This window comes from Microcaecilia unicolor, chromosome 7 (genome assembly GCF_901765095.1).
Source record: "Microcaecilia unicolor chromosome 7, aMicUni1.1, whole genome shotgun sequence".
Classification (NCBI taxonomy): Eukaryota; Metazoa; Chordata; class Amphibia; order Gymnophiona; family Siphonopidae; genus Microcaecilia; species Microcaecilia unicolor.
The window spans coordinates 71,030,165-71,312,469 of NC_044037.1; the positions used below are offsets into that span (position 1 = coordinate 71,030,165).

At 42.8% G+C, this 282,305-nt stretch overlaps 3 protein-coding genes across 5 annotated transcripts; 1 reads left to right on the top strand and 2 right to left on the bottom strand.

Moving 5' to 3' along the window:
- Window positions 1–14,508: 14,508 nt before the first annotated feature.
- On the bottom strand, window positions 14,509–84,639 carry LOC115474223 (mitochondrial fission factor-like). Of its 2 annotated transcripts, XM_030209598.1 has the most exons (8): window positions 84,558–84,639; window positions 72,195–72,451; window positions 45,999–46,159; window positions 28,087–28,172; window positions 23,013–23,168; window positions 22,052–22,135; window positions 20,308–20,389; window positions 14,509–18,365 (listed from the first exon to the last, which is right to left on the bottom strand). In XM_030209598.1, exons 2-8 carry the CDS (start codon window positions 72,394–72,396, stop codon window positions 18,234–18,236), a joined length of 903 nt encoding a protein of 300 aa, XP_030065458.1. In that variant the 5' UTR covers window positions 72,397–72,451; window positions 84,558–84,639; the 3' UTR covers window positions 14,509–18,233. The 2 variants fall into 2 exon arrangements, with proteins under 2 accessions (XP_030065458.1, XP_030065459.1); XM_030209599.1 differs by lacking the exon at window positions 22,052–22,135 and having other exon boundaries at window positions 14,511–18,365.
- Window positions 84,640–94,149: 9,510 nt separating this feature from the next.
- Window positions 94,150–154,882, bottom strand: PRRG3 (proline rich and Gla domain 3). Of its 2 annotated transcripts, XM_030210394.1 has the most exons (6): window positions 154,784–154,882; window positions 135,170–135,209; window positions 125,214–125,374; window positions 112,590–114,648; window positions 94,688–94,691; window positions 94,150–94,160 (listed from the first exon to the last, which is right to left on the bottom strand). In XM_030210394.1, exons 2-4 carry the CDS (start codon window positions 135,174–135,176, stop codon window positions 114,124–114,126), a joined length of 693 nt encoding a protein of 230 aa, XP_030066254.1. In that variant the 5' UTR covers window positions 135,177–135,209; window positions 154,784–154,882; the 3' UTR covers window positions 94,150–94,160; window positions 94,688–94,691; window positions 112,590–114,123. The 2 variants fall into 2 exon arrangements, with proteins under 2 accessions (XP_030066254.1, XP_030066253.1); XM_030210393.1 differs by lacking the exons at window positions 94,150–94,160; window positions 94,688–94,691; window positions 135,170–135,209; window positions 154,784–154,882 and adding an exon at window positions 128,978–129,106 and having other exon boundaries at window positions 111,706–114,648.
- Window positions 154,883–221,009: 66,127 nt separating this feature from the next.
- CLDN2 (claudin 2) lies at window positions 221,010–222,834 on the top strand. Its single transcript, XM_030209442.1, has 2 exons — window positions 221,010–221,790; window positions 222,271–222,834. The coding sequence occupies exons 1-2, from the start codon at window positions 221,148–221,150 to the stop codon at window positions 222,372–222,374; spliced, it is 747 nt and encodes a 248-aa protein (XP_030065302.1). The 5' UTR covers window positions 221,010–221,147; the 3' UTR covers window positions 222,375–222,834.
- The last annotated feature ends 59,471 nt before the right edge of the window (window positions 222,835–282,305 follow it).

The window sequence follows — 282,305 nt, forward strand, 5'->3', positions numbered from 1 at the left end:
TAGATGTGGATAAATAATCTCAGTGTGTGCTGGTCTTACTCAGCTTTTTAGGCACAAAAGCGAAGCAAGCATCATGAGGCAGACGGAGAGAATTACAGACGTACACACACACACGTCATTGGTCCACTTCTTTGCTTGTGTTTTGACTCCGTGGGATTTTGTGTTCATCCACTTAGGTCGATTGCTTACCCTTATACTCTGTAGGAACACACCATTTTTTAAACCTATATTAGCACTGTTCGTCTGTCCTGATACACTGCTTTTTTCTATTGTGTTTTGGGTTTGTCCACAAACACCCTGTTTCTGCTTGTCCAGATCAGTATTTCAGAACCCTTGGTGGTGAAATCTCTATACCCAAGCTCTGCCATACACTCTCCACTATTAGGTCAGTCACATGTCCCTCTTACTTCTTCCCTTGGTCATCGTTTTTATTATTATCCTTATTTTGTTCATCTTGAATTTTACTTTTATAGTTATTCTCTATCCTATACAGGTCCTCTTTTAATACATGTTTTTAGTGATTACTATAAATTTTAATTTTTTTCTGATATCGATTAACTTCTGTTTCTAACGTATTGCCAAGAATTTTTATACTTGTGGATGTATATATATATTCAAAACCTCTGTATATTTCACATATTTTGTTTGATTGAATCTACTCTCAAACATTTATTTATTTTTTTTACATTACTCCTGTTTATATTCTGCATGTTTTTATATCTTGTAGCTTTTTTTTTGCTAGTTTATATTTTTATTATTTTACGATACCAATATGATTTGACTTATGCACTCTTTTTAGTTGTCCTGACAAACCATTTGTTCATTTTCATTGTTATACTTTTTATATTTTATCTTAGTATGTTTTATGTTTATGTTACATAATGCACATGCTCATGTAGTAGCTGATTTAAAATGCACGGTGCTTAGACAGATCACTCCCTGCAGAGGAGGGGGTGACGTCACAGCACAGCTGCTGTATATTGAACAGAGATTTATCTTTGAGTGGGATAGTGGGATATGGTGGCTCCAGGGGTCTGACCCCTGGAGAGTGTAGAATGGACATGATAGATTTTGCCCCTCAGGTGAAAACGATTTAGTGAAATTTGATATAAGGAAGCAGTGTGATTTCCTCCTTTAGAGGCAGATGCATCAAACAAACGTAAAAAAATCTAAATCGTTAAAGTCCCTAACGATTTTAAAAAAACGAAGAATGCACCAAAAAAAAGTCACACATGCTCAGATCGGTATTGAAACGTACAATGTATCAAAGAATCACAATACACATCGGTAATCGGCCCCTAAATCATGCGCAGAGCAGCCAAGCGTTTTGCTGGCTGCTCTGCGCATGCTGCAAACGTCAAAACAAACAAACAAAAAAAGCCACAACACATACACGTGGCTGCCCGGTCAGCAAAATACAAAAACAAAGGATCAGGAGGGGGCAAGGGCGCTCGTCCGGAGCATCCTGTATGGACGGCCTTGCCCCCCCCCCCCCCCCCCCGCTGCTCCCCACTTTCCGCCGCGTCCCCCCCATGAAAAAGCGAAATTCTAGCAGCCCCGGTCCCCCTCCCTTCCTGTTCTTCTGCTTTGCAAAAGCTAACTCCGCCTCCCGTCATTCTTCCGCCCCGTGCCCCCCCCGCTGCTCCCCACTTTCCGCCGCTTCCCCCCCCACGAGAAAGCGAAATTCTAGCAGCCCCAGTCCCCCTCCCTTCATGTTCTTCTGCTTTGCAAAAGCTAACTCCGCCTCCGTCATTCTTCCGCCCCGTGCCCCGCCCCCGCTGCCCCCCTGAGGTCGACTACACCGCTCCCCCCCTCCACCGAGACCCCCTCCCTATTACCGACCCGAGCAGCGCCTCTCACCTCTTTCTGAAGCGCTGCACGGGCAGGAAGATCTGTTGTGTTGGTCGCAGAGTCTCCATGACGTCTCTTCTTCCCTGGCCTAGGCCCCGCCTCCTTCTGATGTAAGTAACCTACGTCAGAAGGAGGCAGGCCTACGCCAGGGAAGAAGAGACATCATGGAGACTCTGCGACCAACACAACAGATCTTCCTGCCCGTGCAGCGCTTCAGAAAGAGGTGAGAGGCGCTGCTCGGGTCGGTAATAGGGAGGGGGTCTCGGTGGAGGGGGGGAGCGGCGGGGGGGGGGGGGGGCAGCGGGGGGGGGGCACGGGGCGGAAGAATGACAGGAGGCGGAGTTAGCTTTTGCAAAGCAGAAGAACAGGAAGGGAGGGGGACTGGGGCTGCTAGAATTTCGCTTTCTCGTGTGTGTGTGGGGGGGGGGAGGGAGTGTCGGACAGTGGGGAGCAGCGGGGGGAGGGGGCATGGCCATCCATACAGGACGCTCCTGATGAGCGCCCTTGCCCCCTCCCGATCCTTTTTTTATTTGATGTGTTTTCTGACACGTTTTCTTTAAGCTTAAACACAGCTCTTTTGGACATATGTAATGCTACGTCCTTTGGACCAATCACAGCGCTTTTAGCTCTGCTAATGCGCTGGGATTGGCTCAAAGTTTGTTTATTTTTTCACGTTACAATTTTTCCTGGCACAGAGCTGTCCTAACGAGAGGTCCAGACCTCTCGTTAGATTTCCTGCCTTTTTCCTGCGTAAAGGCAATCGGAAAAGGTTAGTGCATCTCGTTTCAATGGGGTTTTTACACTAATTGCTCATCTCCATTCCGTTAGCTGCTAGCTTCCTCGTAAAAGCCCTTTGATGCATGCAACAGATCAAAATTTCCTCCTTGGAGGGTCATTAAAGGCTCATTAAGCTTTAGTGCATCTGCCTCTTAGTCATTTAAGTTGCTGAGAAGCTCACAGAGGGTCCTGTGCTGGACTCACGATTCCTAAGGTAGGCTGCCTTAAAATTTAAAGTTTAAAGATTTAATTATTGAATTTGATTTAGAATGAAAAAGTTTATATAGGGGGGTTAAAAGAGATAGATAGGAATGAAAGTGGGGAAATGTTATAGATAAACTATGTACTGTTTTTGGTATAGGGAAATGTTCCTCCTGAAGAAGGAGTGTTCGAAATGCGGTCTGGTCTCACATGGAGGAACAAAAGAGAGAAGGTGTGAAGAGTTAGAAGGTGCTTAAAGTCTGGAAAGGTATGTAAATTCCAGGAAGCCCTTGACACACTGCACTGATTCACTCTGCTGAACTAACACTACTCCAAGAAGAGTGCTGGAGAGACTTTGTTGTGAACATTGTGCTCCTGTTTGATGTGATTTAGAAGATTTTCATGATTTACCAGAACTATAATTTGAACCTTTAAGGACAATATCTAAGACACAAGTGGAAGATTTGAAATTGAGGAAACAACAATTGGGGAGCATGTACATAGTTTGTGGATATATAGAAATGTGTCCACACAAGGTTTATGTGAATGGGTGGTGAAGTGAAGGGTGTGACTGGGCGAGTTCCGGAACTTGCATAGCATAAGTTGTTTTATACGATATATGTATTGTAATAAAAGGAATTAAATATTTTAAAGGAAGAACGTTTTTTGTGATATAGTTTTGGGATCTGTTCTTCTAGCTTAAATATTTATCCCCAGTAATATATATAATATGTTACATGAAAAACATGTATTGATGCATCATGTTTTTATTGATCACTTTTTATTATATGAGCTCATGTTAGATTTAGTTCTTATCTATTTGTTGCTTATAGACTCCTAAGGCAGGTACATTTAGAGAAAACACAGTGCCATGTCTAGGCTCCTGAGGCAGGCATGTTTAGCCAAAACATGGTGCCGTGTCGAGTCTTTAAGCTACTATCAATAAAGAGTGTTTATCCAACGTTTGGGTATCCCTTGGTTTGTTCTTGGAGAGCCATTAACCACTTCCCTCTTCATCCTTCCTTTGCATCCTTTTGTGAGATTTTGGTGTTCCTCAAGCTTTGTGGATCCTGTGCTCAATGGGAACATATTGGTTTAACTGGCTGAAATGGAGAAAGGTAGTAACTGTAGTTGAAGATTACTATAGGTAGTGAATAAAGCCCAACCCACTCCAGACATACTCATTGTCTACACTGCAATCCTGACTGGATGAAGGAGACTGTATAAATGTAAAACAATTATTTGAATTATCGTTTTCAGCTGTACAGCACTAGATCAGCATGCTTAAAATTTTGTCCAGTGCTGAAAAATAACAGACCATAACTTTATTTCTGAGAAAATGGAACATAGAGGCATTAGCACAGAGGAAGCTTTCATTGTAATTTCACATCTGAAAGAACAAGCTCGATAAATACACCTGAAGTAGACACGCTGCACTTCACACAGTATTAAAGAAAGAATGAGAACATTAGTGGGTTGTTTAATATGTGTCTGTACAAACGCATGCTCTTTACCTTAGTGCCTCTTCGAACTTAACGCTTTCAATCAAATTAATTATGCTTCGGTACTAATGAAAGCAGCTGAGTTACATTAATAGAGTATATAAAATGCCAGCTCCCCTTTCCACAGCTGTGGGGAGAAGCAGTAGCATGTAGCATTATGACTCTCTCATTGCTGACAATACGCAAGTGCACATCTGACCTAGAGCTCATTAGAAATCTTTTTTTGTTTGTTTGTTTATGCACACACCTATTATTTCACTAGCCCTTGTAACATATCTATAACCTACTCCTAAAATTCAGCTCTATACCCCCCCCTACCATTGTTCCATTTTCAACTACATTTTCAGTTGTCCATTAAATTCCCTTCTATTACATGTACAGACCTACAAATTATATCCCCTACAGTCACACTTCTCATCCTCTCTTTCAGATCAAATGTTTCCAGAATAGGCCAATTTATCCTAATCCAGATTTCTTCTTTATATATGATATACTGGCGTGACAAGGAAGGTGGGACAATGAGGGGGTATACCATGCATGTGTGTTTGAACCTGTCTGCTGTGAATATTTATGAAAAATGTGACATTTTCGACAGAGGTATATTGCTGAAAGAGGCTAGAAATGTGGCACCCACACTTATTTTAAATCATTTCACTGAATCATATTCAAAAGCAAAAATCTTTGAAAGTTGAGATGAGAGAGAATTCGGTGGTTACTTTCCCCAAACCAGTGTGTTAGATCTAGATCTAGCCACAGGCCATGAGTACCATTGTGGTATTAGCATAAAGATCTCTGTGGGAATTATTATTTTAATCAGGAAAGGATTCTCCTTCAAAAATGTTAATTGATTGGCCATACCCATATGACAGAATACTGACATCACCTAGTAATTTTGTAGTGTACTGTGAGCAAAATGTTATCTGACTTGCTTGAATGCTTTACTGGTCACTATTTGCTTAAGCTGGGATGTTGATCTCTCTGACTGGCAGGGTACCGAGCACAGAGATGTAAAAAAACAAAACAACAGTCTTCCATGCTACATTAATCAATCAGGATTTAATGGATTGTTCCCGATCATAGCCCTTTTGATTTTAACTATGCGTACTGTTATAAATTAATTTCTTGATGTCTATGATTTGTCTTCTCTTTTGTTTTGATGAGTGATAGGCTCTATTAAGGGCAGGGCTCTCTCTTACAAATATCTATATAGAAATATATACACCATGGGAAATGTTACTAAGCAATGCTAAGGGTACATTAGCGTTTTAGCATGTGCTGATTAGCACCACGCTAAATCAGGGGCATAGCCAGACCTCGGCGGGAGGGGGGCCAGAGCCAGAGGTGGGGGGCACTGTTTAGCCACCTCCCCCACCGCTGACCCCCTCTCACCACCGACCCCCACCACCACTTTGAACCCCCCTGCTGCCGCAACCGCAACCCCCCACCACTTTGGACCGCCGCCGCTCGTCCGCCCCCTGCCCCGCCACCGCATCAGGTACCTTGTTTGCTGGCGGGGATCCCCAATCCCCGCCAGCCGGAGTCGTCTTCAGCGCCGGTTGACTCCGGTGCCTTCATTGTGGGATCATCTGTTTCTGACGCCTTACGTCCTGCACAGGGCTACATGCATGGTGCAGAACGTAAGGCATCAGAAACAGATGATCCCACAATGAAGGGGCCGGAGTCGCCCGGCGCTGAAGAAAACTCTTCGGCTGGCGGGGTTTGGTGACCCCGCCAGCAAACAAGGTACCTGATGCGGCAGCGGGGTGGGCGGTGATGGTGTGGAGGGTCAAATGTAGAGGGGCCAGGGCATAATCTGTGGGGGCCCCATGCCCCCGTGGCCCCACGTAGCTACATCCCTGCGCTAAATCACCCATAGGAACATATGGACAACTCCAGCATTTAAAATGCGCTAATTGTAGTGTGTGCTAAAAACGCTAGCATGGCTTAGTAAACAGGGCCCTTATTTTGATATCTTCTCATATACACTGCAAGGGTAATTTTCAAAGTCGCTTCCAAGCATAAACCCACATTTTAACCATGGAAAGGGCTTTTTGAAAAGTGCCCACCCTCAACGAAGATACAAATTATTCACAGAGTCCAACAGTGCACTCAATTTTACTTGCATTATTTGGAGACATTCATATTTTGGATAGGAGAGGAAAACACTTTCAAAGCAATTCCAAAGGGAAAAAAGTATCAGAGACAAAGCAGGTGCAAATCTGTGGGTATTTCCCCCCCAAGATACAACCCATAGGTAAGAAGTACCCACAGTTTTTGCATTAATGCCTCTGTATCTTTGGAAATGCATTTCAACTAGTGGGCATGACAGATTTGTCCACCTCAAAACGTTTTGTTTTACTTTGCCCCACTTTGTGATGTGGTTAATTCAAACTTTTCATGCAGTCATGGAAGCAGGAACTATGGCAATTGCACAGGAATCTAAACAAAACTGATATTCTACCGATAATCTGGCAAAGATCAAGTGTAAAGTTTAAGTCATGAGCTAAGGCTGGTTTCTTTGCAACCTTTTGGTGTGTCAATTTGGAGTTACTGCACGGCTACCGCATGGCTCTTGCGGTAATTTCAATTTTGACACGTGTCCCAAAAATAATTTTTATTTTCTGACGTGCATCAGTTATGCGCGTCAGGTGGCATTCTTTGTGTGTAGGTCATTACCGCCCGGTTACTGCATGAGACCTTACCACTAAGTCAATGGCTGGTGGTAAGGTCTCAGACCCAAAATGGATGTGTGCCAATTTTGATTTTGCTGCACATCCATTGTCGGCAAAATTTTTTAAAAAGGCATTTTTTTATAGGCACACTGAAAATGGATCTGCACGTGCCCAAAACCCACCCCTACACTACCGCAGGCCAATTTTTCAGCGTACCTTAGTAAAAGGCCCCTTAAGTTTCCTGTTTCCATCCTCATTTCCCCATTTCCATATTTTGTACTCATGTACTTTCTACTGCCTTTCATCCTCTCACCAGACTACCTCCATCCCTATCTCTCCTTCCTCCCTTGTCTCCAGGCCATTCTTATATACCCTATATCCTATCTTTTTAAAACATATTTCCATCCTCATTCAACCCCTTAGGAAACCCAGCCCCTTCCTCTCATATCCTTCCCCAGTACCCCCATCCCTTTTCAATGTCTCTCATCCTGTCTCCATTCTTCCAGGTCTTTCACACTACATCTCAAACTTTCACCACACTTCATCCTCGTTCTCTTACACCTCAATTTCATACCCTCGTTCTCCCAATTCTTTAACATACACCCACTCATACCCACCAATTGCCAAATACTCACTATCCCCTTGATAGTCCCACTCCATCTCTCCCATCCGTAATTCCCTGCTCTGCTCCCCAACACTCTCCCATTCAAGCACCAAGTCCCAGTCATCTTGGCCTCTGTTCCCCTTCTCCTTTCCTTCATTCCATCCATGTTCTGCTCTGTTCTCCCCTTCCCATCCCATGTTCCTTTCTCCCCCCCCCCCCCAGTCCCATCTATCTTCTGCTCCACTTCCCTTCTTTCCCCCTAGTCCCATCCATGTTCTGCTCTGTTTTCTTCTTTCCCTAGTCCCAACCATCTTCTGCTCTGTGCCCTCTTGTTTTCCCCCTAGTCCCATACATTTTCTGCTGTTCCCTCTTTCCCCCTACTAGTCTCATTCATCTTCTGCTTTGTTCCCCTTCTCTACTCCAGTCCTATCCATCGTCTGCTCTGTTCTTCTTCTCTCCCTAGTCCCATTCATCTTCTACTTTATTCCCCTTCTCCTCCACCCTCCATGACCCATCCATCTTCTGCTCTGTTCTTCTTCTCTCCCTAGTCCCATTCATCTTCTACTTTATTCCCCTTCTCCTCCACCCTCCATGACCCATCCATCTTCTGCTCTTTCTGGAGTCTCCTGCCCATTTGATATTTCATCTCTCTCCATGTCCACTGTCATTCCATGTTCCTATCTGTCCTGTCCTGCACCTCCCCTCTGTGCCCCTCTTCCTCCCCCTGTCCAGCTTCTCCTCCTCTATTCCCTTTCTCCTGCATCCCTACCCTAGGACCAGTTTCTCTCTCCCCTGCCCCCCTCCCCAGGGTATAGCATTTCTCTCTCTCTCTTTCTCAAAACTGCTTTGGTTGTGCCACAGAAAAGCTGCATATCAAATCTATGACTCTTTACCTTCTTATTCACTCCCTTCCCAGGTCCAGCATATTTCCTACTCTCTTCCCCACCCATCCATCCAATCTCTCTTTTTCTGCCTCCATTCACTTACCCTCCATCCCAATCTCTCTCTCTCTCTTTCCCCTTTTCCTGTGGGTCCAGCATTTTCTCCCCAATCCAAGATCTTTTCCTTCTCCCCCCCCCCCCCCCACAGTGTGGCACATCTCTCCTTCCCTTCCCCTCCCCAATGATCTATCGGCTTCTCCTTGCCTTCCTCTCCCCCCCTGTGGTTTGGTCTCTCTCTCTTCCCTTCCCCACTCCCCATGGTCTGGCCTTTCTCTGCTTCCCTTCCTCCTGTGATGTGGCAGCTCTCCCTCCGTTCCCCCCAATCTATGGGTGTGGCATTTCTCACTTCCTACACTCTTCCACCTTCCCACAAGAACATTGTTTTGGGTGGCCCTGGAAGCTTCTGCACTGCAGTGTCCCTCTTATGTGGGGACAAGAATTTGTAGCAAAGGGAAAGCTTCTGGTGCCGCCAAAGGCAGTGTGCTTACCTCATCAATGCTGCTGCAGCTCAGAAAATTGAAAAAGTGCAGCACTGCAAGAAGCATAAAGGAAGAGAAAGGTACTGGATCCTGTGGGGAGGGAGGTGGGATCCAGGACAGGCAGCTTATTTGGAAAGTTGGGGGAAATGCCCCCTAACTTTGCCCACGATTATATTATACCTATTATGATTAAATATATATATGCCAGATGTTTTGTTATATATCAGGCCTGTACTCAAAAATCATGAGAACACACTAGAAACAATGCTAGATTTTCATTTCAGATTAATGAATCTGTCCATCATAGTAAAAAAAAAAAACATTGCCATCCCGTCATCATTTTTCTATCAATTTACAATTAAACACAATCCTACAGCATGTTAGATTATACATCAAAAGCAATACATCTCAGGCAAGCTCTGAAATGTGGCACAATAGGTAACAGAACAAAACTGATTTAGTTTTACTGTTATATAAAAAAAATCTTGACTGAATAGTTAAAATTATTGTGCACAAACATGTAATACAACCAACAATGCTCAACTAAGACAAATTATACAGCTTGTAATTTGACAACAGATATTTCTTGATAACACATTTTGCTGTTTCCTTACTGCTGTTTTAATTAAAATTTTGTCATAAATATCATTAAAATTGTGTTCTCAGCAATCCAATCATTGCAAATATAAAAATTTATCTGCATCCTAGATTAATATATCATGTAGGCTGAAAATCATATACAATATAAAATCTTATTGAGTTTTTAATCAATCTTCAGCAAAAAAAACATTAAATGAATGCATCATTGGTCATATGTACTTGGGAATCTTAATACCTAAAACAGACTGAATACAATGCATCATGCTTAAAAGAAAGATTTATGTCCCAGGCATAGGTGCACTTGCCTTATGGCTGAAAGAAAAGGCAACAGAATATTGTAAGTGTGGATGAGTAAGAATAAAGGAAAACTTAACAATAGCAGGGGCCCTGTTTACTAAGGCGTGCTAAATGCAAGAGTCACCCATATGTTCCTTTGGGTGACTTAGCATTTAGTGTGTGCTAATCATTAGTGCACACTAAACATGCTAGTGTGCCCTTAGTGCTACTTAGTAAACAGTGCCTCAGCTGACCGGTTCCATATTTTGTTTGTAGGAACACTCTTTTCAGCTTTACAGAGTGCCTTATGCTTGGTGTCTACCGTATCACTATCACAGACTGAGAACGGCTGCCACAATGATTCAGAGTCCGAGCATGAAATCAGATTAAAGGACTTAAATAAGTATATACTGCTGAGAGAGGACATGATAGAACAGTGCTTCCGGCTCTTTTATTCAATATGATCCCATTTCAATCCTTAAAAAGGCAGGGGTCAACAATCAGCAGCAGTTGACTAGGCAGGAGCTGCTCCTAGCCGGTTAACTCCTGCTGAATGGTCCAACACACGATATGCAGCAGTAATTAATCAAATAGTGTTGCTGAGTATTCAACAAGGCCTTCAAAGAGAACCCATAGTCTTACAAGACTACCTCACCAACCCAAAGTCCACCTACAATAGCATCCTGCATAACACCTTCCTTCTCTCTTCCCTTACTTATTCTCTGTACATTACTAATTGCATCTGATATCATGTAATGACTATGTCATAACAAAACTCTGTAAGCACATTGTATCTGACATCATGTAATGACTATGTCACAACAAAACTCTGTAAGCCACATTGAGCCTGCAAATAGATGGGAAAATGTGGGATACAAATGCAATAAATAAATAAATAAAAATGTGTGATCACTGTGGAACTATCCAGTTAGTGTTGGAGTGGTCTGGGGGAGGGGTAGAGGTAGGGCCACAAGTTATCCAGGCTCCATTGATATTTAGTGCCAATGCTCAAGCAACTAGTGAATATCGGTGGAACCCAGATAATGTCCAGGAGTTGCCAAAGACTTGGATATTCAGGGTTGGCATCTGGATATCGGCGGGCATTTATTATCTGCAGTCCACAGCAGCTAGCAGTAACAGAAAATGCTGCCACCATGGGCTTGAATATTGCCTGGACAAGTGCCCCCAGACAATAATGAAACAAAATCAACCCCTCCTCCTACACACTTATCCAAAGCATGAAGGTAGCAACAGGCGCAGCAAAGAGCCTGTGTATCAGTGTGTGATCACAGACCTCAGTTCTCTGCATGGGTTTCCACCCTAATAAAGCCACAAACAGGAGAAGTAGGGCCTGTGAATATTCACTTACTTGTTCCATCTCATCATTCCATATACTCCACCGCCCACACTTAGATCATTAAATTAGGAATTTATTTATCATACCATCTTTCAGACATGTATATTATGAAACTATCAGGATTACCATCTTTTCAGTGAGAACACCTAGTTTATGGAATAGCTTACCCAACCAATTCCATCATGAATATTCTCCGATCAGATTCAAGAAAGGCCTTGAGGCATTCCTTTTTCAATGTGCGTTTGATAACATTTGATGGGCTGCAGATTGCCTCCATTTGTTTCTGGACTGATGCAATGGCAGACACTGATTCGATGATTAGTTTGTAATTTAATTTTTTCTCTTTATGCATTATGCAACTTTTTAGGTTTTCTTTTTATTATTATTATTTTTATTGAAACTGCTCAGATATAAATGATGGGTGGCATATTGAATTTTTTTTATTAAAAAAAACAAATTACAGACCCCCATGTTGACCTGCCACTACCAGTCACAGTGGAGATCCAAAGGGAAGGGGACCAACCCTCTTTTTTTGATTGCATTTGGGGTCCTGACTCCCAGTTTGGGAACCTCTGTACTAGTGACAAACACATCATAAGTTATACAGAGCAGTTTTCAATGAAAAGAAAGTTGTAGAGTAAAACGGCTGAAAGGTAGCAGATTCAGGGATTAATCTTAGAAAATATTTTCTTCACAAAAGTGGGAGGTAGATACATATACAGCCTCTCAAGGAAGGTGGTGGAAAAAAGAATATTCTAACCCCCATGTTTACTAAAGCTTAGCACGTTATCTGCAGCAGGGCCCATTTTATTCTTATGGGCCCTGCTGCAGATAACTCGAGCTAAGCTTTAGTAAACAACCCCCTAAGACAAGGAGGATACATTGGTAAAGTCCAGAAGCACAGATGCAGAAGTATCTTCATGGAAAGGGTGATGGGTCCACAAACTGCCTTCAGGGGAGGCGGTTTATAGGATAAGCACAGAGGATCAGAGGTTTCTTAGTTGTGGGAGGTGAGGGGAAAGGGCTCATCTGGGGTCTATGGTATTGTACAGAACAAATGGGCAATGTAGTCGTTTCTGTCATCATATTCTTCATTTCAATGAAAGTGCCTCAAGCTATCACGATCCTCAAAATCTTTTTCCGATTTATAACTCCAACTCCTTGTGGAATGGCTATAGAGGAACTGGCAAATGGAAATCTGTTTTCCTTTCCAGAACTCCAGTTATGTTGAAAAGAGAGAGGACCATCAAATCTTGCCGTCTTCTGCTTCATACTTTTAGCTGCATGATGATCCAGGGAAAGAATCCCTTCCCACCTACAACTATCCATCCAGTAGCATGTGGGCGGTCAAAACCACATAAGTTTAGGTAGGGGGGTGACAAGAATAGGTTCATAGCCCAAACCCTGAAGTTGAGAAAAACTGGAGATACAGTACAAACAGTTGCAAGTGGGAGCTGGGAGCTGCTGGAGATTCTAGAAATTGGTCCTATCAGCTATCAAGGCTGGCCAAGGTTTTCTTTCAGCTGGAAGACCTGAAGGTAATGGAGACCAAAAGTGGTTGATATAGACCAGCTAGAAGAATGTATCCCAACAGTGTAAAGGGAGTAAGACCTTTGAGAAGTGTAAGCTCACAAAAAAGGAAGGAAATTTGGGCACAGAATCCAGGTCCAGGAATAGCCTGGCCAGCTATTACAGCCTTGGGTTACAAGTACCATCAGTTCTCATCCTTCCAAGGGTTAAACGAGGCTGGAACACGTCTTCCTCCAAGAAATACCTATACTTTGTATCATCTATCTTCCTTTCTCTCCTCACAAGTCTCCTTGCTACTTCAAAGCATCCCCATAATATAAGGCTGTCTTCACCATAGTTTGATTTATGTTCATACATATTGTTTAGCAGTGGAGGAGTGACCAAAAGTTCACTTTTTTCTCATCAGACCACAAAACCTTCTCCCACATGTGTACACCCATTGTCCCTAGAATGTTCCTTTGTAAATGCTATGAAGTGCATCATATAACTTTTTGTCAACAGTGCCTTTCTACTTACTACCTTCCCACACAGGCCAGGTTTGTGAGGTATCTAGAAATTGTTAAACAGGCTACATTTCCCCAAGTCTCAGCAAGAGACTTCTGCAGATCTTTTACAATAATATTTAGTGACCTTCTTCAGCAGTTTCCTTATGTCACAGCTATTAATTTTTGAGAGATGGCCTGATTGAGGTAATATCCTCGTGAGGCCAAACTATTTCCATGTTACACTGATTTACTGACAATGCTCCAAGGATATTCAAATACACTGAAAGTTTCTTACAGCCAGTGCATGTTTTTGTAGGAGAAAGATGCTAGTATACCCCTCCCTCCCAACCTACTTTAAAAGCACTGGTGATCTAGCAGCCTGTCCATATTGGTTTCACAATCAAAACGGCTGCTTCAACTTCCCAAGGCAGCTCTCAAGACTGCAATGGAAAGTCGTGGAAACCATTTTGAGATTGGAACCAGCATAGGCAGGAGCGGTTCATACTTATGCAGGTTCCAATCTCAAAATGGCTACCATGACCTCCTGCTGAAGTCTCGATTATTATAACTTTCTATATTTAGGTTCTGGTGCTGATGCCTGAAAAAATAAAATTACAGATTTTACAGAACACAGTGGCTAGACTAATTATTCTCAATGTCAAAATATGAGACACTTATGCCATTATATGCTAAGTTGCATTGGCTCTCTGTGGAGGCCAAATTCATTTTAAAGTTATGTGCTTTAATTTTTCTTATACTTTATGGTGAAGCGGGAATAATTTGACAAAATAGACTAAGGGCATTATTTACTAAGACATGCTAGAGGCGTGTTAGCATTTTTAGCACACTTAATAATGGCTTATGGACTTTTCGTCTTGGAAATTATCCAAACCTTTTTTCAACCCTGCTAAGCTAATTGCTTTTACCACATTCTCTGGCAAAAATTCCAGAGTTTACTTACATATGAAGCTCAAACTGCAGAATCCAAGCACCAGAAAATTTCAGGCATAAACTTGATCCTCCAAATATCATTCCTGCTCAAAAAAACCTCTCTTAATATCTATACAATCAAAATATTCAATTTAAATAAGTACTTAGTTGGCAATATAGCTAGAATATATGACAAAAAATACATATTACACTAAAGAGGTCTTTTACAAAGGCTCGGTAGTGTTTTTAGCGCTTGCTAATCTCTCCTCCTGCATCTGGTGTCCATTCTCTCCAGCAATTGGGTAAACCTCTATCATGGCTTCTCCTGCACTCCCCTACTCAGTTAAACCATGAACTAAAGAGATGATCTAGAATTTTATATGCTCTACCTTAGTGCCTGCAGTCTTTCAATTGGACCAATTATTATCTAGATCCTGCCAGGAAATGCTCCACACTCTCAGCACAGGACACCATAGAGGAGATCCCACTTGGATCCAGCACTATGCATCAAGAATTGGCAGACTGATAAAGACCTGGGGAAATACCAAAGGAAGTCCTTTCCCCTACCATTACTCACTACAAAAAGCAAGAACGTTAGACCAAACACAGTGCTTAGATGCCAAAGACAGACAATATCCTGAAAGTAGACGTAGCTTCAGAATGTACTCACTCTGTTCATCAAGAAGGTAATTCTATAAGGGACACTTTTTTAAATCATTTTTTTTATTTAAACAAAGCAGGTAAGAATGTGTATAATTGCATCAGCATCAACCATATATTATATACAGTAACACAAAGAAACCATTCCTCTTCCATGGCCAACAGAAACAAAGTTGGTTACATCAGATAATCTAGGAACTTGAAACGTCCATAACTCAGTAAAGCTGATGTAGTTGATGTACATATCTGTGCCCAGTAGCAGATCCATTAGGGGCCAAGGAAGTGCCTATATAGTGCTTACTCTATAAAAAAAAAAAAGTAGATGTCTACTTTTCTTTATAGAATATTAGTGTAATAGATCAAGAACATGCATATATCTTAAGTGTGATCACATACCAACCATAGAGCTGGTGTAAATGCTAACGCCTAGATTGTTAAAGAAAATGTATACATTATAGTAGTATATAAATGTATGCATGTACAACTATGCATACATATATAAAATAAATGTACACCCATGTGAACTCCCACTCGCAAAGTACAGGTCATTGAATATTAGTGCAAAGTTATTGAATAGCGCTTAACCAGAAAATGGTCATTTACATGCATTTGAGTCAACATAAACATGCATACGACTTAAATATTTTTACCCAAACACTCAGCACTCATCGAAAGTGACCTCAGTGATGCCTCGTTTCACATGAGCCCACATCCCATGACTCGCCTTGCTCCTCATCAGTCACAAAAACTTAACCCTTTAATTGTACTTATACTTACATAACTAACTCTGCAATCTTTGATACTTTGTAAAAAGATGCATATAATTTAGCTTTTGAAAGCGTCCATAATCTAGATCCACTGCCTACAGGGGCCATGTTTTGTTGGGCAATGAACCTCTGCTGCTTCAGGGTGCAGACCTAACCGCCAGCTACACTGTATTCTGGCGGTTAGGTCCGCACCCTGAAACAGCTGGGGTTTACTGCCCAGCAAATCATGGTCCATCTAGGCAGCAGATCTAGATAATGGATGCTTTCTAAAGCTATGTTATATACATCTTTTTACAAAGTATCAAAGCATTAAATGACTGCAGAGTTAGCATATGCAAATATAAGTACAATTAAAGGGTTCAGTTTTTGTGACCGATGAGGAGCAAGGTGAGTCATGGGCCGTGTGCTCAAGTGAAACGAGTCATCACTGAGGTCACTTTTGATAAGTGTTGAGCGTTCCAGTAAAAGTATTTAAGTGATATGCATGTGTATGTTGACACAAATGCATGTAAATGACCATGACCATTTTACTCTGGTTTGAGTAAAATTATTAATTGTGGCTCCCACTCATTTAAATTTTAGAGTTTGGCCTTTCATATGACTTAAATACTAGCATTTACATGCATTCTTGCCACCTAAACCTAGGCAGTTCCTTATAGAATAACGTGCAAAAGATCTCAGTGTGTGTTCAAGATCCATAGAAGTGCGGCCATGATTTTTCCCTACTCATGGCTTTGTTTTGCATCCTCTTGCTAACGCCATCTCACCAACTGTAAACAGCATTTTTTTTGGAGTTTGATTTAAATTGCCAATTTCCAAGTTTACCTCTCTCCTAATTGTGCATTATACTGACATTTAAATCATTTCAATATTTTTATGTTACTACAATGTAAATTTCCTATTTCAAGCTACATCGCACACCACCTTATGTGAATCTCTTCATAAAGGTGGTTAATAAGTTTTAAAGTGCAGATTTGGGAGTTTATTTTGATCTTATTTAGTTTTGTAATGCAATGTATTCCAGTTCCCCAGCAAAAGCAGGGAGATGATCAAACTGTAGCTAGGGATTATATCTGACGATGATGAGATTTATTGATTATAATCTGAATGTGTGGGATTAGACCTACTGTAACATGTGTTGTGAGCAGGCTTGACCTACAGAAAGTCATAGGCAAACATGCTAAACTAAAAAACAGTCACATATCTTTGTTTGTATGTGAAAGGGTATGTATGGCCAAAATAAAATTTGGTTGGTTTTCGTATTTCCAAATTTTCCCCTGTTTTTGTATATATTCGATTGTATCTTTGACATATTTGTTTTGTTTTAAATGCATGCTAAAATTTTAAGCATGAAAATCATTCCTATGTGCATTAATTCATAGGTATACACATGAAAAAGTGATTGGATTGGTATACCCAAACAGATTGCACACTAATGAATGCAAACCCTTAATACAGGCTAAAGGACAACAGCAATGGGACACAAACAAGCACAATCAAAAGTTCCAATACATAATGCAAAGAAAACATTATTTAGTGTAGAAAATTCCAGAAAAACAGAATGTATTAAAGGTGCTATAAACCATGCATTCAACAAAGCAATTTTGCTAACTACCATGTAGAAACCATCCAGCAACAACTGACAACATTGCAAATTCAATCTCTTATTGTATTCCACATTGTTTCACAGAACAATTTTGCAGGTTAGAACCAAGCAACATGAAAAAAAATGCACATTTCTTTAGTGCATTCTAGTACACAGACTTGTAAGATTGCAATCTCTTTTGAGGTAAGAATCTCTTCTACTTTTAAATTGCATTTCAATCTAGTGCACCTTCAATTATTAAATAATTCTTTAGACAAGTTGTAGAGCTAATACCATTTTAGCAGTTCACCACCAGGATGCATTTATACTCTTAAGCAGGAAGGAACAAAGATGCAATGGTAGTGGAAGGAAGCAACATGATTATAATTAGATAGCCAGATGGACTGCAGCTATCTTGTTCCATGGCTGCATGATTAAGTGACTGAATGAGAGTGACCTGAGAGAGAGATACAAAAAAAAAGGCAAGAAGAAAAATGTATTAACTCTCATACACACAGTAATCTTGTTGCAGAAATATGACAATTCACTGTTGCCAATGGAACAAATGAAAAAGAGTGGGAATTGACTTGACATTTTTATAAAAAGAGTAGCTTACATAAAAAAAAAAAAAAAGGGGTGGGGACATGTGGCCAGTAAAAGTGATGATCTAAAAAGTTTTAAAAAATGTTTGAGCAGCAAATCTTCAATTTCTCTTCCTTGTGGACCAAATTACTACATCAATTAAGATCTCTCCCCCCCCCCCCCCTGCAAAATTACTGCAAGGAAGCAAACTGGCTTTCATCCACACCCACACGAGATGGACTTCCTATACTTCTGGAACAGAAAGGCAAATACCAAGTAAACTGTACCAAGAAACTCCACTGCATGATACAGATCTGCTGAGAATCGAAACTCCACTGCATGATACAGATCTGCTGAGAATCTCCATGACTGTGATTCATACTATCATATTTCCCCAAATCTTCTGGGCTTGGAGGATGACACCAGGGAATCTGCTATCTTCTAAGCCACAACCAAGCATTGATGAAACATGCAGTTAGCAAAACTGAGAAGATTACGACTTCCTTCTGATGTCTGCCTGTTCTCTCCTCCTCCAGAATTTGAAGTCTTCCAGAAATCGTATTTAGCTGTAGAACAAAGAAATTCATACCATTACATAGCAACTGTCCGATACCTCCAAACTGATGGCGACCTCAAAATTACTACTCTTTCTCGGCAGAAGTCACTGTAGTAACTGATATAGCTCTGTTACTTAAGAGGGGTGCCTTATATAATGCCTTTTGGACAAGTGGGCTAACCCATTTTTCACACCTAAGGCCATGGCGTAGCTACAGGGGGGGCATAGGGGCCTGGGCCCCCCAAAATTGGTCTGGGACCCCTGGTTTGGCTGGCAGAGGTCCCCAACCTCCACCAGCTGAAGCGTTTGTTCCGCGCTGGTCTCGCTGCATTGCCTACCCTGCTCTTCTCAGTCGCGCCGTGCATGCTCATTTTAGTGAAACCGAGCACGTGCGACACTTCTCGCATGCTCAGTTTCATTAAAACGAGCGTGCATGACACAATTGAGAACAGGGCAGGCAATGTGAGATCAGCGCAGGACAAACGCTTCAGCTGGCGGGGATTGAGGACCCCCACTAGCCAAGGTATCATCATGCGGTGGTGACGGTATGCCAAAATGTGCCCCCCCCCCCCCCCCCGTCGTGGTCCGGCTATGCCCCTGATCCGAAGTGGTTGGTCCAGTTGTCCATTTGGCCAGTGGTGATAGCCTCTTTAATCACGTGCAAAAATTCATTGGTTTTTAGCTTAGTCCACTTGTCCATAGGAAAATACTGGTGTCTTGATGCACTAAATTAAAAAAGCCACAAAACGGCAAAATTGAGGGTTAGCCCACTTAAGAGCATAAGAATAGCCATACTGGGGGTCAGACCAAAGGTCCATCTAGCCCAGTATTCTGTTTCCAACAGTGGCCAATCCAGGTCACAAGTACCTGGCAGAAACCCAAATATTTTATTTGTACTTATTTAGATTTTGCTCACACCTTTCTCAGTAGTAGTTCAAGGTGAGTTACATTCAGGTACTTCCCTGTCTCTAGAGGGCTCACAATCTAAGGGGTCCTTTTACTAAGGCTCAGCATGAAGTGGCCTGTGGTAGTGTGGGCGCGTGTTTTTGGTGCACATGGGCCAGTTTTTACTGTTTCTGGGAAAAAGGGTTTTTTTTTTTCAATGGGCCGGGAAAAGGGCCTGTGCTAAAATTGAAACCAGTGTGCGCCTCTTTACAGCCTGAGCCCTTAACACGACCCATTAATCTAGCAGTAAGGGCTCATGCGTTAAACGAACGGTGACCGGTCAGTGCGTAGGAAATAAAAAAATAATTGGTCTCGGAGGTATAGGCGCATGCCAAATCTGAAATTACCACCAGCGGGCACGCTAGCCTGGTGGTAGTCTCATTTTGGAGTGTATTGCATGCGTAGAGCCTACTGCAGCTTTGTAAATGGGCCCCACAGTTTGTACCTGAGGCAATGGAGGGTTAAGTGACTTGCCCAACACCACAAGAAGCAGCAGTGGGATTTGAGCTGGGCACCTCTGGATGTCAAGACCAGCGCTCTAACCACTAGGCCACTCCTCCAAATAGTAGCAATATCCCATGCTACCAATGCCAGGACAAGAAGTGGCTTCCCCTATGTCCATTTCAATAACATACTATGGACTTTGACTCCAAGAACTTGTCCAAACCCTTTTTTAAACCCAGATATGCTAACCACTGTTAGCACATCCTCTGGCAATGAGTTTCAGAGCTTAACTACTTGTTGAGTGAAAGACCATCCAAACGCCAGTATTTCCACGTGGAAATTTCAAATAAGGCTTTTAAAATAACCCCTTGTTATTCTTGCTTCCTTCTTTTCCAGAAGAAATTACTGGCTGATGGGGCAAAACGTTGGCTACACATCCATTCCATCTCTTTGCCAAGAGAAACCCTACAAGGAATACATATTTACATTCATTTTAGTGTACCAGCCTGAATTAGGTTACTATCCAGTACAGGAATCTAACAGTGTCATTTCTTTTCTCTTACTTGTTTCCTCATTGCTGCAACCTCCAACATGCCAAGCTCCTTCACATGACCGTCTGAGTATTCTGATCTTACCTCCTGTAAGCTTTGGGACAATACAAGTTAGCATTTAATTTATCTGCCAGCATGCATATGCTGTATCATTCACACATATTTACATGTAGTTACGAGATATAAATGTGGGATATTAGCACATATAGAAGCACACAGTCACCTCAGTCCAATGGCCTATCTCTCATTCACCTTATTTCAAAAGTGATGCACCCCACACTGCCTTTCCCAATACACGTACCCAGCACCAAGTGAATTAATATGCTAATTAATGCACCAGAAGTATAGTTTTCTCTCTTAGAAGGGTCACAGAATTAGTCCTAGCCAAATTAGTAAATTGGAAGGCATGTTAATATCATAAATATATATATATATACACAAACACACTTCAGCATGCAAAAATAGGTTAGTTATCTGAGCATGAAATGTATGCTTTGAATTCTGATGTCTTCAGTGTTTTTATCCTTCTCTGTAATCAGCATATGGAACCTGAGTTCAGATGCTGAATTCACGTACTTCTTCTCTTGGTTCATTCAGCAGACCGAGGGAAAACCTAAGACATTAAAGGGACTGTTATCTGCATGAGGTGACAGACCCAGCCCTGCGCTACAAAGGGGCTTCTACGGATTTCTGTACCATAGGGGAATTAGTTCGTTAATATTACAAATGCTGAATTAGAAAATTTTGCTTCAAAGGAAAACACCTTTCCCAGTAAGACCTCAACCTGTTAGCTGTAAAACACAATCTGTTAAATCACGCCACAACTGAAAGAAAACATTTGGGGAGGGGGGGGGGGGGTAATTCAACAACAAGGTGCCTATGTGGCATTTAGTTTAAAAAGGAAAGTAGGTGCCTACTTTGTTTTACAGAATACTATCTTAAGAGGTAAAATATGTACAATCACTTATGCCAACGATAGAGCTGGTACAAGTGCTTGCAAATCACAGTACTCTATAAGTTATGAGGCCCTTTTACAAAGTCACATAAGGGCCTACGTGTGTCCAGCATGCACCAAATTGGCATTACCGCCCGGCTACTGCATACCCCAGGCGGTAATTTTGAATTTGGCATGCATCAAAAAGACGTAGCAGAAAATATTTTCTACTGTGTGGTGCTTACCCATCAGTAGGTGGCAGTGTGCGTACACTGTATGCCTACCGCCTGGGTAGCACATGCAACCTTACCGCTAAGTCAATGGGTGGCGGTAAGGTCTCAGGCCAAAAATGGACATGCTCTGGTTTTTATTTTGCCCCACGTCCATTTTCTGGCCTCTTAAAAAAGGGCCCTTTTTCCAGGACGCTGTAAAAACTGGCCTGGCGTGCGCACGTAAGATGCGCTTGCACTGCTGCAGGCCACTTTTCGCCACGGTTTAGTAAAGGGCCCCTATGTGAGTGCGAATCCCTCCCATGTTCCACCCAGACTCCTCCTATGTACAATACATACTGTGTAAGACACGCGCATATTTACATAATAGCGCTCAGGCGGAATTATGGCATTCATGCGCATAAATGAATATATTATTCTAATCATTTATGCGTGCAATCAGCTTGTACATGATGGCACCCTCTTTATAGAATGACCCCCCCCCCCCCCCCAAATATTTCATGCAGCTTTGTGATTATCATTGTTAGGGGAAGTGAAAAGTAATCTCACACAAAAAGGTTCCATTTAAGAGCAGGCAGGTGGTGGTGGCTACCTGTAAAGCTGTGGCCAAGAAAGAGACCGGCGTTTCCCTAAAGCCCCTGGTTCACTGCCTCCATTCTCCATGAGGGCAGGCACACTACACCATAGCAGGGCATAACAAACAGAGGAAGGGCCAAGAAAAACAAAAACAGGAGAATTGAAAAACGTTAATCGATAGGTCACTAAGAATGCATTAATGCATGCAGATAATCACAAGAGTCACCCGAGGGCAGGCACAGGAGCGCAGTCATACATGGAGATTGCAATATCAGAAAGAACTACAGAAAGGTAGGAAAAGGGAGTTCTTTTCTTAAAATGTTGTATGATATACCACAGTTTCTAAAGCTGGGGCCAGGATAGTGAATTTGTCCTATATTTGGTTGAGGCAAGGTTGCTTTTTAGTCTGCCTTCTTTAGTCAGTATATCTAAGGAATTAAAGCTTTGTTGGTTTGATGGTGGAAATAATCAAGGGTTGGGATCACCATACATCCTGCTGATCAAAACCATGAGCAGCATGATGCAATCATAAGAAATTATAATTTTGTAAGTACAAACTGTGCGATGTTGAGCTTTTATTTAATTAAACGCTCACTGGCAATTCTCAAGGTGAAGAAATGCAAAAGGTTCCCAGATGGGCACCAAAAAAACCCGTATGTTAACCAAATAGTTTCCTGAACACAGGAATATATTGGTTCCCTACTGTACACAGTCTGTACACTCCTAATAACAGAGAAAGCAAAATCCCATGACATTCTAGTTCTCCTTTACACACATATGAATTTATCAACTGGAGATCAAGCTCTCTTTGGTCAAAATAAAAGGGTAGACTGTACAAAAAAAAAAAAAAAATTCAGAGACTCTTCTCCATAGAATATAAAGCCCCAACCCAGTTCATGCTGCCATCACACACAGGGAGATCATGCACAGAAGAACATGCATGGATGCCGTGACCGAGACATGCCAGACAGAATCACCTGGGGAGGGTTGGGGAATGCAATGAATCCTGCAGGCGGTGAGAGAGCAGACAACCAAGGAACCGTACTGTCCTACAGATATTCTGCAGGGAGTAGATCTTTCCATTCTCAGTGAAGGAGGGGAAATGGGGGGCACTGGTAAGGTGCTTCTCTTGCCTGCAGCATGTACACAGAAACAAGATGAGTTATTATGGTCCTTTCTCCTCTCTTTTATGCTGTGTGGCATATATTATTCCACCTATCATCCCATCCTACTACACTGACAAAATAAATCTGTTACAAGCAGTGAACGGGATAGCCATGGAACCCAAGACACGACAACATTAGGATCTATAATTCTGTTGTGATTGTGGTAGCAGAACATGAGAAGGAGATAACTTGGGACAGAGGTAAAGAGTCTTTTTATCAACTCATCAGGGAATCCAGTACATTTCTTCCTTCATAAAATGAGGCTTTTAGCAGGTTCTTATCCTCTGCAAATTCAGTGCAGGACATGTATCCACATTATACAAAAATACTAGACAGGAGGCACATAAATCTCTGGAAACATTTTTAGCATGCAGAATATTCAATAGCAATACCCTAAAAATCATTTGTCAGCTGCATTTTTGCACTAAACTGTTACTTGTGATACTAAATTATGTATTATATTGTTTTTGCTGATGTTATGGTACATTAGCCTGCAAGCTGCAGAACTGTTCCATGAGCTTATTTGTCTGTGTGCCATTGAAAAGAAGGAACAGGAGAAAACAATTAGAACCAAATTTTTGAATCAGTTTAACAGATCACAAGTCAGGATCATAATTGACGGACACAGTCTGAATCACCCAATCAGATCTATTAACTCTGGTCACTGAAATTTCGATATGCATGCACTACCTTTTCATATAAGTCAGACTTAAGAAAACTAATTCTTGCTTTTCCTTATTATAAAGAAACTGAAATTGCCTCAGTTCTATAAATATGTATCTTATTAATCTGCATTTTTTTTCTCAAGATGAGTCACATTAAGGGGTCCTTAAACTACACTGAATTGGGCACAAATGCGTGCCTGATGCAGCTAAAAATGGTTTAATGTGGGACATGCTCAGGCATCCTGCAGCAACTGCCGAATTAGCAATCGCTAATCCGGGACCTACAAAATATTTCTATTTGGGGGGGGGGGGGGGGGGGGAAGGGGGCATATCAAGTGCTGACAGTGGGTGTTCCTGTACTAAACAGCGCTTTCACACTAGCACGTGCTAACTGGTTAGCGCAGGATTACTGCACGAGTCCTTACTACCTGCAATGCTCACGTGGTAATTTCTTTTAATGGCTGCATGCTAATGGTTCTGTTTCTATACTCTAGAGGCTACGCCACTTTGGGATTTATATGTAGTATTTGAATAAGGTTCCTATTTTTTGCCTTCAGCTGATATGCTAGGCACGGTTACATTGCACTGTTGATGCCAAGCGACCCCTGACGCAGGCGCTGAGCGCCAAAACATGGCCCGTGATGGGTCACTGATGCACAAGACTGTGGGACTGACTGATCTATGCTGTGAAATAAAAGGACCTGTCCTGTTTTTGAAGGCTCTCGGCAATTTTTGTGCTTTAATAGTAGTGCATGGCCATTAATAGAAAAAAAAACAGAAAATTGGCCATTTACTGCTGCAGTAAAAATGGCCTTAGGGTGAAGGGAAAACCTGAACAAAAGAGTGCTAAGGCCACTTTTTACCTCAGCTTAGTAAAAAGACCCCTAAGTTACACAGGTAATTCCATGCTTCCTACAGTGCTTACAATACAAGGGGCTTATTTACTAACTCACAGAAAACTACATAGTAACATAGTAGATGACGGCAGAAAAAGACCTGCACGGTCCATCCAGTCTGCCCAACAAGATAACTCATATGTGCTACTTTTTGTGTATATCCTACTTTGATTTGTACCTGTGCTCTTCAGGGCACAGACCGTATAAGTCTGCCCAGCACTATCCCCGCCTCCCAACCACCAGCTCTGGCACAGACCGTATAAGTCTGCCCAGCACTATCCCTGCCTCCCACCACCGGCTCTGGCACAGACTGTATAAGTCTGCCCAGCACTATCCCTGCCTCCCACCACCGGCTCTGGCACAGACTGTATAAGTCTGCCCAGCACTATCTCTGTCTCCCACCACCGGCTCTGGCACAGACCGTATAAGTCTGCCTAGCACTATCCCCGCCTCCCAACCACCAGCCCCGCCTCCCGATCTTGACTAAGCTCCTGAGGATCCATTCCTTCTGCACAGGATTCCTTTATGCTTATCCCACGCATGTTTGAATTCCGTTACCGTTTTCATTTTCACCACCTCCTGCGGGAGGGCATTCCAAGCATCCACTACTCTCTCCGTGAAAAAATACTTCCTGACATTTTTCTTGAGTCTGCCCCCCCTTCAATCTCATTTCATGTCCTCTCGTTCTACCACCTTCCCATCTCACCACCTTCCCATCTCTGGAAAAGGTTTGTTTGCAGACTAATAACTTTCAAATATTCCGCTGATGCATGTGTGCTATTTTATCACAAGAACAATTACCATGAGATTCACAAACCCATGGACCAGAAGGATAGCCAGGTCACCAATTTTGAATGAGCCTGAGCCCAAAGTAGGTGGGCCCAAAATGTTATCTCCATGGTATTAGTGTTAGGGGTTAGGCTGCCAAACAAGGCCTGCATCCATCATTTGTTAAATGGCAGTCCTCGAGGCAGCAGTAACTGAGGGTCACTCCTTCCCTTCCCACTACCCACCAGGGATTCGGAGGTATGTAAGGGAGAGGGGGTACACCAGATTTGTAAAGGATTAGGGGTGGGAGAAACAACTATTTTCACTGTGTCAGTCCCTTTAACTTGCTCTCCAGCAGGCAGATGATCAAAAGCAAACGCCAGTGCTAGAGGCTGTTAGCGCCGGCGTTTGCTACCGCCCTATGATCAGAGCCCTTGAGCGCGTGAAACAATGCGCTCGAAGGCTCTTAGCGCAAGCTCTGAGCTGGCGTTAGGGTTTGCGGATCATTGGGGAGGAATGGTGAGCCCTGTCCCCATTCCCCCTACAGCAAAACCTGACAGCGAGGGCAGTTGAGGACGTCCAAAATTTGGACGGTTCTGTGACGGGGCAGTTGAGGACGTCCACATTTTGGATGTTTCTGCAATGGGCAGTTAAAGACATCCAAAATTGTATGTTTCTATGAGAAAGACATCTTTCTCATAGAAACATCCAATTTTGGCCCCTCCCAGCTACTTGGCAGTGCAAACTAGGGTGAAATGACTTACAAAAAAAAACAGAATTTGAAACCCGGCTTATAATTCTGCTCTTCTACATACAGTCACTGGGGATATCTCACAGGCCAATGATCAGAAGCAAACGCAGGTGCTAGAGGCCAATAGCACCATATTAGAGCCCACGTTTTCTCCCGCCCAATGATCAGAGCCAGTGAACGCAAGTAATAACACTTTCACCAGCTCTGAACACTAACTGCATGCAAACAAGGGTCTCCCGCATTCTTCCCTCATGATCAGCGGGCAGCACGCCTAACAAGGGTGCTGCTCCTGCTGCAAACCCTATGCCAGCTCGGAGCTGGCATTAGGATTTGCCAGCAAGGGAGGAATGAGGGAGACCCACTGAAGAGGTTTACACCCTCAAAACACAAAAACTCTGGTGGTCCAGTGGGAGCGTTAGCTTCTCCCCCTCCCAACCCCCACATCAAACAAAAATGCCCTGGTGGTCCAGTGGGACAGCTGTCTATCTAGCTAGTATTCCCTCCCTCCCCCCCCCCCCCAGCCTACCTCTCCGTAGCGGCATCCTGCATATAAGGGTTAAGCTCACCTGACACATCCCAGGATGCACCAGGAAGGGCAGAATGCCACCATTCTGGGACAGCGCCCGAAGAGGAGGGAGGGAGTGCTAGTCCTTCCCTCCTCCAATTACTACTATGGAGAAGTAGGCTGCCAGGGGGAGGGAGGGAGAGGTAGGCTGCCAGAGGGAGGGAGGGTGGGCTAGCTAGCGGCCCCACTGGACCACTAGTGCATTTTTGTTTGATGTGGGGGTTGTAGAAGGGGGGGGAGCTAGCGGCCCCACTGGACCACCAGGGTTTTTGTGTTTTGGACCTCAAGGTCTTGTATCTGGGGGGTGGGAGCGGGCTTAGGATTGAGAGGTCTGGGAGAAAATCCCAGACCTGTCAAACCTCTTCTGCTGTTTAACATGTCCAGGCTTTTGACAAACCAGACCTGTAAAACAACTTCTGCGGGTGGATTGTGCCTTGGGCAAATGTCTAGTCATAATACTCTTGCAGAAGTATCCCTATGATCAGAGCTAACAGCACACATAAATTTGCATGCTATTAGCTTTGATTATAGGGGTGTTATAGCCCCACACTGTTCCGGTGCTATTTTAGAGCGTTGTTTAGAACAGCGCAGGGCTTCTAATCATCGGCACCTCAGTGTCTGAAGGTCTTTAAGGACAGGTTTGGGTTTTACTGATACATAAGAATATTCCTACAGATCCCCTGTGCTCATATCTATCATGATCCACAATGGTGGAATGTGCTACGTCTAGATTCGCAGCAAGAGGGATTTTGTAATTTTTGGTAACAACACATTTTATTTATATGTTGTATTTGTTTTTATTACTTATGTGCATTAATTTGATTTTATATTTTGCATATATTGTTTGTTCTGAATAGTGTAAACCTATTTCTAATTTAATTCATAGCTTACATACCACACCTATCCCAACAGAAGGTTCCAGGCAGTTCACAACATAAAAACTCACAGAAAAATGAGTAACAATATACATAAAATTAAAACATAAAATTATCTATAAAACTTATCAAATAAAAAAGGTTTTCACCTTCTTACACAAACACATATAGTTTAATTCTAAACAAATTACAGCAGGTAAATTGTTCCACTCAGAGATAGTTTGACAAGGAAACATGGAACCGAACTAACAAATTTTATGATATAAATAAATTTGAACTTCTATTTCACCTATCAGGACATTCCATGCTCTAAAGGAATTGCAGCATGTAATGCATGGTTTAAGGTTCTCTACCATGGCTCTTACCTGTAATGTGGCTGATCTACGGTACGTACAGTGAGAGAAGTATGCTCACTTTCACTTCGCTCCCTTTTGGATTTCTTTAAAGATGCCTAAGGAGAAAAGAAAATTGTCACATTATAAAAAAAAAAAAAATCACAGGCAGACTGGCACTGTCATTGCTAGATGCCACCCTGACACTTCCTTGGTCTCAGTCTTTCCATATGGCACTGACACATGCAGGAAGAAGGGATACCAATCCTCCAGAACTGTCCTGGAGTTTCCAAAAACTAAAGATCAGCGTCCAAGCAGATGCAGTGAGAAAACCTACAAAAACCTCAAAAATATAAAAGAAAAACAACTAGAGAAATGTCCTTATCAGCTTTTCATTCATGTATTCCTGAAAACTGTAATCTGCAAGGTCAGCTCTGAAAAAAAACAATCATGTAAGATAATCTGACTTATAGGAGACCCCCCCCCCTCATTTGCGAGATAAATCTAGCATTTTGTAAACTGCACAGTCACCTCAGGAATTACTTGCTGTATATCAAGTGCTGAAAATAAATACAATTAATTTAATCAGCCTTTTTTTAAACCTAATCTATGAAGGAAAAGAAGACCTGAGAATATTCCCCCGGATTTTATATAGTGCGACTTAAGTTGCGCACACAAATCTGGTCGTATTCTGGATTTGTGAAAGCAACTTAACTAGTTAAGCCAATCAGCTCTGACAATTGCCAAATAACAATTATTGACACCAATTAGCATTAATTAGAACTGTCTAAGCGTATTCTGTAACATGATGCGTGTAAATTTTAAGTTGTATAGTTGAAAAGGAGGCGTGGTCATAGGCATGGACTGGGTAGGCCATGGGCATTTCTAAAATCTATGCGCGTTGTTATGGAACACACCTGGTCTGCACCTAATTTAGGCATCAACATTTACACGGTTCAGTTTAAGGGGTGAAGAACCTTTGTGCATGAAAGAGAAGCGAGATTTGGGTGTGATCATATGTGATGATCTTAAGGTAGCCAGCAGGTAGAAAAGGCAACGGTGAAAGTTAGAAGGATGCTTGGGTGCATAGGGAGAGGAATGGCCAATAGAAAGATATAAACAGGATGAGTCGGTCAAGAGGGTGGCTACTTCATCATAAAGCGTATGGGGACAGACTTAAAGATCCTAATATGTATACTTTGGAAGAAAGGTGGGAGAGGGGTGATATGATGGAGACATTTAAAAACGTATGTGGCAGAAATTCACAGGAGGTGAGTCTCAATTGAAAGGAAGCTCTGGAATGAGGGGGGTATAGGATGAAGGGGAAAGGGGACAGACTCAGGAGTAACCTGAGGAAATACTTCAGAAAGGGTGGTAAATTCATGGAACGGACTCCCAGTGGAGGTAGTGGAGATGAAAACAGTACCTGAATTTAAGTAAGCTTGGGATACATACATAGGATCTCTAAGGGAGTGATAGGTAGAGCATGTGGCATGATTGAGAAGACTGGATAGTAAGCAAAGAAATTTTTGTGGGATACAAAATATATGGTTCAAATAACTAGAAAAAATAGAACCATAATAAGCTGCAATAATTTAAATATAAAAGTGAAAATGGTGCTCAAAAACATAAACGTGATGCCTCGTGACTCAAACCACCACCAAGCCATCACTAGTTCAATCATTGCACCAAAAATCACAACACAGGGTTCTCTCATGGACCTACCTACCCTATGTTGTGATTTTTGGATCTAGCCTCCTGATGAACCGATATTGTGAAACATGGTCATGTCTAGGATTAGATTAGGAAAAGGAAATTTTGAGATGATGTGATTCGATTTGCCTTTATTTATTTATTTATGGTTCATTTCTACCCCACATTTTCCCACAAATGCAGGCTCAATGTGGCTTACATGAATTCAAGAAGAAACGTACAATGATGTGTGTTTTGTACAGTTTTGAGTTTTCTACACCTTAATCAGGCACACTAGCACCTCCCTACCAGTGATTTCTTGAAGATTGTTTCATCTACATATAAATGTGATATATATTTACATTTTTATAAACTGAGAACTGAAATTTCTGGTAGGGCAATTTGGTGAAATGATCGGACTGGATAGGCCATATGGCCTTTATCTGCCTTCATTTTTCTAGGTTTAGAATTGTATGTCACTTAGAACCTATTTTTAGGGATTGGATAACTAATAACTCCAGTAAACAGAATAGAAAAAAAAAGATAAGGAGAGGCATTGTATAAGAAAGAGATTTTCAGTTCTGAAAGTCTTTGTCCAGTAGCACTCCTGAGCTTTCAATGACAATGTCATCTCCATTCACTATGAGACGTTATGTATAAACAAGACAGCAATATGCCATGAATAGGGGAAAGAACATTTGTCACGCTGTATGCACAGCAATCTAACAAAGACCAGGGAGACAGTATACATAAATAGAGCTATGCAAGTCTGTACAGAAGCAGTTGAAGGTGTTACTGTAAGATCAAGCATGGAAAGAAATGAATGAAACATATTTCACTTAGAGAAAAAGGTATGCTATTAAAGATCATTTATGCACAGACCTGCTAAAACTACGTATGAAGAATGGATTACAGAAGAAAGCAGAAAAGTTTTCAGAAAACTGGAAGATGCATGTCCTGGAAACCTGCTGAATTGCAAAAGCAGGTAAGAAGGAGAATTTATCAGTTTAAGACACATATTAATTGTTATGGTATCCAGGTCTGTATTTACTGTGCTTTCTTGTAATTTATGACAACTGTGCTGAACTGCAAGAAGAATAAACAAACTTTGAAAACTAAGGGATATATATATAATGTGCAATATTTGGCCCCTACATTAAAATTCACAGGTTTATTATAGGAAGAAAGAACAGAGAAGGGAAGGGGCTAAGATAAACAAATGATAAAAGACAATTAGCTTGGATTATGGTAATTCATGCCTACAGGGTGTCATAAACCATTAGTAAGGAGGAAGGCCCAGGGAGGATAGTCTAGCAGTAATGTCCAGAAAGTTCTTTGTGTTTTAAGCATTTATCAGAAAGACAAGGAGTAGTTTAATGCTAAGAATAGCAGTTTTCAACCAGGGTAAGACCTAGAAGGCATGTATCAACTCTGCCGCGTAGGCAAACAGCAGAGATGATTCCTCCTGTGCAGGGTCTCACAGAATGCCACTCTTTTCCACCTCCCCTAGTGGGAGGCTGTTCTCTCGTCCTCTAGTTAGGATTGTCTCGGGCATCACCAACTCCTCCTCTGCTGGGCATGGAAGCAACACTATGAAAATGCCCGTTATCTTGTGGGACCAGAGGGTTAGAGGCAGAAGCTAACAAAAGAGCTGCTATTGCCTCCTTTTGTCACCATCATGTCAGCCAACTGGCTGAAGGTGAAAGCAACTGCCTCCTCTCTCTGCTACTTTATGCTCCCATTAACTGTGCCTAGCTAAAAACAAAGAGCATCACCACTGTGTTGCTGTCAGCAAGGATAGAGAGCCAGGCAGGTAGCCTTTCTGCCACTTGGTGGTGAGGAGAAGGGAGGTAATGTGGGTCTGCTAGGCAAAGAGAGGTAGGAGAGCATGAGAAATGATGAAGCCAAGAGAATGGTTAGGTTGGAAATAAAATCAAGATGGAGACAACAGGAGCATGGATGAAGGGGGACAGGTGTGAGGTTCCACTGCCAGTTTCAAGAACAGCTTCACCTGGGTGAATCTCTGAGCTCCACTCAGTAGGAAACAGTAAGCTCCACTAAGTTTTCTAGCCACCCTAGTCAGTTCTGTCTGCCAATTCCTTTCAGAGGCCATCTTGTTCCTGTCTATGGTTCACTTATAAACCCAGTCTTGACTAAGACCACTCTGCCAGAGCTTGGTCTGCACCTTGCCATGTTGCCTAGAGCTTTGGTTCCCTTTCTGCATTTCCGTTCCACTTCTACAGAAAACACCTCAGCTTTATACTTATCAAGTCCCTACCAAGTTCTAGCTTTTAATCCATTCAGTCTTCTTAGTGAGTTCTTGTTTGTCTGTGTTCTTCTCCTTTCATCCCACGCTCAAAGATGCCAAGCTACCCAGTTGCAGGAGGGAGCCTTTTTGGCTAGTATTGGTTTGAACTTATATCCCATACCAGTGTGTGGTATTTGCAGTCTCTGATTCTACCCTCTGAAATTGGTGATGCAGGTCCCATAATGCATCAGGATGAGATTGTCAGAAACTCAGGATTAGCCTAAAATATCCCTCTTGGAACTAGGGAACATGGAATCTCTGCAGGCTTGATATCCCACCCTGAGTTCTGGTTTTTCCCAGCTAAGTCCTGATGGCTGCTAACCACCAGAGAGCTCAATCCAAATGAAAAGTGGAAAAGCCCAATTGATCCTCCTCAAAACCCAGAGTTTTAGTAACAGACGTAGTGGAATAGCGAAGTGACAAATCAAGTTTGTGATAGTGTTTGGGATGTCTTGTGTTCTCACAGAAATTAGACTGGGGTCTTGGTAATTTTTATTGCAAACTTGAACACCTTATTGCCTTTGTAATTTATTGCAAAATATTTAACACATTGTACTACCTCTATTTAACACCATCAAGCTTTAACAATTGATACCAACTTAAAGAAACATATCCAAGTGTTTCCATTGATTTTACTATTTAATAAAATATCTAATATTTTTCTTGTCAAATCCCTTGGTTCATTTATCTATTTTTTTATTTGTTGTAATTACCCACTCCACCACTAGGGGGTTTACACTATCCATCCTTTGTACCCCTGCCTCACCACTCTCCACTGATGGTAAGTCTAGCTCCTCCATTCTCTATCCCTCTTCTCACCACCAATATGGAAGTGACTGTATTGCTGATACACTGTTGATTTGGCCATTGTTGCTTTTCCTGGCCTATTGCCCTTATTTCTATCACCACTGTTGCTGTTTCTGGCCTGTACCAACTATTACTAAATCCTGCCACCATCATCATTCCTGCTCTCAGCCCTCTGGATCCTGTGGCCACTACCCTTGTTCTGAACAAGGGGCTGCCACTAATATCACCACTGCTGCTGATCTCCATGACCCAAGTGAAGTGCAGCCTCATGATTGGTATTTTTTTCCCCTTCCCTATATTGGGGGGGCCCCTGTGATGGTCTCATGGACCACAGATTGAAAATCACTGTTTTACAAAGCAGGTGTGCTCGCTTTCTCCTTCAGAAGTGCAGCTGTGGACAGGAGGAGTCCTTTCTTTCTGCCCTGTTGTTTTTAATGAATACTAATAATGGTCAGTGCTATATCCCATCAATTTTAGCACTGTAGCATTAGGATGTTCTCCAGTTTGGAAGTGACCTCTGGGAAGTGGAACAGCATTAGCAGTGCACTGATCTGATAGTGGAGATCCATAACTAAACTGTCCGGCTATAATTTTATATCTTTAATCCCAGATTTGAAATAACAGTGATGAATGCAGACTCCTCCCTACTACTGCTGTTTGGGATTTCTACAGAAACAATTTGCCTTTTTCTTTATGCTTTTCCTATGTAAAGACTATACTTGTAGGTTGATCTTATTCTGCCATATATGTAAATACTTGTATACTTTAAAATGAGTGGTGTGCATCTTACAGTTAAATTGGCTAAACTCCTCTTGAAACAGCTCTCCTATGAAATCACTTTTCAGCTGTTCACATGTATGTGCTATATGATTAAGACACATACCTGAATAAGTTTGTGATAATCAGTCTCCATTGCATCCCATTTTACTTATATTTATCATAGTGCAATACAGGGGTGTAGCCAGACTTAACATTTTGAGGGGGGGCTGAGTTAACATGGGGGGAAATAGGAGCATACCAAATTATGCCTTAGAAATCCATCATAAAGTTCACTCTAAGTAAAACAGTTCTACGTCAACATATGGAAACTTTGGAAACACTGACATTTTTAAATCTCTTACTTCAGACCAATCCTCACCAATCAATATAAATAAAAATGTAAATGTTTGTTTGTTCAAAATCTTAAATCTCCGAAAGTTCTTCACCGATTGTTTTCAAATTTGGACACAACGTTGCATTCGAATACGCGCATGTTTTTATAGATCTACTATTATATAGATGTCACAGCTGTCGTACTCGCGGAGCGCAAGCAGTGCGACGAGTAATTGCAAATCAAACTGAGGAAGGATGGCCATCACCGAACGAGCAAAACAGACAAATAACGGCTCAAATACGTGCCGAGGAAGCAGCAGAGTGACGTGCAGCCAGACTTGACGATGCACGGTTGCAAGCACGGCAATCGCGTTCTGCAGCTTCAGATCTGCTTCGTTCTCAACAGAATCAACGCGACAGGCTGAGAGTGGCTTAAATCTCTGAAAGTTCTTCACCGATTGCTTTGAAATTTCGACACAACGTTGCATTCGAATACGCGGGTGTTTTTATATACCTACATGCCAAGGAAGCAGCAGAGCGACGTGCAGCTAGACTTCACGATGCACGGTTGCGAGCACAGCGATCACGTTCTGCAGCTTCAGATCTGCTTCGTTCTCAACAGAATCAATGCGACAGGCTGAGAGTGGCTTAAATCTCCGAAAGTTCTTCACTGATTGCTTTGAAATTTCGACACAACGTTGCATTCGAATATGTGCGTGTTTTTATATACCTACAATTGCAAATCAAACTGAGGAAGAACAGGCATCAGCGAACGAGCAAAACAGACAAAGAATGGCTCAAATACATGCCGAGGAAACAGCACAGCGAAAACCATTGCTCGAGCTTCTTGATTGATCATTGCAAGATTTGCGTGGAAACATCAGACCATTTAGGAACACATTAATATTGCTTGCAGGAGATTTCAGGCAAACATTACCTGTAGTTCCTCGATCGACACCAGCGGACAAAATAAATGCTTGCCTAAAATACTCTACTTTGTGGCACCACGTAAAGACGTTAAACTTAACTACAAATATGCGTGTCCAGCTGCAAAACAATCAATCACCTCAGATATTCTCACATCAATTGCTGAAAATTGGGAATGGAAAGTTGCCGGTTCATCTGACCTGAGGACGATTTTCATTGCCTCATAACTTCTGCAATTTAGTGACCTCAAAAGAACAATTGGTTGAAAAAGTATTTCCCAATATTCAAACCAATTATAAGAATCACGATTCACTAAGTGAACGAGCTATTCTTGCAGCCAAGAACAAAGACGTCTACAAACTGAACAAGATTATTCAGTCTAACATTCAAAGCGAGCCACTCACATACAAGTCCGTCGACACTGTTCTGGAAGCAGATCAAGCGCTTCATTATCCAACAGACTTTTTCAATTCACTCGATCTGCCAGGGATGCCACTGCACGTACTGCAATTGAAAATCGGCGTGCCAATTATCATGTTGCGAAATATCAACCAGGCAAAGCTTTGCAACCGCACGCGGCTTGCAGTAAAAAATTTAATGAGCAATGTCGTACAAGCAACAATCTTGACAGGACCTTTCAAAAGTGAACATGTCCTCATTCCTCGTATTCCTATGATTCCAACAGATATGCCATTTCAATTTAACAGATTGCATTCCCAATTCGATTGGCGTTTTCAATCACCATCAACAAAGCTCAGGGCCAATCTTTAGAATTCACCCGTTTACATCTACACATGGATTGCTTCTCACTTGGACAATTATATGTTGCATGTTCTACAGTCGGCAAACCAGACAATCTCTATCTCTGCACACACAATGGAACAACAAAAAATATTGTATACCCACAAGCATTGTGAAATTAAACATATTAGAAACATGTGCTTCCTCTTTTCTTTCTTTTCCATTTAACCAGACTGAGCCACAGCAACGCGTGGCCGGGTAGAGCTAGTTACAGAATAAAAGACCAAAAATTAGAAAAAGAAACATTATAAATAATCACATTCTTTATAAGAAGTACAGCACAGGATAAATAAAAATAAGAATGCATTATCTACTGTAGGAAGCAAAATGCAAGATCACTTTCTATGCCAAAATAAAACCCACAAATAAATTATCTGGATACCCATGAAATGTTAAAAACATATGGGACACAGTGGGCCTGATATTCAGACCATCCCTGGCCCGTTGAACAGCACTGAATATGCCAGAATGTCTCCAGCCTCAATGTTTAAATGCATTCTGCAAATACGTGACATGTACGATAGGTGGGTATTTGCCAAATAGCAGTTAGACAGCATACTAGCATAAATGCATGCAAGTGGACACAAGTCCCCCACATACAAATATCGGAATAATATTCAGCTGACTGACTGCCATATAAAGATAAGCAGGAATATTATCCACATATCTTTATGCTGGTTATTAAGCATATTTTAAATAGGACTGCAGAACATGCAGATATATACTTCAAATAGACACGTTCTCTGTTAAGACCACATAAATATAGCTGTGCTACTTAAAGGGATAAACTAAATACAAAAAGACAGGAAAAGAAAAAAATGCAGTTTAATTTATTTTTATTTATTTATTAACCGCCTTTATGAAGAGATTCACCCAAGGCGGTGTACAGTAGGTACAGTTTAAAATCAAAGTTGCAATTTTGTTAATATTTATTTATTTAGATTTTGCTCACACCTTTTTCAGTAGTAGCTCAAGGTGAGTTATATTCCGGTACCTTGGATATTTCTCTGTCCCAGGAGGGCTCACAATCTAAATTTGTACCTGAGGTAATGAAGGGTTAAGTGACTTGCCCAAAATCAGAAGGAGCAGCAGAGGGATTTGAACCCTCTGGATTGCAAGACCGGTGCTCTAACCATTAGGCCACTCCTCCTCCATAACAATAGTAAAATGTACAAGTATAAACATAAATACAGCAAATTGAAACCCAATAACAGGACTACCATGAACACAGGATCAAACATACACACATTTAACAGCACTGAAATGTAATAACAGAGATATAATACAATGTAAGCATAATACTAATGAAACATCTAATAAGCACACAATTAGAACGTTCAATTAGCATTGATATGATACTAATACTTTCCTACAATGCTGTTTACCATACAGCTGATGGGCCAATGCAGTTGAGATAAATAAATGGGTCACTAAACTAAAAGCAAATTCTTTGTACAGTCAATCAAAATATAAGGAACTGGTTTAAGTTACAGTGTGTGTCACAAGCTAGACCAGGTGCAGAATGGGTGTATAGTAAGTCACCCTAAGTATTAAACGCTTGGGAGATTATCCAGGTTTTTACCTGCTTCCTGAATTAGCGGTAGTCTCTCGTTATACGTAGCCCTCTGGGAGTAAATTCCAGAGCAAGGGGGCTACTCCTGAGAAGGCTTGCTGACGGGTATCACATCGTACAATTTCTTTTGATGAGGGAACAGATAGTGATGATCCTTAGATCTTAGAGGTCTCAAAGGTGTAACTTATTCTTTAAGTACTCTGGCCCATTTTGTCTGAGGGCCTTGAAAACCAAACAATCATAAGAGTTTTAAATTTAGACCTGTAAGGTACTGGTAGCCAGTGTAGTTTTTGCAGGAAGGGTGTGATGTGGTCACACCGTTTGCAGCCTTCTATCAGTCATGCTGTAGCATTCTGAATTAGTTGGAGATGATACAAACTCTTTTCGGTTTGACCAGTTTTTACAGCCAAAATGAAAAACCTTGCATTTTATAGCATTAAATTATGACTGCCAAACTCTAGACCATTCCTCAAGCTTAGATAGATCCCTCATGTTTTCTATACCTGCCAGGGTGTCTACCTGTTGCAAATTTTATCACCTGCACAGAGGCAAACTTTAACAGGTCTTCCACAATCTCATTTATAAAAATGTTGAAAAATACAGACTAAGAACTGGTCCCTACAGCACTAGCTGTACTCCAATTACCACTACTCTTTGCCTCCCACTTAATCAGTATCTTATCCAGGCAGTCATTTTAGGGCCCAAACCAAAGAGGCTCAACTTTATTAGCGGCCTGTGTGGAACCATGCCAAAAGCTTGCTGAAATCCAGGTACTCTACATCCAGTGTTCTCCTCCAATCACTACTACTACTACTACTATTTAGCATTTCTATAGCGCTACAAGGCGTACACAGCGCTGCACAAACATAGAAGAAAGACAGTCCCTGCTCAAAGAGCTTACAATCTAATAGACAAAAAATAAAGTAAGCAAATCAAATCAATTAATGTGTACAGGAAGGAGGAGAGGAGGGTAGGTGGAGGCGAGTGGTTACAAGTGGTTACGAGTCAAAAGCAATGTTAAAGAGGTGGGCTTTCAGTCTAGATTTAAAGGTGGCCAAGGATGGGGCAAGACGTAGGGGCTCAGGAAGTTTATTCCAGGCGTAGGGTGCAGCGAGACAGAAGGCATGAAGTCTGGAGTTGGCAGAAGTGGAGAAGGGAACAGATAAAGCGAATGCTACATACCTGTAGAAGGTATTCTCCGAGGACAGCAGGCTGATTGTTCTCACTGATGGGTGACGTCCACGGCAGCCCCTCCAATCGGAAACTTCACTAGCAAAGTCCTTTGCTAGCCCTCGCGCGCCCGCGCGCACCGCGCATGCGCGGCCGTCTTCCCGCCCGAAACCGGCTCGAGCCGGCCAGTCCAGTATGTAGCAAGACAATACACTTCAAGGGAAGACACAACTCCAAAGGGGAGGCGGGCGGGTTTGTGAGAACAATCAGCCTGCTGTCCTCGGAGAATACCTTCTACAGGTATGTAGCATTCGCTTTCTCCGAGGACAAGCAGGCTGCTTGTTCTCACTGATGGGGTATCCCTAGCCCCCAGGCTCACTCAAAACAACAACATTGGTCAATTGGGCCTCGCAACGGCGAGGACATAACTGAGATTGACCTAAAAAATTTACCAACTAACTGAGAGTGTAGCCTGGAACAGAACAAACAGGGCCCTCGGGGGGTGGAGTTGGATCCTAAAGCCCAAACAGGTTCTGAAGAACTGACTGCCCGAACCGACTGTCACGTCGGGTATCCTGCTGCAGGCAGTAATGAGATGTGAATGTGTGGACAGATGACCACGTCGCAGCTTTGCAAATTTCCTCCATGGTGGCTGACTTCAAGTGGGCTACCGACGCTGCCATGGCTCTAACATTATGAGCCGTGACATGACCCTCAAGAGCCAGCCCAGCCTGGGCGTAAGTGAAGGAAATGCAATCTGCTAGCCAATTGGATATGGTGCGTTTCCCTACAGCCACTCCCCTCTTGTTGGGATCAAAAGAAACAAACAATTGGGCGGACTGTCTGTGGGGCTGTGTCCGCTCCAGATAGAAGGCCAATGCTCTCTTGCAGTCCAATGTGTGCAGCTGACGTTCAGCAGGGCAGGAATGAGGACGGGGAAAGAATGTTGGCAAGACAATTGACTGGTTCAGATGGAACTCCGACACAACCTTTGGCAGAAACTTAGGGTGAGTGCGGAGGACTACTCTGTTGTGATGAAATTTGGTGTAAGGGGCCTGGGCTACCAGGGCCTGAAGCTCACTGACTCTACGAGCCGAGGTAACTGCCACCAAGAAAATGACCTTCCAGGTCAAGTACTTCGGATGGCAGGAATTCAGTGGCTCGAAAGGAGGTTTCATCAGCTGGGTGAGAACGACATTGAGATCCCATGACACTGTAGGAGGCTTGACAGGGGGCTTTGACAAAAGCAAACCTCTCATGAAGCGAACAACTAAAGGCTGTCCTGAGATCGGCTTACCTTCCACTTGGTAATGGTATGCACTGATTGCACTAAGGTGAACCCTTACGGAGTTGGTCTTCAGACCAGACTCAGACAAGTGGAGAAGGTATTCAAGCAGGGTCTGTGTAGGACAAGAGCGAGGATCTAGGGCCTTGCTGTCACACCAGACGGCAAACCTCCTCCAATGAAAGAAGTAACTTCTCTTAGTGGAGTCTTTCCTGGAAGCAAGCAAGATGCGGGAGACACCCTCTGGCAGACCCAAAGAGGCAAAGTCTACGCCCTCAACATCCAGGCCGTGAGAGCCAGGGACTGGAGGTTGGGATGCAGCAGAGCCCCTTCGTCCTGCGTGATGAGGGTCGGAAAACACTCCAATCTCCACGGTTCTTCGGAGGATAACTCCAGAAGAAGAGGGAACCAGATCTGACGCGGCCAAAAGGGAGCAATCAGAATCATGGTGCCTCGGTCTTGCTTGAGTTTCAACAAAGTCTTCCCCACCAGAGGAATGGGAGGATAAGCATACAGCAGACCTTCCCCCCAATCCAGGAGGAAGGCATCCGACGCCAGTCTGCCGTGGGCCTGAAGCCTGGAACAGAACTGAGGGACCTTGTGGTTCACTTGAGATGCGAAGAGATCCACCAGGGGGGTGCCCCACGCCTGGAAGATCTGTCGCACCACACGGGAATTGAGCGACCACTCGTGAGGTTGCATAATCCTGCTCAACCTGTCGGCCAGACTGTTGTTTACGCCTGCCAGATATGTGGCTTGGAGCACCATGCCTTGACGGCGAGCCCAGAGCCACATGCTGACGGCTTCCTGACACAGGGGGCGAGATCCGGTGCCCCCCTGCTTGTTGACATAGTACATGGCAACCTGATTGTCTGTCTGAATTTGGATAATTTGGTGGGACAGCCGATCTCTGAAAGCCTTCAGAGCGTTCCAGATCGCTCGCAACTCCAGAAGATTGATCTGTAGATCGCTTTCTTGGAGGGACCACCTTCCTTGGGTGTGAAGCCCATCGACATGAGCTCCCCATCCCAGGAGAGACGCATCCGTGGTCAGCACTTTTTGAGGCTGAGGAATTTGGAAGGGACGTCCCAGAGTCAAATTGGAGCAAATCGTCCACCAATACAGGGATTCGAGAAAACTCGTGGACAGGTGGATCACGTCCTCTAGACCCCCGGCGGCCTGATACCACTGGGAGGCTAGGGTCCATTGAGCAGATCTCATGTGAAGGCGGGCCATGGGAGTCACATGAACTGTGGAAGCCATGTGGCCCAGCAATCTCAACATCTGCCGAGCTGTGATCTGCTGGGACGCTCGCACCCGCGAGACGAGGGACAACAAGTTGTTGGCCCTCGCCTCTGGGAGATAGGCGCGAGCCGTCCGAGAATCCAGCAGGGCTCCGATGAATTCGAGTTTCTGCACTGGGAGAAGATGGGACTTTGGGTAATTTATCACAAACCCCAGTAGCTCCAGGAGGCGAATAGTCATCTGCATGGACTGCAGGGCTCCTGCCTCGGATGTGTTCTTCACCAGCCAATCGTCGAGATATGGGAACACGTGCACCCCCAGCCTGCGAAGCGCCGCTGCTACCACAGCTAGGCACTTTGTGAACACCCTGGGCGCAGAGGCGAGCCCAAAGGGTAGCACACAGTACTGGAAGTGGCGTGCGCCCAGCTGAAATCGCAGATACTGTCTGTGAGCTGGCAGTATCGGGATGTGTGTGTAGGCATCCTTCAAGTCCAGAGAGCATAGCCAATCGTTTTGCTGAATCATGGGGAGAAGGGTGCCCAGGGAAAGCATCCTGAACTTTTCTTTTACGAGATATTTGTTCAGGGCCCTTAGGTCTAGGATGGGACGCATCCCCCCTGTTTTCTTTTCCACAAGGAAGTACCTGGAATAGAACCCCAGCCCTTCTTGCCCGGATGGCACGGGCTCGACCGCATTGGCGCTGAGAAGGGCGGAGAGTTCCTCTGCAAGTACCTGCTTGTGCTGGAAGCTGTAGGACTGAGCTCCCGGTGGACAATTTGGAGGTTGAGAGGCCAAATTGAGGGTGTATCCTTGCCGGACTATTTGGAGAACCCACTGATCGGAGGTTATAAGAGGCCACCTTTGGTGAAAAGCTTTCAACCTCCCTCCGACAGGCAGGTCGCCCGGCACTGACACTTGGATGTCGGCTATGCTCTGCTGGAGCCAGTCAAAAGCTCGCCCCTTGCTTTTGCTGGGGAGCCGCGGGGCCTTGCTGATTCGCACGCCGCTGACGAGAGCGAGCGCGCTGGGGCTTAGCCTGGGCCGCAGGCTGTCGGGAAGGAGGATTGTACCTACGCTTGCCAGAAGTATAGGGAACAGTCTTCCTTCCCCCGAAAAATCGTCTACCTGTAGAGGTAGAAGCTGAAGGCTGCCGGCGGGCGAACTTGTCGAATGCGGTGTCCCGCTGGTGGAGAGACTCTACCACCTGCTCGACTTTTTCGCCAAAAATGTTATCCGCACGGCAAGGCAAGTCCGTAATCCGCTGCTGGATTCTATTCTCCAGGTCGGCGGCACGCAGCCATGAGAGCCTGCGCATCACCACACCTTGAGCAGCGGCCCTGGACGCAACATCAAAAGTGTCATAAACTCCTCTGGCCAGGAATTTTCTGCACGCCTTCAGCTGCCTGACCACCTCCTGAAAAGGCTTGGCTTGCTCAGGGGGAAGAGCATCAACCAAGCCCGCCAACTGCCGCACATTATTCCGCATGTGTATGCTCGTGTAGAGCTGGTAAGACTGGATCTTGGACACGAGCATAGAGGAATGGTAGGCCTTCCTCCCAAAGGAGTCTAAGGTTCTAGCGTCCTTGCCCGGGGGCGCCGAAGCATGTTCCCTAGAACTCTTAGCCTTCTTTAGGGCCAAATCCACAACTCCAGAGTCATGAGGCAACTGAGTGCGCATCAGCTCTGGGTCCCCATGGATCCGGTACTGGGACTCGATCTTCTTGGGAATGTGGGGATTAGTTAATGGTTTGGTCCAGTTCGCAAGCAATGTCTTCTTCAGGACATGGTGCAAGGGAACAGTGGACGCTTCCTTAGGTGGAGAAGGATAGTCCAGGAGCTCAAACATTTCAGCCCTGGGCTCGTCCTCCACAACCACCGGGAAGGGGATGGCCGTAGACATCTCCCGGACAAAGGAGGCAAAAGACAGACTCTCGGGAGGAGAAAGCTGTCTCTCAGGAGAGGGAGTGGGATCAGACGGAAGACCCCCAGACTCCTCGTCAGAGAAATATCTGGGATCTTCCTCTTCCTCCCACGAGGCCTCACCCTCGGTGTCAGACACAAGTTCACGGACCTGTGTCTGCAACCTCGCCCTGCTCGACTCCGTGGAACCCCGTCCACGATGGGGGCGTCGAGAGGTAGACTCCCTCGCCCGCATCGGCGAAGCTCCCTCCGCCGACGTAGTCGGGGAGCCTTCCTGGGAGGTGGCCGCGGTCGGTACCGCACGCGGTACCGACGTCGGGGACCTCAACCTGGGCGATGGGCCAGCCGGCGCCACGCTCGACGGTACCGGTGGCGCAAGCACCGCCGGTACCGGAGGGGTAGGGCGCAACAGCTCTCCCAGAATCTCTGGGAGAACGGCCCGGAGGCTCTCGTTTAGAGCGGCTGCAGAGAAAGGCTGAGAGGTCGATGCAGGCGTCGACGTCAGTACCTGTTCCGGGCGTGGAGGCTGTTCCGGGCTGTCCAGAGCGGAGCGCATCGACACCTCCTGAACAGAGGGTGAGCGGTCCTCTCGGTGCCGATGCCTGCTGGGTGCCGAATCCCTCGGCGACCCAGAGCTCTCGGTGCCGACACGGGGAGGAGACCGGTGTCGATGCTTCTTCGATTTCTTCCGAAGCATGTCACCGGAGCTCCCCGGCACCGACGAGGAGGACGTCGAATCCACCCGTCGCTTCCTCGGGGCCGAGACTGAAGAAGGTCGATCTCGGGGGGGCTGTACCGCAGGAGCCCTCAGGGTAGGCGGAGACCCACCCGAGGGCTCACCGCCACCAGCAGGGGAATGGACAGCCCTCACCTGCACTCCACCCGATGCACCACCGTCCGACGACATCAGCAGACGAGGTCCTGGTACCACCGACGTCGATGCAGCTATCCGATGTCTCGGCGCCGATGCAGAGGCCCGATGCCTCGATGCACTCGATGCAGGGGCGGCCGAGGAAGATGGTCTGGACGCTGACGACGTCGATGCACTCGAAGATCCCGGTGCCGATGCCGACGAAGAGCCCGAGAACAACATGTTCCACTGGGCTAGTCTCGCTACCTGAGTCCGCCTTTGAAGCAGGGAACACAGACTGCAGTTCTGAGGGCGGTGCTCGGCCCCCAGACACTGAAGACACGACGAGTGTCGATCAGTGAGCGAGATAACCCGGGCGCACTGGGTGCACTTCTTGAAGCCGCTGGAAGGCTTCGATGTCATGGGCGGAAAAATCACGCCGGCGAAATCAAAAGCCGAAATGGCGAAATTTGAAGCACCAAATTTAGAGGGAGAAAAAATCTCGACCGAGGCCGAAAAGAGGCCTACCCCGACGACGAAAGAAAACTTACCGGGGCAAAAAAGCTGGAAGTACGGGGAGGATTTACACGAAACCCGGCGGGGGGTTTCCGGAGCACTTCCCGACTAAGACAAAGCTTTCCCGAAGAAAAAAAAAAAAACACGTTCAAACAAATTGGACGCGCGAGGTCGACTTTCCGGGGCTCGACACGGCGAAAACACGACCGTACCGAGTGCGGACAAAAGAAGACTGGCCGGCTCGAGCCGGTTTCGGGCGGGAAGACGGCCGCGCATGCGCGGTGCGCGCGGGCGCGCGAGGGCTAGCAAAGGACTTTGCTAGTGAAGTTTCCGATTGGAGGGGCTGCCGTGGACGTCACCCATCAGTGAGAACAAGCAGCCTGCTTGTCCTCGGAGAAGAATGATTTATCCATGGAGCAGAGTGCACAGGAAGGGGTGTAGGGAAGGACGACTGTGGAGAGATACTGGGGAGCAGCAGAGTGAGTACATTTATAGGTTAGTAGAAGAAGTTTGAACAGGATGCGAAAACGGATAGGGAGCCAGTGAAGGGTCTTGAGGAGAGGGGTAGTATGAGTAAAGCGACCCTGGCGGAAGATGAGATGGGCAGCAGAGTTTTGAACCGATTGGTGAGGGGAGAGGTGACTAAGTGGGAGGCCAGCAAGAAGCAGATTGCAGTAGTCTAAACGAGAGGTGACAAGGGTGTGGATGAGGGTTTTGGCAGAGTGCTCGGAAAGCAAGGGGCGGATTTTACGGATGTTGTAAAGAAAGAAACGACAGGTCCCTGCGATCTGCTGGATATGAGCAGAGAAGGAGAGAGAAGAGTCAAAGATGACCCCAAGGTTTCGAGCCCAGGAGACAGGGAGAGTGAGAGAGCCATCAACAGAAAAAGAAAACGGGGGGAGTGGGGAGTGGGGAGGTGGGCTTGGGGGGAAAAATGAGAAGCTCGGTTTTGGTCATGTTTAATTTCAGGTGGCGTTGAGACATCCAGACAGCAATGTCGGACAAGCACGCTGCACTAAGTCAAAGAAAATTGATAAGATCTGTCGGACCAGATCTGCTTCTAGTAAAAGCATGCTGCCTTGAATTCTGTAATTTACTGGATTCCAGAAATAGCACTGTCCTTTTTTCGCAATGACTCTATTAATTTACTCTTCAATGAGGCCAGACTAACTGGTTTGTAGTTTCCAACCTCTTCCTTCCACGTTTGTGAAGAGGAATCACATCCATGTCCCCAAAACAGACCCTAGTTATATTTATTTATTTATTTGGATTTTACTCACATCTTTTTCAGTAGTAGCTCAAGGTGAGTTACATTCAGGTACACTGGGTATTGCCTTGTTTGCACAAACACCCTACTCCTTATACCAGCCCTGAATGCACTGGAAAAATGGACCAACTATAAACAACTATAACTATCAGAGGTTTCATGTATTGGGGACTACTACAGATTATGCACAAAATAGCCTTCATGGTTTTCTGTGCACGAGTATTCCTTTATTATGGAGTCTAGATAATGTTGGTGATGCATGTTCAGTGAGTCCTTGGTATGACGATTTCAAGAAATGTAAACATTATTGTTTCTGTCGCTTATGTGCACTCATTCACTGAGGAAGACAGTAAATCGAACACATGCATGGGCATGGTTCTATCATGCTACCTACTATGAACTCAGTGGACAGTGGATACAGTGGTATATTTCAGCACACCAGGAATTCCTCTCTCATTCAGCAGTGTGTAGTTACAGTTTAGATTACTGTACCTTTCTCTGATGCTTTTGCATTCCAGATCTGGTAGTAACCTTCAGGAAGGGTGACTCTACTGAACCAATAGTAGAGTGGTCTATGGTATCATATGCACGAACCAAAGAGTTTTCTTGCACCTGGTTCAATAGAAATGGTCTCACACTAACATCTGTCATCCCTAAACCAGGAAGAGAGTAAACAAAACCAATATATTAGCAAACAAAGTGCATATGCTGGCAGAGAAGTAGGCAATACCAAGCCTCAAGACGTACATAGGCCTAGCTTTCCAATTTATTAAATGTATTCACATGCAATTGGTCTAATTTCCGTGTTTTCTTTATTCAGGAAACCACCTCTCAAGGGCTGGAGAGACTAAACCTTCCAATAACACCTAGTATTATTTACTGCTCTAAGTTAAGCCCCAAACCATACATTCCACTGATGTACCAAGCGTACTATATAAAACGGTACTATGTGGCATTTTTCCTATGAATAAAGCTCTGTGTACAACTAGAAAAGTACAGTAGTAGTAATACTGTTATAAGAAATGCATAGAGGCACTAATTACAGTGGAAACCCGATATAACACTATGATTGGGATCCATAAAATATTATCGCATTAAATGTGGGGTGACGATATAGTGGGGTCATTAGAACATGAACACAACTGAACTAAAAGTTGTTCTGTTTAAAAAGGAGCTGTATGTAAACAAAAATGGAGCCAAGACATGATTGCATTATATGTGGATTCATGTTATTGAAAGGTATGTTAAATCAGGGTTCCACTGTACCCAGATTCCTATGGGATATATTCTAGTCATCTTATGCTTTGAACTTGTGGTATTTATATTCCTACTTCTCCAATTCAAAATCTCCACTACATGCATCAAAAACACACCTGTGGGACAGTATCAGCATTAGGTTAAGATAACCTCACGAAAGGTAATTTGGAAAGCCTTTTCTGTGGACAGAGCAGTGAGTCACTCGTAGAAGTGGACTTTACAAAATGATCTACTTGGTATGTGATAAAATTATAAACATAGGATCTGTTTACACTTATTTTGCCTGCAGCAAGGAGAAGCATTCCCAGGGGAAGGGTTTTCACTTTAGCTTTTGAAAATATAGTAACATAGTAAATGACGGCAGATAAAGACCTGAACAGTCCATCCAGTCTGCCCAACAAGATAAACTCATTTTACATGGTATGTAATACTTTATATGTATATCAGAGTTTGATTTGTCCCTGCCTTTCTCAGGGCACAGACCGTAGAAGCCTGCCCTGCACCGGTTTTATCCTCCAAATACCGGCGTTGCCACCCAATGTCCGCTAAGATTCCATAGATCCATTCCTTCTAAACAGGATTCCTTTGTGTTTATCCCATGCATGTTTGAATTCCATTACCGTTTTCATCTCCACCACCTCCCGCGGGAGGGCATTCGACGTATCCACCACCCTCTCTGTGAAAAAATACTTCCTGACATTACTCCTGAGTTTGCCCCTCTTCAACCGCAATTCATGTCCTCTAGTTCTACCACCTTCCCGTCTCTGGAAAAGGTTCATGTTCAGATTAATACCTTTCAAATATTTGAACGTCTGTATCATGTCACCCCTGTTTCTCCTTTCTTCCAAGGTATACATGTTCAGGTCGGCAAGTCTCTCCTCATACGGTTTGAAAGTCTATTGCCAAATAAAGTGTGCCAAATGGCAGGTATAAATAAATGCATGCTCAGTTTTTCTTGGGTAATTTTCAAAAAAAAAGTACCAACTTCACTAATGCAAAAAGTTATGATATTATCCTATAAATGACCCAATAAAAAATGTGTGAAACAAAAGGCAGGTCTGGCTCCCTGTGAGGGGCATAATCGAACGGGAACGCCTATCTCCATGGGCGTCTATGTCCGAAAACTGGTACGTGAAGAGGCGGGACAGACCCAATTTTTGAAAAAATGGACGTTTGTTTTTTTAGCGATAATGGAAACTAAAAACGCCCAGCTCAAAAACGTCCTAATCCGAGCCATTTGGTCATGGGAGGGGCCAGAATTCATAGTACACTGGCCCCCCTGATATGCCAGGACACCAACTGGACACCCTAGAGGTCAGTGCGGTGGACTTCAGAAAAAGCTCCCACATGCATAGCTCCCTTACCACGGGTGCTGAGCTCCCAACCCCCCACCCCCAAAACCCACTACCCACAAATGTACAACACTACCATAGCTCTTAGGGGTGAAGGGGGCACCTACATGTGGGTACAGTGGGTTTTGTAGACCTCCCATTTACCAGCACAAGTGTTACAGGTAGGGGGGGGATGGGCCTGGGTCCACCTGGCTGAAGTGCACTGCGGTACCCACTAAAAGTGCTCCAGGGACCTGCATACACGCAGGCCTCTAGGACTTGTTGCTGCTATATAACATTGGCACACCAGTTGACACCTGAAGACTAATCTCTCCGAAAACGTCCTTTATTGGAATAAGCACGCTTACTCACAGTTAATTGCAGATCAGAGGTTGTGCCCCACTGGCAACGAGTCTCCCTTGTACTAAGATGAGCAGTAGGTTAGAGCTTGCAGAATGCTGTACAATGCCCTCTTTCAGCCATATTCAAGGTAAGAACTAAGTTCTGTAATGTGGCTAACACGTGAAAGGGATCTAAAACTGGCTTACAAAAATGGCCACTACCTCATGGACTACCGGAACACAACAGGGCACACTTTGACCCAGTAAGCAGAGGGAAAAGCACCATGGGAGTAGAGCCTACCAACTACCAACATCGTAAGCATTTGCCACAAGCTAGTGGAATCACGGAGCCCAATACCCTACACCCACCACAATGCATTGCTGATGTGACTCTGCAGTGCGCATAACAGAAAAGGTGTCACACTCACCCGAGAGCCACATCAGAACCAGGGAAAGGCTGTCACAGGCTAGAACACATTCTGCTGTCATGGAGGTGGGTACGGCATTTGAGGCTGGCATAGAGGCTGGGAAAAAAAAGTTTTTAAAGTGGGTTATTTTTTTGATGGGAAGGGGTTAGTGACCACTGGGGGAGTCAGGGGAGGTGATCCCCGATTCCCTCCGGTGGTCATCTGGTCAGTTGGGGCACTTTTTTGGGACTTGTTCGTGAAAAAAAGGGTCCAAAAAAAGTGACCCAAAATCGCGGTAAAAACGCCTTTTGTTTTTCGATTATCAGCTAAAGATGCCCATCTCTCCTCGGCCGATAACCACGCCCCAGTTCCCCCTTCACCACGCCTCCGACACGCCCCCGTCAACTTTACCCGTTTCCGCGACGGATTGCAGTTGGAAACGCCCAAAATCGGCTTTCGATTATACCGATTTGGGCGCCCATGGGAGAAAGACGCCCATCTCCCGATTTGGGTCGCAATATAGGTGTTTTTCTCTTTCGATTATAAGCAGGTGTGTCATCTTTCAGAAAATGGGGTGTTTGGAAGCTTCAGATCTATTCATGTACCCAATGATCATCCAAGGTTCTTTGCAGAGCAGAAAGAGCCTATGCACTAAATGGTGTTGAACGTATACCAAGACTATAAGTACAGCCTCCAGTTTAATGCAGCAGCATAAGGGTAGATTGAACAGCAAAAGTTACAAAATTCTGCAGTAAGGTTTCTGAAATCCTGCCAAAAAAGCGAAAAAAAACCAACACTCAGTCCTCAGTCAGAAGACAGAGCTGGGGAAAAAAAAAAAAAACTGTATGTATGGTAAAAAGTCTTTAATAATGTTTAGTTTTATTTGCTGGGACAAAAGTCACCTGCCTGACAAGGCCATCAGGGCATATGATGTTCCCTTAATAGGGAGTCTAAAATGTAACTGCCAATATTTCAAACATCCAGCAATAAGATCTAGTCAGTTCCTTTCAAAGAATCTATTGAGCAAATGGGCATTCCCATGTGGCTCACACATTTGTTTTAGTAATTTTAGATGGCCCACTTTGGGGATGAAGGGGGGAATAAGAAATGGAGGACGGGAAGAAAAGGAAAGGAGAGATAAGAAAGGAAGATCTAGCACTGGGAGAGGAAGCAGATAACTACTACTACTATCATTTCTATAGCGATATTAGATGTACGCAGCACTGTACACTTGAAAACAAAGAGGCAGGCCCTGCTCAACAGAGCTTACAATCTAATCAGGACAAACAGGACAAATAAGGGATAAGGGAATTACTAAGGTGGGAATGATAAAACAGCCATGGGTACTGAACAAGGGAATAGGGTTTAGGAGTTAAAAACAGCATCAAAAAGGTGGGCTTTTAGCAAAGATTTTAAGATGGCCAGAAATGCAGCTTGATGTACTGGCTCAGGAAGTCTATTTTGGAACAGAGTCTGGAGTTAGAAGTGGAGGAGAAGTGTACAGATAAGAGGTGGTTTGGGAAATGATGGGGAAGGGGAAATATTTTTCACACTCCTTCCCCACGTGGCGCAGATGCTTTCTCTCACACCAATTCATCACCTGCCAATTTGTCAACAATCGGCCTCCCCCTCTTACTGCTGATGTTCAACTACTGCCCCGTCTCCCCCTGTTTGTCTTTCGGGGGTCTACAAAATAAGAAGGCAAGGAAATGTGTCTTAATGTGCTGCTCCTCCTCTGCTGCCCAGAGACTTTCTTCCTGTGGCACATGGCAAAGTATGAGTCAGTCCTGGTCACCAGCAGTGACATGAGACAATAACATTCTTCTCACAGGTGACACCATCTGTACAGGGAGAAAGGAGGACCATAAGAGCATTCACATACTTGGCCAGTCCCTGCTCCTCATTCCTTGATTTCCTGTGACAATTTTTGGCAAGGGTTGAATTCTGCAGCTCTTATTGTGGTCTCAAAATGGGAGATGAGGGGCTGTAAGGATCTATTAAATATTTTGTAACCTTGCCTATCAAATCTTGTTTACTTTATGTGTTCATTTACAGTAAATTTGTATTCCAGTGAAGAAAAATTATGTAAAGCAGAAATAAATCCAAATGACTAAGTACTGGGATGGGAATTTTATGCTCTGATGGGCTGAATGCTTCAAGTTTGATTTTCTTTTTCTTTAAATGATTAAGACATGCACATTTCCCAGGTACTCTCAATTAAATGAGTAACAAACAGTGGGCTATGTTTTTCCCCTCTCAGGGTCAAACACCATCTTATGATAAAATCAGTCAAAATCTGTGATTGTTTGAGCCTTTGAAATGGTCTTAGTAGCAATGACCTTGAGACCAGACTGTTTTTCATCTCAGACACTCGGCTCCTCTCTAGTCTAAACTAGTCTGAAATGCCTTTGTCTCAACAGAATACATACATAATTGTAGATCAAAATACATCAGGGATGTACCATCTCCCTTTATACCCCCTACACCCACTCACTGTCTCAATTAGCAGGATTTGTGCCAAAATTATAAGGTATGATAACCCAGTACAAGCCTTCACAGTGAAAAGCCTCATCTGGAGATGGGTTAGAGATGTCTGAATGTGAGAAAATAGATCAATAATATTCCAAAACATATACTGGGGGTCATTGCAAAGGTTTGTTTCCATGGATATAAGAAGAAAATGTTTTTTTCATGCAAATAGTTAAGCTCTGGAACTCACTGCTGGAAGATGTGGTAATCAGTTAACATATCTGGGTTTAAAAAGGTTTGGACAAGTTCCTGGAGGAAAAGCCCATAGTCTGCTATTGAGATAGACATGGGGGAAGCCACTGCTTGCCCTGGGTTTGGTAGCTACTACTACTTATTTCTATAGCGCTACTAGACGTACGCAGCTCTGTACACTTGAACATGAAGAGAAAGTCCCTGCTCGGCAGAGCTTACAATCTAATTAGGACAGACAAACAGAACAAACAACATGTAATGTTGCAGCTATGGGTTTCTGCCAGGTACTTGTGACCTGGATTGGCCACTGCTGGAACCAGGAAACTGGGCTAGATGGACCATTGGTCTGACTCAGTATGGCCAGTCTTATATTCTTATGTTCTTATTACATAAGGAAATAGGTAGACAAAGAAAAAAAAGAGCAGTAAAGTGAAACCCCTGGCATAGAAGGGAGAACAAGCTGGAACTACAGAACCCAGGATATACTGAGACAAAGGAACAAATTGTGTTCTGGGGTGTGGTGTCCTGAAGAGAATGGTAAGCTAAGCCTCCAACCACATCTGTGACTCGGAGATTGAAAAAGACTGACTAAGCAGACATGTGGTAGTGGTGAGGGTAGAGATAAAGCAGATGCTCAAGAATGAATGGAACATGACTCACTCCTTGGAAAAGTGCAGTACGTAAAGAGTCAAGTATCGCTGGATAGTTTTCACCAGACATTTTCATTGGTGGCCTTTCAGACTATTTCTCTTGATGAACAGTCTACATTATTGAATTGAAGTTTAGCGAATGTTTATGATACTTTGGCCAGCTGAAGGAGTGGGGTAGGAATGTAGACTAAAACCAAACAGATTGACTAGCAAGATTCTAAGTGTTTGACTGATTTGATTATTCATACCATTTATTTGAAACCCTGGATAATTTATAGTCAGATACTTGACTCCTGAAGTAGGCAATTTTTTTAATGAAACACGGATTGTGTTTCGAGTCTGTAGTATCTGGTTTCTTAATAAATATATATCTCACTACAATCAATCTCTGGAGATCAGTCTATTTGGTTTTGGTCTACATCCCTTCCCTACTCCTCCAGCTGTTCAGCTTTCTCCATAAGGAACTTTTCTTTGGTTTGTTTGGTGTATGATACTTTGGCACCATGCACGGTTATTGATCCTTCCTCTAAGAGTCATAAATCTAATCCATGGTATGATCATTCGCTCTTATTACTGAAATGACAACTCCAATACAAAGGACATCTATGGAGGAAGCACCATTCTACTTCTACCCTGTGTGCATATCAAACTTTAAGAATTTCCACTAAGTCACACCTAAATGTAAATAAAGATGCTACAAATGATAATTTTGGAAAAACAGTGTCTTCCTTCTTAACACATTATCTAAATTTTAAACCTTACTATTTAAAAGTTTATCATCTTTAGTAAGTGTAGTTTGTACACCAGTCACTCTTTTGTATCACCTTCCACCAAATCCAAACGTTGTTCTGTAAGCTTTCACTTTCTGTTATAGAACATTCATTTTGTGTATTAAATCCTTGAATTTGTGAAGACAAAGCAAGGAATTTATGGGTAAAAGAAGACTCAAGTCTCTCCATATCATTCCACATGGTTTCTATTGTTAGACCAAAGGTTTAAAATGAAAAACAGAATTAATTTCACTTTAAATTCGGGGGAAGTTGTCTATGTGTATATCAGTTGCCCTAATGCTGGTCATTCTATTCCCTCAATTTCAGGTTGTGTGGCAGGGCCCACAGAACCCATTATAGAAGGAGAAAGCCCCTCTTGCTCTTGGTCTCCCAATGCCAGCATCTAAGGCGGGATCTGCACCTCTGGGCTCAGGTTGACTTTTGCCTCAAGTGGGACAGTTAGCTGATCTCTCTGCACACCACCCTGTGGCGAGGCTTCCAGCCCAGATGTTCCTGGGACTGCAAGGTGATACATCGGGCCAAAAACAGAAGCCATGGGAAAGACACACTGCTTTGCCCTCCTTTTAGGTACTGTACAATCTAAAATTAAGAGTTAAATGATTGCCAAACAAGACCACATTATACACATTAGGAAAAAGGGGAGAACTCCATTTTATGATAATAAAGTAGGGGATGGGTAAAAATAAAAGGTATTCTGCACTGCCTTCCAGTTCTGCAGCAACCTTACCAGGCTTCAGAATTGGGAATGTCTCAAGTAATTTGGCAGGGAATTCCAAAGTTCTGGGGCCCATACCAAAACAATAGCATGCCTGTATGTGTTCATGATTAATCTCTCTGTAAGAAGGAACGCTAAAGTTGAAGAAGTTGTGCAGATTTAAGGGCTATAGGGGACTAAATATCATGGGGTATAGGGGACTAAATATCATACTAGATACAATGGTTCATTAGAAGTACGAATTTTGAATACCAAAACCAATAATTTATATGTAAAATGATAATGGGCAACCAGTGAGATTTTTTAAGATAGGGTGTGATACGAACTAACTTTTTGAGTCCATTGATGAGTTTTATAGCCATATTTTGAATAATTTATAGTCTTTGACAATCTTTTCTCTTATGTCCACGTAGTAATCCAACAGACTGATAACCAGAAAATGTATTAGTATGGTAACAGCTCGAAGATAAATTAGTGATCATATGGATCTAATTAGACCGTGCTTATAGAAGCGAGTTACCATTCAGCATTTCCTCTTGAGTGCCATCTTACCCCCACCTCGTCCTAGAGGGCTCATAATCAAAGTTTTATATGTAAAGCAATTTGTTGCCCAAGATCACAAGAGCGTCGATAAGCGCAGGATTTTAACCCAGGCTTTCCTAGTTCTAAGCCTACAGCTCTCCATCTTGGTGTAGTACAAGACTCATCAATTAAAGCCATGTAGTTGATAACTTGGACCATCTCTTTTAGGCAAGGGGCTAACTTTATGGTCTATTGCCTGGTTGTAGTTTCTGTAGGTTATTCAGAAGTTATCAAGAAGGCCTCAAAGTGATCCTCAGGTCCCTCTTAGTCATCAGTGCATGAAAGCAAAAGTATTATATGTGCAATTTTTGCATGAATGAAATAGACATATTTCAGTACACTGCTGTAAGATCTTCATGAATGCTAAACTGATATTTTGATACTTTACTACATTACTGTTAAAATAAGAAGTGAAGTTTTACTATGCTTATGAATCACAATAATATATTTTAATTTTTTTTCTTAATTAAGCATCAAGTACACATGCAATGCTTTTGCTTTCAGACACCGATATCCATACTTTGGAAAGTTCTAACCCTCTTCTCTCTTTCCATGGTATCCTATGTGGGGTACTACGTAGCTCTTCTATCCATTATTGCTGGTAGTTGGCCAGTCATTTGACTCTGGGCCTTCAAATGCTAAAAGAGTTGCTGCTACTTAGCCAGTCATATGAATAGCTCCTCCAACTCTGTCCTGGATGCATCCTCCCTGAACCAAAAATGAAGAGCACCCTCCTCATGAGTTTGGCTGCTAAGTTTCTGCTGCCTCCTTTATTGGTATATAATATACATAAAATTAATATTCTGTTAGTCAACGGTCAAGAGTCAAGGATTTGATATACCGCCTTTCTGTGGGTACAACCAAAGTAGTTTACATATACTATATGCAGGTACTTTTTCTGTCCCTAGTGGGCTCACAATCTAAGTCTGTACCTGGGGCAATGGAGGGTTGAGTGACTTGCCAAGGGTCACAAGGAAATGCAGTGCGAATTAGACTACTCCTCTACTCTTATTGTAAGCTTTGTTTTGGAACCGGATCATAATTGGGTATTGAAACACTTTTTCAGTCACAGAGATTATCTATTTCATAATTGCAAGGTTAGAGTACATCCAGATGTGGCTACAGCTACACAAAAAAAGAAGGCAACAATTTTTGAAGTTGAGACCGCATGTTCTTCAGATTGAGCGACTTTTTTGGTTAAATTTTCCTTGCAAGTGTGTGGTGAAGCTTAATTCTGTGAAATGTGTATATTTTGATCCTGAACATTTGCTTGCTTTCTTGAAATCTAAATCTGTTGGTTCACCAGCTCCTATGCCACAGATACCTTCTACATTTACACCATGATTTAATTAGACTGGTTCGTTTTGAGGCTCATTTTCAAAGCACATAGACTTATGTTTTGAAAATATGCACCTTTATCTTTTTCCTCAGGTTTAAAAGCTCTTTGCTTTAGCTTTTACTTGAACTGTGCATTGACCCCACTTCCTTATTCTGGTCTAGTAGGATAGAGCATCAAAGTGGTTTGTTTTCCTATTGATATTTTCTTCATTTTATGATTTTTTTTTTAGATTTTGCTCTATTCTTTCCGTAACAAGAATTTCTTGGATGTAAATTTCAAATCCCTATAAATAAAAGCTCACCTTAAACTCATATTGTTCAGAAATCAAATCTACAATCCAAATCCAAAAATGGTCCTAGAAAGCAATATCAAAATGATTTCTGGGCGTGGAGTTTTCCTTGGAAGTTTGGCGTAGGATATGAGCCGGAGTAGCCTAATGGTTAAGTGCAATGAGCTGAGATCTGGTGAATGGGGTTTGATTCCCACTACAGCTCCTTGTGTCCCTGGGCAAGTCACTTAAGGGTCCTTTTACAAAGACGCTCTAGCGTTTTTAGTGCATGCTAAGAATAAGCACACACTAAAATTAGAGACGCCCATATATTTCTATGGATGTCTCTAGCATTTAGCGCACAATAATCATTAGCACATACTAAAAACGCTTGAACGCCTTTGAAAAAGGACCCATCAATCCTCCATTGCCCCAGCGACAAAAAACAAGTTAGATTGTGAGCCCATCAAGGACAGCAAAAGTACCTGCATATGTGTACAGTACTGCATATGTCTAGTAGCGCTATAGAAATGATAAGTAGTAGTAGTAGTCAGCAGAAGGACCTGTCTCAGTGACCAAGAACATGCTACTCCAAGAGTTCTCAGCCACCACACCCTATAAAATTATGTAGTGGATCAGGTTGCAAGAAGCTTTATCAATGATAGAAGCCACATCTTCTCCAGAGCAGTACTTAACTGCCAAGAGAAGAAGAAGGCTATAAGGGAAACAGGGTACAGAAGGGAAAGATACACCTTAAGGAAACTATAAGCCTTTAGACCAAAAAATGCTCCAGTATGAAAGAAAGGAATTCCCAAAAATGATAGGGGAAAGAACAACTAATCCACAGAACTAGGCCCTGAACACTTGGAAGTAGGAGTGAGCAGTATACGTAATTTTCATGCAATTAGGTGGCACATTTCAAATGAAAACCCATGACCTGACCATGCCCCTCCCATAGCCATGCCCCCCTTTTCTGAGATCGGCACAGTCTGATTTACGCGCACTTGACAGAATACACTTAGCGAGTTATGCACGTAAATCCTAATTAGTCCCAATTAGTACCAATTATTGCTTAACATCCAATGATCAGCACCGATTGGCTTGTTAATCAATTAAGTTATGCGCACAAATTGGCTACACGTGCTGATTTGCACACAAAACTTTAGTTGCCATTTATGGAATCTGGGGGAAAATGTCTCCTGCAATGTACAGAGATTACTTTCACTTTTGGATAACAACCGCACAAACTCATAGAATCTTCAATCGTACTTCTTACAGGACTGTTCTAAGAAGCAATGATATTGATTGAGGTTATCATGATTTTGGACCAATTATCAAAATCTCAGGTGGGAGGAGGAGGTTAAATGAGTGGGCACAAGGTTGAAGGGTCACCTAGGATGCTTGATACACTAGAACAGGGGTAGGCAACTCCGGTCCTCGAGAGCCGCAGGCAGGTCAGGTTTTCAGGATATCCACAATGAATATGCAGGAGATAGATTTGCATACCATGGAGGCAGTGCTTGCAAATCTATCTCCTGCATATTCATTGTGGATATCCTGAAAACCTGACCTGCCTGCGGCTCTCGAGGACCAGAGTTGCCTACCCCTGCACTAGAATATAATCACCTCACAAAAAGATCAGATAAAATAGTCAGATAAGTGAACAACTAATACACAATAGGTATGTGCACAGGACAAAGATTTTCCATTTTGTTTGATCTTTTTCTCCCAATTGTTAGACTTTATTTGGTTTATTTCACATTAATTTTAATACATTTTTTAATGCATATTCCAACTTTTTAATGTCAACATGAGTGAATTCAGAGTTAAAATCCACAAGGATATTCCACTACTTCCCTGATACAGCATGATGCAAAATACTGCCAGTATCTGTTAAAGTAGTGGAAGATTTTTTTAATATAACAGAGTTGAGATAATATGGAAAAGTTCATACAAAGTAATTTTAAAAGTTTTTGCATGTCTCAGTTTTTGAAATATAGCACTTATGAAGATCACAAGGAGGGGCTTAATCGAACGGGGTGCCCAAGTTTTGCTGAGGGCGTCCTCGCAGGATGTCCCTGCGAAGGGGCGGGGAAACCCGTATTAATCGAAACAAGATGGGCGTCCATCTTTCATTTCGATAATACAGTCAGGGACGCCCAGATCTCAACATTTAGGTTGACCTTAGAGATGGTCATCCCCGGTTTTCAGCAATAATGGAAACTGAGGACGCCCATCTCAGAAACGACCAAATCCAAGCCATTTGGTCATGGGAGGAGCCAGCATTCTTAGTGCACTGGTCCCCTGACATGCCAGGACACCAACCAGGCACCCTAGGGGGGTACTGCAGTGGACTTCAGTAATTGCTCCCAGGTGCATAGCTCCCTTACCTTGGGTCCTGAGCCCCCCAAAATCCACTCCCCACAACTGTACAACACTACCATAGCCCTAAGGGGTGAAGGGGGGCAGCTACATGTGGGTTCAGTGGGTTTCGGGTGGGTTTTGGAGGGCTCGCTGTTTCCTCCACAAACGTAACAGGTAGGGGGGGTATGGGCCTGGGTCACCTGTCTGACGTGCACTGCAGCACCCACTAAAACTGCTCCAGGGACCTACATACTGCTGTCAGGGAGTTGGGTATGACATTGAGGCTGGCAAAAAAATATTTTTAAATTTTTTTTTTAGGGTGGGAGGGGGTTGGTGACCACTGGGGGAGTAAAGGGAGGTCATCCCTGATTCCCTCCGGTGGTCATCTGGTCAGTTCGGGCACCTTTTTGAGGCTTGGTCGCAAGAAAAAAATGGACCAAGTCGGACAAGTGCTTGTCAGGGACGCCCTTCTTTTGTCCATTATCGGCCGAGGACGCACATGTGTTAAGCACGCCCCAGTCCCACCTTCGCTATGCTTCCGACATGCCCCCGTGAACTTTGGTCGTCCCTGTGACGGAAAGCAGTTGAGGCCGCCCAAAATCGGCTTTCGATTATGCCGATTTGGGCGACCCTGGGAGAAGGACGCCCATCTCCCAATTTGTGTCGAAAGATGGGCGCCCTTCTCTTTCGAAAATAAGCCTGAAGGTGATTTTATGACCAATAAGATTAATAAAAGACAGCACTTCAAAACATTCTATATATAAGTAACACATGAGGGCATTCTATACATATATATTTTGAATCATCAAGAGTTTTCTAGCCTTTCAAAACCCTTCTCAGACTATTAGGCTGTAATATTCTTCATTGATCCTTTTTCCTTTTAAACATTCTTTTAGCTTTAAATTCAAAATAATTCAACTTATCCTGTGCAGATTCACTTTCAAAAGGAAAGCTGTGAATTCATATTTCGCTCAACCGGCTGTTTCAAGGGAATTCCCCCTTCAACTTCAATTTGCAATGCTATAATTATAGGAGTCACATCTCTTCTATCAAGGTGACCAAGTTAAAAGGGTAATTCCCTTGAAACAGCTTGCTGGGCAAAATATGAATTCATGTTGGGTTCCTGCTTTTTGCCACAGCTTTCTTTAGAAAGTGAATCTGCACAAGATAAGTTGAATTCTTTTTAAAAGTATAAAGGAAAAAGGATCAATAAAGAATATTATAGCCTAATCCTCTGAGTAGTTTTGAAAGGCTAAATTACTCTGATGATCCTATATATGTACAAAGTATGATCTCAAGTGCTACTTATATATAAAATGTTTTTGAAGTGCTATCTGAAATTGAATGTGGGTATAGGCATTATTCATTAAAAGATATATTTTGACCCCATTCTGAATTTTCAATTTTGCCAGCGTAATTACAATGACATTAATAAGCATTGATAAATACCCTGACATCAGAGTTTAAGCCATGAAGCTCCGAGGTCTTTCCTCCTTAAAAACAGTTATGTATGCTGTTTTATATATGATTAGTATAATAAATAGATTCAGTGAACTCTTGAAATGGTTAGCTTTCATTAATACAAGTTCATTGCCATTACTTATCTACATTGTATATCCAATGATGGTTTATAACTCTTTGCAGGGTATCTTTAGATTAGAAATAAAGGCCTCCCTATTTAGCCAATTGTCAGATGTAGTAATCCTTATAAGTTTTCAATATTAGGATTGCACTTTAAATCAAATAATATAAATGAGAAATTCTATAAGATCTGTCCACAACTAAAGAACCTAAAATTATTTAGGTATGGGACCTAAAGTGACTGACTAGGTTAAAAACCGGTTAAATGGAAGGAGACAAAGGGTAGTGGTAAAGGGAGCTTGTTCCAAAGAAAAGGATGTTATCAGTGGTGTACCACGGGAATTGGTCCTTGGGCTGGTCTCTAATATATTTGTGAGTGATATTGCAGAAAGATTGTCTGGTAAGGTTTATCTCTTTACTGATGATACTAAACTCTGTAATACGGTGGCCAGCCTGAAAGGTGTGGATAGCATGAGAAAGGATCTAGCGAAGCTTGAAGAATGGTCCAATAATTGGCAACTAAGATTTAATGCTAAAAAATGCAGGGTCATGTACTTGGGTTACAAAAATCAAAGGGAACGGTACAATATAGGGGGTGAAGTGCTTCTGTGTAAGAAAGAAGAGCGGGACTGTGTCTGATGAATTTAAGGTTGCCAAACAGGTAGAAAAGGCAACGGTCAAAGCCAGAAGGATGCTTGGGTGTAGGGTTACCATATGGCTCCAGAAAAAGGAAGACACACTGATCCAGTCCAGGTTTTGCTTCCATTGAAAGCAATGGAAGTAAAACCCAGACTGGTTCAACCTGTCCTCCTTTTTCTGGAGCCATATGGTAACCCTACTTGGGTGCATAAGGAGAGGAATGACCAGCAGGAAAAATGAGGTCATAGTGCCCTTGTATAAGTCTCTGGTGAGGCCCGATTTGGAATAATTTTGTGCAATTCTGGAGGCCGCACCTATGAAAGTATATAAACAGGATGGAGTGGGTCCAGGGTGCAGCTACAAAACTGGTCAGTGGTCTCGGCCATAAAACATATAGAGATAGGTTTATGAACCTCAACATGTATACACTGGAAGAGAGGCGGGAGAGAGGGGACATGATAGAGATGTTTAAGTATCACAGTGGCATTAAAGTAGAGGAGGCAAGCCTTTTTCAAATGAAGGAAAACTCTGGAATGAAAAGGCATAGGATGAAGTTACGAGGAAATAAGCTTAGGGGTAATCTAAGAAAATATTCTTTCACAGAAAGGGTGGTAGATGTGTGGAATGGTCTCTCAGTGGAGGCTGTGGAGACTATGTCAGAATTTAAGAAAGTGTGGGACAGGCATGTAGGATCTCTTAGGAAAAGGAGGAGTTAGTGGTTACTGAGGTTGAGCACAGACTGGATGAGCCATTTGGCCCTTATCTGTCGTCATGTTTCTATTTACTGACAAATTTGAATTTCCCAAGCCATTAGAATAATATCCTTAATGTCTGTTCATTCGATTTAATGGTACTAATTGAGGCCACCAATGGGTTTAATTTGGCTGTTAAAAAGAACTGGATGAGGGGTTGGAAGCAGTTGAATAGAACAGTACTACTGAATCTTTGGATACACACATGGAAGATGTAGACAACACCATTAAAGAGTTTACGGCTGAATTATGAAGACAGAAATCATTTAAATTTCAGCATGATGAAATAATTACCAGTACATTAAAAAAAGGATTCATCCATATGTAAATATAACCTAATAAAAAAAAATCTGACAGCCAAGAGAGTGTCAGGGACAGACGTATTGTGCAGAGTTCTTTTGGTTTTCTCTTGCATCTGTCTATGCTGGCTGGGTTACTACTGGCTCAGGGTAGAGGAAGGTGAAAATGAGGGTATATCTTTCAGTTTCAAAGGATCCTCCCCAGGTTGCTTAAGGGACATTGGAGAAATGTGGAATTTCATCACAACTGGAGGCTGTTGTGACTTTGGTCTGCCTTGGAGAGTCTTCTGTGGAGCAGAACAAGGCATCTTTTAGCCCTGGTACAAGAGCAGCACCCTTGTGGTTTCACCAGTGGGAAAGTCAACAAACTGTCTGGGCTGCTGTGCTGTGGAGCTGAAGCTGCAATGGAAGGGTCCTCGGTGGCAGTTTCTTCTCTGATTGATCAGGAAAAGATGTTAGCAGAAGTAGCCTGAGAAGTTATTGATTTGGATATGACTTTGAGTGAGACCAAACAGTATGCCTCTGGAGGAATGGAGGGTGATACTGTCAGACCTACTGTTGTGACACTTCAGTCACTTTGGGATGCATCCCAAACAGTAGACACCTCTCTAAAAATGGCAACCTTGAAATTTTCTGATGAATTTGATTCAATCTGTATACTGTTGAGTGGTCAGGAACAAGCCAACTGGGTCAATAAGGATCCAGGCTGGAGCAAGTGGAGCTACAGATAGCAGATATTAAAAGCTGTAATGCGACCCAAGGTAGGAACAACAAGATTTTTGAAATTTTCCAGGTCTTCATTGGCGTCTCCAGTAGAGAAGATTTGGAGATGTGCTTGGAAAGTGTTAAAGGTTTTCTATTTACAGGACCATTTAACTGTGTGCATAAAGAACACAATCTTAATTGAGAGAGTCCAGTCTGATTATTTGAACTTGACTAAGTTTTCATAGAGCTCTTTGGAGCCTGTCATTGGAAGATCAACCATCTTGGTTACTTTTGTGCTGGAACCAGACCATAGAGTTGCCAACTATTCATCTGTCTTTTGCAATTTGCCGGGTGCAGACCATAGAAGTCTGTCCTCTATTGGCCTTAGTTCTCCCAGTACTGGAGTTGCAAAATCTTCATTTGTCCTTTGCCATTTGTGGGACACACTGTTCTTAGCTCATAGTTCAGATACCTGAATGAGCTTTTTCTTGGGTTCATTTTGAAATTTTCTTGTTGCTGTTTTAGTTATGAGTGGAAAAAGTTTATTTTTTTGATACAAGACAGCTCTTACATTTTATAAATGCAAGGGAGGAGCCTGAAGTTTTAGGGTTGACAAACAAACCAGTGCATAACCAGCTGTCCTAACATCCTCTATATCTGTTGTTAATTCATGTGTGGTCTAATATGACTGTGTATTTCTTGGTGTTTATTTTTCCCTTGTATATTTTGAATTCAAATGTTTCATTAAGATCTCTTGTGTGTATAATTAGTAAAATTTAACAAAAAAAATATATACAAAAGTTACCTTTTATTCATCTACTGATTGTTTCTCTGGACCTGAAGACTCTACTGATAGTATCACCAGTGTCACCACTGATTGTTTTTTTTTCCAGAATGTCTGAACAGCTGACCACAAAGGAACAGATGGCAGAAAACTGCAGATCACTATAAAATTACCAATAATGGCATCCAAACACAACTTCACAGGAAACAGTGAATTTATCAGAGAGCATCATTACACTTTTATCTAGAGAGTTATCATGTATTTTCACATAGAAACATGATAGCTTCCAGTTAAAAATAAACACTGAGAATTTAGTAGGAAATTTCAATGTAAAGCACATTTTCAACAACATCCATGTGCTTCAGATAATCTAGTGGTTTGCCCAACTCAGATTCAACTATAAGTAAGTTGGAAGAAAACCAGAAGAATAAAAGCTTTTTGTTTCTACAATACAACAAAAGTAGAGTATTTAGCATTGAAAATCTTATGAGTAACAAAGTTTGTTATTGACAACTGCCAAAGGCAGTGGTGGTATAAAGGCGTATTTTCAAAGCACTTACTAAGTTACACAGAAACCTATGGAACTTTGTATGTCTAAGGGGTATGTTTACTAAGGTGCGCTACAGGCACGTTAAACACTAGCGTTTAATGTGCTTTAACTTTAAAGGTGCATTAAAAACGCTAACACACCTTAATAATCATAACTCTAAGTGCTTTAAAAATGAGCCCCATAGTCAAGTACAGTATGTTTCAAAAACAGACAACTTTTAGATTCACAAAATTATCATATACTGAATACAGGCTCTACACCCAAGTTAATGTTTAAAAAAATTAAATATTGGATGAATCTATCACCACTAAAGAACACTTTTTTGAATTCTAAATTTCCTGTTTTGATAATACTTTGCTAGATTCATAAGACATTAGAAAATCCTCTGGGTCATCCAATAGTTTCATCATGCGGCTCTTTGTCAGAATATTGTGTTCAATTCTGGTCACCACATCTCAAAAAAGATATAGTGGAATTAGAAAGGTACAGAGAAAGGAAACAAAAATGATAAAGGGGATGGGACGACTTCCCTATGAGGAAAGGCTGAAGCGTCTAGGGCTCTTCAACTTGTAGAAGAGATGGCTGAGGGGAGATATGATAAGTCTATAAAATAATGAGTGGAATGGAACGGGTAGACGTGAATCATTTGTTTACTCTTTCCAAAAATACTAGGATTAGGGGGCACGCAACGAAGCTATAAAACAGAAAATTTAAAACAAATAGGAGAAAAGCTTTCTTCACTCAACGTGTAATTAAACTCTGGAATTTGTTGCTAGAGAATGTAGTAAAAGTAGTTAGCTTAGTGGAGTTTAAAAAAGGTTTGGATGGCTTCCTAAAGGAAACGTCCATAGACCATTATTAAAATGGACTTGGGGAAAATCCACTGCTTATTTCTAGGATAAGCAGCATAAAATGTATTGCACTTTTTTGGGATCTTGCCAGGTACATGTGAATGGGATTGGACGCTGTTAGAAACAGGATGCTGGGCTTGATGGACCTTCGGTCTGTCCCATTATGGCAATACTTATGTACATATGTTGATAATTTTTGCAAGATTTAGTTTTCAGGATTTCTTCATATATTTGACATTTCTCTCTCTATTTTTTTTCTTCGGATACGTTTCCAACAGTCACAAATAGGAAACATGAAATGAGAAACTCTTGTTTGGGATATGCTTGAATATAAAGCACTGACATCGATAACCTAAATTTATTTATGGCCCAGTTTGAAAGGGAGTAGATACAATACACTCATTTTAAAGACCAAATTTTGGCTTGGCATAGGTATATAGATGGTACTTTTTCCTGTAGCTAGAAGATGAATCTAGCCTTATTTGTTTTCATGCATGGCTTAATAGTTGTCACGAGCAGATTCAATTCACAATGCAATATTCTGAGAATTAAATTGCTTCCCTAGATTTATGATTAAAGAAGCCAGATAATATAATTGAGATCACAATATATCTTTAAAACAGTGGACCATAATACCATATTAAGTTTTGATAGTTTTAATCCTGAAGTTTTAAAAGAAAGCTTCTTACTCTCTCAATTTCTGAGGTATGCATGCAACTGCACAACCATTAGACAGTATAATCTAAATTTAAAAGATTATCTAATGAAATGCCAGTGGCGTTCCTGGGGGGGGGGGGGGCGGTGGGTGTGGTCCGCCCCGAGTGCACTCCGCTAGGGGGGGTGCCACACGCCTGTCGGCGCCGCTCATTCCGTGCTCCCTCTGCCCCAGAACAGGTTACTTCCTGTTCCGGGGCAGAGGGAGCATGGAACGAGCGAAGCAGACAGGCGCGCGGCACCCCCCCCCCCCCAGCAGGTAAAGATGCACCCGGGGGGGGGGGGGGGGTCATTTCGCCGGGGGGGGGGCGCTGCACCCAGGGGGGGGCCATCGGCGATCCGCCCCGGGTGTCAGCCGCCCTAGGAACGCCACTGTGAAATGCTAGTCACCCATATGAAACAGCAGAGAAGGGTTATAAGAAAGTCCTATTCACGATTCTTTTAAGAACATATACCCTCCTTATTCTATAACCTCACACACAAATTTGCACACGTAGGTTACAGAATAGTAGCAGTTATATGTGCAAGTTGGTTCCCTAATTAGATGCAAATTGCCACTAACCAATAAGGCAATTATTGAGTTAATTGGCACCAATTAGCTCTAATTTGCAGTTATGCACGTTAACTATTCTATAATGTTTGTGCCTAAATTCTATAACACATAACTGCAAGGAGGACAGGGACATGGGAGGGGCACAAGCCTTGCAGAGGCGTACCAAGCAATTATGTGCTAACCTTTTAGAATACCGTCAGCTGTGCGTGTAACTGCCACATTTAGGAGTGAGGATTTAAACCTGCTATACAGCTAGCATTAGTAGCTGCACTTAACGTTACAAACGTAACTGCAGACTTACCTAGTATTGTAAAAATGACAAGTATGTGCTTAATTGCCATTATAGAATTTGCACTTAGGGCTAGATGTATATAGGTCAAATTAGATGCAGCTTCACCCTTCTAAGATCCTCCAAACAGAACAAATAGTCTGCCGATATCCAAAACTCATCAGTTACCTCCAACTACCATAAGAACAGTTTAAAGTAGGTCCAGGCTGTGAAGCTTGTGAAATGCTTTTCTGCAGACCTCCTTTGAAAAACTGCAAAAGTCTTCAACACTGTTTTAACAAATTCCCATCTTATTAAAATATAGCAAGGGCTCCTTACTGGAACAGCCTGGACCTTGGAAATCTTCCAGTTATGCAAATGGTTACCAGGAACACTATCTAAGTTCCTTCAAGACCATTTGCTGAAGTGGCTCAGAGGGGAAAAAAAACATAAGTACGCGGAGAAGCAAATTAACACTCTAACCTCAAGAGAGCATTCAAAAACACAAAACACTGGAATAGAATGACACAGGGCGCGGTCAATATGTCCCCCAAAACAGGCCAGCACCACTACCAGCATCTTCCAAGTACTTACAAGTCAGGCCTTTGAGATTCTCCTGCAAGAAGGCTAAAAAGAGAAAAAGTGGCATGAAAGGGAGAGCTTCTTCATTTGACACAGGAGACTTTGAACATTGTCTATACTGCTGCATAATCTTGCAGATGCCAAAGATGTGGACTTCCTCTATACCTGGTGAGTAGTAACAATATGAGTTGAGCAAGCCATAATCAGTTTACCCAAGCATACCAACCCCCATACAAGAATCCCCCTTTTCTGCAAAATCCTTAGACTCTGTCGTGTTTTGAACCTGATCAAACCCATGTCTCAGAGCCTTCTAGGCCAATCCAGAGCTACCAGAATGGCCAAATCGGGAAGCACTGTAACTTGTTGTAAGACATGACTCAGGGGTGGCCACGGTGGGAAGACTGAGAAGCCCCAGTCCCTCTCAGAGACCACTGTTGATCTAAAGAATCCAGACCAGATTATCTCCACTCTTTTCTAGCTGAGTAACGAGAAAACTTCACATCCTATTCATGACCAATAGGTACATGTCAAGAGTGCTCCACAGGGAATGGATGGGAGAGAACGCCTGTGCCTTCCAGAACATTTGCTCAGGAAGACACTAAATTCACACAATATGAGCTGTTGACAAGCCTGGAAAGTTTGTTTCAGCCCACTTGAATGCAAGAAAGCCTCCTGAGCCACAATTATATTTCCCATGCTTCCCTGCCTATTGGCATATACTATTGTCATGGCATTTGCAAAAAGGTATTCTGACAACCTTCCCTAAAACCAAGAATTTGAAAGACAGTGGGGTGTTACTTAATGGTTTTCATCTCCAACTGAATGACCAACTACTGGCTTCCAACATGGACTAAAGTCCTTGTGGCACTTGACTTCAAAAAAGGGTTTGCCTAACTGGTCAGATTGGCATCTGATGGCACCAAAATCCAGTTGGGCATTTCCATCTCAAGTTATGAGACTTCAACCACCAAGCTGCACTGGCTCTGGCCATCATTCAAGGGAGCCTGCTTTTGTAGTGTGACCCTGTGCTGACTAATGCCAAAGAGGAAGCTTCCGTGTTTATTGGGCATTATTAACTGCCCAAAGTGGTGTAAGCAGATATAGCTCGATATAAAACTTACACTTTTTTTTAATAGTATAAATAATAATTAAATGACCAAATATAAGCATGAATACAAATCAATGAGGTAAGTTTGGAGATGGTAAATTGAATCCTAGTAATAAAACTAACATGAAACATAATCAGGAATAAACATTTAACAGCACTGTAAAACAATCAATCATTCAACAGAAATAATAAATGTCATCAGAATCCAAATGATGTGTGCTTGCAACTGCAGAACCAAACTCATCACTGCCACCATGGAACCTAATACTTGCACATAGCTCTGTGCACCTATTGCTCTCTTCACCAAAACGCGATGTCACTTTATTTGAGAACTTGTATAATCTGTATCCAAGCGCTAACACCTTCCGAATGTTGCAGCTGGTTTTAAAATACTCCGGTCTGAGAGGGTTGTAACCTGTTCATGGTAAAGTTGATGGATCTAAACATTGTCCTGTATTACCTGACCCAAGGCGTGGCCATTCAATTTTCTGACAATCTTGATCTAGTGAGCCAGTCATCCAGATATGGGTACACTACGACGCCTTCTTTTCAAAGTGCTGTGGTCACAACCACTCATTACAAGACATTTCAAGTATTGCGGATAGAAAGCAATGCCTGGAACTGATAACCTGGCATAGAGAACATCAAATCTCTTTTGTTCCTTCTAACTTGGGGATTTGAAGGTAAACTCCTTTGCATCCAAGGATGCTAAAAGTTCTCCTTGCTGCATCACAAGTCACCAAGCATAAGGACTCCAGATGCAGAGCTCTCTTGGCTGGAATCAGGCCAGGAGAAACAAAAGCGCTAGCAATATAGTGAGAAGTCACACAGCTTTGTTGTACCATGATGAGAAACACTGGACACATTGCACACATGCATATATGTATCAACATTCCCCCTATGCACTATTCTTTAAGGGCGTACTCAAGCAGTATAACACCTAAATCTAAAGGGAGAGGCGTATACAGTTGCTAAACACGGGCAGGCTGTCACTTACAGCTCACCATACAGCCCTGCTCCTTTTGGGTGCCCCGATACTGGGATACACTTGTATTTCTATTACATTATCTTAGTGCCTAGATGCCAATATCGAACAGGCTCTCACTCTATGGCATCAGTGCACCTAAACGGAGGTGCCAAGTTATAAATTACTTCCTTAATGGATACTTCTATTATTTGATAGAGCGCTTTATCTGGAATTTTCTAAAGGTTTTAAGCTCTCATGTGTTAGTTCAGAGGAGGGCAACCTTTATACAAAGAGGGCCACATGAATATCAGTACTATTCCTAGCCGGCTACAACATTACATAAGGTCAAAATTGGAAATGTACAGAGCTCCACAGACCCTCTGTGATATATAAATAAGAAAACATTTGTTTACAAAGGATAAAAATAAATGGCTAGAGTGGAAATTCTGAAAATATTTGTGACATACAGTATTTAAAATCACCAAACTCTGGTTAATGATGTTTATACTTCCCATGGTCTCGCAGTATGCATAAAATTCAATGGCAGGCTGCAGTTTGCCCACTCCTGGGTTAGTTACATCCACCTTAGCCTAATGCTTACTTATCTCTGCAGCACCTCTCTCTGCTCTTCACCCAGTGCGGGTAACTCTTGTGAAAGCCACAATATTCATTTTTATTTCATTATTTCCGCTTATTACTTGCTACATCCATGAGCTTTGCACCATAACAGTTAACAGCAATCAAAACTATTAATGTTACTTCTGGAAAATTATCACTGCCACGGGAATGACCACATTATTACTGAACTATAACCAATGCTAATGGAAGCAAACTTTATAACCTCAGAGAAAATGTACTCAGTGTAACATCACTGGTCTGGGACATTCGTTTCAGTCTGCTGGAACTGATTGCGTATGTTGTTGTCTAGGGTAGGCCCATGAGAAGCACTGCACTGTCCTCAGTAGTGCCTCTATAACAAAATGAGCTAGCAAATGAATTTTACTGTGCCAGAATGACTTTGATGAGCAAAAACAAGCACAGTTAACTTGTGACTGGAATTATCCTCTGTGTGCAAGAATCTTACCTGTAGGAAATGTGGACAAGTCCGTATTCTCAGCCATTCAATGACATACCTAACCATCCAAATAGCATCTAAGAATAAATACCATGCGGGGGGGGGGGGGGCGGGGAAGGCAAGAAGTCAGGAAACCATTTCAGTGGCATTCACCAAGTCCAAAGCTTTATTGCAAAATGCCTGGGTGGTGAGCTGAAATATTTTCTTTGTATTGGAACTTATTTATGGTTCTTAATGATGGGTTTTTTTCTTTTTCTTTTTTTTTTTAAGATGCTATTCCAGATGTTGTGTACCTACTGAAAAATGTGCTCAATGGTTTTTGAAAATTATTTTTTATTGCAACTATTTGATTATTATTTTGCCGACGGAGTCCATCAAGCTTCAAGAAATTACAGCAAGGCAACATTTTCCCAAAGGAGAACAAGTTAAAAGCATGATATTATGATATGGCAGTGGCAGCCTAAAAAGTAATGTCAGAAATACTGCTTTACTGAGATAAATCATCTGATAGCTTATTCCAGGCACCCAAAAGACAGTAACCAAAGATTGCTTAAGATATACACCAGAGTGCTGGCTGGGGGAGGCAGGGTGTGGATAGAAACAACTGGGTAGATTAAGAGGTACTTATCTGCTGATTATAACACCCTTTTTGAAAACAACCCACTGGCTTCCTATTACACACAAAATTACTTATAAACTACTCCTTTTAGTATTTAAGACATTAACCTCAGAAGAACTACTTGACCTCTCTCACTATTTGATTCACTAATCTCCCTCTAGCACCTTGCCTGCTCTCAGTCAAAACCGGTTGATGGTGCCTACTTATAAAGAGATAGTTCATGAACACATTAGAACCTCTACATTTTCTGTGCAAGGACCATATTTATAGAGCTCATTGCCCTCCTCCCTGTGACTAGACACATCCCTCAACCAGATCAAAACTGACTTAAAAACATTTCTGTTTAATGATGCTTTTTATTAATTTCTTGTTTTCTTCTAGTGCTTGTACTGGGGCATCTGGGAAAGGTATTGGAGCTTGGAGCTCACCTATTGTGCTTACCTCCCTCAGGGCCCTGTTTACTAAGCTGCGCTATAGGTGCGCTAGAGTTTTTAGTTTAGCATGCTAACACTTGAGACACCCATATATTCTTATGGGTGTCTCTAGCGTTAGCGTGCACTAAAAATGCTAGCGCACCTTAGTAAACAGGGCCCTCAATTTTCTATAATTATTGTAGTTCCTCCCCCTCTCCAACACTGTTTGTCCTTTGTAAATCACTATTTCTACTCTTTACCTAGATTGTAAGCCACCTAGAGGGTATGTCCATAAGGCGGGGTAGAAAATATTAATAAACTTGAAACTTAATTATCTACTCTATAATGGATAGTTCTGATCCACACAGTTCTCCAAAACAGATGAACAGACTTTTTTACAAACGAGTTGCTAAAAAAAAAAAAAAAACCACCTCACGAGTCACAGATGTTTAATGAAATGGATAGAACGGTAGAGATATAAAATATACAAGCAGTCAAACATTTGTTTTATGGCTTTAAGGTTTAGAGGTAGGCAGTGTTTAACCATGTTGAGACCAAATCTTATTCATAGTAAGCTTAGTGATTATGACTAGACAGATCTGGATGGGGTGGAGTGGGGCTTTGATGGCAACTCAAGTAGTTGGGGAACAAGGCTAGACAGGCTTGTACAGTCTGGACTAGATTCTGTATTGGCGCCCAAATTTGGGTGCCAAAAGAAATGAGAACCAAGTACTATTCTATAAAATGCGCTGTGAGTTGGATGCCGTTTATAGAATAGCATGTAGTGCTGGGATCCACACCCAACTTTTGGCATGAGGATGTACACCAACTGAAACCTGGTGTAAATTCTCACACAGATCCCCTGAATTCTTAATTCTGTGCATATCTTTAGTGAACACCCCTGACCTGCCCATGCTCCCCCCCCCCCCCCATGGACACACCCTCTTTTCAGTTGTGTTTCAGATTTACGCAGGCATCTTTATAGAATAGTGCTTAGCAAGATGCGCACATAAATCCAAATGGTTGCCAATTAACGCCAATAATTGACCGTTACTGTCCAATTATTGTTGCTGACTCATTACCCAATTAAACTGCACACACAATTTTGAGTGCCATATATAGAATCCGGGGGTCTGTGCCTCGATTATAGCTAGACAGATCTGGATGGGCTGGTGTACGTTTTGACAGTAACTCCAGTAGGGGGGGAATACTACCAGTGCCAAGCAGACTTCTATGGTCTGTGCCCCGAAAATGGCAAGGACAGATCAAGGTCAAGTATGCATATATTATTTTGCATCATACCATATGCCATGAGTTTATCTTATCTGCCATTATTTGCTATGTTACTATGTAGAAGCCCTAATCCACCCTGTCTGTATTAGGGTTTTACATTAGTGCTATACATATATTATATATCCATTGATGATATGTTATACATTCATATTACTAGGCGCTACCTTACCTACAAGTGATATTCTATTCGGAATGTGCATCTGAAAGGAAAGAGGTGGGTCATCCTTTATTTCTGCATCGTCCTGTTGAATGGATTCCTCTGCCACCTTCAGCCTGCTGGGGACCTGCATGCTCTGGTTGATGGCTTCCATGAAACCCAAGTCACACTGCATGCGGCTCAAATCCACGTCCATAGGTTCCCTGGCAGTCATTTTTGAACATAACCAATATCCTTCCTCTCTTAGTTAGGCAAATCACTTTTAAAACCTGATGGAAAAAAAAAAGAGAAAGGTTTGACACAGAGCACTCTGCAAGGGGCAAAGAGTAAGGGGAGTGGCATGGAAGAATCTTCCCCGACTATGACAATTATATGGTTAAGATAACCATATAAGTGCCAAATGTAAGTTCTTCTGATATAATCTTGAGACGATAAGCAAGAAGTGTATACGCTGATGTTTTTCATTTGTTTTAAAATAATTATCTTAAATATATTTGTGAATAAATTACTGTTTAAGGAAATGAAAAGGTACTTGTAAATGACAAGGTCTGTATCACCTTTGATGATATATGGAAATACCAGTAGAACTACTAAATTACAAACCAAGGGCCCTGTTTACTAAGATGTATTAGTATTTTTAGCGTGCCTACACTTAGCGAGCACGATAACCATGTAGGCGCCTATTGAGATATTGTAGGCATGTACATGGTTAAAGTGCATTAAAAATGTTAACGTGCCTATAACGCTGCTTAGTAAACAGGGCCCCAAATCTTGTTTATTTAACCCTTGTGAAGAATGAGGGATTGTCCTAGCCTGGGTGGGCCACTAGGTGGTGCTGTTCCCATAGAAATGGGGGGAAATGCCCAGGATGAGTCACTAGAGGGAGCCAGTAGAGGGGAATGTCCAGGTGGAGGTTGCTAGGACCAAGGGGAGTCCTGGGCTGGAAACAGGGGTAGGTGGTTATGGGCTGGGTCCTGCCTGGAATTAGGTGGAAGAGCCTAAAGGGGTGGAGAAGCTAATTAACCACCTTATACCTGCCTGAGTGGTGAAAGAGAAGAGAGAGGAGCTGGAAACCTGGCAGCTGGAGGAAGAAGATCCCCTTGAAGGTACTGGCTGAACTCTGTGGACTTTTGGTAGACTGTGTGTAGATAGAGCTATTTATTAAGAACAAGGAACCAGCAGCCAGGGGCTGGAGGACAGAGCTGTACCCTCAGAGTGAGGGAAGAACATCCTGTTCGGGCCAGAGGGGCTGTTAGCACTGGGCCCAGGTGTCTGTGTGAGAGGGATCACTGGGAAGGCCTGTGAAAGTGTTCAAGCTGGAAGAAGTGTGCCCAGGGGGCTGGAATAAAGAGTTGCCTGATAAATATGCTGTTGTTGAGAACTGTCTAATCTACATCTAATTTGCATATTACGAACAAGGTCACCCTGAGTGAACAAGGGACCTAGGATCCTGAAGGTTAGTGTGTTCAGGGTGCTGGGAAGACACCAGCCGGAGTCCTGCTCAGGAGCCACAGGCCAGTGAGGCCGGCTGGAGAAGCCTCATCCTAACACCCTACTCTAATCTTGACAGTTTCAGTCTGCCCTATCCCCACCAGATCCAAGCCAGTAAAGCAATGGGAAGTTACAATAAAATTAATATTGAATTAGCAATAAACAGACTATTTATTATATAACTAAGACTTGGCTCACATCTATTCAGTAGTAGCTCAAGCTAAGTTACATTCAGGTACAGAAGGTATTTTTCTGTCCATGGAGTACTTAACAATTTAAAGTTTGTACATGAGGCAATGGAGGGTTATGTGATTTGCCCAAGATCGCAAGGAACAGCAATGGGATCTGAACTGGGCTCTAACCACTAAGCTATTGTTACAAAAATGATATTATCTAGATGTTCTACATACAGTGATTTGTGGCTAATCAAATGTGCTCTTGGTTGGAGCACCACTTCATTAGAAAATACTGACAGCGAATATGCAAGGTTATCAAAGTCTCAGCTGTTTCTAAATTACAGGGCAGTGTTATTTCATATAGGCCATGCTGGAAGCAAGTCTGAGCACCATGGGGCCCAGGGGCAGCTGATGCTTAATCTGCAGAAATAACAAAAAGCAATGAGTCGTTTGGGAAATTGTTCATAGGAATCATTTTGCAAGGGACTGCCAGCGGACCCACTGCTACACAAAAGAAATAAACACAGCACAGTACCTTGCCAAACATCTAAATCATTTTGCACAGCACCTTGGTAAAGACCAATTGACATATCCAATCTGCCCAGATTTTCTAGTTTACCCAGTTAAGGATACAGTGGTGGAAATAAGTATTTGATCCCTTGCTGATTTTGTAAGTTTGCCCACTGACAAAGATATGAGCAGCCCATAATTGAAGGGTAGGTTATTGGTAACAGTGAGAGATAGCACATCACAAATTAAATCCGGAAAATCACATTGTGGAAAGTATATGAATTTATTTGCATTCTGCAGAGGGAAATAAGTATTTGATCCCCCACCAACCAGTAAGAGATCTGGCCCCTACAGACCAGGTAGATGCTCCAAATCAACTCGTTACCTGCATGACAGACAGCTGTCGGCAATGGTCACCTGTATGAAAGACACCTGTCCACAGACTCAGTGAATCAGTCAGACTCTAACCTCTACAAAATGGCCAAGAGCAAGGAGCTGTCTAAGGATGTCAGGGACAAGATCATACACCTGCACAAGGCTGGAATGGGCTACAAAACCATCAGTAAGACGCTGGGCGAGAAGGAGACAACTGTTGGTGCCATAGTAAGAAAATGGAAGAAGTACAAAATGACTGTCAATCGACAAAGATCTGGGGCTCCATGCAAAATCTCACCTCGTGGGGTATCCTTGATCATGAGGAAGGTTAGAAATCAGCCTACAACTACAAGGGGGGAACTTGTCAATGATCTCAAGGCAGCTGGGACCACTGTCACCACGAAAACCATTGGTAACACATTACGACATAACGGATTGCAATCCTGCAGTGCCCGCAAGGTCCCCCTGCTCCGGAAGGCACATGTGACGGCCCGTCTGAAGTTTGCCAGTGAACACCTGGATGATGCCGAGAGTGATTGGGAGAAGGTGCTGTGGTCAGATGAGACAAAAATTGAGCTCTTTGGCATGAACTCAACTCGCCGTGTTTGGAGGAAGAGAAATGCTGCCTATGACCCAAAGAACACCGTCCCCACTGTCAAGCATGGAGGTGGAAATGTTATGTTTTGGGGGTGTTTCTCTGCTAAGGGCACAGGACTACTTCACCGCATCAATGGGAGAATGGATGGGGCCATGTACCGTACAATTCTGAGTGACAACCTCCTTCCCTCCGCCAGGGCCTTAAAAATGGGTCGTGGCTGGGTCTTCCAGCACGACAATGACCCAAAACATACAGCCAAGGCAACAAAGGAGTGGCTCAGGAAGAAGCACATTAGGGTCATGGAGTGGCCTAGCCAGTCACCAGACCTTAATCCCATTGAAAACTTATGGAGGGAGCTGAAGCTGCGAGTTGCCAAGCGACAGCCCAGAACTCTTAATGATTTAGAGATGATCTGCAAAGAGGAGTGGACCAAAATTCCTCCTGACATGTGTGCAAACCTCATCATCAACTACAGAAGACGTCTGACCGCTGTGCTTGCCAACAAGGGTTTTGCCACCAAGTATTAGGTCTTGTTTGCCAGAGGGATTAAATACTTATTTCCCTCTGCAGAATGCAAATAAATTCATATACTTTCCACAATGTGCTTTCCGGATTTAATTTGTGATGTGCTATCTCTCACTGTTACCAATAACCTACCCTTCAATTATGGGCTGCTCATGTCTTTGTCAGTGGGCAAACTTACAAAATCAGCAAGGGATCAAATACTTATTTCCCCCACTGTATATCTCAGCTGCCAACCATATATAGCAGAAGGTAGGATATCAGTGTTCTCCCCAGAAATTTTTACCAGCCGGGTGGCATGGAGTTGCCAAGTGGGGGTGGGGGAGTACTGTGGACTATTATTTTCTGTTAGGTTAGCTGGGTAGTCAGTAAAATCAGCTGGATAGTCTGCCCATTCAAAAGGTCCTGGGGAGAACACTGGATCCAAGTCCATTTTTGTCTTCTTCCTCGTTGGTTCCCTACCATTCTGGGTAGCTGAGCATACAAGTAGTTTCTTTTCCTAATCAAACATTCTGATCTCCTGCCTTCAAGCTTTGAAATAACCAAACCTACCATCACACCTATCATGGCTAATACCCAGCTGCTTCCATTCTCTTGACCAGCTCCCAAAGAGCTTACTGAAGGTCAACAGCAGGAAGGAATGCTGCATTTACAGGCATCTCAGAGTTTTAATTTTTGTTGGCAATTCTGCTTCTAGATACCACTTCAGATTTATTCCTCTAGGTACTGAAGACATGCTCATTAACTAGGATCAATTACAGAGCTTATCTGCTTTCAACAATTAAATCTACTCACAGGTGAGCTAAAGCTGATACATAATAATGCATTAAGAAATCTGGTTATTTTACAGAACACTACAGGCAAGACAGCTTGCCCAAGGCCACTATGATAAATATCCAAAAGAAGTCTCCTTGTCCCTAGCCCATTCCTTCACCACCCACCTCTTCTACCTCAGGGATATTCTTGGAGGCTTCAACTCTGCATGACTTATGAGCTGCATGTAAAAGTGAGTACCTGGAGACGTTCTGCTCAAGATCATTTTGCTGCTGCTTTACATAAGAACATAAGAATAGCCATACTGGGTCAGACCAATGGCCATCTAGCCCAGTATCCTGTTTCCAACACTGGCCAATCTAGGTCACAAGTACCTGGCAGAAAACCAAATTGTAATAAGATTCCATGCTACCAATCCCAGGGCAATTTATTTCATTCCCAAAACAGAGTAAAAATCTACTTGTACGTCCACAAGTAGAGAAAAAACAAATTACAGTCACTGTAATTCCAAATGGCTGAATATTTCAATCTACTTATCTCATGCCTTCTTCAAGCTGCATATCTTCACATCAGCTGCTAGCAAGACCCCAATACCTAACAGGGAACCCCCGATTCGCTAAAGCTGCTTCAGGGGAAATTATCCTGTGTATGACCACTATATTATAAGGACCAGCAAGCTTTAACTGCCAAAGATGCCAACCTGCTTTAAACCCAAAAGCTCTTCCTTCTTGACCCAAAACAGCCAATCCACTTGCAGATCCAATTAGAAAAACACAGACCATTTGACTCTTATGTTCAATCCATGAGGCTCAATAGAGTTAAAGAAAAAAATCCAGTGTTGCTCAGACTGACGTAACAGATGCCCAAAATCACCCCTACGTGTAGACCGCTGTAATTATTCTAATGTGATACATTGCAACGCATCAAAAAGGTGGCCATATTGTTCGCAATGTGCCACCAAAGGGGCTTCTTGTTTGACAATTTCATACATGAGCGGTGCTCCATCAGCCTTGTTTTTAAACTTCTAGAGGTTTGACAGATATATAGAAAGTCACATGGGCATCGTATCAAATAAACCACCCCATCCTAGAGCTCACCTTAATTTTGCGCAGAAGACTCTATTTTACATTTTGGCCCCTTTTCTTCGGAATGGGTTGTCACACTGTGTCTATTCAGAGACATTCTCTAAATTCAAAGCTGTTCTCAAAGCTTATTTCTTTTCCCAGGCCTTTGGAGTTTGACCAGTCTTGGGTGGGTAGTGTGAGGTTAGCACCAGCAGCGAGATTTACTTTTCTACTTCCCTTAGCTGTCTCTTCCTTATTTAGAACTTTTATTGTAAATCACTCCGTTGCCTGTGCCAAGGAGTCCCAGAGCTGAAATGTTCCAGTGCTGAAATGTGCCTTTGTCAAAATGTGCCTGTTTCGAAGTGAGCTTGTGCCGAGCTGTACTAATCCCGAAGTGTCCTAGTGCCGAAATGTGCCTATCCCAAAGTGTACCAATACCGAAATAAGCCTGTGCCAAAGTGTCCCAGTGCCGAAATGTGCCTGCCCAAAGTGTATCAGTGCCAAAATGTGCCTGTGCCAAAGTGTCCAAGAGCCAAAATAAGCCTGTGCCAAAATGTGCCTAAGCTGATGTGCCCCAGTGCCGAAGTGCCTGTTCCAAAGTGTCCCAGTGCCGAAATGTGCCTGTGGTGTGCCTGTGCCAAAGTGTCCCTGTTCCGAAATGTGCCTGTGCTGAAGTGTCCTAAGCCAAAGTGTTCTGAGTGCCGAAATATGCCTGTGCCGAAGTGTGGCTGTGCCAAAATGTACCTATTACGAAGTATCCCAGTGCCTGTGCAGAAGTGTCCCAGAACCAAAATGTGCATGTGCCGAATTGTCCCAGTGCCAAAATGTGCTTGTGCCGAAGTGTCCTAATCCCCAAGTGTCCCAGAGCCGAAATGAGCCTCTGCCAAAATGTGCCTATTCAAAAGTGTCCCAGTGCCAAAATGTGCTTGTGCCGAAGTGTCCTAATCCCCAAGTGTCCCAGAGCCGAAATGAGCCTCTGCCAAAATGTGCCTATTCAAAAGTGTCCCAGTGCCAAAATGTGACTGTGCCGAAGTTTCTCAGTGCCGAAGTGTCCCAGTGCCGAAATGTGCCAGTGCTGAATTGTACTAATGCCGAATTGTTCTAAGTGCTGAAATGTGCCTGTGCCAAAGTGTTCTAAGTGCCTGTGCCAAAGTGTTCTAAGTGCCTGTGCCAAAGTGTGCCTGTGCCAGTTTCTCAGTACCAAAATGTGCCTGTGCCAAAGTGTTCCTGTTTCGAAGTGAGCCTGTGCCGACGTATGCCTCTGCCAAAATGTGCCTGTGCCAAATCTGCCTGTTTCGAAGTGAGCCTGTGCCGAAATGTGCCTGTGCCGAAGTTTCCAAATGCCAAAATGTGCCTGTGCCGAAATGACCTGTGCAGAAGTGCCCTGTGCTGAAATGTGCCTGTGCTGAAGAATGGCTGTGCCGAAGTGTCCTAATGACGAAGTGTCCCAGTGCCGAAATATACCTGCCCAAAGTGTATCAGTACCAAAATGTGCCTGTGCCAAAGTGTCCAAGAGCCGAAATAAGCCTGTGCCAAAATATGCCTAAGCTGAAGTGTCCCAGTGCCAAAATGTGCCTCTGCCGAAGTGTCCAAATGATGAAGTGTCCCAGTGCCGAAATATACCTGCCCAAAGTGTATCAGTGCCCAAATGTGCCTGTGCCAAAGTGTCCAAAAGCCGAAATAAGCCTGTGCCAAAATATGCCTAAGCTGAAGTTTCCCAATGCCAAAATGTGCCTGTTCCAAAGTGCCCCAGTGCCGAAATTTGCCTGTTCCAAAGTGTCCCAGTGCTGAAATGTGCATGTGCCAAAATGTGCCTGTGGTGTGCCTGTGCCAAAGTGTCCCAGTGCCGAAATGTGCCTGTGCCGAGGTATACTAATGCTGAAGTGTCCCAGTGCTGAAATTTGTCTGTGCCTAATTGTCCTAGTACCGAAATGTGTTGGTGCCGATGTGTTCCTGTGCTGAAATGTGCATGTGCCAAAATGTGCCTGTGGTGTGCCTGTGCCAAAGTGTAGCTGTGCCAAAGTGTCCCAGTGCCGAAATGTGCCTGTTCCGAAATTTGCCTGTACCGAGGTATACTAATGTTGAAGTGTCCCAGTGCCGAAATTTGTCTGTGCCTAATTGTCCTAGTGCCGAAATGTGTTGGTGCCGATGTGTTCCTGTGCTGAAATGTGCCTGTGCAGTAGTGTCCCAGTGCCGAAATGTGCCAGTGCCGAAGTGTCCCAGTGCCGAGGTATACTAATGCCGAAGTGTTCCAGTGCCAAAATGTGCCTATTCCAAAGTATCTCAGTGCCAAAATGCGCCTGTGCCGAAGTGTCCCAGTGTTGAAATGAGCCTGTGCCAAAATGTGCCTGTGCCGGTTTCCCAGTGTCAAAATGTGCCTGTGCCGGTGTGCCTGTCCCAAAGTGTTCCAGTACCGAACTGTGCCTGTGCCAAAGTGTCCCAGTGCCGAAATGAGCCTGTGCCAAAATGTGCCTATGCCGAAATGTGGAATTGCCGAAGTGTGCTTGTGCTGAAGTGTGCCAGTGCCAAAATGTCCCTGTGCTGAAATGTGCAAAAGCCGAAGTGTGCCTGTGCCGAAGTTTCTCAGTTCCAAAATGTGCCTGTGCCAAAGTGTCCCAGTGCCGAAATGTGCCTGTGCCAAAGTGTCACAGTACCGAAATGTGCCTGTGCCAAAATGTGCACGAGCCGAACTGTCCAAGTGCCGAAGTGTGCCGAAGCGTCCCTGTGCCGAAGTGTGCCAGTGCCGAAATGTGCAAGTGCCGAGGTGTGCCGAAGTGTCCCTGTGCCAAAGCGTGCGTGCTGAAATGTCCCTGTGCCGAAGTTTCCCAGTGCCAAAATGTGCCTGTGTCAAAGTGTCCCAGTGCCGAAATGTGCCTGTGCCGTAGTGGGCCTGCGCCAAAATATGAATGTGTCAAAGTGTCCCAGTACCGAAATGTGCCTGTGCCGAAATGTCCCAGTGCAGAAATTTGCCTCTGCAGAAGTGTCTCGGTGCGAAATGTGCCTGTGCCAAAGCGTGCGTGCCGAAATGTCCCTGTGCCGAAGTTTCCCAGTGCCAAAATGTGCCTGTGCCAAAGTGTCCCAGTGCCGAAATGTACCTGTGCCGTAGTGGGCCTGTGCCAAAATATGAATGTGCCAAAGTGTCCCAGTACCAAAATGTACCTGTGCCGAAATGTCCCAGTGCAGAAATTTGCCTCTGCAGAAGTGTCCCAGTGCCAAAATGTGCCAGTATGTGCATGTGCCGAAGTGTCCCAGTGCTGAAATGTACCTGTGCCAGTGTCCCAGTGCAGAAATGTGCCTGTGCTGAAATGTCCCAGTGCAGAAATTTGCCTCTGTAGAAGTGTCTCGGTGCGAAATGTGCCTGTGCCAAAATGTGCATGTGCCGAAGTGTCCCAGTACTTAGTAAAAGGGCCCCTAAGTGCTTTGAAAATGAGCCACCAAGTGAACCTCACTCTAGAGTTCATCATTTAAAATCTGACCAAAATGTTGAAGCCTTTTTGATAATAAAACTGACTCTCATGAGCAGTAGGAAAATCTGGAAGTGTTCCAAACTATGGATAAATGGTGGAAATGAGACATCTTGAATGTTTCATCTTATGTAACTGCCCAGCCAGTGATATGCTGGAAAGGGTTCCTCGGATCCCAATGTTACATTATTTTATGAAAACAAACAAACACTAACTTGCCAAATGAAGCACAGCTGGTCAGAAGTGATTAATAAGCAATTGGTGCCTATCACTTAGCCCCCCCCCCCCCCATTCTCCTTGCTCTGGGGAAGGCAGACATACACAAGCATGAGAAGGAAAAAAAAACAGAGCCAGGAGAGTGTGAGAGAAATGAGTAGACAATAATTGTATTTATTTATTTTACATTTTTAAAAAGGCCATGTTTCTGATCTCAACAAGCTACCTTTTTCTTTTTCCTTTCATTCTGTTTGGAAGTTGTATTAGTTTCCTTTTTTAATTTTCCTGCCTCCAGCTTGCTTAACTGCCAGCTGCACTGAGGCTGTACTGCAGAAAGATTAAAATACCATGTGCTATGTCCTTTGTTTTGTTCTGGTCCAGGCTTCCTCTTCCGTGCTACCTACTGTCACCTTGTGGAGAGGGAAGGCAAGTGGCTGTAACTTCTTTTGCTGAGACAGGGATATGAAAAATAATTTCATTCCAAACTCACAGCTTATACCAACTGCATTACTTATGTTTAGTACTTTAGAGCAAATACCATGTTACCAAATATATTGCTGCTTGGTAGAAATTAAGGTCAAACCAGGTGCAGGGATCCCTCTTTATTGAGCTAGCTTAATCTGTGACTAGCTGTCAAGAGCTATACTTTGTTCATGTCCATGAAAAATGAGATAAGGATGAAGGTTGCCCAATAGCCAAGTAATAAAGAAAATATAGCTGCTTTGGTAATAGTACAGCCAAAACGGTGATAAATTTAAAAAAAAAGGATGGGATATACATAGTGGATCCCTACATGAGATGAAAACAGAAACCAAGCATTAAGGGGTCCTTTTACTAAGGTGTGCTGAAAAATGGCCTGCGCTACTGTAGGCGCGTGATTTGAGTGCATGCAGATCCATTCTTCAGTACACCTGCAAAAAAAGGCCCTTTTCAAATTTCGCTGAAAATGGACGTGTGGCAAAATAAAAATTGGCGCGTCTCCATTTTGGGTCTGAGACCTTACCGCCAGCCGTTGACTTGGTGGTAAGGTCTCACGCATTAACCGTGCAGTTATCATCTACGCGCGTAGAATGACGATTACCGCCCGGTTTCTGCAGCGTGCCAGAAAATAAAAATTATTTTTCCTCACATGTAGCAGACGCGCATCAAAAATGAAATTGCCACAAGGGTCACACAGTAGCCGGGTGTTAATTCCAAATTGACGTGCGTTGGGCACACGTAAGCGCCTACACAGTTTAGTAAAAGGGCCCCTAAATGCTTCAGCTCAAAACAACAGTGAAATGATTTTCTGCACTTCTAAAAATACATGGTGGTGGAGGAAATAACCTGCAGATGGCAGCAGTTACATCCACGGTTGCCAGATGGGCGGTTTTCCCGCCCAATTGGGCGGTTTTCCGCAACCCGCCATGGGAAACTTTTGCCCACGGCGGGTTGCGGTTTTTTGGGCTCGTTTTGTTTTTTCTGTGCGGATTTTGGGGCGGTTTTTCGGCCAGCGGGGGGTGGGGCTAATGGCCACAGAGGCGGGGTTTGTGACATTTTGGGCGGGGTTTGCTGACGTATTGGGTGGTGGGGGCAGGGCTGATGACGGCGGGACGGGGATGACGGAAGGGGCGGGGTTGATGATGGCAGGGTGGGGGTGATGACGTCGGGGGTGGGGTGTGTGCGGTTTTTGGGCGGTTTTGTGTGGGAATTTTTTTTTTTTTGGCAACCCTGGTTACATCCCTAACCACCTTGGTGGGCAGACAGAGTGGTCATTTTGGTTTTTATCTGCAGTTATCTACTACAGGGCCTGGACAACATTTCTTTGAATTTAGAAGCTGAGACCTTTCACCCCCACTGTTGTCTCCATCAAACTCATCGAAGAAGGTGGGGCAAAGATCCCTTATGAGGTCTATTGCAATTTACTAAGTGGCCCTAAATGGAAGAGTGGCCTAATGGTTAATGAAGTGAGATGCGAATCTGGGGAACCTGACGGTCAGCTGTGGGTTGAGATTCTGGGAAACCAGGTTCAATTTCCTTTGCAACTCTGTGTGATCCTGGGCAAGTCACTTAGCCCTCCATTGCCCCAGGTACAATAATAAAATAAGGTGAGAAATGTGGGATACAAATATAACAAATAATAATAAAATAAGGTGGGAAAATGTGGGTTACAAATGTAACAAATATATAACTTAGACTGTGCGCCCAGAAATAAAAATTGTAAACTGCATAGTCGCCTCAAGGATCAAGTGCTGAAAATAAAAAGTAAAATATGGCTACTTTGCACCTCTGTGTCTATGGGAAAATAAAGCATTGTGCATTGGGACCTTAGTGAAACCACTACAGGCCAATGGCAGAAAGGGAGGGTAGGTAACTGCTGCCTGTGGCTATCTAGCTTCACTCTATTTCTTTCTTCCCCTACTCCCCACAAAAAGCCAGTCTGCCATCCTCAAGCCTCTAGCTCTCCCCTATGTAGCCACCGCCATCAGATAGCATCACCACTTAGGAGCCTGCCAGCCAGCCTCCCTAAACTTCCAACTCCTGTCCCCAAATATATTCCTACCCTCCTCCTCCTGGCTAGCGTCTCTTCTCAGCCACTATGCCACCAAGAAGCCCCAGATTAGTTCTTCCCATCCTCAGTATGTTGCTGCCGCCAAGTGTGAGCTGCATAAGAACTCACAAACAAGCCACATATTGTGGTGAAAAAGCAGCTGTTATACTTTTCCAGGTCTTGTTCAGTGTACGGAAACTCTTAAGTATGCAGTAAAAAAAAAAACACCATGATAACTCCCAGTACTGTAATCCGTTCTGAGTGATACACTTTTAGAGTTGATCTAAAAAAAAGCGAAGTAGGCTACGACATAACAACCAAATTATGGAACAAGCAAAACCACCGACATAGTGAAAAATCTAGTGGCCCCACTAGCAGGAGAACTAGTCCGTCCAAATGAGCAAAGGACAAAATTCCTGCTAAGTAATGTGCATATCTCAGTGGGTGTCTTGCAAAGTCACGCAAAAAACTGCACAGAGCAACTGACAAACTGAAAGCCGAACTTCTACGTCTATTCTTCACTTCTGTCACTAACACACACCCCAGTTTAAGATAAAACAAACACTACCTTCTTCACTTTGCACTGTTTCTGAAAGTTGAGGCTCTCTGGTATATGTTATTTCTACTTAGTTTTTTGGAAGTAAAGTTCACTGACCTGTAAACAACAACTACTCCTGCTGCCCGATGACCCGATTTCCAGCACTTCCCTCCTCCCACCCCCCTAGCACAGAGAAGCGAATCCATTGGCCAATTACCGAAGCTGCCCCGCCTCCTCTTAAAGCAGTATCACTCACAATCACATCAAATGACCCAATGAGAACATGTACAGCAACTTTAGCAGTTTGCTCTAGGTGTTCTGAATTAGAAATTTACATTATATATTATATTAAGTTCGTACATGACCAGTCTGAGACCTTTCTGAAGGCAGTCTGAAGGAAAGAGACTTTTTGCCAAAGTGAAAAACGTATAGATCTTCAGCAGGAAATACTCCAGTAGAGGTATGTACTAACTACTCAGAGATGGACCATTGTCGGACCAAATTTTAGTTTTGGCATTGAAACCGGCCCTAAATCCATAAATGCCAGTCTGACCGATATTCAAAACTATTTACTGGCTAGACATGGGCATTAACCATAAAATTGCTTATTAGCTATTTTTATTTATTAGGATTTATTTACTACCTTTTTGAAGGGAAAGGGGACTTGATATACTACTACTGAGGTTTTTTGCAACTACTTTCAAAGCGGTTTACATATATTCAGGCACTTATTTTGTTTCTGGGGCAATGGAGGGTTAAGTGACTTGCCCAGAGTCACAAGGAGCTGCAATGGGAATCGAACTCAGTTCCCCAGGATCAAAGTCTACCGCACTAACCACTAGGCTACTCCTCCACTAGGAATGCACTCAAGGTGGTGTACAGTAAGCATAGATCAAACAGAGCAATAGGGAATTACAGCAGTAAAAATATTCAAAAACAATACAAAGTATGGCATGGATACTACTTACAATGTCAACACAATAATAGAACATAATTGATAGTGAAGGGTAAAGCAAAGATGTAACATATAGATAGGTAAGAAAGTAGGAAGAGTTAGAAAGTAAGGTGATTGGTTTAAAGAAAGTTACACACAGTTCTTTTTTTGTGGCAGTACTCTGTACTGGCACCTTTCCCCCCCCCCCCCCCTTCCCCACTCATCTGCCCCATCTCCCGCGGCCACACAGCTGCCTTTCCTATGAGCAGCAAAGCCACAGACACAGCATTGTAAGGAGTAGCAGGCTCCAAAACTAGGACACGCGCTGTTGACTCTGCTGATCCCCTGCCCTGGAAGAGGAAGCTGATGTCAGAAGGGCAGAGGATCGGCAGAGCCGACAGCGCGTGTCTCAACACTGTAGCCTCGCGCCTTTTTCTTGATTTTCCCGCCGCTGCTGATGGAGTTGCTGGAAGGAGTGAGAGGTGGCAGGGGGAGAAATACTGAATGGGGAGGAGAGGGGACAAGGGGAGAAATACTAGATGAGGAGAGAGGGGGCAAGGAGAGAAATGCTTTTGGGGAGAGAAGGGGCAAGTAGAGAGATGCTGGATGGAGAGGGCAAGGGGAGAAATGCTGGATGGGGAAAGAGGGGACAGGGGAGAAATACTGGATGGGGAGAGAAGGGGCAAAGGGAGAAATGCTGGATGGAGAAAGGGGACAAAGGGGAGAAATACTAGATGGGGAGAAAGGGGGCAAGGAGAAATACTGGATGGAGAGAGAGGGGACAAGGGGAGAAATACTGGATGGGGAGAGAGGGGACAATGGGAGAAATGTTGGATGGGGAGAGAGGGGGCAAGGAGAGAAATACTGGATGGAGCGAGAGGGCAAGGGGAGAAATGCTGGAAGATTGGATAGTAAGAAAGAACTACAACTTGGATAAAGGCAGAAAATAAAATCTAAGAAAGCTGAAAGGAAAAGGAGGAGAGAAAAATGATGAACAGGAAATCCTGGCAATAGAGTTAAATGAAGACAAGGAAAGTAGAAACCAGAGACTGGGACCAACACAAATGAAAAGAAGTACATGGCCAGACAACAAAGGTAGAAAAAAAGAAATTTATTTTTATTTTAAGATAAAGTAGTGTGGTAGCTGTGCTGATTTTTTTGTTTTATTTGTATTTGTTAATTTGAAGTATAGTGAATGGAGTATTTGAAATTTATGTCTACTATTTTTATAGCAAGGGGAAAATATTTTTGTTTTTCTGGTGTTATTGTCAGGCCTATACCCCGATATGTGAGCCCCTGTGCCAAACAACGTCTGGCAGCCAGACAGTTCTGACCTTACCTGGAGAGTCAGGACAGGAACTCCCAAAGGAGGGCAGGACGGTACACAGGATGGACAGCAGACAGATGGCCAAAGACAAGGTCCAGGTCCAACCAAAGGTTCAAGGCAGGCAAAGGCAAAGTCCAGGTCCAAGCAGAGGTTCAAGGCAGGCGGCAGGCAAAAGCAAAGTCCAGGTCAAACAGAGGTTCAAGGCAGGCGGCAAGCAAAAGCAAAGTCCAGGTCCAAACAGAGGTTCAGGGCAGGCGGCAGGCAAAAGCAAAGTCCAGGTCCAAACAGAGGTTCAGGGCAGGCGGCAGGCAAACGCAAAGTCCAGGTCCAAACAGAGGTTCAGGGCAGGCGGCAGGCAAAAGCAAAGTCCAGGTCCAAACAGAGGTTCAGGGCAGGCGGCAGGCAAAAGCAAGTCCAGGTCCAAACAGAGGTTCAGGGCAGGCGGCAGGCAAATGCAAAGTCCAGGTCCAAAACAGGTTCACAGCAGGAAAACAATCCAAACACACAGAACTCAGGTATCCACACAAGCAGAAGCCGAAGCAAAGTGTTCTGCCGGCCTCTGCACTTAAATAGCCCCCTCCATCAGGGAGACAATCATCAGCTGTCCGGGAGGTGGAGCCAACAACCAGCCCCAGGGCTCTGGATAGGCTGGTCACAGAGAGAAGGCGGAGTCCAGCCGCGACCAGCCAATCCGGGCCCAGAAGGGGCGTTCTCTATACTCCCGGGTCCCGCACCTGGAAGAGACACTCTAGCTTGTGAGCGCCGGCCATTTTGGCAGCGCCGGCGCTCTCCGGCCGCCACAGCGCTATAGCGGCGAACCGGCACCGTCCAGGAGGCAGGCAAGACTCCCCGACCACGCCGCCCATAGCCAGCGATACCCCGCTCTCTCCTGCTCGCGGAGCGAGGCATCACAGCGGGCAGGACGGCGCAGGTAAGGGACGTGACAGTTATCCTGCATGCCAGAGTCTGGTTTTGGAGGGTTTCAGCTTTTTTTTTTTTTTAATCCACATATTTTATTAGTTTATAGTCAGTCTTAAGAGTTCTTTTGTTGGGCCTAGGGACTTATGTACTATTTTCATTGATGCCTTTTTATATGCTCCATGGCTGGTAAAATAGGTGTGGCTACTGTAGGAGTGGAGCCATAAATAGTGACTTCCGCCCTTAAGGTTGGCATTGTATAAGTACCGGCACCTTTTTTCCTACAAAAAAAAGCACTGGTTACACATGAGGTCAGAGATATGATTAAATATTATCTCAGCTAGGGTAGGAATGGATAAACATGTCCTGATACAGTATGTGAAGCCCGAGTCACTCGTGTGTGTGAGTGAGATTAACAAGTTAGTTACTTCTTCCATTAAAGGCCTGGTTGAAGAGCCAAGCTTTCACCTGCTTCCTGAAGTAGAGATAGTCTTGTGTTACGTGCAGCCTTTCAGGCAGTGCATTCCAGAGTGTGGGGGCTACTCCTGAGAAGGCTCGCTTGCGGGTATCACATTGTGTAAATTCTTTTGGAGAGGGTATGGTTAGTGAAAGTCCTTGGGAGGACCTTAGTGTCCTTGACAGTGTGTGGAGGATCATCCTATTTTTCAGATACTTAAGGCCATTTCCTTTCAGGGCCTTGAAGATCAGACATAGAGTTTTAAATTTAGCCCTGTATTGTACTGGTAGCCAATGAAGTTTTTGCAAAAATGGTTTGATGTGGTCACGTTGCTTGCAACCTTCTATGAGTCTTGCTGCTGCATTCTGAATCAACTGGAGCTAGTGCAGGCCCTTTGTAGTCAGACCATTGTATAGTGCATTGCAGTAATCCAGTCTTGATGTTATCATGGCATGCACAACTGGGATAAGATTTACCTTCTCGTTGTAAGGAGAGAGACAGTGTAGCTGTCGCAAATAGTAGAAGCAGCTCTTGAAGGTTGCATGGATTTGGGGAATCAGAGTAAGTGTTGAATCCAACTGTATTCCAAGGTTCCTGACTTGTGATTTGAGGGGGAGTTCGTACTTCCCAAAAGGGATTTTGATGTCAGGAATGTATCCACTTGTGTTAGGGACCCAGAGAAGCTCGCTGAATATTCACAGTTAGTGCCAACTGCATAACCAGTAAAATCAGGGGACCTATGTGATTAGGTTCCGATATTCAGCGCCTAACTGGGTAAGTTTAGCGTTTAACCATATAAATAGCAGTCCTATCTTTAACTAACAACTTAACTGATCAGCGCTGAATATCGGCTTAAGCGGTTAACTTAAAAAAAGATAGACATTTAACACTGGCAGCTGGATATGGCCCAGCATTGAATATCTGGATTTAATGCCGGCAGCGGACAGCAAAAGCACTGCCCACTGCAGGTTGACTAGCAGGGGGAGTGTGTTTTCGGCTGAAACTCAAACTTAGTGCTATGTCTCATAACTCCTTTGCTGCCTCCCTCAAATAGGAGCATCCCCCACTCAAGCAGAATTAGTTTCCAATTCCTCTCCTCCTGGACCCCCAACCCCACCTGTAGGCCTCCCTGGGCCTATCATACAATCGCTGGTCTAGTGGCATAGGCGCCCGGTATAAGAGGCTTGGGGAGGCTAAGCCTCCCCAGCCAGCAGGAAAGAGTTAGGCGTCGGGCGGGCGAGCGAGCGGCACCGTGAATCTCCCCTTTCCCTCCCCTTGTTTACTATTGGCCCCGCGTCATCTTTAATTTACCTGCGTTCCAGCGTCGGCCCGCCGCATCATTTCAAAGCCCGCCCTGCTGCCTGTCTCTATTCTTCCCTCCCTTCGCGATGTGTTCGTTCGGCAGAGTCCTACCCTCGAGGAAATGATGTCAGAAGGCGGGACTCTGCCGAACGAATTACATCGCGAAGGGAGGGAAGAATAGAGACAGGCAGCAGGGCGGGCTTTGAAATGACGCAGCAGGCCGACGCTGGAACGCAGGTAAATTAAAGATGACGCGGGGCAGATAGTAAACAAGAGGAGGGAAAGGGGAGAGGAGAATCGCGCTGGCACTGCCGGGTATGGATGGAGGAGGGTCAGGGGACAGAAGGGAATTCGCTGGATATGCATGGAGGGCAGGGGAGAGGAGGGTTGCTGGAATGGGTGGATAGAGGGGATGGCAGAGGAGAGAGGAGGGTTGCTGGAATGGGTGGATAGAGGGGATGGCAGAGGAGAGAGGAGGGTTGCTGGAATGGGTGGATAGAGGGGATGGCAGGTGAGAGAGGAGGGTTGCTGGATTGGGTGGATAGGGGATGGCAGGGGAGAGAGGAGGGTTGCTGGACATGGGTGGAGGGGAGGTCAGGGGAGAGGAGATTTGCTGGACATGGGTGGGTGGCTAGAGGGGAGAGGAGGGTTGCTGGACATGGGTGGATGGAGGGGATGGCAGGGGAGAGAGGAGGATTGCTGGAATGGGTGGATAGAGGAGATGGCAGGGGAGAGAGGAGGGTTGCTGGACATGGGTGGAGGGGAGGTCAGGGGAGATGAGATTTGCTGGACATGGATGGGTGGCTAGAGGGGAGAAGAGGGTTGCTGGACATGGATGGCGAGACGGGAAGACAGGAAGGAGATGCACATGAATGAAGGGGAGAAATTCTGGACATGCATGGAGAGGGGGGAAGAAAGAGGAAGGAGATGAGATGAGGGAAAAGGGAGAAAACCTTCACATCGATGGAGAAAATAGGCAGAAGCTGGATCCACTGGACAGTCAAGTCTGCAGAGGACCCAGCTTTTACTTATGGATGTAAGGCAAGAAATGAAGAAGAAAGGCAGAAAGTAAAGAAATAAATGGAAAGGAAGCCCTGGAACCGGAGTTAAGAGGACAGATAGCAGCAGAATCGGATACTTGGCCAGCATGATCAGAAAAACAAAGTCACCAGACAACAAAGGTAGAAAAGATTATTTTATTTTCATTATAGTGTTTGGAATATGTGCACTTTGAGAATCAGGTGCTCAACATTAAAAGTTTATATTTATTTACTTATTTATGGCATTTTATCCCACATTAAACATGAATTAGGATGTTTTGTGGCTCTACATGAGAATTGTGATATTATGATCCCTTGTTTCATATTGTTGAGGGTCTGCATTTTCCGTATGGGTGGTATATTGGTGTAGTAGGTTCTGCCCAGTGTAATATTTATGGTACAGTAAGGTTCTGAGTGTGTTTTTGCACAAAGTTGTGCATAGTGTTTTGCAGATGAGCGATTGTGGTTAGTATATGCTTTGAGCAACCACTTTATTCTTTGACATATGATACATAGCTAATATCTAAATTTAATAAAAGGTATTAATTGTGACTTTTATTTTTTTCTGTGTGTTATCAGACAATTATGGGTTTAAGCTCCACCCCTGGCCCCACCCCTAACCCCGCCCCCTTTAGCCTCCCCAAACAGTTGGGCCACCGTCCGCCTATGTCTAGTGGTGTATTCAGGGCAGGAGCAATCCCCAATCACTCTTGCCCATGTCAGTTCCAAATCCTAAAACGGCTGCTGCAACTGGGAATTTCTCCTGCTCCTGCTCCAACTACACCACTAGACCACCAGTGATTGTAACATAGGCCTGGTGGGGGTGAGGGGGGCTACAAGTAGGTGAGAGAGTGACACTGGTAGGATGGGGGGTCCAGGAGGGGGGCTAGATGGGAGCAAAGCGCAAGAAACTATTTCTTCAAGGAAAGAGTAGTCGACACACAAAATGGTCTCTTACGGATTGTGGTGAGAACAGAACCCAAAATAGAGTTCAAAAGTGCCTGGAATAAGCAGAGAGGATCACTAGTTGCAAAGAAGTGAGAACAGCTAGAGATCAATTGGCATCTATGGCAATGCACCAGGAATTAAATTGGTCTAACTCAATGATACAGTTCCTATCTGCCCTCATATTCTCTATTTCTGTGGGGAATATGTATTAAATTTACTAATGTGTGCTAATGCAGTTTGTTCCATTAGTAAGCACTGGTATAAAGCAGACATCATTTGAGATTAATTATGTCTGTTGATAAATAATGCACATTAATATGCATTGCACAATTTCGTAAATATGGCCTTACTAGCTGTGTTATCCAGGGTTGCTCGATTAATTCAGTATCTAATGGTTGGCATATTAGATATAGCTAATCGAAATTGAATAAACTTTGTGAAATATATATTAAATCATGTTTATTGCAAAGCATTAAGATATGTAATGTTTTTGTTGCTGTTGTTGTTTTAGAGTTAGGGGCAGCCATACGCCTAGGACGCACGGAGTCGAGGAGGTGGGGGGGAGGGGGGGAGGAAGGTTGGGGGGGGAGGGAGATAAAGAGGGGGCTTGATTTGTGATAAAGGATAATGAAAAGGTTAGCGACACACTGACTTGTGTTAACACCCATTTGATGGACCGGAAAACAAGGAGGGGGGGAACCCGGGGGGGGGGGGGGAAGGGAGGGCTTAAAAGGGTAGAGACATCCTGGAATAACAAGGGGAAGGAAAGGGGGGAGGGGTGAAAAGGGGAGAAAAAGAAAACCTATTGATGACTGTTTAATACAGGATAATGTATGAAAAGAAAAATTTATACCGCTGTATATTTAGATATTGTATGGTCTGTTCGGTTTTATCACCTTCATCAATAAAAATTGTTGAAACATAGAGTTAGGGGCAGCCATATATAAACTTTCTAATTCAATCTCATGAGCAGGGTATAAAAGTTGGCCATGAGAAAATCAAGAAGTCTCTCGGTCAGGGTGGACAACCTCGGTCCTCGAGGGCTGCAATCCAGTCAGATCATCAGGATTTCCCCAATGAATATGCATAAGATCTATTTATATACAATGGAGGCAGAGTATGAAAATAGATCTCATGCATATTCATTGGGGAAATCCTGAAAACCCGATTGGGTTGCAGCCCTCAATGGCTGAGGTTGCTAATCTCTGCTCAAGGTTAATAGTGCTACTTTAAATGACTGCTGTAGATATTTATTTAATGGGAATCAAAGAAAGGGTGCATGGTAGATTTTCAGATAGAGAGAAAGAGAGATTTTGTCTCAGACTGAAACCTTGAACTCAGTGAAAACCAAACATTAATGGTTTCAAAGTAGTTGTGAAGTAGGCTAAGTGCCCCACCATATTCACCAAGCAAAATATCCAATACCTAAAACACTGCTTAAAAAAAAAACCAAGCTAAGTATCCAGTAAGACCTTCCCACTCACAAGAAAATACTAGTCTCTCCTTCCAACTTCCTCTGCTAGGGAGTCTGGTCTAAGGGTTCCCTGCCTTTCCTCTCCGCATAAGTTTCCTATTTTCCCAGGTTGGGGCAAGGCCCAGAGGGTCCCAACAGCTCTCCCATGTTCCCGGCATCTTTCCATTTAAGCTCCCAGAGTCTTCTTTCAGTTCTCAAGGAATGCAAATCTAATGCAAATGACCTGAGACCATTCAAACTCTCAGCTGTTCAGCTTTTTGTTCCCTCTCTCTTCTCAGAAGTAGTTCCACTAACCTCCAGAGGGTTAGTCCCTGCCTTGCCACTTCCCACGTAGTCTCCCTTTCCTGACTACTACTACTACCACCCCAGCAAGTCTCCAGGATTCACCCTAACTATAATAGGAGGACTGAACCAAAGTCATCTTCCTGTAGGGACCTGGAAATAATGCTTTTGGTTTAGAGGACTTATTTCTCAGTGATGGGACATATATCTAATGAGGAAGATCAAAATCCTTTTCTGGATCTGGGGTTCTTAACTCAGTTTTCAAGACACCCCCAGCCAGTCTTGTTTTTAAGATATCTACAATGACCTTATATGTAATAAATTTGCTTATAGTATCTCCACTGTACGCAGATCTCTCTCATCTATATTCATTGTGTTGGTATCCTGAAAACCTGACTGGGTTGAGAGGCACTGCTCTGGATGAAGAGATACCTCCTGCCAAACTTGGTCATATTCAGTCAAGTGGTGTTCAAATACCTAAAGAGCAAACTGTGGGGGGAAAATATATAGAACATATTTTGTTATTTTCAATTGGTAGATACCTAGCTTTCTTGGTTTTGTTGTGTTCACTGTATGATGCCCTGGATTTAACAAAAGCAAAATATCAAACCCATTGTAACCAGTAGTACCTTGCTTTAATAAACAATATTCATTGCACAACAGAATGTAATCAGCATGAGTAATTACTGTCAATTTAAGTGACAAAATGAGTGGCAGCAGGAACAGTCGCCTACTTTCCCTGTCTTTCTCATTTCTCCTCTAGTGATGGCCACATGACAACTTTTGCATCTAGTCAACCATTCTACCCATTCAAACTCTCCTATATTTTGTTAAATATAGCTGGGAGTGACTGTGCTGAGGAATAATGCAGAAGCAGCAAACTCTGAACATCATTTTTCATGTTCTTTTATTTGGCTCCTTTGTTTCTCTTCCACTCATCTTTCTTTCTTCTTTTTCTTCCAATTGCCATGGTTCTTCTTGTTTTGTTGTTGTTGTTTTGCAATAATAAACCTTTTGTTGTTGATTTAATTCTGTTCTCTTTGCTTAGCTGTTTCCACCATGGTCAATTCAAGCAGTCTAGCGGAACAGATTTGTTTTGTCTGAAATGAAAATCTTTTCATTGAGCAGAGACAACATTTTAACATGATTCTGCATAACAATTTAATTTAATCTAATTTGACATTTATATTACACTTATCTTATTGAGCTCAAGATGGAGTACAACCATATAAACCATAGAGGGGGCAATTTGCAGTCACTGGTAGCAGAATTAGACCTTGATAATCAGTGCCAGCCCCTCTCTCAGCACTGGCACAGAATATTTGGCTTCGGAGCAGCTGGCAGTAGTTATCTGAGTGCTACCAATATTCAGAGGCAGTACCTAAATATCTACCCTGTTAGGGCAGCCTTTTTTCTGTCCTACATTAACTGGAAAGCTGGCTTGGTATCACCGCTGATAGGGGTGTGGCTACCATTGAGCAAGCCCAAAGCTGCCAAATGGTAGGGGCCACCTGCTGTGGAACCAAGGTGACCACTATGTGGCCTCTCTGTTTTCCTTCCTCTACACCTCTCCCTTGCCACCGTATGGGTCCAGCATATCTCTGTGCCCTCCCCCCCCAGTCCTCCATAAGCACAATGAGTGGCCAGTAGAGGCAGCAATGAAAACAGGATGCTTTTGGCCTGTCTTGCCAGGGTCTTTCCTCTCCCACATTCCACCCACAGGAAGTTGCATCAGAGAGGTGGGACATGGCAGAGGAAAGGCTCTGGCAGGGCTGGCTGGAGGCAACCTCTATTCCTCACTGCCAGTCACCTGCTGCATTTGGAGGACTGTTGGGAGGGGGCACTGGCAGAGAAATGATGAACCCATTGGGTGGGGGGGGGGGGAACAGAGAGAAATGGGAGAAATGCTGGACCTTTGCGGGGTGCTGGGGGGGGGGAATGAAGAGATTTCAGGCCTGTGCTTGGGGAAGGATAATGATGAAATGATGCCAGGCCTGTGGATGGGGCTAGAGACTAAACCCAGGAGGGGGGAAGACAAGTGAAGAGATTCAGAGAGAGAGAGAGTGATGTTTGGGCCAATGGAGGGAGAGAGAGAGAGAGATGTCAGACCACAGAGAGAGGAGGTGCAAGATAGAAAACTGCTATCCCTGGGGTGGGGAGCATAGGAACAGGACACAAAAGGGCAATATTGGTAGGTTCAATGTTTTTTACATTAGTCTGGAGTAAATTGGTTACAGTTTGTTTAGGATAAGGTTATGATTTATACAGAACAAAGAGATTAAAAGTTGTCTTGATTCAACAGGCTTTATGTGTTTATAGTTGCTTCAGGTAAGCATGTTATGTGATGGAGGCTTAGTTCAGTTCTGTCCATTGTCGTATTCATGTAGTGTTGATTTGGTAATTTGGTTGGTTAGGTTGCTTCAGCGGGGAGAACCTTTCTGAAAAAAATAGGCTTTCAAGTGTTTTTGGACGATTAGGTTCTCTTCGAATTTTAGGTCTTTCGGTAGCATGTTCCAGAGTTTGGTGCAAACATATAAGAAGCCGGAAGCGTATGTTGATTTGTATTTAAGGCCTTTACATATAGGGAAGTGGAGGGTAAGGTAAGATCTCGCTGACTTAGTTGCATTTCAGGTTGGTAGATATATTAGGTTGGTCATGTAGCTCATTGAGAGGCTGAAAATTATCCTGTAGGCTAGAGAACAGATCTTGAAGGATATGCATGCCTTGATTGGTAGCCAGTGTAATTTTGGGAGAATGAGTTTAGCGCTTTCGAACCATTTTTTTACAAAAATGAGTCTAGCTGCTGTATTTTGTGTTGTTTGTAATTTCTTTAAGATTTGGTCATTACACCCTGCATAGACTCCATTGCAATAGTACACATGGGCTAGAACTATGGTTTGGATCATGTTGCAAAATACATCTCTTGGGAAGTATTGTTTTAACGTTTAAGTTTCCACATTGTGTGGAACATGTTCTTTGTAGTGGCCTTGGCCTGGTTTTCGAGTGATAAGTCACGGTCTATGGTGATTCCTAGGATATTCAGACTGTCTGAGATGGATGGTGACAGGCAAGAATTATAAAAAGGACAGCAGACTGGAAAGAAAGTTAAGAAAAAACAGAGAAAAGCAGAGAAGAGACATTGAGACAAGAAAAAAAAAAGAATACTCAGCAAACAAAGGTAGAAAATGTTTGGGTTTTTTTTTTCTGAATTTATTGTAATATGCCAGCTTTGGGAAATGTGCATCTCATTTTAGTTTCTATTACTATGACAGATTTTCTATATAAGTGTGGAATGTGCTTTTTCTAGGATTGGTTTACTGGAGCTCTGAAGGGGTTTCACCTTTTCCCCTCCCCCATCCCCCACAGGTCCAGCATCTCTCCTGCTCCCCTTCTTGCAGGCCAGTATTTCTTCTGCCCTCTCCTAGCTCTAGCATCTCTCTCTTTCCTTCACCCTCCCCGCAATTTATCCAGTTGTTCTCTCTCTCTTTCTCCCCATGAATCCAGTGCTTCTATTTCTGCCCCCCTCATAGATGCAGCACCTCTCACTCTTGCTGTCTTTCCCCCAGTCCTTCAAACCTTACTACTTTGCTGGCGGCAATAACACTGAATCCCTTGAAAGCCCTGACCACATGCCACCAGAACCCTGGCTTCTCTAGTTCTCAGCCCCTAGGCTACTCCTCCACTCCACTTAAAACTTGTACAAATTCATCCTCTCTTTTCACAAATATAGCAGTGGTGTTTCATTTTTGTACATTCTTTATGCAAAACAAAAATTTCTGGAGGGTTTTGTCACTTTCAAGAAACTTTTTAATATTCTGCATCATCTTGTGATGTCTGTAATGCCATCAGTCTATATGGACAAAACGCCCAGCTCCTATAACAATAGTTCTACTAAAAAATTGTATTTTTGGTAAATGAATGAAGTATTGGATCTATCATATACACATGACTCCACCACACTGGCTCAGTAACTTAAACCAAATACAGCTTAGGGTGGGCATGTATTCATCATTAATCCAATATATTTCTTCTTTTTTAATATATTGCCTTTTATCGAAAGTTTTTCTATGTTTCAAAGAATAATACTTAGCTTAAAAAAGCTTCTTCTTCTTTAGTTCACATCATTAAGTCTTCCATAAGACATTGCACACTATAGTAAAGTAGTGTGGTTTAAGATCTAAATGAGGTCTTTTCCTCCTGATTCTTAATTTTTAATCATCAGAAAGTTGAGAAAAGCAAGAGACTTCATTTAAATAAATAACAAAATTTTAAAAAATGTTGTCTTTTTTTTTGGGGGGGGGGGGGGGGGGGGGTACCATGCAGTGTTTTATAAAGGACACTTTTCACACCAAATGAGAATCATTAGCATTGATGCATGGCCAAATTAGCCTCAAACGATATGCAGGTCTTTACTTTATTCATGGCTTCTTTCCAGTGATACAAATGCTTCCCCCAGCTCCATAACTAACATAAAGTTCTACTACTACAAATCATTTCTATAGCGCTACCAGTCGTACGCAGCGCTTCACAATTGAACATGAAGAAAAGACAGTCCCTGCTCAAAAGAGCTTACAATCTAGGCACAGGAGTTCTTGTATATAAGGGGTGTAACACCCCCTTGTGAGGGTTCCTGCATCCAGGACTGAGCTGGCTGGAGTCTCCCTCAGGCAGGCTCCATCAGGCCCCAGAATAGCTGGTGCCTGGTGCCTCCACCTGGTGAAGAAAGGTATCAGCGGTTGGGATTTCCCTCCTCCCCAAAATTCAAAAAGACTGTGAACAGGACTGGCTAAAAGATAAGACAGTTTATTAAATTATTTACAACTTATACTACATTAAAGCATTAAGACATTTGTTAATGAGAAGTAAGCCTTCTTAGTAATTTACTATACTGTCAGAAGGGTTTACATCTTTAAAAATACAAATAACATACAAATGATATTCTAACTTATAAAGAAATCCATTTTATGTTAGGACAGCACTAACAAAAACTTCCATAACAAAAAGGACAAAACAATTAATTGTATCAATTATACACATCATATCAGTCAATACTATTTCCTTTGGTACCATATATTCCCTGTTCAATTGTTATATTTTCTTTCCTTCCTGAGTGGTTCCCTAGATTGGCAGCGCTAAATTTCAAAAGCTTTTTCAAAGATATAGGTTTTCAAGGCCTTACGAAAGAGCGTAAATGATTCTTCCACCCTGATAATTTTTTTTTTTTTTTGGGGGGGGGGAGGGGGGTCCACAATGATGGTGATAGAAAGAAAAAGGCTGAGGCTCAGGTTGATTCCCACCTAGATCTTGAGGGAGGTGGAATTACCAGCCTATCAGTAAGTGAACGTAAAGTTCGCGATGGTGTTTATGGAATAGTTAAATTTGCAAGATAGGATGGTGTAGCTGAGTAAAGTGCTTTATATGTAAGGATAAGAATCTTAAATGAAATTCTCAAATAGATCGGGATCCAATGAAGTTGACGTAGTAAAGGCATAGCCTTATCATATCTTGAGGCTCTACAAATTATGCAAGCAGCTGTATTTTGAATAGTTTGTAAACATTTCAAATTGAATTTGGTAATGCCCACATAAATGATATTACAATAATCAAGACGTATCATAATGTAAGTGTAAGTTAAAATACGCAGTGAATTATTGTCTATTGTATTTCTAATAGAACATAATTGTCTTAGATGATAGAAGGACTTTTTTACTACTTCTGATATCTGATCATTGAGCGATAGAGCTGAGTCTATAATCACACCTAATTATTTGACAAATTGTACCGGAACAATTTGCCTGTCAAACAAGGTAGGGATTAGAGTTGGTACTGAACTGTGACCTGTTTTCCAACAAGCTATTGTCTTTTCAGGATTTAAAAAGCCAGCTGGAAACCTTGTTGAGATAGTCCGACAGTGTTCAATAAACAAACTACTAAACAACCTTTAAACAGTGCTCTTGAACCCAGTTAATCCATTGCCATTGCGGCAGCTTTAAACACATCTCCATGGTCCTTTATTAAGTCTTTTTATTGGAGTAGCAGCATTACCTATGTCCCTCTTGCTCCTTCACTGAGTCTTTCCCCTTGTCCATCTCCACTAGGTCCCCCGGATCTCACCTTCGTGCTGGAGTACTCTGGACCAGTGGCTGCTGGATGTTCAATAATGACTGAGTCAGTCTGGCTTGGCCAGTCTCTGCTGTTGGGCTCCAAGTGCTGATTGTGCTTCCAGAAGCCTCCACCTCCTCCAGGCTCTGAGTGCTGATTGTACTCCCATAAGCCTCCTCTAGAGCTCTGAGCATCAATTGTGCTTGCAGGAGCCTCCACCGGGCTCTGAGTGCCACTTGCATTCGTGGGAGCCTCCACTAGGTCTCCAAGTGCTGATTGCACTCCCATGAGCCTTTCTGCCACTGGGCCTTGCGCACCGCCTGTCCCCCAAAGGCCTTGCCCTGAGCTGGCTCCCAAGGGTTCCTCTGTCCCAAGCCTGCTTCCAAGGGCCGTTCTGCTAGGCCTCAGGCACCGACTGTGCCCCAGAGGCCTTCTGCCTTACCCTAAACATGCTCTCAAGGGCCTCCCTGCCCTAAGCCTGCTCCACTTCTTGGCCTCAGGCATTGATAGTACCTTCTTACCAACCAAAGTGGCTCAATCATTCAACAGTTGCTATTCATCTTAAGTGAGGAGGAAAAAAGCCTCTGTATTCCCGTTTCAGTACATGCTTGTGATGTTAAATCGGGATGGAATCTTCATAGGCTAAAAAAACCTCCTCATGACTTTAATCAACAAACAAACAATCAAGCTAAACCGCAACTGCATTGGCGGCACTAAAGATAAGTGTTCGTCAGATGTGATTGATTGTTTGTTTGTTGATTAAAGTCATGAGGAGGTTTTTTTTAGCCTATGAAGATTCCATCCCGATTTAACAGACACAAGCATGTACTGAAACGGGAATACAGAGGCTTTTTTCCTCCTCACTTAAGATGAATAGCAACTGTTGAATGATTGAGCCACTTTGGTTGGTAAAATTGCATTTGTTTCAAATATTAGTGGTAAAGTCCTATTTTTGATTAAAGTTGTTATTGATAGTACCTTCAACAGCCTTTTTTTTTCTCATCCTGAGGTTGCTCCCAATGACCTCTTTGCCCTGTGCCTGCTCCCGAGGGCTGCTCCACTGTTTTCTTCAGGAGGAGGCTCCAAAGATTCCTTCCCTGCCAGGTCTACAGCCCATGGCTTGCAGTTCTAGGGTTTCTTCAATGAAGAAAGCAGCCCCTTTCAGCCAAGAGCCACAGATCCTAGACAGAATTTCTGTATCAGGGGCGTAGCTACGGGTGGGCCTGGATGGGCCCAGGCCCACCCAGTTTAGCCTCAGGCCCGCCCAGAAGAAGATCCTTACCCTCTCCCACCCCTGCCGCAGTGCTTCTTTTAATGCTGTCGGCTGCTGTGCACAGTCTCCCACCCCCGCGGCAGCTCTTACACTTCGCTATGGCGCTGCCTGCCTGACAGCAACTCTACAGATGCATCACCGACGTCCGACATCCTGCTCCGGGGCCTTCCGCATCCCGCCTCCATAAACAGGAAGTTACATCGGCGCAGCAGAGGGAAGGCCCCGGAGCAGGACGTCGGCCATAGCAAAGTGTAAGCGCTGCCGCGGGGGTGGGAGACTGTGCACAGCAGCCGACAGCATTAAAAGAAGCGCTGCAGGGGTGGGAGAGGGTGAGGAAGTCAGTGGGGTGCTGGCCCAGGAAGGGGAGGGGAGGGGAGGGAACAGAAGGGTGAAGGGTGCTGGACTTGCCAGAGGCAGAGGGTTGGAGGGAAGGGAGAGAGGTTTGGGATTTGCAGAGGGGAGGTTGGAAGGAAGGGGAGAGGTTTTGGATTTGCAGAGGGGAGGTTGGAGGGTAGGGGAGAGGTTTTGGATTTGCAGAGGGGAGGTTGGAGGGAAGGGGAGAGGTTTTGGATTTTCAGGGGGAGGTGGAGGGAAGGGGAGAGGTGCTGGATATGCAGGGGGGTGGAGGGAAAGGGGAGATGTGCTGGATAAGCAGAGGGTTGACGTGAAGGGGAGAGGTGCTGGACATGTAGGGGGGCTGGATGAAAGAGAAAGAGGTGCTGAACATGTAGGGGGGGCTGGAAGAAAGGGAGAGAGATGCTGGACATGTGGGGGGGGGGGGGGGCTGAAGGAGAGGTGCTGGATATGCAGATGATGGCTGAAAGGAAAGGAGACAGATGTGGACCTGCAAGGAGGGCTGGAGCAAAGGGAGAAAGGTGCTGGACCTATGGGAGGGGTTAGAGGGAAGGGAGAGAGGTGCAGGGAGAAAGAGCCAGATGCATAAGGGGAATGAAAGAGAGGAAGAGAAGCTGGTTGGGGTGGGATCAGAGAGGAGAGGGACACATTGGTGTGGAGGAGGGAGAAAGGGGACATAGGGAAGTATACAGATACAGAAAAGAGATGATGGGCATTAGGTGGGAGCATGGGGACAGGGACACAAATGTGAGATGCTCTATGGGGATGGCACATGGGCACAGAGGGGTAATGCCTGACAAGGGGGGGACGGGGATATGGAATACAGATAAAATGCTGGACACTGGAGAGGGGGGTATATGGACACAGACGGGGGGGGGGGGGGAGAATAGGAACACAGAAGGGATATGCTGGGCATGGGGTGCATAGGTGCACAGAGGAATGATGATGGATGAGGGGATATGAACACAGGGGAGATTCTGGACAAGGAAATATAGGAAAACAGAGATGGGAGATGGATGATGGATATGAAGAAAGAAGAAATGTCAAATAGGAGACACTGGCAAGTGAGTTAAGAGAAGACAGAGGGAAGCAGAAACCAGAGACTGGGACCAATATAATTTGAGAAAAAATGACCAGACAACAAAAACGTATTAAAAATATTTTATTTTCAATGTTGTGAATATAACATGTTGGATTTGAAATGTACATCTTGCCAAAGTTGATGTTAAACACGGCTGGAGTCCAGGACAGAAATCTAGGAAAGGACCCCAAAGTCCATTACCAGGCTGCGCCTTCAGCTTCCAGCATGCAGGCTTTCTCTGGCCAAGGAACCAAGCACAATTGCCCTAGTTCCATCCCCTAACACCATCCCTGGCATGTGCCATCTTTATATTTTGCACAGGAGCAAATGCCTTTCTTTTTTGTTTCTCTGGTGTTGTACTACATGCAAGGTCTAGTTTCTTGGGGTTTCCGTTTAATTTATATTTCTAGAGTTTGTGGTCACTTATTCTGTATTTGGCATTTGTGTCTTGTGTGTATGACTGAGGTATTCTGTTAGCATGAAGTTTCCATGTAGCATTCTGTAGTAATTTGGCTTGTTTAGCTTTCCTGATAAATATATTTGTATTTTAGGGCCCTACTATAATATTTAAGGCACTTCTTTTTCATAGTTAGGATCTTTGTTTTTGGAAGTTAGTGTTGGTAGATTTGCTCTAGGTTCTGAGTGACTTTTGTTTTATAGATTTTTAAAAAGTTAATTTATAATATGTCTGTAATTGAGATTACACTAGAAAACAAATTTTCTTTGTATGATGAGTTTTATGGAGAATTGTCCTTGCTGTGCTCTGTATCCATTGTTGGTGGAGAGCCAGGAGGTTCTCTGGATGCAGAATGTGTGGCTCAATTGGGCTGAATAGTGCAGTCTATTGTACTTCCCTTATCTCTCAATTGGCCTGCAGCCACTGAAGCCTGCACTGCAACCCTCATTGAAGTTATGGGGAGTGGGGTAAGGACAGAATATGAGTGCATCAGGTTGCTGTTTTTTCTCTTTCAAAAAAGTTGGCAACTCTAGTGCCCACCCATCCAACCTGTTGGCCCACCCAAAAATTGCCTTCTGGCTACGCCACTGTTCTGTATATCAGAGAAAGTTGATTCTGGGTCTGAATGCCAGGGCGGTCATAGCTAGAATGCCCCAAATATCTCCAGGAAACCTCCTACCCAGCTTCAGTATCTTTATTCAGTGTGTGTGCATATTATTAACCCCAACTTTATAAACTTTAATGGATAATCCTCTCCAAAGTGTGTAAATGTGGATCATCACTTTGTCTTTTCGCCTAGTGATCAATTTACCTTTCTCAGCCACTGTGCTGCTCACTTCCCTCTTTAGCTCAGCGATGTAAGGAATGGATACATTCCTTTCACAGGCAACTGCCAGAGCAAACTATGTCAGAATGCTTTTTTTTTCTCTTTTGTCTTTCAATTTATCTCAGTCAGAGCGCTATCCTGCTTTTCAAAATCTCCATTGACCAGAGATTTCTTCCTCTCCTGTGTCTGAAAAATTCCTCCCTTTACGGGGATTTCAAGGGTAAGAATATTTCTCAAAGGGCCCCTTGGTGAAATACATGCTCTTCAATTTGCTTCAGTTTGACAGCAAAAATAGATTTATACTGCATGAGTTGTTCCCACAGGCCAAAAAAAAAAATATTACTTGAGGCAACACAGAAAACATTAACAGCATGGCAGTCCATATACAAATCTTCTGCTCCTCTCTCAGGAGAGCAATGTATCTTCTCTTACCAGCAGAAAATATTTTAAAATGTAGGTCTTTTCTTTCAACACAAGGGTCAATATTCATAACCCTGGTGAGCGGCATTATATCTAAGGAAAACTGCAGAAAAATTAGACTGTACATTCAAAGCTGAACTTATATCCAGATATTTTCTCAAAATACCTGGATAGTTGTCCGTATGTGCTCATTTATAATGGCCCAAAGGCAGCTTCATTCAAATGACTGCCATACAAACCGTCCACCAATAAGTATCGGCAACTAAATGGGTACGATGCTGACCATTCAATGTTGTATATTGCTAGAAAAAAAAATCAAGCATTTAATTCTAAATATTGGCAAAGAACAGTGACATATATTGAGGCATCAAAGACAAATACCTGGGTGCCAAGATACAAGGTACCACCAACCCTGCTATATGCTGGCTGTCACCCAGACACATGCCACCAATGACCTGGGTTTGTACCCAAGGATTCCTGGCATACCTGGGTATATGCTCAGATATAAAGGGCATGCAGCCAAGTCTATGCTGCACCTATTGGGTTGGTTCATTACCCAGGCTAATGCACAGTAAGGCTGGGAGACACATACAGCCAACATGGCATCACCAAAATGGCAAGAGAACTTCGGCAGGTAAGACATGGAGTTGAGATCCCATCTGGAGTACATACTGCCTTTTTGGTCCAGGAAAGGACCACCTAATGCAGTTTACAAAGCAGGAAAACAGAGACAATAAACAAATATACTCTAAAATCATATTTAATGTAAAATCACCTAGTCAAAACAATTAATTTATGAATTGAAACTTTGGGATCAAGAATACTTCAATAATAGTAGAAGGTATGGCTTCCAACAAATGTGTTCAATGGGAAAACTGTGCTTCAGCTATCAGCATTTTGTTTTGAGGCCCACTAAACCCATGATTAAGCTTGAATCTCCAATATGATGATTTCCAGAGGGTGGTAAAAGAGCCAGTCTGTAAGCCTCCGCTGCTGTATAGAGAGATGTCCAGAAGAGGCTGCAAAGGTTAACAGGCTTTCTCCGCCCAATATTATTTTTGTGTGTACAGGCTTCCAGGGCCAGCTTAACCTCTGGCCCAGGGCGCTGGAGATAAAGGATGCCAAATGCCTGAGCCTGTCATGTCACTACCCTATAGGTTAAGCTGGCCCAGAGGTTACCTGGCCACATTGCGTGTGCAGAGAAAAAAGAAGAGCCATCAACCCCCTTCCTCTTTCTGTCTCAGGCCACCTTCTCCCATCTACCTTTAAAGGCAGTTTTCCCCTCCCAAACACAGACAGTGTTTCACCTAATACTACTCGCGACAGCCCCAGCATGTTCCGTCTCTTACGCCCTGCCCCTCCTTTGATATAACTTCCTATTTCCACAGGGACACGGCAGAGGGAAGACTCAGGGACTGATGCAGGTAGCATTAGGTGAAATGCTGTTGGTATTCAGGAGGGGGAAACTGCCTTTAAAGGTAGGTCGGGGGCTGGTGAGCCTGGGGGGGGGGAGGTGCCAATGGGAGGGCACCACGCCAAACCAAAAGTTGTCCCAAGGTGCCACTGTCCCTTGCGCTGGCCCTGAACACCCCAAATATGTTGTCACGGTAGTCCTAAAATATGCATATTTTAAAAGAAGCAGCTTTGCTTTATGGCATATCAGTTAACTGGGAGCACTATGCACCATAGTGTACAATTAACAGCCAGTGCAAGCATATTAGACACCATCTAATTAAGTTGCATGTGCAAATCCAATCATATTCTAGATTTGCACACACAACTTAATTAGTTAACAAGCCAAACAGCATTTAATTGCAAATTAACCAGCAATTATTGACAATGATTGGCATTAATTAGAATTTATACACACAACTAAGCATATTCTATAATGTGATGCATTTAAATTCTAAGTCACATAGTTGAAAAGGGGGGCGTAGAACATAAGGACAGAGCCGAGCAGATCAGGTATATAATGTCATATTAGTTGTTGATTTAATCTTGAATTGATAATGAATGTGACTGTTGGGCAGACTGGATGGAACGTTCAGGTCTTTATCTGCCGTCACTTACTATGATAAGTTGGTGCCGAACCAGTGGCGGGAACTGGGTTGCTCAATGACTTGTAAAGTGGCACTTCTTCTAAAGAGGGAGAGTTCTCCTCACAATGCCGATGCTTCCTCAACCCGGCACCATGGGGTTGAGGAAGACCGATGCTTTTGCTTCTTGAGCTTTTCCTAAAGCAAAGAGACTTGATCCCTTGGTGCCGAGGATGACCCCAAATCTGCTCTCATCCTTGGGTCGGTTCTGATGCTGACCTGTCCCGAGACCTGTCAGTGCCCGTTGCTGAGGCAGGTGGAGACTCACTCGATGCTGGTGCACTCCCAATGGATACCGAAGTCAAAGCAGCCATGAAGATTGATGCTGCCAGTTCCAGTCAATGTTCCGGACTTTGAGCAGTTCCGGACTTTGAGCAGCCATAAAGTTATTCTCTGTTTGTCAGTGCACCCACTGAGTTTTCACCTACATTTTCAAACATAGATCATAATCAGAGGGGTCATGATTGGCCCAAGGCACCAGATGCACCAATTGTGTGGTTCCATGGCAGAAATCATCTGTCTACACTGGGTGCACCACTTGAAGCCACTGGGGATCTTCTGTGACTTTGAAAAAAGAATCTCAGCCAAATTAAACTCCTCAATATTGAACTGTCAAAAAGGAGCATTGAGGCTGAAGCAATGGTCTAACCCAGGTGACCACACTTGAAATAAAACAGAGGGGATGAAAAATATAAGTAAAATACGAAAAATACCCACATGGGATGGCACTTAGAAAAATTGAAGAGAACAGTGTGAGGAGAGCGAACGCTTCCTCTCAGTTCCATGGAAAAAAGAAGATTGGTGGACCAGCACTCACACATCTGGCGGGAAGGCATCAGTTCCTGCACCGTGGGATGGTGCTAGAACTTTCTACTTCACTTGCGCACCAAGCTCGTTGGATGATGTCACCCAGATGTGAAAATAAGAAGGCCTGCTTGTCCTCGGAGAATCTAAATATACCACATCTAGCACTCTCCCTCAATCCAACTGAAGAAAGTAATTAGAGAGAAAGAACATGCTAGATTATAGAGGGAAAGAGAGGAGGTTGGATGAAAGGAAAGAGGAGATCCTAGATGATATGTGGGAGAAAAAGAGAAAACTGGACCAAGAACCGATCCTGCTATTACTGTGCCCAGACTTAAACATGTGTAGCACCATATTAGATAGGTTGGAGAAGTAGGAATTGGTAAGTACAGGTTAGTGTGTCTCAATTTTCACCTGCATTTTTGAACAGACTCTGCAGAATCGGTTCCAAAATACAGGAAAATGGACATTTATATACCAGGTGCATGCAGCATAAATATAGGTTTTGAAAATGACATTGTGATAGCTGGAACAAAACACAAAAAATGGCTATCCATTGTGATAGCTGGCACATAATTAGGTCATTAAGATCACAAAGATAACCAGTTATGTAGTTATTTTCACAACAGTGTCACAGTGACATGTTTACCTTGCCACTTTTGCATTTGAGGGCTAAACACCGAGGTATGGCAGCAACCTCCTCCCCCCCCACATTCCTCCAGTGAAGTGCTGCTCAATAGAAACTGTTCACTAGACATGCTTGGGAGCAGCTGTAATTTCTGATATTGATCTTTTGGGACACAGACATGTACTCCACTTCTGAAATGAAGCCCAAACATCTAGGTACTTGCTATGCCCCTGTCTCACCCAAAACACACCCAAGCCATGCCTCATTGCTAATTGCACACACTTTGGTCTAATGCATGCATAGCCCAGGCTTTGTAAAATAAGGACTTAGGGCTCCTTTTACTAAGCTGCGCTAACAGATTTAGCACTCGCTATTGATCAGTACATGCTAAATGCTAAGAAGTCCATTTTATTCTTAGTGCGTGCTAAATCCGTTAGTGCACCTTAGTAAAAGAAGCCCTTAGATTTGTATTCATGATAAACATTTATGTGCCGGTTGGTGCAGATATTAAAAACCCAAATAGTGCTTGTAAAATTAGGGCTATAAGTTATATAGCTAGCAGATCAATTTTGCCCCTTTCTGTTTAACTTATAACTCTGTCCCCTTAATGCCCCTGGCTCCTCCTATCACCATATGAACATTTTTTTGTCATATACCCCCGGATTCTATATAGTGCGACTTAAGTTGCATGTGCAAATCCGTTTGTATTCTGATTTACATGTGCAACTTAATTAGCTAACAAGCTAATCAGTGCTGATAATTGCCAATTAGCAAGCAATTATTGACACCAATTGGCATTAGAATTTACACACACAATTGTCTAAGTAATGCATGTAAATTCTAAGGGGGGCATGGCCATGAGCATGGAATGGGTGGATCATAAGCATTTCTAAAAACTATGCATGTTGTTATAAAATACACCCAGTCTGTGCCTAATTTAGGCGTCAGCACAGAACTAAATTTAGTCACGCACTAGGCATATTCTATAAAATGTGCAGAAATTTAGGCGTAGTTGATAGGATATGCCTAGGCTAATTTTGTTTTGTGCCAATTTTTTTAGACATGATATATAAACTCTAAAAATTATTCACCCAGTGACCAGCAAAATCAAACAACAAAAAACCACACCTATATGCAGTGGTGTACCAAGGGCGGGGCGTGTGGGCGGTCTGCCTCGGGTGCACGCTGCTGGAGGGGTGGAGGGATCAGCTCCCTCTGCCCCAGAACAGGAACAGCAGAGGGAGCAGGGAACCAGCGGAACCGACAGCCACGTGGCTGCTCCCAGCAGATAAGAATGCACCGGGGGGGGGGGGGGTAGTAATGCGCATGGAGGGGGACCCAAGCTTCTCAAATTGTGGGTTTTCAACCCAGATAGGGGTAACAAAATCTGTATTTGAGGTTGTGACCAGGGCAGGCCCTCTATAAAGATGTCATTGGCCCACACCTCCAGGAAGGGGGGGGGGGGGGGGTCACACACTCTGTGGCTGTATGAATGGAGTCACAGCCATTGAAAGATTGATAATGAGGCTTAAAAAGTGAAGTGCAGTGCTTATATATACCCAAACAAGAAAACTAAAGAATCATCTAGAATGGTGCCCATACTTTTGCACCTGCCATATTGCATTACATTTTTAAAAAATTATTTTTAATCTATTAAAATCAAAAATAAGTAGTAATTGCATATTAAAAAGTGCAACAGTCATGTTTAAATGTGTACAATGTAAATACATATTCAGAATGTACATAGTGATAATTTTAATGTATTATGGATATATATTTCCTGGCTAATATTTAGTTGGTGGCAGCCAGCAATTGTTTTAAATGCTGACTGATTGCCGGCTGAGTTAGGCACCAACATTCAATGCCAGGCTATGTCTGGCCAGCGGCATTGAATGTCCAGTGCTATCAGGTTCCTAGCCCATTATAAACCATAAAGCTGTATGTCTCTGTTGATCACCCTCCCCTCACCTATCCACACCCACCCTGTTAGAATATCAATGATATGCTTTGATGTCCCCATGCATACTTCCTACCCACCCCCCTCCTCCCACCCTGTCAGACTGTCATAGTAATGCTTGAATGTTTTCACTTATATACACTGTCAGCTAGCACATTTGCTTATTTCCGATCTGAGGAAGAAGGGCAACCTTCGAAAGCTAATCAAGAAATGTATTAAGTTATGTCCAATAAAAAAGGTATCATCTTATTTTCTTTTCCATGTTTTATTTTGTTTGATTTCTATTGATAACCTTAAGAGTGGACTAACACGGCTACCACACTCCTCTACCAAACTGAAGGAAATATATAGCACAGGCACCAACCCCCCATCACCCCTCCCTCTTGGTAGTTGAAAGGTAATGGTTCATACACCACTGTCTACCCAGCTGTGTGATCAGAGAGGTCATATACAGGTGAAGGTGGGTGCAAGGGTTTCCATCTGCTATGTGCTAATTGCTCTGGAAGGGATGAAGGGGAGATGGAGGAAGTGGGAGATGAAAGGAATGTGGGAGCCTGAGGCAATGGAGAAAAACATTTTTTGTGAGAGCATGAAGGACCATGAACCTTTTTTTTGTATGCAGCAAGATAAGAAGTTAAAAAGAATGTGTATTCACAGGAAATGTTCTTTTTTTCAATCATGTAAGAAAATAACAGATTACAGAAACACACAAAAATAGTGTCCTTGTACTGTGAGCTAGCTGAGAGGGAAAAAAAAAGTCTATATAAGACTTCCAAGAAGTACAGCCGGGGTAGTGTGTGGGGGAGACTGGCCCTAGCTAGGAGGCTAGGAGGTCCTGGTTTGGACCTAATCCACACACTACCCCGGCTGCACTTCTTGGAATATAGAAAACTACAAACAAGAAAATCTTCTCATGTTAGTAATGTTTATTCTACAAAAATTAGTAAAAAAAAAAAGAAACAGCAGCTATTTGTAGCAAAATGAAGTGCGGGTCCTGGGAAATACAATCAGAGAAAAATGGCCAGCCCTTCAGAGAAACATATCTGATTGCCAGCTTCCTGATAACCCAAGATTTTCTGTCTCCCCTTCTTGAGGCTCCTATTCAAGTCTTATATAGTCTTTTTTTTCTCAGCTAGCTCACAGTGCAAGGACACTAGTTCTGTCTGGTTCTGTAATCTATTATTTTCTTACAAGATTGAAAAAACAGCAATGCCCACTCACTCCTGTCCCTCATGGCTCTGGCCTCAAAATGGCCGCTGTGACCTTTATTGGCCATCTCACAGTACTAGCACTAGAACCGCAAAACTGCCTTGAGAGGTCATGGCAGCCATTTTGAGGTGGAGCCATGAAGGGCAGGAAGAAGTGGGTATCACCCGTCAGCTGGACCCCTCTCATACCACTAACAATCACAAAGGATGGCCTGGGAGACCTACAGGGATCTTGCTAAGGAATGGATCTCTTTGGGAGAGCCCCCCCCCCAAGAACCCCTCAGGCCATACCCGTAAGTTTTGCAGGTGTTGGCCAATATTCAGTGCCAGCACCTGCATAACTAAGTGGGCATATTTAAGATAGCTTTTTGTGCAATCCTATATGCCTGCTTAGCTAAGTGAGCCCCAGCACTGAATATTGCGTTCTCTGATTCCACCCTTATAAACACCCCTGGGCAGTCTGGTTCCAAAATGGCCAATCAGTGCTGATATTCAGCGGCACCGCCTGGTTTAGTGCCACTGAATATTGGCAGATAGCCAACTCCAAGCAATTTAAACAGGAAACTCTCCTGCCCTCTTAAATCACTTTTGAATAATCAACCCCTTCATTTATTTGGTTTATGACAGTATCATTGTTTATAGATTTCTATATTTATAAAGCCATTTATGTCAATGTATACACTCTTCACTTAGGAATTCATTTTACCTACAATCTGACCATTGGTTCCTAAACTTCTGTATAGAACTGTGTATCTATATCAATTTACCTACCTATAGACAGATATAAACACATACCACACACAAACACAATGCAGCCCTATTTACTAAGGCTTGGTGCATGATAACACTGTCATTGTGTGCTATCTATGACAAAGTGTATTTTATGCAATAGGCTTTACAACAGATAATATCTAATAACATCATTATTGTATACTAAGTTGAAGGAAATAGAGGCCTGTACATATAACCATTTAGGAGCACAGCTTTTGAGCAGTCTGCTTTATAAAGGCTGTCATAGTAGTGGCATGCTTGACAACCAAAAATATTTGGGCTTTAATAGTGCAGAAAAACCAACAGTGAGGCATGTGCAAGTCTAACCACTGGGTGAGAGAGGTCATTTTGTACATCAGGACTTTGAGCCAAGATGATATCATAGAGATAAGCTGGGGGCAACAGAATGTATCAGAAAAGAGATATATAAAAAAAAGTATGAACAACAAGAGAATCCAATTTGATTACCTCAGTTAATAGCTAAAGGTTGTGTAATTTCTTCACAGGAGGCGAACAATCCGATGTGAAGAGAGTACGTACACAAAAAGTAATTCTCAAGACAAGAAGTTTTATAAATATGTATTTATATATTTATACTGTATAATATATATGTACATTTTTAAACATTGGTAATGGAAAGCAAATTTTACAAATACATAAAGGGATTTTGATCTCGTTCTGAACTCCCACAAAGATACGAGTATAAAATCTAGACTACTGGGAAACAGGTATGGCTGAGTATAAAGATAAAACTGAAATATACATCTTGGGTATTAAGTAAGAGGAAAGGGCAGATCAATTCCACCCACATTGTGCAAAACAGTTTGTTGGGATTGGATGCTTGCTGTAAACTTCAGAACAAATTCATCACATATAAGACTGTATTGACATCTTGCATATTAATAGCAAAAAGATGTCTTTTTAATTGAGTGAACCATTGGAACAACAATGAATTTGTGTGCTTTTATTTTTTTTTTAATCTTTCCTTTCTTTATCATACACTTTATTAGGCAGAACATGTGGCTTAGTGCTTAGAGGTAGGGTATATGAGTCAGGAAGGCTTGTGTTTGAATTAAGAGCTCTGCTACCGATTCTTTATGTGACCTTAGCCAAATCACTCTGTCACCCTGTGCTCAGTTCCCCGGTTATCCTTAAGAGCAATACTGAGTGGCATACCTGTAAAGAGCTTTATATGCTCTGTATGGATACAAACTATTACGGTATAAACGCAGCCAGTTACAGATAAGTAGAAATCATATTTTCCCACAATTCATGCAACTCAGAAACACAATTTCTAACATACATGCAAGATCCTGTATTATGGCACAGGCAAGGTGATAGTCTTCTGTGGCTATATTTCTGTGACTTTTGCATTCTGATGAGCACGCTATCAGCGCCAGGCAGGATTCTGACTTCAGCCTGTCTTGTATTTAAATCTCACACGATTTCTAAACTAACCAGCTGCCAATTTTAAAATGAACAAAGAGGACTGCAAGGATAACCCTCATCGCACTTATTTTCTGGATGTGAGAATCCCATGGCACTTAAAAAAAGATTTAGGCTGTCAGGCCTGTTATTACATTACAGGAATGCAGTGTGCAGGAAAAGCAAAAGAAAATGTATCCATGACTCATTCTTGATGTGGTTGCGCTTTCACTGATGGGAAAGTACTATGAGAATCTCACAAAGAAAAAGTGCTTCACACATAGGAATACACATATGATACAGGAATTATCTAATGTGCAACTGACAAAATCTGTAAACTATTGGAAACACTGCATCCTAAAAATGTGACTCATTATGTACATAGGGGGATACTATACTAACCAGCTCTGGCAATAGGGGAAAAACATATTTTTAAAAATAATCATAGACAATAATTAACCCCTGCATTAGGGCAGCCTTTACAGTATGGGTGTGTGTATGCACTTCACCTAAATTTGCATAAGACAACAAGATGAGCACCACATGTCAGCAATGATGCTGTTTCAACACACACAAAATATACAAAATGTTTGTTAAAGCAACATATAATAATTTCTTTCTGAATCCTGTCACTGTAGTTTGCTGATGCATGGGCACTTAAAGGTCAGGAATGGTGCATGCCTCCTTTTACCCTCTGCTGATTTATTGTTTTTCTTTATTATGCCATTCATAGGGTTCCAGGTGATTTAACCTCACCAGGATTTATATTTCTAGGCTAACAGCTATTAATCCATCAGAACATCTGTACCAGGAGATGCAGAACTCCTAACCACTTGCTTGGCTTCATTTTCTATGCACTTTCCTTTTTCCCCATCAGGCAGTGCATGATAGTCACCTTCTAGACTCAACACAGTTGTAGTGGTTCTAGGAGGAGGACTGTCTTTGCTGGGTGCACAATACAATTCCAGTTTCTTCAGTATACATTTGTTTGGTACATTCAAAGTCTTCAGGCTCCACCTGGAACTTTGGTTCAGAATAGCCGCCTATAGGCTGTAAGGCTAAGGGCATTCTGGGTATTGTCTTGTACATTAGCATACCTGAACTATCCCAGTCCTACTTTATAAACCCATTGTTGCTACAGTTAATCACAATCAATAGTGTAGTAGCTACACATGTCCACTACCACCTGCAAGACTTCCCTTTATCGTCATGCCTAAGGATATATTTTATTTGCTAGGCTGAGGAATCTTGTATTGACAACCCACAGTGAAATGTATGTTAATGATATGTTCCTTTTTTCGTCAACTATTTTTTAAAAATAAAACATTTAAAAAAGATACCGAGAAAAAGTAGACAGACAAGAACGCAGGCGTGAATTTGTTTCAAACATTTCCACACAGCTGCACATGCCTTTGCTTCTGAAGGAAAATTGTGCATGTTTGGTTGTTCTTTTTTCTTACTACATTTTTAACATTTTCTCTTTATCACTGCCATCAGTACTTTGCCATTTACCATTATGTTCTGTGAACAGCAAAAGGTAAGGCATGTGAAACTGAGAAATACAGCTGATCAAGGGCTACCCAGCACCCTCACCTACCGCTATTTGCCATAGGTGGGGTTTGTGCCCACGATTTCTTCATACTTGGGCGGCGGATCACAGTAGGGCACACTGGTCTCTTCACTACTACTCTCTGGGTTTCCAGTTACCTCTTCATAGGAGGGAGGAGGTGTGGCACTGGAAAGTCTAGACAAAACAGATACTGAATGTTCTGGGGCATAGAGAGTGTTATCTAGGTGGGATCCTGCCCTCTCTAATGCTGCTCGGTTTCCCAGCTCATGTTGATAGTGGGTCTCTCCCTGGCTGTGTGATGTTTCACGGTACACCATGACTCTAGGAAGGCTGCGGCCTGCTCTGCTGGTGAGGTATCGATTCTGAGAGTATGAAGGACGGTGGCGGGTCGCCTTTTGCAACTGACACCTCCAGATGATAAACAAGGCGATGACGATCAATAAAGCTACACCCAAGAGAGGTACCACCACATAAACGGCATCTGAGCGCTCCGTTATCTGCCCAGGGTCCTTGACAGTATACAGAGAATTGATGTAGCCCTTCCAAAACTCCATCTTAAGTTAAAAACAAAAAATAGTAGTTACTGCCATTTAATCTTTAAGAAACTACAGGCAATTTACTGCATTAGTTAAGACATTAAGAGGTAATTTTATAAAAAGGCACCTGGATTTAGCAGACAAAGTGGCACCTGTTTTGGCCTTATTTTACAAATTTTATATTCACCCTATATCTATATAAATAAATCCCACCTCGAACGTTCTGAAGCTCACTCCGTGGCAGTGAAGCACTGAACTCCTGTACTCTTGGTAGGCTAGGCTATCAGGACCACTCACCCTCACTCATACACCCGCCCTCAGCCACGCCCCATCTGTACATAAAACGCAACCTCAACGTTCTGAAACCATCAGCACACTCCCTGAAGCGTTCGTTAGTTCATGGTGGTGAAGCCATCCAACTCACCATGTCTCTGTGCACCGCCCTCGCGTCAAACGTGATGATGTCGAGGGCGGAACACACACTGTCATCCACACACCCGCCCCCACCGACATGTCACTCCCTTCCTCCATCCCTCCCACTTCAAGGCCCGTCACGCCCCTACCAACGAGTTACACACTCCCCCCCTCCCTCCGATTGCAGTACACCCCCCTCCGCGTTACTGCCCCCTAGACCCCCCTGCCGTGACCCTCTGCACATCACCCTTTCCTCCGAGAAACCTCCCCCGAAGCCTTCGCCTACCTCTGCTAACGGAGCCGAACTTCTCTTCTCGCCTGCGGGGCGTGGCTTGATGAAGGACTATCTGTCGAAGTCTCTGTGCGTGCGTCTGACATCAGATGCATGCACAGAAACTTCAACAGATGCTCAATCAACAAGGAACGCCCCGCAGCCCAGAAGAGAAGTTTGCCTCCGTCAGCAGAGGTACGCAGAGGCTTCGGGGCGGGTTTTGCGGAGGAAAGGGTGGTGTCCACAGGGTCGCACCACGGGGGGGGGGGGGGCAGGCAGTAACACGAATGGGGTGGGGGTTTCTAATGGGAGGGAGGGGGAGTCTGCAACTCGGTGGGAGGAGCGTGAAGGGGGCCTTGAACTGCGAGGGAGGGGGTCTGCAACTCGGGAGGGAGGGATGGAGGGGGGTATGGAACTCGCCAGGGAGGGAGGATGGGTGGGAATTTACCTTGCTAGCGCCTGTTTCATTGCGTTTAGAAACGGGCCTTTCTTACTAGTGTCTTTATAAAATACTAGTGCAAATTAATAGCACCTACATTGAAGGTGCAAACACTGCACCTGCTTGAGAGCACATATAGACGTCTGCAGACTCAGTACACACGTGTACACATAGATTAGCATACTTAATAATTAATGCATGTACTTTGCGAATTCACTCATGTTTCACACATTATATTCTCTGCGATGCCTTCACCAGGGGTAGGCAACCACAGTCCTCGAGGGCCACAACTCAATCGGGTTTTCAAGATGTCCGCAATGAGTACACACGAGATTGATTTGCATATACTGCTTCCATTGTATGCAAATACGTGTTCATTGTGGAAATCTTGAAAACCTGACTGGATTGTGACCCTTGAGGACTATGGTTGCCCACCCCTGGCCTACACTGACAATATATTTTTATGCTTGATCTAATTTTATAAAAATTCATTTTTCACACATGCTGCCACATACATGATAAAATGACTTTGTACAAATAACTCCATAAATAGGAATTTCAAGAAATCTTAGGGTTTTTAGGCGTTTTAAAAATTAAACACCAAAATGGATTCCGCCAAGGGAAGTCTTGCCTCGCCAATTTGCTTAATTTCTTTGAATGCATGAATAACATGTGTGATAAAGGTTAGCCAGCTGGTATAGTGTATCTAGATTTTCAATGAGTAAATTAAAAACCCATGGGTAAGAGGCAATGTTCTGTTGTAGATTAGGAATTAGTTGATGGATAGAAAACAGAGGGTAGGGTTAAATGGCCTATTCTCTCAGTGAAGGATGGTGAATAGTTAAGCTTTGGAACTCATTGCCAGAAGATGTGGCATCCAGAGTTAGTGTATCTGGGTTTAAAAAAAGGTAAAAAGGTTTTGGTCGAGTTTGGTCTGGAGTTGTCTACTATTGAGATAGACTAGGATCAGTAGCATAAATCTTGCTATTATTTGGGATTCTGTCAAGTACTTGTGACCTGAATTGGCCACTGTTGGAAGCAGGATACTGGGCTAGACGGACCATTGGTCTGACCCAGTATAACCATTCTTATGCTTTTATCAATGGATGTACACTGTATTAAAATAACATTTTGGTCTCTTTCTTAACTCTGTGCAAATTTTTCGACTTTCTTGGGGCTATCCTCAACTCTCTCCTCCATAACTCTTTCAAGCCTCTCACTGCTCTTTGCTAATTCCATCTATTTACTGACAACTCGTGCCAATTCTCATTCCTGCTATTGATGCCGCCCCCATTAGAGCTGCTGCTATCAGCTCCTCAATTGAATAAGTTCTTATCGGCTGTTGGGCCACTGCTCTCCCTTGGCAGTCTCCACTGCATAGCTCTTCCTGCTGTTGGCAGCTTGTCAGCTGTCACTGGCTCTAGCTGCTGCTGCTCCAGATCCACATGGCTGTAGATCTATGCATTCTTACAAGAACTACGTGGAATGATGGACACCATGCAAAGAAATAATAGCAGCAGCAGCAGCAGCTGTACAGTGGGACTGGTAGGAGAAAGAGGTGGAAGAACAATGACAGCTCTGAGGTCTTGTCTGGAGAACAGCAGTACAGCAGGGCTGGCACAAAAGGAACACAAGCCCATTGGAAAGTAAGGACTCATTCAGCCAAGGAGCCAGCAGTACTACAAAAGGCATAAAGAAACAGTGAAAAGCCAGAAGCCAGCAAGGAGCATGTTGACAGTGCACCAAGGACAGTGGTAGTTTCCAGTTTTGATCCGATAAAAGAGAAACTTAGCTCTTACCTCCTAATTTTCTTTCCTTTAGTCCCACCAGATCTGTTCAGAGCTCATGGGTTATGCCCATTTACCAGCAGATGGAGAGTACAGAACTGAGCTCTGCCATAAGAGGCACTGTGCAGCTGTTCCAATTCAGTATTTCAATAACAAAGTAGTTGGATAAAACTGATTCACCAACATGCTTCTCCTTCCTCCTTTAGAACAAAATGGGTAATAATAAAATTCCCAAGTCGGAATAACAACTGAAAAAGAGCTTTGTGTATTATGAACAGAGAAGTCTTAAGAACTAAAATATATTAGACACACAGAAAGGATAAAACATGGTGGGTTTCTGGACCGATCTGTTGAGACTAAAGGAAAGACCTAAGTTCTCCAACAGTTCTCCTTACTGTCTCCAACAGATCAGTCAACAACTTGAGGGACATAAGAACAGCTATACTGGATCAGACCAACGGTTCATCTAGCCCAGTATCCTGCTTCCACAGTGGCCAATCCAGGTCACGAGTACCTGGGCAGAAACCCAAATAGTATTAACATTCCATGCTACCAATCCCAGAACAAGCAGTGCCTTCCCCATGTCTGTCTCAATAGCAAACTATGGACTTTGCCTCTGGGAACTTGTCCAACCTTTTTCAAACCCAGATACGCTAACCGCTGTTACTAAATCCTCTGGAAAAGAGCTCCAGAGCTTAACTGTATTTCCATGTAATTTAACTGAGTGTCCCCTAGTCTTTGTACTTTTTGAACCAGTAAAAATTCAATTCACTTCTACTCGTTCTACACCATTCAGGATTTTGTAGACCTCAATCATATCTCCTCTCAGCCGTCTCTTTTCCAAGCTGAAGAGCCCTAACCTCTTTAGCCTTTCCTTATATGAGAGGAGTTCCATCCTCTTTTCCATTTAGGTCACTCTTATTTGAACCTTTTCTAATTCTGTTATATCTTTTTTGAGATACAGTAACCAGAACTGAATGCAATACTCAAGGTGAGGTTGTACTATGAAGCGATACAGAGGCATTATAGTATTCTTGGTCTTATTTACCATCCCTTTCCTATTAATTCCTAGCATCCTGTTTGATTTTTGGCCACTGCTGCACACTGGGTAGATTTCAAAATATTGTCTACAACAACACCTAGATCTTTTTCTTGAGTGCTGATCTCCATGGTGTACCCTAGCATCAGGTAACTGTAATTTGGATTATTCTTCCCAATGAGCATCACTTTCCATTTGTCCACATTAAATTTGAACTGCCATTTGGATGCCCAGTCTTCCAATTTCCTAAGAGGTGTTCCATCCTGTGAAGAAACAGTGTGTTTTAAGCCTGTAAAATGTATTTCCTTTAGAGTGTACTGGTTTTGCCTCCAGTCTTAGCCAGGGAGAAAAGAGAGACACATCTCTTTGCTGATGCTTAGTGAACACTTATATATGTCCTGATCTTCCCAGGTACTGTTTAGACAGTATACAAATGTCTAGTTAGTGTTATAATTGATCCATATTTCAGTTACCTGTTATTGCTTGCTGATTAAACAATTAACAAAAAATGTGCAATTTTTCAGACAATAAATAATTGTTTATTGCCTCTGCCTGTCTGGACTGATAAAGAATCCTGGTGGTTTATGTATTGGGTCTGTGAGTGCTTTCTGAGAACTGTGGGACCACTGGGACTCTGGCCTCCAGTAACCTAGAAATCACTGGGGATAATCTGGGAGCGGGACACTCGCCCAGAGGCAGTTGTGACCCAGTTGGTGGGAGGAGGGTGCTAGTGAAGAGCACAAGTGGCAGGTGCAGGTGGATCTGAGTTTCTGGGGATAGACCCTCTAAGTGACCACAGGGTAACCCCAGGCGGGTGGCTAGGCACTTTGTAACACATCCCCTTTATCATTTTGGTTGCTCTTTCTGTGAAAAATTGTTAAGTAGTTCTCAAGTTGGGAGGGGAACAAATACACCTGCTAAAAGCACAGAAGATCCAAAGGCTGCCTTCTTTCCTGGATGAAATATCCAGCCTGTAATACCTAGAAAATGTAAAGACCATGCTGCTCATCTGCAAATTTCCTTCTTTGATACCATTTGCAATTCTGCCCAAGAAGTAGCAACTCCCCTGTCAGAACAAGACTTGAACTCTGACCATGGCTGCTAGCCCACCAATATATAAGTCAAAGAAATCATCTCTTTCAACCATCAAGCAAATAGCAGTTTTGGAAGCAGGTAGGCCCTTCCTAGGGCCAGCAAAAAGGACAAAGAGCCAGTTGGACTTATGAAACTCATTAGTCGCTTCAAAGTATCCAATAAAGACTCAACGCACATTTAGTATTTGCAAAGAATCAAACTCATTTCCACAGTCCTCTCGGCAGAAGGAAGAATTAAGGGCTGATTTAAAGGAAATGAGAAAACAACCTTGCCCTCACTTTACGATGCTATTGACCGTTCTATTTTCTTTCCTCTATAGCTTCTGGTAACTTATTTGTCTGTAAGCTGCATCAAAAGTTTGTAAAAGCCGGTATATCAAATTTAATAAAATTCAAACTGGAAACGTTTCGATAAAAACTCCAGTGTCTCATGAAATAAAGAATGGGTCTCTACAAAGAAAGCGCTTAAATTTCTAAAACTCTTCTCGCTGAAGCAATAGCTATGAGAGAAACAGACTAAGATCCTTCAAGGCAGCTTTCCTAAGAGGCTCAAAGGGAAGATTCTGGAATGTTTTAAGTGCTCCAGGTAAATTGATCAAAATGGAGGCTGCAACTGATTGACTGCTCTCAAGAATCAGACTCTATCCCGGTGTGCAGAGTTCTGCAGGTGTCCTCTGAAACAGGCAAGAACTGTTTATAAATTCACCTGCCCTTCCCAACCCAAATGAATGTTCAACACACTCATTCAGTTAGGAAGGGAAGAATTAGACGCCACCCAATGATGAGAAAATACTGATTTTATTCACTTGTCACAAGAGCCTATCCAGATTATTTTTGAAAGAGAAAGACGCCCACATTTCGATCCAAATCGGGAGATGGGCGCCTTTCTCCCGTGTGCGAACAAATCGGTATAATCAAAAGCCGATTTTGGTCGTATTCAATTGCACTCCGTCCCAGGAACGAACAAAGTTGACGGGGGCGTGTCCGAGGCGTGGTGAAGGGACTGGGGCGTGGTTATCGGCCGAGGAGAGATGGGTGTCTTTAGCTGATAATCGAAGCAAGAAGGGCGTTTTGGACGAGAATTTGGTCCGCTTTATTTGGACCCTTTTTTTCAGGTCTCCCCAAAAAAGTGCCCCAACTGACCAGATGACCACCGGAGGGAATCGGGGATCACCTCCCCTGACTCCCCCAGTGGTCACTAACCCCTTCTCATCAAAAAAATAACCCACTTTAAAAACTTTTTTTTTCCAGCCTCTATGCCAGCCTCAAATGCCGTACCCACCTCCATGACAGCAGAATGTGTTCTATCCTGTGACAGCCTTTCCCTGGTTCTGATGTGGCTCTCGGGTGAGTGTGACACCTTTTCTGTTATGCGCACTGCAGAGTCAAATCAGCAATGCATTGTGGTGGGTGTAGGGTATTGGGCTCCGTGATTCCAGTAGCTTGTGTTAAATGCTCACGATGTTGGTAGTTGGTAGGCTCTACTCCCACGGTGCTTTTCCCTCTGCTTACTGGGTCCGAGTGTGCCCTGTTTTGTTTCCGGTAGTCCATGAGGTAGTGGCCATTTTTGTAACACAGTTTTAGATCCCTTTCATGTGTTAGCCACGTTACAGAACTTAGTTCTTCCCTTGAATGTTGCTGAAAGAGGGCATTGTACAGCATTCTGCCAGCTATGACCTACTGCTAATCTCAGTACCAGGGAGACTCTTTGCCAGTGGGGCACAACCTCTGATCTGCAGTTAACTGTGAGTAAACGTGCTTATTCAAATAAAGGACTTTTTCAAAGAGATTAGTCTTCAGGTGTCAACTGGTGTGCCAAGGTTATACAGCAGCAACAAGTCCTAGAGGCCTGCGTGTATGCAGGTCCCTGGAGCACTTTTAGTGGGTACCGCAGTGCACTTAAGGCAGGCGGGACCCAGGCCCATTCCCCCCCCCCCCACCTGTAACACTTGTGCTGGTAAATGGGAGGCCTCCAAAACCCACTGTACCCACATGTAGGTGCCCCATTCACCCCTAAGAGCTATGGTAGTGTACATTTGTGGGTAGTGAGTTTTGGGGGAGGGGGGTTGGGGGCTCAACACCCGTGGAAAGGGAGCTATGCATGTGGGAGCGTTTTCTGAAGTCCACCGCACTGACCTCTAGGGTGTCCAGTTGGTGTCCTGGCATGTCAGGGGGGCGAGTGTACTACGAATCCTGGCCCCTCCCATGACCAAATGGCTTAGATTTGGACGTTTCTGAGCTGGGCATTTTTATTTTCCATTATCTCTAAAAACAAACAAACACCCAGCTCATAAATGACTAAATCCATGGCATTTTGGTCCGTACAAACCGTATTTTCGAAACGAAAGATGGACACCCATTTTTTTCAAAAATACGGTCTGTCCCACCCCATTCACGTACCCGTTCTCGGACATAGACGCCCATGGAGATGGGCATTTGCGTTCGATTATGCCCCTCCACGTGTCTCTGGGTCACACAGAGGCTATGTTTTTTAGACTAAACTGTCAGCTTCAGGCTTCAGGACTTTGGTTCAGAGAAGACCCAGACAGATTCATTATTATCAGAACTACAACCTGTACCTTCAGGGAACTTAAGGCCAGACCTTTCTTAAACTTATCATGGAGAAAGTCTAGAATATTAGCCAGAGAAAACTGAAGAGGTGAAATAGCACTTACAGAATACTGTCTCTCAAAGTCTCTCCAAACTCTAGCATAAGCCACCTATGTACAGCACTATCTAGCCTGTAGCAAGGTTGTAAATAACATTTTCTGGACAGCCTTTCTTCCTTACCTTTGACCTTTCAAAAGTCAAGTCGCAAAATGAAAGGGAGATGGGATTTCCATATGTATCGGGCCCTAGGAGAAAAGCCCTTTGTGAAGAGGCAGAGCCAGAGACCAATCTATCTGATGACGTATAAGGTCTGCCTACCAAGGCTTCCTGGGTCAATCCCAGGCTACTAGAATGATGAGACGTGGATAAAAGGTGACTCGGCAAAGCATTTTGCCTTTCATTGGCCAGAGTGGGAATATGCTGAACAGACAAGTGTCCAAAACACTTCTCCTTATTATTTATACCTAAGAACATAAGAACATAAGCATTGCCATACTGGGACAAATGAAGGTCCATCAAGCCCAGTATTCTATTTCCAACAGTGGCCAATCCAGGTCACAAATACCTGGCAAGATCCCAAAAGTGTAAAACAGATTTTATGCTGCTTACCCTAGAAATAAGCAGTGGATTTTCCCAAGTCCCTCTTAATAATGGCTTATGGACTTTTCTTTTAAGAAATTATCCAGACCTTTTTTAAACCCTGCTAAGCTAACTGCTTTTAATCCCAGAGTTTAATTACACATTGAGTGAAGAAATATTTTCTCCAGTTTGTTTTAAATTTGCTACTTAGTAGCTTCATTATGTGCCCCTTAGTTCTAGCATTTTTGTAAACATGTGATTCACATCTACCTGTTCCACCCCACTTATTACTTTTTAATCTCTATCATATCTCCCCTCAGCTGTCTCTAATTCATGCTGAAGAGCCCTAGCTACTTTAGCTTTACTCACAGGGAAGTCGTCCCATCCCAGTTATCATTTTCATCACCCTTATCTGTCCACAGTATTCGAGGTGTGGTCCAACCATGGAGCGATACAAAGGCATTATAACATTCTCTTTTTTTCCCATTCATTCCTAACAATTCCTGATATTCTACTTGCTTTCTTAGCCAACACTGCACACTGAGTAGAGGGCTTCAATGTATCATTAACGATGACACCTAGATCCTTTTCCTCGGCGGTGACTCAAAGATGGAAGGAGTCACCCAAAGTAGGAGAAGGGTGGGGGGGGGGGGGGGCAGGCCAGCACCCAGCATTATCATCTCCTAGAAAAAGGCTAACAAGTAAATAGCCTTTCTCTCAGCTTAACTGGAACCATGGCTACTGAACCAGGAGCAAGCATCAACAGAATGGTCCTGGAGCTGAACAGGGAACCATCTTCCACCTGCTGGAGAAAGAGAAATACTGAATAGGAACAGACGCACAGTTCCTCTTAAGGCAGAGCTCAATTCTGTAGTCTCTATCTGTACCTGCTAATGGATGGACATGACCCACAAGTTCTGGACTGATCTGTTGGAGATGCTAAGAAAACCAGATTATTAGTTAGAATCTACAATGGGTAGGCAAAGCCCATACAAATCTTTATTTCAAGACAAAGAAGAAGCTGAGATGACCCCTTGCCAGAAGTTTCATAACAACAAAATATAAATATAGAAAAAGCACTGTGCAGTCTAAATCTAGTAACATTTCTTTTTTTCTATATTTATCTCTTATCTTATTTATATCATATACTTGTGTGGAAATGCACTATTGTATCTTAGAAGAGCACAATAAAATAGTCTTATGACATTAGCAAATCCAGTTAGTGAAAAAATGTATTTAAAAACATTTATTTTGAAAATGACTGCCACACAGAAGTACCACAGCAATCAGCATAGGTGCGTCAAATAGACAGTCAATGTTTTGACAAGTCCTGTTTCAGGAGTTACTTGTAATCCAGACACTATTCATAAAGTAGCTATAAGATTAAGAAAAAAAAACTTATTTTGTACTTTGATGTCTCTCTAACATTGTAGAAACCTGAGAATTCAGTTATATATATTAACAAATATCTCCCACATACTATGTTTGGTCTCCTGACTGGTTTACACAAAACTAATGAACGAACACTATCCAAAAAACGTATTTGTTGAGATGTCACTGGATAGTTTTCTTCTTGGGAAGTTTTGGGGTATATATACTAGTGTTTGAATTCCAAGTGTTAAGGAGAAGTCAAGTCCTATAAAAATTTGTTTTTGTTATACTCAGATGTGGCTGCTTTCTGTGGAGTGGAGGAGTGGCCTAGTGGTTAGGGTGGTAGACTTTGGTCCTGGGGAACTGAGGAACTGAGTTTGATTCCCGGCACAGGCAGCTCCTTGTGAACTCTGGGCAAGTCACTTAACCCTCCATTGCCTGTCATGAGTGGGAAAGCGTGGGGTACAAATGTAACAACAAAAATAAATAAATAAATAAACAGAGTCTACTTACAACTATATTACTGTGCTCTTATGCTTAGATACAACAGCATACTTACTCACAAGTATATGGTATCAATGAAGAATAGGAACTAGTAAATATCAGTGGGTTTTTGGATTGTGTGGTGCTTTTTACATAGTTGTATAAATTGATATTTGTTGAATACACGTCTTTGTTGTGAAACTTTCTTTGATATAATTGTTTGAAGAGTTTGTTTTATTTTTTTTACATGTGCAATCTACTAGTATAAACCGGAATTCTAGGTTGTTTCTCCAGAATTGTTCTACTGCAGTTAGAGTAATTAGTAGATCTGGCAGGACTCAGTGTACACTGGTGCACATCTGACCAGGCCTGCTGTTTATTTGCTTTCTCAAAGCACCCTGACTCTTGCTGTTTTCCATTCATTTTCCCCTGGCTCTTCCCATCAGATAACTCACACCCAACAAACCCCTTCATCATCCTTCCAGAGAATCCTCACCGTTTTCTCTTTGCTCTCAAATACTTCTTTGACTTCCTCATAACTGCAGATCTCCTCCATACATTCCCTCTCGATTGTCCCCTGGCGGAACTCCTCCAGGAACCCGTTTGCTCGTGGCTTTCTTGTTAAAACAGAATGGGCATCCTTGGACCCAAGAAACACTACAAAATATATAAAAAGTGGCTGAGGATTAATAATCTTATGTCAGAGGTAATAACAAGTTTGTACAGAAAACCACTGGCTATACCATAAATAACAATTTAAAGATAGCAAACTCTTCAATAAATGTATCAAAATTATATTATGCTATCAAAATTCATACATTTACTTTATATGGACGTAAAACACCATCATAAGTGATCCTGCTGCAAAGACATGGATTCATATCGGCATGTACTCCCCAGGATGATTTAAGCTAAGTGAAATGAATATATACGTTTGACTTATAAAATTATGCTACGTTAAGTGAAGGAAGACTTAAAGGCAAAAATGATATAATAAAGAAAAATATTAACTTGAAAAAGCATGGACCGATGACAATATAAAGTGATGCCTTGTGACAGTCATTGCAGCAAGATCACTTCAACAGGCCCTTTACCTTCATATAAAATAATGGTATGAAGTTTGATAGATAGCACAATATAATTTTGATGCATTTACTGAAGAGGTAATAACAAACATTTTATAATTGCCTAAATTGTTTCTGTCCACCCACACCCACCCCATTTTTTTTGGAGGAAGATAAGTAGTAAGGGAGCATGGAAATTGCTTCAGCAAGCACCATAATTTTATTCACTAAAAAACTGGCTTATAACGATTCAGAGTTAACTCTGTTTGAAAAATCAATGAGCAGATGACAAGAAGTAAGAGGGCCATGCTCCATTTTATTTTGCATCCGAGACTAGCTGGGACTGTGGGACATGCAACGAGTTTTTTAAACCTCCTAGCATGAATTCATCACACTGTTTTCCTAAATCTAAATCCCTCTTCAACCATTATATTATATGCTATACAGTACACTGAATGAAGTAGGATATAACACTACCAAAAACACATGTCCCAGCCTACACTGGGAATTTACACAACAATTATGTGGAAAACTATGGGTGCCTACACAGCGCACGCTAATTTTGTGAATGTGCTAAAAATGCTAGAGCAACTTAGTAACACAGGGCCCTAAGTTTTCAAGATGATTTATAAAATTTCACGTCTGTACTTACATATTCTCAGCAAACAACAGAAATAATCATGGCACTTAACTGTCCAGATGGACTCACTGCCAACAACATGGCCAGTGTTTCGGAGCCTTCCTGAGGGTAGAAGTCCATATATGGTTGAAAAGTTTCTTCATAGAGTTGAAATGGTTCTTTATAGAAGGCTCCAAAACACTGGCCATGTTGTTGGCAGTGAGTCCATCTGGACAGTTAAGTGCCATGATTATTTTTATTGTTTGGTGAGAGTAGACATGTAAGGACATGTGAAATTTTACAAATCATCTTGAAAAGCTTAGTTTGAAAAAAAAAAAGCTTGAAAAGGGCCTTTTGTGTGTGTGTGTGGGGGGGGGGGGGGGGAATGCGAAAATGGACATGCAGCAAAACTAAAACCAGCACGCGTCCATTTTCAGCCTGAGACCTTACTGCCACCCACTGACTTAGCAGTAAGGTCTCATGCGTTAACCAGGCGGTAATTGTCAGCACGTGTACACTGCCGGGTAAGCACCACGTGGTAGAAAATTTCTATTGCATGTTTTGAATGTGCATCAAAAATGGAATTACCACCCGGGGCACGCAGTAACCGGACAGTAGTTCCAATTTGATGCGCGTAGGAACCTATACACCTTAGTAAAAGGGCCCCACTGTTTTTGAAGGTCTAAAAGCTCTTTCTGTGAATGAGATACATGTGCTTAATTGTATGAGCTGATGTAAAATATAGGGGGTGCCTAAGAAGAGAATATTTGCTGGATTAAGAATTGTGTTCAGAAAACATATAGGGCATGGCTGGGTACGGTGTATTTGGATTTCAGTACGGCGTATTTGGATTTCAGCAAAGCCTTTGATATTGCTCCTCACAGGAGACTTGCAAACAAACCGTCCAGATCAGGGATGAGTCCCAAGGTGGTTAAAACTGGGTAAAAAAATTGGTTGACTAACCGATGCCAGAAGGTAGAAGTAAACAGTGTTCATTCAGAAGAAAGAAAGGTGAGTAGTGGAGTGCCTTAAGGCTCAGTTCTGAGGCTGATTCTGTTTAATGTCTTTGTGAGTGAAGTGCTAGAAGGAAAGTTTTGCCTTTTTTGCCAATGATACAAAGACCTGTAACCAGTGTGTTTTTTTTCTAGTGAAAAAGGTGCTGGTACTCAAATGTCAGGCCACCCTTCAGGGTTGGGGTGATCACTGAGGGACCCACCCCACAATAGCCAGGTCCCCTGCAACCAGCCACAGAATGTATGACAAGGCAGAATTTGTGTATACAGCCTGAGCTCTTTCATTTAAAACTTGAGGACCATGGGTCAATTTTAGCAAAGAATGGAAAAGGTGCCGGTACTCAGTACCACCAAGTACCCCCTCAAAAAAAAGCCCTGCCTGTAACAGAGTGGACACCCTGGAAGGAGTAGGCAAAATGAGAAGTGATTTACCAAAAAGAGGTCTGAGTGGAGGAGTGGCCTAATGGTTAGTGCAGCAGGCTTTGATCCTAGCAACCTGTGTTCAATTCCCACTGCAGTTCCTTGTGACCTTGGGCAAGTCACTTAACCCTCCATTGTTCCAGGTACAAAAAATTAGATTGTGAGCCCTCTAGGGACAGAGAAAGTACCTGCATATAATATGTACAGCGCTGCGTACGTTTAGTGCTATAGAAGTGATTAGCAGTAGCAGTAATATGCTTGACAGATAACCTTTAATTTGAAGAAGGGCAGAGTTGTGCATTTGGGCTGAAAATTAGTCCAAATGAAATGTATGCAATAGAAGTGGAGAGGCTGTTGAGTATGAACCAGGAGACAAACCTTGGGGTGATGGTGTCTGAGGATCTTAAGGTGACAAAAGAATGCAATAAGGCAGTGACTAAAACTAGAAGGATGCTAGGCTGCATAGCAAGGAGTATAGCAAGCAGAAAGCAGTTAATAATGCCTCTTTACAGGACATTAGTGAAGCTTCACTTGGACTACTGTGTTCAGTTTTGGAGGCTGTATCTTGCTAAGGACATTAAGGACTAAATTCTATAAATGGCACACAAAAAAAAGTGCTTAGCCCTATTCTATAAATGGCGCTTAAAGTTAAAACAAAATATAAATAGCACTTAGTTCCAGGAACTGTGACTACATTTAGGTGCCCATTTATACCAATGAAACCTTAGTGTAAATCTCCGCGCCTAATCCCCTTTATTATATAACATGTGTAAATTAAAGGAACACCCCTGATCTGCCCATGACCGTGCCCCCCTTTTGGACCCACATGTAAAAATAGGCGGATATATTTTAATTAATGCCAATTAGCACTGGTAATTGATTGTTAAAACTCAAATATCAGACCTATTTGGCTTATTCATTTGAATTGCATGTGGTCCAAATTTGCATATGCAACTCATGGCACCATATATAGAATTCGGGTGGGGGGGGGGGGGGTGTAAGAGATTGGAGTTAGTACAGAGGGAAATAGCCAAGATGGTAAGTGACCTTTGAGAAGACACAAGAGAAGAAACTAGAAATCCTAAATATGTATACTCCAGAGAAGAGGATAGACAGAGGGGATATGGTACAGACTGTTAAGTACCTGAAAAGAGCCGTTTCCAAATGAGAAGCTCTAGTAGTAGAGTCAAAAACAATATCAGGAAATATTTTTTCATTAAACTGGTGGAGGATACATGGAATACCCTCCAGAAAGAGATGGTGGAAGCAAAACAGTGCAGGAATTCATAAAGGAGTGAGGTAACCGCAATGGATTCCTAAAAGGCAAGACGATATAAAGCAAGCATAGACATTTTAGCTACAGAATGATTTTTGAACATCTTAACAAATGAAGGGGAAAAATAACCTGCGCTATGTGGCAGGTACCTCCCCAACACCCTTCCTGGGCAGATTTGTTGGACCATGTTGGCTTTTTTGTTGCCATTATGTTAGTATCCACAATCTTCCTGTTTATAGTTATGCAACCTTATGGTACTATTGACCATGTCTGAGGTATTTTCTGCTTGCCTCAATCTATGAATGAGTATCTGTATAAATTATGTTTATATTAAAGTTTAAGGCGTAGTTACATTTACTCAGGCAATAATCAGTCTGCAGTATATGGCATATAGGAAAATGAATATGCAATAAAAGTTAATACTGTTTCTATTTTTCAACATTTTATAACGTACTATTAAATTGACATGAAGATATTTTAGCATTGAAAATTCCAGTGAAATTGTACCAGTTTTCTGTAGTTATGACTAGTGTTCGATCCTGTTGCATGACTGTTGTAAATATGCAAGTCAGACATACAATCAAGTGAAAAAAAAAGGCAATATGTCAATTTCAGTGCTTTTTTTTTCTTTTTTAGTGTTTAGATATAATAGTCATCCTCATTGGTCAACAGAATCTTTTTCTCAATCAACTGAACTAGACAGTGAAATACAATTTATACTGTACATAAAAACTTGATATACGCAATATAGTTACATACAAAAATTTAGGCATCCCTGGTCAAACTGTTTGTTTCATTGAATCCCTCTGTGAACACACCTCTACATGGTACGAAGTTAAACAAGACATCTCTCAGCAAATTTAAATAAATTATTATTTAGGACTCCCTTTACAAAGCTACGTTAGTGTTTACCATGCACTGAATGTGACAAAGCTCATAGGAACTGAATGGGCATCGTCGCATCTGACGTGCCACTAATCTCTAGTACGACTTTGTAAAGGGAGCCCTTAATTATTTTAAGAAATTGAAAATAAAAAAGTAGTAAACATGGCAGGTGAAAAAATATGGACACCTTCCCAGTGGATTCATTATTATTATTTAAATTGTTAATAAGGCCCAAAAAGCCTAATGACTTATTCCAGAACTGAACAAATATTCAAACCCTTTTAACCTGTTAGCCTATGGGGCCCTTTTACTAAGCTGCGGTAAAAAGCAGCCTGCGGTGGTGTGTGCGCCGGGTCAGTTTTTACTGCATCTACAAAAAAGGGCTTTTTTTTTAACGGGACGGGAAAAGTTCCTGCGGTAAAAATGAAACCAGCGTGCACCCAGAACTGGCCTGAGCCCTTAATGCCACCCATTGATCTAGTGGTAATGACTCACACACTACACCAACTGCTGAGTACTGCTGGAACTGGCATGCGTAGGAGGAAATAAATAAATAATTCATCCACGCGTTATGGGCATGCACCAGATCTGAAATTACCATCAGGAGGGTGCGCTGGCCTGGCGGTAGTCTCATTTGGGTGCGCACTGCACACACATAGAGCCCACCGCTGCTTAGTAAAAGAGCCCCTAAGATTGTTATTCTGAATATTTTCTACAAGCATGAGCCCCTCTAAGCAGCTGTCTGAGCATTTGAAAACGAAGATAATTTACTCTTACAAAGCAGGGAAAGGTTTAAAAATATTTCTAGGTGGGGAGCCAAGATTGCATCAGGACAGAAACTGCAGTGCTCTGCTTTGATGCAGAGTTTTGCTATGGACAAATGGAAGACCTAGTTATGGAGTATCGTGGCCCCTACTTCACAGGGACTGTGACTAATTCAAGCCAGTATAACCTGATATGCAGTGGGGTCGGCCACAGGCGTGGCGGCAGTAAGGTCCAGAGTGGAAGATTTGGAGGCAGGTACTTCCTTTCTGAACAAGTTTGTTCTCTTTGATCCTAGACTTGAGACCCTCCCCTAGACCGGGATTCAGCACTCTTCTGAGAGGTCTCTCAGTGACATGACTGGCATCTGCAATGGAGGTTGCAAATGCTGGTGGGGAGAGGCTCCAGATGGGTTTATCTGCAGAATCTGCACTGCTCCTGGCTTTCTCCCTATGAGTTCTTTGGAAGTCTTGAAGATGTGGAGCATTCAGGACTTTAACATAAGACATATTCCTAGAAGTCTGGCCCCACATTGAAAGCACTCTACCAGTGAAACCTGAAGCTTCCTCTTGAATGTATTTTGGGAAGCCCTAGTTATGATCGAGGCTTCCCTGATGGAGGAGATTGATAATGTCACAGGCCCTGATGTTTAGATGCAAGGTCAAGTGGAACATTTAGAGAAGCGTAGTTTGGACTGTGAGAATAAGGTAGCTTCATTGACTCAGCAGGTTTGGAAGTTAAGGAAGTGTGATTCTACTGTAATCAAAGATAATGAATGCTTTTATCCCTCATAAGCTGGAGTCCTTCAAGAACTATAGCAAGAGACTTAACATCATGATTTGCCATGATGGCATCTTAAGGAGACGAAACTATAACAAATAATGATAACATATATTTATGTATTGTTGTAATAGTATCTGGGATCAAATATTCTACTTTAACGAGTACAACATACCTAACATAGCTCTTCAAAATTCTTGCATGGACAATGTTGGATGGGAAATTCACCCAGCAAGGTGTTGAAACCACCAGAACAACCCCGATGGTTGCTGGATGGACAACGCTGGATGGGAAATTCACCCAGCATGGTAATGAAACCACCGGAACAACCCCACTGGTTGCTGGATATGTCAGCGGATATGACAGTTATTTAAACAAATTTTCACACGTGTGTCCATTCAACTTCTTTATTAAATTAAGTCCCCATGGTTCAATTGCATTCCAATTAAAAATAAATTTCTGTTCCCTACTTACCAATATAGACGATATGCCACTCCCTCAGTTAATTTGATGCAATATCACAAATTGCAAGTCATTAATAGTATGGCGTGCCTGACGCCAATAACTCACAATTGGCGCTTCCTCTCTATCTACTCTGAGATTACTCAAATATTGTGCAATCCTTTGTTTTCTAGGTCTTTTAGTCTGAACCAAATACCATTTTTGACATGGACATTTAATTTCATATATAACTTGTTTGGAGGTGCAATCAGTGTGTTGTGACAATTTAAATACCATTCCAGTATTGGGATTAATTACTGAATCAGTAAATATAGCAAACTTGCAATAGAGACAGTGTCCACATTTAAATGACCGCATGTTGATTTGACCATCAATTTCTCTGCTGCAAATTTTCATTCTCTCTCCCAATGGGACATTGTTTTAACTCCAACTGAGTATTGCATATGGACCGTTAGCTTGTTTATTAGTTCAGGACTATTGTGTTATTTGATTTTGGAGCCACATTTGCAACAGGCGAATCAGATGATCTAGTAGCTTGCTAACCATTTGGTTAGGGTTTTTATTAATCAAAGAGACTTAACAAGAGATTTATCGACTTTCAAGTAGCTGACACCTGCGGATATGCTGCAAGAATATTACAGTGAAATCCTGAAGGTTCCTGCTGAGACTATTTCCTCCATGATGAGAGCCTTTTACATATTCTTGTGCTGATAGAAGCCACAGAGGAAAGGAAGCTGCTGAGATGTTTGAAGACTATGCTGGAGGAGTTCCAGCCAGGAACTTTAAACACAGGACTCTTAGTTACATATACATTAGAGCACAAGAAGATTTGGACACTTAAGTTCTATATATAAAATCCTAAAAATAGACATTCCAAAATAGATCTGAAAATATCAACAAAAATAAGCTTTCCCAGGAGAGGCATAAGGCGTTTCCTGGTCTGAGGCAAAGTGTTATTTCCTTGGGGCAATTTTTTCCATATTTATGTGTGGTTACTTTTCAGATTGCAGTATTTTCTATAAACCTTCTCAACTGAAAGTGAAAGCTTTCTTGAGAATCGGAGTTCTCTAGTATATTTTCTATTAAGATTGGTTTTGTATCATCAATAGACTTATAGGGTGGTGGAACTCTTGCATATTGATATATAGTGTCCTTTTTTCCTTATTTCCTTTATATTGTTTTAAAATTTGTAACTGAAGTGCTAATTGCCCTTATTATTTTGACTTTTGTCCCTTCCTTATTTGTCTTTCCTCAGTATGCTATGTTACATAGAGGCATATTTTCAAAGCACTTAGACTTACAAATTTCCATAGTAACCTATGTAAGTATAAGCGCTTTCAAAATGAGCCCCTAACCTTATTGATTGTGTTTGCTGTCAGAGCTGGATTTAAGATTTTGGCACCCACAGGAAAAACTGGAGAGGGAGGACAGCCCTCTGAAGACTGGAAAGCAGGTGTGGGGATAATGGGCCACCAGAGTGTAATGGTGGTGTCTCACTGAAAGGGCACCAGTGGATGGCCTGACAGTAAGTGGGAGAAGGTTCTTTTTTGGCCTGGGTATTTGTCACCTTCAACATTTGATGCCCTCAGAAGTTGCCTGTGTTGCCTATGCTGTCTGCCTATGCCTAAATCCATTTGATTTATTCATTTCTTTTGCAGCACTGTTGTATCCTTTCCCACTTATACCTGCCACTGAGTTGACATAAGTGGCCACACCTAGATTCTGGTGTGCCAATGCCGCCTTATGTCTGTATTCTGTAATGGCTGCCATTATAGAACTGGTGGTAAGCACTTTTTTGTGGTATCTAACTTTTTGTGGTGTCTACTTTATGCCAGTAATTTGTAGAAAAGCCACCTTAAGGATTCATTAAAACATACAATTTGATCAGGGTTGGCTAAACCTTTGTGTCACAGAACAGTGGGGTTTTAAGCCTGTGATAATTGTTTTGATATTTTCCTGCAATGTATTTCTCTAGTTTGGCCAGCAGCTGGTGCATGCTATATTTTAAGCTGCTGCAGAAAAGTGAATGATTCCTCCTTTAGTTTTAAGCACAGAGAGGAAGTACCTGTAGTGATGTGGCAAGCTGTTGTTATGGGCTCTGATTGGCCTGGAGTTTGAAGTTACCTAGGAGCTACTGGCTTTTGCTCCAGTTTCAGCCAGGAAGGAGACAGAGATCTCTTTGCTGAAGCCCTGTAAACAGTTATAGTTGATAACTTGTGAGAAAACTATATGTCCTGGAGGCGTATTTTCAAAGCACTTAGCCTTCCAAAGTTCCATAGAAACCTTTGGAAGGCTAAGTGCTTTGAAAATATGCCTCCTGATCTCCCCAGGTACTATTTAGATAGTATAAAAATGTTTAGTTTTATAATTGATCCATTTTTCAGTTATTTATTACTGTTTGCTGATTGCACTTTTTCTGTTTCATTGTTCAAGTTCTGTGACAAACATTTTCAGTTTATTGCCCCTGCTTGTCTGGACTGATTAAGAATCTTTGTGGTTTGTGTATTAGGTCTGTGAGTGCTTTCTGGGAACTGTGAGATAACCTGAGAGCAGGAGACTTGCCCAGATGCGGTTGAGACCCAGACAGTGTGAAGAGGATGCTAGTGCAGAGCACAAGCAACAGGTGCAGGCAGACCCGAGCTGTGCTGGAGATAGACCCTCTAAGTGGCCGCTGGGTAGCCCCAGGTGGGTGGCTAGGCGTTTTGTGACACTTTGCATACAACTGTACATAATTATGTTGCTGTTATTTTTTTTTAGTACTCTAGCCTCATTACTGTAATTGGAGTGGAATCATACTGATTTGCAAAGTAAAGGAAAGTAATGCCATGCCAGCCATTCCAAATGTTTTAGCTGGATAGTGTATGGAGAAGGGCTGTTAATTCTTACAGAAGGGAGGATTTTAGGAGGGCCTGAACCTCACTCCTTCATGTACTAATCTCCTTTATGTGTCTCAGTGTCCAGTACTTGAACAAACATCTTCGTCATCAACTCATACAATTCTCCTCTAAGAAGCGAAATGGGTCTTTTATTACGACACGCTAACATTTTTAGCAAGTGCTAATATTTAGGGCATGCTAAACGTTAGAGATGTCCATATATTCCTAATATTAGCATGTGCTAAAAAATGCTAGTGAGCCTTTGTAAAAGAGGCCCTAAATCAGTCATACTTACTTGCCATGCTGTTGCTCTGGTACCTGAGGTTGTCATCTACCTGTTGGACAAAAAAGTAAAAGTTACGAAGCATCTAAAACCAGCCCCTAATCCCCATAGCTCCAGATGTTTGAACCACTTCATCTAAACGGAGAAGCCCCGAGTTACATGACAGACTTGATCGACTTACCAATTAGAAATACATCCGAATCAACACGATCTTATCTAAATCTGCACTACCCAAGCTGCAAAAGCACACAACTATGGAACGCATTACCAAAAGCCTTGAAAACGACGTACATCCACCTAAACTTCCGGAAATCACTAAAAACCAACCTGTTTAAAAAGGCATACCCTACCAATCCAAATTAAATGCCTAATCTCTGCAACACAACCAAACTAAAGCACGTAATGGACATAACACAACTCTTTCGTTCTCTGATTCCTTACTGTGGCTGTGCCACATGAACTTGATCATACCACAACATCACCCTGTATTTGTTCACACCGGAGCCTGCAAAGGCCTCTCTGGTACTATGTAAGCCACATTGAGCCTACAAATAGGTGGGAAAATGTGGGATACAAATGTAACAAATAAATAAACCACATCTTCAGTTCTACAACCCAAGTTACTGTATATACAGCTCAACATATAAAGCAGCCTAATCCTCAAATACCACACTCACACAGTTCTACTGCTCCAATCTATTCCTAAGTGTGGTTTTTCTGAATCTTGTAATTCAAATTGCACAGTATTACAGTTCTCCATGTTTATCCACATCCTTTAAATTTTACCAGACAAATGCAACATGTACAGTATCTTCAAGAAATATTTTCAAAAATAAAAGTTTTAACTCAAAGGATTTAGTTGCATGCATTGGTTTCACAAAATATATCGATAAACATGGATGTATTAACATGTTTTTTTATTTGTAATGGATTATTAGGAAGCTATGCCAGCCGATATCCAAAGTGATTTAAGCAGGCAGGAGAGGCTCTTGCCCGCTTTATCTATTCTATTCTATTTCCTATATTCCGCACAATTTCCCACAAGATTCTAGGTGGATTACAATCAAATAGACCTTCAGAACAAGAGAATTAACATACAATGAGTTTATCTTGTTGGGCAGCTTGGATGTACCGTTCAGGTCTTTATCTACCGTCATTTACTATGTTACTATGTTTTGTGTTGACACCCAGGCACGCCATCATATCTGGCACTACAAAAATATATTTATTTTTGTAGCGCCGGTGTGTACCCAGCAGTAATCATTACCACCGAGTTAGCACGGGAGCCCTCACTGCCACCTCAATGGGTGGCGGTAAGGGTTCCTCCCCGAAATGGCTGCACAGAAAGTGCTTTACTTGTCGCACAGCCATTTCCTGCCAAAATGAAAGACCTACCCTTTTACCTGCTGCGGTAAAAGGGGGCCTCGGCGCACATCACAAACACACACCGACACCAGCGCAGGCCCCCTTTTGCCACAGTTGGAAAAAGGGGCCTTCAGTGATTAAGCTGCTTCAGACAGCGCAGAACACTCAAACCGTTTAATTTTCAGGGTACCAAAGTACAAAAGGGTAACCCCTTTATTTCTTAGGCTACACTGGCTCCCGATCAGAGCCCAAATAATTTTTAAAACCTGCACTCTAATTTACAAAATTCTATTTGGAATGGCTCCTAATTATACGTTGGACCTAACAATTTTATCGACCAGAAATGCAATACCTAATTTGAGAAAATACCTGCTTCTTCATTTGCCTAGTTGCAAAAATATAATCTATAAGATCATTCACACTTCAGGATTTAACTACCAAGGATCCAAAAAATGGTGGAACCTTATTCAAAAATGCACTGGACAAACACAAAGGAATCCTGTTTAAATGGAATAGATCCCAGTGCTGGGCAGAATACTATGGTCTGTGCCCTGATTGAGGCTGGATAGATATGGATGGGCTGGGGTGGAGCTTTAACAACAACTTCAGAAATTTTAGAACAAGGCCATTATTGCCGGGCAGACTTCTAAGGTCTGAGCCCTAAAAATGGCAAGGACAAATCAAGTGTATTAGGAGATCCTGATGATGAATCCGCTTTGCCTGCCTTAAATGTTTATTTTTATGGTGAAAGATTTCTAGCTCCTGATGACGCTGTCAAGTGAAACACAGCACTATGTTGAGCTGTGAACAAACTGTGAAGTGGATTGTACATCATTAAAGTTTAAAAGATTGTATGACTTGGACGTAGTATATTAATCCATTAGCTCTGTGCTAAGGGAAGAGCAATATCTCTGATGACATTGGTTTGGATTTGTTTGTTCATCTCAAGTCAATGAACAATTGATTTATGATTCAGCACAACTGTAGTCTTCTTTGTTACTGCTGAAACTGCTGCATCCACCTTAGGAAACTTAAACTTGTCCTTCACCGGAGATTTTACCAGATAGAGCATCTTACTCTAAAAGTAGCATCTGGCACGTCTCATTTGGCAGTAATTATGTTGCTTGATATATTGGAACTTGGAAGACTTTCTAATACCATACTAGTAAGAGATCCTTAAGAGCTGACAATCCCTGAGAGATTAAGGAGATTAACTCTTTCTTCTACAGAAAAAAAAAAATTAAGTCTTACCAGACCACTGAAAAGGCTGCATAGGTTAGCTGACCTACCACCTGCTGGATACTGAGAAATACTGACTAGCCAAAAGGCTGCTCAGGATTCTCATAGTTCATTAATTTTCTCAGTCTCCACCTGCTGGCAGAAAAACATTACCAAAGCATTTGGATTGGTTTGGTGGACAATAAGAAAGCTCCTTTTCAGTTCAGCAACAGATTTTATCTGGGAGCACTATCACAACATGTTCCAATAAAAATGTTCTTTCTACCAGCTCATCAAGTCTTTTACAAAATAAAAGAAATGCATTGTAAGAGGAACCATGCATTTTAATTTCTTTACTTGTAGCACATCCTATATATCCTATATAATAATTCTCACCTCCAACGTTCTATGCTTGGGACCGTGGCTCCCTGGCTGCAAGTGGTCTGTGAGGTAGACACGCACAGACGTCAACACAGCTGATTCCAAGGCAAGGGGAGGAGTAGGGAAACACGCTCCTCCTCCTGCCTCGGAATCAGCTGTTACTCCCCCCGCGCTACGGCCCCCTCGAAACCCACCCCCTCCCGTGAACCTGTCGATCCCCCCCACGGAACGCCGAAAACCGCACCCCCCTCCTGCCGCTGTTGTGCACTACCTTCGGGTGGGTTCCTCAATCATCTTCTCAGAAAGTTTAACTCCGTGCGTCTGACGTCAGACGCACACAGAGGAACTTCCAGACAAGATGATTGAAGAACCTATGGGAAGGGAAGAACAACACTTCAGCTGTAAGCACAGGTAGCACAACAACGGCGGTGGCGGCAGTTTTCGCTGGCACGGGGGGGGGGGGGGGAACGACAGGTTTGCAGAAGGGGGGGGGGGTTCGAGGGGGCCGTAGCACGGAGGGGGGGGGGAATTGCCTGCCTAAGGCCCGTTTCCTTGCCTACAGAAACAGGCCTTTTTTACTAGTAATATAATAATTTGCACCTCCAATGTTCTATGTCTGGATGCCTGGGTTCGTAACACACTTCCCATTGGTCCGGCCTCGCGATGACGTCAGAGGGCAGATCAGTGAGAGGGAAGGGAAGCCAGCATCAGCCAGCCACAGAACGTTGGAGGTGAGGAGAGAATCGCACCCCCTCCCTCCCCCCCTGTCTAAGCAGCAGATACCCAGGGAAAGTGGCATTACACTCCCCCCCCCCCCCCCCGCCTTCGCGAACAAAGGTCGGCCAAGCACTGTCCCCACCGATCCATTAATTCCTATTTCCTCCCCCGCAGCCAACTCAGTCTGCCACAAAATGCCAAACTTTCCCTTAAGAAGCGCCATGTCGGCAGATTTCAGGGGCACATATTTTCACATTGTAACTGCATTACAGTATGAATTTGTACTAAGAATAGCATTCCATTAGATTAGCTGCAAACTGTTATACAAAACGCATGTTCTTTATGGCAAAAACCACAAAAAAGGAGATAAAAGTAAACTATTATTGGGGGGGGGAATCACAAAATTGTAATCAAAGAAAATCCCGATCGAGATAAGAGGAGGTGGGGGAAATAACGGGTAGCAGGGCGGTACCCTAGGGCCCTGTTTACTAAGATGTGGTAGCAGTAGCGCATGCTAAAAACGCTAGCGCACTTACAGTGTGGCTTAGTAAACAGGGCCCCTAGTATGTAGAAACGATGACACCATTGCATACCCTATCATACAGAACTTCCCTAGTATACGTTTTCTTGCATGACTGCATCAAAATAGCTGCCTTCATTTATGATAAATATTTTGAAAGTTTTCCTGATCCTGTGGTCCCGTTTTAATGGTCTTTACCAATTTTTTTGTTGTTGTTAATGAGTTTGTTGTGGTAAATATGACTATTAACTCTCTCCCAGAAGGATCTGCTGTTGTTTTGTAAGGTTATATTGTTATTAATTTCTAAGATGAGCTTAGTGAAATGAATATAATGAAGTCCAAACATTAAAGTACACACAAAAAGGTCAATTACAACACATGGGACTATGGTTCTAACACTTCTTGAAGGGAATCCAAGTTCAGATTCCATGTCCATTAGGCCTGAAAAGCCCTAGACATGTCATGGAGTAGGGCTACTCAGACCCAGGAGAGGAATTAATACACCTGTTGTTACTGTGGCTGCCCTTCACACTACAGGAAATGTCCCCATTCCTCAGGCTAGCAAGGTTTTGTTAAGCTGCCTAAGTATATAAGGTTAGGGAACAGAGCAAAAACCTCTGGAAGACAGACAGAAATTTTTTTCCAATGCATTATTTATTATTAAAAGTGGAAGCGCTTAGCAACTGTTTCGGCGGTTTTTCACTGACAGCAGCGTTGGTGTAACAGAGGACATTTTGTACTTTTCATCTCCACTATTGGAAGTGGGACATTGCTCACTGTAAACTTCTTTCCTGACTAGAAGCGGGACTACATTTACTGTGTGTGTCATTCAGTCGAATATACAGAAGACTATCATTTAACAGTTCTGCAATTTCAATGAATATCCTAAAAACCTGACTGGCAAGGGGTACTCCAGGATTGGACTTGGGAAACACTGTGCTAGGGCACCTTAGTAAAAGGACCACAGAGTTAGCAGGCCGATGCTTTGATTTTTACACCACACACACTTTGCTTAGCGTTTGTTTACCCTATAGTGTTGACTATAGCCAGTAGTTAGACCACCCCTTTTCCTAGTAAGATCTAAGAAAATTAATATTAGCAATATTGTGTATTATTTTACCCACTAATAAAGACATAAGGAGGGGCATTTTCGAAAGAAACGTCTATGTTGGAATTTAGACGTCTTTGTAAAACGTCCAAATTCAGAGGCGGGGAAAAGGTCATTTTCGAAAAAAGATGGACGTCCATCTTTGTTTTTGAAAATGCCATAGACATCCTTGCATTTGGACATCCTTGCATTTGAACATCTTTGATTTTCGGCCATTTTCAAACACAAAGATGTCCAAATGCAAGATGTCCAAAACAGAGGAGGAGTGGCTTAATGGTTAGTGCAGCAGGCTTTGATCCTGGCAACATGGGTTCAATTCTCACTGCTGGTCCTTGTGACTATGGGCAAGTCAAATGCACAAGGGGCATTTTTGGATACGACATCTAAGTCTGAATTTGGACGTTTTTTTGTAAAATGTCCAAAATCAGAACAGGAAAGGTAACTGTCTACAAAAAAAGTCTATCCTTTCCTTTTGAAACTGCTGTTTGGAAAAATGTTTTGTGATTTGGGGGAGGAAGGGGAGGTGATCCCCCGAGTCCCTCCAGTGGTCATCTGGTCATTTGGGGCACCTCTTGTGTGGAGTAGACAAGTAGATTAATGGTTAGTGCAGCAGACTTTGATCCTGGGGAAGTGGGTTCAGTTCCCACTGCAGCTATTTCTTATAAAAACAGGTCTAGCCCAAAACTCAAAGTTTTAGTCTTGGATGTCTTTGTTTTGTTCCATTATCGCTGAAAGACGTCCATGTCTTAAGAATGCCCAAGTCCCACCTTGAACACACCCCTGGCACACCCCCTTAAGATTTGGACATCCTTCTGATGGATTACAATTGGAGACGTCCAAAATCGGGTTTCAATTATACCGATTTGGACATCCCTGGGAGATGGATGTCCATCTCTTTCGAAAATGAGCCAGAAGGGCTACCATACAGAAAGTATCTATCGTACTATCTTGCTGTGTACTGCCTTGAGTAAATTTCTTCAAAAAGGCAGTAAATAAATCCTAATAAATATTCTCTCTGTCCTCAAATGTAACCACACGTACTCCAGCAAGATGACAGCCCAGGGGGCTCATTTTCAAAGCACATAGACTTACAAAGTTACGTGGAGGGGCGTTTTTGATGTGACGTCTTAAGTCCAATTTTGGACGTTTTGCACAAAATATTAGCGGATAGCCAGCTATATCCTGTACTGTAGCTGGTTATCTGCTAAGTACTGACTGTTAATATTCAGTGAGAGATAATCAGCTATCTCCCACTGAATATTCACGGATAACAGTTAAGCGCTATTTAAACGACCAGGACCCGCTAATGGCCAGTTAAATAGTGCTGAATATTGGGCAGCTAGAGACCCAATCTTTTGCACAAACTGAATTTCCACACCATCAATCAAACATGACTTTGGAAAAGATAAAACTGGATAACTAGATAAAACCATAATTTGTGTCTTACTCATATTCAATTTTAGGTGATTAACCTTCGTCCATTGGTTGATCATATTCAGTGACGTAGTAATTAAAAAAATTCAAGGATATCAGCAGCATAAATTCTATAATCCAATTCCAAAGTACCCAGAAGTACAGGTAAAGGCTTCAAAAAGATGTTAAATAACATGGCTGAAAGGGCCAACCCTTGTGGAACTCCCGATGGGCTCGCCATCATTTCAGAACAGTCTTGCCCTTTAACTACACAAAATTGTCTCATGGAGAGAAAAGAAGCAATCATCAGAGCACAGTCTCAGTAATCCCAATTAATGGTGCCAATGGTGGCCAAGATATCTAAGGACACTAACAAAAAACTGGATCTTTTATCAAATCCGTCATGAATTCCCGCAACGCTCTGCATGAAAACCAAATTGAGAATTAAAAAAAAAAAAATCAATCAACTGATCATGCAAACTCTTTTCAATACTTTTTGCTAAAAAAGGCAGATTAGAAATTGGCTGTTAATTATTTGGTGAGCTAATGTCTAAAAGTAGGATTTGTTAATAATGCTCTCACAGGTGCCCTATTTAATGTAAGGAGCAAAACGCCTTTCACTAGTGATTTATTTGCAATTAACTGTATAATTTTGAGGGCAATTGTTTTCATCCCTTTCACAATTAAAGGCTGACAGATATCAAAAATACAAAAAGGATTCTTAATCCTCTGAAGGTTAATCTTAATTTGATCTAAACTTAACTCAGAAAAAGTATTCCAGCGCATTTCTTTCTCAAGGGGACACTAATTCAATAGGACAATCACCAGAAGCAAATTCCAAATTGATATTCACAACTTTTTCTAAAAATCCTGAAGCCATAGCTTGACATGATATCTGATCATCAACATCTTCCATAATTCTCAGGAGAGCTATTAAATTGGCAACTGTAGTAAACAGTTCTTTAGACTGAGATGAAGACTCTTCAATTATTTTATCGTAAAACTCCCTTTTAGCTAAAAGAAGTGAACAGCTATAATGTTTCTGTAAGTTATAATTCTCAAGGGAGTCCTTTTACAAAGAAGTGGTAAAAAGGTGGCCTGCGGTAGTGTAGGCGCTTGTTTTGGATGCGCACTGGACCATTTCTTTATCGCGTCTGGAAAAAAGTCTTTTTTTTAATGGGCCGGGAAATGGGTGTGCGGCAAAATTAAAACTATCGCGGACCTATTTATGGCCTGAGCCCTAACCGCCACCCACTGACCTAGTGGTAAGGGCTCCGGTGCTACCCATGCGGTAACCATGCACCACGGGATTCGGCGCAAGCTACCCACGCGTTAGCCCTCCAGCACCTTTGTAAAAAAGCCCCTTGGTTAGGTAAACAAGGATATTTTCTCCAATCTCACTCAGCTTTATGTAACATATGTTTCACATCCCTCAATTCATCATTAAACCAAGGAGCTTCTTTAGGGTCTCTTTTATTAAGCTACACTAGTGGGTCCCACGCACAAAGCTGACAGAGCCCAAACTGAATGGGCTTTATCGGCATTGCTGCACTGGCTTGATAAAAGAGGCCCTTAGTTGTCTACAAACTACAGGCTCCTTTGGTGTTATTTCATCCAGAGCACTCAACAGTGTATTATTCCAAAGCTCCGCTGCAGACTCAATATCAAGATTACTCAGACCTTCAAGCCAACCACTGCTTCTAGAACAGGTAGTTCGACAGAAGAACGACGTTATACTAGAAATGACTTACATGTACTTCACAAAAATACTCTTTATTTCAGCAAAAATATAATTATCAAATGATCTGACCATGGTATTGGCTTATAGACTAACATTTATATAAGAATATGGAAGATTTTTATCTACAAAAATTAAATCCGATATTTGCCCTTTAACGTGAGTCAGTTGAGAAATAATTTGCTTCCAACCCAAGGATTCAATGACAGCTAAAATATCAGTAATAATCTACAAAAGCTTATCAATATGCAACTTAAAATCTTCTAAAATAACTGACTTTGAGGGAGACATCTTAGACATTAATGGCTAGGTTTACTAAGCAGTGCTATGGGTGCGTTAGCGTTATTAACGCGCGTAAATGGTTTATGCACGTTAAACGCTAGCACGCCCATAGAAATGTATAGGTGCATTAACGTTGAACGCGCCTTAAATTTACAGGCACGTTAAAAACACTAATGCACCTTAGTAAACATACCCCTAGGGGCCCTGTTTACTAAGGTGTGCTAGCATTTTTAGTGAGCGCTAATGCTAGAGACACCCATAGGAATATACAGGTGTCTCTAGCGCTAGCATGCATTGATTTTTAGTGCATGCTAAAAACGCTAGCGAGCCTACAGTGCAGTTTAGTAAACAGGGCCCTAAAATAACTATGGAAGAAAAATTTCTCTAAAATCCCTGGAGAACAAAAACCTAATAAAATATTTAAATTCTGAGGAAAAAAACGCTACACAAATTGTATACTCACTACAGTGCATATATTAAGCCTGGAAAATACAAAAGAATCTTTACAAAACAGTAAAACCCCACCACCTCTTTTTTCATGATGAGGGCTAGAAAAAAATTAAATGCACGGGTGGACAAAGGTCATTGAGTAAAACAAGATCCTCAACAATTAGCCATGACTCAGTAATACAAACAAAATCATAACGCCCATCAAGGTCCACTGAGACAGGAATCTTATTTCGAGCATGTAGCAGAATCCATTGTAAGCATTCTTTGCTAACAGTTGTTTTAAAAAGATTAAAAGGAATAACAGACAACACTCTTTCTGGTCTATAAAGAGGTTTAGGGAGTGAAAGATTCCCGTAACGACCCGCTCCTATAGGTACATATACAAACTCTTTTTTTTTTTTAATGGAAGGTTTAATTTTCCTGATTTGACTAGGATCCAATTGGTTTCAAGTCCTTCGATGGGATGAAAAAGTATGGCTTAACTCCTTATATTGTATAAGCTTTCAATCTGAGTCAAAACATAAGAACATAAGAATAGCCATACTGAGAAAGACCAATGGTCCATCTAGCCCAGTATCCTGTTTTCCAAACAGTGGCCAAGCCAGGTCACAAGTACCTGGCAGAAACCCAAATCGTGGCAACACTCCATACTACAAATCCCAGGGCAAGCAGTTGCTTCCCATGTCTGTCTCAATAGCAGACTATGGATTTTTCCTCCGGGAATTTGTCCAAACCTTTCTTAAACCCAGATATGCTAACCGCTGTTACAACCTCCGGCAAAAAGTTCCAGAGCTTAACTATTCATTGAGTGAAAAATATTTCCTCCTATTTGTTTTAAAAGTATTTCCATGTAACTTCCTCGAGTGTCCCCTAGTCTTTGTACTTTTGGAACGAGTAAACAAAAATCGATTTACTTCTACTCATTCTACACCACTCAGGATTTTGTAGACTTCAATCCTATCTCCCCTCTTTCGTCCTTTTTCCAAGCTGAAGAGCCCTAACCTCTTTAGCCTTTCCGCATACGAGAGGTGTTCCATCCCCTTTATCATTTTAGTCGCTCTTCTGTGAACCTCTTCTAATTCTGCTATCAGGCTTATTTTCAAAAGAGAAGGGCACCCATCTTCCGACACAAATCGGGAGATGGGCGTCCTTCTCTCAGGGTCACCCAAATCGGCATAATTTAAAGCCGATTTTGGGAGTCCTCAACTGCTTTCCGTCGCGAGGACGACCAAAGTTCACGGGGGCGTGTCGGCACCATAGCGAAGGCAGGACTGGGGCGTGATTAAGAAATGGGCATCCTCGGACGATAAAGGAAAAAAGAAGTGCGTCCCTGACGATCACTTGGCTGACTTTACTTGGTCCATTTTTCTTGCGACCAAGCTTCAAAAAGGTGCCCGAACTGACCAGATGACCACCGGAGAGAATCGGGGATGACCTCCGCTTACTCCCTCAGTGGTCACCAACCCCCTCCCACCCTAAAAAAAAAAAACTTAAATTTTTTTTTTTGCCAGCCTCAAATGTCATACCCAGCTCCATGACAGCAGTATGCAGGTCCCTGGAGCAGTTTTAGTGGGTGCAGTGCACTTCAGCCAAGCAGACCCAGACCCAGGCCCCATCCCCCCCCCCCCCCACCTGTTACACTTGTGGTGGTAAATGTGAGCCCTCCAAAACCCACTGCACCCACATGTAGGTGCCCCCCTTCACCCCTTAGGGCTATGGTAGTGGTTTACAGTTGTGGGGAGTGGGTTTTTTTTTTGGGGGGGGGGGGTTGCGGGGCTCAGCACCCAAGGTAAGGGAGCTATGCACCTGGGAGCAATTTGTGAAGTCCACTGCAGTGCCCCCTAGGGTGCCCGGTTGGTGTCCTGGCATGTCAGGGGGACCAGTACACTACAAATTCTGGCCCCTCCCACGACCAAAGGACTTGGATTTGGTCGTTTTTGAGATGGGCGTCCTCGGTTTACATTATGGCCGAAAATCGTGGACGGCCATCTCTAAGGTCGACCTAAATTTTGAGATTTGGGCGTCCCCGACCATATTATCGAAACGAAAGATGGCCGCCCATCTTGTTTCGATAATACAGGTTTCCCCGCCCCTTCGCGGGGACGTCCTGCGGGGACGCCCTTATGAAAACTTGGGCGCCCTGTTTGATTATGCACCTCCACATCTTTTTTCAAGATACGGTGACCAGAACTGAACGCAATACTCAAGGTGCGGACGCACCATGGAGCAATACAAAGGTTAAGAAATAATTGTATTCAGCTCAGGGTTCAGAACTTATACTTGACTGTAGTCAACATAGACAGCACACCTATACATACACATGTAATCAGTGGCAGTTTGAGGGTCAGATAAAGGAAGTGATATGATAAGCACTACTGTCAATACTTCATCTTCTCTTCCTTTTGCCTATTGCTCTCTCTGACCCTGGACCCCTCTGTCATCATTCTTCTCCAATATCTTTCGCATTTCTCATTTCTAGCTTTGGTGATGAAACAAAAATCTGATTACATTGCCAGAAGTGACCTTCTCTCTGTTTCTCTGTTGGCTTGTTTAGTTGACAAGTAGCCTAATGGTTAGCGCAGCAGGCTGCAAACCAGTCTTGTTCAAATCCCACCGAGACTCCAAGTGATCATGAGCAAGTCAGTCAACCCTTCATTACCACAGGAAAATATCCACTGTACCTGAATGTAACTTGTCTTGAGCTACAACTAAGAATCCCTTCCTTTTCTCATTGTACCTATACACAAAGCACTACTGTGTGGCATACAGATAATGACGTCAGTCCATAAATAAAGACGCAATATTGTAAAGTTGCTGCTTTTTATGTTTAAATTGCTGAAGTACTATTTTGTATTCTACAGAATGATCTGCCACAGACCCTGCAGAAGGTTCAAAACTTTGGCCATAGTCGGCCGTGGCGTTTGGATAGTACCGAGCAGCATACACAGATAAGTTTATTGTGAAATCTACTCAAGTTGATATTTTGTATAAATTAAAATTTAAAGGAGGTTGAAGGGTTTTTTGATGATGATAAAGATAGCTCCTTGATCAAGAAGGAAGTGCCATAAAGAAAGGAATCTTATTGAGGCTTTTTCCTCCAAATTTTCCTCTTTTTTGCTATGATAGAAGAAGTTTGAAGTAGTAACTGTTAAAACCGTTAATTATTGAAGAGCACTAGTGTAGTTTATCATTTATTATTACCCTCTCAAGCTCATATATAGATACTAGCCGTTGAGCCTGTAAAAACGGGCTCGTATAGGAAAGGGGGGGGTTGAAAGCCCCTTCCCGTCGCCGCTGCAAGGCCCCCCCACCGCCGAGCTCGCCCCTCCCCCCCGAGTCGCCGCCACCCCGCTACCCGGCCGGGCCCTCACTCCGCTATTGAAACAGCGAGGGAACGCAGCACACAGCTCTGCTCTGCTGCCGTCGGCCTTCCTTCTTCTCTGCCTGTGTCCCGCCCTCGTGTGATGTAACGTCGTCGAGGGCGGGACACAGGCAGGGAAGAAGAAGGAAGGACAGCAGCTCAGCAGAGGTGTGTGCTACGTTCCCTCGCTGTTTCAATAGCGAAGCGAGGGCCCGGCCGGGTGGAGGGTGGGTGGCGGCGGCGGCGACTCCGGGTGGGGGGAGCGTTAGCGACAGCGATTTCATCCCTCGCAAATGCGCAGTACAGACCCTCTCTGTTACGCCCCTGTCATCACGTATTGACGCGGGGGCGGGGCAGAGAGGGTCTGTACTGCGCATTTGCGAGTGAGTACGACACTCGCCATTTATATGTTTGATAATACAGATAATGAAACAGTTAAACAGATGCTTTTTTTATTTTATGGCTTAATCGTCATTCTATGCGCTTAGACCATTACCGCCAGGTCAATGGTTGGCGGTAAGGTCTCAGACCCAAAATGAACATGCGGCAATTTTCATCAAAAATTTTTTAAAGGCATTTTTTCACACATGTGCTGAAAAATGATTCTGCGTGCGCCCAAACACACATCTACACTACCGCAGGTCATTTTTCAGCACGCCTCTCTAAAAGGGCCACGTGGAGGGGCATAATCGAAAGGGACGCCCAAGTTTTCCTGGGGACGTCCTCGCAAGACGGCTCCAGCAAGGGGCGGAGCAACCCGTATTATCGAGACAAGATGGGCGTCCATCTTTCGTTTCGATAATACGGTCGGGGACGCCCAAATCAGCAAATTTAGGTCGACCTTAGAGATGGTTGTCCCCAGCAGAGATGGTCGTCGCCAGGACTTGGACGTTTCTGATTTTAAGTGATAATGGAAAGCGAGGATGCCCATCTCAGAAACGACCAAATCCAAGCCATTTGGTCGTGGGAGCAGCCAGCATTCGTAGTGCACTGGTCCCCATGACATACCAGGACACCAACCGGGCACCCTAGGGAGCACTGCAGTGGACTTCACAAATTGCTCCCAGGTACATAGCTCCCTTACCTTCAGCCAGATGCACTAACTGAACGGAAAAAGCCCTTCCCGTACCGATCCCTTAGCAATTCGGAAAGGAACGGGCATGCCTGAAGGAAATCGCATGCAAATGAGCTGCTCGTTGTTAGCTCATTTGCACACGATTTCCTTCCTAAGGAGGGGAAGCCAGTGCAGAGCAGCCGAGCATTATGCATGGCTGCTCTGCGCATGCCAAAGACGGCTTTATACATGCAGACAAGTAGCGTGTATAATAGCCTTCTACAACCTTAAATAAATTGCCGTCTACAACCATAGAAAAATACAAGTCCAGGTGAAAATGTCCAAGTGCTAGTCTGGGACGTTTTTTTTTGTTTTTTTTTAGAGTATGGGTGAAGGACGTCCTTCGCTATGCTTCCATCCCTGCGACGGCAGTTGAGGACGTCCAAAATGTGGATGTTTCTGTGAGAAGGACGTCCATGCCTTTGCTATGCCTCTGACATCCCCTTTATTTATTTAGATTTTGGATCACAAGTAGCAGCAGTGGAATTTGAACTGGCCACCTCTGGATTGCAAGACCAGTGCTCTAACCACTAGGCCACTCCTCCACTCCACTCCCTTGAAATTTGGCCGTCCCTGTGGGGAGGGGGGACAGTTCAGGACGTCCAAAATGTTTGAAAGAAGGACGTCCTCGCCTTTGCTATGCCTCCGCTGACACACACATACCTCCACCCCCAGGGACCTGCATACTGCTGAGATGGACCTGAGTAAGACATTTCAGTTTTTTAAGCTGTTTTTTTCAGGGTGGGAGGGGGTTAGTGACCACTGGGGGAGTCAGGGGAGGTCATCTGGTCATTTTGGGCACCTTTTTGAGGCTTGGTCATAAGAAAAAATGGACCAAGTAAAGTCGCCCAAGTGTTCCTCAGGGACACCCTTTTTTTTTTATTATCGCTCGAGGACGCCCATCTGTTAGGCATGCCCCAGTCCCGCCTTCGCTACGCCTCCGACACGCCCCTGGGCACTTTGGTCATCCCTGCGAAGGGAAGCAGTTGGGGATGCCCAAAATCGGCTTTCGATTATGCCGACCCTGAGAGAAGGACGCCCATCTCCTGATTTGTGTCGAAAGATGGGTGCCCTTCTCTTTCAAAAATAAGCCTTAGTGCTTTGAAAATACGCCTCTATATGTCTTTCTTTAGCCAAGGGCTTTCTGAAGATCCTTTGAAAAAAAAATTTTTTAACTGCTCATCATTCTTTGATGTAATAAACTGCATACCTTCGTGATCAGCATTTCTACTTTGGGGTTCTCATACTTCACATATTTTACAGTTTTCCTGGACCAAGCCAAGGGCTTTTTTAAATATATTTTATATAGTTGAAAGGCAATGTTATGTTGGTAGTCAGAAGCATTTGTTCTTTTTCAGAGTATTTTTTACTTTTTTATAATGTTGATTGGTGGGTTCTGACTCCGCCCATATAGGCCTTTGTTTTTTATACACATTGAGGAGATTCTATATATGGCGTCTAAAAACAAATCCGCACTCAAATCAGTGCTAAGCGTATTCTATAATCGGCAACTAGATTTAGGTGCTAAATATTGAATATGTTTAGTTGATATTTCAGTGCCGATATCTGTGCGCATCCATTTATGACAACGGAAACCTGGTGTAAATCTCAGCGTGTAGATTTAGGCGCACTGGGCCATAATTTTGGAACGCCCATGAAACGCCCAGAACCATGCCCCTTTTTGCCTCCATGTGTTAGAAGTTCAGTGCACATCATTACAGAAAACGCTTAGTGAGTTGTGTGCCTAAATTCTAACTGGTGCCAATTAGTGCTAATTATTGCTTGTTAAGTGCGGTTATCAGCGCTCCATAGCTTGTTAAGCCAAAATTATAGAATCCGCACCCATTTTGGTGCCTGTATACAAGTGCACCATATAGAATCCGGGGGATTGCGCATGAACGTTTATTTTGGTTTTGGCGCAGTCTGAAAGCACTGCACTTTAGTAACCCTTTTGAGTAGTGATTCTGTGACACATTTTGGGATAAGCTAATCTTTACTTTTTAAGAAACGGCCTATTTCTAAAGAAATGGCTTTTCTCTAATTCCTGATTTAAGAAATGCTCTTCTGTTCTTGGCTCTTTAGAAAGCAGAATGCTTCAAATCAATTTAGGTTATTTGTTATTTTGATTGTTGACTAGCCTGGTTGCTGCATTTTTTACATGGGGGCCACAGTAGGAATAAGTTTTGATATGGAAGCAGCTTACACCCCTTTTCACTGTTCAAAGGGTATGCTTAATAAACTAATGGTTTTATGCAATAGGATTTAATCAGTCTCTTTGATTTTTTAACTGTTTTTTTTTGTTGTTGTTTTTTTGTGCGTTTTGCACTTGGATGGTATTTTCTTTTTCAAAAATGGACCAAAAAGCTAAACCCACAGAGCACAAAAACATCTAGCATGTGGCCATGTTTGATAAAAAAAGATAAAGCCATTTCTGAAACAGCAAAATGTTTATTTCCTATGCGGATTTGTGATGTTTAGTGCAAGATGTCGAAAGGCCAACATAGACATCATATCGAAAATACTCCTCCATGTAACTTTGTAAGTCTAAGTGCTTTGAAAATACACCTCCTAATAGACTATCATACAGGATGGTGAGATCTGGTTTTTGTACAGATTGGAGTTGAGACCAGTATTTCACAAACATAAATAAGTGATAAATGAAGCAACTGAGTGTTTGTGATACACTGTATACTCTTAGGTTTATTGAACACTGGTCACTCAATTTATCATTAGTTTATATTCATTATGCACTCTGCATTGTATGTTTGTTTATTCTATACAAAGTTCATCACTTTTTTCATATGTATTTTTGTACATATATTTTAATGTGTGTAATGTCTCTTACTCTATAGAGCTTTGTACATATCTGTATTATTTTAAGAGACCCCTGACGCAGATGCAGATGCCGAAACACGGTCCGTGTAAGGTCTCATAATTAATTTTTTTATTACATTTTGTACCCTGTGCTTTCCCACTCATGGCAGGCTCAATGCGGCTTACATATTATATACAGGTACTTATTTGTAACTGGGGCAATGGAGGGTTAAGTGACCTGCCCAGAGTCACAAGGAGCTGCCTGTGCCTGCAGTGGGAATTGAACCCAGTTTCCCAGGACCAAAGTCCACCACTCTAACCACTAGGCCACTCCTCCACTTGAAATCCCAGTCCTTGAGACCCTCGGTGCTTTTTTTTATGTTGCCTTCTATTTTTGTACTTTGGCTTCCTGCTCTGTTTTTGTTGGTTCTCACTACTGCAATACCCAGGCTAGAGAAGGTGAGGGAAAATTAAATTAAGGGGAAACTTCCAGTGGCATGCAAATGAAAGCTCAAAACACTGGAGAAGGCTGTCAGTGCTGGATGTTCAAAATGAGTAGCAAAAAGATGCTGGGCAATAAACAGAATGGGGGGAAAAATAAAAGTTGTACCTAAAACAACCAAAAATCACCCAGTTAATTTATGCTTTCAGCATAGCAAAAAAGTCAGAAAACCCAAACACAAAGCCCGCATCTAAACACCCACCCACTCATCTCACTCCCGCCCCTTAGTGTTTTCCTCCTCTATAAATATACCATCAATGGGAGGTTGCTATGGCAACCGTGAGAGGGCAGGAAAGATACAGAGATGGGAATGCATATGTCTTACAGACTTCATAAACACGCCACACTGAGGCAGAGGAAAAGAAGGAGTCTGGTGAACACCTTAAGCATCTGCCCATCCTGTTCAAAATTTAATCACAGATAACTGCCAGTTAAACAACACCTCCCCCCCCCCCCCCCCCCCCCCAGAGAGAGAGAGAGAGAGAGAGAGGGAGGGACGGGAATCTCAGGATTCCTTGACATCTGTGATGAAAAGTGACAAGTGTGTCAGGAATCATATGACAACATTGTGTCACACAATATTCTCGTATCAAGCTAGGTAAAGGGTAAGCTCTAAGACCTAAAGAAAGCAACTAGAGCAGTTGCTGGAATGATTAAAATGCAGCATAAAAGCTGCAGTCCTAAGTCGCCCTGCAGTAAGGTTGAAATTCAACAACAATAAAGCAGTACTGTTTCTGCAATTCTTGAGATCCAGAAACGTATGTTTTCCCACAAATGTAATCCCACAGTCCACATTCCAAAACTGCCTTCACAAATTTCTACAACACACCCACCCACAATTCCCAAATCATTTAGTCTCACATTCTATGAGTGACAGCACCCACAGAGTTATAATATTCCCGATCAGTTTAACATTCCACAAGTGACTGCCTCCCACAGGACCATGTTTCACAACTCACTGCATCCCACAGAATTGCATTCCACAAACTTACTTTGTTGGACAAGGAACTATATTCAACAACTCACATCTGCCAAATCGGAATTTTATAAACTACATCTCCAAACCATATATTTACCTTACTAATCATAGGATAACATCTGACCAATCACATCTATACCCACTTTGGTACCAATTAAATACAAGCATTCAAACCATTGTCGTAAAAACTAAACAAGCATTAGCCCTAAAATCAGTCAGTCAGGCAAACAAATTGCTTTTTAATCATGGTGAAAAAATAGCCTTCAGGCATTTGGTTCTACTCTGCAGTATCCCCCCTTGGTACAGAAAGCCACTTCCATTGTTTAAACTGATCTTGAACATAGTTAAGTATGTGGTAATATCTCTCTTATGTGACATCAGTATCATAACAGGAATGTAAGGAATCATTCATAATCCTTTACAATTTATTTAAAGCATTTCTTCATGCAGCCTTTACTATTAGGGCAGGTACAGGCTAAAAAGGTTGAGTTTTGAGACTACCTCAAGCTAATGGCAGCCAAATTCATCCTTCCCAGTTTTTATTTTAACTAAATGTTCCTACAGAAATATCCCCTTCTCCACTTTTAACCCCTAAACAACAAAACCATCCCATTAATATACCCACCTCCATCGTGAAAAATTCCAGTGAATCATTTAATTACTCAAAATGCCTCAGAAAATGCCTATATCACTAACAATGCGCACTTTCCCACTGAAACAGTGGCATCAACATTTCCCTGGCAAACTCTCAAGCAGGACAAAAAAAAAATTAGAAAATGCTTTTAAGAGCAACAAGTTTAATTCCACTCATGTATGCTGTAATTGTATCGGCAGTGTGGGGGGAGTAGAGGATGCGCCCACCTCTACTCCCCCACACTGCCGATACAAGAATTTTCTCTCTTTTTTTTTTTTTAATTTCTGCCACTTACAACCCTGCGTGTTTTTATTATCGGCTCTGCATTCTCTACAACCCCTGTTCTAACACTTCCATAACTGCCCTCTTCCCCATCTCTGCCTTATAATTCCACTTTTGAGACTGACTGCTGTCCGTCACTACATGTAATACTTACATACGCTCATGTTTTCCACTCAGTTCTGCATTTATTCTTATTTCTCCATCCTCCTCGTTGCTCACCCACGTAATTCCACTCTAGTACGACCTCCCCCCCTCCCTCCTCCTATTAGCTCTTTGATCCCTCTGGCTATTCATTCAACATCCCCATACCCTTTCCTAGCATATAAACAAACCCACCTTCCCCGACTCATCATTCTCTTCTTACCTTTCTCTCATCCTTCATCATTTTAATTCCCACCTTTTCCACCCAGATCTCCGACGCTACTTTTCATTGTGTCAAATCTCATCTACTTCTCTCTCTCTCTCTACTCTGGCAGGAATAACCTGAAGCTCGGGACTCTCTTTCCACTCCCCACCCCCTCGTTCTCCCTTCCTACCTCTCCTTCCCTCCACCTGTCGCCCTTCTTCATTCTCCAAGGTGATGCCAGATGAATATCTCCGGAGCAACAAAATCGTGGTGCCCACAAAAGCCGAAAGAGCCGGACCTCAGCCCTCCCCGCTGCAACGACCAGCCTTGGCACGGATTGAACCCTAGTCACCCGGCGGCGGCTGAATGAGGACAGCTGCATGCCTCTCCCTGAATACTTACCTCATCATGGGGAATTCTTGTGCCGATAGTGCTCGCACACTCCAAATACACAACCAGAGCCAGCGGCCCCAGCCGCTGCCGCCGCCGCCGCAGCAGCCCCTCGGCGCAGCGTAACCCAGCCAGGCAGGGGCGTTGTAGGAGAGACGAAGAGACGGTGTCGCAGCCAATCAGCAAGCGCAAGCCATCGCCTGCGGGTGGAGTTGGCTCGTCGACCGCTTGCCTTCTGGGAGTTGTAGTAGAACTGCTGCGCTGTTCGGCCTCCCTCCAGTTTCAAGAAGATGCGGGTTGGAGTGTTTTGCAGCACGAAGTTGCAAGCATGTTCTAGCAAAGTGACTACGAAGGGCTCCATGAGATCTACAAGAGATTCGGTACGTGGAAGGCAAAGAATAGGAGACTTTCCGCTTCCTAGACATTTGATAGCTTCTTGCCTTTCCCGTCTCACTGCCCTTGTCTTAGCCCACAGTGGTTCTTAAGGTTTGGGAACCACTGTATTCAGGGGCGGTCGCACAGGGCCCCACATCTCTGGCACGTCTGTCCTGTCTCAACGAGACGGTGAGATAGGTAGAGATTTCTCAAGTTATTGGTACAGCGCTGCGTAACCCTAGTAGCGCTTTAGAAATGTTAAGTAGTAGTAGTATTCGGAGCAGCTGGAATATTCCCATATTTTTCCTGTTCTGTTCATGGATCTCTTCCGTCTTGGTTTTCGTCTTCTCTTCCCAATCCCACTTTAAGTGTTTGCTGTGGTGGATCTTCCTCACTTATGGTTGTTTGTTTTTTATTTTTTAAATGGAAATGTGTGTGCCTCACAGGCAGAATAGAATGCATGCACCTGAATCACTCACTGACTTGCACTGCCTCATAGGAAAAAGAAGAGGATGCTTATCTTCACTGGCATCCCTGAGCTGGTGCCTTAACTTCTAGGCACTCCTTCTCAATGGCCCAGCAACAGTGCTGGCATTTCTGATGGGCTTGTTGTACTCTCAACACTGGCCTCTCCTTTACACATCAACTTGTTGATCGATGTGGAGGTTTGAAGATTTCTAAAAAGTAGTGCAGGCTTCAAATCGCTCATTTGTGGAGCAGAATTCACTATTGTCAGAAGGAGGAATATATTAGGAGCACCAGGACTGGATAAGGAGGTTAAGAATTGAAAGACAAGCCATGACAGCTGTAGGAGCTGCACATTTGGAGCTGCAGTTACTGCCACAGCCTCATGTTCATGGGTGAGGGATGAGAACAGGGACTCAGAGGATAGGGGAGGGAAGAACAAAATTTGGCATTTGCTAAGTGGGAAACAGCCTGACCTCAACAGCTTGAGGCTGGGGGGGAAGTGGGGTTTGGAGGGAGAGGGAAATAAATTAAGCTTATGAGGGAATAAGAAGGAAAGGAAAATAGATGCGAGTTGAGTAAGGAATGAGATAGAAGGTTAAAATGGATTACTGACGAATGTATGAAAGAAGGAAAAAATAGGAGCTAGAGAAGAAGAGAGAGGGAATATGGGAGGGCTGGGGAGCAAGAGAGAGAGAGGTGGGAGATGAATTCAAAAGAGGATGAGTGAAAGATTGGATGCTGTTAGGTAGACAAGAGGTTAAAAGAGGGAGCTCGAAGACTGGAAAAACAATATAAGTAAGGGATAGAGAAATTTGAAAAGCTTTTAAAAAATATGACTTTTTTACAGTCTAGTAATTCAGTGTGAGACAGTTTACAGTTTGTATGATCTAGAGATCCAGTAGAGACTCATTTCTCATGGGATAAATGGAGTTTAATTGTTATGATTTTTTTTCTCAAATTTAATGTAGTTGAGTTTTATGTATTTTTATTTTTGTGTATTTTAAAAAAATTGTATAAATGTGTTCTAGGTAAATTACTTTAAACAAACATTTTCTGTTAGTATAAACAATATATAAGAACTTTAATAAAGATAACGAAGTTCAAGAGAATTAAATAGTGTGGAGAGCTGGAAAGGGGGAGATGTAAAAATAGACATGGGGATAAGAGATGGGAAAGCACAAGAGTGAATGACTGGAAAAAGATTAGAGGTGGGAAAAGGACAAGGGAACTAGACAACTCAAGAAGGGGAGATGGAGACTTAAAAGGGGGCAATCAGGGAAGATATGAAGAGATGGTAAAGAGCTAACAGGGAAAACTTAGTGGAGAGGAGGGATGACATAGCTGTTTGAACAGACAGCGAAGAAAAAACAGTTGAAAGAGAGTGAGCATTTTTAGAGACAGGTGTAGGGGTAGAAGTGAAGAAGACAGAAGGAGAAAGAACAAGTAGAAAATGGAAAAGAGACCCTGGAAAAGGAGTTAAGATGGTGTTTTTCAACCAGTATTCTACAAAAATGGAAGAGGACTGAGTATAGAGAATTTATTACCATCTACATTAAACCTTCTCAGTTATGGCTTTGCTGCCTTAAGTCAAAGCCTCTCATCTGTTTTTCATTGTGGGGTCCTTTTACAAATCCGCTGTAAAAAGTGGTCTGCGGCAGTGTGGGTGCATCGTTTAGACGTGCTGGGCCATTTTTCTTTTGCCACCGCTGGGAAAAAGGCTATTTTTTAATGGGCCGGAAAATGGGCCTGTAATAATACTAAAACTAGTATGCGCCTGCCTGTTTATGGCCTGAGCCCTTACCGCCACCCTTTAACCTAGCAGTAAGAGCTCACGCGCTACCCACGTGATAACCATGCAGCGCTCACCAATGTGGGCATTCTGCCGGTTACCACTGGGAATGCCCCCCGCAGTAGAAAATAGAAATTTTATTTTCTACTGTGGGATTTGGCGTGCGCCAAAATTGGAATTATTTCTGGGTGCATGCATTACCCCGGCAGTAGTGCCGATTTGGCACGTGGTACCCACGCGTTAACCCTCCCGTGCCTTTGTAAAAGGGTCCCTGTATGTCCTCTCTGTCTTGACTGAATTGTGAGCTTCAAGGAGTAGGGACTGTTCTTTATGGGGGTAATTTTATAAAGGTTTTTCTGACAAGTAAAACCAGTATCATGCATGGAAAAAGCCTTTTATAAAACTGTGTGAGCTATGTGCACATAAAGGGATGCACACCAAATGATCACATATACATCTATGTGGACATGCATAGGCATTTCACAGGCTGTAGTTTGGCTGGAGCAGAGGCAGAGTTGAAATGTACATATGTACTTTATCAATACATCTGTAGACCCATAGAATACTCACACCAATTTATACCATCTTCAGAACAGGTGGAAATTGTTGCATATAGTAATAGATGGCAGATAAAGATCAGCACAGCCATCTAATCTGCTCAGCAAGGTAGCTTGAGTCATAACTGCTGCTCTTTGCAGAACATGAAAGTTACACCCTCTGTCTTTGTTTAGGATTGTACCTGCTGCTTCTTTCTGGTTACCTCCTCCCCCCCCCCCCCCCCCATATCATCTGGTTTGCTTTGATGTCATCCTGTTCTTAGGTAGGGATCCTCTGTATTTATTTCATGCCTTTTTGAATTCTGTCACTGTTTTTGTTAAAACCACCTTCATGGGGAAGGGCATTCCAGGCATCCACATAGAGCTGCTTCTGTGTGCCTGTTTTTTAACTAACAAATATCAGGTGACAGTGAGCATAAAGCAAACGAGCCAATGCCTGTGTTCATACATTAGTGAAAAATCTTGACCCCAAACACAGAAAATATATGTAAACTGCATTCAAATGATACATTCTAAATAACAAATCTAAAGTGAATAAAGGGTAGAACATTCAAACCTCAAGAAACACATTTTTTTAAGAAACCCCTGTAAATATTTATTAAAGCGAAAGACAACTTTGAGCTGCTGTCATTGCATCCTCCCAATGTATCATTCACAGGCGACTGGGAGGCACCCAATGAAATGGGCATCTTAAGTACGTGTCTCAATAGTAACAGGAAGACTACAAGTAAACATAACAAATATGGGGGTGAGCACTGAAGAAAAAGATCTAGGTGTTGTTGTAGATAATACTCTGAAATCTTCTGCCTAGTGTGTGGCGGCGGGGGCCAAAAAAGCAAACAGGATGCTAGGAATTATTAGGAAAAGGATGGTGAGTAAGACCGAAAATACTATAATGCCTCTATCACTCCGTGGTGCGACTGCACCTTGAGTATTGCTTTCAGTTCTGGTCGCCGTATCTCAAAAAAGATATAGCGGAATTAAAAAAGGTTCAAAGAAGAGCAACCAAAATGATAAAGGGGATGGAACTCCTCTCGTATGAGGAAAAGGTAAAGAGGTTAGGGCTGTTCTGCTAGGAAAAGAGATGGCTGAGGGGGGAGATATAATTGAGGTCTACAAAAGTCTGAGTGGTGTAGAAGGAGTAGAAGTAAATCGATTTTTTACTCATTCCAAAAGTACAGGGACTAGGAGACACTCAATGAAGTTACGTATAAATACTTTTAAAACAAATAGGAGGAAATATTTTTTCACTCAACGAATAGTTAAGCTCTGGAAAAACGGGATTTTTTTCAATGAGCCGGGAAAAGGGCCTGCAGTAAAATTGAATCCCGCACGCGCCTGTTTACATACTGAGCCCTTAATACCACCCATTGATGTAAGGGTTCACACAGTATATGCACGGTGACCATTCAGCGCACACCAACTGCCGATAATGCCAGAAACACCGCACACGGTAGGCAATAAAAAAAATTGTCCCAGCAGTATGGGTGCGTGCCAAATCTGCAATTACCACCAGGGTGGTAGTCTCATTTTGGCATGCACTGCATGTGCGTAGAACCTACCACGCCTTTGTAAAAGGGCCCCTTATAAAATTACCCCTATAGGTGTATTCATACTTGAAATTGGTTACTTGCTCCACTTGACCACTTCCAAAATATCCCACTGACAGCTTGAAGATAGTGGCAAAACCTGGCCACTGTTTTACTAACTCATTACAGCCTCAACATAAACATAACAACAATTATTTCCGTGCTCCTAGCTTGGCTAAATACCCATGACTAGATGCCATCCTGATTGTGCATGTACCTGGAACCAATTTCCATCAGTTCCCATCTTGAAATGATGCAAGGCTGAAAATGTATCTATATGAATTTAAAGAGCATTTTCAGGAAAGCAGCGCAGCCATATAGGACAGTGACACCTGTGCTGCAAAATCACAGGACTGTATTCCTCCTCTGTCCCTCCCCAAGAAGCCAGTCTGGGAACTCCAAAGTAGCAGGAGATGGCAATTGTTCTTTTCAACTCTGCTACAAGTGGGACTGTCATCTATATGTCATCATCCCCCAATCCTTATGTTACAGCTCTAAAAGCCTTGCCACTGCCTTTCAATAAGTCTTGAATAGAACTCAAATATATCTTGTCCAATATCAGACTGTCAAGGTGATACAACTCTAGGCAGACCATCAACAATAGATTATGGGAAAGAAACAGAACGCACAGTAACATAAATTTATAAAACTTCAGCTTTTACTCACCTTCAAAGCCTTTCAACAGGGTTAATAGAATCTCTCCAAACTGGCCTGAAACCGTCATACTTGTGGCAGCCCCCATAAACTGTTCGCAGCTTTGTGGATGTGCACAGGTGACAGAGAGAGAAAAACCGTCTTGAGAATAATTTCAGACCAAACGAGTCACATAAGGAAAATAACAATGAATTAACAGTTCTCATTCAATCTGATAAATCAATCCCTTTTATTGCATAAATGTCTTTCCCCTCCCCCCAAATGAATAAAAATACCAATAGGAAGTGGAAGAATGGCAAGCTTACAAAAGCAAAGGCAGGAGATGACACCCGCCACATGCTTTCATGGCTATTGCAGTCAAATCCCAGTCTTGATTCAGCTGCTCTCTTCCTTGCCTCCCTGAAAGAAAAGGAGTGACCACACATCCAGACAAGAAATTCTTGAGCTGAAGAACCTGTAGAATAAACTAATCTCAATGATGTAATTCTTAAATTTACCAGTGGCATCACTCAATCACTGAATAGCTTGCACAGGTAAACTTCTCGCTGCAGGAAATGATGCAGTACCTTTTCTGAAAGAATGAGGTCAAAAGATCTTGGGCCAAAACCTGATGCTGCCAAGCACCATTTCAAGAGAACCCTAAACTGTCAGAAGGGACTAGTCACTATGACATAACCAGTAGGAACCCCCAGAAATCTGCTGGTAGAAGAACACCAAAGCATAATGCATCAGAAAGCGGGCATTCAAGGTAAGTACACCAAAGCTTCATTTAGAAAACCGAATCCTTAAACAGATAAGCTTCTATCCTCTAATAATAACCTCATAAACATATCTGATGTATTTGATGGGGCCAAAAATTCACTTGCCAAAAAAGCAGCAAAAATGCTAGTGAAAAAACTATCTGAAATAACACCACCTCATATTATGAGGCCCAAACCTCAGACAAGACCTTTGAAAAGTGTTAATTGGCTGCTAAAACCTGGCCTTCCCAGTTGACTAACTTGACTACTGCCCACTCCAACACCCCTGGGTTAGACATAAAGGACTAGATTCTATATATCACATTTAAAAATTCGGCACCAAAATGAAATTCGCTTAGGCTTGTTCTATAAAGTACGCTTTAATTTAGGCATACTTTATAGAATAAGCCAAAATTTCTATGTGGTTTATAGAATACGCTGAGCGACATTCCATGCGGCTAAATTTAGTCGTGGTCAATTACACCAAGTAAAACCTGGTGTAAATCTCAACACCTAAATTAGGCGTGGAGTGGGTGTATTCTGTAACACGCACAGATTTTAGAAACACCCATGACCTGCCCATTCCATGCCCATAAGCAAACCCACACTACGCAACTTTTATGTAGAATAACGTTGCATAAATTCTAATTAATGACAATTAGTGCTGAAAATTAGTTGTTAACATCCAGTTATCGGCACTGTTAACTTGGTAATTAAGTTATGCACGTTATCTACTATAATAAAACTCACCCTCAACGTTCTGAGGACACTGACGTCAGTGAAGCCAAGCCCTGACTTCCTTCAAAAAGGTTCGAAGGTTAGTGGTGGTGAAGCCACCAAATCGCTCCGGGCCCCGCCCTTGAGGGCGGAGCTATGGCAGAACAACGAAGGGGTTGGCAGGGAGGGAGGCAGGGGGGGTGGAAAATCGCTCCGGGCCCCGCCCTCACATCAAACGTCATGACGGGGTTGGAGCAATGGCAGAACAACGAAGGGGTTGGCCAGGGAGGTAGGGAGGGAGGGTGTTGGCGACAAAAACCTTGCTAGCGCCCGTTTCATTTGCTCAGAAACGGGCCTCTTTTACTAGTTATGAAATATGCTTCAATTTCCGCATGGAAATCTCAGCGTGATATATAGAATCCCGGGGAAAACCGTGGCCATTAAAGGAGTGGAAGCCTATAGTGGGAAAGCTACTTTCCCTGGCCCAAACCTCACTACAGTCATTATGCAAGGAAACTGGAGAAGTGGCCTAGTAGTTAGAGCACTGGTCTTGCAATCCAGAGGTGGCCAGTTCAAATCCCACTGCTGCTCCTTGTGATCTTGGGTAAGTCACTTAACCCTCAATTGCCTCAGGTACAAGCTTAGATTGTGAGCCCTCCTGGGACAGAGAAATATCCAGTGTACCTGAATGTAACTCACCTTGAGCTACTACTGAAAAAGGTGTGAGCAAAATCTAAATAAATAAACCCCCATGCAGCTCATTTTTCTTTGGATAGACTCTTACAAATTGCTCATGATAGTTTAGCCAAATTCAGCTCTCGTAAGTGCACTGAGGGGCCAATGTAGAAAGCAACCGCATATTTAGCCATGAGGTTACAGCAGGTTGAACGCAGGATGTAAGTGCCAAGGTAATGCAGAGAGGACTTGTGTGTAGATGTTAACTTGTGTGGAAGACACAGCCGCAAGATGTATTAAAATGTATGCTGATGAGCTAGTTTGGGTATTCTGTGCAACGCAGAGAGTATGCCACTCCCTTTTGTGCTAGGGTCTGGGGAGTCCTAGAAGGTTTTGCCATGACCTTTGTTACAGTGTCCATTGCACTATCCTCACTTTACTGTAATGCAGTACTTTTGGGCCTGTCAAGGCTCTGAATTTGTCAGTTGTAGCTGGTCCAAAATTCTGCTGCTAAGGTATTATTGAGCAAATCATGTGAAGAGAAATCTGTTGTTGATCTTTAATGGCAGTGAGGAAGAATGACTGTCCTAAATGTCTAAATAGGTTAAAAAAAAAAACTACATCTCTAGACATCTTTTGAGATCTGGCTAAGAACATCTGTTGGAGATTCCAACAGTTAAGTGAAAGGGGAAAGGGTGAGATCAAGAATGCTCTGTTATGGCCTCTGTGTGGTAGAATAGTTTACCAAGGAAACTTCGTCTGGAAAAAGATTTGAAGAAATTTAAGAAATCGTTAAAACCCTGGCACTTTATCTCCTGATTTAAAAAGCAGAACAAAAGTTATTGGACTTTTTTTCAAGCTGTGGGGAGGTTTATAGTATAACTAGAAAAAAAAGGCCCATTTCTGTAAGAAATTAAACGGGCGCTAGCAAGGTTTTCCTTTGAGTGTGTATGTTTGACAGTGACTGTGTGTGTGTGTGTGTGTGTGTGAGAGAGAGAGAGAGAGAATGAATGTGTGTGTGTGTGACAGTGTATGAGTGTGTGTGAGTGAGAGAGAGAGAGACTGTGACAGAGTGTGTGTGGGGGGGAGAAAGACAGAATGTCGATTGATTGTGTGTGTGTGTGTGTGTGTGTGTGTGTGTGTGTGTGTGTGTGTGTGTGTGTCACATACAGAGAGACACAGCGAGGCTGTGTGTGAGAGAGAGTGATTCGCAGTGTGTGTGAGATACCAACCCATGAAAAAATTCAGGGAAATATTAAACATTTCATGTCCTATTCTTTTTCCGCCTCCTTGTTGAGTGTATTTGTTTGATTAAAAATATACCTTCGTTTTCTAAGAAAAAGTATACACAATGTTCAGCCAAATACATTTCCAAGCATCCTGTATCTGGTGTGCAGCAGTTTAAAAACATTTTTTTTTTTTTGGAGGTGAAACAGCTCTTTAATCCTAAGCAATCATAGTACTGTTACTGGTACCATATCATGCCATAATAATTAGATACAACAGATGTTTTGACCTTTGGGCTGTAATCTCATACAACAGAATTAAATTACACTGATAGATCAGGGCACAAAATGCAAAACCTACTCCCCATACCCCATCCTGCAAAAATTTAGTTGAATTAAATCAAAGAAGAAAAAAAGGTTATTGCACATCCATTACTTGGAAGAAACTACATTTGCTGAGTAGAGTTTCTGTTCCAAATGTTGTTTTCATCGTCATCATCCAGAGTCCTCAGTCTATAAAATTTGCCTTCTTTTTTGAACTCTTCTCCACGTTTCTCTGACACTCGCTTACTGACTGTTTCCCTCTTTGGTTCTGAGGCAATGGATGCCAAAGTTTGATGATTGTTTTGCTCACAGTTCCAGGGTCGTCGTGCCTCCCTTCCTCCCTCCCTCCCGGCCTCTGCCAGCCCCCCTGCTTACGAATTTTTGAAGTCTCACACAGTCGGGGTTACTGCGGACGATGACGGCGGTGGCGGCAGCAGCAGCAGCAGCATCATTGGTAAACAGCTTACAGGCTCGGGCCGTCTCTGTCTCTCAGCTCTGGTCCCGCCCTCATTTCCTGTTTCCGCAAGGGCGGGACCAGAGCTGAGAGACAGACGGGCCGAGCCTGTATGCCGTTTACCGATGCTGCCGGTGCTGCCGCCGCCATCCGCTGTAACCCCGACTGGGTGAGACTTCAAAAATTCGGCTGGCAGTGGACGAGAGGGAGGGAGGAAGGGAGGCACGACGACCCTGGAACTGTGAGCGAGGGAGGATCCTGGAAGTGGGAGGGAGACCGTGAAACTCGGGGATCTGGGAGGGAGACCATGACGTGTGTGGGGGTGTTGATGTGCTTCGGGTGGGGGGAGGGGATGTTTGATGTGCTTGGGGGGTGTTTGATGTGGCGGGGGGGGGGCTTTGGTGATGCGCCGAGGGGGGGTTCTGTGGGGCCGCGTTTGTAGTTTTGTGATGCGCCGCGCCCTGCCACTTGCCTACTCCTCCCCCTGCCTGGGAATCAGCTGTGAGTGATGTCATCCTGGCTACGGAGCCTAGCTCAGCAACTCCAGGAGCCACGGGCACAGGCAGTCCCACATTAGAACGTTGTTGGTGAGAATTATTATATAGGATTTTTGTTTTTTGAATTAGTGATTTTTTGGGGGGGATTCTTAATAATTTCTTGATTTTTATAAGTGTTTTTATGTAAACCGCTTAGACCAATCATTTATTTCTATTGTCTAGTGGTGTATAAGGATTTTAATAAACATAAACATATCTGTGCACTCAAGAACAGAACCCACAATTGTTCAGTAGAACTGATTGGGGGAGGGAACAAGGATTAAAGGGACTGCTTCCTCTAATGCCTCCTGTGCGCCAAAGAGAACTTCTTTCTGGATTGCATGGAATGTAATATTAGAGCATTAGGATTACTGACTGGTTGCTGTTTTATTATGTGTGTGATGGTACCTTATATAGTTTACACCACATGGAGCAGCTATGGCAAACTGGCCACACCCATTGCATCGAAGGATGCACCATGCAGGGCAGTAAGTCAACATTTTTCAAGATGGCGGCGCTGGAGGTAGGCGTGAATGGGCATTGCTCCTGCTTCTTAAGGTACAGGGATTAGGGTACCTGGGCAGGGGAGGGGGACAAGTTGGTGGTGCCACTAGATAGCAGGGATTATTTTTTTAGTTGTGGGGAAGGGAAGGGAGAGTGCAACTGCACACCACGGAGTGGGGATTTTTTTCAAGTCAGGGTGGATGGGAAGCAGTTGGGAATACCTGTAGGAGGAGTCAGGTGGGTAGGTGGGGGTGCCAAAAGACATCACGAATTATAATTTTAGTCAGGGAATTGAGATTGGGTCAGGGCCAGTGCTGATGCTGGCATTAGTTTATTTTTAAAATGTCACCTCTCAAACACTGAGAGGAAGGGTGACATTTTGCAATGAGCTGTGGATTACTGCTGCAATTTCAATATGGCAGTAATTTGCATGCTCATTGCTGATAGCATGCTGCTTTAGTTTTTGAATGAAAGTTTTGCGGTAGAGCCATGCAGTGAGCTGGCTCTAGCATGAAGGTTTTTGTCGCAGCCTCTGTGCTTTTTTTTTGTGTTCAGGCTTTCTGTCATCAGCATATCACACTCAAATACAAGATGGAAGACCATCCACAGATGTTTGGGAGGGTTAGACTGAGGCTGAATTCTCAGTTCTGCTCCCAAAATCCAAGTGCATGGTTTTCTTTTCTTTACACTTTCGCTCACAGGGATGATGGAGACCGTCTCACTGACAGCTTTCCTTGTGCGCCACATTTCCTTGTTATGGTCCTGGCAATAGGCATAGCAATGCCACATAAGAGGGCACACCAGTGTTACAAGAAGATGCAGCAGTAAATGTGATTGCTAAAGTTATCAAACCCAAATACACATATAGATTGTCTCTACCTAAATCTGACCTCCTCTCATGCTTCACTTCTTATAATATGCTATTTAGTGTGTTTGTATGATGGTATAAAAATCATCTATTACGTCCATAATATAAGCCAACTTTAGAAAACACAGGTGCCTAATGCTGGTTAAAATGGAATGAATGTATCTATATTAACATGGTGCGATACAAATAGGGGATAGGAGATCCACCAAGGTGGAAGTACACCGAAATCCCATGTGAGTAAACACACAAAGAGAAAGTGGGAAGTGGACCAATGACTCCAGAGACTGCAACAACTAGGCTGAACAAATCAAACTTTATTACAGACTCAACACAGGTCTATGTTGCGGCCACAGGCCTGCCTCAGGAGTCTTAATAGTCTAAGCTTGGTTGTGGAGTCCTCATGTAAAAGGGGTCTTGAAAAAGACCTTTATGCTTGATGAAAAGAGCAGCGTGACTCACTGCTCAAATAAGTCGAAACAACTTTGGGCTTGAGGATTTATACCAACTGAAATCTGGTGTAAAGCCTTGCATGCAAATTAGGCACGGATCCTCCAAATTCTATAATAGTGTGTACATCTTTAGTGAATACCCCTGACCTGCTCATGCCCCTCCTGCAGCCATGCCCTTTTTTCAGTTGCATGCTAAAAGAGTTGCACATATATCTTTATAGAACAATACCTAGCAAGATGCACATGTAAATCCAAATTGTTGCCAATTAGTGCAATTAATTGATTGTTAGCACCCAAGTATTGGCTCTAATTTGCTCAATCAATTAAATTATGTGCACAAATTGCACATGTGCCCAAATTCATGCATGCAACTTTGCCTTATATGGAATTCCCCCGAAAGTCCTTAAGGGGTCCTTTTACCAAGCTGCGGGTAAAAGAGCCCTGCGGTAGCAGCGGGGGACGTTTTTCCCCACGCACCAGGGCCCTTTTTCCCACAGCAGATAAAAAGCCCCTAAAAATAGCTGCAGCGGGGAGCACTTACCACCACCCATTGAGGTGGTAAGGGCTCCCGCAGTAGTCCAGTGGTAACCGATTATCACTGGGTTACCGCTGTGGTAAAAATTTATGTTGCACTGGAAATGGTGCACGCTCAAGGTGGAACTACCACCGGAGGCCACACATTGGTCCAGCGGTAGTTCTGGGTTGCTTTGCAGCAGGCCCGTTGCCGCGTGGCAACCCTTTAGTAAAATGGCCCCTAAATGAGGTACTGCAAATTATGTTAGAGAGTCTCAACTCCATCCTTACTGCAGGACTCCTGAGGCTATGTCTATTCTCATTCATGATCACAGGTACCCTTTCCACCCCTGGAAAGCACCCCTAGCAAGACCCTCTTCTGGGCACATACCTCAACAAAGCCTTTTGAAGCACATATACTTCTCTCCCTCCCCTTTCCCCAGTAAGAATCTTTTATGACAAGTGTCCACCCAATAGCCCTGTCCAACACTTTGCTCCACAGAAGAAATTCTTCCCCTATCAGGACTCCTCATAAGAAACACTCTCACAACAAAACACTCCCAGGATTTCATTAGCTTGAGGCAAAAGGTAGCACACTCTGGAGGTGTGTTTTCTAAAGGGGAAAAGGGATCTTATCTGAAGGGTGGGGACATATGATTTGGAATAAAGATGAGCCCAGCATCTGGGGGAGTTCCTTTGAATGGCCCCTTCTCTATGGTGTCACACTAACTATTACAACTAGCTTTGGCTATTGCAAAATCATTTTCAGATATTCAGTGTTCCAAATCTTTGTGCCTTTCAGTGCATGTTAGATTGTTTTACTTGCCAATTTTAACATACAGCTTATAGGACATAGGCCCTGAAATGTTGACATATCATGCAGATTTCATCCTCTAGATGGTGCCATTGGATTGAATACAGTAGGAAAAGTGTCAATGTGGATATTGAAAGAGGACAGTTGTACAAGCTTCGGTGTCTGTGGAAGAGAAATCAGAAAATATAATCTTATTTAAAAAAATCAGGATTGCCAGAAATTTGTTAAACAGGGATCAATGCAAAATATCAATCCATATAGGACTTTAGCTGACAATGATTGCTAAGTTTTTCTTTTCTTTATTTTTGGGGTGGGGGGAGCAGAAATATTCCTTTACAATAGCTTATGTTATTATAGCTATTTCCAGGGAATTAAGGGCTGCTGTGTTCAAGCTGCCAGCTCCTCCACCAATCCATAAACATAGAAGTGAGGAAAAGGAGTTTTGCTCTTTTTTGTTTGTGTTTTTAAATAAATCAAACCCTCTGTTTCAATGGCTTAAGCTGTTTGGGATGGAGACATTTAGGGCCAGAATCTATAACTGGTGCTCAAAACTGGGCACTGGAAAAGATTGGTGCTAAGCGTGATTATATAAAGGGCATGTGCCAGCCCTGCTGAAACCTGGTGTAAGTACTGGTGCCCAAGTAAGGTGCACTGACTCAATATTCTGTAACAACTTGTTCAATGTTTTGGAACACCCCTGACACGCCCATGGCCACACTTCCTTTTGAGTTGAACATTGTGTGATTTGGGTGCCAAGCATTATAGAATAGCGCATAGCCTGATGTGCGCAAAATCCTAATTGGTGCCAATTAACACCAATTATTGGTTATTAGCAGCCAATTATTTCTTGTTAACTAATTAAGTTGCATGCACCTCTCAAGATTGTGCCCAAATCTGAGGCCCATATATAGAATCCTGGGGTTAGGGGGCAGTGGTGTTCCCTGGTTGGTTGCTACCTGGGGCAGATCGCCGCTGCACACTCTTCTCCCCCCCCCCCCCCCCGGATGCAGCATCATCCCCCCTGGCACACCACCTCCAAATACCTCCCCCCACCCAGGTGCACTGCTCTGGGTGCTGGGAGCAGCCGCATGGCTGTTGGCTCCGCCGGTTCCCTGCTCCCAGTGCCTCAGAACAGGAAGTAACATCAGAGGGAGCAGGGAACCGGCGGAGCCGACAGCCATGCGGCTGCTCCCAGCACCCAGAGCAGTGCACCTGGGGGGGAGGTATTTGGAGGTGGTGTGCCAGGGGGGATGATGCTGCATCCAGGGGGGGGGGGAGAAGAGTGCGCAGTGGCGATCTGCCCCGGGTAGCAACCAACCAAGGAACACCACTGCCCCCTAACCCCAGGATTCTATATATGGGCCTCAGATTTGTGCTCCCTGCACACCCCCTGTAGTTTGCACACAGGGTGAACCGCCTCCACTGCCCCGCCCTCGGTACGCAGCTGGTTAGGGGCTCTATTTATCCTGGAGAAAACTAAGCTATTTGAAAGTGGTGATACTTTTTATTGAACCAACACGGGTGCTTTTACTAAGGTGCACTGAAAAATGGGCTGCACTAGTGTAGGCACGTGTTTTGGGTGTGCGCAAATCCAGTTTTCAGCACACCTTTAAAAAAGGCCTTTTTAAAAGTTTTGCTGAAAATGGACATGCGGCAAAATAAAAATTGGCACGCGTCCATTTTGGGTCTGAGACCGTACCACCAGCCATTGACTTAGCGGTAAAGTCTCTCACGTTAACCATGTGGTAATTGACTATGCGCATCAAGTTGGAGTTACCGCCCGATTTTCACCGCGCACCAGAAAAGTAAAAAATATTTTCTGGCGCTTGTGGACGTACATCAAAAATGAAATTACCGTATGGGCCACGTGGTAGACGGGTGGTAACTTCAAATTGACACAAGGGCCCCACAATTATCCAAAGATGACATGTGCAAACTTGCAAGATCGCATTGGCCCCTTCTTAAGCATGCCCAATTGTTTGTAACAAAGAAGCAAAGAAGTATTTGTATGTTGGGTATAAAACTAGTTTAACCATTGAAAAAAGCAGCAAAGTATTCATCAGATGTTAATCTTTGAATTTATAGAAAACACTCCAGAAAAGTAATGCCAAAAGCTTAAGAAAGACCTTTAAAATTTTATTTAAAATTTGACACATCTGGTAATATACAAAAATACTTACAAAATTGCATCTTTTGATAAATATATATTAAGGTCCAAAATATACAGCATATATTACAATATATTACACAATACAGTATCCATACAGGTAGATTTCCACTTCTAATCTCTCCAAATGGCAGAATCTCATGCACCTGCTCTTTCCAGATTGTAGTACTTAAGTAACACACACCTACCATTATTGAGTCATTACAAAAATGTTAATGCCATGATTTTTTTTTCACATTCTAGTAGTAGAATCCATTCCAGATTTCCAACTGTGAATCTGGTGTGCCACTCACGTTCTTTTTAATAGCAGATGTAACTGTTTCTCCATACATCATTTTTACATTAGGAAAACAACTGAAAATGCATGTGAAAAGCAGGGTCTCTGGCACAAAGTCCCAAGTGAGATTTCTTTGTATGTCATAAGGAGGTGTACATACAGTAGTTAATGCTGGATAGCACACTGAGGTTCTCTTCTACTATGGGAGGTCTTCTTACATATTGGGACTCTAAAAGAAAATTCTCTACTTACCAGACCCCATACTAGAAAGTAAACTTCAGAGTAGAGACGGGTTTATTGACTTTTTTCCCATTCTGACCTTAATTACCCTTATCAGATCAGGGAATGAACCCTTTGCAGAGATCTGAAAAACACATACTGACAGACTCCAGGTTTCACTTTTAAATGTAGTCCAGCCTCTTTCTGCTGTGTAGTACACACCAATGGAGAATGGTGCCACTCTATCAGGATGAGCTGCCTGACTGAAAACCAAACACAGTAGAGGGCAATTATCTGACTCAATAGCATTTAACAGCAACAAGATGGCTTTTATCACCACACCTTTCTTTTCATATTCTTCATCCTGTTGCTCCTTAGAAATAAACTCCCTTATGATGGAGGCACTCTCCTCCTTTTGAGCATACCCTGCTAGCCTCCAGTACTCAGAGGAGTACTGTTACTAAACACAAAACCTATATTTTTTTTCATTTGAGATAACACAGGGTCATCATCTGAAGATTTTGGGTGATCAAAGAGCCAGGTTTATTGCCGTGGCTTGTTATTTTCATGGGATGAATTTGGTACAGTAAAGCAATGGTACCAAGTTTTCAGTTTAGGCAAGTGAAGGGTTGCAAGGTGGTGATGGGCAGCTGCTGGCAGAGCCCTGCTTCATTCTTTGCCACCAGCGTTTCCTTTACCAGCCCTCCCGCCTCCTCATCTTCATCCTCTTCTTCCCAGTCATCTTCATCACTGTCAGAGTCTTCACAGAAATTGATAGTGGCCTGCACAGGAAAGTTCTGCAGCAGCTTCTCCCCATCATGATACAAGTAGTCATAGGACTTCGATTTGGGCCAAAAGATTCTGGAAAGAAACCAAAAAGTTGTTTTAAATTAAGTCTAAGCACAGGGGAAAGGGAATGAGACATGATATACTGCCTTTATGTGGTTTTGTAGCTTCATTCAAAGTGGTTTACATAGTATATACAGGTACTTATTTCTACCTGGGACAATGGAGTGTTAAGTGACTTGCCCACAGTCACAGGGAGCTGCAGTGAGAATTGAAAATACTAAATAGGTAGCAGTAAGGGCTCAGGCAGTAAACAGCCATGTGCTAATTTTAATATTAGCACATGGTCATTTACTGCCCCATTTAAAAAAAAAAGATCTTTTTCCTGCCACTGTAAAAAGTGGCCCAGTGCGTGCCAATTTCATGCACCAAAACTAGCACAGGCCACTTTTTGCCACGGCTTAGTAAAAAGGCCCCTAAGTTAGGTGTGCAACTGGCACTAATTCTATAAATTGCATGCCCAGATTTGTGTGCTAGTGAAAAATTTGAATCTAGCCCAAAATGGTTTTCACATGCATCAAAATGGTTTTAGTGCAAAATTTTTAAAAATATGCAGCGAAACAAAAGTACCTGCATTTTGGACATTTTTCTGTTTGAAAATGTGCCCATTTGCAAACAAAAGGGAATTACCTGACAGGGTGATGAAATAATTGCAGAGCCTTGTTTGATTCTGATGGACTCTCACTCCTAGCTGGATTTACTCTTTGCAAAGGCTGGGTATAGGACTGGAAAAGAGAACAAAACACAAAGCATTAAAGGAAAGAAAAGCCCATAAAGGTCACCCCTCTACAAAGGTATAGCATAAAAAGACTTGATTCACTGCATTGCTGTCAAAACTTGCTGATACCTTAATTTAATGCACTTTTAAAAACTTTATTTCCAGTTTATCTCAGATGTTTTACTTCAGTAATTTATGCATATCAGTTTATTATATTGTGAGTAAAGTAAAAAAAAAATTTAACACAAAAATAAAAATGTGCATTAAAAATCTAGGGCTTCTTGTACCAAACTGCGCTACTGATTCCCATGCAGCAATGTTGACAAAGGCCATTCAAAGTTTTAAAAACTTGAACCACAACATATATAACAGATAGCCTCTAGAAGGCACAGCAGGGCTAGTTCAGTCTTTATTCCCACCTCTCCCACTATCTATATGCCAGACCCCCTCCTTTACAGGCTTCTGCTGACATTTTAATAGCACATGCACTGTTTGAAACAGTACATGCCTGCTGACTGTGGAGCTAATGATCCAACATCAAGATGCATTTCAAAAAGAGTTGTTAAAGCCCTAGATTTGGCTAAGTGACCACAGCATTATTGGGTAAAGGTTAAAGCACTAATTTAGGTTTTCATTAGTCTGCTTTTGGTTCATTAGCACACCTTAACATGTTTAGTGCTTGTTAACCTATAAATAAATGTATATTGAAAATGTCTAAGCCAAAGAATAGAACAGATCCCTGATGGAGGTTACACAGCAAATATTTATTTAAAACCCGACGTGGCTACATTTCACCTGAAGGGTGAGCCAGGGGTAACACTATAAAACATAATTGAATAATTGAACATTGTAGTGCTCTTAAAAGGAAGATCTTGGAAAAACCTTTGGTGGAACATGCAATTGAAATGAATCATAATTTTGAGGAATTTCGTTTCTTTCTGTTACATTAAACTAACATTCCTTGGAGAGATGGAAATGTAGAGAAAATGTTAATTAGAATTGAACAGAATGATTTTATGATTATTTTATTGTTGGATTTGTATAATTACATTTAATTTTTATGCATTCATTTTTTTATCTATATGCTTTATAATGTTACCCCTGACGCAGCTGTCGGGCAAAATGTGGTCACTTTGGGTTATTTCTTTTTAAATAAATATTTGCTGTGTGACCTCCATTCTATATCACATAAGTAATGATATAAGCCATCCCCCAGATTCTATATAGTGCACCCAGAGATCCATGCTGAAATCAGAGTGAATTCTATAACTGTGCGCATAATTTAACAAGCTTTACAAGCTAATGAGCACTAATTGGCACTGATTAGAATTTAGGTGCACAACTCGCTAAGTGTATTCTATAATGATGTGTGCCAAACTTCTAATGCGCACAGGCAAAAAGGGCATGGTTATGGGCAGGGAAATGGGTGTTACGAAATTTATGTGACTTGTTATAGAATATGACCCAGTGCACTGGGATTTACGCTACATTTTCATAAGTGTAAATGGATGCAAGTAGATTTAGGTGCTGAAATATTAATTAAGAGTATTTTATAATCGGCACCTAAATCTAGTTAGTATTGATTTCAGCGCTGATTTTTTTTTTAGGCGCAATATATAGAATCTCCTCCCATATTACAGGATGAGGTAGAACTGTGATTGAGAGATTGGCAGTATAAAGCCGCAGCAGCTTGTTTAGAAGTGACCGAGGTTCAACTGGAAACCAGATCCCTGGTATGTGAGAGGATACCAAAAACAGCAGAGCAGTGGCGATCCTTGGTCGGCTGCCACCTGGGGCAGATCGCCGCTGCGTAACCCCCCCCCCCCCCCACCGGGTGCAACGACATCCCCCCCTGGGTGCAGCATGACCCTCCCCCAGCGCATCAACACCCCCCCCCCCCCCCGGCATATCAACCAAGCCCCCCCCCCCCCGGGTGTACTCTTACCTGCTGGGAGCTGCCGTGCGGCTGTTGGTTCCACTGATTCCCTGCTCCCTCTGCCCCGGAACAGGAAGTAACACGTTCCGGGGCAGAGGGAGCAGGGAACCAGCGAAGCTGACAGCTGCTCGACTGCTCTCTGCACCCCTCCAGCAGCTTGCACCCGGGGCAGACTGCCCCCACCACCCCACCCTCGGTACGCCACTGCAGCAGAGGGAGGAATATGATTAGACCGTTCACCCCCCAAAGAGGGCTATCCTCCTCAGAATAAGAAGGGAGGCCAAATTTGTAGGTGATGAGGGTCACCTGTCACTTGGTTTTCCAAGAAAATGGACATTTTCATGATTGGGGCAGCAGGGATATCCTAACTACCAGCTAGGCTGGATGGTTTGAGCACATTGTAGACATTTTCCCAAGAAGGTTGCCTGGCTGACTGTATAGAAGAGGTTTCTATCTGTTAATCAGTTAATTAAGTTGTTGTATCCCTGTAAATTCCACTATCTACATTGACAAAGCACAATGCCTGACATTTTGGGTTCTCTGGTCTTGGTGGAGGAGGTGAAAATCCTGGCCTCTGTACTCTGTCCTGGTGCCAGAGATTAGGCCATTTTCTTGTCACCTTAGTATTATCAGATTCAATGGATTATAATGGCATGGCTATGTCTCTCACCTCTCCATATTCTCTAGAGCTAGACAGTGTGAATCTCCCATCTGCTTAGTTTTTAACGTTACTATTGATACACTTCCCTCTAATTGATTTAGTGGTATCCTCATGTTTTAGGGAAATAAGTAAAATCAGATTATATCGTTTTGCTAGTGTTTCCTGAACGTTACACTGCTGTATTTGATCATGTTGTTTAGTGTCTTGTCAGGTCCCCTTGCATTTCTAGGCTGCCACCTTCTCTCCCTCCAGTCAGCCCCCCCCCCCTCCTCTTAGGGTGCTGGGGAAAGAAAGCCTGCTTCCTCATCTGTGGTGGAGTGAAAATCCTGACCTCTTTGCTCTGTTTTGGCATCAGAGATAAGGCAGGCCATTTTCTTGTGTCACCTCAGTGGTGTCAGATTCTGCTGATTTCACGCACAGGGGCCTGTCTCTTCTGTCACTTTCTGGACAGTGTGAAATCTCCCATATGCTCCAGATCTCAGCTACATTCCTTTTAATTATTTTGTCACCTTGTGAACACAAAAGCAGGAGTGTGGTAAGCAAGAGCAGTCTGTCTGAAAGTCTGTGTCACAGCTAGACTTGGGTGAGAGTTTCAGGTTTTGCTGGGGATTAAATACAAAGGCAAGAATTTCATGGAATCAGTCTGTAGTTAAATGGGTGGGAAAGAAACAAAGGATAGCTACACCAGGAGATGACCAGAGGTAGGATAGTGAAAAGCAACAGGGAAGGCTAAATGGTCTTGGCTAGCAACTGTAGCTTCTCAACCCAGCCCTCAGGGTACACACAGCTGATCAGGTTTTTCAGGGTATCCACAATGATTATTCATGAGATAGATTTGCATAGAAATGAGGCAGTCTATGCAAAGGCTGAATGTACCTTTTATAGGTGTGAATATAAAATACTATGGTTATCAATAGAAATCAAACAAAATAAAACATGGAAAAGAAAATAAGATGATACCTTTTTTATTGGACATAAGCTTATTTCCGATCTGACGAAGAAGGGCAACCTTTGAAAGCTTATCAAGAAATGTATTAAGTTATGTCCAATAAAAAAGGTATCATCTTATTTTCTTTTCCATGTTTTATTTTGTTTAATTTCTATTGATAACCTTAAGAGTGGACTAACACGGCTACCACACTCCTCTACTTAAACTACTATGGAAAATCTCCCTGTATTTCAGTTCCTTGTCAGTTTCTCCAAGAGTGGAGGAGTTGCCTAGTAGTCAGTGCAGCAGATCCTAGGAAACTGGGTTTGATTCCCTCGCCCTGCATCTCCTTCTGACTCTAGGCAAGTCACTTAACCCTCCATTGCCACAGGTACAAATCTGATTTCACTAGCAACACATACTCCCGTTGACCAATTGGTCAACGGGAGTATGTGTTGCTAGTGAAATCAGATTTTGATCCCGCAGCACCTTGAGGCTTCTCCCCCCCCCCCCCCCCCAATTTTCCCTTTGCTTTTCTTCCATACATAAGCAGTGGGAAGTACTTAATGTTGATAACTATATAACAGCTATCCTACCACCACTTCATTATTATTTTTTAGAGGATTCTACTTACTGTGAGTTTACAAAATACTGTCATCTTCGCAGGAAATGTACACTTTACGCACTCAAGGGCAGTAAAATACCTACAGTAAGCGCTATTCTGTAAGGGTGCACAGAAATGACATAGGACCGAATTTAGGAAATGGTGCCCAAATTTGGATGCCGGAAAAGGTTGTTATTTTATAAAGGTTGCTCTGAGGTGCTGGAAAAGAGCGTTATTTTATAAAGGGTGGTTCTTGAGTTGAGTGCTCTTTATTGAATAGCGCGTAAAGCCCATTCCCATGTCCGCATTTGGGTGCTGGTATTTACAGCTGCTGAAACCTGGTGTAAGTGCTGGCACCCAACTCTTAATCTACTTAAATGGGCTCCATTTTAATATATGTGGGGAGACATATATATACAATACAATCCACCTCCCAGCCAATCCAAACTACTTATGCAGTGATGATCCTAGGTTGGCTGCCACCCTTGGTGGATCGCCGCTGAGCACCCCCCCTCAGGTGCAGTGGCATCTGTCCCCCCAGGGTGCATCAACCCCCCCCCCCCCCCCCCCCGGGTGTATTCTTAGCTGCTGGGAGCAACTGTGCAGCTCGGCTGGCTCCCTGCTCCCTCAGAACAGGAAGTAGCCTGTTCTGGGGCAGAGGGAGCAGGGAGCCAGCGGAGCCAACAGCTGCTCTCTGCACCCCTCCAGCAGCGTGCACCCGGGGCGGACCGCCCACACCATGCCACTGTACTTATGCACTCTCCAAATAAATATACATCCTAGGAGACACTCTAGGAAGAAGCTTGACATGTATTTATTTATTTAGATTTTGCTCACACCTTTTTCAGTAGTAGCTCAAGGTGAGTTATATTCAGGTACACCGGATATTTCTCTGTCCCAAGAGGGCTCACAATCTAAGTTTGTACCTGAGGCAATGGAGGGTTAGATGACTTGCCCAAGGTCACAAGGGAGCAGCAGTGGGATTTGAACCAGCCACCTCTGGATTACAAGACCAGTGCTCTAACCACTAGGCCACTGTATAATTGGACTACTACCCTGGAGAAGGTTACAAAACACTGGCCATGTTGGCAGTGAGTCCGTTGGAAAAGCTAATTGCCATGATAATTTCTATTGCTTGATGAGAAATACATACATACATACATATCTATCTATATGCTTATATGGTTTTACTCAAATAAAAAATAAGATAAATATGATTAAAAAGATAATTGAAGAAAGATGAAAGAAACCATTTTCTAGGCTTGGACGGATGACAATTGAAGCGTTTATCTGCTAAGTTTATAGCAGTAACAAAAAAAAAGTATGCTGTTTCTGAAGGTCCTTAAGCTTATGTGTGATGATATACATTTATATGGATAGTGTATAACTAGTTTGGATTAGCTGGAAGGTGGATTGTATTGGCACCCAACTCTTGGCATTTGGGCAGGGGAATGGGGCTATTCTATAATTCCATGTGCAATTTTTTAAAATGCCCCTGCCTCACCCTTAGCCATGCCTCCTAATCTGTTAGTGCACCTTAGTAAAAGGACCCCCAAGTTACAGAATGAGGGGTTTATGTTTTTAGGAGAATACCCTTCCCAACCAGCAAAAAAATCTCACTCATTAATGCCTTAACTGGGTGAGGTGGGTGACTGTGTGGGAAGTGAAGGTTCTACAGCTGAACACTTACCAGACTTTGGCTTTCCCTATTCTGCCTTGCAATGTCCTCTGCGGTGAGAACCCATGGCCTCCAAAGAGAAGAAACACTAGAAAAAAAGGCAGGGAAAAGGTTTTAGTCTAGCAATAGAGTCATTTTAATAAGCCATGCTAACATGGGACTTTCCCATGTGCTAAGGCCATTTTTAACACAGCAGTATTGAGGTCATTTAAAATATATATATTTTTTGCAGGTCTCACACTAATTTTTCCATTAGTGCACAAGATTTGCAAAAACAATTAACATGGGTGCACTTAGCGCCTCTTAAATGTGAACACACTAGCTGGATAATGCGCCGTGCCCATTCCCAACCCATGACATGCCCCTTCTGAAAAAATGTAAAAAAAAATCAATAGTGCTTGTTGACAGGCAAATTATCACAGTTTATGGTTTTGTCCTGCTTTAGCTACATGTTAGTGCTTAACAGTTTAGTAAAAGAACCCTACTGTGCAGACAAAACTGTGCTTCATCATGGGAAAAAAGGAGAAGAACTGAGTACAGGCCACACTGAGATTTCTGTGAAGCAGTCAACTAATTGATTTCATGGAGGACATGTCACGTTTCTAAGCATACTGAGAATTCTCATGGTTTACTGTCAGTACAAATGCTTAGAGAAGGAAGACTAAAAGAAATAGAGATGCCTTAAAAGACTTGGCAACTCTTTTTCTGTGGAGAGAAGAAATAAAATTATGCCTTGTGGTTTTAAAAGATTTATGTAACCCAATTTCTGAAGGAATCTAGCAAAGCCCTTGGTGCTAGACATTGCACCAAGGGACTATTGTAGACATGGTCCTGAAACAATTTTCAGCTACAGTATAAGAACTGTTTCAGTGCCTCTGCACAAACTTTGGGGTGCTTTCACTAAGCTGCAGTAAAAAGTAACTTTAGCGTGCAGTAATGTAGCTGTGCTAACTGATTATATATTTTAGGTTTTTTTAGGATTTATTTACTGCCTTTTTGAAAGAATTCCCTCAAAAGCAGTGTACAGTTATTATCACAGACACATTCACTTTCCTCCCCTAGACACGTGCTCTCTGCCGTAAAAATTAAAAATAAATGTTTTACCACATGGTTTCGATGCGCTAATCTGGAACTTAATGCAGGACGCCTCAGCGCATCCCGCAGGCACATGCTAATTCTTACTGCAGCTTCGTAAAAGGACCTCTAAGAAAGCAAAACTGATTTCATGCAGCCTCCATTTGCAAGCACCTGTAGCTGTGCTAACTGATTATATATTTTAGGTTTTTTTAGGATTTATTTACTGCCTTTTTGAAAGAATTCACTCAAAAGCAGTGTACAGTTATTATCACAGACACATTCACTTTCCTCCCCTAGACACGTGCTCTCTGCCGTAAAAATTAAAAATAAATGTTTTACCACATGGTTTCGATGCGCTAATCCGGAACTTAATGCAGGACGCCTCAGCGCATCCCGCAGGCACATGCTAATTCTTACTGCAGCTTCGTAAAAGGACCTCTAAGAAAGCAAAACTGATTTCATGCAGCCTCCATTTGCAAGCACCTCCAATTCTTTCTTCTCTTTATATCATTAAAGACCAGAACAACTCATTGCAACACAAATCAAGCCTGTCTCCCTTTAAATACACTCACACAGTTAAACTGATTGAGCCAGCCAGGTTTTACTTCCATTGCTTTCAATGGAAAGCAATTGCTTTCAGTGGAAGTAATTAAGCCAGCCGGGTTTTACTTCCATTGCTTAGAAAGCAATGGAAGTAAAACCCGGCTGGCTCAATCCGTCCTCCTTTTTCTGGAGCCATATGGTAACATGAGGTTTGAGTCCCGTGTGTTTTAAGGATATGGAAGAAAATGATTGTTTACCTCCTTTGCTCCAGCCTCAGGGATGGGCAGTTGTGCAGGAAGGGCTGAAGGTACCCCGCAGACCAGCCAGGCAGTGCCAGTGGAGCTTGATTCCTGGCAAAAGCAGTGTCCATGGCAAATATCAGCTAATAACACCCTTCTCTTCTTTTAGCTTTCACAAACTACCTTACTGTCTCTCTGTGAGTTCTCTGGTCATCCAAGGAGAGTTTTTATAACCCTGGAATGGCAACTCATAAATTATTTGGGTGGGGAGGGGGGTGAGGCAGAATACCTTAGGCTCCAGGGTGCAAAATGTGGCCCACTTGAATAAATAGTGGGTCAGTAGGGGGCTGGAGATTTTTTTCAGCTCAGAGTGAAAAAGAAAAATACAGAAGGGCTAGGTTAGACACCATCTGTGAGAAAAACCCTGAGAAGCTAGCAGGGAGTCAAGGGGTGGAGTGAAGAAGGAGGACCTAAAGCAACAGAGGGCTGAAGATAATTAGAACAATTAGGATTTGTTTGCACAAAGTAGCATAAGTAAGGAGGGGAGCCCTAGAAATCAGAATGAGGGGCACATGAAATGATATAGGATCCTAAGGTGTGCTCAGTGCCAGTGATGTCTAGTCACCTAGTTCCAAGAGGGAGAATTTGGGCCAGGCCTAGATTTTGGACAACATCATCCTGGTGCATTATGGGACCAAGAATACTTTAATTTCAATGGTTAGAATCAGGAATTACAAATAACACATGCTTCGGGAAATAAGTAGAAAACTAGGGGGTCCTTTTCCTAAGGTGCGCTGAAAAATGGCCTGTGGGTTTTGGGCACGCACAAAATCATTTTTCAGCGCACCTGTAAAAAAGGCCTTTTTAAAAATTTTACCAAAAATGGGTGTGCGACAAAATGAAAATTGCCGCCTGTGTCCATTTTGGATCTGAGACCTTACTGCCAGCCATTGACCTAGCAGTAAAGTCTCATGCGGTAACCAGGCGGTAATGACCTATGCACGCCAAATGCCACTTGGTGCGTGTAGCTGACGTGCGCCAGAAATAAAAAATATTTTTCAGACGCGTGTAGCAGATGCGCTCAAAAAATGAAATTACTGCAAGGACCACGCGGTAGCTGGGCGGTAACTCAGAATTGGGCACGCATAGGCACTTACGTGGCTTAATAAAAGGGCCCCTAGGGTTGACTTAAAGGTTGCCCTCCTGGAACCAGGTAGCTTGGCATCTCTGTTAATGCATTTCAAAACTGTGACACCTAAGCTTTCTCCTCCTGAAAAAATGAAGAGACTACACCATATTACTGCATGCTGGATTCCCCTTTCCCAAGTAAAATGTCCTGAGGGTTTCAAGATCAGACTGCCTGTTCATTATTTTCAACTGGCTAAGTCATTGTTGCCTTAGGTTGAAGTATGTCTGCTTAAAAGACAGCAAAACCAGTAGAATGAATCATTTCTTGTTTTGCGTCTATGATAGGAAAAAAAGACCTCTTGAATATTGGGCTCATCCCACCATTCTCTGAATTGTAGGGATATGATTTATTTTGACAAAATACAGACAGGCCTGTTGCTTGTTGGTCCTTATTTGTATTCTGTCACTCTCCTTAGTTTTAAGAAAGATTTCTTCTGACATTTATTTTCTTCAAAATATATTTATTTGTGTTGTTTGTCTCACCCTCTCCTTCTGCCTGCTGCCTGCTCGTAACCAGAGAGAAAACTGGATGTCATATCAGATAGGGCAAAGCAAATTTGACATCCCCACCAGGGTCTATCAATGTATTCCTCTGTTACTTTGTCAGTGGTGGATTTCTGAACAAAGATTTCATTTAATTCAATGCAATATTTATATTCCACATAAAACCCAAAGCTCATAGCAGATTACAACAGGTAAAAATACAACAGTCTTAAAAACACAGACTAACATAACACAATTCTAAATATAGGACAGTAAAAAATTATTCCCCTTTACAATATACCAGCGTTTCCCAAACTGTGCGCGTCAGCACCCTGGTGCGCCGCAGCGAACTCTCAGGGGTCTTTCTTTTTTTTTCAGTAAATGGCTATGCTGCAAATTTTTTGGGGGGGGGGGATCCCTTACCTCCACCCACTGAGGTGGCAGTAAGGGCTTCAACGCCAACCTGGCGGTAACCGGGCAGCACACAGCACTAGCCGATTACCGTTGGGTACATACCGGCGCTACAGAAGTAAAAATATTTTTGTAGCGCTGGATATGATGGCATGCTGGGGGTGGGAGCTACCGCCGGGCTGCTGTGGTAGCTCAGCGGCACTTTCTTTTTAACGAGCAGAAAGCCTGCATTGGGCTTACCACCGCTTTGTAAAAGGGGCTCTTATTGTATTTTTTTATTCATGGTTATTTTACTATTGTTATGCTGTTAACAAAATTGTAAGTTTTATGTTAAACTGTACCTGCTGTATACCGCCTTGGGTGAATCTCTTCATAAAGGTGGTTAATAAATCCCAATAAATAAATAATAGGAAAGGAAAGAATAAGAGGGAAAAAGGATTTAAGAGGCAGTGAGAGAGTAGGTAAGGGGTAAATTAGAGAAGAGAAGACGTGGGATGCTAGAGCAGTGGTCAGACCCAGCCATCAGAGAAAATTCAGTCACAACATCTAAGTCAGAATATTTTCAGTAGAAAAACTTCATACGCAGGCATTTTTACATCATATAGTTTTGAAGGTACAATAAAATATTATTGATCAACTTGGAAAATGATTTAGGGCTCCTTTTACAAAGCTGCTTTAGTGATTCTCACAATGCAAATAAGATGAAGCCATTAGGAATTGAATGGACTTTGTCACATTTGCCGCGTCCGAAATCACTACCACTGCTTGGTAAAAGGAGCCCTTAGTTCCTTGTGGGGCTCTTTTACAAAGATTCGTAAGTACCCCTCTCCTCAAGTCACCACCCCTCTCCTCAAGTCACTTCACTGGCTTCCGATCAGATACCGAATACAGTTCAAGCTTCTCCTACTCACCTACAAATGCACTCGATCTGCAGCCCCTCCTTACCTCTCTACCCTCATCTCCCCTTACGTCCCTACCCGTAACCTCCGCTCTCAAGACAAATCCTTCCTTTCAGTACCCTTCTCCACCACCGCCAACTCTAGGCTTCGCCCTTTCTGCCTCACCTCACCCCATGCTTGGAACAAACTCCCTGAGCCCATACGCCAGGCCCCCTCCCTACCCATCTTCAAATCATTGCTCAAAGCCCACCTCTTTAATGTCGCCTTCGGCACCTAATCACTTCATCTCTTCTCAGGAAATCTCATCTACCCCAACTTGGCATTTCGTCTTTTAGATTGTAAGCTCTTCTGAGCAGGGACCGTCCTTATTTGTTAATTTGTACAGCGCTGCGTAACCCTAGTAGCGCTCTAGAAATGTTAAGTAGTAGTAGTAGTAAGTACTACTAGCGCATGTCTACTGTAGCAAAAAATGGTGTACCGTGGGATGTGCTGAGGCGTCCCATGGTAATTTTGCTATGTGCACGCACTACCCATATGCTAAAAGGCACAGGGGGTGTGTCTGGGGTGGAGAGTGGGTGTACACTGCGCTAAACCACGTAACTACATTGCTCGCATTAACTGATTAGTGAATGTTTAGTGCATGAGTCCCTACCACCTAAACATAGATGGAGATAGGGGCTCATGCATATTTGGCCACATACTAATGGGAACGTTAGAGCAGGGCCAATTATTCAAAAATTCCAAAAATCGGCCATTTTACTCCAGTGGTAAAAATTGCCTTAATGTGCGTGAATGACCTGTGTAAGAGTGCAGTAAGGATACCTTTTACCACTATTTGGTAAAAGGACCCCTGTGTCTTTGATTTTATGAAATTTGAGTGTTTCTGCTGATTTATATATTTTCAATGCAATTTTTCAAGAACATTAATGGGGATGTATAAAGAGGAGACAAGATAGTGGGACAGAATCAAAATTTATTGTTAACAAAGCAAAAAATAATAATGTATTTAATTTAAAACTGCCTCCAAGCTTCTGCCTCTTATTCCTGATAGTTTATGATGCCAGATCTCCCTATTCCAGCTCCTCTTCCCCCAAAGGAGCTACATTAATCAGTTTACTTGGCACTAATTGGATCAGAAACAGACAAGGACAGGATGGCCCTGTTATACAAACTGATGCAATCTAAGAATTTGTCTGCAAAGCAGACAGAGAGTAAATAGCAAACTGCACCAACTTCTCCAAATGTCCCAGATGTTTCAAACCTGGAAAAAATACAAAGGTTATATTTTTCTTGAGCACAGTTTGCTGGGGCTTCAGATTCCTCTCCTTTTGTGATATTGTGAGTGTGTATGGAGGGGAGGGGGAGGGGGAATGCCATAGGGGAACTGTATTTTCCCATTTGCTTCTCATTTGGGCCATGAGTCTTAGAATAACAAAGCCAGGACAGACCATTCAAGCATGCTGCTGAGAAAAATATTCTAGCCTCCCATCCTCTCCCTAAACAGCAGTGATGCAGAAAAAAAAATGTTTCTTTGCATAGATGATTGGGAATATAATGGAACCTTTGTTTTCGAGGAATTCAAAATAAGAAGACATGGGGACCCTTTTAGTAAAGTGCAGTAAGGTTTTGCACTTATTCCTGGATTCTATATATGGGGCCCTTTTACAAAGTGGGCTTACCGCTTGCTAAAAAGGAAGTACCGCTGGGCTACCACAGCAGCCCAGCAGTAGTTCCCACCTCCAGCGTGCATCATATCCGATGCTACAAAAATATTTTAATGGGTGGAAGTAAAGGCTCCCCCCCCCCAAAAAAAAAAATAAATGGCCACGCAGCAAGTGCTTCACGTGGCTATTTCCTGAAAAAAAGAAAGACCTACCTTTTACCTGCTGAGGTAAAAGGGGGCCACGCATCATGTCAAAAACTCGCGCTAACGCCAGCGCAGGCCCCCTTTTGCTGCAGCTTGGTACAAGGGGCTCATGGTGACTAAAGTATGCGCAAATTGGCTATATAGTCAATTTGCATGTGAAACTTAATTGTTTAACAAGCCAATCAGTTCCAATAATTGGCCACTAACAAGCAATTATTGGCACTAAGTGGCAATAATTAGAATTTTTGCATGCAACTTTCCAAGCATATTTTGTAAAGTGGCGCGTGTAAGTTCTAATGTATGGATCTCAAAAAAGGGAGGGGGCATAGGTTTGTCGTGGGCATTCCTAAAATTTACCCACACTGTTATAGAATGCGCCCAATCTGCACCTAACTTAGATGCGGGCATTTACACCAGGTGTGAATGGTCACTCCTAAAGTTTAGTTGCGGTGATGGGCGCTACACATATTCTATAATCCACACCTAATTTTAAGGTTTGTAGAACGGCGCTAAGCATGGCATTTTTTGGGTGCCTATTTTTTATGCACCATATATTGAATCTGGTCCTTACTGCAGTTTAAATGCAAAAATATTGTACAGTATAATGGCAATTCTATAAATTTACATCTCAATTTGGGCACAACAAAGTGGTCTGCTTAGTGCCTGTTCTATAATGGCTTAAGGCAGAGCTTCCCAAACTCTGGGTTGGGACCAGTGGCGTAGCTACTTGGGGCCACGGGGCCTGGGTCCCCATAGATTTGGCCCTGGACTCCCCTGCCGACGACCCTCTCGACCCCCCTCCCACCGCCAACCCTCCTCCGCCGCTGCCGTCGGCTACCTTTGCTGGCGGTGGACCCCAACCCCCACCAGCCGAGGTCCTCTTCTTCCGGCGCAAGGCTTCGTTCTATTTCTGTGAGTCTGACGTCCTGCACGTAGCCGACGGCGGCGGGGGAGGGTTGGTGGCGGAAGGGGGATTGAGAGGTTCATTGGGGGGGGTCAAAGTTGTTGGTGGTGGCAGCGGAGGGGATCAAAAATGGCGGGGGAGGGGGGCTAAAATGTGCCCCCTCACCTTGGGCTCTGGACCCCTCTCCTGCCGAAGTCTGGCTACGCCCCTAGTTGGGACCTCAAATGGGGTCACAAAATCTGCTTTTGGGGTCACAACCTAGGTGGGATTTTCATAGGTATATCATTATTCCGTACATTCAGGGGGAGGTCACACACTTTTATTTGGCTGCAATCATGGAGTCACAGGCACAAAAAAGATTGGGAAGCCCTGGCTTAAGGGCATGAGTAAATGATTATAGAACACTAGCAAAAAGCCGCATCAGGGCTGCAAAAGGTAGGCACATCCACTTAAGATAGGTAAATGGTTGGAATAAGTGGGTGTGCCTAAGTGTGCCAAACACACACACAACTGACAATAAGTTCCATGTGTCTTTGGCTGATACTCCCATGACATGCCCAAGTTCTGTCCTCATTTATTTATTTTTGTTTATTAGGATTTATTTACCACCTTTTTGAAGGAATTCACTGAAGGCGGTGTACAGTAAGAATAAATTAAACTCATGCAAAAGACAATTACAGCAGTAAAAATATTCAAATAACAATACAAAGTATGGCATAGTATACTACATTGCAATGTCAACACAATACGTAATAAAACATTTTTAATAGGGTATAAGCAAAGGTGGAACATATAGATAGGTAAGAGAGTAAGAGGAGTTAGAAAATAAGGGGACTAATTTAAAGAAAATTGCACATGAGGTCAGAGAGATGGTTAAATATTATCTCAGGGTAGGAGTAGATAAACATGTCCTGCTGAAGTATGTGCAGCCTGTGTCACTCCTTGTGTGTGTGTGTGAGTGAGTGAGACTAACAGGTTAGTTACTTCTTCCGTTAAAGGCCTGATTGAAGAGCCAGGCTTTCACCTGCTTCCTGAAGTAGAGATAGACTTGTCTTAAGTGAAGCCTTTCAGGGAGTGCATTCCAAAGTGTGGGGGCTACTCCAGAGAAGGCTCGTAGTGGGTATCACGTCATATAATGTCTTTTGGAGAGGGTATAGTTAGGGATACTCCTTGGGAGGACCTTAGTGACCTTGGAGGTATGTAGAGGGTGATGCTGTTCTTTAAGTACTCGGGGCCATTTCCTTTAAGGGCCTTGAAGATCAGACATAGAGTTTTAAATTCGGTCCTGTGTTGTACTGGTAGCCAGTGAACATTTTGCAAAGATGGTGTGATGTGGTCACGTCACTTGCAACCTTCTATGAGTCTTGCTGTAGCACTCTGAATCAGTATGCCTCCTGACAGTAGCATGCTAAGGGGGCAGTTCTATAAAAGTCACCCAAATTTGGGTGCTAAACACAAATTCTGTAATGGCATCTGGCTGCCCAGAATCCATCATAGATTAGAACATGTCAATATTTGTATGCCAACATTTAAGTGATAAAACATTTAGGTGATAACATGTGGAGGAGTGGCCTAGTGGTAAGAGCACTGGTCTTGCAATCCAGAAATGGCCAGTTCAAATCCCACTGCTGCTCCTTGTGATCTTGGGCAAGTCACTTAACCCTCCATTGCCTCAGGTACAAACTTAGATTGTGAGCCCTCCTGGGACAGAGAAATATCCAGAGTACCTGAATGTAACTCACCTTGAGCTATTACTGAAAAAGGTTTGGGCAAAATCTAAATAAATAAATAAACTGTCAACATCTTGAAACCCCCATGCATCTCGTTTTTCTTTGGATAGACTCTTACAAATTGCTCATGATAGTTTAGCCAAGCTCAGCCCCTGTAAGTGCACTGAGGAGCCAATGTAGAAAGCAACTACATGTTTAGCCATGAGGTTACAGCAGGTTGAACGCAGTGTACCGGAATGTAACTCACCTTGAGCTACTACTGAAAAAAGGTGTGAGCAAAATCTAAATAAATAAATAAAAATAAAAAAATAAAAAAATAAATAAATGCTATGTAAAAGACAAACATAAATGTTAGTGCTTAAATGTTGCACTTTAGAGCATAACTTGTAGTAGTCTATAAGTTACAGCTGTAAGTGTGAGATTCACCCATGTACTACTCACGTGTACGCCATTGTAGTTGTATTAGTCTTTTTGCTGTGAGACCAACAGTACCCACAACTTTTAAGACAGAATGGGAGATTACGGTTCTGCACACAGATCCAAGCAGAAAAAAATTGTACCTGCGCATGTGCTAGAATATTGTTTTGTTCATGAATATTGGCATTGCAAAAATTTTATGCACAAGAAAGTTTGATGATGCCAATATTTATCCACAAAATAACATTCCAGCACATGTGCAGATGTGTGCTGACAGTTTTGTTTTGCTCAGACATGCACACAGTACTAACTGCCCCGACACAGAACTTTGCGTGCTTGCATCCAGTATGCTTGCCTTGATTAATGCTCAAATTCTACATACTTACTGCCAGGGGCGTATCTGCGTGGGGCCACAGGGGCCTGGGCCCCTGTAGATTTGGCCCTGGCCCCCCCTGCCGACGGCCCTCTCCACTTCCCTCTCGTCGCCAACCCGCCATCGCCTATCTTTGCTGGCGGGGGACCCCCAACCCCCACCAGCCGAGGTCTTCTCTTCCGTTGCAGCAAAGCTTCCTTGTCCCAGTCCGTCGGATCCAGCTTCTCCCTGCTTGTTCCAGTCATCTGCTCCAGCTTGTCCCAGTCCGTCGGATTCAGATTCTCCCTGCTTGTTCCAGCCATCTGCCCCAGCTTGCTCCAGCCCGCCTGATCCAGCTCGTCCGGCCTCTCCCTGCTTGTTCCAGCTACCTGTTCCAGCTTGCCGCAGTCCGTCGGATCCAGCTTCTCCCTGCTTGTTCCAGCCGCAGTCCGTCGGATCCAGCTTCTCCCTGCTTGTTCCAGCCATCTACTCCAGCCTATTCCAGCCCACCTGATCCACCTGATCCAGCTCGTCCCAGTCCATCTGCACCAGCCTGTTCCAGTCCGCCTGATCCAGCTCCTCCCTGTTTGTGCCAGCCATCTGCTCCAGCTTCTTCCAGCCCGCCTGATCCAGCTTATTCCAACCCGCCTGCTTAGCTTCTCCCTGTTTGGTCCAGTCCTTCTGCTTCAGCTGTGCCAGCCCACCTGATCCAGCTTGTTCCAGTCCACCTGATCCAGCCTCTCCCTGCTTATTCCAGCTACCTGCTCCAGCTTGTCCCAGTCCGTCGGATCCAGCTTATCCCTGCCTGTTCCAGTCATCTGCTCCAACTTGTTCCAGCCCGCCTGATCAGCTACCTGCTCCAGCTTGCCTGTTCCAGCAACCTGCTCCAGCTCGTCCCAGTCCGTCGGATCCAGCTTATCCCTGCCTGTTCCAGTCATCTGCTCCAATTTGTTCCAGCCCGCCTGATCAGCTACCTGCTCCAGCTTGCCGCAGTCCATCGGATCCAGCCTCTCTCAGCTTCTCCCTGCTCGTTCCAGTCCATCTGCACCAGCTTGCTCCAGCCCGCCTGTTCAGCTATCTACTCCAGCTTACCGCAGTCCGTCGGATCCAGCTTCTCCCTGCTCGTTCCTGTCCATCTGCACCAGCTTGTTCCAGCCCGCCTGATCAGCTACCTACTCCAGCTTGCCGCAGTCCATCGGATCCAGCTTCTCCCAGCTTCTCCTTACTCGTTCCTGTCCATCTGCACCAGCTTGTTCCAATCCCTCCGCTCCAGTTGTTGCAGCCCGCCTGATCCAGCTTGTTCTGGCCCGCCTGATCCAGCTTCTCCCTGTTCGTTCCTGTCCATCTGCACCAGCTTGTTCCAGCCCGCCTGCTAGCTTGTCAGCCATTGACTTACTTGCCTGCTAACTTGTCAGCCATTTACTTACCTGCTCTCCAGTCCATCAATTCCATCAATTCTCCTTGCTCGTTCCTGTCCATCTGCAGCAGCTTGTTCCAGCCTGCCTGCTAACTTGTCAGCCATTGACTTACCTGCTCTCCAGTCCATCAATTCCATCAATTCCACCAATTCCAAGCCTCCAATCCAGCTTTTCTGCTCTATCTATCTGCCTCACACCCCAGTCACTACACATACACCTGTTACCTCAATCACTATTTATGGCCCCTGTCCACTTTCTCTTCCTTGCCCTGTCCCTTCCTAATCTTTTTCCCATCCCCCTACCGCTGTCTACCGCTGGAAATCATTGCCCACCCATGTCCCCTCCCATCCTGCTCGCTACAGCAATACCCTATTTACCCCCATCCCTCACCACCTCACCATCTCTCTTGTCCCCCTCCTCCTTCCTAGCTCTTAACCTTCAACACTTCCTTCCTGCCATTAACCCATCACCATTCCTCCTAAGTGCATCCCGTCTTCGTCGCCCAACCTCCCCACCCTTCTCCGCACTCTCTTGCTCCTCCTCTTGCTATCCGTGGGAGACATTAATCCTAATCCAGGCCCCCCTTACCTGTCCTCCTCCTATCCATGCAAACGATTCCATGATGTCTCTAATCTCGTCTCTATTCCCCTCCTTCCCCCCCTCCTCCCTCCCCTTCTCATGTGCCCTATGGAATGCCCACTCGGTCTGCAACAAACTGCCCTTCACCCACGATCTCTTCATCTCTCGTTCCCTTCAACTGCTCGCTCTAACTGAAACCTGGCTCTCCCCTGAGGACTCTGCCTCAGTAGCGGCCCTCTGCCATGGAGGTTATCTCTTCTCCCACACTCCCCGCCCAGCTGGCCGCGGTGGAGGTGTCGGGCTTCTACTCTCGCCCTCCTGTAGTTTCCAACCCCTCCTCCTACCGCAGTCTCACTGCTTCTCATCCTTTGAAGCACACTCCATCCGGCTGTTCCACCCATTGCCACTCAGAGTGGCAGTCATTTACCGCCCCCCTAATAAATCCCTCTCTTCCTTCCTCACCGACTTTGATGCCTGGCTTTCCGTTTTTCTCGAACCCTCATCTCCATCCCTCAATCTCGGAGACTTTAACATACACGTTGATGACCAATCCAACCCTCACGCTTCTCAGTTCCTCACTCTAACATCCTCCTCCTATTAAAAAGGTGTGAACAAAATCTAAATAAATAAATAACAGGCTGGCACACAACAACAGGCTTGCAGCACACCAACCCAGAACTACTGCCAAGCTACCACAGGAGCCCAGCAGTAGATCCCACCTCCAGCACTATAGTCATTTTTTGGATTTTTGTAGCGCCAGAACTTAACGGGCGGTAATCGTTGCCTGGTTACCGCCGGATTAGCACTGGAGCAGTTACCACCATCTCAATGGGTGGTGGTAAGGGCTGCTCACTGAAATGGCTGTGCAGTAAGAGGTTCACTTAATGCATGGCTATTTCTTTTCCCCCAAAATGGCCAGCCTTTTACCTGCTGCAGTAAAAGGGGGCCTCAGCATGCGTCAAAAACATGTGCTGACAGTAGCGCAGGCCCCCTTTTACTGCAGCTCAGTAAAAGGACCCCTAAATTCTATAAGTGGTGCCTATAAAATCATTGTCAAAAAAATAGTGCTTAGCACTATTCTATAAACGGCGATTAAAGTTAGGCATCATTTATAGAATAGTGCTTAGCACCGGGAACCACAACTATATTTCAGGGGCGTAGCCAGACTTCAGCGGGAGGGGGTCCAGAGCCCGAGGTGAGGGGGCACATTTTAGCCCCTCCCCCGGCACTGCCGCCACCACCCCCACTAACAACTTTGACCCCCCCTGCCGATGACCCTCTCGACCCCCCTCCCGCCACCAACCCTCCCCTGCCATTGCCATCACCTACCTTTGCTGGCGGGGGTTGGGGTCCCCTGCCAGCAAAGGCAGCAGACAGCGTCGGCGGGTTGATGACGGGAGGGGGGGTCGAGAGGGTGGTCAGCAGGGGGTCCAGGGCCAAATCTACGGGGGCCCAGGCCCCCATGGCCCCACATATCTACGCCCCTGCTATATTTAGGCCCAGCCATTTACATCAACAAAACGCCTAAATTAGGCGTGGATCCCCGTTATTCTATAAAAGCGTGCATAAATTATGGGAACACTGCCGATCCACCCATGATCCTCCCAGGGCCGTGCTCCCTTTCTGGACCCGCATGTAAATTTTAATTAAATTCAATTAGAACCAATAATTGCCTGTTAAGAAACCAATTATCAGTGCTAATTGACTTGTTATTCAATTAAATTGCATGCACCCAGTTTTGTGCGCACAATTTTTAGCAAGTTTTATAGAATTTGGGGGTGAACGCATAAGTTAAACAGAGAGCAACTGAATTTCACTGCTCTTTAAATAACTCTTAGCCCCATCCTGAGATCACATCAATTTAAAATGGATATCTTTGCCTTTTTACTGATATATACAGTTTTGCTGAAAATGTCTAAGAAGGTCTTTTACTAGGTCTTTTACTAGGAATAAAATGGGCCCTGCTAGATATAACTCAAGCTAATTTTTAGTAGAAGACCCCCTAAAATTCTTATCCTGAACATGGCAATTTTCGAACCGGAAAAACATCTGTTGTTTTGTTTCAAGAATTGCTATTTTCCAGACATTTTTATGCTCAGTATTTCTTTAGGTACCATTTAAAACAGAAACATCCTAGAGAAAAATGCACAAAAAGAAACCATAGAGATGGCTGTTTGGCAGCATTCCTAGTAAAGTGGCCACACAGAAATTCCACTGAGCAGAGGGGCAGCCTAGTGGTTAGTGAAGTGGACATCACATAAAGGGACCCATGTAAAAATCCCATCTTAACACCCTTATTTTGTATTGAGTCCACTGTACTTATCTGTATAGCACTACAAAAGCCCTCAGGTCTGCAGGTGTTTTCTATCCAGTGGTGTAGCCACAGGTGGGCCTGGGTGGGCCGGGGTCCACCCACTTAGGGCTCAGGCCCACTCAACAGTAGCACACGTTTAGCGGCAGCTGGTGGGGAACACAAGCTCTGCCAGCTGAAGACTTCCCCCTAATGGTAACAAAAACGCTATTCTCCGTGATACCGGCACCTGCACACGCTAAGTTTTCAGCGCATGCCTGCTGCAGACTGCCAAGGTAGAAAGAAGCGTTTTCAAGCCAGCCGAGATATTTTCTTTTTTGGGGGGGGGGGGGGGGGGGGAGGGAGAACACTTGGTGCCCATCCACTTCTTGTCTAGGCCCACCTAAAATCTGTTGTCTGACTATGCCCCTGTTTCTATCTATAGCTACAGTTGTTATTTTGTGGGGTTTGGAAGGCTCATTATTTCCACCACAAGTGTACTAGTTAGAGTAGGATATGGACCTGGATTCTTTCTCTATAATCCTGCACTGATCACTAGCCTACTGCTGTAGCCTACTGCTGGGAACAGCTTGATTCTCTAACAGGAATGGACATAATATCTGAAGCTATCACATCTTTTGGGGGCGGGAAGGGGTCAGTGACCACTGGGGGATTAAGGGGAAGGGTAATGCCTTAATCTCTCCAGTGGTCAGATGGTCAGTTAGGGCACCCTTTTGTGATTTAAACAGGTCCAGACAAAAACGACCCAATTTTTGTCCTAGATACTTTTATCTTGTTCTATTTTCCCTGAAAAATGTCCAGATTCTGGGCCTGCCCAAATCTCACTCAAAACATAACCCCAACATACCCCCTTGCGCTTTAGACGAACTGTGGAGAAAAACCGTCTCAAATCTGAGTTTCAAAAATCATGACTTGGATGTTTTCCTTCTGCCACTTTGTGCCACTTTTGAGACATTTTTCTCTTTTGAAAATGAGTGTCATATTTTCTTGCTCTTTCCTCTGTTTTGTATCAGTTTCAAGAAATTCTTAAGAAGCAAGGAGTCAAGGGTTTGGGCAAATTCCAAGGGTAAGATATCAGTACATCTTTCTTCATGCTCTTTATATCTTTCTCAAGAAAATTCATCATGTTAATCTGACAAGATTTATTTGCCCTGAATTTATGCTGAGTTACTAGTTTTAGTAATCTTCTGTCAGGAATGATAATCATTTTCCATTTTATTATTGATTCAACTGAGTCTGTTCCTAGCACACAAGTTCTACCTCCAGAAGTATTGGATAATAGAGTCTGAGTGAGATTTTGTGTTGTTTAGTGCACCCTTATGCAGGGTTTTTCTGTTTGCTAAGCCTGTTCTTACCACAGCTGGAAAATGGCCAGTTTTCCAAATTAATGGCCATGTGGTAATTTTGCAATTAGCATGCGGCCATTACCAAAAATTAGTATGTGAGCCCTTACTGCTACCTATTTTGTAGGAAGCAAGGGCTCATGCGCTAATCCCACGCTAATCAGTTAGTATGCAGTAATGTGGCTATGCTAACTGAATTGTGCTGTCATGCACACTCTCCACCCCTAGACACGCCCTCTCCGAGAAAAATAAACATTTTTAGCATGTGGATTGCATGTGCACATTGGGCTTTTATCGCAAAACACCTCAATGTATCTTGCAAAAAGCCCTTTTAAACTGTGGTTATTGCTGCTAGTGCTTAGTAAAAGGAGTCCATAGAAAACTGAGAGTAAGAACATAAGAATAGTCACACTAGGTCAGACCAATGGTCCATCTAGCCCAGTATCCTGTTTCCAACAGTGGCCACTCCAGGTCACAAGTACCTGCCAGAAACCCAAATAGGAGCAACATTCCATTTTACCAATCCCAGAGCAAGCAGTGACTTCCCCCATGTCTATCTCAATAGCAGACTATGGACTTTTCCTCCAGGAACTTGTCCAAACCTTTTTAAAACCCAGATACACTACTCGATGTTACCACATCCTCCAGCAGTGAGTTCCAGAGCTTAACAATTCGTTGAGTGAAAAAATATTTCCTCCTATTTGTTTTAAAAGTATTTCCATGTAACTTTCATTGAGTGTCCCCTAGTCTTTGTAATTTTTGAAACAGTAAAATATTGATTCACTTCTACTTATTCTAATCTACACCACTCAGGATTTTGTAGACCTCAATCATATCTCCCCTCATCCATCTCTTTTCCAAGCTGAAGAGCCCTAACCTCTTTAGCCTTTCCTTATAAGAGAGGAGTTCTGTCCCCTTTATCATTTAGGTCGCTCTTCTTTGAACTTTTTCTAATTCCGCTATATCTTTTTTGAGACACAGCAATCAGAATTGAACACAATACTCAAGGTGAGGTAGCACCATGGAGCAAAACAGAGGCATTATAGTATTCATGGTCTTATTCAGTGCATTTTTTCTAGCGAAAAAGGTGCCAGTACTCAAATACCAGGCCACCCACCAGGAGTGGGGCAATCACTGAGGGACTCACCTCACAATAGCCAGGCCTCCTGCAACCAGTCACAGAATCTATGATGAGGAATCAATAGAAATCAAACAAAATAAAACATGGAAAAGAAAATAAGATGATACCTTTTTTATTGGACATAACTTAATACATTTCTTGATTAGCTTTCGAAGGTCGCCCTTCTTCCTCAGATCGGAAATAAGCAAATGATGAGGAAGAAGGGCGACCTTTGAAAGCTAATCAAGAAATGTATTAAGTTATGTCCAATAAAAAAGGTATCATCTTATTTTCTTTTCCATGTTTTATTTTGTTTGATTTCTATTGATAACCTTAAGAGTGAACTAACACGGCTACCACACTCCTCTACTTATGACGAGGAAGAATTTGTATGTAGAGCCTGAGCTCTTTCATTAAAATATGAGGACCATGGGTCAGTTTTAGCAGACAATGGAAAAGGTGCTGGTACTCAGTACCCCAAAGTACCCCCTCAAAAAAAGCCCTGGTCTTATTTACCATCCATTTCTTAATAAATCCTAAGGAGATGCAACCAAAAATATTAATTATAGCATCTATATTAGAGCAAAATTTCTCATTGTTATAGTATCATATTTTGACTGCTGCATGTAATGTATCAGAGCAGGGTATTAAGTTATAACTGCGATAGTTTGTAATCAGTACCAGCTGGGTTCAGCAGTGCCTTCACACTTTGGCTCCCACAAATGGCTCTTCTTAACACTTTAAAACTAACACCTTTGCAACTGGAAGGTGCTGGCTGCACACTCTGCTGGGTTGCCACCTCCACACAATCCTAACAGAAGCATGCTTCAATGTTTAGGGGAAAGGATGAGAGCAGGGTCATAGAGTCACCACTTTCTCCACATAATACATATCTGATATGATCCTCAGACATTTTACCACTTCAATGGATGCTCCCCAATGAGACTGACACTTTGTAATCTTCATAAGAGACAACTGGGGAGGGAAGACCAGTTTGTAATCTTTATAAGAGACAGCTAGGGAGGGGAGGCCAGTTTATATTTCCTTTTATCAAGCTAGCAAGTCTGGAATGTGACTTTTATATTGTATACTATCTACGTGCCCTCAGATCTATTACTGGGTTGAAAAGGAATAGAAAGTGACACTGAGTTATTGTGCTTACATATGATAAGGTTTCATATTGGAAAAGCAGAATTGATATTCAAGGATTCTTGCGAGGAAAGGATTAAGGGGCCCTTTTACTAAGAGTGGTAAAATCTGGGTTTAACACATGTTAACGTGGGATTTTACCACATGCTAAGCCCAGATTTATCATGGCATCTTTTTAGGGCTTTTCCTTTTTTGTTATTTACAAGTCATGCACTAATGTTCCCATGAGTGCACGGTACCTGCAGAAAGTTAACGCGGGAGCACCTCACTGCCCTCTATTCAGGAGATGCTAAGTGTTCCTACATTAAGACTGAGATTGGCCAGTTAGTGTGCGTTAGTTATAACAGGTTAGCTGGTTAATGCTTCCATGCTCACTTTCTGCCCAATACATGCCCTCTTCAAAAAATATATTTTTCTAAAAATTGGTAACATGCAGGTTAGAGGGTTCAAACTTTAAACTCATTTCTGGGGCACTCTGTTTGCACAGCAGCTAACCATGGGGGTCTTTACTGAGGCATGCTCATGTTTTTAGTGTGCGCTAAAAATTGGCGCATGCTAAATGTTAGAGACACCAATGCATTCCTATGGGCATCTCTAACGTTTAGCGCATGCCCAATTTTAGCGCACACTAAAAACGTGAGCACGCCTTAGTAAAAGACCCCCATGTGTTAAGGGCTTAAGGTCCTTTAGTAAAAAGGCACTTAAAGAGAATAAAATCTATGTATGTATGTGTGTATTTAAAGAGATAGAGAGACAAACATAAATATTAACCTAGTGGTTCCCAGTGCGGCAATGCCAACAAAGCCCCACCCACTTTGAGTGGGCTACATCGACATTGCCACGCAGGAACCGCTAGCACAGCTTGATAAAATGATCTAATATCCAAATTTGTTTAGTGTTCCATTCTTTCCAGAATATTACAGTGTTATTAATTTTAATTCCAGGGTTGTTCCAAATAGAGGAATGAAATGAGCTGTGACAAGGAACCTCCATGTGTCTATCTAATTCCTTCAGAGATTGAAAGGATGAACATATTAAATTATTATGCATTAAAGTTTTTGGTAGCTCACTTGAGATAATAATCTGAGGCGGGAGAGGTTGCAAGTCCTTTATAGAATCTCTCGTAGCGCTGATTCCTGTGCCCAGACATTAAGCACCAGACCTACACCTGCTGAAACCAGGTGTAAATGCTGGTGCCTAAGTTGGTCATTCTGAGCCAGTATTCTATAACTGCGCATTCAACGTTTTGGAACATCTGACACACACACACATGGCAATGCCCCCTTTTGAAATAGGCAAAAGGCCTGATGGCAATTAGGCCTTATGGAATAGCATGTAGCCAAATGCACGTGCAAATTCTAATGGCTACCAATTAATTTCAGCAATTGGTTATTAACAGCTCATTAGCCAATGAATTTATGTGCGCATTTTGGGACCGTGCCCAAATTTAGAAGTGCAAATCTGGGTGTCATATATAGAATCTGGGGGTTAGTGACCTTGGTGACTACATTAAAAGGAAGAAATTAGCAATTTGTTAAGCAATAGTCCCTATATAGCCATGACAAACTGGCTACTTCTATGGGCAACCTTGATACAGAATTACAAAATACAGTGCCTGCCCAATGTTGTTTTCCAGTTTGGTAATCAATGGCAGTGCCATGGAAACCCACTGCAGTTCTGTTGACTTTACTGGAGTTACTCATTGGCAACCACAATAGCCCCCAGTTAATTCATGTTATGCCAAAGATAGAATCATAAAACACCCATGACAGTGAATCAGTAAGAAGATCCAAGATCATTTGGCAATAAAGCACTATATAATCAAACTTTTTTCAGAGGGGAAAAATTGCTCTGAGACTGGAACAGGAGATTATTGTCCAGAGGGTAGACTTAGGCCTGTGGGAGGAATTCAGGCTGGGCCCCAGTATGCGCTTGGGAGCTAGGGCCTGAAGCAGAAGGGAGCTGTAGACAATGCAAGCAGGAAAATGCAAACAGGGAAGAAGAGTCATCAGAGAGATTTGTTTTCCTGTTGCTACAGGCACTGCTACTCAGGGCCAGGGCTTTTTTTGAGGGGGTACTTGGGGGTACTGAGTACCGGCACCTTTTCTATTGTCTGCTAAAATTGGCCCATGGTCCCCAAGTTATAATGAAAGATCTCAGACTCTCCAGACCAATTCTGCCTTGTCATAGATTCTGTGACTGGTTGCAGGGGGCCTGGCTATTGTGGGGTGGGTCCCTCAGTGATCACCCCACCCCTGAAGGGTGGGCTGGCATTTGAATACCAGCACCTTTTTTGCTAGAAAAAATACACTGCTCAGGGCTGTGAATCAAGCAACTGTCAGTGCTGCTCAGGAGGCATGCACAGATGGTAAGTTACCCAGTTTCAGCCTGGAGGCTTTTTGGCCAGTCCTAATTTTGAACCTACATCCCAAACAGTATGGGGCTTGTAGTGCTTAATCCTGCCCATTGAAATCAGTGTTGCACGTCCCATTAATGCACTAGTATAGGATGGTGAGAAATCTGGGACTGTTCCAAAATCACCAGCTTGGAACTGGGCAGGGGCGTAGCCAGACTTGCGTGGGAGGGGGGTCCACAGCTCGAGGGGAGGGGCACATTTTAGCCCCCCCCCACCCCCTCCCGCCGCCATCGTCGCCCCCGTCTCTGCCGACCCCCCCTCCCGCCGCGAACCCGCCCCCGCCGCCGCCTACCTTCCGTTTTGCTGGCGGGGGACCCCACTCCCTGCCAGCCGACGTCTTCTCCTGTAAAACGCAGCAGCCGGCACTGGCAGAGAAAAGTCTTCATCCTCGCATGCTGACGTGGACGTCAGACTCAGAGAACAGAACTGTTCTCTGAGTCTGACATCTGCACGTACAACGTGCAGGACGTCAGCATGCGAGGATGAAGACTTTTCTCTGCCAGTGCCGGCTGCTGCGTTTTACGGGAGAAGATGTCGGCTGGCGGGGAGTGGGGTCCCCCGCCACAAAATGGAAGGTAGGCTGCGGCGGGGGCGGGTTAGCCGGGAGGGGGGTCCCCATGGAAATCTACGGGGGCCCAGGCCCCATCAGGCCCCACGTAGCTACGCCACTGGAACTGGGTAACTTGGCATCTTTGGGCATGCAGAGAGAAGTGGCTACTCTTTATATCTCTAGAGAGCTGACTGGCAACACAATCATTCTCCAAGATGGTTACTGATGAAAATTTAGAGAGGCTGGCTAAAAAGGAGGGAGGGAAAGAAATCCACCTCCAACCATGGAAGGGACCTGACCCTGTGCAATCAATCTGCAAGAAGTCATAAATCCCTTGTCCCTGCTGGAGTAGGATAGAAGGCCAATTGTAAAGGAATGGGGAGGTAGCTCTGCACAATAGCACCATCTAGTGTTTCTTCCCCAAATGATCAAAATACATGTCACCTATGATGTCATCATAACTTTGATCTGTGGGACTGAGAGATTAGCAAGCATGCAATCACATGTGTAGCTGATGTCGCAATGCTCATATCTTATAGCACACAACTCAAAAGGGGGCATGGTCATAAGAAGGACATGGGCAGGTCAGGGGTCTTCACTAAAGATGCATGCAGTATTACTGAACATAGGGGGTCTGTGCCTAAATTACACACCAAGATTTACACCAGGTTTCACTTGGTGTAAATCTTCACAGCCAAAGTTTGGCACAGAAGTTAGCTCCAAGTTCTATTCTATAAACGGTGCCCAACTTGGAGTGTTGTTTATAGAATAGTGCTCTGCGCAGATTTTTTTTGTGCTAAATTTGGAGCGCCATTCACTGAATCTAGTCCTCTACATTTATCTGCAAAAGTGCCAGCAGGGTGCCTAAACACTATCCTGTAAGGACACGTGTAACTTATATAGAGCTTAAATGCAAAGGGGTATACATGGGAGGAGAATAACCAGGACATGGGTGAGGCTCCCATTTACAGAGATCACTTACAGATTACTGCATGATCCATGTGCCCCTACCGCATTTACACGTCTGTAGTTATGCCAGGTCTATGGCCGGTGTGAGCACAACGTTACCAGATTACACAAATATTCAATAAAGGAATCTGGGTGCACAAATGCTGTTGTAGAAAAGGTTGCCACCATGCATCATCAAGGCACCTATATGAAGGCGCCCGGTTATTATAATTGCCCCCTATGGGGGGAATTCTATATATGTTGACTAAAAGCTGTGTGCACAAATTTGGCAGTATGCCCAAATTGCGCACACAACTTAATTGATTAACAAGGCAATTGGTGCCGATAACTGGGCAAAATAACAATCAATTATCGGCACTAATTGGTACTAAATAGAATTTATGCATGCAATTGTCTATGCATATTCTGTAAAGTGATGAGCATTAAATTCTAAAGCACAGATCTCAAAAGGGGGCATGGGCATTCCTAAAAATTACGCTCAGTGTTACAAAATATGCCTAATCCCTATCCCCTAAAATCTATATAGTGCGACTTGAGTTGCGCGTGCAAATCTGGGCAAATTCTGATTTGCGTGCACAACTTAATTGGTTAACAAGCCAATCAGCGCTGATAATTGGGTGCTAACAACCATTTATAGGCACTAATTGCCATTAATTAGAATTTGTGTGCACTACTCACTGAGGGGGGTCTTTTACAAAGGTGCGCTAGTGTCTTTAGTGCATGCTAATGATTAGTACGCGCTAAACACTAGAGGTGCCCATAGGAATATATGGGCATCTCTAGTATTTAACGCACACTTATATTTAGCACACACTAAAAATGCTAGCGCGCCTTTGTAAAAGGACTCCTAAGCAAATTCTATAAAGTAGTCAATGTAAATTCTACCGTGTGGAGCTCAAAAGGAGGCGTGGCCATTGAAGGAGTATGGGTGGGTCATGGGCATTCCTAAAATTTGGGAGCAATGTTTTAGAATAACCCATTCCATGCCTAAAGTTAGGTTTCAGGCATTTATACCAGCTTTTCATTGCTGCACCTACATTTTAGGTGCACAGACCAGTGGCGTAGCCAGACCTGACATTTTGGGTGGGCCCAGAGCTAATATGGGTGGGCACTATATATATATATTGTAAAAAGGAAGAGGCTGTTCTACCCTGGTTAGGCCCCTAGAGGGCGCTGCCCCCCTAAAATGTCCAGGGAGAAGGGTGAGTGAGTTGTAAAAGGGAGCCAGAAAGGGGAGGTATAGCTGGAGGTCGCTAGGACCGGGGAGAGTCCTGGAGGTGGAAACAGGTGCAACAGGTTATGAGCTGGGTCCTGTTTGGTCATTAACCACTTAATACCCCTCTGGAGTGTGGAGAAAGAGAGGAGAAGGAAAGCTAGCTGCTGGAGAGGAGAGCTGGTAACTGAAGCAGAGAGATCCCCATAAGAAGTACTGGCTGTGCCCTTTGGAATGGTGGTAGAACTGTGTGTTCCCAGGAAGGAAGCTGGCTGGGGTAAGAAGGCCCTAGAGTATCAAGAGTAAAAGGCTGTGTGTCCAGAACAGTGAAGAGGGACTGGGTGGCCCTGCCAAGGAGCTTGTGTGTCCGGGGACTGTGTCCGGGGACTGAGTTAAGACTGAGCCCAAATGTCTGTGTGAGAGGGCTCAGTGGGAAGAGTCCGGGGACCGAAGAGTCCGGGGACTGAGTTAAGACTGTACCCCAACTGCCTGTGTGAGGGGGCAGAGGGGAAAGAGTCCGGGGACCGAAGAATCCGGGGACTGAGTTAGTACTGAGCCCAAATGCCTGTGTGAGAGGGCTCAGTGGGAAGAGTCAGGGTGTTGCAGGAATTGATGCATGAATTACCCCTATTGTTAGCAGACTCTGTGGTACTTCAGGAGTCAAACAGCACACACCAGAATGAGAGAGAAATCTTCTTTATTTGCCAGCAAACAAAGTAGGACATCAGTTCTAGCTCTCTTCTCTTTCTCAGCTCTCTGTGTCTCTGTGGCTTCTGTCTCAGCTTCTTCTCTTCTGCTGTCTGTCTTCCTTCAGCTCTCTTCTCTTCTGTCTGTTCCTTCTGACGTAAGCTGCTTCTGCTCCCACTTATATACCGTTCTATCCCCCTCTCTAGCCCCCCTTACTCTCCAGATGGTAAAGAATAGATTAATTACCTTGTCTGAAACAATCATTTCTGTACATTACTTTAAATATCAGTTACATAGGTTCCAGACATTCTAAACTGACCTGGGGCCTCTCACGCTAGACAATTTGGCACCAGTCTCTTACATTTTATTATGATTAATTTCTCAGCTATAGCTTAAACTGAATTCATTTAGGGACTAAGGGACATTCTCATATTCCTAGTCAACTTCATACTAACTGCTAACTAAACTCTGGCATTCATTAAGGGGTCAAGGGCCAGTCTTACTTAATGGCATACAGCTATAGTTTGTTATTACTTTCAGGACCATTCCTACATCTACCTATAATTAATCAAGACTTTTCTTGACCTCTTTTCACCCACCAGCTCCATACATTAAACCAGCCAGGAATGCAGAAAATTCAAACCATATGCTGACCTCTTAAACAGCAGACAAAGGCTCACTTTAAAGAGTCAGGCAAATATGTAACACTGGATTGAAAGGATATTCTACATATTAATTACACAGAAAAACATATTCTAAAATAAGCATCCTTATAAGACATATTCTAAAATACACAGAAATCAGAATTCAAGAATATCTAGAATCTACATATCAAGAACTTCTAAAATTATTTAACCAGCTTTAAACTACAGTATGTCTGGCTCATGCCTTGTTCATTCATAATAGTATACAGATGTGCCAGCATTTAGCAATCCATCACTCACAAAGGGTGAAAGAAATTCCTGTCTCTGACCTTTCTAACCTTTAGCCTGGCAAACGTAAAATTTCTAAATAATCTAAACCAGATGACATTCCTCCATCACTTGCAGAACTGAACCAAACTTTTAAACACCAATTAATATGACTTCTTTGTCTACTGCCTCAAGGGGACCAAAGAGTCCGGGGACCGAGGAACTGTGCAAGATGAAATGTTTAAAAGGGAAGTTTGCACTGAGTAGGAAGAACTGTTTGGTTAAGCTGGAAGAACTGTTTAAGCTTGGGAAAGCTGGAAGAACTGTTTAAAGCTTGTGAAAGTGTTTTATGCTAAAAGAAGTGTGCCCCAGAGGCTGGAATAAAGTTGTGTATAAAAATAGCCTGATTGGTGAGACCTGACTATGTTTGCCTTTTGAGAAGCAGGTCACCCTGAGTAGAAAAGGGTAGTAGAGAAATTTGCATACAATCTGCATATTGAGAACCAGCTCACCCTGAGTGAAAGAGGGATCTGGGAACCTGAGGTGGGAGCTTCCTCATCAGCTCACAATAGCCTCATCAAGTTCACAATTGGTGTCAGGAGTGGGATCTACAGTGAACATCCACGTGGGAACAGAAGGATTCCAGATCAGACCAGATGAGGGGTCGGAGTGAGATGGAGGTGTCCTTGGAGGTTCCAGAGGTCGTGGTTCCAGAAGCCTGTTGAGGGGGCCAACACTAGCAAAAGCGCTTTGCTCACCTACCCCAGGTAAAAGGTATTTAGGGGGGAGGTGAGAGTGGATACGTAAGTGAGAACTGGAGATTTGGGAGTGGTTGTAGGGGATGGAGGAGGCCACAAGACCCCCTTCCCAGGAGGGGGGGACACACAGGGAGGTGCAGTACAAGTGAGGGGGCCAGGAGAGTAAACAGGCCACACTTGGATTTTGTTTTGTGTAATTGCAGGCTGCACCCAGCGGACGGCCAGGAAGGATGGAGGCCTGAGAAGCCGGAGAAAAGTTCAAGCCGGAAAGGAGAAGGCCAGAGCACTCACCAGAGTCACCTACCGCTGGAGAGGATCTATTAAACTGGACATTGAGAACCAGGTTTTGGGACTTGCAGGGGGAGGGTCAAAAGGGACCTACTGCAGGGGTCCCAGCCTGGGGGGAGCATGGTAGCAGCGGGCACCCTAGGGAGAGGGAAGGGCCCGGGCCATGCAGGGTGCTAAGAGAAGAGTCGTCAGGTGAACCCCTTTCTCGGAGGGATCGTGGTAAGGTCGGAAGCCCCAGGCGGTAGGAGGTGGCTGCAGTTGGAGGGTCAGTAAGGACCTGCTGTGGCTAGGCACCTCAGGTCCCCGGGAATGGGGGGATGGGCCAAGCCATGTGAGGTGCTAAGAGAAAGTTAAAGGGACCTAGGCGAGCTAGGTGACCCCTCCCTCGGAGGGCTCATGGCTGGGGGACCCCAAGAGGTAGGAGGGGGCTGCAGGAGAAGAGGGTCAGGTAGGGCCCGCTGCAGTGGGAACCCCTCAAGGCCTGGTGAATGGGGAGGGCCCGGGGCCATGGGGTGTGCTAAGAGGGGGATGAGGAGCCTAGATGGGGGGGGCGGTTAGAGAGGCCCAGGGTTAGAACAGGGATGAGCCTGGAGATGCCCTCTTGGAAGAATTGCTGCTCCTCAGTGGAAAATGCTTAGAGAGTTGTTGAGGGTGAGCAGCAATTATCTTAAGGGTGGGGGTATGTAAAAGGAAGAGGCTGTTCTACCCTGGTTAGGCCCCTAGAGGGCGCTGCCCCCCTAAAATGTCCAGGGAGAAGGGTGAGTGAGTTGTAAAAGGGAGCCAGAAAGGGGAGGTATAGCTGGAGGTCGCTAGGACCGGGGAGAGTCCTGGAGGTGGAAACAGGTGCAGCAGGTTATGAGCTGGGTCCTGTTTGGTCATTAACCAATTAATACCCCTCTGGAGTGTGGAGAAAGAGAGGAGAAGGAAAGCTAGCTGCTGGAGAGGAGAGCTGGTAACTGAAGCAGAGAGATCCCCATAAGAAGTACTGGCTGTGCCCTTTGGAATGGTGGTAGAACTGTGTGTTCCCAGGAAGGAAGCTGGCTGGGGTAAGAAGGCCCTAGAGTATCAAGAGTAAAAGGCTGTGTGTCCAGAACAGTGGACTGGGTGGCCCTGCCAAGGAGCTTGTGTGTCCGGGGACTGAGTTAAGACTGAGCCCAAATGTGCAAGATGAAATGTTTAAAAGGGAAGTTTGCACTGAGTAGGAAGAACTGTTTGGTTAAGCTGGAAGAACTGTTTAAAGCTTGTGAAAGTGTTTTATGCTAAAAGAAGTGTGCCCCAGAGGCTGGTATAAAGTTGTGTATAAAAATAGCCTGATTGGTGAGACCTGACTATGTTTGCCTTTTGAGAAGCAGGTCACCTTGAGTAGAAAAGGGTAGTAGAGAAATTTGCATAAAATCTGCATATTGAGAACCAGCTCACCCTGAGTGAAAGAGGGATCTGGGAACCTGAGGTGAATTTGCATAAAATCTGCATATTGAGAACCAGCTCACCCTGAGTGAAAGAGGGATCTGGGAACCTGAGGTGGGAGCTTCCTCATCAGCTCACAATAGCCTCATCAAGTTCACAGTGTCTGCCCTTACATGAGGAGGCCAACAGAGGGCGCTCGCCCACTGAAAACCAGGAAAATGGCCATTCTGGCCACTAGAAGGAGCCAAAGAGTATAGTCCATGGTAGTGACCAGAAGGAACGGCTAGGGGGTGCTCGTGGCATAGGACCCATACTTCCCTGGGGAGGCCACCAGGGGGACTCTCTGAGGGGAAGCTAGAAAGGTGGAGAGAGTTCTGGGTGCGGACCTTTCTGGAAGCAGGGGGAGAGGCCTAAAGAGAGGTGGGATGGACTATTGGGCACCCTATAAAAAGCACCCTCTAAGCCAAGGGAGGGGAGAGAAGATGGGGTGGACCTGCAACACCCAGAGCCTGAGGATTACTAGCAGGGAGAGTGAAGAAAGAGGCCTGCTGAAGTAGAACTCAAGAGAAAGGTCAGGAGAAGGTGCTCTCCAAACCCAAAGAGGTACTTACCTGGTGGGGGCCAGGCAATGGGTATGATTGTTATGCACAATTGCTACTGAGAAAGAACTAACAGCCATGGGGTGGAGGATAGGACCTTCTTTATTCACATTAACCTTAAGGTCCTATCCAGGGGAGGAGGCTGTTATACCCTGCGACCCAGATGTCCCCAGTAAATGGTCTCAGGGGGTGAATCGCAGTAACAGATTAATAGTGGGAAAGCTAGGTTCCCACAAGACTGTAGCCTAGTTCCAATAAACTGAATTTACATATGATCAGCTTAATTTGCATATTTCTGTGAGCAAAGGGATCCGCACTATCTTCCAGAGGAGAGGGACCAGGGGGCCCACCAGAAGAACTGGTAAGGTGGGTTGGTTACCAGGAGATACAGCGGGGAGGCCGGGCCAGGACTGAAGGTTAATGCAGAGGTCACCCTGAAGGAAAGGGGAGGACCAAACATAGAGGCCCGAGTCAACGGAGACACAGAGAAGTCGGGTTTCAAGATGTTTCCCTGAAGCAAAGGGCTGGTACGGCTGGGTAAGAACAACTAGAGGGCCACTGAACACTGGAGCACCCCTGCAGGCTTGCAATATGTATATATATATTGACATGAGTAGTGTTTTTGCCACACACCAGTCCACCCAGAGAAAAGCACCGGTGCCTACACTTTTTTTTTTATTTTAAACTACACACTGCAGAGACCATCACCACCCAAAAACCCACCAAAATAAGAAAAAGACAGCTTTTTTTAAAAGTAAGCTAGCTTGCCACTATTAAAATTTATTGTTGGGGAATTTTTAGGTGAGGATGGGCTCCTCATTGCCCTAGGGCGGCACTGGCAGTGAAACGTGATGTCTAACCCCCCCATCCAGAAGCCCACTACCAGACCACAGCCATCATTTTGATAACAAAAGAGTGATCAAAATGCTGGCAGGTCATGGGGGTGGGCTTCTGGGTGGGGGTGGGATCTTCACTGCAGGGCAAAAAAAGGTATATTTTAATTAAATATATACATTTTTTCCCCTAGGCAGTGAGTGAAGTGCTAACCCCACCCAGAAATTCCACAACAATAATTTTTAATAGTGCCCACCAGGCCCCAGCTAGCTTAATTAAAAAAAATTTACATGATGATAAAATTATGATCTAAGAAAAACCAAAAAGCAGTTACAATTTTATTACCTGCTGCTGGGCTGGCAGCTGCTGTTGCTTGGCAGTGCACTGGCAGTAAAGTTATCTGGGGCCACAGGATCCGATTCGCAAATGATCTCTTCTTCTTCTCCCAATTCGAAGACCACCTTTCCAGGGAGGGCAGGCAGGGCCAGGCTGAGGCTCGCACAACCCTGCATGTGTGCATGTGGCCATGTGCAACTATTTTTTTAGCCTGCCCTCCCTCAGACCACGTCACGACTCACGAGCGAACGGACGAGGAGCCAAGCGGAGCGAGAGCGAGGCTGAGAGCATGCCGCTGCACACAGCCATGTCCGGGTCTGCTACCGCGTGAGGATGAAATCTGTGGATAACTAACCACGACGGCGACGCACTCTCTGCCTCAAATCATTAAAAATATCATGAATAAGAAGGCCTGTCTCTGATGCCATTGACAGGATCTGTGAAATTTATACTCAATTTGCTCATTAAGAAATATGCTTTTCTGTTTGCCTTAATTTAGTCCCCTCCATTTTAGAGGAATTGGATATTCAAATTATAGCATTTGCTAGTCTCCGGTATAGTAAGCACATTGCATTTGTATTTCCCCATGCAGCTAGTATATAATTTTTTTTAAATAAATGTTCATTCTTTTCTGTTTCTGTGGCTGATTTGTGATTGCATTCTATTTGCTTGCTTTTTGCCTCTGCTGGGTTTGTTTAGAATATTTACAAGACTGTACCAAAATTCTGCTGTATGCTCACAGGAAAATTATTTTTCAAGATTGGACTCCTGTTGTTTTTCTGATGGGAAGCGAGCAGGTTTGTGGTCACTTACAGGAAGAAGGGGTGCACATATGTGATTGTAAGTTTAGGTTTGTAAGCAACTTGGGATATCTTTGATCAGGAGTTTCCTCCTGATGTTTCTGGGATTCCAGCTCTTTGAAAACTGGCTTCTGTTTAGTTACAGTGCCATGAATCTTCCTTCACAAATACTTGGGATTTTCCCTCTATATTTATATCCCTTCTTATCTTATGTAGCCCAACCAATACAGTTACACTCTTCAGCTTTGGGCCAGAAAGTGTGGTTTAATGTAATCCCTGAGGCCCAGATGATCAAAAGCCTCGCGCTATTCCAAACAGCGCCCTAAAAATAGCGCCGGGACAGCGCAGGGCTTTTCTGCATCGATGATCAAAGATAATGCATCTTTGATTATCATGTTGAAGTGCGGGAGAATTGCGCCCGAGCATGCGCTCAGCACAATCCTCCCGCACTTGTTTGACAGGTCTGGGCTGTCAAAAGCCCAAACCTGTCAAACAGCCTGCCGAGGCCCGAACAACGGGGGCTGGAGGTCCGGTGGGTCTCCAGCCCCCCCCCCCCAAACCCCCAGAAAATGTTGTGGCCATCGCCGGCCAAACGCTCTCCCACCCTCCCACCCAGCGACGAGGGGGGGACCTCCGGTCCCCTCGACGATTCCACCCCTTGCATGTTCAAGGAGGGTCTCCAGCCCCCCCCAAACCCCCCCCAAAATGTCGTGGCCGCCGGCCAAACCAAACCCTCTTCCACCCTGCCACCCAGCGACGGGGGGGGGGGGGGTGCTGGAGGTCCGGTGGACCTCCAGCCCACCCCAACTCCTACCCCCCAGCGTTCTTTCAATCCCTGGTGGTCCGTGGTGGGTGACAACCCCCTCCCTGCCCCCCTACCTTTCTTTTGGAGGAGGGACACAGCATGCCTGCCTCCCTCCTCTTCCAGTCAATGCCGCTTCAAAGTGGCGGTTCCCAGCCCCGCCCATTGCATCTTGGGATCTGCTAGGCGGGGCTACAGACCATGTAAGGGAATCGCTCCCTTACATGGTCTGTAGCCCCGCCCAACGCATCCCAGGATGCAATGGGCGGGTCTGGGTGCCGCCATTTTGAAGCGGTGTCGACTGGAAGAGGTGGAAGGCAAGCATGCTGCGTCCCTCCTCCAACGAAAGGTAGGGTGGCTGGGAGGGGGGTTGTCACCCACCATGGACCACCAGGGATTGAAAGAACGCTGGGGAGCAGGAGTTGGGGTGGGCTGGAGGTCCACCGGACCTCCAGCACCCACCTCCCCGTCGCTGGGTGGCAGGGTGGGAGAGGATTTGGTTTGGCCGGGGGCCACGACATTTTGTGGGGGTTTGGGGGGGACTGGAGACCCTCTGGATCTCCAGCCCTCCTTGAACATGGAAGGGGTGGGATCGTCAGGGGGACCGGAGGTCCACTGGACCTCCAGCCCCCCCCCCCCCCGTCGCTGGGTGGGAGGGTTGGAGAGCGTTTGGCCGGCGATGGCAACGACATTTTCTGGGGGTTTGGGGGAGGGGGGCTGGATACCCACCAGACCTCCAGCCCCCTGTTCACGTTTGCTTTTGGGGGGGAACGGGGGCCTGTCAGCATGCAACTGCATGCTGGACAGGGCTCACCATTCCTCCCCAATGATCCACAAAGTCTAACGCCAGCTCGGAGCTGGCGTTGATTTTGATGCGGCCAGCGACCCAATCTTTGGCGCGCTGGATGCTGATCATTGGGGATGAATGCGTTAAGCGCTGATTAGCATGCATTTGCAAGCTAATTGCGCTAAGAGCCCTGTTTAGCATGCATTTGCATGCTACTTGCGCTAAGAGCCCTCGAGTGCGTTGTTTCATGCGCTCGAGTGCTCTGATCATGGGTCGGCTGCAAACTCCGGCGCTAGTATGGCGTTAACAGCCTCTAGCGCCAGAGTTTGCTTTTGATCATGAGGGCCTGAATGCATTCACTTGGTATCACCGCTGACAAATTGCTGGGCCAGAATCCATCCTCCACATGGCAATATACAACATTATCACTGAGGCACTGGGCCTACCCCAAGAAAGGTATTTCTCTTCTCTTCTCTTCTGAGGAGAAGTTCTGGGAGAAGAGGACATTTCTCTGGTAAGTGAACGCTACTTTGCTTTGTGCTTTGGGAACTAAAGATTGGGGTTTAAAGGAGGAATTGTAGGTTAGTGTTAGGCAAAATTAAAAAGCAAATTTCAACAGCTAACAGAAAACAGCTAATCTCCATAGTCTTTTCCACTTAGTTTTAAAAGCTTTGTACCACAGCATTAACAGATAGAATCTAACAGCCACTGCAGGATCTAATTTAGTATTAAGGGTGAATAAAAAGAGAGAGAGAGAGGGAAAAGCAAGCAGGGCCTAGTTTAGTATTAAACTGAACTTTTCTCTAGAAATAGGCATTTTCCCCATAGTTTTAAACTGAAACCTTTTCTAGAGGTAGGAACTCCTTTGTTCTAAACGGCAGTTATTTTTCTTTCCTTGGCTGCTGGAGAGTTAGCTCATCCAGTGACCTAGTTTTAAACTGAAACCTTTTCTAGAGGTAGGAACTCCTTTGTTCTAAACAGCAGTTATTTTTCTTTTCCTTGGCTGCTGGAGAGTTAGCTCATCCAGTGACCTCAATTAAGTGATAATTAAGGGTGGGGGAAGTAGAATACTTGCATAGGTTGCTGAATCAGCTTAAAAGAGGCCCCTTAGATTCAAAAGTATATAAAGAGGAAAGGTCCCACTGAACTTTCTTTCTGAGAAGTTCTGAGAGAAGAGGACATTTCTCTGGTAAGTGAACGCTACTTTGCTTTGTGCTTTGGGAACTAAAGATTGGGGTTTAAAGGAGGAATTGTAGGTTAGTGTTAGCTGTTGAAATTTGCTTTTTAATTTTGCCTAACAGAAAACAGCTAATCTCCATAGTCTTTTCCACTTAGTTTTAAAAGCTTTGTACTACTACTACTACTATTTAACATTTCTAGAGCGCTACAAAGTGTACGCAGCGCTGTACAAACACAGAAGAAAGACAGTCCCTGCTCAAAGAGCTTACAATCTAATAGACAAAAAGTAAAGCATTTAAATTTAAAATATTTAAGCAGTCAAGCACAAGAGAACAGTCACAGAAGGACAGAAGATTAACAGATAGAATCTAACATCCACTGCAGGATCTAATTTAGTACAGCTTTATGGAGCAATTGGTGCAGGAGCCGACGAGAGAAGGAAAAATTCTAGACTTGGTCCTTAGTGGAGCGCATGATCTGGTGAGAGACGTTATGGTACTGGGGCCGCTTGATAACAGTGACCATAATATGATCAGTTTTGATATCGACCTTGAAGTAACTGTACACAGAAAGTCAAATACATTAGCGTTTAACTTTAAAAAAGGAGACTATGATAAAATGAGAAGAACGGTAAAAAAAAAAACTTAGGGGGGAAACTGAGAGAGTAAAAACTGTACAACAGGCATGGACGCTGTTCAAAAATACCATCCTGGAGGCCCAGGCCATACATATTCCGCGAATTAGAAAAGAAAGACGGAACTCCAAAAGACAGCCGGCCTGGTTGAAAAGTGAGGTGAAGGAAGCTATTAGTGCTAAAAGAAACGCCTTCAGAAAATGGAAGAAGGAACCGTCTGAAAATAACAAGAAGCAGCATAATGAGTGTCAAAGCAAATGCAAGGCGCAGATAAAGAAGGCCAAGAGGGATTACGAAAAAAAGATAGCATTAGAGGCAAAAAAACATAGTAAAACTTTTTTTCGGTATATTAAAAGCAGGAAGCCGGCAAAAGAATCGGTTGGGCCGCTGGATGACCGAGGGGTAAAAGGGGCGATCAAGGAAGACAAAGACGTAGCTGGAAGACTGAATGAATTCTTTGCTTCGGTCTTCACCGAGGAAGATTTGGGTGCGATACCGGTGTCGGAAATGGTATTTCAAGCGGACGAGTCAGAGAAACTTACTGACTTCATGGTAAACCTGGAGGACGTAATGGGGCAGTTCGGCAAACTGAAGAGTAGCAAATCTCCTGGACCGGATGGTATTCATCCTAGAGTACTGATAGAACTGAAAAATGAGCTTGCGGAGCTACTGCTAGTGATATGCAACTTATCCTTAAAATCGAGCGTGGTACCGGAAGATTGGAGGGTGGCCAATGTAACGCCCATTTTTAAAAAAGGCTCCAGGGGAGATCCGGGAAATTATAGACCGGTGAGTCTGACATCGGTGCCGGGGAAAATGGTAGAGGCTATTATTAAAAACAAAATTACAGAGCACATCCGAGGACATGGATTACTGAGACCGAGTCAGCACGGCTTTTGTGTGGGGAAATCTTGCCTGACCAATTTACTTCAATTCTTTGAAGGAGTAAACAAACATGTGGACAAAGGGGAGCCGGTTGATATTGTGTATCTGGATTTTCAAAAGGCGTTTGACAAGGTACCTCATGAAAGGCTACAGAGGAAATTGGAGGGTCATGGGATAGGAGGAAATGTCCTATTGTGGATTAAAAACTGGTTGAAGCATAGGAAACAGAGAGTGGGGTTAAATGGGCAGTATTCACAATGGAGAAGGGTAGTTAGTGGGGTTCCTCAGGGGTCTGTGCTAGGACCGCTGCTTTTTAATATATTTATAAATGATTTAGAGATGGGAGTAACTAGCGAGGTAATTAAATTTGCTGATGACACAAAGTTATTCAAAGTCGTTAACTCACGACAGGATTGTGAAAAATTACAAGAGGACCTTACGAGACTGGGAGACTGGGCGGCTAAATGGCAGATGACGTTTAATGTGAGCAAGTGCAAGGTGATGCATGTGGGAAAAAAGAACCCGAATTATAGCTACGTCATGCAAGGTTCCACGTTAGGAGTTACGGACCAAGAAAGGGATCTGGGTGTCGTCGTCAATAACACGCTGAAACCTTCTGCTCAGTGTGCTGCTGCGGCTAGGAAAGCGAATAGAATGTTGGGTATTATTAGGAAAGGTATGGAAAACAGGTGTGAGGATGTTATAATGCCGTTGTATCGCTCCATGGTGCGACCGCACCTTGAGTATTGTGTTCAAATCTGGTCGCCGCATCTCAAGAAAGATATAGTAGAATTGGAAAAGGTGCAGCGAAGGGCGACTAAAATGATAGCGGGGATGGGACGACTTCCCTATGAAGAAAGACTAAGGAGGCTAGGGCTATTCAGCTTGGAGAAGAGACGGCTGAGGGGAGACATGATAGAGGTATATAAAATAATGAGTGGAGTGGAACAGGTGGATATGAAGCGTCTGTTTACGCTTTCCAAAAATACTAGGACTAGGGGGCATGCGATTAAACTACAGTGTAGTAAATTTAAAACAAATCGGAGAAAATTTTTCTTCACCCAACGTGTAATTAAACTCTGGAATTCATTGCCGGAAAATGTGGTGAAGGCGGTTAGCTTAGCAGAGTTTAAAAAGGGGTTGGACGGTTTCCTAAAGGACAAGTCCATAAACCGCTACTAAACGGACTTGGAAAAATCCAAAATCCCAGGAATAACATGTATAGAATGTTTGTACGTTTGGGAAGCTTGCCAGGTGCCCTTGGCCTGGGTTGGCCGCTGTCATGGACAAGATGCTGGGCTCGATGGACCCTTGGTCTTTTCCCAGTATGGCATTACTTACGTACTTATGTACTTCTTATGGCGTGCTCAAAAATGAGACCTGAAAAAGGTCTTTTAGTATTTCCCAAAGTCTTCAGCTTTGGAGCACGAAAGAGTCTGCAGACTGTCTTGCTCACAGTGCCGATTCAAAATGCTTGCTGAGAGTTCAAGCAGTGACCTTGCAAGACTTCTGCCATACTTTATAGAATAAGCCTAAATTTCTGCATGGTTTACAGAATATGCGAGCATCCTTCTATGTGACTACATTTAATCGTGGGCCGTTACGCCAAATAAAACTTGTGTAACTGTCAATGCCTAATTAGGTGCAGACCAGGTGTATTCTATAACAACACGCATAGATTTTAGAAATGCCCACGACATGCCCATTCCACGCCCATGGCCACTTCCCCTTTTCAATTATGCAACATAGAATACACTTAGTTCTGTGCATAAATTCTAATTAATGCCAATTAGTGTCAATAATTGCTTGTTAAGTGGCTTCTGATTGGCTTCTTAACTAATTAAGATGAATGCGCAAATCTAAAATATGACTGGATTTGCATGTGCAACTTAAGTTAAGGAGTAGCCTAGCGGTTAGTGCAGCGGACTTTGATCCTGGGGAACTGGGTTCAATTCCCACTGCAGCTCCTTGTGACTGTGGGCAAGTCACTTAACCCTCCATTGCCCCAGGTACAAAATAAGTACCTGTATATATGTAAACCACTTTCAGTGTGTTATTTCTAGCAAAAAAGGTGCTGGTACTCAAATGCCAGGCCACCCTTCAGGGGTGGTGTGATTACTGAGGGACTCACCCCACAATAGCCAGACCCTCTACAACCAGTCACAGAATCTATGACAAGGCAGAATTGGTATGTAGAGTCTGAGTTCTTTCATTAAAACTTGGTGATCATGGGTCAATTTTAGCAGACAATGGAAAAGGTGCCGGTACTCAGTACCCCCAAGTACCCCCTCAAAAAAAGCCCTGACCGCTTTGAATGTGGTTGCAAAATACCACAGAAAGGTAGTATATCAAGTCCCATTTCCCTTTCCCTATTTAGAATCCAGGGCATATCAGCATGAACAATGTTTCTATTCTAAAGTACACTTACATGTGCAAGTCTTATAGAATACTAATAAAAACCGGCATTGGTGCTCCTAAATATAGATGTACACATTTACAACAAACCAATGGCTGGCGCACCTAAATGTGGCATTTATGCACATAATTGACAGTATTTTGTAAGTAGCCCGCCCAAGTGTCAGCCCCACCTATAACATTCCCATGCCCCTCCCCTGTGAATATACCCTAACAATTATGCTGGATTCTGTAAGTGGTGCTCAAAATTTGGCCTCTTAAAAAATTCTATATTCTATAAAGTACGGCTTTATAGAATATGCCTAGGTGTAATTTGTTTCAAAGCTGATTTTTTAGGTGTGATATATAAATTTAGTCCACAGGGTGCCTAATTGTTGGCACAATGTTATAAAATTGCCTCTTAAATGCCTAAACCACAATCAGCTATAATTATCCTATGAGTTCACAGAATCACTATCCCTTGGATATTCAGTGCTATTTAACCAGACAAAATGGCTGCTGAGCAGTTAAATAGTGCTTAACCAGCTATCCACTGATATTTAGTGGGAATAACCGGCTATCCCCCGCTGAATATCCTCGGTTAGCAACTAGCAGATAGCCAGTTATATCGGACAATGTAACCAGCTATCTGCCAATTTTAGAAGACGGTTTCATGGGCATTTATATTTATTTATTTATTTATTGGGATTTATTAACCACTTTTATATCCTGGGGCCTCACCGTAGATTATCTTATGGACCAGAGAGCAGATTTTGAAAGTAATGCGGTCCTTGATATGGAGCCAGTGTAATTTTAATCAAAAAGGTTTTGCGCTATCAAATCTTTTTTGTTGAATATCAGTCTGGCAGCTGTGTTTTGGGCTGTCTAGAGTTTTTTCATAAGCTGCACTTTACAACCTGCATATATTCCATTGCAATAGTCTGTGTGGCTCAAGACCATTGATTGTGTCAAGTTACGGAATATATCCCTCGGAAAGTACGGTCTTATGCGTTTTAAGTTTCCACATAGACTAGATCATCTTCTTTATACTGGCATTAACTTGGCTGTCTAGTGTAAGATGGCTATCAATAATTACTCCTAATATTTTAAGGCTATCAGAAATAGGGAGGGAATAAGCTGGAGTGTTTAGGGTTGTAGGCTTGTAATTATTGTATGCAGATGAGAGGATAAGACAGTGTGTTTTTTCAGTGTTTAATTTTAGTTGAAATGAGTTAGCCCATAAATCCATGATGTTCAAGCAATGGGCGATGTCGTTGGAGATATCAGAGAGATCATGTCTGAAGGGGATATAAACTGTGACATCACAATTTCTTGATAAGAAATTGGCAGTAGTTGCCTAAGAAACCTACTACTGACTTTAATCCGTCTAAAACTTAGAGTAGGATGAACTGCAGTTGATTAAACAAGGTTAAATAATGACAGTCAGTGGACTGGCAGGGTGGTTATAACCCAATATAAATCTAAAACAGAAGATTTATGCATCTCCTTTATCTTTTGGAAAAAGACCAATGTCTGTTTGTATCCATAAATCCTTGAACACCACCTCCCAAGAAGGTAAATTGTTCTCTGGCACTCCCTAGCATCCTGCAGCATGAGTACTAACGGTAGAGCAGTATGAGAATCCAAACTGATACCGGCTAACCCTATCTGTTTAACAGCTCCAGTAGTTCAGGGAAAGGCATCTGTCAGAATTCTCACTCTCATGAGGTTCAAGCCAGGGCAAGGACACAGTTGCCTGTCCGCTCCTGTTCCAGCTCAGCTGTCATCACATAGTAACATTAATTAGTTCTAAGTTGTTATTGCAGTTTGAGAGAAAAGCCATGCACTTTAGATTCCTTAGAAACCTTTGAAAAAAAACGACTTACTTTCCACCATTATATTTCATTTGATTACAGATTCCCTTTTCATTTTGTGACCTGATGGTGATCTCATTTCTGTGTCCAGGAAACATAATTTTCAAAACCATTTATATGAAAATCAGAGGCTTCTTATATATTTGGAAAAAGATTAGAATTCTTTATTTTGAGTGGAGTCTATGGTTCCCATATATAAATGCTCTGGGGTCAATATTCCAAAAGGATTTAACCAAGCAGGAGAACCTCCAGTCCAATTAAACTCCCCTGAGTTGGCCAACAGCAGATATTCTGTGATGCTTAACTGGGAAGTACTGTTGAATATCCCTACTAATCGGCCATTCCCTAAGCAGCTGTGTTGGGCGCAGTCTGGGGGCGAAGCTTGGACAGAGCCAGCACTTAGTCAGTCAGTGTCGATATTCAGTTCACTAACCAACTAAGCAAGCACACAAAGGGGCTCTTTTACTAAGCCACGTAAGCGTCTACATGCACCCATCGTGCACCAAAATGGAGTTACTGCCCAGCTACCGCGTGGCTCTTGCAGTAGTTTAATTTTTGGTGTGCGTCCGAAAACTAATTTTTATTTTCGGATGCGTGTATTGGACGTGCGCCAAGTGGCGTTTGATGCTCGTAGGTCATTACCGCCCGGTTACCACGTGACACTTTACCGCTAGGTCAACAGTTGGCGGTAAGGTCTCAGACCCAAAATGGACACGTGTCAATTTTGATTTTGCTGCCTGTCCAATTTTGTCAAAAATTTTAAAAAGGCCTTTTTTACAGCCGCGCTGAAAAATGGACCTGCGCGCGCCCAAAACCTGCGCCTACACTACCACAGACCATTTTTCAGCACACCTTAGTAAAAGGACCCCAAAGTTAGGTCAGAAAAAAGGCTGTTCTAACTTTATGTGCCGAGTTAACCGGGCACCAGTCTAAATATCAGCTGACGCCTGGTTTACTTCCAGGTCAGTGCACAGAGCCGGGACCCACTCATAATCCAGCACTTAATATCTGGGGTTAGTTCAGCTCACAGCTAGAAGCAGCTTACCAGCCGCTTAGGGGGAGATCCTATATATGGTGCCTAAAAAATCGGCACTGAAATCAGTGCTGAATAAGTGTATTCTATAATCGGTGCCTAGATTTAGGCGCCGATTATAGAATATGATTAGTTAATATTTCAGTGCCTAAATCTATGCACCAACAAAAACATGGCGTAAATCCCAGCATGCAGATTTAGGTGCACTGGGTCATATTCTATAACTAGGCGTGTAAATTTTAGAACGCCCATGAAATGACCTTTTTCCCACCTATAATCATGCCCCTTTTTGCCTTCGCGTGCTAGAAGTTCAGTGCACATCGTTATAGAATACGCTTAGCGAGATGTGAGCCTAAATTCCAATTGGTGCCAATTAGTGCTCATTATTGCTTGTTAAGGGCTGTTATCAGCGCTCATTAGCCCGTTAAGCTTGTTAAGTTGCGCGCATTGTTATAGAATCCATGCCGATTTTGGCGTGGATCTCTAGGCGCATTATATAGAATCCAGAGGTTACCGCCCTGGGCTGAACATTACCCCCTATGGGGTAATATTGTAAGTTTTTAAGGCATGTTTTGCATCAGGCAAAATACCACCCATTGTGGCAAGTTATTCCATCTTTCTGACTATAGATCTTTCTTTATGCATAGCTTTGCTTGCAAAATGATTTTCAATTGTGACTTCACGCAATACACATGAGTTGTCTCGTGTTGGTAATGTAAGCATGACTAGAATATTCTGTTATTCACTTTAATTCCTTCAGCCCTACCAGCATGAACTCAATTAGTGCTAGCATCTATAAAATATTGAGTGGAGTGGAATGGGTAGACGTGAATCGCTGGTTTACTCTTTTGGTTTACTGCAGTTGATTAAGGACTGGAGGATACATAATGAAGTTACTAAGTAGTAAATTTAAAACAAATCGGAGACAATATTTTTTCACTCAACATGTAATTAAACTCTGGAATTCATTGCCGGTGAATGTGGTAAAAGCAGTTAGCTTAGCAGGGTTTAAAAAAAGGTTTGGATCGTTTTCTGAAAGAAACGTCCGCAAACCATTATTAAGATGGACTTGGGAAAATCCACTGCTTATTTCTAGAATAAGCAGCATAAAATCTGTTTTACTCTTTTGGGATCTTGCCAAGTACTTTTGACCTGGATTGGCCGCTGTTAGAAACAGGATACTGGACTTGATGAACCTTCAATCTGCCCCAGTATTCTTATGTACTGAGACACTACAGAAACAAACTGATTCAAAGTTTCTGTAATAAAGGGAAGTCTAAACAGTGTGTGCTATACCTGAGATTTTGTCAATCAAGTTTTGACAAGATTCATAATTGGGCTCAAGGTTCCAGAGTATGACATCTAAGAACAGTGTATCATATATATATGAAGGATACAAGTGATGATCAACTCAGGTAGCAAATGTCAGCTGGAATGCAGGTTCTTAACACAATGGTTTGTGTCACTGATTTGTTAAAGTCTCGGAATTGAATTCACCCACAGTTCACTGCAGAATATAAGCCAGTCGATATTCAGCCCACGGGAGGAAGGTCATCTAAATGCCATGATTGGGGCTGAGCCTGGATATTCAATGCTGGGCTGTTTCCAGTGGCCAACATTGAATATCCCTTATTTTTTTGGTAGGCTTAAACTTAACCGGCCAAGTAAATATTCAGAGCTGGCCGGTTAAGTTTATAGCAGGCAAAGACAGGACTGCTATTTAGGTGGTTAGATTTGGCCGCTAAACTTAGCCAGTGAATCACTGAATCTTCATGGCTAGTTGGTTATATAGCGTTCCATGGTGAAATCCAAGTGTAATCTATAACAACATGCATAACTTAATTGGCTTAACAAGCCAATCAGCATTTTTAACAGCACTTAACAAGCAATGATGATCACTAATTGGCAATAATTAGAACTGACACTTATAACTCGCTAAATGTATTCTGTAACACAGAGCGTCTACATTCTAATGTGTGGAGCCAAAAGGGGCATGGTTATGGGTGGGAAAATGAGCGTTTCCTGGGCATTCCAAAATTTATATGCACTGTTATAGAATATGCCCCTCTGTACCTAAATCTATGCGCTGGTGTTTACGCTATGTTTCCCTTGGTGTAAATGGATGTGCTTAGATCTAGGCGCTGGGGTATCACTACTACTACTTAGCATTTCTATAGCGCTACAAGGGTTACGCAGTGGATTCTATATACTGTGCCTAAATCTAGGCACCACTTACAGAATATGCTTAGGCAGAAATTTATTCTAGGTGGATTCTTCAGGTGCCAAATATAGGAGGAGTGGCCTAGTGGTTAGGGTGGTGGACTTTGGTCCTGAGGAACTGAGTTCGATTCCCACTTCAGGCACAGGCAGCTCCTTGTGACTCTGGGCAAGTCACTTAACCCTCCATTGCCCCATGAAAGCTGCAATGAGCCTGCCATGAAGTGGGAAAGCGTGGGGTACAAATGTAACAAAAAAAAAAAAAATATATATATATATAGAGAGAGAGAGAGAGAGAATCTAGCCCTATGTGCTAAATGCTAATATTCAGCGGAGATAACCAGCTATCCTCCATTGAATATTAGCAGTTAGTCAGCTAAGTGATCTTTAACCGGCCAGGAGCCTTTCCTGGCCAGTTAAGTAGCGCCGAATGTGAGCCTGAAGGTAACTTGAGAAACTTACTAAAATGCACTTAGGAAAACCATCCAAAATATGAGATTGTGTGTCTCCATATGTCAATCTTGAACATTTTTTGCCGCACTGGGGACCGCTAGCGTGGCTTGATAAAAGAGGCCCTAAAATTTTAACAAAGCCCTTCATACAGTTTCTCAAAGAACCTGAAAATGAAATATTGAGCAAATCAGGAATGCGGCTGATGTTTCTATCCCTGAGAATCACACATTTCCGGAGGTGTCTGGGACTTTTAAAGTACTGGATGATGTGGCAGTTTTACACTAGCTGAAAATACAGGTTGATAGTATACAATGCTTTGAAATTTGGAGCCCCAGATTCTAATCCTACCATTTCCATTTACTATGCTAAATTTAGAGTAAGTGTCTGGAGCAGAGCCCTTATAACATTGTGATTTTTAATTGCTTCTACAACTCTTTATATTATTATTAACCAGTGCTGTCGCAAGGCCTGTGCGAGTGGTACAGCCAAACAGGACACAAGGGAGACTGGGGTGGAAAAATTCTCCCAGTCCATTGTCTCCTCTGTGGTGGCTATGGCACAGTGGGTGGGGCAGAGGCACTAAGGGGTTGTTCACACAGGGCACAAATCTGGCTTTCTCCTGGTATTAATATTGATCATTAGAGAAATACAATAAAGACAGATCAAACTCTTTCTTGTCTATCTCTACTGCTATCTTCATGCTTCACAATCTGACAGTCTATGTGGGTGTTTTTGTCTTTCAAAACATCTATTTTTTTTTTACATTATTTCTAAAGATAATGAAGGTCAAAGACCAACTGGCATTTCTTCATAGGCTAGTCAATATTTAACCATGTATGGATTTTTTCTAGTAGATAAATCCCCCTCCTTTAGGAATAAAAGAGACATGAGCAAAATAAAAAGGAAGACCAAGCAGCTGTTGCCCAGATAAAGGAGAAGCAAAACGGAGTCAGACACGCAGAAAAAAAAAAGTATACCAAAGGAAACAGGAATAGCCAACCACAGAAATATCTGGAGATTGGCATCAGCAGAAGATGGTGTCCATGGGTCTTCAGCTAATGGGATATACCCTGGGACTGCTAGGAGTGGTGGGCACTATGATAGCCACCCTCTTGCCAAACTGGAAGGGCACTGCCTATGTTGGAAGCAACATTATTACTGATATAGGCTACAACAAGGGACTGTGGATGGAGTGTGCCACACAGAGCACTGGTATTACCCAATGTGACATCTATAATTCCCTGCTGGACCTCCCCTCTGACATCCAGGCTGCTCAGGCCATGATGGTAACATCATGCTTTATATCCATCCTGGCCTGCCTGATATCGGTGATTGGAATGAGGTGCACTGTTTTTGCCCTGGACTCTCCAGCAAAGGACAAGATCGCAATAGCTGGAGGTGCCATCTTCATCATAGGAGGCCTGTTATGCCTCATCCCCGTTGCCTGGAATTTCCATGTCACCATACAAGATTTCTATAACCCCCTCATTCCACAGAGCATGAAGTTTGAAATGGGAGCAGCACTCTACTTGGCTATGGTGTCTTCTTTGCTCTCCATCATTGGAGGATCTATGCTCTGTGCTTCCTGTCCACCACAAGACACAAGACAAACTTATTACAGCCCTTTCCAAGGAAGGAGTATTATCACCAAGAGTCAGCATCCCTCTGTCCATCCAAGTGAGTCTAATGGGTATAACATGACTGGCTATGTGTAGACACAAAGAGGTATGCTTCTTAAAGCAACGGATGTGGAAGAATAAAGCATTTTTTTAAATAGAACTGACACAACAACCCAGTGTTTATTAGACATTATTGTTCTCTATGCATGTACATGTATTGTATCAAGCATGCTTATATTTTTTTTAGCCCTTTCTCTGAAGGTTGTAAGCTGGAGGCAGGTTGTACAGTAATTCTCTGCCTGTATAACTTTTTCTGCCAGTGCGACCTTGAAAGGTAAACTTAATTTCTTTAACTGTGAGATGGCTCCACGTGGAATCGCTGATTACAATACTTACCACAGCTGGGTTTATTCCATTCTACTGCTCAAATAAAAATAGTCCTTTATAGCACATGCTGGGGATGCTTCAACCTGTTGTTTGCAAAGAATTTATCAGAGAAATGTTACACACTTAACTCCTGTCTCCTTTATCTTCAAAGAACCCATGTCGTGTGGAATGAAGTTGCTTTGGTGTAGGGTCATACCAGCAACTATCAATTTCTACGTCTTTACTTGCTCCAGAATGGACTACAGTTCATCCTGACTCTTGGTTACCTTTCTACAGAACTTGCATTGATTGTATACTGGCATATGGTGCTAACAGAAACCTGATATGATACAAAAAGCACTAGTTAAAGGAGATAAGCTTGGGGTCAGCATAGAACTCAAATTTGATTCATACCAGGTGGGAAGAACAATGGGAAAGATGTAAAATCCCTAGGTAAGATGACCTTAGAAGTGTAGGTATAAATTTGTACAGATTTTAGAGGGCATGAGCAAACTCAATTCCTCACTCCCCCCCCCCCCCCCCCCTTCATCAGCAGCTGTGAATTTTGGTGCTACAAAATACTATGTTGGTGTATACCTTGGGTGTTTATTCAGCCAATGTTTTCTTGTTTGGTTTTCATTTAATCAACCTATAAATCAAAAACTGTAATGAAAAGGATGACAATTTGACTTGAAATCTGTATAATTAAAATAGATGTATATTTTCTTAAGTTCCACGTGCGTCTCCATTTTTGTTCTGTGAATGTTAATTCTTCATTGGAAGCAGAGCTCCATGGAATATGACCACACATCTCTCTCTTTAGTGACAGCTTTACTTGCTGACAGCAAACAAACAAACAAACAAACAAACAAACAATATCTATATCTATCACAGAAGAGTTCCTGGAATATATTTGCTAAGCAGAAATAGAAGCCCAACATAAGTTTTAAAGCACATTTAAGAGCTAACTTGGAAGCCAAAAACAGTAAACACACTGAGGGGTCTTTTAACAAAGCTGCAGCAAAAGGGGGCCTGTGCTGGCGTCGGCACATGTTTTTTACATGCACCAAGGCCCCCCTTTTACCACAGCAGATAAAAGGCAGGTCTTTGGTTTTTTTCCGAGAGAAGAGAACATTTCTCTGGTAAGTGAACGCTATTTTGCTTTGTGCTTTGGGAACTTAAAGATTGGGGGTTTAAAGGAGGAATTGCAGGTTAGTGTTAGGCAAAATAAAAATATAAAAAGCAAATTTTATCAACTAATCTCCATAGTCTTTTCCACTTAGTTTTAAAAACTTTGTACCACAGCATTAACAGATAGAATCTAACAGGCACTGCAGGATCTAGTTTAGCTCCGGAGTCTCAATGCGTGGATGAGACGATGGTGCAGGGAGGAGGGGTTTAGATTTGTTAGGAACTGGGCAACATTCTGGGGAAGGGGGAGCCTATTCCGAAAGGATGGGCTCCACCTTAACCAGGGTGGGACCAGGCTGCTGGCATCGGCATTTAAAAAGGAGATAGAGCAGCTTTTAAACTAGAAATGGGGGGAAGGCCATCAGTCGCTCAAAAGCGCATGGTTCGGGATAAGGTATCTTTCAAAGATATCACCAAGACAGGGAAGATAGGGTATCCTGATAGTGAGGTTGCAAAAGAGACTGTAGTAGATCAGGTGTCTCTAAATAAAAATCAGACAAAAGATTGCAAATTAGTACTGTCAAGTACTAAGCATGATGTAAATAGGAGCAACAAACACAGTTTGAAATGTCTATATGCGAATGCCAGGAGCCTTAGAAATAAGATGGGAATATATTGCACTAAATGAAAAATTAGATATAATAGGCATCTCTGAGACCTGGTGGAAGGAGGATAACTAGTGGGACACTGTCATACCGGGGTACAAATTATATCGTAGTGAAAGGGTGGATCGAATTGGTGGAGGGGTAGCATTGTATATTAACGAGAGCCTTGAATCAAATAGATTGACAATTCTGCAGAAAACAAAACACTTCTTGGAATCACTGTGGATTGAAATTCCATGTGTAAAGGGGAAAAGGATAATGATAGGAGTGTACTACCGTCCACCTGGCCAGGATGAACAGGCGGATGCAGAAATGTTAAAGGAAATTAGGGACGCAAACAAACTGGGCAACATAATTACCCTGATAATGACTGGGTAAATGTAACATCAGGACACGCTAGGGAAGTAAAATTCCTTGATGAAATCAGGGACAGCTTTATGGAGCAGCTGGTACAGGAACCGACGAGAGAAGGAAAAATTCTAGACCTAGTCCTTAGTGGAGCGCATGATCTGGTGCGGGAGGTAATGGTGCTGGGGCCGCTTGATAACAGTGATCATAATATGATCGGATTTGATATTAGCTTTGAAGTAAGTACAGAAATCAAATACATTAGCGTTTAAGTTTAAAAAAGGAGACTATGATAAAATGAGAAGAACGGTGAAAAGAAAACTTAGAGGAGCGACTGCGAGGGTCAAACATTTACATCAGGCATGGATGCTGTTCAAAAACACCATCCTGGAAGCCCAGGCCAAATATATTCCGCGTATTAAAAAAGGAGGATGGAAGACCAAATGGTTAAGGCCGGAGTGGTTAAGTAGTGAGGTGAAGGAAGCTATTAGAGCTAAAAGAAAATCCTTCAGAAAATGGAAGAAGGAACCAACTGAAAATAATAAGAAACGGCATAAGGAATGTCAAGTCAAATGCAAAGCGCTGATAAGGAAAGCTAAGAGGGACTTCAAAAAAAAGATTGTGTTGGAGGCAAAAACACATAGTAAAAATTTTTTTTAGGTATATTAAAAGCAGGAAGCCGGCATAAGAATCGGTTGGACTGCTAGATGACCGAGGAGTAAAAGGGGCGATCAGGGAAGACAAAGCCGTAGCAGAGAGATTAAATGAGTTCTTTGCTTTGGTCTTCACCAAGGAAGATTTGGGTGGGAATCTGGTGCCGGAAATGGTATTTGAAGCTGACGAGTCGGAGAAACTTAATGAATTCTCTGTAAACCTGGAGGATGTAATGGGGAAGTTCTACAAACTGAAGAGTAGCAAATCTCCTGGACCGGATGGTATTCAACCCAGAGTACTGATAGAACTGAAAAATGAGCTTGCAGAGCTATTGTTAGAAATATGTAATTTATCCTTAAAATCAAGCGTGGTACCGGAAGATTGGAGGGTGGCCAATGTAACGCCGATTTTTAAAAAAGGTTCCAGAGGAGATCCGGGAAATTATAGACCGGTGAGTCTGATGTCGGTGCTGGGCAAAATGGTAGAGACTATTATTAAGAACAAAATTACAGAGCATATTCAAAAGCATGGATTAATGAGACAAAGTCAACATGGATTTAGTGAAGGGAAATCTTGCCTCACCAATCTACTACATTTCTTTGAAGTGGTGAACAAACATATGGATAGTTGATATTGTGTATCTGGATTTTCAGAAGGCGTTTGACAAAGTACCTCATGAAAGACTCCAGAAGAAATTGGAGAGTCATGGGATAGGAGGTAGTGTTCTATTGTGGATTAAAAACTGGTTAAAAGATAGAAAACAGAGTGTAGGTTTAAATGGTCAGTATTCTCAATGGAGAAGGGTAGTTAGTGGGGTTCCCAGGGCTCTGTGCTGGGACTGCTGCTTTTTAACATATTTATAAATGACCTAGAGATGGGAGTATCTAGTGAGGTAATTAAATTTGCTGATGACACAAAGTTATTCAAAGTCGTTAAATCGCAGGAGGATTGTGAAAAATTACAATGGGACCTTACGAGACTGGGAGACTGGGCGTCTAAATGGCAGATGACGTTTAATGTGAGCAAGTGCAAAGTGATACATGTGGGAAAGAGGAACCCGAATTATAGCTATGTCATGAAAGGTTCCACGTTAGGAGTCACGGACCAAGAAAGGGATCTAGGTGTCGCCGTTGATGATACGTGTGCTGCTGCGGCTAAGAAAGCAAATAGAATGTTAGGTATTATTAGGAAAGGAATGGAAAACAAAAATGAGGATGTTATAATGCCTTTGTATCGCTCCATGGTGCGACCGCACCTTGAATATTGTGTTCAATTCTGGTCGTCGCATCTCAAAAAAGATATAGTAGAATTAGAAAAGGTGTAGCGAAAGGCAACGAAAATGATAAAGGGGACGGGATGACTTCCCTATGAGGAAAGGCTAAAGCGGCTAGGGCTCTTCAGCTTGGAGAAAAGGCGGCTGAAGGGAGATATGATAGAGGTCTATAAAATAATGAGTGGAGTTGAACGGGTAGATGTGAAGCGTCTGTTCACGCTTTCCAAAAATATTAGGACTAGGGGGCATGCATTGAAGCTACAATGTAGTAAATTTAAAATGAATCGGAGAAAACGTTTCTTCACTCAACGTGTAATTAAACGCTGGAATTCATTGCCAGAGAATGTGGTAAAGGCGGTTAGCTTAGCAGAGTTTAAAAAAGGTTTGGACGGCTTCCTAAAGGAAAAGTCCATAGACCATTATTAAATGGACTTGGGGAAAATCCACTATTTCTGGGATAAGCAGTATAAAATGTTTTGTACATTTTTGGGATCTTGCCGGGTATTTGTGACCTGGAATGGCCACTGTTGGAAACAGGATGCTAGGTTCGATGGACCTTTGGTCTTTCCCAGTATGGCAATACTTATGTACTTATAACTTGCCACATGGCCATTTTGTGGGGGGAGCACTTACCACCACCCATTGAGGTTGCGGTAAGGGCTCTCGTGCTAACCTGTCGGTAACCAGGCAGCATGTGGCACTGCCCGATTACCGCCGGGTACACACCGGCACTACAAAAATTGAAATATTTCTGCAATGCCTGAAATGGTGTGTGCTGGAGTAGGGAACTACTGCTGTGCTGCTGCAAATAAAGGCTTAGGGTGTCACATCTCAGTCCTGGTTTTGATTAGCCGGAAGTACAAAGGAGCAGAAGCAAACTGGTGGGTCTAAATAAAAGCCCCTTCAAATGCTGGCTTGTATTTTCAGCCAGTCCAAACCCATTACTGGCAATAACTCTTCTCACATACCCATTCTTGCCAACATTTATCAAAAAACAACACTACTGCCAGACCTTCAAAAGGTTTACTGAGTACATTGACATTTTCTGTTTTGATAGCCTTTGATATCTGATCAGTTCGTTCTCAGAAAACACTTTTCTATTTTGAAAAGCAGAATTTTTACAATTAAAAAATGGGGTTGATATTCAGTCAGCAACGCTCAGTGGTTTGCCAACGCTGCCGGCATTATGCCCAGAAACTGAATGTCGGGCCATGTCCAAGCTTCGGTACTGAATTTCTGGTTTGTGGGCTGGCTAAAGCATAGCAGTTAAGTGTGATATTCAGCGCTTAACTGGCTATGGGGCACCACATAAAGAAAGGACTGAGTTTTATGTGGTCCTATTTTTACAGTGACCTTGGCCGGTTAAGTTCTGAATATCAACACTTAAGCAGCCAAGTGCTGACTCCAGTCCAGGAATGCCCCCAAAATAGCTGGTTTCGAGATAGGTGTTAGCCGGACATTTTCAGTGGGACTAACAGGTTAACTGCTGCTGAAAATGACTGGTTAGACCCGAATAAGCAATTTAACTGGCCAGTTACGTTGTTTTGAATATCATCCCAAACATTTCTGTGAAACCTAGTCAAACTCACTGGACATTTCCTTTTTGCTTATGTCTCTTCCTTCCTACAGCATTTATATAATGCAAATAAAGACATATTTTGAGATGCTGGAAAGCATTTTTTAAGCAGGTGCACATATCCACATCTACGCTCAAAGTACGATTTCTACCACATACGCTACCATTTTATAAAGACACATAGAGGAGTATTTTCAAAGTACTTAGACTTCTATCTCGCCGCACCTTATGCCTGGAATAGGCTTCCTGAGCCATTACATCTAGCTCCATCCCTGGCTGCCTTCATATCCGGGCTAAAGGCCTACCTGTTTGATGCTGCTTTCGACTCCTGACTTGTAACTTTTATCTTATCCTTATGTGTCTTTCTGTCTGTCCTTCCCTTATCCTTTTTGATCCTGTCTGTTTGTCCTGATTTAGATTGTAAGCCCTTTTGAGCAGGTACTGTCTTCTTCATGTTCAATTGTAAAGCGATGCGTTCGACTGGTAGCGCTATAGAAGAAGTGATTTATAGTAGTAGTAGTAAGGGGCCATTTTACTAAGCCATGGCAAAAAGTGGCCTGCGGCATTGTAAGCACGTCTTTTGGGTGCGCATTGGGCCATTTTTTGCCATGTCCTGGAAAAAGGGCCTTTTTTAAGGGGCCGGAAAATGGACATGTGGCAAAATAAAAAACCAGCGCGTGTCCATTTTTGGCCTGAACCCTTACTGCCATCTATTGACTTAGCAGTAGGGTCTCATGCGCTACCCGGGCGGTAGTACAAAACATTTTATGCTGCTTTTCCCAGAAATAGTGGATTTTCCCCAAGTCCATTTTAATAATGGTCTATAGATTTTTCCTTTAGTGAGCATTGAGGTTAAACTTTTGAAGGGATTGTCTGCCTGGTGTCTATGATCTGTTAGGAATGTATTCTAGGTCCTACTCATTGTATGTTTTTATGATTACTGTTAATTGACCATTGTAAACCACTTTGATATTTGATTTATGTAAGGCAGTATAGTAAATATAATAAATTATAAACATCATCTAAAATTTAATTTGGGAAAATAAACTCTTGTTGTGGGAAGTGGGGGAGATATTCCATCAAGGAGCCCAGTGATTGATAGTATTACAATTCCTTTCCTCTATGGAACTTGATTCTTAATTTGGGTGTAATGTTGTTGTTTTTTTAAACCATGGAGCAGCAGGTGAGCCAGGTGATAAAGGCTTTTCTTTATCACCATCTTTCTCTGGCCGTCTTCAAATCTAAGCTAAACTAAGCTAAATCTAAGCTAAGCTAACTCCTAACCCTTACTCACTTGTTCAGTACCTTTATTTTATCATCCTCACTTTAATATTCCCTTATCTCTCTTGTTTGTCCTGTTTGTCTGTCCTAATTAGACTGTAAGCTGTGTCGAGCAGGGACTGTTTCTTCATGTTCAAGTGTACAGCGCTGCGTACGTCTAGTAGCGCTATAGAAATGATAAGTAGTAGTAGTAGGCATGCAGCGCACGCACACTGCCATTTACCACCGGGTAAGCACTAAGCGGTAGAAAATAGAAAATATTTTGTACCCCGTGTTTATGGCACATGACAAATTCAGAATTACTGCCTGGGGCGTGCGGTAGCTGGGAGGTGGTGCCGATTTGGTGCATGCTGGATGCACATAGGCCCTTACATGCCTTTGTAAAAGAGCCCCTAAATGCTTTGAAAATGATCACTAGAAGCAGTTATTTTAGAAGCTTTGTTTGTGATTTGGACGCGCATAAACTGGCACATTTAGGCGTGTATATATCGAACACCTTTTAAATTATGATTTTAGAACGCAAGGATATGCACATCCAAATCTGTGCACATGGTAAGGGGGCATGGTCTGGGCAAGCATGTGTTTGTCCTGCAGGCAAAAGCATGCTTTCTTGGTTCTTTGAGTTTGTGTTGGCTGTTAGGACTTAGGGATTAAATTCAACACATGGTGACAAAATACAGGCGGTGTAAACACAGAAGAAGAAAACTTTGTAGGCTTGCAATCTCACAGGAAACAGCAACGGTGACTCAAAAGGAGGATTGGATAATGCTCTTGAATACAGAGTTTATTGATCAATCTATAGACTCAACATGGCCATGTTTCGGCCAAAGGGACTGCTTCAGGAGTCTTTGATTCCTTCTGGACCAGAGACACAGTCAGTGCTAGTCCAGAGATTCAATTGCACATCCTGACTGAGTATTCCAGTTCTAATAGTAACGGCAGTTTTTGATTTTCCAGCCAAGATCCACTACCAGCATTAACTGATTTCAACTTAATTATACTGAACTGAGATATAGTTATTAATCACAGCAATCAAATACTCCTGAAGCCGGCACTTTGGCTGAAACACGGTCGTATCGAGTCTATAGATTGATCAATAAACTCCATATTTAAGAGCATTGTTCAATCCTACTTTTTGAGTCACCTTCGCTGTTTCCTGTGCCAAAATATAGACACCAGGATATTATGCCCAGTGTGAATTCTATAACAGCAGTTCCACGTAGAACCACTGTTATAGTGTAAGTTTGCAGTTTCATGCCTAACCTTAAGCACAAGTGTTTACACCATCCAAGGCAGGTGTAAGTGTCCACACCTAACCCCTAGTATTCTGTAACCTACATGTGTAACACATAGGCATGCCACTGACATGTCCCTCCCATGGCCACCCCTCTTTGAAGTTGCGCACAACAGAAATTGTGTGTGCAGCTTCTAGAATAGTGACAGATCAGCTGTGGTGCAACTGCCAATAGGTGCCAATTATTATCAATTTAAGCCAATAATTGGCCATCAACTCCACATAACAGCCAATTATAAGTTGCGTACACAACTGACTTTATTTTATAAATTGGATGCCCAACTTTGCACACTTAGCGTAAAGTTAAGCACCCAATGTTATAGAATTAGGGAGTTATTGTTTTGCTTTGGCTACAGTTGCTCTTTGCTGTCCCCCAGAAGCTGCTGCTCTTGGTAGCTTCCTACTCTTGCATAACAGTTGCCAATGATTGGGCTAGTCCTGCTTCTGGGGAGCGGAGAAGCAGGATAAGCTCACATCTCTTTGGCAGTGAAGACAATTTGGAAGGAGTTGTAAGAGAGAGGTGTTTGGAGAGTGTTTGGGAATGACAGAACTGGAGAAGATTCCTTTCAGTTCATAAGCTTGGTGCCTCTGGGGCAAGGCTGCAGTTTATCCAGTTTGTTCACTAGAACCCAATATGGGGGCAATTCTGTAAAGTGCGTCAAAATGCTGGGCGCTAACTGAGAATTCTATAACAGGATCTGGGTGCCCAGATTCCATGATAGAATACTAGCATTAGTTAGCATTTATGCATCCATATTTAGGTGTGCCCACTTACGCCATGTCTATGGCAAGTGTAAATGTGTGTGCCTAAATGCCTCACTGTCACGCATAAATGGGGCTATTCTATAATGTAAATATACTCAAACGCTCAACACTCATTATAAGTGACCTCACTGTGAAGACTTGTTTCACATGAGCATGCAGCTCATGACTTGCTTTACTCCCCATCGGTCACAAAAAACACTTTAACCCTTTAATTCTTACTTGTAATAGCTTACGATGCAACTCTGCAATCACTTAATGCTTATGTAAATAAAATGTATGTACCTTAGCTTTTGAAAGCATCCATTATTTACATCCACTGCCTACACAGACCACGTTTCGCTGGGCAATAAACGTGGCTGCTTCAGTGTGCGGACCTAACTGCCAACTACATTCTACTCCTCTCAGTGTGTTTCTTCACATAAGCATTAAGTGATTGCAGAGTTGCATATTAAGCTATTACAAGTAAGAATTAAAGGGTTAAAGTGTTTTTTTTTTTTTTGTGACCGATGAGGAGTAAGGCGAGTCATGAGCTGCATGCTCATGTGAAACGAGTCGTCACTGAGGTCACTTCTAATGAGTGTTGAGCGTTTGAGTATTTTTGCAATTGTCTCTCCCACTCGTTTAAGCTTTAGTATTTGACCTTTCAAAGCTATTCTATAATGTGTGCATAGTTATGGGAGACGCCCGTGTGCTACCCCTATCCTATCCACATGAACACCCCCTTGCATTTGTGCTCTATGCAAATTGTGCAGTAAGAGTATAGAATACTTCTTGGTGCCCAATTAGCACTTTGCACACAAATTTGTAACATTCGCTCGTGTAAGTGCTGGTATTCTATAATCTGAGCACGCAATTGACACATTTAGGGCACCCACATTATAGATTGAGGCAATATGTGCATAAATCCAGGAAGAAAGGACCCAGCCTGCCCTAGGCTCTAAGTCCTGAGAGGATGAAGACCAAGGAAGTAGTAGACCTACCAGAAGATCCTGCCTGAGGTGCCTTATGAATGTCCTGCTAAGCTGTGTATTGTTATTCCAAGGAGAAGCTACCATATAGGTGTGGATCCAGGAGTGAAATGGATTCCAGAGGAGGAGAGAAGTGCTAAGTAGAGAGTCAAGCATCAAAAAGGGTCCATGAGATCTGGAGAGCCCATAGAAGCTCAAAAATCCAAAGAGGAAAGAAAAGAGGGATTCCTAGAGATCAAGGAGAAGCAGAAGAGGACAGAATCTAGCTCCATAAATTTACCATGCATTTAGACTTGGAGTCTGTAACCTGATATTCCATTGAAAATGATTTTCTTAGTAAAGATTTTCAGTTTAGAACACCACACTATATTTAGAGTATCTCATTTGGTTAAGAATATTGCACCTTGTGCCTTGGAGATCAATAATAAACCCCCATCGGAGAACCAATGCTGGATTTCTTCATAAGCTCAGAGAAGTAGAAACATGGAACCTTGTGAACCCAGAAGAGGAGTTATACTACAGCCAGACGTTTAATGGGTTTTCCCCTTTTTTGTGTTTTGAGGAAAAATCCTTAGTACAAAGGCCATGTAATTTCACAAATATATTAAGGCAGTCCAATAACATGTGATCCCCTACAATTTGTTTGCTGCCTTTATGTCTAAGGAGCAAAGTAACAAACGCATCTCATAGGTGGATGACATTATTGTGATTGTATAATTGTTATAAAACAATTATTGTAAATGAGGTGATGTGACTGAACTAGAGAGGGGACAGGACCATGCAGCGAGATTGGTCTTACATCACAGATCATTGGTTCTCAAATTAGACATCCTGACTGAGCTGTATTTCTATGAAGTAACTGCTTAGATTTTACAGCATACCATAAACCACCAATACAACCACAACAGGCTTCTCCAATGAAAAGGGCAATTCTTACAAGACTTTAGTGCAGATGCAACAAAACTCCTGGCAAAATAGCTCAGTTGCATGCAGATCATAAAGGGGATAAAAATCAAACTGTGCAGATAAATAAATGTGACAAAATGTTTTGAATATTTATTTTACTTCAGAATTAGTAAAAAAAAATCGCATGCTATTCATAGAGGGCTAGATTCTATAAATGGTGTTCAAAATTCGTCACTGAGAAACAAATCAGCACTGAATAGCATTCTATATAGGGTGTTCAAAAAATCCTAGACACTAATTCAGTAAAAGTCACTTGTGTGAACAATATCCAAAGCTGAAGAATACACTTAACTTGGCTGAAAACTTTTCATTCACACCGTAAAACTTAAAGTCTTAAATACAATTAATGGAGGAAAAAGGCCTCAAAAGTCTCAGTATGGCAGCAAGTGCCGGCACCACAGACTCCAGTATTAGGTCAAAAAACCTCCACATATTTTAATGATGTGGAGGCTTTTAATGGAGTGGAGGAGTGGCCTAGTGGTTAGGGTGGTGGACTTTGGTCCTGGGGAATTGAGGAACTGAATTCAATTCCCACTTCAGGCACAGGCAGTTCCTTGTGACTCTGCGCAAGTCACTTAACCCTCCATTGCCCCAGGTACAAATAAGTACCTGTATACAATATGTAAGCCACATTGAGCCTACCATGAGTGGGAAAGCACAGGGTACAAATGTAATAAAAAGACTTACCAATTATCACTTTCCTCAATTTTCTAAATTTTCAAAAAACTGCATCGTGATTATCTCATTGTAACAAGAACATATGAAGTCACTTAGCTTTCACTTTGCCCAACGGGGCTCTCCATTTCACTCTTTGTAAAACTTTCTTCAGGGGACTAAGTGCTTCTAGAACTCACCTTTTCCTGTGCGCTAGATTTAAAGATGGTGCCCCTATTCTATAAAGGGTGGACTGAGTTGCGCGTCCTTTATAGAATAGACTCAGAAAGTCGCATAGTGCTCCATTTATAGACTAAGGTTCAGTGCTGATATTTTTGTGCACATATTCCAGAGACTGCATAAAAACCATGCACAATTTCCACACCAATGCTGGCACACTTTCATCAATATGCTGATGTCAGCATACCAACATCAGTGCACCAGTGTGTGATGATGTCATCTGTGTGGGAATAATGCTCTCCTCCTGGCCAGGCAAGATATTTTTCTCATGCCAGGCCACAGGAGGGTCTGGCAGTGCCTCACTGCAATCTACAATGAGCAAGCCTCCTTTCCTAGGGAGGTAAGTAAAAAAAATGCAAGTAGGGTTCAGTGCCTAGTAAAAATATGATTTATATCAGTCAGCTGTGACCTCCAGCACATGAGGCAGCTGGCTGGCTGGCTGGCTGATTCCTGCTGCACCTCCTAGAGGTGTTTGGAATGTGCCAGTTGCCAGAAAGGCCAGATTGTTAATAGCTTTCAATAAAGGTAAAAATATCACAGTTTAATTACTGGATGCCATTTAGCATGTACTCACTGAAGTGTAATGTGCATCTGATATTTCTTTATTCACATGAAAATAAACTAATTTGAGCATGTCATACCTTACTCTATGAATTTATATTGTTGGGCAGACTGGATGGACCATACAGATCTTTATCTGTTGTCATCTACTATGTTACTATCCTGCTTATTTTCGAAGGAGAAGGCCGGCCATCTTCCGACACAAATCGGGAGATGACCGGCCTTCTCCTAAAGCCGGCCAAATTGGTATAATCAAAAACCGATTTTAGCCAGCTTCAACTGCTTTCCGTCGCAGGGCCGGCCAAAGTTCAAGGGGGTGTGTCGGCAGTGTATCGAAGGCGGGACGGGGGCGTGGTTAAGAGATGGCCGTCCTCGGCCAATAATGGAAAAAAGAAGGCTGGCCCTCACAAGCATTTGGCCGACTTTACTTGGTCCCTTTTTGTTCATGACCAAGCCTCGAAAAGGTGCCCGAACTGACCAGATGACCACTGGAGGGAATCGGGGATCACCTCCCCTTACTCCCCCAGTGGTCACCAACCCCCTCCCACCCAAAAAAAAAAATTAAATACATTTTTTGCCAGCCTCAAATGTCATACCCAGCTCCATGACAGCAGTATGCAGGTCCCTGGAGCAGTTTTTAGTGGGTGTAGTGCACTTCAGGCAGGCGGACCCAGGCACATCCCCCCCCCCCCCCACATGTTACACTTGTGGTGGTAAATGTGAGCCCTCCAAAAACCCCCCAAACCCACTGTACCCACATGTAGGTGCCCCCCTTCACCCCTTAGGGCTATGGTAGTGGTGTACAGTTGTGGGGAGTGAGATTTGGGGGGCTCAGCACCCAAGGTAAGGGAGCTATGCAGCTGGGAGCAATTTGTGATGTCCACTGCAGTGCCCCCTAGGGTGCCCAGTTGGTGTCCTGGCATGTGAGGGGGACCAGTGCACTACAAATGCTGGCTCCTCCCATGACCAAATGGTTTGGATTTGGCCGCCATTAGTTTCCATTATCGGCGAAAACCAATGGTGGCCATCTCTAATGCCGGTGATCTCTAAGGGCGGCCCAAATGTTGAGATTTGGCCGGCCCTGACCGTATTATTGAAACGAAAGATGGCCGGACATCTTGTTTCGATAATACAGTCGGGTATGCCGCTTAACGGGGCTGTCATTACAGATGGCCACCCTCATAGATGGCTGGCCCCGTTCAATTATGCCCCTCCATGTGCTAACATCTTTTGAAACCCAGATGAACAAGCATGCTAGGGTCTCCATGCATAGCACAATATGGACCGAATTCTGTAAATGGTGCCTAAAAATCAGCATTGAAAAAAACTGCACTTAGCGCTATTCTATAAACCTCACCTAAAGTTAGGCACAGTTTATAGAAAATGCATAGCACTGTCCCTGTGTCTAAAATGTAGGCACAACCATTTACATCAATGAAAACCTGGTGTAAATGCCCTCGTTTAACTTAGGCGCAGAGTGGGCATATTCCATAACAGTGTGCATAATTTTTTGGAATGCCCCTGATCTGCCCATGCCCCGCCCATAGCCACACCCTCTTTTGTGATCCGTGCATTAGAATTTATGCACAGCACTTTATAGAATATGCTTACAAAGTTGCGCATGTAAATTCTAATTAGTGCCAATTAGTGCCGCTAACTGCTTTTTAGTGGGCAACTATTGGCGTTGATTGGTTTGTTGATTGGCCAAAATTGCATGAGCAACTTTAGTTGCCATATATAGAATCTGGGGGTATGTTTAAGCATGCTGAATAGCTTTAGAATGCACAAGAGCTTTTATAGAGCAATTCTATAAGCTTGTGTCTAATGTTTGGCACTAATTACATGCACAAGTTATACAACAGTAGCACTTACTCGTGCCATTGGCACCAATAATTGGCATTTATATACATAAGTGCTAGGTAGTACTCTACAAAGTACATATCAAAATCACTTAGCATGTAGTGGGAGGAGCATGGGCAGGCTATTAGTTGTTTGCGTTGCATGGTGCATTTAGTTGTGCCAAGTTACACTAGCCATTGACCTGCTGTAAGTGGGTGCATCTAAATTTCAGTGCACCAATATGTCTTTACGCTACTATTCTGTAACTCATGCATGTCCTGAAGCCTTTATGGAATTGGAGTTAAGCATAGTGGTGCCAATTTATGGAATTACCCACTTACCCCCAGATTCTCTATAGGTCGTTCAAAGTTAGGCGATCAGTTTTGGGCAGGGATTGCAGATCCGTACACAAAGTACTTGGCTAAATTGGCACTACCAATCAATAACTGGGGTTAACAAGCATTTAATTGGCAGATACTGTACTCGGCAATCCCGTCCTCTCCCTCAGAGATCCTCTGTACTTACTGTATCCCATTCAGATAAATCTTCATTTCCTCTCCCTCAACTGTAAAGAGATATTTTCTTAGATTATCCCCTGGTACCCCCTTTCACCATCATCCTATGAGCCGTTATTCCAAAGCTCCCTTTCAACTGAAAGAGGAATTATTCTTATGCAAACTTTGTATTATGCCATAGTCTGAAGCACCTCTCAGCTACTAGAGAATTAAGGGCTATCTTTCAGGCTTTGATTTCACCCAGTTTGGGAGAGGGGAGAGGAGAGGGGGAGGGGATGCCCCAAGCTGGGGGGGGGGGGGGGGGCTGCAGTGGCCCTGCCCCAAGCCCAGTGCTGTCTCTCAGCAGCCCTGACTTAGAATGCTATGGCTCATTTATGAGCTTGTAGATCACATATCCCTGCAGCTCTACAAGTTGCACTGGTTACCAGTGACATACCAAATTCTGTTCAAATGACTTGTTATGGTCTTTAAAGGTATCCATAATATGTCATCAACTTATCTTACATCTTTACTTCAGGTCCATCTCGCTGGTCGATTGCTACATCTTTCTCACCAACGTTCCCTGGATGTGCCATCTGTTAAACTAATGAGGACTGTTACTCATTCACAGTTTTTTTTTCTGTTGTTATACCCTGTTTGTTGAATGCTCTACCAGTTGAGCTCCATATGTTAAATGAGTTGGCCCTGTTTAGAAGGTGTCCTAAGGCTATGCTGTTTACACAAGCATTCACTGTTTCTAATCTAAACTGGATTCTTCAGTGATTCCTAATGTTGATTTATTGTTCTTTATATTGTATTTATTATTTCTGATGCTATGTTATGACTCGCCTAGAACTGGAATTGATAGACGAGCTATAAAATTTTAAATGAATAGTTTCATAAACCTTGCCCTGGAGATAACTGCTTCTGTATGCCAGATGCAGCTATGTTCTTCTTATAAACATTCATTTCTACTCTGAGCCTCCATAAAAGCATACAGGGAATAATTTTACAACAGGACAGCTATGTGAGAAGCCACAGAAGTACTACTACTACTACTTACCACTACTTAACATTTCTAAAGTGCTACTAGGGTTACGCAGTGCTGTACAATTTAACATGGAAGGACAGTCCCTGCTCAAGGAGCTTACAATCTAAAAGACAGGTGTACAATCTAAAGACAAGTGTACAATCTAAAAGACAAGTGTAGAGTCAATCTGATAGGGCAGATAGATTGGGGGGCATACTATATTTCTCAAAAGGTTAGGTGCCGAAAGCAGCATTGAAGAGGTGAGTTTTAAGCAGAGATTTGAAGATGGGTAGGGAGGGGGCTTGGCGTAGGGGTTGAGGAAGATTGTTCCAGAAGTACCTATCTTAAACTTACTTTATAAAATCAACATAGACTTCTATGAACCTTTATAAAATAGATTCACAGAGCCAGCTCAAACAGTTCAAAAATGTCCATGAACAACTTTCCACCTGCTCCAAAGTCTATTTTTTTAAAACAGCTGCACACTTTGCAAACTAGGGGGATGGAAGCCAAAAGTTTTTTTCATTTTGCTTAGTTTGCCATATCACTTACAGGATTTTTCATTTCATTTGATGGGGAAAGGGGTTGGTTCAGGGGGCAATGCCATCAATAGTGTACATGTGAAGGGACATTTTTGAAAGGATGTCCAAGTCAGAATCGAGACGTCCTGCTGATAACATTCAAAAACTGTCCATCTCACAGCCATTTTAAAACAGGAAAAACGCAGTGGCGTAGGAAGGGGGGCAGGGGGGCGGTCCGCCCCGGTTGCACGCCGCTGGGGGGTGTCGGCTCCGTGCTGGTGCACTGCCCTCTCTGCCCCGGAACAGGTTACTTCCTGTTCTGGGACAGAGAGAGCAGTGAACCAGCGTGGAGCCGACACACCCCAGCAACGTGCAGTCGGGGCGGATCGGCCCTCTTGCCCGTCCCTCGCCGCAGGTATGCACTCCGGTGGGGGGGAGGTATGCGCTCTGGGGGGGGGGTGCGCTCCAGCGGGAGGAGGGAGCGCCGTGCTGCACCCGGGGGGGGGGGGGGTGCGCAGCGGCGACCCGCCCCAGGTGTCAGCTCCCCTTGCTACGGCTCTGGAAAAACGTCTGGGGTTTCCTGTTTGATCATGCGTGCGAATGTCCAAAATGAACAGCCATTTTACAAACTGAAACATCCAAACTTATGAATGCCAAAACACAGGGACAATGACGTCTTTTTGAAATGGCCAACTGACCTCATTACAGAGCAGAGTGGCAGCCTAGTGGTCAGTGCAGTAGACAGTAAACCAGGGCATCCAGGTTTATATCCCCCTGCAACTCTTATTTTAAATACTGAGCCCTTCAGAAACAGGGAAATACCTACTGTATATCACCTCAATATCCTTCAGACTTGCAGATGTCATAAATCATTAGGCAATTCAGCCAGGTGGGCTGGTGAGCTTCTGCTCCAGGGTGGCCCCACTGACTGAACTGTCTAATGGAGTAGTGAAAACAGTTTTCAACAGTAGCGGTTTACTCTCCTGATGATGCGTATTGTGAAACACGTCGTGTAGAGAGACTAAAGCAGTCTACTCTGGAATATAAAAAACATAGATTTGTATCCGGTTGTGAGGACTTTTTGCCTGTATTGATGTCACTATGAACTTCAACAGCATTGTGCATTCAACATTTTTTGGAAGTGGAATTGGTACTTGTAGCAAGGCCAAAGAGTTTTGGGAGAAGGATCAACAAGAGATCTAACAGTACTGAAAATGACTATGACAATGTTGAGATCTTTTGTGCATTATTATGAATTTTGAACTATGATATTGTGAACTTTTTTAGGCAATTGCAACATGTGAGGAATTGTACCTTAACTGTGACTCCAGTTAGGATTTTTTTTATTTTAAATGTATTTGTTAAATGTGGTTTTCTAGTAAAGATAATAAAAGGTCATGTAGAATTCATATTATAATTGCACAATGGTCGTTAGTAGCATAGTATTATAAGTGTATCATTGTTAGCAGATGGTAATCCTGAGATAATTGGTGATGAATATTCATTGTGAATATCCTAAAAACTATCTGGGGTGCCTCTACAGCCGGGTTTGGGAACCACTGATCTAGGGTGTAATTCTATAAAGAGAGTGTCAATATTTAAACAGCAACCAAACAGTGGAAATGACCACAGACCAGGGGGTAGCCAAAATAGTTTTTTTAAAAAACCTTTAATAAGCAAGTTGTCATAAAATCATGCAGTGAAATACACAATCTTCAAGAAGGCAACGGTGCTCGTGGGGACTGAAACATCCTTATCTTCTCCGGAGCTTAATCCACCACCATGCTCTGCGTATAGAAGGGTATAGAGGAAGGCCCAGCTGAATCGGGAACCGGTGGCAGCAAGGCCTTGGTCAGCAGTGTACTACCCCAAACCGCAGAGGAAACAAGCTTGGAGCCTGAAGCTCCCGTGGTGGCTACATTGGAGTCTATTTGGAGAAACAAAAAAGAAAAGCAACACTGGGCTTCAAGAGTGGGACAACCGGAGTACTTTATTAGCCAAAGACCCACACGGGCCGTGTTTCGGCGCCAAAAAGGCGCCTGCCTCAGGGGTCTATTAATAAAACATATAAATACATCAATAAAATATATCAAATAGATAGTAAAAGTATCAAAGCATAAATGATATATAAAGAATAATAATAATAATAAATATTGATATATACAAACAATTATATTGACTTAATAAAATGCGTAAAGTTATATTGTCCACAATCATATAGTATTTATGTGTACAGTTTCACATAAACTTTAAAATTTTAGAGTATTAAAAAAATGTATAGTATACTAATAAACTGATATAATGTCAACAAATAGAAATTATCTAATGAAAGTATAACAATGTGCAATTTATGAGACAAATGATTGGTATAAGAATTTGTGTGGTGTGTAACATATATACACAGATATACATTCAAATCTCTGATAAAGCAGTCATGTTTATATGTTTTTTTTGAAAATGAAAAACTGAAAGTTATATAAACAAAACTTTTGTCATGTGGTGATTCTGATGAATGAAATGATGCAATTTGTCTAATCCCAATTTTATAGTGGTTATGACGTCATCAGTTTGGTTATCGATGTGTATATAAATGAAAGTCATTGAAGTGAGCTTACCAATTTGTAGATATAGTAGTTAGACAAAGTTCAAGTTATAAGTGCCTACAAAATGAATACAGAGTAAATAAACAGGCAGAAATAAGAAAGTCATATATACCTTCATTTTTAAAGGGAAGCGGCAAACATTCATGGCCCCCTTAAAAAATAGTATTTAGGTATGTGAAATATGGTAATAGCAGTGCCTTTGTAAATATTTATGAATACATTTTGTGAAGGTTACAAGTGAAGCCGGATGTTTTAATGGCTTCTTATAGGTATCGTGCCTTGTTTCTAACATATATATGAAAAAGCAGGAGAACCGCCGAAGATTAGAATTGCCGATAATGGCAGTTTAAAAAAGGCAGTTTAAAAAAACTTCTTACCTTTGAAAACAGCCTCAATAACTTGAATTAATTTCGCTATCGCGCGAATGAAAAGGGCTCCGACAAAAGGGCCTTCTCCTGTTTAGTCCGAAAGGATAAATGGTGGTTTGATGTCTGATCTCTTCTATATAAAGTGGTAAAAAAGGCGGCAAAAGAAAGACGCTAAAGAAAAGACGTTTGTAAGAAATTAGGTGAACGTCGTTGGGACGTTAACGCGATGACGTCATATTTTGCAGAGATTGATTTTAAAGAAGACAGAGCACTATTTAAGGTGCTTTTAAGTGTGTTATGTATATTCATAATAGTTGTCAATCAGAAAAGATATGATAAAAGGTATATATTAATGTGAATAAATTGTGGAACAATGGTGAATATAAGCATAGTTAAAGTAATGCATTTAATTTGTATTGTTCAACATTAAGTCAATTTTTCAAAAATTTTTTTTAGATAATAATGAAATAGAGCATTGATCAGAAATCATAATTTGTGCATAAGTGGTCAATTACGATATTTCATAAAATAATAATGAACTAAAAAATGGATATTATTTTAAAAGAAAAATTCTTTTAAATCTTAAAATATTTTGTTATTAATATAGAAAAGACTGTCAGTCAGATATTCCTTATTGAAACATAAAAAATGGAAAAATAATAATTGGGGAAGAAAGGATGAAAAAAATAGGAATGAAAAAAAACAGGATGAAAGAATAAAAATTCAATAAAAAATAAAAAATCAGAATTAGAGATCAAGAAAAGACTGTAAGGTCCAATTCTGCATTAAGTCCTGCTGGATATAGTGTGTTCAGCTGAAAGATGGTTTTTTGCTCTTCTTTAAGTAGCATTGAATCTAAATTCCCACCTCTCCATGGTTTCGATATGACCTTAAATACACAGAAACGGAGATCGGCGAAGCTGTGAGATTGTTCCAAACAGTGATTTACCAATGGTGCAGAAGTGTCCATACGTCTGATGTTGCTTCTATGTTCTATCATTCTGGTTTTTACTTTTCGAATTGTTTTTCCTATGTAGATCATGTTGCAGGGACACAAAATTAAATAAATTACACCTTCTGTATTACAATCTGATGTATGGTTCAATGGATAATGCCTCATTGTAATAGGGTGTATAAAGGTGCTGGTACTCATAGAGGATGGACATACCGAACATGACCCACCAAGAATACAATCACCATCCAATTCCCAGGATGGAATTCCGAGGAAGAGGGAGAGGATGCGGCAGAGGAAGAGGCAGGACATACTATCAATGTCATCCATCACACAGGAATTAGATATCCCAATTATTAACCTCTCAACAAAAACCCTAACCAATGCAGAAATATCAGTTCTTAAAAAAGGATTAAAATTTGTCCCCTCATGTAACTATGACCCGTTACAAACTAGAATTGACCTTAACAAATTTGAAAGGAAACTTAAGATCCAGCATTTTTTTTGGGGACAACTCTATTAATTTAGATCCCTCAGTTGTTAAACCTCCATCGAAATGGCTTCCCCCAGGACCTGCTGACCCCATCATATCAACATTTAACCAATGTGTCTTAAGGGATATTGAGACATTAGAAAAAAAGAAAAAAAGACAGTTTTACAACCTTTCGACAGCCGAAAATAAAGCACTGCATGACTTGAAATCTAATGAAGACATCACAATCAAACCAGCAGACAAGGGAGGTGGAATAGTCATTCTCAATACAAGTGACTACATTAGAGAAATCAATCGCCAACTATCTGATACCCAATATTATCACAAACTGGACAATGATCCAACAGAAGAACTTCAAAAAGAAATTAACTTTTGGGTCAATTTTGGGTTCGATTCTGGCTTTCTCACCAACAAAGAAAAAGATTTTCTCATCACAAAACATCCTGTAACTCCTATCATATACACTTTACCCAAAATTCACAAGTCCTTAATTGACCCCCCAGGAAGACCAATAGTATCGGGCATAGGCTCTGTTTTGGAGCCCCTTTCCATTTTTGTGGACACTTTTCTTAGACCTTTCATTCCATTAGTAAAATCCTATATTAGAGATTCTTCCCATATGATTAATTTGCTAGAGGATTATGATGGTGACCTCTCAGAACTAACTATGGTCACCCTAGATTTGGAATCACTTTACACCAATATCCCACAGCAACCAGTTTTAAATATTATCACTGATGTACTAAACGACAGAGAAAATAATCCTAGAGTACCTACGGCCTTTATTATTCAGCTGGCCTCTATAGCTTTACAAGAAAATTTTTTCAGCTTTCAGAAATCCTTCTACAAACAAATAAAAGGCACAGCGATGGGAGCAAGTATGGCTCCCTATCTGGCAATTCTCTATGTAGCCTCTTTCGAACATCAATATTTAGAAGATCACCCCTTCAAGGAGGAACTTAAGCTGTGGAAACGCTATATAGATGATATTTTCATCCTTTGGAAGGGAACACCGATAAATTCGAGGAATTCATGGTTGGCTAAATAACCTTGATCCCATCTAAAATTCTCTATGAAATACGATAAAAAAGAAATACCATTTCTAGATATACTTATCAAGAAAGAAACATACTATTTCACAACAACGATATATAGGAAACCCACTGACAAGAACCATTTTCTGCATTTCCAGAGCTTCCATAATAGGAGCTTGAAAAAGAATTTACCATATTCACAATTTCTCCGACTAAGAAAACTCTGTAGTAATTATGACGACTTTGAAAATCAAGCAATACCTATGTCAGAAAGATTCCTCTCAAGAGGATATCCTAAAGAATACATCAATAGAGGACTAAACATGGCAAGATCGGCAGATAGAGACACACTGCTACAGAGTCAAGCACAAAGAAAAAATCCTGACATAGTATGCAGCCTGAGGTTTTCAAATCTGTCATCGGATATACAAAAAATTCTAAGAAAGCATTGGCATATCCTAGAGAACTTGGACTGCTTCAAAAATAAACATCTAACTGTAGCACATACAAGAAACAGAAACATCAAAGAAATTGTGGCTCCCTCTGCCTTGCCCATCATAAAATCAACAGTTAAACCCTCAACTGGACATAACCCTTGTGGGTCATGTTCGGTATGTCCATCCTCTATGAGTACCAGCACCTTTATACACCCTATTACAATGAGGCATTATCCATTGAACCATACATCAGATTGTAATACAGAAGGTGTAATTTATTTAATTTTGTGTCCCTGCAACATGATCTACATAGGAAAAACAATTCGAAAAGTAAAAAACCAGAATGATAGAACATAGAAGCAACATCAGACGTATGGACACTTCTGCACCATTGGTAAATCACTGTTTGGAACAATCTCACAGCTTCGCCGATCTCCGTTTCTGTGTATTTAAGGTCATATCGAAACCATGGAGAGGTGGGAATTTAGATTCAATGCTACTTAAAGAAGAGCAAAAAACCATCTTTCAGCTGAACACACTATATCCAGCAGGACTTAATGCAGAATTGGACCTTACAGTCTTTTCTTGATCTCTAATTCTGATTTTTTATTTTTTATTGAATTTTATTCTTTCATCCTGTTTTTTTTCATTCCTATTTTTTCATCCTTTCTTTCCCCAATTATTATTTTTCCATTTTTTTATGTTTCAATAAGGAATATCTGACTGACAGTCTTTCTATATTAATAACAAAATATTTTAAGATTTAAAAGAATTTTTCTTTTAAATAATATCCATTTTTTAGTTCATTATTATTTTATGAAATATCGTAATTGACCACTTATGCACAAATTATGATTCTGATCAATGCTCTATTTCATTATTATCTAAAAAAAATTTTTGAAAAATTGACGTTAATGTTGAACAATACAAATTAAATGCATTACTTTAACTATGCTTATATTCACCATTGTTCACAATTTATTCACATTAATATATACCTTTTATCATATCTTTTCTGATTGACAACTATTATGAATATACATAACACACTTAAAAGCACCTTAAATAGTGCTCTGTCTTCTTTAAAATCAATCTCTGCAAAATATGACGTCATCGCGTTAACGTCCCAACGACGTTCACCTAATTTCTTACAAACGTCTTTTCTTTAGCGTCTTTCTTTTGCCGCCTTTTTTACCACTTTATATAGAAGAGATCAGACATCAAACCACCATTTATCCTTTCGGACTAAACAGGAGAAGGCCCTTTTGTCGGAGCCCTTTTCATTCGCGCGATAGCGAAATTAATTCAAGTTATTGAGGCTGTTTTCAAAGGTAAGAAGTTTTTTTAAATTGCCTTTTTTAAACTGCCATTATCGGCAATTCTAATCTTGGGCGGTTCTCCTGCTTTTTCATATATATGTTAGAAACAAGGCACGATACCTATAAGAAGCCATTAAAACATCCGGCTTCACTTGTAACCTTCACAAAATGTATTCATAAATATTTACAAAGGCACTGCTATTACCATATTTCACATACCTAAATACTATTTTTTAAGGGGGCCATGAATGTTTGCCGCTTCCCTTTAAAAATGAAGGTATATATGACTTTCTTATTTCTGCCTGTTTATTTACTCTGTATTCATTTTGTAGGCACTTATAACTTGAACTTTGTCTAACTACTATATCTACAAATTGGTAAGCTCACTTCAATGACTTTCATTTATATACACATCGATAACCAAACTGATGACGTCATAACCACTATAAAATTTGGGATTAGACAAATTGCATCATTTCATTCATCAGAATCACCACATGACAAAAGTTTTTTTATATAACTTTCAGTTTTTCATTTTCAAAAAAACATATAAACATGACTGCTTTATCAGAGATTTGAATGTACAGTATATCTGTGTATATATGTGTACACACACAACAAATTCTTTATACCAATCATTTGTCTCATAAATTGCACATTGTTATCTTTTCATTAGATATTTCTATTTTGTTGACATTATATCAGTTTATTATTATACTATACATTTTTTAATACTCTAAAATTTTAAAGTTTATTGAAACTGTACACATAAATACTATATGATTGTTGGAACAATATAACTTTACGCATTTTATTAAGTCAATATAATTGTTTGTAATATCAATATTTTATTATTATTATTATTCTTTATATATCATTTATGCTTTGATACTTTTACTATCTATTTGATATATTTTATTGATGTATTTATATGTTTTTATTAATAGACCCCTGAGGCAGGCGCCTTTTTGGCGCCGAAACACGGCCCGTGTCGGGTCTTTGGCTAATAAAGTACTCCTGTTGTCCCACTCTTGAAGGCCCAGTGTTGCTTTTTCTTTTTTGTTTCTCTTATTGTATACTGTATCACCCTCTCTGTCTGTACTAGTCTATTTGGAGAGCAATTCAAGAATTAACAACTGCAGTTATCAAATCCGCTCAAGATACTTCTCTTCTTGTGAGTAAAGTAGATACTTTAACTTTATCGTTAGAGAAAGTTAAACAAGATTCAGTGAATCAAGCCTTACAGACACAATCAGAGGTTAAAAATTTGAAATCTATTACAGACATATCGGTAAAAGACAAAATTATGACATGTCGGAAAATAGAGCAAATAGAAAATTATAACAGGTGTCTTAATTTAAGAGTACTGAATTTTCCTATGCTACAGGAATAAATGCAATGGATTTCTTTAAAAAAATACCTTGTGGAAATTTTTCAATATCCTTCTTCTGCTATTCCTCCATTCAACAAAATGTATTACCTTCCACTATCTCCTCGAAGTGGAGTAGAGCCAATGTGCTGGGATTTCAGGATATATCTGCTCTATTGGAAGAATCATTGTCAGAGGTAACAACCCGGCGGACTTTAATACTATCGTTTGTATTTGAACAGGATTTAAATTCAGTAATAAAGTTATACTTTAAGAATTCTTTAAAAACATTTTGTGGTCATAGAATATGGATTTTTCCTGATGTGACAAAGACAACGCAAGACAGAAGGAAGCTGTTTCTTGCTCTCAGGAAAGAGACGAGGGCGTTAGGAGCAACATTCTTATTGGCATATCCATGAAAATGCCTAATTTGGTTCTTGGGCAATAAATATGTCTTATTTGAACCAGAACAACTTCGAACATTTTTTGGATATGAAGAGACTAGCTAATAGACTGAAAGAATGATAGATGGAACAACTGATTAAGAACAAAATAGGGTGGGAATTTTCAGGCCAGGGAACAAAGAAAGGGTGTTTCTTAGTGTTATTTTGGATCTCCTCATCTATCAATCACTCCCTCTCTTTTTTTGGTAATAGTGGTCTAAGAAAGAGATTGGTTGTAAATTTCTTAATATTATTTCTTTTCTTTATTATGTGTTCAATTTAGCTCTGTATTTCAGTTTGCAATTTATGCTTGTAATAGAATATAAATGCTATAAATTAAAAAAAAAAATGCTATGGGATAACACTGGTAACAGAGTGGAGGAGTGGCCTAGTGGTTAGGGTGGTGGACTTTGGTCCTGAGGAACTGAGTTCGATTCCCACTTCAGGCACAGGCAGTCTGGACAAGTCACTTAACCCTCCATTGCCGCATTGAGCCTGCCATGAGTGGGAAAGCATGGGGTACAAATGTAAAAAAAAACAGGTTAATAGATAGGAAACAGAGTAGGACTAAATGGCCACTTTTCTCCATACAGTAAAGCAAATTGTGCAGGGCTCCAGGTACTGGTATTGGTGCCTTTTAGTATATTTAGAAATGACACAGAAAAGAGAGCAACAGTTGAGATAATTATGGGGTCCTTTTACTAAAATTACTAATCAGGGGATAACTCTTTTAATTCCAGAGTCACTTTTAATATCGACTACACAAAGACTCCAGTATTTTTTCTTTATCACAAAAACATTTTATTGTATTGCAATGCCTGCTAACCTCACTAGCACTGCTGCCTACTATTAAAACCTCACACATTCACTCCTCCGCTCACCTTGCACACCTGTATTTAATTTAAATACAAAACAGTTGATTTTACATTTTAAACTGCATACTTATACTGTTTCGTATTGTGCATATGTTTTGCCATGCTTATACATTATATCATACTCAAATAATCAAAACTCAGTTCTGCCAGCAAAATGGTCCTTTTCCTACAAACGCCATGCCTTCCGCATGGACGCAGTGAAAATGTTTCCACATAAACGCTGGATGACTGTTCTTCATGGACAAACTTTGTATGTCCGTTAAACCTCCGTTGGCTGTTCAAATACACCACCTCCAGTCATTAGTATGCATCACAATACAGGTGCTGTGTGCTCAGTGACTAACTCAACAGTCCACCATATCTGTTTCATGTTATGCCGGCTCCTCCGGCATGTAAAATCAACTGTTTTGTATTTAAATTAAATACAGGTGTGCAAGGTGAGCGGAGGAGTGAATGTGTGAGGTTTTAATAGTAGGCAGCAGTGCTAGTGAGGTTAGCGGGCATTGCAATACAATAACATGTTTTTGTGATAAAGAAAAAATACTGGAGTCTTTGTGTAGTCCTTTTACTAAGCCACACTAAAAAGTGGCCAGTGCTGCTGTCAGCGCATGGGTTTCCCATGTGCTGTGGCCACTTTTAGTGTGGCAGTAAAATGGCTGTGTTTGTGTATGTGTGGGGTTTGTAGTGGCCACACGTTAATTTCCTCATTAGTGCGTGGCCATTACCACAGGAACCCTACCACCACCTGTTTAGGAGATGGTAAAGGCTCTTGCACTACTCCCGTGCTAATTGGGTAGCACGCGCTAATGTGCCCACGCTACCTGATTAGCACAGGCATGCCTACTCTCCGCCCATGGGCGGGCCTCCCATGCTGGAAAATAAAAAAATATTTTCTGGCGCAGGATTAGCATGTGCTAAGTGGAACACTATCACGGGATGCCTCAGCACGTCCTGCGGTAGTGCTTTTTAGCATGCGATAGGCCTCCTGCAGCTTAGTAAAAGGGCACTTATGTTTGTAAATGACATTAAACTATTCAAGGTTGTTAAATCATGAGCGGATTTGAGGAATTGCAGATGAAATTCAGTATGGACAAGTGCAAAGTGGTGCACGTAGGGAAAAATAACCTAACTATACCTACATGATATTGGGTACATATTAGGATTTACCACCCAGGAAAAGGATCTTGGAGTTATTGTGGACAATACATTGAAATCCTCAGATTAGTGCGTGATTGTATTTAGTAAAGTAAATAGAATGTTAGGAATTGAAAAGCAAGAACTGAGATCAAACAGGGGTGGAGCAAGATAGCTGATAGCATTCATTGATCATCTGTAGCTCTCCTCTTTAAACCTCTGCCCTCAGATGAAGAAGAAAAGAAAAGCAAGCTGTCAGGTAGCTAAAGAGAGCTTACCACCTTCCCCAGTACCTGGTCCAATGGACTCATCCGTAGCACCCCTGTTCGGCGGTTTTGCCTGGACTGTTGCTGTTGGGAACATCTGAGAAGCATGAAGAGGCATTTCCCTTGGCCTTTGACACCCCTCCCCGGAATCCCAGAACAGACAAAGTATTCAACTTGGGTGCAGGAGGTTCTTTGGCAGTAACTGATGATGTGGCTCCTGTTGTCGTCATTGTAATGGTCTCTGAGGGTAGTGGAGTAACTCCCTTGGAAACATCTTGGGGTGATTTGGAAGTGGAGAATGGGGGAAACAAAGCAGAGGGTAGTTTCCCTGTGTTTAGTTTTACCTTATAGTGTCCTACTGAAAAATCCTTAGATTCTATTTGGACTGGAATACAAGAACTCGATAAGCTGTTGTCTCAGCAATTTTAATTTCAGGCTCAGATGAATCAGAATTTCACAAAAGATTTAAAAGCTCAGGAGTAAGAATTAAAATCCCTTCCCGCCTGTGTTCAAGCAGTTGAAGTCAAGACTGACTCTGTTTTTCAGCAAAATGTTGTTTTAATGCAGGACAATTTGCAATTAGATAAACTTGAGAATATATATTTTGCGTAGTAAAAATTTCCATCTAATATATTTCCCTAAAGTACCTAATATACAGTGGTGGAAATAAGTATTTGATCCCTTGCTGATTTTGTAAGTTTGCCCACTGACAAAGACATGAGCAGCCCATAATTGAAGGGTAGGTTATTGGTAACAGTGAGAGATAGCACATCACAAATTAAATCCGGAAAATCACATTGTGGAAAGTATATGAATTTATTTGCATTCTGCAGAGGGAAATAAGTATTTAATCCCTCTGGCAAACAAGACCTAATACTTGGTGGCAAAACCCTTGTTGGCAAGCACAGCGGTCAGACGTCTTCTGTAGTTGATGATGAGGTTTGCACACATGTCAGGAGGAATTTTGGTCCACTCCTCTTTGCAGATCATCTCTAAATCATTAAGAGTTCTGGGCTATCGCTTGGCAACTCGCAGCTTCAGCTCCCTCCATAAGTTTTCAATGGGATTAAGGTCTGGTGACTGGCTAGGCCACTCCATGACCCTAATGTGCTTCTTCCTGAGCCACTCCTTTGTTGCCTTGGCTGTATGTTTTGGGTCATTGTCGTGCTGGAAGACCCAGCCACGACCCATTTTTAAGGCCCTGGCGGAGGGAAGGAGGTTGTCACTCAGAATTGTACAGTACATGGCCCCATCCATTCTCCCATTGATGCGGTGAAGTAGTCCTGTGCCCTTAGCAGAGAAACACCCCCAAAACATAACATTTCCACCTCCATGCTTGACAGTGGGGACGGTGTTCTTTGGGTCATAGGCAGCATTTCTCTTCCTCCAAACACGGCGAGTGAGTTCATGCCAAAGAGCTCAATTTTTGTCTCATCTGACCACAGCACCTTCTCCCAATCACTCTCGGCATCATCCAGGTGTTCACTGGCAAACTTCAGACGGGCCGTCACATGTGCCTTCCGGAGCAGGGGGACCTTGCGGGCACTGCAGGATTGCAATCCGTTATGTCGTAATGTGTTACCAATGGTTTTCGTGGTGACAGTGGTCCCAGCTGCCTTGAGATCATTGACAAGTTCCCCCCTTGTAGTTGTAGGCTGATTTCTAACCTTCCTCATGATCAAGGATACCCCACGAGGTGAGATTTTGCGTGGAGCCCCAGATCTTTGTCGATTGACAGTCATTTTGTACTTCTTCCATTTTCTTACTATGGCACCAACAGTTGTCTCCTTCTCGCCCAGCGTCTTACTGATGGTTTTGTAGCCCATTCCAGCCTTGTGCAGGTGTATGATCTTGTCCCTGACATCCTTAGACAGCTCCTTGCTCTTGGCCATTTTGTAGAGGTTAGAGTCTGACTGATTCACTGAGTCTGTGGACAGGTGTCTTTCATACAGGTGACCATTGCCGACAGCTCTCTGTCATGCAGGTAACGAGTTGATTTGGAGCATCTACCTGGTCTGTAGGGGACAGATCTCTTACTGGTTGGTGGGGGATCAAATACTTATTTCCCTCTGCAGAATGCAAATAAATTCATATACTTTCCACAATGTGATTTTCCGGATTTAATTTGTGATGTGCTATCTCTCACTGTTACCAATAACCTACCCTTCAATTATGGGCTGCTCATGTCTTTGTCAGTGGGCAAACTTACAAAATCAGCAAGGGATCAAATACTTATTTCCACCACTGTATCTCCTAGAGAGATGTTTAGGAAGTATTTGGTGGAAATTCTGAAATTTCAGGAATCAGTGTTTCTTATGGTGATTAAAGCATATCATATACTATCTAAACCGAAGCAACTGGTATCTGCTAATTTAACAGACTCTTAGAACCACCAGTAGACATTAAAGATACAGATTAACAGCATTTTTGGAGACTTCAACAGAGCAGCAAGCCACTTCGTCTACTCTAATTGTTTCATTCTCCTTGAACACAGATCATGAATATATACTGAGAAATTTCTTCCAGAAAAAAGAAAAAGACTCTTTATGAACTGAAGATTCATATTTTCCCAGGTGTGGCTTGGGCCACCCAAAGAAAAGACAACAGTTCTTGATTTTACATCCTAAGGAGCTCCAGATTGGAGCTACTTTTTCCTGAAATATGTGTGCAAGTGTGTATTTATTTATTTATTTACCAGTTTAGTTAATATACAGAATTCTAAATTTGTGTTTTTTTTATTTATCATAACTGATATTATTTCTTGCTGCTAAAATGCCTATAAAGACTTCTAGTCTCCTCTAGGTTGAACCTAGATCATAACATAGTAACATAGTAGATGACGGTAGAAAAAGACCTGCACGGTCCATCCAGTCTGCCCAACAAGATGAACTCATGTGTATACCTTACCTTGATTAGTACCTGTCTTTTTCAGGGCACAGACTGTATAAGTCTGCCTAGCACTAGCCCCTCCTCCCAACCACCAGCCCCGCCTCCCACCACCGGATCTGGCACAGACCATATAAGTCTGCCCACCACTATCTTCGCCTCCCAACCACCAACCCCTCTTCCCCCCACCGGCTCTGCCACCCAATTCCTATCTCTATACTCCAAAATTGTTGTTATATATATTGTAAGCCAAATAGTATGCTATCTTAGCCTCAAAATGATTGGTCTGTGTTGGTATTGCTGTGCAGCTTTGCAAAAAAAAAAAAAAAAAAAAAAAACGGGGGGGGGGGGGGGGAGGGGATTAATTTCCTCTCATTTCAGTATGCCTTAAGTTAACTGCTAGTTGTACTGCTCAACCCCAGCATAATTATGGACTTTGTTTAATGCAATCATGCTAATTGTTGGTTTCTTATGAACTTTTGTTTCTTAATATTTTTATTTCATTCACATTTTCCATTTTTCTATTCAAGAGTATTCTTGTATATATGATTTGTAAAATGTGCATAAATAAAATTTAAAAAAACAATGGTTTCAGAAATTACAGATAGAGTTATATTATTAGTGACTTTCGCCTTTGATTTAGATAGGAACAATGTTTTGAAATTGTATTTCCGACACATGGCTGATAGTTTTTTGGGTTCAAAGATGAATATATTTCCTGACATATCAAAGGAATCGCAGACTAGGAGGCGTGAATTCTTGGCTTTTAAGCCAGGAATCATTGCCCTAGGTGGGACCTTCCTAGTGCGATTCCCTTGTAAGTGTTTTATTTCCTTATTACTTATTTGTTGAACTTAAGAAATTGTGGAGTTGAAAGAACAGATGAAAAACCCTCTGCAGCAACTTCCTTTAGTTACCACTGTACCGGCTGCAATTACCGATTAACCTCCTCCCTCAGAAAATGTGAATTGTAAGATTAACCATTTTGAGTTTTTCTTATTTGAGATTGTTTTCCTGATCTTGGATCTCCCAATTTTGGACAATTATATAATATATATTGATGAGAGAAAATGTTTTCTTTTTCCTTTATATTAATTTCTGTTTTTCCTTACATTTATGTGATAAATGTGAATGTAATTAAGTAAAATGATAAATAAAAAAAAACAATGGGGCCCTTTTACTAAGGTGCGTAGGTGCCTACGTACGTCCAATGCATGTCAATTTGGAACTACCGCCTGGCTACCGTGTGCCCCGGGCAGTAATTCCATGGTAATCGGCAGTGTACCCAAGTTGATGCTTACTGCCCATTTAGTGTGTGAGACCTTACCATCAAGTCAATGAGTGGCGGTAAGGTCTCAGGCTGAAAAAGGACGCATGCTCATTTTAATTTTGCCCCACGTCCATTTTCAGCCACAAAAAAGGCCTTTTTTACAGGTGAGCTGAAAAATGGATCAGCGCGAGTCCAAAACACGTGCCTACACCAGCGTAAGCCATTTTTTGGCCCACCTTAAAAAAAGGGCCCCAATGTTAGGAATTGTTCAGAAAAGGATGGAGAATATTATAATGACTCTATTAATCCATAGTGCAATTGCACCTTGAGAACTGTGTGTGTGTCTCAAAAAATATATGCAGCTGAGTTAGAAAAGAGAGAGAAAGGCAACTAAAATGATAAAGGGGATGGAATGGCTCCCCTATGAAGCAAGGTTAAACAGGTTATGCTTTTGAGCTTGCAGAAGAGTTAGTTGAAGGGATATGTGATAGAGGTCTATAAAATCATAGGTGGGGTGGAATAGTTAAATAGGACATTTTGATTACCCTTTTAAATAGTATCTAGACTATGAGATACACCATGAAACTAATAGGTAGCACATTTAAAACAAATTGGAGAAGGTATTTTTCCACTCAACACTCAATTAAGCTGTGGAATTTGTTGCTGGAAGATGTGGTCAAGGTTGTTAGCCTTGCAAGGTTTTGAAAGCTCTTGGGAAAGCTGCCACTTATCTCTGGGTCAGACCAATAAGGAATGCATCTACTCTTTGGCATCCTGCTGGGTACTTATGACCTGGATTGGCCGCTTTTAAAGCCAAAATACTGGGCTCAATGAACTTTTGGTCTGACCTGGTAGAGTTTGTTATGGAATGATTCTATTGTATCCCCAATTCCTTTCCATCATCCAACAAGCTCATTAGAGGTGCACCATATTTCAGTTTTGGTTAGGGTGCCAAAACCAGCTCAAAATCCATTTTCTGCCTGGTTTCAATAGAAAGGTTATTTTAATGTTTGGCCATGTTTTCAGTTTCGGACAAAAATGACCATGTATTTTCAGTGGAAGCCAAAAATGTGTGCTTTGTTCTGTTTCTGTCAGTCCCCCCAAGCAGAAGTTGTCCCTCCTTCTGGGCCCTCCTCGAATGCCTCTCCCCCAACCTGTAGGCCACCATGGGCCTAGTTTATAATCCCCTGGTGGTCTAGGACTATAGTTGGGGCAGGAGCAATCCCCAGTTACTCCTGCCCATTCTAGCTGTTCTCTCAAAATACTTGTTGCAACTGGGGCATCACTCCTGTCCTGACTATACCACCAGGGAATGTAAGGTAGGGGGCTACACAGTGGTGTGCTGGAGCCGGCTCGCACCGGCTCGCAAGAGCCGCTTGTTAAATTTACTGGCATCTTGCGAGCCGGTTGTTGGCCAGTGCGAGCCGGCTCGCCTCTGCTCCCCCGCTGCCCCGGTCGTCCATCATCCGTCTTCCCTGTGCTCCCCGACAGACCTGGTTTCCTTCCTGCGCCGCTGCTTGCCTTTACAAATTTTATTTTCCTTCGAGGCGCGCCGGCGTTAAAGGGAAGGCAGCAGGCTTAGCTCGGTTTCAGCCTTGCATTCCCTTCCTGTTCCCTCGCATCATGGCTCCGCCCTCTTCTGACGTATTTCCTGTTTGCGCGAGGGCGGAGCCATGATGCGAGGGAACAGGAAGGGAATGCAAGGCTGAAACCGAGCTAAGCCTGCTGCCTTCCCTTTAACGCCGGCGCGCCTCGAAGGAAAATAAAATTTGTAAAGGCAAGCAGCGGCGCAGGAAGGAAACCAGGTCTGTCGGGAAGCACAGGGAAGACTGATAATGGACGACCAAGGCAGCGGGGTGGGGGAGGGGGCTGGAAGAAGGCAGATGGAGGGGAGGAGGGCAGGGGGAAGACGAGGGTTGCTGGACATGGGTGGATCATGGAGGGGATGGCAGGGGGAGACGAGGGTTGCTGGACATGGGTGGATCATGGAGGGGATGGCAGGGAGAGAGGAGGGTTGCTGGACATGGGTGGATGGAGGGGAGAGGAGGGTTGCTGGACATGGGTGGATGTAGGGCAGGGGGAGAGGAGGGTCACTGGACATGGGTGGATGGAGGGCAGGGGGAGAGGAGGGTTGCTGGACATGGGTGGATGGATGGCAGAGGGAGAGGAGGGTTGCTGGACATGGGTGGATGGAGGGGAGAGAAGGGTTGCTGGACATGGGTGGATGGATGGCAGGGGGAGAGGAGGGTTGCTGGACATGGGTGGATGGAGGGGAGAGGAGGGTTGCTGGACATGGGAGGATGGAGGAGAGAGGAGGGTTGCTGGACATGGGTGCATGGAGAGCAGGGGAGAGGAGGGTTGCTGCTGGACATGGGTGCGTGGAGGGCAGGGCAGGGGGGAGAGGAGGGTTGGTGGACATGGATGGAGGAGAGGGAAGGGAGAGAGAAGAAATGCTGGACATGGATGGAAGGGAGGGAAGAGTGAGGAATGAGATGAGAAGAGAGAAGAGGGAAAAGGAAGAGAGGAGAATAACTGCACATGGATGGAGAAAATAGGCTGAAGCTGGATCCACTGGACAGTCAAGTCTGCGGAGGACCAGAAATGAAGAAGAAAGGAGGAAAGAAAAGAAATAAATGGAAAGGAAGCCCTGGAAATGGAGTTAAGAGGACAGATAGCAGCAGAATCGGATACTGGGCCGGCATGATCAGAAAAACAAAATCACCAGACAACAAAGGTAGAAAAGATCATTTTATTTTCATTATAGTGTTTGGAATATGCCCACTTTGAGAATCAGGTGCTCAACATTAAAAGTTTATTTTTATTTACTTATTTATGGCATTTTATCCCACATTAAACATGAATTAGATTGCCCCCCCCCCCAGGCTCTCTCCCCGGCTATAACCTGCTCTGTAATTTGGGGGGGGGGGGGGGCGCATAGGTGGACCGGGGAGAGAGCCTGTTGTTAAACATTTACCAGCACATCACTGGGGCTACACTTAATATTATAAAATGTTTTTTGGACTGTGATTGCAAATAATGCAGTTATAATCTTTCGGAATAGCTTATATGGTAAACAGAGTGCTCCAAATAAATGATTTTGGTACAAAAGTTTAGCAGGAATCTGAGTCTGCAAATTTGGGATGATAAACTGCTTAGGAATTAACTCTCTATAGACTTATGATGTCAGCTGTAACTCAGACTGTGATGCAAAGTCAGCCACTGTAAAAGCATGATGGTTTTTAGTTTGTTTTCTTTAGTTGTGGTCCATGTAAAGGATCATGGATTTGATATAATGCCTTTCTGTGGTACAACCAAAGTGGTTTGTATTTATTATTCATAGACTATTTTGCTTGGAGGTAAAATAGTCTTCATTATTTAAATTATATTCTGGCATGGATACTGTGGGTTTAGCAGAGGAATGCAGACTTCAAGCTCTGACAGTCCCCAGTGGCCCTCACTGGTTCACATTCATGCAACCAAACTTGAGGTTTCAATTTTGGCTGAAACCACATGATAGGTTTTGGCCAAAACTGAAACTGCAGCCGAAACTCATAAAAAAAAAATCAATTTCAGTCAGCCCTAAAGCTCACTGAGTTTTTAAAGGATCTTTTTGTAGAGTTTGTGACACAGGTCTTTTCATCTTTTTAGTAGCCCATTAATGTCTCTAATAAAGATATTGAAAAGAATTGGTTCCAGCACCAAGATCTTATTGTTCATGATCTATGCACCGGAGTGGACATCATTTACCAGTACTGTTTATATCCTGCCACTCAGTTTATTGCCCAGTTTACAACTTTCTAGCCTATTCCTGTAGACTACTGATAAGTATGCTGAATTTCAGATAGGCAACATCTACTGCACTAAAAAACTCAGTTGGGTTTTGTAGAATATGGTCACAACTTGCCTTCAGTGAAATACAGGTCAAGCAGGCTTATGGCTGCTAGATGGGCCTAAAATCAAAAGCAAGTCTCTGACTGATTTCACTCTATTGCTGCAACAACTGTTGTGACAGGCTACAAGGTTAGTGAACCTTGGCATTGCCTCCAAAATCGCTGATCTGATGAAGAAATGCCAACTGGACATTGGCATAAGCAGAAGTATGCGGTCATAGTATCTTGCAAAATAAATGAGTAACTAGCCAGATGCAGGGAAAAACAGAACTGTGAAGAGACTAAGTGAAACCATGGAGGTCAGATAGGTCAGGTGGCCGAAAGTAAGATTCATTGTGGTCGAAACTGATATGGTGTAATCAAGTGTGATCAAGATTTACTGATAAACAGCTGACTGCCAGTAATCCAGGACACAAGGGTATATAAACTATTGGCTTGGCCAATGTGATGGAGAATTCGGGATCAGTGACATCTGTTTGATTCACTGTCTGACAACTCCCCAAGAGAAAACGGTCTTGTGTGCTGTTACCTTTGATCTTGTAAGAACTGTTTGGTGAGTATTGTATTGATTGATTTGCTTTAATAAAATTGAGAGCTGATTCCTCATACTCCCTGTATTTCTCTTGTCTGTTATCGCCTAACTTACTCAGAGTGGTGAACAACTCTGATAATTAAGGAATCTAGATAAGCGAGGTAAAATATATTAAGCAGGCTTGGGTGAGGCTTTGCTCTCTCCAGATGTTAGTGGCATATCCATTGCACTGGGAGGAATAAATCTCACCCTAAAAAAATTAACAGTTTGTCTACAAGAATGTTCTCTTTCTGAGACCATGTTCTACATTCTAAGGTACAGCGTTCTTCTTCTTCTTCTTCTTAAGAGCATTTGTATAGCACTTCCAGGCATACCCAGCACTTTACAGTTGCATATAATAGACAGTCCTTGATTCTTGAAGCTTAGAGTTAAATAAGGCAGATGGAAACAAACCATAATAGACAGTACTTGATTCTTGAGGCTTACAGTTAAATAAGGCAGATGGATACAAATCATAATAAAAACTTTGGGGGGTCTTTTATTAAAGCTTAGCTCAAGTTATCTGCAGCAGGGCCCATAGGAATAAAAAGGGCCCTGCTGCAGATAACTCGAGCTAAGCTTTAGTAAAATACCCCCTTTGAGCCTTTAAGTAGGACCAACTTTGAGCCTTTAAGTGAGACCTTTAAGTGGGGCCAACTGCAGGGAGGGGGGATTGAGATATCTCTAGGGGTGTAGTTTGTGAACATGGAAAAGAGGCCATGTATGGACTGAATAGATTTAAGTTTTAAAAGTATGTTTCAGGCTGGATTGAATCTGGCATGAAAAGGGGGGTACATCATATAATTTCAGGGCGCATAATCCAGGCTATTGGTGCAGTAAGCCAGAAGGAACAGAGTCAAGATGTGGCAGTGAAGAAAAAGGACATGGATAACATCAACTTTCCTTCTGAGGAAAGTTTGGGAGGAGGGATGTAGGGAGAAATTGGAGATCAGAGAAAATGACAGCAAAGTGAATGCATTTTATAGATAAGGTCAAAGAGTTTGAATTTTATGTGGAAGCAGAGAGGACGCCAATATAGTGATTTAACATGAGTTGCATTGTCATATTGGTGTCGGATTAAGATAAATTGTGCAGTTGAGTTCTGATTGGACTGTAATGGAGAAAGTCCATGGTAGACTTGTGAGGAGTAGGTTGCAGTAGTCAACTTGGGAGATGATGACAAAATGAATGAGGGTTCTGGTAGTATGTTCAGACAGGAAATAGTGGATTTCGAAGAGGTTGTAGAGAAAAATATTCTGAATTTTTGGTTATGCTGTGAACATATGTAGAAAAGAAAAAAGATTTTGAAAAAGATAACAAGGCTTTGGGCCAAAAGGATTAGAAGGATAGTTATGTTACTTACAAAGAGATTAAGAAGGGAGAAATGGGGAAAGTGAATTTAGAGAGGAAAGCAAGAAGTTCAGTTTTAGCCATATTGTTTTAGGTGACATTGAGGGGCATAATCGAACACCCATCTCCAGGGGTGTCTATGTCCGAAAACGGGTATGTGAAGAGGCGGGACAGACCGCATTATCGAAAAAGATGGGCGTCCATCTTTCGTGTCTAAAATACGATTTGGACGGACCAAATGCCATGGATTTGGTCCCTTCTGAGATGGGCATTTTTTTTTAGCGATAATGGAAACTAAAAACGCCCAGCTCAGAAACGTCCCAATCCAAGACATTTGGTGGTGGGAGGGACAAATGTACAACACTACCATAGCTCTTAGGGGTGAAGGGGGCAACTACATGTGGGTACAGTGGGTTTTAGAGGCCTCCCATTTACCATCACAAGTGTTATAGGTGTGGGGGGGGGGGGGGGTATGGGCCTGTGTCTGCCTGCCTGAAGTGCACTGCAGTACCCACTAAAAGTGCTCCAGGGACAGGACTTGTTGCTGCTGTATAACCTTGGCAGAGCAGTTCACACCTGAAGACTAATCTTGCTGAAAACGTCCTTTTTTTGAATAAGCACCTTTACTCACAGTTAAATGCAGATCAGAGGTTGTGCCCCACTGGCAACGAGTCTCGCTGGTACTGAGATTAGCAGTAGGTCCGAGCTGGCAGAATGGTGTACAATGCCCTCTTTCAGCAACATTCAAGGTAAGAACTAAGTGCTGTAACGTGGCTAACACATGAAAGGGATCTAAAAGTGTCTTACACAAATGGCCACTACCTCATGGACTACCGGAAACAAAACAGGGCACACTGACCCAGTAAGCAGAGGGAAAAGCACCATGGGAGTAGAGCCTACCAACTACCAACATTGTGAGCATTTAACACAAGCTAGTGGAATCATGGAGCCCAATACCCTACACCTACCACAATGCATTGCTGATGTGACTGCAGTGCCCTTAACAGAAAAGGTGTCACACTCACCCGAGACCCACATCAGAACCAGGGAAAGGCTGTCAGAGGATAGAACACATTCTGCTGTCATGGAGGTGGATACGGCATTTGAGGCTGGCATACAGGCTGGGGAAAAAAGTTTGTAAAGTGGATTTGTTTTGGTGGGAGGGGGTTAGTGACAACTGGGGGAGTCAGGGGAGGTCATCCCAGATTCCCTCCGGTGGTCATCTGGTCAGTTGGGGCACTTTTTTGGGTCTTGGACCTGAAAAAAAAAGGTCCAAATAAAGCGGACCAAATTCTCGTCAAAAACGCCCTTCTTGTTTCGATTATCAGCTAAAGACGCCCATCTCTCCTTGGCCGATAACCACACCCCAGCCCCGCCTTCGCCACGCCTCCGACACGCCCCGTGATCTTTGTTCGTCTCCGTGACAGGCTGCAGTTGAGGACACCAAAAATCGGGTTTCGATTATATCGATTTGGGCGCCCATGGGAAACAGACGCCCATCTCTCGATTTGGGTCAAAATATGGGCGTCTTTCTCTTTCGAAAATAAGCTGGATTGAAAACTCCAGGCAGCCTCTTTGGACAGGCAAGCAGAGATTTGCAGCTAGACTCTTGCTGAGGGTTCCAGTACTGAACGATAGATATGGGTGCCACCTACATAGAGATGGTATTGGAAGCCAGCAAGAAATCAGATTACCAAGGGAGTAGGTATACAGGAAAAAGAGGGGAGGGTTTAGGACAGAGCCCTGTGACAAATTGACCGATAATGGGATAACAGTGGAAGAGGATCCTTCAAAACACACACTAATAGTGAGCAGGGAAATTGAATCTCAGAGTCCAAGTGAGGATAAGGTGCTAAGGAACAAGTGGTGGTCAGCTGTGTCAAAAGCAGCAGAAATATCAAGGAGAATAAATATGGGGGTCACAAGAAACCTTATTGCGGGCACACTCTGTGGAGTGTAAGGGGCAAAATACATCTTGGAGGGGGCAAGAAGGTCTTACATTACAAGAAAATCAAAGTAGTTGACAAACAGGGAAGAAAGAAATTGGATGATAGCAGGGGTCGGATGAAGGCACTTTACTGTGTCTTATATTGATGTCATCACTGATGTTATGCTCAACATTGGAGGACTTGGTGTTATGCAAAAAAAATCTGTATCCCTCAAGAAATGCCCATCTCATACTCTCAGAAGTCATTCCTTAAACTAATATCAAATTTCTTTTGCAGCATCAGCTGTGCATTAATGATTTCCCTGGCCACCTCACTTTGAAAGAATGATGAACAAGCAACAGGAAGACAGGCAGTGTTGCAGGCCAAGCACAGAAAAGAGGCAGAAATAATAAAAGCTCAACTGCATAAAAACACAGAGAGTTGCTGACTGGAAACAAGTAGCCAGAGCAATACTTGTGCTCTTCCATATTGTAACCAGGGGTAGGATAAATTTTTTATACTTACCTGGGGGCTGAATTCGGGGGCTCCAGAGGGCTTCATAGGGCTCTGGACGCTGCTGCCCAGGTTGAAGTTGCTGCTGGGGGAAGGAGGCAGGCTTGAGGCCGTTTCGGGGCCGTTTCTGGTGGGGGAACGGACTCCTGGGAAACAGGGAGCCTGGAATGAAGCTGCATGAGGCAGCGCAGTGGTTTCCGGGTCTGGGGACGTTAGAGCAAGTCCCCGGGCCTGGCAATACAGACCCGGTTCCAGGGACAATTTTGGTCCATGGGGATGCGCCGGGGTGCTGCAGAGGCAGCAACGAGCTTTTTTGATTTCCGGGGACGATTGGGCACGTCCCCGGAAGCGAAGAGGTGAACTGGGGCCGTTTCGGGTCCGATTCCAGGCCCGATCGTGTGGGCACCCCGCTGTTCCAGGGCGTTTCGGGGCCTGTTGCAGCTGTTCTGGGGCCATCTTGAGGGAGAGTGGCGATATCGGGGCCCAAGCATGGAGGAAGGAAAGATGTGGCGAAGCAGCAGCGCCGGGGAAGGTGTCCGGCGAGATGGAGGCCTGGCTGCCAAGGAAGAAGAAGAGAGGAAGGTGGAAGATGGCATGGGTGCATGTGGCCATGCGCGTGGGTGCCCGGACACATGCACGAATTGGGGACGTGCGCTACACTGGAGCTCCGGTGAGGCCTAGAAGCCTGGGCCTCAATTTTAAACCGGAGCTCCAGGGAAATCGCGATTTTTGGCCTGATGTTTTTATTTTCGCTCCGTTTTAGTTTGGAGAGCAGCGGGACCGGATCAAACGGGAGTCATCGAGAAAGGGGAAAATCCTGAGTAAGGTAAAGGGTTTTTTAACCCAGAATTTTAATTAGTTTTTTTTTTTAATTGTGAATATTGAGTTTTTTATTTTTAAAAATTAAATGGTTAATGTTATTTGAATTCTGTTTTTGGATTTGGGGTCGGGGAATTTTAATTGATTTTTCTGGGGGGGGGGTTATTTTTTAAATTTAAATATTTTTAGGGGGTCTTTTGAAGGGTGGGCTGTTTTAAAGGGGTTAATTAAGGGTTAATTTTTTGTATTTGACAGGGTAAGCTTAGAAGGGGTTGTTTGAATTTTTGATGTGGGTTTGATTAAATCTGGGATTTTTAAAGGGGTTTTTGAAGAGGAATTAGTGGAGCGGGAAGTAAATTTAGGTATTTTTAAATTTGAAAAATATAGGTTAATAGAGAACGCGTGGTTTAATGTGTATTCAGAGTTTGGGGTAATTTCGATAAGGTTTAATTGGGTTTTTATTTAATTATATGATTTCCCCATTATTTCCTATGGAAAGTCATTGATTAAAATGGAGATTTAGCACTGCTGGCCAACATTCCGTTGGTCAGCAGTGAAATTTGGAATTTTGAGGGAAGCAGGTGATTGGCTGGGGGGTTCCCGGAATCCAGCCGAAAACTCTATATCCTAGGAGACGGAGTCGCTGGCGGTTGGCAGAAGGAGTTGGGCTGAGGTGAGGTGAGGTGAGGTGAGGTGAGGTTGTGTGTTGGTGAGGCTGGTGATGATAGAGGGTTAAAAGGGTGCGAGATACAGCTATAGGATTGGGAAAGTGAGCAAATAGGCAGGAGTAAGTGCATAGTGAGTGGATTGGTGGGGAAAGGTGGGTTAATGCTTGCTGTGAGAAATAAATACATATGGTTAGGTGTGAGATGAATGTAGACTGAGAGCTGACTTAAAAGGGAAAAGGTACACGGATAGCACATTAACTGTGCTACTTAAAGTTTCAAATGTGCATGGAGTAAGGGGGGGGGGGTTAATAGAATAAGCAGGTGAAAAACTGGAATGACAGAAGAGATAGTGAGAGTGATTGCTGAGAGTTGAGTGGGTTCCTGCAAATCACTGGATCACTCCTTCATTAGAATAGGGAATATAAAACCAGTTAGATTCACAAAAATAGGGAAATATATTCACATTTGTTTTTAAGTTGATTGTTGGCCACAGTATTGATATTATAAAAGAGTTAATGTCACTGAGTGGAAGTTATTCTATGTTGAGAGGAAGAGAGGGTTTTGCCTCCCTTTTAGTTATTTAAGAGAGGTTTAGAGAGAAGACAAACTGAAGAAACCAGACTTCAGAGGAGAAGCTCGGGCCCCCATGCAAGAAAGATCAGCGGCTTTTCTAAGGAACCGTAAGAGAGACTGCATCACATAAAGAGCCGGGACATTGGAAAAGGGAAGGGAGTAAAATAAAACAAAAGAAATAATACTTACCTGGATCCAGGGAATATGGGCGAAAGAGTTCTGAAAGACACAAAATATCACACAAAGAATCAAAATTCTTATGAGTGTAGCAGATACTTGAAAAAAATTTCAGTACAATTTTATTACTCAGAAGGGGTATAGGACTAAGAGAAAGCGAAGAGATACTTATCTGATTCCGGGGAAGCAGGCAGTTGGAGAAGGGTAACCTGTAAAAGTAAAGAAAGAGAGAGAGAGTTGAACCAAATGGTATACACTTTAAATGAGTTGAAATAGTATATTAACACAAAAGATACCTGGGAATTGTTTTATCTATTGGATGTTATGTTAAAATATTCAGAGTGATTAAATTAAATTATTGCTTATTACAAACTTTACATTGTGAAATTGTGTTTCTTATCCTCAGAAGGAGTAAAATCCTGAAATTAGTTTATATTCCTCTCCCGCTCCTGGAGTGGGAGACGAGGTTAGTTTTTGTTGTCCTCACCCCATTCCTGGGTACTGGGTTTCTGGACAGTTGTCACGGCTACCAATATCAGGATGACCAGAATTCTTACATCACACCCAGGCGTGGGGTGGAAATCAACAATATTCATTCACAATCTGCTGTATATTATCTTGGGATAATGAGAAACTTTCTCTTCATAGCGTGTTAGACGAAACTTGAGGTCTTTCCAGCCTGGAAATCCCAGGGAGTGCTGAAGGATGAGTTGATAGTGATCTGACTCACAAGGAAGTTGAGACCATAAAGATCTGATTCACAAGGAGCGTTATGTGTATCTACGCTGCGTACTTTTATGATTCATTACCCGTTTGACTCAAGATGTGTAATAAATCCATTTTCTTTTATTAGATGCTATTTAAATGAATTTGAAAAACCTTTCTGAATGTCATTGCATGATGTCTTTGAATGAGGCACTGGTGCTATCATGAATAAATAATTAACAGGCTCTTATTGTCAGGTAGTTCATATATAAGCTAAGCTTGCCAAAATCATCTTAGTTTTCCTGTTGAAAACAATTATGATGATCAGAAGACTTCTTGTAAGAAAGAAAGTGAACCATTCTATAAGAAACAGTACCATCACTAGATCACCAGATATCCTGCATGTTCTAATGCATTCCTCCTCTTTTATATTCTTTTAGGCCAAATGAAACCTGATCTAGCATTAAACAATGAAGAGAGCCACAATGTTAGGCTTCCGTGAGATGTCACTGATGGTTATCTACTCATTTACCTTCCTTTTAGAATTTACTGTTCAAATGATTCACATAATGAATTACGTGGCGCAACTTGATCAGTTTCTCTTTCATATGACGTGCCTCCTGCCAAGTAATGAGTTGATCCTCTCTTTAAAATAATATGCTGACTTCCTTTGACCACTATTTTATCACCTTACTGGTTTGCTCAAATCTTAAGGTAACAGATTGATAATCATTCACATCCAGTTATTTACATTCCAGCCTTATGACTATCATTTGACATCTGATGATATTTGACCTAAGTGAATGGTGTAAATAACTCATATTATCCACTCCATTTGCCAAATCATAATGTTTAAAATTCAAATTAGTGGTGCCAATAGCATCTTGATAAATTGTTGTATAAGTTTATACATTTCCAATGGTGCGTCTAACTGCAAAATTATTAAACAGGAAGGATAACTTTAAAATATAGGTTCATGTGTGTAAAGTTATAATGGTATCTTATAAAATGTTTCAGAAGTGCAGTCTTTTATAAAATATAAATGGCACCATGTACAACAGAAAGCACAATTTTAAAAATGCATACATTCAAAAAGAAAACAGCAGTGCAACAAGGTATAGATGTTTAGCGATATTTATTCTATATCATCTATATCTTTATCTATCTATCTATCTATCTATCTATCTATCTATCTATCTATCTATCTATCTATCTATATCTAGATAGATAGATATATTTTTTGTCATGGGTAAACCAGGCTTAGTGTTGATGTGCTCCTTTTACCCTCCTGACACAAGTTCAGACTACAGAGCTTTGATAGTAAGCCACCTGTTTTATTGTACTTCTCAATCAGAGTACAGTCTTAGCTTCTTCAGACTGGGTAACTTAGCAGTACTTCTTCCAACAAATTTTTTTCTAGTAGCTTTACACCCCAGTGCCCTCCTCCTGAACCTCTCATCCTTCAGGCTTCTGTTTAAAGACTTTTCTCTAATGCCCATCAGGTGGTTCACACTGTTTTCCACCTAGTTCCAGTGCCTTTCTGGCTTCTGGAAAAGCACTGCTTCAGCCCTTTGCACTGGCCTCTCCCAGAGCTAATGAAGGCAGAGGGGAAATGGTCCCACCCCGTATTCTTGCTGGCACTGGAACCCTCCCACTGACCTTATCCGAGTGCTGAGGTCAACAATCACATTTCACTTACTGTTCCTCTAAAGCCAACAGCTCTCCATAGTTTCTTAAACTTTCCCCTCAGCCCTCATCATCTCTGTGGTGGAGCATGGCAAGTCTATGTCCTCAGCTTTCTTGGGAGTAGTTGTCTCTTTCTTCCCCTTTACTGCTCCTGCTGACTTCCCTTTTTAGTTGCCCTCTTTTCCATGGACAAGCTCTTCTTGCCACACCTGTGAAGTTATACCACGCTCACATGACCGACCCAGCACTCCAATAACATAAGCTCTAAATACTTTAAACTGAGCATACTCAATAATTCCTGCCTAATATACAGTATAAATACAGTAGAATACCTCACAAACCTCAGTTTTAATTTGTCTATGAGTACGGAATGCCCAACATACATTTCTTTTTCCCTTCAGTCATTCAGTCACCATTGAGCAATTTAATTTAGCAGACCTTTTATTCACTATGTCTGTTCAAAAGACAGTATTTAAGCATTATTCGACCTGTACACAGAAATTATCTATTACGAACCCCCATATCCATTGTCTTCATTGTTTAGGGCAACAACATGACATACTTAACTGCTTTAGATGCAGAAGTATGTCACAGAAAACACTTGATTTAAGAGATCTGAAACTAAAAAAGTAACTCTGAACGTCCCAGTCAGAAGCTTCGACTACAAGTTTTTCAAATAAGTGTACTAAGCACTCTGCTTTACCTTCAGCTTCAACAGCAAATTTGAACTAAACAACTCATGCTCTCCCCCTTGCTTCTGTGCCTGGGGATCAGGTGACTAATATTCCTGCTCTCTCCCTTGCTTTACAGCCCAGGGATCAGGTCACTACTAATCCATCAGCATTAACAGTAATTACAGCTCCCCCAGCCCAATGTCAAAACTGCCAGTTTGACGCTCTGAGGCCACAGATCAGCTGTTCCCTCTAGAGCAGGTTTGATGGCTTTGTTGACACCTCTGCCCAGACGTCGTCGACTCTTCTCGAAGTTATCTTCCATGACTCCGCCCACTCATTGACATCGATCCTCCTCCTCTTCACCTGTTTATAGATGACACCGATCGCATTCTTGGTGTCAACCTCACTCTCGATGTCAACAGCATAATAGCACTTGACATCGAGATTCAAATTCCAGCCAATCCTTTCCTCATGCATCCCCTCATAAAAGCACAGTCTAAATCACTATCTTCTTCCTCACAGGTTCAAAGTGATCTAATGCAGATGCTTACAAGATTCTTACAAAAACAGGAATCTATTACAAAAGATCAGTCCACAGCTGATAAAGATAGCACTCAACTTCCACCACCACCATCTAGAGATTATCTTCCCATCCAAAGTCCTTACATAGACAAAGTTCATGGTCCATTTCATCTTCTCACACTAGAAATGACGAAGTTCTCTTAAACTCACCAATTCCATCTTCTCAGTCTTTAATAAATTCCATTCAACCTACACAACCAAAAGAACAGTTGCCTAGCACTTCTAATCAACTCTTCCCTAAACAACATTTACATTCATCTCTACAAGAAGATTTTTATTCAAAGTTTTTATTAAAACTAAACAATACTTTGGATTTGTCATCATCCACTATTAATATTCCAGCTAATGATAAAAGGTCAGTTACCAAATATCTCAGTATATCAAAGCAATCAATTGCCCTTCCTCTTCCTCAGGTACTTCAAGATACAACACTTTGGTCAACACCTTGTTCTACTAGATCTACTCAAAGAGCATTAGAAAATAAACACAGAGTTCATGATATACTAGGACATGGTAAATTACAACTTCCTCACGCATCTTTAGTTGTTAAATCAGCTATGTGTAGACATAAGACACCACAGGATATAACTAATCATCCACCTCCAAAGGATTGGAAGTATATGGATATTATGGCAAGAAACTTTTTTTAATCTGCCATGCTATCCGCCTATATTTCTGTCTACACTTTTCATCAGGTGGAATATTTATATACGATTATGGATGATTTATCGAAAATATAATCTGTTATACCACAGGAGAATACTCCTTTATTTTTAACTATCATGTCTAATTTAGAAGATTGCTCTAAACAAATGATCAGAGCAACTCATGACAATTATGATACATCAATCAGAGATGCAGCGACCACTATTGCAACCAGATGTTTAGCGTGGTTAAGAGCTTCTGCTTTTGGGGAAGACATCCACGAAAAGGTAGCGGACGTTCCTTGTTTGGAGATAAAGTTAAACAATTAATTGAAGGGCTCAAGGAAGACTGTACCACACTGGACACTTTAGAACAAGACAAGCATCAATTACCTAAAACAAGTTAAAATAAATTGCCTTATTACTCTTCATGTAATAGATACAAACAACGTAAATTTTATTCCAATCAGAGACAGTCTTAAAAGACTAATGAAATACGGTACAATTACCAAAACAGTGCAGGAAAAGACAGACATAATCAAAAGTCTGTAACTACACAACAACCAAAATTATAGTCTAGTTTTTGACATTGTGCCTCAACCACTCTATCATGTGGGAGGCAGAATCCAAAAATTACAACAGACAAATGGATATTAAACATAATTCAGTACAAATAGAGAGGGTAAAACAGCATACAACTAAAGTATACAAACAAAAAAAGCAACACTGGGCCTTCAAGACTAGGACAACTGGAGTACTTTATTAACAGGTCACCTGCTAATAAAGTACTCCTGTTGTCCTAGTCTTGAAGGCCCAGTGTTGCTTTTTTTAATAACATAATTTCTAATGGTTATTCCCTTCATTTTCAACATTACCCATCTATATGATCACCTACTCTATATCATCTTCCAAACTCCCAGATAATACTGTTAGAAGAAGAAGTTCACAGATTAAAACAGGAAGATGCAATAGAGATTGTTCCCTTTCTACAAAGGAACAAAAGGGTTTTACTCAAAATACTTCTTTAGTCCAAAGAAAGATGGAGGGACAAAAGCAATTTTAGATTTCAAAGCCCTAAACAAATATATTCTAAAAGAAAAATTCTGTATGAATATCCTTTCTGTAATTCTTGCACTCTTACAACAGGACATTTGGTTCAGAGCCCTAGATCCTTAAGATGCTTATTTACATACTCCCATCCATTTTTTGACCAGAAAAATTCTACAATTTGTAGTCAACGGCCAACATTACCAATACAAAGTCCTTCCTTTCGGTCTCACATCAGCCCAAAGAGTATTCCCCAAATGTGTAGTGGCTCCAGTAGCAAATCTTCATCAATTCAGAGTAATGCTGTTTCCATATCTGGATGACTCTCTGATAGTAGCTCCATCTCCACTTCAAAATCTAAAATCAATATAACTCACAATTCATCTTCTCACAAAGTTAGGTTTGAGTAACCACTGCTCAAACAATTGTGATTCTCCTAGGACACATGGCTTTCACAGCCAATGTCCTTCCTTTGGCATGTCTATACATGTGCCCACTGCAGTGGTACTTAAAGAACAGATGGATAAAATACCTTCATCCACTCTCAACAAAGATTTTTATCACAAACCACACCGAAAAGTTACTATGATGGACAAATTTACAGAACCTTTTAGTTGGAATGTCATTTCAACTACCTCATCCAACAAAGATACTTACAACAGATGCTTCCAAAATAGGTTGGGGGGCATATCTAGACAACTATACAACACAAGGAGAATGGATCTCACAAGAGACAATATATATTCATCAATTTTCTAGAGCTATGGGCAATCAGATTTGTAGTTTGAACATTTCAACAGTATCTACAATTTCAGATAATACAAGTTTGAATGGACAATCAGGTAGCAATGTTCTATAGAAACAAGCAGGGAGGTATGGGTTCTTTCAACCTTTGCTCCTAAGGAATCAAGCTATGGAACCTAGTACTCTCACTTCAGTCCACTATCCAAGCGATATATCTTCCAGGCTCCAACAATCAAATAGCAGATTCATTAAGTAGGAAGTTACATCCACACAAGCAGTCCATCAAGACCCTAGTTATTCAAGAAATTTTGGGGAACACCTCAAATAGATCTCTTTCAGGCTTATTTTCGAAAGAGAAGGGCACCCATCTTCTGACACAAATCGGGAGATGGGCGTCCTTCTCTCAGGGTCGCCCAAATCGGCATAAATGAAAGCTGATTTTGGGTACCCTCAATTGCAGTCCATCACGGGGATGGCCAAAGTTCACGGGGGCGTGTTGGAGGCATAGCGAAGGCGGGACTGGGGCGTGCTTAAGAGGTGGGTGTCCTCGGCCAATAATGGAAAAAAGAAGGGCGTCCCTGACGAGCATTTTGTCGACTTTACTTGGTCCATTTTTTTTTCACGACCAGGCCTCAAAAAGGTGCCCAAACTGACCAGATGACCACCAGAGGGAATCGGGGATGACTTCTTCTTACTCCCCCCAGTGGTCACCAACCCCCTCCCACCCTAAAAAAAAAACTTAAAATTTTTTTTTGCCAGCCTCAAATGTCATACGCAACTCCATGACAGCAGTATGCAGGTCCCTGGAGCAGTTTTAGTGGGTGCAGTGCACTTCAGGCAGGCGGACTCAGGCCCATCCCCCCCTACCTGTTACACTTGTGGTGGTAAGTGTGAGCCCTTCAAAACCTACCTGAAACCCACTGTAGGTGCCCCCATTCACCCCTTAGGGCTATGGTAGTGGTGTACACTTGTGGGGAGTGGGTTTTTTGTGGGGGTTGGGGAGCTCAGCACACAAGGTAAGGGAGCTATGCAACTGGGAGCAATTTGTGAAGTCCACTGCAGTGCCCCCTAGGGTGCCCGGTTGGTGTCCTGGCATGTGAGTGGGACCAGTGCACTACGAATGCTGGCTCCTTCCACAACCAAATGGCTTGGATTTGGTCGTTTCTGAGATGAGTATCCTCGGTTTCCATTATCGCCGAAAACCGGAGACAACCATCTCTAAGGTCGACCTAAATGTTGAGATTTGGACGTCCCCGACCGTATTATCGAAATGAAAGATGGCCACCCATCTTGTTTCGATAATACGGGTTTCCCCGCCCCTTCATGGGGCCATCCTGCGAGGGCGGCCCCAGGAAAACTTGGGCACCCCATTTGATGATGCCCCTCTTTGTATCCCCACACAATCACAAGTGTCCCAAATTTTGTTCCAGGTAGTCCAGTCAGGAAAAAATATCGGAGGATACATTTGCAATACCTTGGACAAATAGTCTTTATTATGCATTCCTTCCAGTACCTCTGTTACAAAGGACATTTCAAAAAGTTATTCAAGACAAATCAACTCTAATTCCAATAGCTCCATACTGGCCAAGACAACTTTGGTTTCCAGTGCTGAAAGCATTAACCATTCTCCCTCCACGAAGACTACCTCAACTGCCAGACTTACTCACTCAAGGCAACAGATTTCTATTACATCCAAATCTAAAGAAGCTACAGTTAACAGATTGGTTTATCCAACCACATCAGTAAATTCTGTGAGCTAGTACTCAGGAATTGAGTAGGGCAAAAGAGGGGGACTTAGGATTAAGTGGGGTAATAGTGGCAACTAAGAAATTGAGCATGGATAAGAAAGACAGTGACCCATATAACTTTCAGTATTCTGTAAGCTATGTCCATAAGTGGGAGCCCCACCTATTTCTTACCCATACTTCACCCCCTTTGTATGCCCCTTGCAAATACCTGCTATGTAAATTAAGTGAATATTTGCAGAATAGCATCACGGCATGATACTAACATTTATATGAGCAAATGCTAGTATTCTAAACATTTACATGCATAACGCACACACCAGCATCTACATTATAGAATTGTCCTTTTGGTGCTGGTACTTCATTTAGTAGCACTGTTCTTGTACATTATCCTTCACCACAATGTCCAGTTTTCTTGCATCAAGCCTTTTATCTATGGGAATAGGAATGTCCTGGGTAATCACAATTTCTTCATTCTCCACAATTCTGTCTGGGTCATGATTCTAGTGAAATTTTGCAACAGCAATGTGCAGAAATAGTGTTTAAATAGCTTCCAGTGGATACAACACACTACCTTATTGTGCCCATCAGTATACAGTTTTTCTGGCATCAGCACATCATGCCCAGGATGGCCTGAGTCATATGACGCCTCAGTGACAGAACTTCATACTGCCATGCAGAAAGATCTAGATCTTCTACTGTACCAATTGGTAGGGGCTAGGGATGCCGTAGAGGCAGTGTTTACAGTGCTTGGCAAGGGAAGGAGATATACTTATGGTATAATCTCGCTTATCCAACATTCTGAAATATCGGATATACTTCATTTGAGATGTGCACAGGTTTCTATTTTTCTTTCGTGGCATCAAGTTTAGTTAAAAGGCAGCAGTGCTAGGTAAAATTCTTGGGCACATTAACTTTTAAACTCTTTTTTACATCTTCCTTTTTTGAAACATGTTTTCAGTATATTTCTATTGTGCAAAATCGACACTTGGTGGTTGTATTTAGAGTTCTGGTGCACAGCCCTAGTTGAGGACTGTTGCCCCGTAACTGGACTAAAGTAAGTGGGAAGGGGATATAAAATACAAGGGAAAAAAGCCAGTTCCAACAGAGTAGGAGGAAGTTGTAAGGTTAAAAAAAAAAGGCAGGAGAGCCCAACATGAAGTCAGAATCCAAGGAACTCCAGAATTCATATTATACTAGTAGAAAGTTGTGTGACCTTAGGAAAAAAAAGACAACAGGTAAAAGTGGGAGATAGACCATAGATTCCAGAGGCAAGAGAGACAATCTTGAGTTGTAAACATTTATTGATAAAAGACTCAACACAATGCTGTGTTTCAGCCTCAAGGCCTGCCTCAGGAGCCTGAAAACAAATGTACATACTCAAATATATAAATTAAAAAAAAAAACCCAAACACTAAAACATACTGAATAATAACTAGTACAAATATATATGGTTACAATAGAATATGCTAAGCAAGGTCCAAATGGAAAAAGTATTGTTATCTTAAAATAAAAACGGCTGCATTTAAAACTACAGAAGATGTTAGGACACATGTGCAGCTTCTGCCATAAGGAATGCAATATGTAAAATCAGAAAGTAACTGGCAAAACGGAGAGCCATGAATGTAACCTAAAAATAACCTGAAAACAACCTATACATCGCACACTGTCTCAGTAAAATAACAAAACATAAGTATGTGTAAATGTGCTGTGGGACACCAGAGGAGTGAATGTGGAGTCTAAAGTGTCCTATGATGCAGCTGAACAGAAGATGTTATTTGGGAACAGTAAAGGACATGCGTGAACAAACAGGAAGTATACCATGCAGGGCTTTTTTTTTGAGGGGGTACTTGGGGGGGTACTGAGTACCGACACCTTTTCCATTGTCTTCTAAAATTGACCCATGGTCCCCAAGTTTTAATGAAAGAGCTCAGGCTCTACACACCAATTCTGCCTTATCATAGATTCTGTGACTGGTTGCAGGAGGCCTGGCTATTGTGCAGTGGGTTCCTCAGTGATCACCCCACCCATGAAGGGTGGCCAGACATTTGAGTACCGGCACCTTTTTTGCTAGAAAAAAATGCACTGATACCATGTCATTTGAAAAGATGTATACAGAGTAAAACAGGTGAAATAGTGGCTACCTTGTGAGGGGAGATGTCTCACCTGGAGAGGAAAAAGGCAGAAACTGCAGAATTGTGACTAGTAGATATATGGAACGCCATGACTCACTCTGACTAATCGCAAAGCATGTGACTTGCTAGACTGCGATAAGTACAAAAAAGGAAGGGAGACAGAAAAAAAGCTGCCAAAAAGGGGAAGTACACTGTAACTAACTGTGACTGCTACCAAAGGTGATATAGAAATAGGTAAAAACCAAAAGGTATAACATGCAGTCTCAGGGCAAACATATTCGAAAGGTAAAAGACCAACACTAGGCGATCGGTTTTGTTCCATACACAGAGGTTAATAAGCGAACTCTAATGTACAATGCTGTGGATGAAGTGTCTTAAAAAATAATAAATAAATAAATAATACTATAGATGCGATGTCTAAAAAGACCTTACCTTGACAAAGACCTTTTGAGATAAGCAATGCGTGTCTTCTAGTCTAGTGAGTTGTAAAGAACATATAGCACTCGCCTGTAGGTTGTCATTTTTAAATGGGAAAAATAGTGCCAAAAGAGAAAGGATATGACATGTACGATGGGGTGTATGACGTGTAGAAAATTAAAAATAAAACATAAAATATAAAAAATGTGAAGGGAAAGTAAAAAGCAAAGATATATTGTAACAATCAAAAAGTAACTTCAGAAAAAGATGCACAATGGATGAACCTAACCAAGAACGAATCAGTACTCTGTTTACATTATGTAAATGTATATTACATAGGTACCTGGACACCTAATGTCTACGGCAGTGAAAGTATATGGCGTGTAGAAGAAGAAAAAATAATAAAAAATAAAAAATGGTAACAATCAAAGGTAACATCAAAGAATACATGCACAATGGTTGAATTAGCTCAGAAAGCTTGATTGCCGGTACTCTATATCGGTAATGTAAAAGGATATTATGCGAGTCCTGGTGACAAACGTGGCTAAAACATATTAAAGAAGCAAAATCTAAACAGGGCTAAAAATGTGGACGATGAATGTAATAAGTGTAGAACCAAAAGGACCAGAAAAAAGGAAAAGTAAAAATGTATTTTATATGTAATGAACTGGGTAACCAGACTGAAAAAAGCTGCATAAATCCAAAAAGTGCGGGATTGTGAGAGCAAAGTTGCAAGGTGTGAAAAGTAAAAATAAAAATGAAAAATTGAAAAAAAGAAAAAAAAATGAAAACATGGGACAACTAAAATGATAAATTATGTTAAGAAATGGATCCCGCATGAATACCACAGCAATGAAAAAGGTCCATGCTCCATGTATAGTTATATAGTGTAGAACTTTTGTAATTAAATCAATCAACTATAAAGCACATTGCCTAGCTATTTCTCATTACTAGGATATAATAGGTGATCATTAATGTGTGGCACACTGATTGTAGTGAAGTACACTCAACAATAAATGTGGGGAAGAGATACCTAATTAAATTAAAGATATATATATATATATATATATATATATATATATGTAAGAGGTTCTCAGTACTTGTAGCAAATAACTTGTTAATCTTCAGAGGAAAAGGCATCGAGAAACCCCCCCGACACATAAAAAGGTCTATAGGGAGTTGGACTTCCTCATCATCGGCCCGAAAAACCTCCGTATCGGGTAAAAACCCACTATATTTTTTTATATCCAACTTTAGACTCAGCCAAAAATAATTAACTTAGCTTAGTTTAGTAGATCTCTGTCTTTTCCTGTCAACATTGACCATGATCAACTTACTTCCGCTCAATTCTGCCGGCGGGAGCAACAGAGACAACTCCTGGGAAAATGGCTTTACTTTTAAAACCTAGCTAACGTCACACGCTGCCATGTTGCACAAAAAATTAATTAATTATTTACCGTAAACCCTCAGGCTAAGTGAAAATAATTTTTCTCATTACAGATCCTTGATGTTTTCATTATAAGCTTTCAAAAAATATATATGTTATAAAAAATGGATCCATTTAATCCTGCTGGAATGAATGCTTTCAATTTAAAGATCCATCTTTGTTCATTCTGTAAAAGGATCAGGCGTCTATTCGTTCCTCACACTGAAATTGTTGTAGCACAAGACACTGGAGGGAATTGAATTGATGCATGAACTCATTACAGTGGAGAGCTAGAGGTGAGGTACTTTTCAAAGTCTTAATTGCACTTTTATGCTCTATCAGCCTCACATAAAGAGTCCGGGAAGTTTGCCCTATATAAATCTTTTTGCAAGGGCCAATAATACAATAAATTACAAAGCTCGATTTACAGGTGGTGTTAATCTTTAAATCAAACACTTTGTTCGTGCTCGGATGTACAAAGGTTGTTGTCTCAATCATTAAATCGCACATAGAGCAATCTTTACATTTCTTATGTCCTGTATAAATTGTTATAGCAGGGGGATCCATTGGAAGCTCTGCTGGGCAAAGTAACTCCTTTCAGATTTCTTCCTCTGGTATATGCAAAACGTACTTTTGATTCTGCAAAGACCGGTAATGTCTGGACTACATGCCAATGTTCCCTGAAAATTTGTGTTATCTTACTAGAGGATTGCGTGTACTTCAACACACACGTAAATAAGTCCTTATCCTCTTCAGTTCTGGGATTGGAATGTAGTAGAAGATCTCTTTTATTAAATTTAGCTCTCTTATATGCTGCTTTTACAACCCGCTCTGGGTAACCTCTTTCAACGAGGCATTTTTGCATTTCCTTAGCTTGACTATGAAAATCCTTGTCATCAGAGCAAATCCTTCTATTTCTAAGAAATTGTGAAAATGGAAGACTGACACGAAGTTTCTTTGGGTGACAGCTATAATATTGAAGGAACGTGTTCTTATCCGTTTCTTTACGATGTACTGTAGTCTTAAAGCACCTTGTACTTTTATGTATTGTCATATCTAAAAATGTAATTACATTTGGATCATGATGGACTGTAAACTTAATCCATGGATGACAATGGTTCAGATATCTCATGAAACCAGATAATTCCTCACTGTCCGCCTTCCATAACACAAAGATGCCATCTATAAAGTGGACCCACAACTCAATCTTCACCCAAAAGGGGCTTGAGTAGACAAAACAATCTTCAAAATCAGTCATGAATAAATTCACTTTGGAAGGGGCCATCGTGGCTCCCATCGCAACTCCTGAAATTTGCTGGAAAAACTTTGTGTCATATTGAAATTTTTTTTCCATAGCTATAGAAGCTAGGTTTGTAACAAAAGTCACCAAAGCATCATCTACACCCGTCTGCTGTAAAGACTTTTTAACTACAGTGAGCGCTTCAGCTTGGGAGATCGAGGTGTACAAGGAAGTCACATCTAAAGTCACAAGCAGGCACTTGTCCACAGGGCCAAACCACTGATGTAATTTATTCAAAAAATGAGTCTTTTATATAGGAATAACCCTTCGGCACTAAGGGAAGTAAAAAGGTGTCTACATATATTGATAGGGGTTCTAGAAGAGACCCTCTACTGGAAACTATAGGACGTCCCGGAGGTCATATAGAGGGGCATAATCGAACGTCGCCGGCCAAATAGATCGCCGGCGATCTATGTTGGCGGCAGCGCTACAGCTGGCCGGAACCGTATTATCGAAAAAGATGGCCGGCCATCTTTTTTTTGATATTACGGTTTAGCCCGGCCAAATGCCGTGGAGTTCACCGGGTTTGAGATGGCCGGGTTTGTTTTTCAGCGATAATGGAAAGTTATGTCGGCCATCTCAAACTCCGGCCAAATTCAAAGCATTTGGCCGTGGGAGGAGCTAGCATTTTTAGTGCACTGGCCCCCTTGACATGCCCTAGGGGTCACTGCGGTGGACTTCAGAAAAGCTCCCACCACGTGCATAGCTCCCTTACTTTGGGAGCTGAGCCCCCCAAACCCACTACCCACAAATGTACTGCACCCACTAAAATTGCTCCAGGGACCTGCACACAGCCTCTAGGACTTATTGTTGCTGTATAACTTTGGCACATCAGTTCACACCTGAAGACTAATCTCTCTGAAAAAGTCCTTTCTTGAAATAACCACGTTTACTCACAGTTAACTGCAGATCAGAGGTTGTGCCCCACTGGCAAAGAGTCCCCTGGTACTAAGATTAGCAGTAGGTCAGAGCTGGCACAATGGTGTACAATGCCCTCTTTCAGCACCATTCAAGGTAAGAACTACGTTCTCTAACGTGGGTAACACAGGAAAGGGAACTAAAACTGGCTTACAAAATGGCCACTACCGCATGGACTACAACAGGAAACAAAACAGGGCACACTCTGACCCAGTTAGCAGGGGGGGAAAGCACCATGGGAGTAGAGCCCAGTACCCTACACCCACCTCAATGCATTGCTAATGTGACTCTCTGCAGGGCACCTAACAGAAAAGGTGTCACACTCACCCCAGAGCCACATCGCAACCACGGAAAGGCTGTCGGAGGATACAACACATTCTGCTGTCATGGAGGTGGGTACGGCATTTGAGGCTGGCATACAGGCTGGAAAAAAGGTTTTTAGTTTTATTTTTTTAGTTTGGAAGGGGATTGGTGACCACTGGGGGAGTATGGGGAGGTCATCCCCCATTCCCTCCAGTGGTCATCTGGTCAGTTGGGGCACCTTTTTGAGGCTCGGTCGTGAAAATAAAAGGACCAAGTAAAGCCGGCGAAATACTGCTTAACACCGCTTTTTTTTTCCATTATCGGTGAAAGCCGGTCATCTGGTAGCCACGCCCATGCCCGCCCATGTCCCGCCTTCACTAATCTACCGACACGCCCCCTTGAACTTTCGCCGGCGAAGCGACGGGAAAGCGGCGATGCTGTCAAAAATGCCGCTTTCGTTTATACCGATTTCACCGCTTTTAAAAATCACCGGCCATCTCCCGATTTGTGTCGGAAGATGGCCGGCGATCACTTTCGATTATAAGCTGGATGGTTGTTTTATGTACCTTAGGGAGCGTGTAGAACAAAGGAATTTTAGTAAAGTCAGTAAGAAAATTAAATTCTTTCTGTGTTACCAGGCTATTAGAAAAAGCCTCTCCACAAAGCCTCAAAATCATCTGCTGTATTTTTTGCGTAGGGTCTTCAATGAGTTCTTGATAATCATCTTTATTAGTCAGCTGTCTTAGAACTTCCTCAGTATAAGACTGCCGGTCTAAGAAAATTCCTTCGTTCTACACGCTCCCTAAGGTACATAAAACAACCATACGACCTCCGGGATGTCCTATAGTTTCCTGTAAATGGTTGTCTGGAAAAAATAGTCAGCCATTCTTGGTAACGGAGAGATCAAAAAAATGAACTTTCTACATATTGTATTCAATCTGGAAGTTTAAATTTGGATCTCTCGTGTTCAGCCACTGATGAAATTGCCATAGAATAAAATTGTCATCTATATATCGATGATAGATTTTGATGTGATGTGCAAAAGGATTGGACGTAAGATGCTCATTTTCGAAGTTACCAACATATAGATTTGCTAAGTCCGGGGCCATGCTTGCCCCCATGGCCGTGCCTTTGACCTGTTAATAGTATGTATTTTCAAAACAGAAATAATTCTTTGGGCAATAGTAGCACATGTCAAAATCAGATGGTTAGGTATGCGTCTATGTGTTGTTCTATTTTGTAAGGTTTCTTCAATAATGTGGATAGCTTCTAACTTTGGAATACTGCTATATAATGATTCAATGTCCATGGTGACCATGATTGTATCCATCATTGGGCCATCATGCTCCTGCAGTATATTGATAATTTGGGTAATGTCTTGTACGTAGGAAGGAATAAGTGGAATGAATGGTTGTAGAAAAAAATCCACTTTTACTTGTTGTCTTGTGTATCCTCGTGGGATCATAGAGTTCTTCAATTTTGCGGACTTAGGAAAAAAATACATTCCTTTGACGTGCTTTAGTTTACCCATCTATAATTAAGTAATAAAGAAATAAAGATAACAGCGGTGAATAGTGTTTTCTTTTCCCTACCTGGTAGTAAAATCTAATCTCTTGAGATAGTTACTTATTTGTTTCTGACAAGCCCTAGGTTGCGTGTTTCTGTTCTTATTTTCTGATCGGCAAGTTCTATAACATTAATTTACAGCATACAGATACAATTGTATTTTGAAGGGTAAAGGTTCATGGATTTGATATACCGCCTTTCTGTGATATAACCAAAGTGGTTTACATTTATATTATATGCAGGTACTTTTTCTGTCCCTAGTGGGCTCACAATCTAAAGGGTCCTTTTACTAAGCTGCAGTAAAAAGTGGCGTTAGCGCATCCTTATGTGGGCCTTTCCCGCACGCTATGGCCAAGAGTGGAGGTAATCCAGGAGAAGGAACTGAAGACTTGTGTGTGCCAAGTAACATTTATTGATGGTCCAGATTATGATCAATCCTAAGGAGCTGACACAGCCGTGTTTCAGCAAAGTGTGTCTGTATCAGGGATCCACAACTGGACTGCTATAAGCAGTTACCATGCAGAACTGTTTGCCAATGCATAAGCCTTGGAGTGTTCATCTGATAATCAGTTAACAAGCTGAGTATTGTATTTTTATCACTGGTTATATCAATCACTGGTGGACTCATGACAGACATATTTTACTGAAAAGTAGCCATGTTGGTTCCTTGGGATCGATCATATCCTGGACCATCAAAAATTTTTGTTATTTACTTGGTGCTTATGTAAGGTTGCCTATTGGATCCAGATTTGGAGACAGGGTTGATCCAGTCATGTGTTAACCCCTTTGCATTCAGGGACTTGTACTTATGATTTCCCCATTGCATTCCTTAAGAAATGTAAGACTACAAGTCTCAGCATGCACTGGGGTAAACCCAGGACTGGATTCACCCTCTCCTGTGAATTTGGATCCAGTTGGCAGCCTTATGCTTATGAGTCTTCAGTTCCTTCTCCTAGGTTACCTCTGTTCTTATTCGTATGGTTGTCTGTTTGCTAAAACTGGTTCTACTATTTGTTCCAAAAAGTTCAAAATGTAATTTGTTGAACCCTTAAGTGTGTTGTGCCCTACATGGGTGCCTGGCTTCCATTTTCCTTGTCTAAGCTCAGATTTCTGCCATTACCATTCACTTTTAACTCCACAGGCATCTTCCATAGTCAGGGCTGTAGCTCCACACTGATGGCACATTTATGGTAATCTACTAATGAGAAGTCTTGGGCTTAGCAGTCATTGTATTTGTTATTAACCTTTAGGTCCAGTTAATGCGCTTACAAGGAGCCAAAGACCTGGTGTTTTCCACTAAGGGGTACTTCTAGCATTACCCAGGAAAGTAGGAGTATATGTAACCATAGGAGCCAACTTTTCAAAATTATTGGGGGTGCTAAGCCCAGTGGAAATAACCTTTCCTTGGGCACATACAAGGAATTTTCTCAATATTGGGGGTGCTCAAGCACCCACAGAGTCGGCTCCTGTGTATGTAACCCACTGTTACTGACAATGCTGTGCAACTGCAAATTGAGGTACTGTCTTTTTAAGGGCTTTTGAGCATTGTGGGCTCACAGTGGTATATGGGAGATTTCAAGCAGGCTGTGAAAAAGAGAACTCTTGTTAGTCACAGAGAGATTTTACTTTGCTGATAGGGTAAAAGATTAATTAGCACAAATCAAGACCAGGTATACATATGAAGTATCACATACCATATGTAATGAGTTTATCTTGTCAGGCATACTGGATGGACCGTACTGATCTTTATCTGCCAGCATCTACTATGTTACTATAATTAAATCTGTTTTATAAACAAGGAAGTAGTGCTGTGGAAGGGAGTCAAACTGATACACTGCAGATTTAGAGGGCTCCAGGCTCTAGAGGAAGAATCCAGCCTTGGATAGCTATGCAGAGCCCTTACAGCTTCCCCCTCCTCCCATCCTGGAAGTTCAAATCAGCAAACAGTAGCAAAGTGAACTGCACCTTATCAGCTGCTGTGCAAGGACTCATAACTCCTATAGCTAAAAGTTTAACTCAGCCTGGACTGATCTGTTAAACCTCAAGCTATCAGTTCTTTGCACTTAGAACTGCTGAGTATTATTACAAACAGATAATTGAGCTGTTGTTTTCCTGCA

Excerpts from the sequence above, each read along its gene's own strand:
- LOC115474223 (XM_030209598.1), bottom strand. The coding sequence starts at position 72,396 with ATGACTGCCAGGGAACCTATGGACGTGGATTTGAGCCGCATGCAGTGT. Across the intron at positions 20,390-22,051 it reads TCTTGGCCACAGCTTTACAG|CTTACAGGAGGTAAGATCAG; the intron begins GTAGCCACCACC and ends ATTGTCCCAAAG. Across the intron at positions 18,366-20,307 it reads TTGCAGCAATGAGGAAACAA|CTAAATACGATTTCTGGAAG; the intron begins GTAAGAGAAAAG and ends TTTGTTCTACAG.
- PRRG3 (XM_030210393.1), bottom strand. The coding sequence starts at position 129,050 with ATGAAAAAATATTTCCTGATATTGTTTTTGACTCTACTACTAGAGCTT. Across the intron at positions 125,375-128,977 it reads TTGGAAACGGCTCTTTTCAG|TGTTTCTTGGGTCCAAGGAT; the intron begins GTACTTAACAGT and ends TATATTTTGTAG. Across the intron at positions 114,649-125,213 it reads TTGAGAGCAAAGAGAAAACG|ATGGAGTTTTGGAAGGGCTA; the intron begins GTGAGGATTCTC and ends TTTTAACTTAAG.
- CLDN2 (XM_030209442.1), top strand. The coding sequence starts at position 221,148 with ATGGTGTCCATGGGTCTTCAGCTAATGGGATATACCCTGGGACTGCTA. Across the intron at positions 221,791-222,270 it reads GCATCCCTCTGTCCATCCAA|AACCCATGTCGTGTGGAATG; the intron begins GTGAGTCTAATG and ends TTATCTTCAAAG.